This window comes from Podarcis gaigeae (assembly GCF_964106915.1).
Source record: "Podarcis gaigeae genome assembly, chromosome: 6".
Lineage (NCBI taxonomy): Eukaryota > Metazoa > Chordata > Lepidosauria > Squamata > Lacertidae > Podarcis > Podarcis gaigeae.
This window is the reverse complement of record NC_139682.1, coordinates 51921507-52161503: the sequence shown is the minus strand read 5'-3', so window position 1 is coordinate 52161503 and position 239997 is coordinate 51921507. Positions and strand designations below refer to the sequence as shown.

General features: G+C 40.5%; 7 protein-coding genes and 2 long non-coding RNA genes across 40 annotated transcripts; 5 read left to right on the top strand and 4 right to left on the bottom strand.

The window, feature by feature from the left end:
• Nucleotides 1-1581: 1581 nt before the first annotated feature.
• MAST2 (microtubule associated serine/threonine kinase 2) lies at nt 1582-147288 on the bottom strand. 16 transcript variants are annotated; one of them, XR_014565191.1, is made up of 30 exons: nt 146831-147186; nt 136853-137000; nt 136454-136596; nt 86411-86442; nt 55425-55516; nt 48297-48372; nt 41467-41545; nt 39993-40147; nt 36829-36904; nt 34914-35123; nt 30967-31068; nt 26670-26802; nt 25808-25875; nt 25265-25350; nt 24077-24285; nt 22345-22483; nt 21488-21620; nt 20730-20895; nt 20398-20499; nt 19871-19993; nt 18025-18134; nt 16185-16336; nt 14246-14532; nt 13042-13257; nt 11285-11511; nt 9924-10046; nt 8338-8474; nt 7714-7901; nt 3353-7264; nt 1582-3262 (listed from the first exon to the last, which is right to left on the bottom strand). XR_014565191.1 is itself a non-coding variant. In XM_083742294.1 (30 exons), exons 1-30 carry the CDS (start codon nt 146993-146995, stop codon nt 5163-5165), a joined length of 6000 nt encoding a protein of 1999 aa, XP_083598420.1. In that variant the 5' UTR covers nt 146996-147186; the 3' UTR covers nt 1582-5162. The 16 variants fall into 16 exon arrangements, 10 of the variants coding, with proteins under 10 accessions (XP_083598420.1, XP_083598426.1, XP_083598425.1 ...); XM_083742294.1 differs by adding an exon at nt 44702-44722 and having other exon boundaries at nt 1582-7264; XR_014565192.1 differs by lacking the exon at nt 13042-13257.
• LOC310846289 lies at nt 89137-101097 on the top strand. 3 transcript variants are annotated; one of them, XR_014565218.1, is made up of 3 exons: nt 89137-89250; nt 97279-97619; nt 100918-101097. It is a non-coding gene; the product is annotated as an uncharacterized lncRNA (long non-coding RNA). The 3 variants fall into 3 exon arrangements; XR_014565219.1 differs by lacking the exon at nt 89137-89250 and adding an exon at nt 97063-97163; XR_014565220.1 differs by lacking the exon at nt 89137-89250 and having other exon boundaries at nt 97067-97619.
• Nucleotides 147289-149760: 2472 nt separating the features above from the next.
• Nucleotides 149761-164128, top strand: LOC310846267 (riboflavin-binding protein-like). Its single transcript, XM_083742562.1, has 6 exons — nt 149761-149867; nt 149961-150132; nt 150945-151044; nt 152396-152524; nt 157673-157784; nt 163728-164128. The coding sequence occupies exons 2-6, from the start codon at nt 149991-149993 to the stop codon at nt 163971-163973; spliced, it is 729 nt and encodes a 242-aa protein (XP_083598688.1). The 5' UTR covers nt 149761-149867; nt 149961-149990; the 3' UTR covers nt 163974-164128.
• A 1740-nt stretch (nt 164129-165868) lies between these two features.
• On the bottom strand, nt 165869-169665 carry LOC310846290. The gene is made up of 2 exons (XR_014565221.1): nt 167392-169665; nt 165869-167210 (listed from the first exon to the last, which is right to left on the bottom strand). It is a non-coding gene; the product is annotated as an uncharacterized lncRNA (long non-coding RNA).
• Nucleotides 169666-170191: 526 nt separating this feature from the next.
• On the top strand, nt 170192-179981 carry IPP (intracisternal A particle-promoted polypeptide). Of its 2 annotated transcripts, none has more exons than XM_083742436.1 (9): nt 170192-170708; nt 171427-171772; nt 172468-172899; nt 173018-173173; nt 173299-173466; nt 175383-175520; nt 176672-176794; nt 177693-177913; nt 179021-179981. In XM_083742436.1, exons 2-9 carry the CDS (start codon nt 171481-171483, stop codon nt 179243-179245), a joined length of 1755 nt encoding a protein of 584 aa, XP_083598562.1. In that variant the 5' UTR covers nt 170192-170708; nt 171427-171480; the 3' UTR covers nt 179246-179981. The 2 variants fall into 2 exon arrangements, with proteins under 2 accessions (XP_083598562.1, XP_083598563.1); XM_083742437.1 differs by having other exon boundaries at nt 170192-171103.
• Nucleotides 179748-218223, bottom strand: TMEM69 (transmembrane protein 69). 5 transcript variants are annotated; one of them, XM_083742557.1, is made up of 4 exons: nt 218036-218223; nt 210529-210666; nt 184147-184202; nt 179748-183509 (listed from the first exon to the last, which is right to left on the bottom strand). In XM_083742557.1, the coding sequence occupies exons 2-4, from the start codon at nt 210563-210565 to the stop codon at nt 182799-182801; spliced, it is 804 nt and encodes a 267-aa protein (XP_083598683.1). In that variant the 5' UTR covers nt 210566-210666; nt 218036-218223; the 3' UTR covers nt 179748-182798. The 5 variants fall into 5 exon arrangements, with proteins under 5 accessions (XP_083598683.1, XP_083598682.1, XP_083598686.1 ...); XM_083742556.1 differs by having other exon boundaries at nt 210529-210663; XM_083742560.1 differs by lacking the exons at nt 210529-210666; nt 218036-218223 and adding an exon at nt 189375-189435.
• On the top strand, nt 189579-215302 carry GPBP1L1 (GC-rich promoter binding protein 1 like 1). Of its 9 annotated transcripts, none has more exons than XM_083742469.1 (13): nt 199862-200332; nt 200599-202388; nt 202810-203639; nt 204998-205113; nt 206680-206809; nt 207684-207964; nt 208570-208642; nt 209739-209932; nt 210811-210951; nt 211128-211286; nt 212631-212752; nt 214053-214155; nt 214395-215302. In XM_083742469.1, exons 4-13 carry the CDS (start codon nt 205054-205056, stop codon nt 214542-214544), a joined length of 1413 nt encoding a protein of 470 aa, XP_083598595.1. In that variant the 5' UTR covers nt 199862-200332; nt 200599-202388; nt 202810-203639; nt 204998-205053; the 3' UTR covers nt 214545-215302. The 9 variants fall into 9 exon arrangements, with proteins under 9 accessions (XP_083598593.1, XP_083598592.1, XP_083598597.1 ...); XM_083742468.1 differs by having other exon boundaries at nt 200599-202595; XM_083742467.1 differs by lacking the exons at nt 199862-200332; nt 200599-202388 and adding an exon at nt 189579-189856.
• A 90-nt stretch (nt 218224-218313) lies between the features above and the next one.
• Nucleotides 218314-223777, top strand: RPS8 (ribosomal protein S8). The gene is made up of 6 exons (XM_083742589.1): nt 218314-218441; nt 218928-219034; nt 219924-220023; nt 221385-221560; nt 222915-223044; nt 223616-223777. The coding sequence occupies exons 1-6, from the start codon at nt 218438-218440 to the stop codon at nt 223723-223725; spliced, it is 627 nt and encodes a 208-aa protein (XP_083598715.1). The 5' UTR covers nt 218314-218437; the 3' UTR covers nt 223726-223777.
• Nucleotides 223778-225604: 1827 nt separating this feature from the next.
• On the bottom strand, nt 225605-237241 carry BEST4 (bestrophin 4). 2 transcript variants are annotated; one of them, XM_083742452.1, is made up of 10 exons: nt 237208-237241; nt 234141-234325; nt 232664-232758; nt 230539-230772; nt 230182-230336; nt 230033-230110; nt 229409-229582; nt 227981-228061; nt 226986-227140; nt 225605-226530 (listed from the first exon to the last, which is right to left on the bottom strand). In XM_083742452.1, the coding sequence occupies exons 2-10, from the start codon at nt 234290-234292 to the stop codon at nt 226110-226112; spliced, it is 1545 nt and encodes a 514-aa protein (XP_083598578.1). In that variant the 5' UTR covers nt 234293-234325; nt 237208-237241; the 3' UTR covers nt 225605-226109. The 2 variants fall into 2 exon arrangements, with proteins under 2 accessions (XP_083598578.1, XP_083598577.1); XM_083742451.1 differs by lacking the exon at nt 237208-237241 and having other exon boundaries at nt 234141-235465.
• Between the last annotated feature and the right edge of the window lie 2756 nt (nt 237242-239997).

The window sequence follows — 239997 nt, the reverse complement described above, 5'->3', positions numbered from 1 at the left end:
ACCCCAGTGCCTTACAGAGGCAGGCCAGGCCTATTGAAGCCCTTAGCCTTTCCTCTTCTGAGCAAACAGCTCTCAATTCCCCTCAGGAGTTGCAGGATAGGTGTGTATAAAGAAACAAACAGCAGCATGAAGGCCTTTCTATGTGGTGAAAAATATGCAAGCCATGCCATTGGTGAGCCAAGAGCTAATATTGGGAGGAGGGACCACCTGCCTCCTAGAGCAGCTTGGAATCAGCCGCTTGTGCTTAAAATGGTCGTTAGCCTATGTCTACGGCTGCATACGCAGGATACCTTTTGACCACATTTGAACCACATGCCCCCCCCCCCTTTGACCACATTTGAACCGCATGTGTGTGTCCCCCCCCAAAGAATTCTAGACACTGTAGTTTATCCTGCACCAATTTACAATTCCCAGCAACCCTTAACAAAACACAGTGCCCATAATTATTTGGGGGCGGGGCAGGGAATAACTATAAAACATGCTTTAAAGCAATGTAAAGACCCTGGTCCCCAGTTGTTTTACATCCAGAACAAACAGCTGGCTTACTTCATAAGATGATGGTGTCTGCTGAAAGCTGTAACTTCATTTCAGCATTGTACAGAGAGGAATAGCTGTTGACTCCCTCCTCTCTTGAGTAAACAGTTCATTTTCCCTCATGAGGTGCAGGAATGGAGTGTGGCAGGGGCTAAATTGTTGCACAGCGGCCTAAGCCTTTGCTGCAGGAACACAATGGAGAGAGGGTGATAGCTCCCAGGCACTGCCCTCTCTTAAGGTTTTTATAGCTCTACATTTATTTCTTATGTGAGTACATGTGTCTGGCTGTCTATGGAACAAGACTATGGAATCGCAGAGCTCATTTTACATGATGCCCAAGCATAGTACTTGTACGGAAATATGTTGCATATTAGTGGTAGGAAGGCATAGGATGACTGCTCAAATAAAACTGCACCCACCACCCATGGCCATCTTCCCAGGCTGCTGGTATATTGAACTATGTTATGATGAAAGAACTAGATTTCATGGAAGAACAGGAGTGAATGCAAGTGACCACTTACCAAGTGGTAAATTACCACAGTACATATAACACTGGCACGCAGTCTACAGTATCAAGAAGCAGTTGACATGAACACCGAAGTACATTATCAACTGGCAAGTCTTATATGCATCCACCCATTGGTTGGATTTGCATATCATAAAACAGTTAAGAGGGACTAATGAATCACAACACCTGGCATAGTACTACCTTTGTTTTGCTCCAAACAAACCATGATGTGAAACAAAGGTTTCTTCTTGGCTTACCCATCATGGATTGGGAGAGGGGGAATTCACTGGCTCAGGCATAATGCTAAGCCAGGGATTGTGGTTTGTAGCTCCCACTAGGGGAGGAACTAAGTGGAAGCAATCTTTGTGTTTACAGTAAACCATTAAGTATAGTTTGCTACAACATGTGAACTGAACCACTGTACCAAAGCCCATTAGGGTTGTTGCAGGACACTGAGCATGGATCAAGTGAAACACAGGATTAATGCAACGTATCACAGGAAAACCTCTGAAGAGAAATAATTAAGAAATGGACACGGGTTTATGTAAAAAAAATGAAGTGTATTTCAGGAGTATTTGAACATCAACATGCAGGTACAACAGGAATAAAAATTATTGCACCTCTATTATGTGGCAATTGTTCAAGTTTCTAAAAACACTTATATCCCAACATTATGTTTCTGCTAGTCAGGTGCTGATTGGCACCAACTTGAAATTGAAGCCCATCTTGAAAGGTGGGCTCACAGCCTCCAGAATAACAAAAACCAAAACACAATGTAAACACACACACAGCTGTAAAATCACCCACTAGAAGTACGGCATCATCCTTCATGTCCAGTAAGAGAAAACTGGAGAAAGACACAATCCTCCCCACAGGAAGAAACAAACAAAACCCCCAAAGAGCACCTTAATTCAGTGCTAATGAGGGAAAAAAGCCCCACAGGTCATTCCTTTTACCCTGTCTATGTTGAGTATTCTTCCGTAGCATAACAAACACCAAAAAGTCTTAGGCATTATTCCCCAGGAGTGGTTTTTAGGCAAGGCGAAAGTCTAATATTTACACTTAATATCTATTTGATGGTTTTAGATGCACCATATAATGGTGTGAAGTATTGCTGAGAAATGCACCAGCTGGATATTGAAAGGTTTAAAGGAAACTAAAGTTGAAATTCTAGACACCAAACGAAAATAAGAGAAAGTGGGAAAGCAACTTGCTAAGGGGACTGTGTATATTGCATGCCTAAACAAAGTTATCCAATCCTCCCCATTCATGGAACATCATGGAGATCAGTCTCAGGTAACTGGATCAACACTGTATACATATAGTGGCTTAACTAGACTATAGTTATGCAAACACCTGTCTCCTCAACATGGTAACATCAGTTCAACTCTCATCACATGCTGCCTCCTGATAAGCACTTAAAAATATTAAGCCTAAGACCTCAAATTTTTCCCTCAGAAACATCATGATTGTCTAAACTCTTCAATATATATATATTAGATGTCCAAAGAATAAATCTGATTTACTGCCATGTGGTTTCGATGCAACAATTTTTTTGTGGCCAATCATTTTTACTGAAGTGGGACAACAGTTACAGGAATATATCAAGTAACATGAAAAATGAAGGCTTCTGCAGGCTTTAACAATTACATAGGTTTCCTGGTAATGGTAGAATGAATACATAAAAAGGTAATATCTAAGTGGCATCTATACTGAAATGAGGTGGCCCAATATGCTTTATTTGGCTAAACTAGAGATATAAATCCTTTGGCTGCCTTTATGTAAACAGATGCTAGAAGGTATGTTTGAAGCTACATTATTCATCCCCGGGGCTCAAATTCACACAGTGTAAATCAATGCATTTAATATTTTTACATTATTCAAGTTAATGTGCATTTCTGAGTGGCTATGCCATCAATTCCCTTTCTCTGAATGTATGTATTCACTGAGGCCCCAGTTGCCTCTGTTCTGAGAGCAACACAGCAAAGTGATAGGAAAGGCTGGTAAGATAAAGGTGTGGCTGGATGGAGGAAAGCCTAATGGTTTATTTTAAAAATGTTAATGCATAAATTTAGCTATTGTGCACTGGCGGCAGGATTAAAGAGATTAGCAGATCTTAAATCACTGTGGGGAACTACTATTGAAGTTTTGAGTACTGAAGCTTCAAGTTCTGTATAAGAAAGCCAATGGATCTTTCTGCAGCATTACAACACACACACACTCACAGACACACACACACACACACACACACACACACACACACACACACACACTATTCCCTTTATTACACACACACACACACACACACACACACACACACACACACACACAAACACACACACGCTAATATAAAGAAAACCCCAAATCAAAAATAAATTGGTCCAAAACTAAAACCAAATAATTGGGTATGTAGTGGGGAGAATCAGGGAGTTTGGGCAAGACACACTTGAAATGAGATTATAATAAATTAAGGATTTAAGAGCATATTCCTAGTCAAAAAGTACATGTAGGCTCTGTAAGGAGAAATGGTGCAGGAAGAGCCTTCATATCAGAAACCTGGCTGAGCAATAAAGCTGTGCTGTAATGAATTGCAGTGCTTGCCCTGGAGAGCTATTAGTCAACATGTGATCACCTCTGTAGGTAGAACAGCAGACTATGTAAATAATTACTTTCTCTGCTCACACAGACACACACAGATGCATTCTGTTAGGCAAGGCTGTAAGTATTGTGGAGTTTATGGAAATAGTTACTTTTGCCTATAAACTAATTAAATTCAATAAGTAATATACTTGAAATGCTGCAGCTAGTGCTATACTGTATGTATCAGTGCAGTATCATAGACTCAGATGTCTTTAAGCAAAAAGCACCAACTGATGTTGAACTTTCAAAACATTCAAAAGGTTACTTAGAAAATATAGACATTTAAGAAAGGTAGTAGGTGGATTAAACCATGGAAGGGAACGTTGAATTATAATAAACTTTCTATATGACTGAAGGGTCAATTTACTGAATTACCTACTTACACTTGGGAAAGAGACACTAATGCTAACAGGACTATTTCACTTAGACACGGTTTGGTCTTAGCTGCCTCCTGATGAATCAATGAAGATCACTTCTCTCACTCACAAAGTCAAATGCGAACACTTCACTGGATTTTAACGTTCGTCCACAACAATCAAGATAGCTCCATAAGACTGGGGGTGTGACAGTCCCAAATGTTTGCCTCTCACAGCAACATGTCAGTAAAGTAAATTAGCTTAGGTTGCTAAAGCAGGGGTGGGGAACCTGTGGCCTCCAGGTGTTACTGGACTGCAACTCCCATCAGCCCTAGCCAGCATGACCAATAGTCAGGGATGATGGGAGATGTAGTTAGCAATTACAGTGATAGCCTACAGGCCCCTTACTCCTGAGTTAGCATAACTGAAGCACCATGTGCCTCTTTTGAGGTTACTGACTACTTTGAGCAAAAAGGATTAAAAATTCTAAAAAGGGAGAAAAAGAAGTAATCTTCTTTTAAATCAAAGCCTTTAAAAAAAATCAAAAATAAACTAAAAATTTTATTTTGACGTTTTGCTTAACATTCTTTTTAAAAGGAGGATATTGCCCCATTGCACAAGCTGACAAAAGGTTTCCTCACAGATATACATAAATTGGACGTCTATGATATGTAAGAAGATATGTGAGGTGGCATAATGATTCAGAACAGTCTGCCATCAAAAGTGTTTATTTTAATCCTTGCCAACTTAAAAGACATGACCTAAAATTTTGGAAACAAGGACTAAAATTTGGAATTTGTGCTCAAAATGTGCCATTTCCAAGTGAGCGGTCTAATTTGGCAAATGTAATTGCCTGGAATTTTGAAAGAAAATAGATATTTAACAGAATGCTTCAAATTTAGGGCCAAAAATGTGGGAGCGGGGAGAGTTTGGAAATCATTTTTTAATCTTGCTTTAAAGATACCCTGCTAAGAGGCATCAAATGCTGAGTACAAAAATAGAATTGCAAGAATGAAAAAGGCAAGAGTGTGAAAACACAAATCAACAAAAAAAGTTGCACAAGTTTTGTGTTTTATATTTGTGTTCTACTAATGTTGTTTTTGCTTCTGAATGTAGATATGTTGCTATGTTTTCTTCACGACATCACCATCTGACAACAGGAAGTCTCTTGTTTGTGATTGACCTCCAGCCTCTCTGATTTCTCCTGGCATCAGAGCAGTTTCCTTTTTGGAATTCTGGCTAGAATCTGGTCCAGATGAAACCCCTGTGCTCTGCCTTGCTGTGCCATCTGCCTGTTTTTCAGGTGGAGGCAATTGCCACCTGTCCTCCAAAATTTCAGGTACCTTAGAATTACCAGTCCCTGGCTTCTCTTTTGCTCCCACTGAACACTCTGGCTCCAAAGACTCTGCTAGGCTTTCGGACCCAATATGGGAACCACATATTTTAATGAGACTACCTATGCTGAAAGGTTTGGCTGTTACTGGGCCTGGGCCTTCCTTTAGTGTTTCCTGTATTTCTTCCTTTGGCATACTCTCTTTCATATGAAACAGTTCCTTCGGGGGGAACTCTTCTCTTGTTCTTTCTAGTTCTCTTGAGCCAGATACGTTAATATTTCCTGGGCCCAACATGCCTTTTGCACCTATTGCTAAAGGAGCTGGGCAAACTGATTTTCCATTTTCAGCTGCTGCATCAAGTGTGAGACTTGGTCTTCCTATAGGACAACTTAAGTTTGTATCACTTGTATGACTTTTGTGTTTTGAAACTAATGCTGCAGATGACAAGCCTTGTGATTCTTCGGCATCAGGAGACCTTTGTGAAGAAGTTTTGCCACTGCTTGTCAGGTTCGGAATACTGGTGCTTTCCTTGACAGACTGGGCTTCCTGTTTCAGAGGTGCATCTTTGCAGTCCATTTGGCTTATTAGTGGAAGAGAGCTTGTGCTAGTTGTGCAAGTAGAAGAAGAAAGTGCTAACAAAGGCATAATATCATGAGACAACATATACGTAGTTTCTGTAGAAGCAAATTCCTTCAGGTTATCTTTGCCACTTGCTAGGCCTGAACAGTCACCTTGACCGAGCTGCAGATATCTCACTGGTAGGCACTTCACCTGCTCTGGGCAGTCTATGCTTTCCTGGATAATCAGAGTTTGTTTAGGGTCCTCAGCATCTTCAAAACAGGCACATTTCTGATTAGCAAGTTTGAGAGTATTGCCTTGTCCTGACTCTAATGGGGTTTCAGAATCTGTTAGCTTAACTGCTTCACTGTCACCAAATTTTTCAATAGAAGTTCTCACACAAACTTCAGATTGTGACTCATCTATACCGGCCAGTGGTGTCCTTGCAACATCCTTTGGTTGGTGTTGATCTGCCCCTTTCTGCAAACTGACAGTTTTTGGTTCCTCAGGAAGAAACGCATCATCCTCCATACTGTCTTTGCTTTCCAACTTGGAAGAACGCTTTATATCCTCGGAGAAAGGATCAGAAACTTGGTGGTCTCTGCTGAAGGCTGGCCTGTCCATTTTCTTCCCATCTTGACTATCTTCTGATCCTTCGTCAGTTTCATCTTCAGAAGAATCTACTTCTGTGATGGCCTCCTGCTTCTGTAGAGACTCCCTTCGCTCCACCCTATCGTGCCGAATAGGTCCCAGTTTTCTGGAAGAAGGTTTCTGCAGGGTCCCTTTTTCTGCAAGTCCAACTTTGCCTCCAGTTGTTTCACTCATGGATTCCTGCCAACTTTGGAGGCCAGGATCTCTCTGGAGCATCTCCTTTTTGAATTCTGAATGGGAGATGTCCAAGCTATGCTTGCGCGAAGACGACATCTTTTTTTCTGAAGAGAGAGAGGAGGTAAGTTTTTCAGCTGACTGGACTCTCTTCAGCAAAGGGGATCTTGGCGGCTCAGCACTCTTGGGCCTTGAAATCTGTCGGACAAGAGGTGGGGAGGAGTGCAACTTGACAGGAAATGATTGCATGATGCATGAACTGCCAACTGAATGCCCTGGCAAAGGAGAAGGGGAGCGCTGAGGTGACGTAGACTGTGGGGTTGGCGAGGGAGTGTGAGCTAGTGGCGAGAGAGGAATGTTCCCTGCAGATTTACGGCGTGGAGATCGATATTGCCGTTGAAGCTTTGGTGCTAGTCCATGCAAAGAGCTGGGTCGGATATGTCCCGAACTAGCAGGGGAGTTGGGAACACTCGAACTAGGTGAACTGCTCTGAGAAGAGTTTCCACCAACTGTGAACATAAAAAAGTAGGATATTAAAAAAAGCATGGAAATACATTGAGAAACATTAGGAACTGCTATAATACGTGCATCACATTTGAAATAAGTTGGCTACTGCAACCTGGCAAAGGTGGAGTTGAATTTAGGCACTTGTGGTCCACTGCAACAGAAAATATCAGTCAGCTACACCCTGTCTCGATTGTGCTGCTTTCCCCCACTATTTTCTACACCACATTACAATTTTTGGTGCTTGGCCACAACACAGTGAGAGAATTCATGTTACAGCAATCAAACCCTTTCACCTCTTCCAAGAGGTTCATGCTTAACTTTGGGAACCCTGATAGTTTGTAAGACATGTCTCCTTGTGCCCCTCAGGCTGAGAAAATTCTACATTTTTACTACCAAGTCCGAAAGATTTGCTTAAGGTCTGCCACTCTCTACTCCCTGCTTCCCCTTTTACCTGAATGTGCAGACTCAGGAGTAGATCGGTAACTCTGTGTTGGTGAACGAGGGGAGAGGTTGTGAGTAGGTGAACCAGGAACACTCTCTCCAGATGACAGAGAACGGTTGAGAGAAGACAAACTCCTGCTGGTGTGAAGCAGAGAAGCCTGCTTGGTAATCTTCCTGAACAGAGAGCTCTTCTTCTTACTGAGAAAGTGAAAGTGAATACTATCATTATTTGTAAAAACAAATAGGAGTAGCATCTTTGATATGCATCTTTTCCCAGCAAAAACTTGGATCCAGCAGAGACTTCTGTAGACAAGGTGCAGGGGGGTGGACAAATTTTGCCGGTTTCCCTTTCTCCCTGCAACCCTACCCTGTGCTATTTCCATACAGAGGACCCTACAGGAATCCAGAGTAGATTTTTAGAAGGTGCAGATGGAGGCAATTCTGAGACCACCCTGTTCATAAGCAGGAACTTCACTTACGGAACTCTGGGTGCAACCCATAGCTTACTAAAATTGTTTCTCACTGTGTAATTCTTGTGATATAGAACATTCACTGGCAGAAGATATTTCTGCAATTTTCCTTGGCAACTGCTATCAGAGCATAATTTCATTTCCTAAGAGAAAGCATCACTAACCTTTCCTGTCCATCTTTTGTTTTGCTTTTCTTGTTCCTCCTTGCCATCTTTGATTTATAGCTTGCCTTCCGAGCTGGCCCCACTTTAATTGATGTGTTCTCAAAAGGTGTAGTAGATATGGACACTTTATTTCCACTCTGCCAACAAGAAAACACACACACACACACACACACATTTTACTTATCTCTTTATCTCTCATGAGTATTTTGGTTGGGCTGGATGCTAATGCTAGGGAAAATGCCAGTCTACCACTGTGTGGCTTAAATTAGCCCCTGTAATTCTGTTTCTTCTCCAATATGTATTTATTCATTTTGTCTTTAGAAAATGCTGCTAGAAGGACTTCTTGAGTCATAGGTTTTTCAACTAATTAAGCAACATTTTTTCTAGTTGAAGGACAGCCACAAATAGTTTCAACACTGTGATTCCCAATATACAACATAAATTTGTTAAGGTAAGCAGAAGACAATCAAATAAATTACAACATGTCCAGCAGCTTCATGCTAGAAATTATTTCAAGCAGCATTTCCCAACTCCAGCACTTCTACTTGGTTTTCTCTTTGGTATTCCTTCCTCTTCTAAAGCATGGATGGATTACCTGTGGACTGCCATATGTTGTTGGACCAATTCCTATCATCTTTCACTATTGACCATGGTGGCTGGGAGGTTAAGAGTCCTACAACAACAGGAGGGTCACAGTTCCCCATCCCTGCTCTAAAGAAATATTTATTCAAATTACTCCCCATTCAAGCAACAGGTTCAAAGTGCATTTGCTCCTTGCATTTCTCATGCAAGTTCCTTCTTTGTCAACTGAACTCCACTGCTGCTCCATAGCATAGGAAGGCTTGCAACTTCTGTGGTGTCACAGGCACTAATCTACTTGTGAAATTGTATTCCAGAAAGCACTTCAAATGCTAGCTAGATAAAACTTTTCGCCAGCAACAATATATTACAGTCTGAGTGTTAGGAAAATGAATCAGAAGCACTACCTTGAAGAGAAGCATTTGGACATTCCAAATCAAAGAAATCATTTCACATTTACCATGTGGAAAAGCCTTAAGACAAATCAGAGCAAAATGCTTAAAAAAATAGTTTTCAATCTACAATGAGAGCAATAAGAGAAAATAGTATTTTGCAGCTTAAAAATTAGAAGAATAATTCAAATAGCATGTTCCTTATGGTGAAAAAGGATTCATGTTTTAGTAATGCTGCTATTAATGGTTTTGGTTCATCTGCCTCTATTTTTCTAGTACAATATGCAGAAGCCTTAACAACGCAAGACTCCTTGAAACTTTTACCCTGCCTCTCAAAACCAATCTTCAGGACAGTGTACAATATAGTAATCAAAATACAAATAAAACAATTAAAACTAATGAACAGCATACGAAGAGCAACATACAAAAGCAACATAGATTAAAATCATCAGCAAGATAAAGCAAAGTCTGGGGAAATAAATGGTCAGACACCAATATGACACAAAGGGATACTCCAGGAGAACCTCCTTGGGGTAAGCATCCCTTTTTTATTAAGTATTTATGTTTATGCACATTGCACTTCTCGCACAGCACGGGTGTATACTCCATCTTTACCTTCAAGACCAACTCCACCACTTCAGTATGAACCAGTCCATGTACAGGCTCTCCATTCACATGGGTTATCAAGTCCCCTTCTCTCAGACCAGCCTCACTTGCAGGGCCACCTTCTTCTACATGCTGACAATATAGAGACAATACATCAATTTCAACAAATCATCTGTTCGTGTTATCTGCCCTCAACTCTACATACAAACCAGTCTCAGAATTTCTATGCACTATATGCTATAAGGTGATGCTATGCTCACTACCAAGTTTTTCATTTGGACCTTTGTGAAGATATAAATGAACTGCCTCATACCAAGTCAGACCGCTGGCTCATCTAGCCCACTCGTCTATCTAGTGTAGGTTCTCTGGGGTCTCAGGCAGAGGTCTTTCTCAGCTTATCTACCTAACTGGAGATGTCAGGGACTGCACCTGGGGCCTTATAGCTGCATGGCATGTGGTGTGGTTCTGCTACTCATCTCTAAGTTATTAATAATAATTTCTCTCCCAATACAAATAGTTATGAATATTTATGAGTCAAGATGGGTAAACAATCAATTGCAACCATGAAAACAAACAACCCAAATGATGACGTGTTCAATTTGTGGCATGTGATCCTGTGCCTTATGACAGCTAAGTCTTCTACATAATGCAGTCCTTGTCAAGGTCAAGCAGAATAAGGATCAGAAGCAGATTTACAAAAGCAATTATTCTATTCCATATTATTATTGTATCACTGATAATTAGATTCAAACAATAATCACCATTTTGATGAGGAAACCTTAAGTGATGTCTATAGGGAAATTGGGGCACTCTTCCCCCTCCCATTTCTTTTTTTCTTTTTAACCTGTGAGCATCATGCAATTAAAACTGAGAAACATTCTTTGTGGGGAATGGCTCTGGCAAACAATCGCATATAAACTTCAAAAAGAGAACACATATACAAGACAGGCTGCCTGAGAATACGGGTGAAGGAGAAACAGCAAGCACACACAGCAAGCCCCTTGTATAATTCACAGCTGAACTGAATTCCAAATCCCTAGTCAATTCAGTGGGAAGACAGTGATGCTTTAAGACATGTAATCAACTCCAGGCAGATGTGTGAAAAATCCTAAGGGAAGGAGATGATCCGAAGCAGACCATCATTGTCAACACAGCTCAGAAGGAATTAAATGTAATTAACCCAGGGGTTACAACTCTGATAGAGAGCTTCCCACCCCCACCCCCACCCAATATATTTCTGTAGAAGAGAGACACCATTTCTGCGTTGATTCTGGGAAGAGCCAAGGAAAAACAAGGAGTTTTATTGGGCCCAGTTAATTAAAGGTTCTTTCCAAATTAGGTGAGTCATATCGTGACTGAGACGAACGTACCCAGACCATGTGTTGCACTGTGTAGACATCACTGTTTCCCATGTAGACTCTAATAGCACGAAGTGTGAAGCCGTATTTCTTCCCAGCTCGATGGATGATGATTGGTGGTTTGGGATTCATGACAGCAGGAGAAAAGTCCCGACTTGGAGATGAGTCTCTTGAAGATGGATTGGAGGAGAGAGAATGAGGTGACATTGGACTAGCCAATGGAGAACACGTATGGTGCTCTACATGAAAATAAAGAAGGACTGCAAATTAGAAAGCCTGGTTTTCATAAGAGAATACAATGTGCATTAAATTATGAAAGCGGAACAAAATATCTTGATTTGTAACACATGTAGAATTATAGCACTTGCATTTGAAAAAGCCTAGTGACACTTGATTCCTCTTTTATTGGCCATTGAAAATATGTTTTAACAAATCAACGTTAGAGAAACGGAATATCAGGATTGTGCATTACTTGTCACCGCTAACCTAGCCAAGTTATTCTCTTATTCTGTAACTGACCTGTAAGCATGTCCTAAAAAATATTCTGATTTCAGATCTGAAGCTATGAGTTTTTCTTCTTCTATAAAATCACCTGTCTATAAAGGAGTGCTTTGACAGGTTTAACATGATGAAGAGGTTGGAGCACCTTCCTCACGAAGAAAGCCTGAAGTGTTTTGGCTGTTTAGTTTGGAAAAATTACAGAGGGCATGACAGAAGTTTAGAAAAATATGAATGGTATAGAGAAATGTTTCATATAAACAGACCGTAGGAACATGAAATGAAACTGATGGCCACTTGAATCAAGAGTCAGGACATTAAAAAGAAGCACTTTTGCACACTGCCCATAAAGAAGGCATTTAATACCATAAGATGATGTGGGATTAAGCAACTTCATAAAGGATATTCATCCACAGCCACTGGCTGTGAACTGAATTGCCATATTCCCTATTCACTGTTTAACCACACTGTCTAGTATACCAGCCAATGGGAGCAAATGGCAGGTGGTCATGGTTAAGTAAATGGGAAACATTGGCCCACATTGACTCACTTCTGGACATAAAATGCTGAACTTGACAACAGATATGAACCAATACTGTCTATGGCAGGCAATGAGAAAAAAGGGCAACCCCGCACAGCGAATTTTACCCATTTGAAACTCATTCTGTTGACTTAAGTAGTGAATTCACCCACAGCTTGTTTTTTCAATGAATGTTAGAGCTAATGACATGCCAGGAGCAGTGCGCAGCGACTTAAGAATGAGCCGTCAGGAGAGGGTTATATGCAAATAGCTGCCTAGGGCCATATTGCTGCCACATTGAGGTTAGATTTCTATTTCTATGGTTCAAATGAACTTAGTAACTTGATCCATTGCAGCATAGTTTTTTTGCACCATCTCAGCTATTCATGAAATTCTTGAAATGCAGTAATGTCGGTAGATGCCTGCACAGCTACAAGACACCTACATTTTTCTCATGCTTGCAATTTTAACATGCTGCTCCATAAACATCTACAAACAAAAGAAGCTGCATTTTAAGAAACTATAATAAAATAGCTTATGGTAGATGTAGTTAAAAAGCTGACAAATAAATTGCTGTCCTTGATATATAATTGTGTTATAAATGGCAAATCATTGCATCTTCACCGCCAGAACAACATGACTTTAAATGAATCTTGGCCCAACTTGAAATATATAAAGGTATTACTTCAAGTGCTTAAAAGTCCTCTGGTTTTAAGCAAGTCACCCAAATAATACTCTTTCCGTATCTTACCTGAAGGAATTAGGAGAGAGAGGGCTGTGGCCGATGCTGACTTAATCACTTTATTAACAGGACGTGTGGTCCGTTTTTCCCCAGACTCCCCAGAGAGTAGCCTATGTCGGGCTCGCCGCACTGCCAAGTCACTTGTGGCTTTAGGAGTAGTAAACTCTGGGCCCTCGTTGCTATTACTGCGAGTGCACTGATCAGAGAAGTCTGTAGTGCTTCCAGCTACAGTATCAATTAAAATAGATTAGAACCATAGGGAATTTCTAACAGTCTGTTCCCCCGCAGGCACGTATATGAAATCAAAGTCATGTTTACACACAGCCCGACAGTGAACTTTCCTCAGAAGCAAATTCAAGCCCTGAAGCCTTATTTATAGATGCATTTAACTAGGGGTGTTATAATCTCAACAAAATTACCATGTTTTCCTTCTGCTACAAAAACACATAATTAAGCCAAAGAAACTTCACCCCAAACACCCTGAATAAAGCTAACTCGGCTACTGTGTTGGAAGCAGCAGAAGTCTGAGATTTTTTAGGGGGAGGGGTGGTATTAAAGATCCAAACAACGTGATGAAAAAAGAAGGCCAGTTAGTCTATCAACAAAAGTTGGGGACAAAGACCACGACCTGTTTGTTTGCTACTTCTAAACAAGATGTTCTGTATTATAGAAGGCATTATGAGATAGCTTTTAATATTTTAACATGGACCTGACAAAAAAGCAGTCCAGCTTTTTTACGGTTCCAAAGTGAAGCCAGCTATTGGCCCTGTGGAACTGTGCAAACTTGAGTAACAAGCTTCTTGAGAAACAATCGCCTTACCTGCGACAGGTGAGCAAGACTGCAACTCCCTGCCACCCAGGTCTATCTATATCACCTCAGAGAGATCGATCACTGGACATCTATGTGTGGGTTAACATCTGCATATGGTTTATGAATGTAAAATCCAGTGCATGTAGTGCCAAATTGCACTGTTGATCCCCAGACTGTATGTGTGGTATCACCCACACTGTTCAGATCTATGTGACATTTATGCACATACTCCCTGTTCAATATGACGCCTATGCATAGATGCCTAACAGAACAGAAGCATCCAGGGAGGCAAAATCTTTCTACCCCATGTTGTGTAGGGAGATGTTTAGAATGACCTGCCCAGATAACAATAAGCCTAGTGCACCTAGTGGAGACAATGCTTCCATCTTGAAAGGCACATACCTGTCAGTGTTGAGCTGCTTATATTACTGATAGTTGAAGAGGGTGTTTTAAACCCATCCTCATCATCCAGTTGTAGTTCTCGCTCCACAGGTTGTTCTGGAATTGGAAGAGGGTGGCTTTCCCGTGGCTGCGTCCCATCCAGCTGTTTCTTTTTACCTTCTTCCTCAGCTGAAATGGCAAAGCGGGGCATGTCTAGAAGCCCAGAGCATCGTCGGCGGACAGTCAGAGGTGGACTGGAGTCACTCTCTGTGTGAGAGGATTCAGACACTGAGAGATGTTTGCGCAGTCTGTAGGGAAGAGAACAGAACAAACCCCAGATAGTTTATTTTTCAGGAAGTTAGTGATTTCAAGATGCAGCTACTCTTAATGATATATAAGCATAATAAAGCAAAAGTCAAGAATGAGCGATCTAGTTGGAGCAAACTTTGACATGCTTATAAAAAAGGCAAGATAATTTGGTGCTATGATTTGTTAATCAAAGTGATGGTATTTCAGTCAAGACAGAACTGAAATTAGATGATTTGAAAACACTAAAAAGCCACTATTGAAGCCACAAATTTCACAAATATGTTGAGCAATTTATCAAAACTTTTAATCTCAAACAGCCCACGCTCCCTATCAATATAGGTAGCTGTGGTTACATTTCTTTCTATTTTTCAATACAGTGGTACCTCAGGTTAAGTACTTAATTCGTTCCGGAGGTCCGTACTTAACCTGAAACTGTTATTAACCTGAAGCACCACTTTAGCTAATGGGGCCTCCTGCTGCTACTGCGCTGCTGGAGCCCGATTTCTGTATTCATCCTGAAGCAAAGTTCTTAACGTGAAGCACGATTTCTGGGTTAGCGGAGTATGTAACCTGAAGCGTATGTAACCTGAGGTACCACTGTACACCAAAACCAAAGTATAAGTGGATTTTATATTTAGAAATAAAGCTTTCAGAAATCTAAAACCTTTTATACTGAAATTTTATACACCAATTGCAGCAGAATTGATATAGTACAATTTGAGGGTTGTACTCTATATTCCATTATCTCAGCAAAGCTAGGAGATGGTTTCACTTGCCTAAAAGTCACATTTTGAAGCAGGAACGTACCAGCTAATTCCTCATACTCTTTAACACTATGCTACACAGCACTACCATTGAAAAATCCAAGTGAAACAATTATTTGCATTGAGTACAAGTCATAAACTACTGTTTTTCCATTTAGCATCAAAAAAGGGAAAGGCATGATTAATGGCCACAACAGCTGTATATATGATTTCCTCCCCACCCTTACTTTTAAAAAAATCATTCCTTTCAGCCAAATTAAGCATTTTGGTAGTTGAGTGAAGGCATTTTATTTTGATAGAACAGTTTTTTGGAGAACAGTTTAAAAACAATATTTACTGAAACTGCATATTGTTTTCCACTATCACTGAGATTTAAGCAGAATATACAGAATTGCAGCTTGAAATATTAAGCTACCAAGTCCAATATTTAGACGTGTATTAGAAGGGAACATTGGTATTCAGCATAATCAAAAGTACCAATACGTTTCTTTAAATACATGACTGTAAAAACCTCTACACTGGTACTTTATTTGGATGTTCATGTGAGCACCCCTTTCAGATAAAAGGTAGCCAGCATGGTGTCTGTCATTCAGATGCTATGGAGTACAATTTCCATTAGCCTGAGCCACCACAGTCAGAGATAAGACGAGCTATGGCTCACATCTGGGGAGCACTGTGTTGATTAAGACCCCTCACATACTTTTTTGCTTAACAGTAAAACTCGTTGCGTTATATTTGTTGTGATAAAAGTCTGGAAATGCTTCATGGAATATTAGCATATTATGAAGTTTATCTGTTCATACACTGCTTCTTTGCCCCCACAAACATTATTTTAATCCAGAGGCAGGGAGAAAAAGTAAAGGACACCTAGCATTTGTTACGCTCACATTTCAGGAGACCCAATCACCCAGCTGCGGTCTCGACACTTCAGGCCAAGGCTTTCTAGTCTGTCATCTTTTTCCTCACTCAGGCTACGCTTGGTAGGCGGCGGCGTTTTCCTCTCTTCATGGATGGAAAGACGTTCCATACTGCTGTACACCTATAGGTACAAGCAAATTGTATATTAGAATGACAATGGTCACTGACAGACTCTTTAAATCGCAGGGTATTTCAGAATTCCAATTTTTAAACTGAAAAGATGGAATTGGCAATGTCCTTTAATTATCTGCTGAAGCCAACAAAAAGATGTAGGTGCCCACAAATTGCTGTTATTTCTGTAAGGTGCTTTTAAGTTCTATGCTTGTAACAGAGGCTTTGGAAAACAAAGCTTCACCAATTTAATTAATGGTGAGGGTGTTAAGATTTCCAACCCCAGAGAAAATCTATTTCTAGAAATTCTGTAGTACAAGCTTAACCAAGAGAGATTTTTTTAAAAAGAAATCCTACACCCTACTGACTAATTTGCTTAGTCAATCATGCCTCAACAACTGCTTTACAATGACATTTTAAATCATTGAACAGTTAACAGGAGAGAGAGAGAGAAATCTGTGTTTATAAGACTGAACTCAACTGAGAACCTGATTTGCATATGAGACTGATGAAAACAACATTATTAAAAATTCACAACATCAACAGGATAGCTATTAATAAATTATCTGGATGAATTGTCAGACAACATTTTCAAACTATAATGAGCCTTTCATGCCACCCACATGATGAATGCTGTATTATTTTTCAGAGCTCAAGACACAGGCAGGGCTACATCAGCTCAGTTTTGCACCGTGTCCCCCCAAATACTGCATCTGTACCTCATTTTGTGCCTCATCACTGAGTATTCTGGTTCAGAAGTCAAATTTCAAAATCCATTTGGATTTTTCTAGAGAGCTCATTGAGCAGGACATAAGGCCTGAGCAGGACATAAGGCATTCTGCTCATGCCAATTAGTATTGCTAATTACTAAGCAACCATCATGTTCTAGGATCTTTTCTGAAAATCCTGCTACGGATTTTCAATTTTCTCCTAACGTCTTTTATATTCTTCTACTGAAATAGTTCCCAAAAAAGGCCTGCTTATGTGTGTCATCTCTAACAAGTTCCTACCCCCACAAAAGTTGACAAAGCACGTATGTTGCTCTGTGGTTAATTCAATCCCATCAATCACAGCACAGAACTCTGTTGGGCCCAGAGTCCATTTACAAATGGGCAGCTCTTGTACAGGTAAGTAATTACAGTGGTACCTTGGTTCTCAGAAACCTAGGTATTCAAACAACGTGGAAGCTAAAACTGCAAACCCGGAAGTAAGTGTTCCAGTTTGTGAACTTTTTTCAGAAGCCGAATATGCTCCATTTTGAGTGCCACGATTCCGTTTTGAGTGTTACTCTGAGTTCTGTCTGTTTTTGCTATTTATTTTGCGTTTTTGTTTTTACGGCTCTTTTGTTTTTGTGACTGTGTGGAACCCAGTTCAGCTACTGATTGATTGATTGATTGTGTGACTGCAGTACATTGTTTATTGCTTTCATTTTATGGATCAATGGTTTCATTAGATAGTAAAATTCATGTTAAATTGCTGTTTTAGGGGTTGTTTTTAAAAGACTGGAACAGATTAATCCATTTTGCATTACTTTGGTTTTGGAACGGACTTCTGGAACGGATTAAGTTTGAGAACCAAGGTACCACTGTACCTCCTAAACAGCCTAGCTTCCATGTAAGTTATAGATATCATACAGCTGTTCATACTGTTTGGACCACAACAGAGTTCAAATCCCATCTATTTATTAAAAATATATACCTTGCTAAACCTTGGTGAACATGAGGAAAACTGCCTAAGTTCCACATGATCATCATCATTCGTGTCATCCTCTTCCTCAGAATCTAAATGCTGATATCGCTCAGTGCGAGCTGCAAACGAGAACACAAAATTGAGGTCAAGTATTCAACAGGCATGGAGGGCACAAGGAGAAGGGGACAACAGAGGACGAGATGGTTGGATAGTGTCTTCGAAGCTACAAACATGAGTCTGACCAAACTGCGGGAGGCAGTGGAAGACAGAAGTGCCTGGCGTGCTCTGGTCGATGGGGTCACAAAGAGTCAGACACGACTAAACGACTAAACAACAACGACATTCAACAGGCAAGGAACAGTTGGCACTCTTGGGATTTACAAATAAATATCCTACTTGAGATCAGGGACTTTCCTGAGATTCATCAATTATACAAGTGGAATATAATTTGGCTTGATTCTTAGATAGCAGTCATTGTTTTCTTTCACCATCAAATTTTCATTTTTCCTGGCCATAAGGTACACAAAGTTATCAAAACGAATTACAAAAGTACAGCTTTTTCAAACTTTTAAAACCAAAGATTCAGGCAGTTCTCTTGTCAGTCCACCATGACTACAATAAAAAGGCGGAGTTTCAATTATTAACATCATGGTTGTAGAAATTCTGTTAGCCTGGCTGTGCACATTCAAATTACTTTTAATATAGTTTTGCTACAGCAAGAGCAACTGAAGCTACTTTTACTGTTATACCTCTGTCACACTTGCGGAGTAAACAACAGATTGTCTGTTAGCTGCACTAATATTCACATCCTCAAGTAGCTGAGACAATAAATGTACTCAACGCATCTTGACAACAGAACGGTGGGACTGAAAAGTGATAACTTTTCTTAGCAGAAACCAATTCAACACCAGCTGCATGCTGTATAGGAGACAAAAATGACAATTCCTATCTGGGAGGCTTAGCTTGAAAGAAAACCTGTATCTGGGTAAGATAGACTTCTCAAGGCCTTTTGTCAGATTTCTCAAATTCGAAGCTCTCTCTACAATAGTCTATAAATTGTCTTCTATTTTACTATGAGTAGTTTAGTGCAAACTTTATAGATCAGTATGTGCAACAGATCATCCTTAGTGGTCTTGCCTATTTTATAGCATTCTCCCTGTTACTACTTCATTTCCTCATATAACACCAACTTCCAATGCAAAAAGTTTTACTTTCAAATCCAATCCAACTAAAAGATTATCATGAGTTTATCTGCACAATGCAGAAGAACCTTAATATAACTCAGACTTCTGAGGGACGCAGGTGGTGCTGTGGGTTAAAGCCTCAGCGCCTAGGACTTGCCGATCGAAAGGTCGGCGGTTTGAATCCCTGCAGCGGGGTGCGCTCCCGCTGCTCGGTCCCAGTGCCTGCCAACCTAGCAGTTCGAAAGCACCTCCGGGTGCAAGTAGATAAATAGGGACCGCTTACCAGTGGGAAGGTAAACGGCGTTTCCGTGTGCGGCTCTGGCTCGCCAGAGCAGCGATGTCACGCTGGCCACATGACCCGGAAGTGTCTCCGGACAGCGCTGGCCCCTGGCCTCTTGAGTGAGATGGGCGCACAACCCCAGAGTCTGTCAAGACTGGCCCGTACGGGCAGGGGTACCTTTACCTTTACCTTTTTAATGCAGTATGAGGCTGTATGAGTGAATGATTTCTGAATCAGAAGGTTGAATGGGTTTTGTCTGAAAGCTCAAAATATGCTCATAACTCCCTTTCATTAACAGGTTTGCAAGCTATTTACATGCACATCTTAATACACAATATTAACAATAATACTGAAAATCATCTACAGTTAACAGTCAACTTTCCCCCCTTACTGTCAAAGTAGCTTGTGTCATCTTCCGATTCTAACTGTGGAATAAATTCTGCCTTTTGTCGGAGTAATCCATTCCAGTCCAAATCCTTGAAGAATCTGTGTTGCTTCACCTCAAAAGCACTCCCTGAAATGACAACATTGTTAGGAATTCTTAAACCATGTCATAGTAAATGAAGCCAGTAAGTCTACCCTTCAAAAAATGTTTAAACATCAGTCTACTGTTAGAACAAAGTAGAACTCAACTGCAAGACCCAATTGCTATGATGGGAACAAGTCAGGGAATGGGGAGGAAACTGCACCATTCAGCTCTTGCTCCCCATTTATAATGACATATTTCTGCTGCAGAACCCTATACACTTTTAATGGCCATTCTGCCAAAGACTGAGGAGACAGCAGATCACTGAGAAGGTTAACTGCATGGTCACCATACTCCCCCCTTGCAATTAGCAGGTTTGGGGGTTGGTTTTCACATCCTGTGGTTATATTTCAGAGTTTCCCACAACTGTTATGATAAAAATGAGTTTGTACCTGTTCCCAGCCTTTCCATAGGATTTTGTCGGAGAAGTTTACCGATGAGGTCCTGCGCATCTAGTGGTAAAGCATCATCTCCTTCTGGCCAGGCAATTTCATCTATATAAATTAGTTTGATAGGATTAGAATAGAAAAATGCAGTATTCTGCTCAGGGAATGAGACTTTTATTGCCTTCCCTGCAAAGATGCAGCTCTCTGTGCCCTACAAAAGCTGTTCCTGCAGGGTCAGTGGAACTTCCCAACACCTCCTGAGCCAAATAAGTAGACTTGGAGCCATTCACCAAATACAGGGAGACAACCCTTTTTGCTTATAAAGGTAGGACACATACCGTGGATAACTTGTCCAAATAATTCTTCCGGTGTGTCACCAAAAAAAGGAACGCAGCCAACTAGAAACTCATACAAGATTACTCCCATGGCCCACCAATCCACAGGCTTTCCATAACCCTGACGCAAGATCACTTCTGGAGCAATGTATTCTGGAGTCCCACACACCTGAACAAGAAGCAGGGGGAGGGGAGATAAATGAGCTATTGCATTCAAAATCACTGTTGTTCCACATAGCTCAAGGAATGAAGATTATCTTTCCTACTGGAAGCATCCCAGAGAATGTAACTTCATATTAGAAAACTTAAAACCCCACACCGAAGCCAATTAGGAGTTACAAAGTTACTGCAATTATCCTGAGACGGTTCAGAAGATTTTAAAAACAAAACTTTTGTCCTTTTATAGTTGAAGCTTTCTTCATAAATAAAATGCATCCATGAAGACAACTCACATTCCTTTTTTATTTCATTAAGAAGTCCAATAGCTTTGAACAAATTATATAAGGATTTTTAACTTTCAAATGTTAGAAGATGTACACAAGGGTCATCAGCATGAATGTAGCTTTGCAGTCCAAATGGAACTGTATCTGTAACTGCCCTATACCTAGGGATCTTTAATAAATATGGATTTTATTATACCACCTGTGGATCAAAGAGATACGTGTCACAAAACCTGCAGGGCACATACTTGCTACTGGCTTCCTTAAAGAAGAGCATGTGCAGTTATTTATAGATGTTTCAAAAAGAAAACTTCAAAGTACCTGCTTATCCAAGAATTCTCTGGCATCTTTCTCAATGTGTCCTTCATATAGGTTGGTTGTCAAGCTCATTAAGCCAATTTTAGAGAGGCCAAAGTCTGTCAGCTTGATGTGACCCATCGATGTTATGAGAAGACTGAAGCAAAAATAGGTAAGTGTTACTGAAAAGTAAAGCAAGCTAAAGTTTTATACAATGTTATACTGTTTATGATCTACCAAAACACTTGATAAAATGTCCTTAATTTAGAGTCTTGACTGCCACATAGTATAGAGGCAAACCTCAACAGGCAGAGAATTCTACAGATATAGTCTTTTCCACAATGAAGGCACACTCTTAAGTGAGGAAACACTGATCAGGGCCTCTCGTACTGATCTCAATGTGATGACTTTCAGGCCACACAGGACTGTAAAGATCAGCATGAGTATCTTTAGCTGGGCATGAAAGTGATCAGCAACATTTTAATGTCTTACTGATTCACTTCTGAGCAACTTTGTACACAAACATTTAAAATTAAAGTTTGAGCCAAGATATCTGCTATAAAGTTGTGCCCTGTTTGCCTTTTTAGCAGCTATTAAACTATAGGCACTTCTCACTGCACAGGGACAATGGGATCCCCCACTTTGTTATATTTAAAATTTAACTCTTGCTTCAAATTTAAGCAATCATGAATCGCCTAAATATATTTCACTAATAAAAGCACAGAATGACATCTGTAAAGAAAGAGCTCAGTAACAAGAATATTAAAATAAAAACTTGCCCTTGCGGGGGGGGGGGGGGAATGGCACACATCGTTCCTATAACTATTTTTAGCATGGACAGCTGCGACTACAGGTCCAAACATGAGAAGCTAAAAGCGTACTTGTCAGGCTTTAGGTCACGGTGGACGATGCCATAATTGTGGAGATATTCCAGTGCCAGAACAGTTTCTGCAAAATACATTCTTGCCATATCAACAGGTAAAGCTCCAATATTCTTCAAGAGAGTTGCACAATCACCTCCTAAGACAACATGGTTAAAAAAAAAGAACAGCATAAAAAGATGAGAAACATTTGTGTCAAGTCACTGTCTGTCAGCCAGATCTGATGAATGCAACTTGTTATAGCAAAATCCGATACACATCTATTCAGAAACAAGTTCTATTGAGTTCAATGAGGTTTATTCTCAGGTAGGTGGCTATGGGTACGAGACTGCAATATGCCAGTGCAACATTTTAATAATATCCTCCTTTATACTGGCTAAGATTTGCTCCAATACACTGCCTCTGGCATAACAGTCTGAAGTCTTGGCCTTGTAACCCTTTTCCCAGTATGAATGTGTACTACTGAGGAGCAGTTCCCGTAAGTACACAAAAAAAGAAAAGGGGTGAAAGAAAAACAGTAGTGTACTGCTGCTAGAGAGAAGGTAGTGTTGTATGTATTTACATTTAGGTGAGCACTCTCTACAGCAATGGGTATCCTATGTCATGCTTAGCTTCTAAAGACTTTTCAAAATAGTAATACACAACAGTGAAAGCACAGGAGGAGGACTGATCTGTAGTGCTCATGGCATCACCAGCCACAATAGCTGTGCTTGTTGGGTAAAATATGACAGACCTTGCGGTGCTTAAAAACAAAACAAAAAACACTGGCTTTTGCAAGTCGACAAGGAGCAGCACAGAAATGGAGCAACAGACTTGCAGTAGCTTTCCTGTTCTCACTTTACACACAAAAAAGCAATGAGGATACTTCTGGTTCATCAAAAAGAGACATGAACCTCTGCTAAGAATGCTGGGGTCCAATCCACCAAGAGTTGTGCAAGTCAAAATTTTGACCTTCCCAAATAAGAAATCTTATACAGACAACAGAAGACTGGCATCGTATGCTCCTAGGAACCCAGTCTATGAAGGGGTGAGAACCTCTCTCTGCACTAGTTAAAGTGTCTGGGTAGTGCTCCACTTTGAGTGCACTCATGGGTTTTAAAGGCATGAATGGGAGTTGTCGTGTGAGTACTCTCACTCTTAAATGTAGTTAGTTGGGTAAAAACCCCTCTTGGATGTTGCACAACTTGGAATTTTAGAACACTACAAAAACTGCAAACCTAAGAAATAAGGGGACACTGATCGCAGATATTTGACTAATTTTAATTATTCCTCAAGTGACAGACTCTGCCAAGCATCATTACACTTAATTCTGTACGGATAATATTATAGTTATTAGCCAGCCTCAAAATCCATGGCTGTTTCCCTATGGAAGAGAATATAGTGTAAGAGTATATTCAATTCATTCTGCTGTGAACATTCTCCAATTTCTTATTTCTTTCACATGACCCTTAAGTCAGATACCAGTACTTACGGTTTCAAGAGCAAACATGGCTAACTAGTCCATGATGAACAGGACCACCTCAAGAGAATGCCCATCTCCATTCAAGGTTAAAACCTTTGTGGCACATAGTGGATTTATTATCCCATCCTCTAAGATGGCACCTATGGGACACTTTTGAGAATACTGGAAAGCACCATGCAAGTCAGCACATATAAAATTCTCTACCACTTTCTGGTCAACGTGTAAGATCATTATTGTGACAAGATGAATTCTATGGTGGTGAAACAATACCTTCCACATACTCCATAACCATGCATAGATGCCTCTTGGTTTCGAAAGAGCAGAACATGCTCACAACAAAGGGATTCTCTGCAAATGTTAGTATGTCTCTTTCCACAAAAGCTTGTTGAATTTGGTTCCTCAAAATGAGATTCTGCTTATTGATCTTCTTCATTGCAAAGCGCTGACGGGTAGTTCTGTGGCGCACCAAGAACACTGCACTGAGACAAGAAAGTTGCACTGCATTAGTGCTGCCATGAGCAGACTCCAGGAATTCTGAATCCTGCTTTTCTTATTCAGGATTCACTTATTGGATTAGATGATAAAGTTACGAAGATTTTTCTTGCCCTGCTCCTTCTGCAATGATAAATATATTGATAAGATCTCAGTTCTGACTCAAATTCATAATGGGTGAGCGCAACAAGTCATAGTTTCTGTCTGATCTCTGTGTAATGTTCATCTATAAGAAACAGGACTTCTATAACCAAATCTTATTTTCACGCTTATCATTATATCATTATCTGCCTCTGCACTAATATCAACATTTTCCAATTCTTTTGAATAATCAGGCCAATTTCCTTTTCTTTCAGAGACTGCTGTGTCATACTATATACAGAATATTTCACAAGTAACTGGGGGAAAAAATATCAGCACAGTATAACAAGAGTAGCTGATCAACTCATCTCAAGTCTTTTATAAAATGTTTAGAATGCAATTATATATGAAATCTTTTAAAATCTTACCAAGTAAAAAATAAAATAAAATTGAAAAGTTTCAAGGAAAACCGTTGAACATGTGGTCCCCCCCCCTTCCCAAATTTTGTGATCAAAATTAATTTCATACTTTCCCCCTATTTTATTCAGGGCCACAGGGAATAAAGAGTAGTGGAACTTCTCAATGTTGGAGCTGAAACAGGTGCAATATGGGATCTTCAAACATGTTTGGTTAACTTTAAAGCAGTTGTGGGGACGCTGAATGTGCTTCTACTCTGGGGATAGCACAGAGAGATCACAAAAACAGCACAGAGGGGCAGCATGGTTTCAATCAAATCTGAAAAACTTACCCTCCCCCAGCAGTGGATTTAAAGTACAAATATCAGGAGCTATAGCTACAGATCTCCTGCATCATTGTCATTTATGACTCATGGTTAGACTTCAAATGAATTTCTTTTAAGGGCTAGACATCATCTTATATCCTTACCCATATGCACCATTGCTGATTAGCTTAATTGTTTCAAATTCCTCTTCAGATGGAGTTTTCTTGGCTTGCACAGTGGTTCCCCGACTCTGAAAACACCAGAAATACTTTTCACTCTCCTTTTAATGTTAATCTTTTAAAAATACATCTATTTAAGTCTAAAGCCAATCACAACCAAATCTGCTTTGGAAGCGTCTTTAAATGGTTTCACTGTGCTTCTAAAATCTCTATTCTTAAACTTTGTTCTACCTGTTTTATCTCAACAATTTAACATACACTTTTGTAGCTCTTTACTGATATTATCTAGAGAAAGCAATTCTTACTGTTTCTGACTGAAACACATCATGTATGTCCATGCATGGGGGGGCGGTAGAAGAGTTTAAAATTTTAATCTCCTTTTTAAATATAGAGCATTCAGGTATTCTTCATGAACATAAATCAATATATCCATGCACAATTTAGACTTTAATAATACCCTCTTAACACAGAATGGCTTTATTACAGACCGGCTATTACATGATTAAAAGTGATCATTTAACTCAGTACCTTTCCCTCAGTAGAATCATCTGTCTCTGGAGTGTCTGGACTATCAAAGCTGTTCAGCTGGGCCATTTCTGGGGGGAAACCAGAAATGCACACTCTTAGGATATAATAGTATGCAATATGGTGATCACATACCTAGTTTCTTCACCCACATGCAAGCTAAGACACACAGTTCTCCACACTCAAGAGTATGTTGCCAAAATCTGAAGGCATCAAGTGGAAGAAGGTGGTGTTCATAATATTTTTTCATAGCAGGATTCTTTAATCAAAAGTTTCTCCAGAACATTTAAACAAACGTGTGTGTTTATTTAGGGTTAAAGCGATAATTTCACAATTTTACAAAAGTGTCCATTTCATCTCAAAGATTCTGATGAGCAAACAGTACATCAGAAAAGTCACCATTTACCTGGAAGCTGGAGAGCACAGAATGCTGAAGATGGAAAATACGTCAGTCAAAGATGTGCCACCCAGGGCCACGCCACACATTATGATGTTACTGTGTACACTGCATGGACCCCGTAAAGGAAACCACCTTTGGAAATACTTTGCGGTCACCTGGTGCTAACTGTAGCTCTCACTCACTATGTAATTACTGTATATAAACATTTTTTTTAAAAAGCAGTTTACCTCTCACACTTAATACACAACCACTGTATTTTTTAATGTGTGAATCAGCCCTCAGACTAATCTTGCAATATTATACTCACAAACATAGAAGTAAGTTCCATTGAACTCAGAAGTAAGTACAATTGAACTTCTGAGCAGACATGCATAGGATTGCGACTGGAGGTAACAAGGAGGGCTTCTGTTTCTTAACCTACTTGTGCTCTATATAGTCCTAAGAAAGCAAAGTGAAAGTCCTCACCCTCCAGGGGATCCCTGGTGAGTCCCAGCTGGCAAATAATATAACGAGGGATGTCACATTTAATTCCTTCCCCTTCCTTGGCATGGCCTTCAGCAGCTTCTAGCAGATGGTAGAACTCTTCAGGATCAAACTCCTAAAGCACAAGAATACAAGAGGAGAGTGGTTAATTCAGTTCCCAAAGAGTATAACTCTGGGTGGTGAGATATTTTAAGAATGATAAGAATAAAGACGCCATTTACAAACACTTTAAACATGTGGGTCCTTCTACATTCATGTTATGAACCGGATTCAGCAGCCAACAGCTCATCTCACACTGGTACAATATGCACAGCAATAAGACTGTATATTGCCTTGTGTAAAAAACAAACAAACCCCAGTCAACGATTATTGGGGATTACTGTGCTTTTTTTACTTTGGAAAATTTAAGGCAACACAGAAACGGGGCAGGAGGAAGAAGCGATTATACACATCAGAATGATAACATCACATTGAGTATTTCCTAGCATAATAAGCAGGGAGAGCAAATAATGTGAGCTTGACATTTTACCTTTTCATAATCATGGTAACATTCATTTATCACCCTATTCCCAATAATTAGAAAGGAAAGAGACAAAACAAGCCCTTTTATTCCCATTTTGTGGATGGGGAACAGTTACATAAAAGTAGCTTGTCCAAGCCTTTGAAGAAAGTGTAGCAGGCTGAAATGGGATTTCAGTCCAGGCCCATCTTTAGCAGTACTCTTATCCACTGAGAAATGTACCTACAACTGACCTCAAACTGCAGTTTTTAATCTGAAAGCATAAGCCAACAAGAAAGAAGGGTGGTGCACAAAACCCGTAAAAGGACTGTTAGGACATAATATACAGTGCAATACTAGGAGTCTGTGTATAAATCCCATAACCCAAGATTCAGTGATGAGAAAAGATATCTGAGGATGAAGAAAAATGACAATACAGTATATCAGAATAAAGCGAGTAGTTGACAAAAATCAAAGATGGAATGAAGAGATTAATCCAGCAGATTTGTGCAAATTTAAAATGCCCATATAAAAATACACTGCTTTTAGAAGTGAACAAGTATATGATTAATATGTTCAATAATTTTATCTTGGAAGTCAATCACATTGCTGATACTGTATCTTTTGTAGGAAACAACCTGAAGTAATCAATTCTGGGCATTTAAGAGTTCGTCTATCTGTCTACGGTGCTCATAAAGTTAAGGCAAATAAAACCAGATGCTGTTTTGTTACAAGAAATCAATAGTAGTGAGAGTCAGACACCTACTACTAAATTTTATATTCATAATAGATAATGTGAAACTATCACTAGGATTACATGGTATAGTAAAGTAAGCCACAAAAATTATGGATATATAAGAGAGGTTGGATACTAGAGTAACAGCTAAATTAGAAACGTCCTGTACTTTATAATCTGGGATCTTGCCACATTATTTACATGACTGTCACAACAGCCTTTGGAATTTATTACTCAGATCTCTGAGATGTTACTGAATACACCTGCTTCCATTCTCTTTTCAAAAGGATGAGGGAAACTGGCACACACTGCAAACCTTATCACCTAATTTTAACTAAAGACCAGTCCAATTAAGAACCTTCCAGAAGCAACCTTGTTTAGACATGGGGGGGGGGGATCAAATGTGAGAAGAACAATTATTTATTTGTTTATGGTATTTAAATATCATTTTTCAGATGGACTTCACCATGATATGAACACATCATAATGACCAACTTTTTGAAGAAATGCATTACATTTTCTTCCACATGTACTACTCTGAAAGTGCACTTTCCCCCGAATGTTTAATCAAGTAAACAATGCTTTATGTTTTCTACACCTGTCAGAGCTGCCCCAAGGTCCCAGCTCACAGAGGACCAACGCCAGGTCGTCGTTATATACAAAAGTCTTTATTGAAGTTCAGTTTCCATTTCAAAGCCGTAGCGCGCAGCTCTACGTCTTAAACCCTAGACCGCCGAAGTTCCGTCTGAATCTCCTCCCCCCTGACACCAGTTTAAGATTCTAGCCCTGCTCCACCTCTTCCTCTGCTCTCTCCTCCTCTGGGTCCTCCTGCCCGCTGAGGCATTCCCCTTTCTGGACTCTTCTGACGCTGAGTCGCCTGACTCCTCCCCCTGCCTCCGGCGGGCTTTAGGACCTGGTTCCCAGTCCTCGTTCTCTGCCGTCCCACACGCCTGTACATTTGAACTTGGCTCTCGCGCCAACCCAGTGAACTTCCTCCTGACCGTTACACTGCTTCTATCACTGCTTCCCTCTTCCAGGATGCTGGCTGGACCTGACCTCCCCTCCGTTGCCTGACTCTCCGATGGAGGCGTGGTCAGCCCTGACTCATCTTCTCTCCCTGGTGGGGGATACGCTGGCCCCGATATCTGGGACTCTTCCCCCCCACTATGCTCTGGTGGGGAAGCTGGTCCTGATCTCCAACTGCTGCTCTGGGAGTCCCCGCTGGCCCCTTGCTTCTGGAGTGTCCCCCTTGGGACCCCCCCTTGCCCTGGCCACCGGCACCCCCTTCTGTGAATCTTCCGATTCGCTGGAGAGGCTCATGGAATCTCTCGGGCCACTGTCATCTTCTCCTACACTGCCCTCAGATTCTTCCCCTTCGCTCTCCCTTTCCTCCCTTCCCTGTGCTTCTGCTCCTGAGCCCCTGACATCCCCAAATGAACACAGTTCATTATTAGTTAAAATAGGATAGTTAGATATAGCTCTGATCATTGGCATGGATATAATGTGACATATATTGGATTTTTTGTAATTGAAAACTATATATATATATATAGCTCTGTTCAAATAATGTAGTCAGGATCCAAAGATTTGTAAACTGGCAGACAGGTGGGCTATAAATGAAATAAATAAATTCCATGCACCAAGACGACTTTTGGCAAATACACAGCAGTCCTCCATACTACAGTCTGCAATATGAAATGGTTGTCTACCATTCAAAGCCCCCACTTGGGAGTCAGCAAGCATTGTTACCATTACTCACATGTATCAAACATAAACATCAATAAACAAATAAAATTTCAGATGAGAGAAAAGGCCCAACAAGTACAATGGCATCATAGCTAAACAAACATAATGTTCTTTCTTATTATGTGTCGAATATGGAAGACAATGATCACTGCTACAACATTAATCAGACAGAGGACCTTAAGGCAGTATAAACCGCATTAACTGATGCTTCCCCAGAAACTACTTGGAGACACACTCACCACAGATGAATACTTGCCCTACTGCCCAAAGCTTCTCCCACTGTTGCATGTAAGTGCCCTGTTGATTGCCACCTCACCTGGGAGTCTGCAGGCCCAGAGCTGATTTTAACTGCTTCAGCTCAAGCACCCCATTTTAACAGGACTTCACATATTGTTAACTGCGGGATCTTATCAACTCAGCTAAACTACAGCCATTACTTACATTTAGTATTTCAGCTATTGCTGTATATATGTAAGTATGGTAGGGGCCGCCATGCAGCGGGAAACGTGTCTAGCAAACATCTGGAGTCTGCTTCCTTGAAGAATTCAGACCTAGTCATGCACCTGGCAAGAGAGTCTTTTAAGTATGAAATATACTGCATTTTAAAGACTGTAATTGGACTATATGGTCTATAAGGGCATTGCCTGCTCTAGTTCTAAAATGTAAATTTCTAAGGTGCTTAATTAATTAATGTTGTACAAGGATTTTTTTAAGGAAAAATTTCCTAACAATGAAACTAGTTGGCACAGTTAGTATCCGTTCTGAGACTTAGCAAGTTTTCCTATATCACCATGCTTCTATGGACAAGATCCACAACCTACAGAGACCCTTTATGTGCATTCAAAAATTTGCAATACATCCAAAAACTTGCAGTTTCTCATCCTAAACAGCTTCCCCAATGCCACAGCCTAACACATGCTTGGAATTATCCATGTTATCCAAAGTGACTTGCCATGATGCTGTTCCAGGAGAGAACAATCAAATCTCCTGCTGGGCATGAAGAGTCATTACACGGTCCTCTAATCTGCATCTATTATCATTATCTGTGCATAATGACTACTTAAAATCTGGTAAGGTCTATTCTGCAGAGAAACACTTAAAACAACGTAATAGCCAGTGTACTTCTATAGAACTATGTACTTCTCACAGAATCACCAAGTCTTTCCTAATGTATGCTCTTTCAAAGCCTATCTTGTTGTATGTATTATCAGTCGGTAAAATCTGTTAAGATTCCACTGAAATTACATTTCATACTCATCAAACCATGCTACACCTCCTTAAAAACACTTTTTACTTACCAGACATTCTAGCAATCGTGCTGGCCGTGCAATGATTATCATCAACTTCTTCACCAACTGGGTAACAAATGCCACTTCTGAGCTCTCTGATCTCTCGTGAGCCTGTGGAAAGGATGTCACATCATGTTTAAACAAAGAATTAGTCCCTCATAAATCAAGTAGAGGAGCTATCATCAGCTATTTAGCTATAATTCACTGAAGGCATGATAGAAGAAAGGCAGCCTTTTCCTTTTTTCAAGTTCTGTGTTGCCAAAGTTTTGACACTAAAATATTCTCTGCCAATTCACAAACAATATTGCAGAAGGTTTATTCACGGTAAACTCACTGGAAACTTTTTAAAGGGTTTTTTCTTTCTTTCAAAAAAGAGTGTTAATTAATTATACATTGATTTTTTTTCTATGCCAAAATAGGTTTTTATTTCAAGATTTACTAGACGTTGACTTTTCTTTGTGTTATTTTTTCCACTTCCACTCTCAAAGATATTCTATTTTATAATTCTTCCATGAAGACATTAAACAAACTGCAGTGCACACAAAAATAGTCCCAAAAGGAAATAGTAAGCTGAACAAGGTGTCTATAGAGCTGCATGCAGAATGCCATCAATATTCTATTATTAATGTCATGGTACAAATAGTATCTATACATTATAAAGCCACATGGACTGGTTCAGTCGAATGTTTTTATTTGTTGATTGATGACATAATATTCAAACACTGGGACAGTCAGCATTTTGTTGGCCCACTAAATCTTGTGTGCACATTTTACAAGAAAAGAAAAGAATATTTTTTTCCCATCACCCTAGCTCAATACAATAATAGCTATACAAAGAACATGTAAGACATAGTTCACTCTTCAAGCTCATAGTATTCCAGAGAAATTAAACACAACTACAGGTATGTTCACTGGAATGATAAATAATACTCAGAAACAGGTTTCAAATACCATATGGGGGACACACACAAAAATAACCTGAGCTTTTTAGCAGCTTGCAGGCACCAGCAGCAAAGAAATTGGTTGCTAACGTTCACTAAAAAAAAATGAAAATTCATACACTGGCCAGTAGTAAGAAAGCATTGGCATTACTAAGGAATGTGGAAAAATAAGATTGGCACAAACTGCAAACAGAGACCACTGTGTGCATTTAAGAAGAGACATACACACCCTGTTGTTTACGGGGAAATTACCAACTACTTAATTTGGCTCACATATTAGAATGACTGTTTGGTATATAATTCTGTTTACAAATTTGGATCTAATTCTGCTTACAATATCTGTTTAGAGTATGCATGCACAGTACATAAGCCCTTCACTCAAGATGTCACAGGAAAGATTTCAAATCTCTTGAACTAACGCAATATATAGATACATATTGCAATGAAAATTTGCCAAGTATTTCAGAATTTGTAATTCACATTCCATTAAAGGAAACTGTACAATTCCTTTAACTGATTTAGTTTGGATTTTGTAAAAAAAAAAAAGTTTTTAAAAACCATTCCTTCCTCCTAATATATAAACTCACTGAAACATAATATGAGGTAGTACGATTATTCAGAAAGGAAACCAATGTTTTAAATACTGAAAACAATTTTCATAGACCAACAAGGACTAGCTTTATTTAAAACAGATTTTAAGAAGTTTGCCATGTGATCATGTCCATTTACGTTAATAAAAACGTTCAGTAACTTTAAAAACTGCTATAGCTAGAATTAGATTGAAAGTTTTACTACAACTTGTAATTTGCTCTGAGTATTGAAAAGTTAAGCTATGTAGAAATTAAAAACACAACAGTTAGAAACAAGATTACATAAACACAAAAATGAACACAACTTGTAGCAGCCACTCAGCCATGATATCTGCACAGTGCTGCAGCTCCAGAGTCCTTAGTAAAATCGTTGTTTCTTGTTTCCGTATTTCACACAATAGCCTCGACATCGCTCCAAATGTCTTGTTTAGAAGACATCCCACTTTTATTGCATCTTCAGTGAATAGGTTATATGCTAAACAACTGCCTATCGTTTGCCTCCCTTCCCTTGGTATGATGCATGCCATCTAATTAGCAGCTCCCAATGACAACATGCTTGTCTGAAGGTTGCGGGTGTCATTTCAGGTCCCCCCGCCTCCTTGAGGGAAGGGGGTGGGGTAACCACAAGGGCTATGGGCTGAAGCTTGTGTCATTTGTTTATAGAAACGAAGTCATTTCCAGTGACATATGTACTGGAGGTAGCAATGGGCAATTTACAAAGTGATTCCCTTATCTGAAAGACTCATCCGTCACTAACTGTAGCTACTGGGGCATGAAATTAAAATCACTGTCCTCCCCTGGGGTTTAGCAGGACCAACAGCAGTGATATTCAAGTCACAACTCTGTAATTGAGCTAATATACTGATATAGATCAAGCCAGCCATACAAGAACCAATGCACTTAAACCCTATTAAGAACAGCAACTTTAATCGGGATTTCAGGTTAAGTGGGCAACACAAGCAACTACTTACTAAACTTACTAAACTTACTAAAACCTCTGCGGCTTTGCTGTATCTACAAGTTTTTCAATTGTTTCTTCTTTGTTTGTTTTGAAAGCCAAATGTGTATGCATTTCATGCTTTCTAGTAATTCAGTGTGAAGGTTATTACTTTTCTTAATTCTCAATTTGTATTATCTTTCAGTTAACAAAGCTAATTTCAATGCATGTATAGTAAGTATTTGTTTCCAAAATGCTGACTCATTTGTTTTCATAAAATATAATCAAATTCTAGTTGCATTTCCCCAAATAAATCCTATATAACAATACAGTTTAGAAGAAAAGGTTAACTGTTCAGTCTAAATAAAGCAGCGCTTGAGAACTCATGACCCCCCCTCCCCAAGATGTTGTCAGACTCCAGCTCCCATTAATTCCAGCCAGCATGGTCAGAGATGATAGGAGTTGTAGTCCAACATTTCCATTTGTAGTAAATGGTGTTTGGGAGATTTTACAAAGGCTAGATGCAGTCTCACTACAATCAAGTGCTTTCATCTATGACTGATTTCAGCATGTTTAAGACTTTCAGTGAGACCTACAAATTAAGAGTGCCTAACTTAACTGGACTGTATTCGTTCTTCTTCAACCAAGAATATAGTACACCTATAAGGCTGATTCTTTCTACAATTGACTGGTTTAAAATGAACCCTGAGTTTGTGAGAAACAGAGACTTTGTTATGAGAAATCTGGGATGTATGCAGTCATAACAGAAGGTAGACTATGCAGGAGGGTATTTACATAATAAACTTGGAGGCCAGTATTTTTAGAGCAAAGGAAGAAGAGGAGGGGAAATAGGAGTGTCTCGCTTTTCTTCGTAACAGGAATCCTACAGACTCTCCTTTATCTTGCTCTTTTCAGGTACATTAACATTTATCCCAAATATATTTCTTCCCACTACCTAATCTCCATGCCTTCTTTGGGGGGGGGGATTAACAAGTACCAGCTCCCCGACAACTCAGATCTCATTGGCTCCCCCTGTACAAGGTCAGTTCAGAAACAAAGGAAGGTTAATAAATATAGATCTGGATAAATGTGGTAAACTCTACTCATTTACTTATGGCACAACACCTCATTACATAATATTCACTGGGTGCCTTCCGATAGTTAAAATATAAACAATTTAAATACAAAATAAAACAAAAACCATAACATCAAAGCTACTTAAATCTAACAGAAAAACTGAGTTTCACACATTAGGTATAAATAATCCCCTCACTATTTGAATGAAGCAAACGTTTTTATCTCCATTTAGATGGGCTGTGGCTTGAATTAACTGGGGTGGGGTGTTGGTCTGAAACACCTATATGGTGCATTCTGTTTGCCCCTGTGCTTTGTGGATGTAGCCTGCACTATGTGGAGGGTTGCCTTGTGAATTATTTCAGGTTACAGCAAGGCAGGCTGAAGCTGATAGCCTGTGAATTAAATACTTACATCTTGTAGGAGCTTCTCAAGGTTTTCCTGCAACTCATAAAAGTACCGAGAAGTAATAAGACCTTCACGTGATTTATCCAAGCAGTCTCTGGCCAATTCAATAACTTGATGGTGAATGAAACTTAGGACCCCATCTGCTAGCTGTAGCACGTTCTCTGGTGCGCTGGATGCAATAAACTCGGCCAGCCGTTCCTCCATCTGGGCTGTGGCCTAAACAATGTAGAAGAATAGTTACAGACATTTTGCTATGAAAATATCTACATTTGAACTGAAGTAAACATATCAAATCTAACTCATGGGTTTTGTTTAAATGTTTAGGAATTTTGGCTACAGACACCGAACAAGCGTTGTCCTCCATCACCACCATTCCTAATTTGAATGCTTCAGTGTCATGAAGTTGAAGCAATTTCTAGGTGAAAGGTGCACTAATTTAGAACGCACACAAATAAATTTCAAGTAAACTAGAACACCCTAGGTGTAAAACAGGTTGAAATACACAGGCTAAACTACATATTAGGAGGAGGAGATGAAATGGAATCTTTCACAATGTGTAGTTTGGCCCTTTAGATGTTTTTACTTCAATATAACCATGCCCTGATTTCGATCAGAGCAGCAGCTGTGGAAGTAGGAAGTGGGGTGTGGTTTTTTTCGTAAAGAGGAAGAGGAAAGTTTAACCTTCCCCCTCATCTCTATCTCCTCAAAGTTGCTATTTGTCCTGCAGTAGAAAAACTATGGGTGGTATCCAACTAAGTTTTACACAGAGTAGACCCACTGAAAGTAATGGATAACTTGGTCATGTTCATTAATGTCAACGAATCCACTCCCAAGTGGTTGAATACCACTTTAAGTTCAATTAATGAATTTCCTACGAATGTGTGATTGGCTCCACACATCCTTCCTGGGAAGAATGATGTCCATAAAGCCAGAAAATGGTAAGATCCTCCTGCAATTTGTTTATCTTACACATTAACCTGGGATGTGGGTGGTGCTGTGGGTTAAACCACTGTGCCGCTTGGGCTTGCCTTGTCAGTGGTTTGAATCCCCACGACGGGGTGAGCTCCAGTTGCTCTGTCCCAGCTCCTGCCAAACCTAGCAGTTTGAAACCATGCAGTGCAGTAGATAAATAGGTACCACTCCGGTGGGAAGGTAAACAGCATTTCCATGCGCTGCTCTGGTTATGCCAGAAGCGGCTTAGTCATGCTGGCCACATGACCCAGAAAAACTGTCTGAGGAAGCGGACAAACGCTGGCTCCCTCGGCCTGTAAAGCAAGATGAGCGCCACAACCCTAGAGTCGTTCGCAACTGGACTTAATCGTCAGGGGTCCCTTTACCTTTACCTTACACATTAACCTAGATACGTATGTTTTTCCATACACACAAAATAGTCTACAAAGCAACTGGCAGAACGTGTTTTGTAAGGAGTAAAATAATTTAACTACATTTAAAACAGCAAAACAATGCTCCAGCCTACAAAAAATTATGCAACAATGCACTTAACAGTCTCTACTGTGCCGTATGTGTTGTTTCTTTTCAGTTCAACCATGGCACCAAAGATATGGCCCTTTCAGATGCAGACCATGATAGGAGCTTATATTTACCATTAAAACAAACAAATGTTTTGCATCACAAGTCATTAAAACTTTAAATGTTTCCCCACATATATGAGGGCAGGATGACAGTGTTTTGCTAGATTTTTTACATAACATCTACAATTTCAGTATAAGTGCAATATAAGTTTGATTTCATTCAATATTGATTGCAAAAATGATGGGGTCTGTTTTTTAATTTTCATTTTAAATAAACAGGGCCATTTTCCTAAAGAATTGGAAGACTGCAGAATGTCTTTGTATCAGAAATCTGCTCTTAGTGCCTCAATAAATGGACTGAAAAATAAATTTATGAAAATGGTTCTTACCTTTGGAAATCTTTCTTTGTATACATGGTTCATCATTACTATTTCACTATCAAAGGACACTGGAGAACGGCCAGGACTAGGGAGAAAGTTAAGAATGTTAAAGAATGTGGTAGGTAGTGTGATTGTGCCATATGTGCAAACTACAGTCATCACTACACTGATGTAATTACACATGAATGTGTGCACAAGCACATAAATAGTTAAGGTATATCCTTTACCAAAGTTTCTCTCTTGCTACCTTGGGCAAATATAAACAACAGCAATGCCGCTATTGCTGAAGAAAGAATATGCCCACCCCTTAGTTAAGTATAGGTTGGAATATTATTAGGATTTTCTTTTGCAATCTCAGTCATCTGTGTGAGGCCAACTATGCACAAACAAATAGTGTGTACTCGTGTGCATATTTACACTGAAAAATCACAAACAGTAAAGACTCAATTATTTAACCAGCTGGGGAAAGGAACATTGGTTTCTGAGCTGTTAGAAAACAGAGTTGTTAAAATATGTGCTATGAAGTTACTTTGAGTTACTTTGAGTTCATTGTATAAAAGGAAGTTTAAAGTTTCTAAACTGAAAGTGAATTTACATGCTAGCAGCATACTGGGTTAGACCACTGGTCCTCTCAGCTCAGTACTGGCAGCACTGACTGGCTCTTCTCCCATGCCAGACTAAAGAAACCAGACATTGGCTTGTCATACTGTCCAAACCCAGGCTTGCGGTTTGCTTTCCTTGACTATGGGCTGTAAGATGTGAACAAACCTTCGTTATCAGTCATGGTTTGTTCAGATGGGGAAGAGCAAACCATGAGCTCAGGTCCTGATTTTCAGGACAGATTTCACGTAACCTGTTTCCTCCTTAAATGAGGGTGGGGGAAGATTATTATTGAGGCATTTTACCCAATGTTTTGCAGTGTCTCCAAAAAATAGTGGAGACGGGAGTCTGCTGTGAGGCCAAATGTGTTCAGAAACCACTGAGCATGATGGATAGATAAGATAGAGAGTTATTTATTTAATATACCACCTTTTTCTTCCAAAGAGCTCAATGTGGTGTAAATAGTTCTCTTCCTCCCCGTTTCATCCTCACAACAACCCTGTGTGGTAGGATAGCCTAAGAGATGTTGACTGGCCCAAGGTCGCCCAGTGAGCTTCATGGCTGAGTAGGGATTGGAACTCTAGTCTCCCAGGTCATAGTCCAACCCTCTAACCATTACGCCACACTGGTTCTCAGATTAGAGATTCAAATATGTCATACTGGCATGTAAACCAGGTGTTACAGCAAGAAAATTCTGTTGATCATCTTGAATATAATGTTAAGGAACCATACCATTGCTTGAAAGAATATATTTTAAATTCTAACAGGGTACACAAAGAGCATGATTTCCTTTCCTTTCATCATCATAGAACAGAAGCCAGAATGTAATGCTATGACTCATTCTATCATTAAGTAGCCTTTAAGGGAAAATGAGGTAATGCAGATAGAAATTACACTTCATTCCTTGATTAACTATAGCAAATTAGAGCCACGTTTTCCCTTTTTGGTTTTATATTTATAATATGTTGCCTTTTCCAGTCCTGCATAAATGTAAATAATAATTTAGTAAACTATAATGTTGACAAACCCTTCATGTATAAAGCATAAAGACAAAGTATTAGCATAATTTATAAGAATTTAGCTAATGGTTATATCTATCATGGGGAAGGCAATTTTTAAAATAAAAAGTACACAAACTAAACTTCCACCAGCTCTTCAGTTTATTCTCTGAGGTCAAGGTTGTGGGTTTGAGCCCCATGTTGGGCAAAAAGGCTCCTGCACTGCAGAGGGTTGGACCAGATGACCTTTGTGGTCCCTTCCAACTCCACAACCCTATGATTCTTATAACTACCCTGGACTAGAAGCATAATTTATACAATAATTATCACTATCAGCTGTCTTCGGAAAAAGTTATAGGAACAAAAATAGCTTACATTTTAAAAAATACCAAAAGATTAAATTTACAAAGATTAATGTTTGACATGTTTTAGTACTGGTTTATCAATCAAATATAGTACTCTACCTACAGATTGGGCAATAGTCGTAGGAACAGTGGAAGTGTTAAAGATGTAAATAAATAGATGGACAACAGAGTCTCTTCTCCAAAACTTAGAACAGCTAAACATACAGTAGCTATCCAGGCCAGCAATGAAACAAGCATTAGAAATAAAACTTGTCAAATCAAATGACTACTTGAGTGTGGAAAGAGTGTGATGAAGCATATTGCATGCTTGGCTTTAGACTGGGAAACCACAAAGGAGTGTCTCATCTGTAAGAAATGTCTGATCCCAGGGAATGAGTGGTTCAGTGGCTTGGGGGAAGAGAAATTAAGATGCCGGGGAGGAGCTGAGTAGGTTGTTGGAGAAGCGTCCCACCTCTGTGGTACTGGATAGCCTTAGCCTAACACCACCTACTATGGAACCACTTCTCCCTCTTAGTGATGAGCCTTCCCCTTCTGGAGTGGCAACTGAGAGTAAGTCTGATGCTGAGGGGGTCTGGACTCCACCTCCATTTCCATGGACACAGACACCAGCACAGATGCAAGCCAACTCATTCAAAGGAATGTCCGTTCTTGGGACTCCAGCTGTTTGATGAACTAATTGCTGTGGCTGTCCTGTTCTTCATTAGGAAGGTGCAGAGGGTGTGTTACTTGTTGGATCAACATATTGGCTTGTGTTTATTACCTTATGTACTGATCTCATTTGAGCATTAAAGCCTTTAGCATAACCACAGCTGCCAGTTAGAGCTTTTCCATCTGGCAGTGAGGGCCAAGACCATCATCATTGCAAGCAGGTTAGCACAGGACATGCAGCACTACTCATCAGATTAGAAGAGTGGGAAAACAAGACATTTTCTTTATCCAGTACTGGGACATAAGGGAACTTTCAAGTGAAGGGTACTGCATCCTAAAAATCATTAGTTTGTACCAGCAAAAAGATGCAAAACGGCAACTGAAAGGTTTCATGATTCTAATGTGGCTGTGCTGGGAAGCCATGTTGTGCTTGGTTTACACAAGGAGTTCCTTTAGCTGTTTTGTTGCTGCTGCAGTGGAGTGGTTATTCTTGCAAGTGTGAAGCAGAAAACTAGGCAGGTGAACCAGATTGCTGATGCCAGAAGTAGAGTGTGAAGCTTACCTGAGGCTGCGAGATCGGGGGCGCATTGCTGGAGAATGCCGCCCTTCCTCATCAGTGATGCTCTCTGTGCTGAAGTGCTTTGTCAAGAAATGGAGTTCATCTGGTGTTGGCTGATAAGGCAGTTGGTGCAGCTTCTCCTGAGATGAACATGATGACTAAGAACAAAGTATATACAAGGGAACACTTAATGTGAGGCACAAGACTTAACATAGATGAATACACTTCACGAGTTCGTTCGTTTCAAGAGGTAGAAGAAAATGCTTATGAATCTTCAAGCTGTCAATGGTGAATTCCTTTGGTGAATAACTATTCCTGCAAGAATTAACCATTTTTCTTCACGTGCTTCATCAAACCACTTGCTGGCAACCCCTGCACTGAACAACTGAATGTAACAAGATTTATGTTTGTTCACCACCCTGAAATCATAATGGGATGAAGGGAGACATAAAAGTATAAATATTAAATTAACTGAAGTTTTCTATAAAAAGACGAGGCTATCCATAAAAAGTGGGGGATTACTAATTTGCAGTGCTCTTCTTTTGTGTGAGAATGCAATTTTTTATGAATAATATTTTCAAACCGTGCTCTTGGGTGGTTATTACTGTCTCACTTAAGACAAATTACATAAAAACAAGGTTTAATGATACAGGGTGAAAATGTGGGGTAGAGGGTGTGGCTGCATCTATGCTGTAACTGTCACAGGATTCATAGTTTTTAAGTAAAGGTGCAAGATGGCAGTACTGGCAATTAAAACATCTGTTAACAACTTTCAGCCTGAGGTACTAAGTGCCTCAGAAAACCCTGCATTATTGGAGGACTTAAAGACTTCAGAACAACCCTTTCAACTAATGGTATCTCTTTACCAAACTTTTAAGGGACAAGTCTAAACCAAATCTGGAGGGACTCAGTACAGAGTACAGTGGTAAATTTAAGCATCCACTTAACATTTGTCAATGGAACAAATATTAACTCCTGTCAGGCATGTGATTCTATTGGACACAGCAAATTATTATTATTATTATTATTATTATTATTATTATTATTATTATTATTAATGGCAGCTCACTGGACTCCACAGTATCTTTTTCGGAAAAACTTAACTAGCACTGGCAAGTTCTGGCACTGTAATGCCTTGCATGCAACAATCTGTCACATGGTTAGGTTCAGTCCTAAAGTCATGCTCTTTCAGAGGTCATCAGCTGCATAAATATGGTTTAGGACACCTCCTTGAGATTTGCAGATGTTTAATCTTCCACTGAATTATGTACCAGTCCTTTGAAACCTGATAGAGGGAAATTTATTTGAAATACTTTTGAAGTCCCACTTCAGAAGAGTTACAAAAACAGTGATTGTCAAATTGACGAGTTATAATGCATGTAGTAAAATAACAGGTAGAAATCACCATTAACTATTGGAAACAAGAAGAATTAGAAGTACTTTACTAATTAACTAACCATTGTGAAAATTTACTTACTGAAACTGTTGAACTGGGAGTGTTTGTTCCATATCCAGATGAGGGGAGGGAGGCCAGGGACCAACGACGCCCATCTGTCCTAAAAAGAGATGCAAGCAACATTACTGAAACTTTGCACTAAGCAACAAATCTCTTCTGCTTTAATAACCCATATGCCATAGGTGATTAACAATGTGTTTGTTTATCCGACACAACCTCTTCATTTCTCCGTGAAATTGTTTCAAGCTGGCATGAAGCTGTGACAGAAATGATTATGTAGTGGAGAATCCAGCTCACAAATGACCAGTTGTTGACCTATGGTATAAATGTCACTACCCACACCCAAACAAACCCATGAAAAATTGTTTAGAGCTCCTCTAATTACCTGAACCCATTTTTTACATACTCTGTGTCATGTTATCATGGCATCCATGATAACATTCTGGATGCCATAAAAACGGTTTCAGATTCTCAAAATTCACAACATTTCATTGACTTACAAAATCTGTGGTGAAAAAAATATGGCCAGTTCGTCTACTGTTCTGACTCATATTAATATTTTTGTAGACTCAGTATTTATTGAAAATAAAATCCCCATTTCCCATAGGCAGATGTTCTATAAGCAAACTGCTTTATAATCTGATTTAAATAAAGGTATGTTTTCACAATCTGTATATAACTAAGGTGATTTTTTTAAAAAAAGTCAAATGGCTTTCTAAGGCAACATTACATGGTTATTCCACAGGATATCCAGGACATTCATCATACTTTTCAGATAATCCACAAATTTAACAGATGTAATATGGAGGGTTTTTCTTTTTCTATTTTGTATTTTGATACTATAAACACCTACTTTGGGCCCTTGAATATCTGACCTAACTCCACTCAGGTCTTCATGCCATACTGATCCTTGCCCATTGACGTTGTAGACAATAGTGACTGTGGTACTTGCATGAGCTGAACATTATGCAGGACGCCACAATCTGCAATATGAGCACAGGGCTCTTCCCACTGGTACTGGGAAACAGTAGTTTTGTTGGTACAAATCCTGCTCTTCTATTTAGCACTACAGTGCCTTGCAAAACCATGAGAGTCCTATACAGATAGACAATGTTGAATAAAGCTCTTTACACTTACCCTCAACACCATTTTAACAGGCAAGCCATAGGTTTGGTTTGGTTTGGTGTCTTAGCTCCAACCTGATTATAGCTTTTTAATTTAATAAATATATATATATTATTTATACCCCACCCATCTGGCTGGGTTTAAAAATGAATAAACATGGAAAGTCAAAACAGATATCTATGTACATATGCATTCAGTTCTTGAGGAAAAGAGTAAGAGTCCAATGTCACAAAATATGAACACAAAATAGAGTTAAATTTAAATGAGTGAAACACAGTTTTGTGATATTTAATGTGAAAACTGTGACTGCTATCTTAGCTAGAAATAACAGGTCACATTTTTTTTCTATAACACATGGAGAAGGTTGCCCTGTTGCCAACAGTGCCCTGAACAGATCTTTTGCAAAGCTTTTGAATTACCTTTATTCTGCTTGATGTTTCAAAATAAAATCAGGTCTAATTTGAGAAAGGTGCAAGCATCTCATTTTACCTACCAGACTCAGGAAAACAACTGACATTTCTACCCCCAATATCTCTCTTACAATTAAAGAATTAAACAGCACAAGCATTTAATAAACAATGTTTTCATGCTTCATGCACAGGATCACAAAGTTTTAAGCTGCAGTTACTGAATCCATGCTATAATTACAACCCCATTAAGGCAATTGTTTAAACAGAATGACATTCAAATGTCACTGGTATCTACATGTATATATGTCTATATATCTATCTCTATGTATCTAGATAGATAGATATGTCTAGGAGGACACTGTAAGATGCTGTTTAAAACAATAGCAGCATTTTATTTTGGAGGAAGGCTTCTTCATATGCCAAATGCACTGCACACTGATTTATCAGAACAACCGATCAGGGCTTTAAAATTATTTAGAAAAAATTGAGACAGCAACTGCATGCCCATTCTCTCTGAATGGTGAACTGAAAAATAATTCAACTTCTATGAAACAGTTGGTTCGTCTTAGAATATATATTTTTCAAAGAAATCCAGAGGCCCTTACTAAAACAAGTAGAAATACAGAGAGCTACCATAAGCTATAGGTCTAGCAACCTCAGGACGGATTCTCCTGTGGCTGTCATATTGAAGGTGCTTATAGTTGCTTCTGTTTTACAACTGCTTCATACAGTAGGCTGTTCCCATATGGGCCAGCTTACCACATAGACTGGTCTCCACGCTACCCCCCACCTCTGAAAAAAGCATTCCTGGAAGTAATGTGAAGACACCTATGCAGTACAGCTAATATATTTAACAAAAGGAAATGTATGATTTAGCTCCTTGAGAGGGAGCAGCTGCCACTCAGAAGTTTCAAGAAGCCTTCATATGGCAAATGGATCATTAAAAGTGCCTATTAACAGCTATTAAAGATTTATAACCATTTTTCTGTCCCCAAAGTCCTCTCTAGCTTAGCACTGCTACGAGGCACAATGTTCCAGTTTAGGCACAACAAGAAAACACCCCTGTGTCTTGCATAGATGCTACACAAATGCAATACACATTATATTCTGGACTGATATTTAGATTATATCCTACTCAAATTTTCAGAGAACAAAAAAAAAGCTAAAAATAACTTTGCCATGCAGAAAGATGGATTTTGAAGTTCAAGTGAAACTGAGGGATTGTCAGATTAGTTATTTCATCATGTTCAGTTCTTTGAGAACAGAACAACATGTTGGATGTAAATAATTGGGCAGTCCAGAATGCTGATCTGGAAAATAAGGACATTATTGGATGCAGCATAAAAAGCTGCACACCACTAAAACAAATTGCTAAAGACATGGGATTCTTTAAATCCTGGTCACTGACTATCTTTTAAAAATAAGTTTAAAGCTATTTTATACTATCATGCAGCAGAACTAGACCAACTTCACTAAGACTGCAGTTCTACACAGAGTTACCTGGAAGTAAATTCTGCTCAAGAGAACTTACTTCTGAGTAGATATATCTAGGATGAAGCTTTAAGATAATGTTTAAAAAACACTTGCTGCTCATTTTAATTGACAAAGTTAGCACCTGAATGCCTAAATGGGGTTATAGCAGCATATAAGCTCACTAGGACAGTAGCATGCAGAAGCATTCCATTTACATTCCACATAATATATATCTGGTGTACCATTACCTGTCTGCCCTGTGTCCATGGCTATATAAAAAAATAGTGCCAGTAAAAAAAAAAAACAGGGGGGAAATTGTAAACATAATCTGCTTCTGAAAAAGTAATAAATTGTTGTTTTCATGCTTGTAAATCATCCTGGGAATTTTTATAGATGGAGTGGCATATTTGTTTATATTTGTAGATAAAAATGAAACTGCATATGTGAATGTGGCAAAATTCTGTAGTTTTAAAATGATAATCCTTTCATTTACATTGCCATAATTCTAATATCACTGAAGCACTCTATTTTGAGAATGGTTCATCTTTGTTTATCAGGTTTTAAAAGCACTCAGATTTTTTATAGTAACAAAATAAATATTCACAAAATAAAACAGCTTGAGATTTATTACAAAACACAGCAAGCCAGAGTGGCAGTATCAAACAAAATATCTAAGCACATTACCCTATATGAAAGGAATTCTAACCAACATATTTGCTTAGTGAAGCAGCACACTGGTTGTCAAAGCATTCTTTTTCTTTGATGATCACTCATAGCCTGACTAAGATTGTCTTCCATGAACACGGTCTTAACAATGAATCCGTAAGTGACTGTGGAGGCCAATTCTGGATCCACATGTCCTTCCACAGTGGGGACATAGGTTTCCGGGTAGGAATGGATCACGGTGAGGGTTTCCCAAACGTGCCTTCTTCTTAGCATGTTTCTCCCTTTTGTCCTGAGTTCGAGCATCTTCAAAGTCCACAACACCCTTGGTAAAAGCTGTTCTCCAATTGGAGCACTCACAGGTCAGTGCTTCCCAGTTGTTGGTGCTGATATTACCTTTTTGTAGATTTGCCTTCACAGAGTCTTTAAACCTCTTTTGTTGACCACCAGCATTACACTTTCCATGTTTAACTTCGGAATAGTGTAGTTGCTTCAGAAGACAATAATCAGGCCTCTGAACAACATGACCAGTCCAATGAAGTTGATGCTGAAGAATCATTGCTTCAACAATGGTGATATTTGCTTCTTCCAGTACACTGGTATTAGTTCACCTGTCTTCCCAAGTGAAATGTAAAAATTTTCAGAGACACCATTAATAAAATCTTTCAAGGAGTTGGAGATGGCGTTTATAAGTGGTCCATGTTACACAGTAAGATTGGTAGTACAGTAAGATTGGTAGTAGAATAGCTTTGTAAACACACATTTTGGTTCTCCTGCGAATGTCATGGTCCTCAAATACTCTGTGCTTCAATTGGGAGAAAGCTGCACTCACAGAGCTCAGGTGATGCTGGATTTTGGCATCAATGTCGGCCCTTGTGGAAAGATAACTGCCCAGGTAGGAGAAGTGATCCACACTTTCCAACATTACACCACTGAGTTAGATTTGTGGCATTGCAGAGGTGTTGTTCTGTGCTTGTTGGTGCAGCACTTTAGTTTTTTGGATGTTGAGTGATAGGCCAAGCTTTTCGTAAGCTTCTGCAAAGATATATAGGATACTGAAGCTCTATGACGGAAGTTATGGTAACCTTACTCTTTCCTTTCAGCCTACTCAGATTAAAGAGTTTTCCATCTGTTTGATGCATGACTTCTACCCCGGTGGGGAGTTTCCCTTTGACAATGTGTAGGATCATAGCAATGAAAATAATTAATAGAGTTGGGGCGATAACACAACTCTGTTTAACACCTGACCCCACTGTGAATGGTTCACTTTGAGAGCCATTGTTATCTGTAATAGTTGTTGTCATATTATCATGGAGGAGCTGAAGGATGTTCACAAATTTATCAGGGCAGCCACTTTTCAGGAGGACAGTTCACAGGGCATTATGATTTACAGCTTCAAAGGCCTTAGTCAGGTCAATAAATGCCATATAAAGGGGTTGGTTTTGCTCTCTGCATTTTTCTTGAAGCTGTTGAGCAACGAAGATCATGTCCCCTGACCCAAGCAATTATTAAAATATTCAGGAGGGAAGAAAAATGCCACCTAAAGAGGATAAAAGCACGGTTTCCAGTCTGGCAAAGTTTCCCCTGCCTCCCAATTTCACTGAAGTGGCTTTGCCTCACACTCTTTTGGATCGTGGAAATGGGGGAAGGGTCTCATGTCCCATGATCCAGTGTAGGTTGCCTCATGTAGCATAGCTATTTTGTGAATGACATAGGACTGGCCTTTATGGTAGCTGGCCCTCCTCCCACTATCTGTCTCCTGTGAGCACAGCAAGAGAGAAGGTGAATAACTAGTCACAGATCCTGTGAGATAATGCACTACTGTATTAGCAACAGCTGAAACAGTAAGACCACTTGCGACTGAGGAAGACCCAGGCTTTAGGAAAAGTTGTAAAGACACTGCAACATGGCTTAAGTCCCCGGAACTGTGTGTGTTTGCTGTAGGCTGGAAGAGTTGGGAAAGCAATTGATGAAGCAAGGCACAGGCTCACCATTTGCATAATGTATTGCAGTATGAGCATTGGGTGTTATTCAGTTATCCTTGAAAAAATACACTGATGCAATGAGTAATGGATGGGAGTTGGCATTGTTTGCTTCCCCCTTTTTCCTTGTACCCAGGGTTTTCTTTGGGGGGGGGGGAAGAGAGCTGCTTCAAACATCCAAGCATATTATGGATAGCCTGGTGTTATTTTGGGCAGCCAGATATTTAAAAAGTCATTTCCGAAATAGATGACCAAAAGATAAACGCTTTATTTCTAAATAGCCAGCTCACTCGGTCTTCCCTCTAATGAGAAGGAAGGCCTTGGTAGGCCAGGAAACTCGTAGGCAGAATAGAAAGATAAAGGCAAGCAAAAGAAACCAGGTGTTCCAGTGCAATGAACCATTGGGAAAGGATGACAAATACCCCACAGCCCAAAAGTTAATACCAGACAACTATAAAAAAATCTTGCTAACCAAATCTATGCCCTGAAAAAACAAACAGGCAAGCAAACAGTGCCATCCAATACTGCAAAAGCTATTATGGGAGTACCTGAGCCACATACAGAAGCTGCATCTTACCCACAAAAATGGGCTGTCAGAGGTAGGTTTTGATTCTCTGACTGTTTTGCCAATCAGTGTTTGTCTATAACTTACAAGGGCTGACTGGGCAGGGTTCCACGCTGGTAGCCTTTAAAGCACTTTATTTCAAACAAGCATTCCCCATATGGTCTGTGAACAGAATTGGCAAAGGCCATTTTCATCTGTCCCAATCTGGAAACAGCATGAGTGGAAATGTGATCATAACTTTCACTTCCCCTTCTCTCCCACTCTAACACTGCAGAACACAAGGCATACCAACTCCACAACTCTTTGCATCTCCTGCCACATATGTTCAAATATAGCCACAGGAACCCACTTTCTCAAATATAAGCACAATAATAAACATTTGCCTAGGCCAGGCAGTCTTCATGTGTGTACTTTTTTCTTTCATTTTTTTCCCCTTTTGCTTGCTTTTTTGCAATGCCTCACATTCTGAATGAGAAGCTAACAAAAATGTTTTTAAAAAAATATTCTTGAGAATCGAGTTAAGTGGGTCAGTCAAGAACACAACACCAAATTACTTTAAGCAACAAGCAAAAAAGAACTGCCTCATGAGGCTTTTACATGCAAATCAGAACTAAAATGTGCATGCATACATACCTCCGGGCAGGAACGAAGGAAAAGTGAGAGGGTGCATTTGGGGAGAAATTTCTGGGACTGTCCAACGGACTTCCACCTGTTCAGAAAATTACAAAATGTTGACATTTGCTGTGCATTCAAAACTATTTCTGTTATTGTAATTTGATGAGTGCCTCAATGCTGTACATGTCACTGAGATTTCTATGTTCAGATGACTGTAACCAATTTTTACTATCTATTTTTACTCTACATCAGTTTAAAGGCACTGATCTTTCATTGTTTCTATAGGAGCAAATGTAAAGTTATCTGAATATGGGAACTGATGAATTAGCATTAAAATAACCAGGATACCTGATTAGAGTAACATATGATTACCTACTTTTGCAGTGATCTAATACATTCAAGATGTGGCAGCATTCAGTAGAAGATTGACATTTTAAGCAATAGATGTAGCCTGACCCGACAAATGTGATTAGTAAAATGTTTATAAACTGGTGGTGTTAACAAGTGCAACACAGCACATAATCTGCTAGATAGCACACTCTGACTTCTCAATAACAGTTTGATAGGGGTTTCTGTGGCACACACACACCCCATTCTGGAATTTTAATTAGATCCCAGGTGAGATATTTCCTAGCTCAAGATGAAAAACAATTAGCAGCTCTATTCTACTTGTCAAGGTGAAAACACTGAAAACAGAAGGGAGAAGGGAGAAGGGGAATGTAGGAACTGTAGTTCAGTTCGTCCTATGTAGTATTATTTATTGTAATATTCTATGGGTTGGACCCATACTTGCTCATTCCATTTATGGAAGGAACCAGGATCCTGTAGAGGCTTCCCCACTGGAGGAAGGGATTAATTTTTGCAGATTCTCTATGCACGCCCCACAATCACCTCCCCAACTCTCGAGAGCAGCTTTCCAGGGACACAGGGAGCTACAGGAGGAGGAAGGAGGAACTGGCAAAAATAACCTCCCCACCCTCTTTCTCAAGCATGAACAGAACTGTGCTCATTACAAGTTTGAATCCAACCGTATGTTTTAAACAACTCATAAATCAGAGGGAGGGGATAGGGGGCAGGCAGGACCATGAGCGGCAGCAGTCAGAGGGTTAGGCAATGAAGATGGAGGGACGTCCCACAGGTGTAGAAATGAGTGGAAGTACACTATCTACACTTCCCTACATCAATGTACCTCTACAGTTGCTGCAAGCAATAAATATGCCTGCATAAGCTTGCAGTCTATGAAACATGAGGAAAACAGTTCAAATAGTAGGGCTTACATAACATTAAGAATATACTGATAGAAATACACACAAATTTGCTGACATAAAATAAACTAATCTCCACTGTAGGAGTTTTTGTCATGTGACATACATGAGTCTTTGTGTTAACTAAAAATCTAAATAGCAGCATATGTTGTGAGTGTGCATTTTATTTGTATAAATGATTTTTGCAAATGGTTGGATTTTGACAGTGTTGCTCCCACTGTCTGTCAGCCTTAAGATCTGCAGGAGAGGCCTGCTTGGAGTTCCGTCAACAGCTTGGTCTTTTTCAACATTAAGATGTAACTTTTCCTTCATACCCAGAGAGGTGACTAATTTATAGAATCCATTCCTATTTCATGACTACTTTCTTATTACGTATAGATTTCTAGGTTTCTATGGTTTACATAATATATTGTTTTTAACTGAAATGTTGTGAACCAGCCTGGAACATTCAGGCTGAACAGTAGGCTATTAAAAAAAAATAAAAAAAATAAAGCAGGGTATCTCTCCACAATGGATGTTTAAATTGTGATTAGGTGAAAGCCTCTGATTGAATATGACAATTTTAATGCTTTATAGTGAGCAATTGTATACTGGGCTCCAAAACTCAAATCTCTTCAAATTCTATGGCAACATGTGACAAATGCATTTTTAAAAACAACAACAACAACAAAAACCTTGGCAGCAGTGCCAATCATTCTAAGAGCTTTAAGCAACTCTCCATGAAGCATTTGATTAGGACCATCAATCTCTAAAATCCTATTAGCCTCAATCCAGATATCACGTTCTCTAGAAAATTCATGTTGTGAATTTCAAATTAACAGACAGAACATTTAATCAAGCTGGATACATTATGGAAAAGTTAAAAAATAATTATTTGAACATGTAAAATTAAAGTCAAGCTAATCCACTACTACCCATTAGGACAACAGCAGAATTTGGTAATCTCTGTGTGTGCACACACGTAATGCAATAGTGCCAGATATTTATAAGCAATTATTATTATCAAAGCAAATGCCAGAGAAACTGCTCACAAGACCCCCATAAAGATCTGAACAAGTCCTCACTGTCTATACTACAAAAAAAGTTGGCGTTGGCAAGCCTCTTCTTATTGACGGTGTCATCTGTCTGTGATTCTGCATGTATAAGAAGAAGCAATCCAAGAATACCCTCCTGTCACTAAGGAGTGAAAATGCAATAAATGTTTAAATTACATTTCACAACGGTAGACCATAGTGAGACAGTAAGAAATGCAAAACTCATAGCAGAAATACTCCTCTCCCCCCCCCCCCCGGCCCTCGTTTACGTTAGTACCATCTTGCCCCTGGGACAGATGTCTATGGAGAAGAAAAGGGCACCACTGCTGCAACACCATTTTACTGTGCCGTTACCAAAAGTAGAGCGCTGTTTGGTCATTAAAGCTGACAGGCAACAAGGTGGTGCTCTTGCTGCTCAAATGCTTCCACAGATTTAATGATCAGGTGGCAAGGGATCTAGAATCAAAGGGTTCTCAAATATCTCTTAACACCTCGCAAGTTGCTGCTTCTTATTTCTTCCATATATTGGTGCTGCCGTCTATTATTCTTAAACACACACACACACACACACACACACACACACACACACACACACACACAAATATCAAGCAGCTCCAGTAATTGTTTGCATCACTACTTTGAAAGATGATGTACAATAAAAACATCCATATAACAGTGTATTCATTTGAAAACTGAACTATTACTCATTTCACCTATAAACCTTTGAGGTTATTTCCAGTGAAATTATTTTTGAAAAATGTCCATTGAAACTTCTTGGGAATGTGTAAATTCTTTTTAAATTAGAAATGTATATTTTAGGACCCACCCTATTTTTACGATTGTATGCTGTTCTGATTTGTTTTTAATGTTGTGTTTTAAATGGTTGTAACCTGTCCTGGGACCTCAGTGTGAAGAGCGGGTTATAAATTTATTGTTGCAACTGGGACATCTTTTCATGCATAGTGGGAGTGTGGAATAATAAAACATATTTTGGTCTTGGGTATCTGATACAATTTAAACATTAACTTAAGATACCTTACCTATCCAATCCAGTGGGAGGAGTCATTCAATCAAGTGAATATCCTCTAGCTAACTCTGACAAACTTGTAATGACAAAGATAATTGAATCACTTCTGTGATCTAGTTTGACTCTGTACTAGGTATTCTGTAATCTGTGTTTGTAACTGGTTTCTGTTATGAAATCAACAAAATTATTAGACCATCATAATAATTTCTTTTACATTTCTCAGCTACAGGATTCTGTCTTTAGAATAGAGTGCTTCTTGGAATTCTGAAATGCTTGTTCTGTCAAAGGCCAACAGGCAACTGTTTAAACTCTCCTTTGAGAACTTAAGGAAGTTCTTGGATACCAGTAGGATAAGCAGCTCTTAAATCAGAGGACCAGATGGCTCATTCTAGTTGAATTGCTACTATTCCTTCGGTTTTGCTGTCCGAAGAGGATATGGGGGATACACTTTGAACAGAATGAACTGTAGCGTTTCACTAAAAACATGAAAGCCAACAATTCCCACTTTTTCGGTATTCTATTCATACTTCTTGGCATTTCTTGGCAGGATAATTATAGCATCTGGTGTTCCCCAGGAGGACTGGATCAATGCCAACGTTTAGGGCTGTCTGGGTCGGTATCTCCGGAAAGAGAGATATCAGCTCTCTTAGTTTTATGAAGCAGAGAATACTGAAGTTTAATCGGAGATACCCTGAAATATTAGCAGCATTTAAATGTACTTCCAAAGCATCATTTGGTACTATCAAGAAAGAGCTGCAAAACAGACACACCCCCGAAGTGATTTTTTAAACACTGTTAGAAACCCACAATATATAAGCTAGGTGACAAATGGCTCCTTAAACCAGGGTTACAGTTGCCAAAACAGAATGCCTAGTTGCCATTTTTGGGTCAAACGGCTCAAAAGTCTTATGTGTTGTTGGTGTGTGACAATGCTTTTGCCTGGTGCCTAAAGATATGTAACAAAGGTGCCAGGCGAGCCTCCCTGGAGAGAGCATTCCACAAGCTGGGAGACACTGAAGAAAAGGTCCACTCTCGTGTTGCCACCCTCTGGAGCTCTCATTTAAGAAGCAAATGAAGAAGGGCCTCATGATGATAATCGCAGGGTCTGAGTGAGTTCATATGGGGAGAGGCGGTCCTTGATGTACTACGGTCCAGAACCATTTAAGGCAGGCATGGCCAAACATGGCCCTCCAGATGAGTTGGGGCTACAATTCCCATCATCCCTGACCACTGGTCCTGTTAGCTAGGCATGATGGGAGTTGTAGTCCCAAAACATCTGGAGGGCCAAGTTTGGCCATGCCTGATTTAAAGCTTTATGAGTAAAACCAACACTTTGATTTGGGCCTGTAAACTAATTTGCAGCCAGTGAAATTGGGCCAGAAATGGAGGTTTATGTTCAAAGTTTCTTGCCTGGGTAACCAGTCTGGCCGCTGAATACTGCACCAGCTGACATTTCCAAACCATCTTCACTGCAGTAATCTAACCTTAATATTACCAGAGCATAGATTGCAGGCATTAGGCTTGTTGGGGAGGGGGGTCAATCATTCGTTTTGCAGAAAACTGAATAAGTTTCTGTTAATTGGAAATGGAGAATGTTCCAGAAACTGACCCGAGAAGCCTAACTACTTACACTGGTGCGAGACAAGGATCAGTAGTTAATTGGTTTCCTTTGAACAGCCAGGAACCTGTAGCCTTAAAAGGCTGGTCTTTAGTTTCTCTTTCTAGCTAGAGAGCCAGAGAAACAGCTAGAGAAAGATTCAGTGAGAGTGTGTGTGTTATTTTCTCACACTTCCTGCAACTGATGAAACTACTACTACAACTGCGCTGGTATGCATTAATGATGTATTCTGCTGTATGCTGTATGAGATGTCTGGCTGCTGGGATCAGTAGCCTAAGCGGACTATTCTGTATATATTGCAACAGTTACGCTTAATGCCGGCAATAAAGAGCGAATTGCCTGGCCTGCTTCTGTGTCTTGAGTGTTTTCTATCTGGGCAACTCCCACATGCAAGAGCCACGTGTAAGCTAACTCTGCTGGAAGTGTGCTAGGCATTTGATTTATGCCAAGAGGTGAAGGCCACAAAACCTGACAAGGCTATCCTTGAGCCACCAGCCCAAGATGATGGATGGCACTCCACACCACTGAGGTCACCTAAGCCCCATGTGACAGCTATGGATCCCAAAGTACCCCCAAGTTATCCACTCCTTCAAGAGCAGGCAGCCCTTCTGGTCTAGTGAATCACCCACTAACAGTGCCTCAGTCTTATCTGGATTGAGTTTCAGTTTATTGGCTCTCATTCAGTCCATTACTGTGACAAGAAAATGGTCCAGCACATCCACTGCCACAGCTGTATATGGAAAAGAGAAGTAGAGCTGTGCCTCATCAGCATATTGCTGACAATGTACTCCAAAGCGGTTTCATGTAGATGTTAACAGCCTGGATGGCCCCACTCAGCGGTTTCATGTAGATGTTAATAGCCTGGGGGATAAAAATGGACCTTGAGGAACCCTACACTGAAGTCTCCATGGGATCAAAGAGCACTCCCCAAGCATCACCCTCTGGAAACAGTCATCCAAATAGGACCGGAATCACCACAAAGCAGTGCCACCCATCCCTAACTCAGACAGCTGCTCCAGAAGGATACCATGGTCAATGGTATCGAAAACCACTGTGAGGTCAAAGAGAATTAACAAGGGCAGATTTCTCCTGTGTCTCTCTTGAGGTGATCATGCAGAGTGACAAAAGCAGATTCCGTGCCATAACCAGGCCTAAACCCCAATTGAAATGGATCTAGAAAATCAGTTTCCTTTGAGAGCACCAGCATCTAGTCTGCAATCCACCAGCTCAGGAACCTGACCCACAAAGCGGAGACTGAGAACTGACTGGTTCCAGTAACAACCTCAAATCGCTTTCTATGGACCTTGGGATTTTGAAAACAAAAACAGCTGTTGCAGCATGTATTGTATCAACTAAAGCAATAAAACGGTGCCTTTAGAAACGGGGTCAATGCAAAGGTTGATGGCATGTTCAATATGCTTTTAGAGCTAATTTAAATGGACCATTTTCTATTATTAAAGAACAACAAGTTCATTGGACTGATAATATGTTTTAGAGGGATTAGGTAGGAAATCGCTCTGGAAATATATTCAATAAAATATAAATATTTTTTAAATGAATGATTGCAGGGTGGGGGATAAAATAACAAGGAAAGATGTGGTGTGGTGGGTACTGAAATGTGCCCGGAAATGCTATTCAGGGGAGTTTGCTGGTTACTCTTCCAATGTGGTTTGCTCCATCTTGATCTTCGTTTCCCAACTGTAACTGAGCTCACAACATGTTTCCCTATCATAGTGAAGTGCTTGTATGAATCCCTGCCCAAGACAAATAAAACACTTTTTAGATGAATCAAAAGAAAAAGAAATGAGAGAATTGGGAGAAGTGCTCTGGAGAATAAATAACATGAAACAGAAACTGTCTCACTTAGAGGTAAGAGAGAAGTTAACAAAGCATAAATGCAACATTAAAAAGTCTATACAAAAAGTAAACTTCAGACTGTTTTTAAAATGCTTTGAAACTAAGAACGGCAGTCCTTCAAACAGAGGTGATTAATTGCATTATGACATGATGCCCAAGCTACAAACCAAAAACAGATGCTATTCCTACTGTCAAAATTAGGGACACAAATTATTAATGAGCTCTGATTCACTTCAGTCACAAATACCAAATTCACTTCAAAAACTGATGCCCAGCATCGTGAGAACAATAGCTGCTCTGTCAAAAAAGATTTACAGAAAGGGGGGGGGGGGATATTGTCATTACCTGCATGGCCATGGAGTGGAGAATGTGGTCGAGGAAGTGTTGGAGATGTGCTGGAGGTTACAATCAAGCTCTTTCTATTACTGGTCCTACAACTGAAATGAAAGGCAAAGAGAAGCAAATACTGAAATAGGGGAAATAATTTTGTTAGGGCATTTACAATGACTCTAGAGGAATGATATTCAATTTTACTCTAGATTTAAAGAAATTGATGTAATACCTTTATTGATTTTGATTTACTATATAGAAATCTTAGACACTAAAAGTAGAAAATAGTATCAATAACTGTCCATGAATCGCATTATCAAAAGAAAAAAAGAACTTTGATAATTAAGGAGGAAACTAATATAATACGCATGTACGGTACATATATTAGCCAAGGTATTTGGTAAAGTTTTACCAAATGAGATTACATGAAGTATTCCTAGTTTATGGAAGAAAGGAAGTCATGAATGGCTATACAAAAACTGGCTGTAATTAAAATGCTGCTTCTTGTTTCAAGTAGTACCAGTAAAGGTCAAGGATTCCTACCTGAGAAAAGCATAGCAATTAAAATTTTCGAACACAGGTTAAACACACACCTCATCACCAAGGCTTCTGTGAGGAGTGGATTCATTTGAGGAGCTGGTTTGAGTTAAATGACAATGACACTGGGTGAGCTTTTTTGCACACGTCGGTCTTTAGAAGTCCCTCAGATTGTTATATTGCTCAGCAATATAATAGGTTTTATAGGTACCATACCTGCAAGAACCCTTTTGGCCAAGCCCCACCCTTACCTGCCCCACATTAAACATCATACATGACATCAGGTGCAAGGCAGGTAGTGCAGCTTTGCCACAAAGGCCTCACAAGCCAAATGTGACGGTGGTGGGGGCCTGCAGGCTGCTGTTTCACACCCCTGATTTTAAAGAAGAGCAAGTAAAAAACTATATGATCCGATCAGAATAAAAATCTAGGAAGATCTAGAACATTTGATATTTGCAAGTTTACATTGGAGGGTTTTTATTGGTAAGTCAAGGCACACCATTCTAACATGTTTACTTAGAAACCTAAAAAAGGAAATAACTTCTAATTTTGTGCATCAGTTACATTTTTTTAAACTTTTCATCAAAAAGGGATACCAGTTATATTGAAAGCACAGATAATAATACTCTGTTAAAAGAATTTAAACCATTGTGAGCATCTCTGATAAGAGTGGGTAGAGAAACAAGAGAAAATTAATGTACAAGTGGAAAAAATCAAATGCTGGCCCCAGAACACAATTAATTTGTATCCTTTTGTTTGAAGACTCAATACTTCGACAGAAGGCACATTGGGATAACACATGCAAACAAAATGAGCTTTTAAACACCCCGATAATCATTTGTTGTTCTTTTGTGTCTCTGAATATTTTTATTTAAAGACAAGTTTACTGTCATTCAAGAGAAGCTAAAGCACATTAAGGAAAATTGATCGAGTTACCAACCATAACCTAAAGCAACATTAAGCTGCTGTTCTACCTCTTTGGTATACTTAAAATGTTCAGTAAAGTATCAAATTGCTCTTTTGAGTAAGAGAGTCCATTCAAAATGTGTCTGCTACACCACATACAGTATGCAAATGTTGATCTTCAGTCTTGTGCTGTTAAGTCTCAGTTTATAAAATACATTCACAAAGCGTCTTCAAGTTAATGCTCTGCTTCAGATTCTCCAGAAACACATTTAAGAGATTAGTTGGGGGCAAAGTAATCACAAAGAAATGGGGGGAAGAGGCCGATTTCAGACTCAAGCAATGAAACTGACAGTTGTGCCCTGAATATAGGATGGTCCAAGTAATAAACTTATTAGCGAAATAGTAGTTTTGCTGGAGGACTCCTGGAGAAAGGGCCTTATCCTCCTCCTCCTCCAACCAGTGGGGCCATGTTAGGTGCCAGCTGGCAAGAGTGGGGAAGCCTTCCCTGTCTCTCCACTGGTTCCCGCACTCCTCCATGTGTGACTGGCAGAAAGAGCTACTAGATAATGTCCTCTGTTCATTATTCCCATTGAGAGGAGAGGAAAAGCTGAGATAGAAAGAGCGTCAAGACAACTCATTTTACATGCTTTCCTCCTTCCTGTCTTTTTACTTGTGCACAGACATCCCCAAGTTGGGAAATGCCAGAGACAGGCAGCATCTGTCAAGGTGTCATTCTGTTTCAGGATTATTGACTGCCAGCTCAACTATTACAACATTTGAAAACTATTTGAGGTTCATCATAATTATAACTTCCACTAATGTCACCTGTTTTTATTATAAACTGCATTATACATAATGCATATTTGGCAAAATTTACATGTCATGAAGGATTTTAAAAGCTTCCAATAATTTCAAAAAGCAAAACAGTAATTTAAGAGACCTGCACCAATACTGAATGTTACTATGGGGACAGAAAGCATAGGGAATTATTTGTGTTACATAGGGTTAACCATGCACTCCTGTAAGTAAAAATAACATTTGTTACATGTGTTTAAGAGTTCCCAAAGCATTCTTGAAACTCAACACTATGGAACACTGGCCTGAGATATTGTTGACATGATACTGCACCACAGCTCTCTAACAGTGTTGGATCAACAAGGTATGAGAGCATTTACAGGAATAGGCGGAAGGAAAAGCAGGCATGCATATGCTGTAAAATGGATAATACTGCCTCCAATAAGGTTGTTTTCAGGCCAAGAACTTGTTTACCAATCACATAAAAGCTGTATCAAAATAGCTCCCACCATTTTGATCCCTACCTGCTTCACTCCAATTTATTTCTTGTTTTCAACAATGCTTGATATTTTCAGCATTAAAAACACAATGACTTCACAGTGGGCTAATGTTTATGGAAGCAGCCATTTAAAAGCAGCTACTTTTAAGGGTCATTTAAAATAAAATGTTAGAAAGTAATCTGCATCTATAGTCCTCATTCTTATGAAGCACTACACCATGGTTTAGCTCCTGTATGTGCACATACTGGAACGAGCCTGGGCAAAATCTTGGGCCTATGGGCTCCTCTTTCACTTTTTCCTTCCACACAGCTGAGAGAAGACGCTTGTCAACATTACATTCAGTTTTCCCTAATCCCGGCTTGTATGCGAAGCAACAACATGATTCATCACAAATTCTGGTTGGTTGTGCAAGACAGCTTCATAAGCCATGATTTGCACTTGTTTTGAAACTGACTGGAGCTTGTAATAAACCATGACCCCCAGTTCCCACACAAGGCCAAGCTCAGAAGACATGTAGACACCCACATATACACACAACCAGGCCTCAATGGATGGAACTGGCAGAAAGAATAGAGATGTGACGTACTATTCTGCTCCTACAACATCGTAAGTAAATGAATTCTTGCTCCTTGCTCCTTCCTTTGTGTTTAAATTTCTCAGACAGGATCCTACCAGTTGCAAACACAATAAATTCTCCCTACTATTGTTGCAGCAAACATGAAAATCACATCTGTTGAACACTGAGAACCACAAAACAATTTCTTTATAGCTTTGGCATTGGACAACTAGCACATGCTTCAATAATCCAGTCCATGTCTTTAAAACAACGTCTTCACCTGGGTCCATGAAACTTTATTAATTGTTTAAACAGTCAGCATCCACCTATTCATAATGTCTTGTACACATACTGAAGAAAAAGTCTCCACATTTTCCTGCCTATGTCAGAGGAGGAGATGGAGAGGACCTTCACTGCGAGACCATGCATGGTGTTATTGTCCCATAATACATTTCAAGATTGAAGGCTCATCACACAACTGCAGGAAACTCCAGCTATAACTAAGTTTCTTCCATCCCTTCAGAAACCCAGCTTGTAGTGACAAAAACATTGCAAATCTCAGGAAAGATCTTTCTTAACACTATTAAGAGAAAGTTTTCTTTATGAGAAATAGATATTTTGAAGATGAAAACAAATATTAATTTTTTTATTTACAATGCAGCAAAGCATATAAGTCTAAAACTGACATGTTAATGAAAGCACCAGCTGCACAGCAACATTAACTAGATATGGGAGTTATAGCTCTAATTATAGTAATTTAGAGATGGAAGCAATTTTGTAAGCAATTGCACTACTGACAACAGGAATAATTAAGTCCTTCAAAATAGATAAGAACAAGAAAGCATCCAGGATAAGATTGCCTTCATACTCAGCAACAGTTTAAAAAGGTATCTTTGTTAGAATAAATGAACTAAGTGTTATCTGTTTGCATTACACTGTGCCACAAACAAGATTGGTCAATGTACTTATTAATCTCTCTTGTACACTGTGAGTGAAGTAACAAATTAGTATCAAAGTAACTAAAGTATGCATTCTATAATGGGATGGAATTTGTGACAAAGGGAAGCCTTTCTAAGCCTGAGCTTAATGAGTTTCAGCAGCCACTGCAAAGAATTGTTGTTCTTTCAGACTTTCACAGAGACTGTGCAATTTTGCTGTAGAAAGGTATCTTCACTGTATAATTACTGTGATTTTGGCTTTAGCACATCACTCCAAGCTCTGTAAATCCTGAACACCATATCAATTCAATAAACTTCAACTAATTATCTATTTAGCAACCATTCATTAACTGTGATGATAGCATAACATCATAGGAGAAAGCCTCCGGGATTAGCCCTCCACCTAATCCAGCATCTTGTTTCCACCAGTGAACCAGCCAAATACTTCCGGCAAGCCCACTAGCAGGAAATGAAGACAACAACAGCTGGTTTTCAGAGCAGTGTTGCTTCTTAACCTGAGGGTTCCTCATAAGGACATGGCTAACAGCTGCTGAATAGGTTTATCCTCCCCATAAATGTGTCTAATCCTCCTTTAAATCCATATACACCAGTGGTGGTCAACATATTTTATGCATACATACATCATATTTGTATGCTTACTGCATGAAAAGTTACATAATTACAAACCTATCGAAAGTTGTCATAAACAATAAATAAAACATCCAAAAGTACACAACCAAGCTGAACAATTTCCACACACATCATAAGAAGGTCTAAAATAAAGATACAAAAGATTAATATCAATAACATCCACAGCCCCCCTCACCCAGCAAAACCCCCTAAACAATACCCGAGCCCAAGAGTCTGTTCAGCAGGCTCAGCTTTTGTAGGTGGAGTCAGTCTGGGCCCTGCCCTCCATGGCCAAGTGGAAAAGGGTCTGCAAAGGGAGGGAGATTTTCCACTAGAAATATTCTTTTAGATATGCCTTATGTTCTTTGGTCAATCTGTCATGATACTTACAACAAATCTATATTGTTGTTATAAGACTACCAGGTTTATTTTAAAAGTTAACCACAGCTACAAGAGATTCCCAAACCACATTTTAACAAGTTTCCCTAGCCAGGAAACCCAAACACCCAGCAGTGCCCAGACCACTAGATGATTTCTGCGAATTTTTACAAAGGTATTACAAAGGTACACAGCTGAGGTAACATCAATTGGGACAGGTTTTCTATACCGCTTTAACTACATCAGAAGCTCCAAATTCTGAAACTACAAAAAATCCTAGCTACAAATGGTCAGGGCTAAAAGGTGAAATCCCCCTTTTAAATACAAGCATGTACTGAAAGAGGGTTCAGCCTCAATCACGATAAATTCTCATTTGAACAAGATGCATTGTTGGGTATCCCTGCTAATGACGGAATAGGTCTTCACTTAAAGAGAAGGGAAAGGAGATCACTGAGAAATTGGGAGATGGGTTATTTAGGTTGACTTAAACCAGCTTAGTGCCTTCCACCCACACTTCGATATTCAGTCCTAGTAACTGCAGTGGCAGAACTGTACCCTACATTCTCCTCCCTTGTGCATCAGTCTCTATACCAATCCACACACAAGTATCACATATGGATATGTGCCAGAAATGTTTTATCCTACTATTTTCCTCAACCCACATACCCAAATCTCTCTTTTAATCGAACATCAAGTCACCCAAGGTATCCAGGTAATGATGGTTATACCATATAAGTAAGTATTTGCACTGCCAAACATTTCCTCATCCTATCTATCTTCAGGGACATATTACTTTTAACTTAATTTGTCCAAGAATAGGGCATAGGAAATCCCTACAATTTGACAAAAGTCTTTAGAAATTAGTTGTTAGGTTTACATTAGATACAGGCTGCATGTGTAAGTTAGACTGCGTTCACATTAGCATTCTTCATGGGGAGGCCCACTGACTTTTAGGTTAATTCACATGTCTTCCACAGTAAAGTACTGTATTTTTCTGTGTATAAGACTATATTTCCCCCTATTTTTTCATGTTTAAAATTGGGGGTCGTCTTTTACACGGATAGTGCATATGGGGTATTTCTTTATTTTGAGTCCCAAAAAATAGGAGTCGTGTTATACACAGGGGCGTATTATATACAGAAAAATACAGTACGTAAGCAACAACTTGTGCTCATTTAACGCATTTCACCTTCAACTGTCAGTATGAATAGTTCCACATTAGGGCAAACTCTTTTTTTTACAGCAGAGGGAACAAGTAGAAGTTAGAACCACCCTTCCTCCATTGCCTGTTCTAATTTTCATAGTGGCAAGCTGAGCTGACCAGCTCTATTCCAGAACAATGACTTCAACAGCAACTGCCGCCTGCCTCTTCTCTTCCACTTACTGCAGAGGTAGCCCTGGAGGAATACAGCTATACAAATGCAGCCTCAGTAAGTGTGTAATTTGAGATCTGAAGACTTCATAACTTTTGAGAGAATACCATCTGGTTTCAGAGAGCAGGAAATTGAAGCTGCTGTTTACATCATCAGTAACCCTGATGAAAAATCTAGTGGTGTAAGCTATAAAACCTACAGTCATTTAAACAGAGATCAGTCTTCAACTGAAGGAAGTAACTCAAATTTGGACTTCTACCACCACTCTCCTTTTTTAAAGACAGATGTTAAAAACTTATAATCATCACAACTCTCCTCCTATCTCCCTGCCTATGGCAGCAGGATCAATAGTGTCAAAACTACTATCTAATTTCTTTAAACATTTTTCTACTGAAATGCTCATTATGTTACTTCTTTAATATAGTCTTCTAATAAGCAGGAGGCATGGTTAAGGCATACACTGCATAAATGTGAACTATTTGCAACGCTCAGGCTTCAACATTGTATTTTCACATCATTTGCTCCTGCTTACAGGGAGCGTTTTCTAGTACTAGTAAAATATACAAGGTCCCGCCCCCCCCCAAAAAAAAAATCTTAAATGCAGCACACTCATGCCCACAGACTACAGCCACATATACTTCTTCATTCAACTCTGAAGTACACATGGGGTACACTCAAGTACACTCTCACAGGGCATACTTGAGCACCACCACAACACATTCAGAAAAACCCCTCCAAGTGCCTGCCATTTCAAAGGAAGAGTAATATGACTGGTAGATCACCAGTGGCTATTGGAATTGGTAATGCAGAAATAAGGTAATCAAGGTGATACTAACTTATACAATGAGCCAGGCTACTGAAACATCTGCACCAGAATACCTGCAACAATGCTAAGAAATTTGCTTTAAAATATTTAATTACCGTAGCCTTGCAAAGCTTCCTCTGACTCTATGAATATACTATAGTTAAACTACAGCATATATGTTTATTCCACACACACACTTTGAGGCCACACCTAATGTGCAGTCTTTATTAATCAAACATGCCTCCTCCCCAGTCTATTTTGAAATTAATATTGATGGACCTTGCAGAAGACAAGGACTGTTCCTCCATGCTCACTGCTTACTCACTTGGAGCCAGCAGGTGAACAGGCAAGCCACAGTATAGAAGAAAAGCAGCAGGGTAAGGAAGCTTATGGGACGCAGGTGACGCTGTGGGTTAAACCATAGAGCCTAGGGCTTGCCAATCAGAAGGTCAGCAGTTCGAATCCCTGTGATGGGATGAGCTCCCGTTGCTCGGTCCCTGCTCCTGCCAACCTAGCAGTTCCAAAGCACGTCAAAGTACAACTAGATAAATAGGTACTGCTCCGGCAAGAAGGTAAACGGTGTTTCCATGCACTTCTCTGGTTCACCAAAAGTGGCTTAGTCATGCTGGCCACATGACCCGGAAGCTGTACGCCGGCTCCCTCGGCCAGTAAAGCGAAATGAGCAGCGCAACCCCTAACGGTCAGGGGTCCCTTTACCTTTAAGGAAGCTTAAAATACTGGCAATGAGCCCCATAATGGGGTATGGGCCTTGGCAGATGCCCAATGTTGCCAACTCATGATATCAGCATTCCTGTGCTCTGTTGCCTACTTCTACTCACCCTCTGTTTCCTTCTAAATGGGGCCTATATGTGGAGCTTTTATTTAAAAAGTACGGTAATTCTGGTGCAGGTAGATGGAGATGGAATCTGATTGAGTTTTGTTCCACATTCAGCTGTCTCTTGCATTAAGCACCCTCTTTGACACAAGGTGCTCATGCATCTTTTTTTAAAAAAACAACACCCCAACTAATTATACTAAAAATGTATTTAGCGCATGTATATATACATATGAATCATCAAACCAATTTCTTTGTGAAGGAAATCGCCCTAATCAACCTTAACATGTTCAATTCAGAGATGTCTACAGAAGTGTACAAGCTCAGAATCTCTCTGGCTCTCTTCTTACACATACATAGATGTATTGAACCTTTATATCTCTATTAGCAAATCTCATCTACTGTGTCACCTAATTTTGAAATATTTAAACAGGTGAAATTTTGAAATACTTAAACAGGTGTTCCTTCCTACTCCATAAGCTTTTATGGTTCCCATTATTGTGCTTTGATAATGGGACACTTATATCAAGGACTCCAGTCCTCAAACCTTTGTTAGGAGCCTAATTTCAAATCTTTTTTTAAAAAAATGAGAAAGTTTGATTGCTATATTCCCAGGGCATATTAATTCACTGAATCTGCCAACATAAGCTGATTTGTAGTTATAATTGCAGAGTTTAATACTACTATAATTCATCGTTTTGTGAAACCTAGAGCTTCCTTCCAGTTTATTAACTCCTACAGTATAACAGTCACCAACTCAGCCAGTTCTTTAGCTATTTAAGTACTTAACAGATTAAGCTTGTGCAATGTCCCCATTTTCTGCATATATTGCATTATTTGACATTATACACACATCACATGCATAATATGAATTTTACATGCATTACACATGCATAAGATGAGAGCACACAGTAACGGTTGGTAATCAAACAGAACCAGGGAATAATCTCAGACCAAGGAGACATAATTAGGAAAAAAAAGTCAAAATAGAAAATTATTCAATTCACTACCAAAAGAAAATACATTGCTCTGTTGGCCCTTGCGTGTAAATTACTGTATAAGTCCTCATATTACATGCAAAGTTAGCTGTGTGAACTTAAGATGTTATAGGAAATGCAAACTTATGTATACAGAAATTAGTTTTTGCCTCCAAAAAATACAGGCTTCATATGGAAAACTTAAGGCAAGCAATTATGTCCTTGTTTCACTTACACCCATGTTCACACACAAACACACACACATCCCACGGATAGCTCTGTTGATAGAGCATAAGACTTTGCCTCACATTGGGCAAAAAGATTCCTGCATTGCAGGGGGTTGGGCTGGATGGCTCTCATGGTCTCTTTCAACTCTTCAATTCTATCATTCTATGAAGTTAGTGCTTAAAGGCCTTTCTAGTCACCCAACAGTTCCATCTGGATTACTAGAGCAACAGTAGCTAGAATCTACTGCTATATCTACAATACACAGTCTCCATGCAATGGTTAAATGGAATCTCTAAGTTCAGAGGAATTATGCCACTGAAGAGGAGGCCAATTGCCCTAACACACCATTTGTAGGCTTCCTGAAATCATCTGGTTGGCTGCTGTGGGAAGAAAGATGTTGGACTAGATGGAATTTTGGTTGATCCAGCATAGCACTTCTTGTGTTCTTATACAGAAGGCTGAGTAAGGTGTTGGGGAGGTAGATGTGCATGTCAGACATGGAATAAACGTAAATCAATAAACAAACAAACAATGCAGTGAGATGGCATTTGCAGTCTTGCTACTATGAAAGACTAAACTTTTAATGAGTAGTCTCTCAAAGAGTTTAGCACACACTACTTTGTATATGCTTTAAGTTCTAAAAAAAAACCCCACCAAAATCATTATGCTGTGCACTAATTATGTGTTCTATTAGTTCACCTGGCAACCTGGATATTAGCATAATTATAACATACATGGACACAGCACTGCAAATAACAACCTGATGCACCTGTGTGTATGAATGTAGGACAGGAAGATAAAGAGTACAAGTGTGTAAGAGAGGGAATGAACTTTTCAAGTGCCATCTATTACTGGGGGGGGGGGGAGAGAATGTAAACAAGCTCATTTTATGAAAATGGATTGATTGTAGCTGAGCATTTCTTTAAAAAATATTGCCTGGAAAGTCCTTTTTCAGGATCGAACCTTAAATTCTGATTCTAAAATGGATGGCATTTTCTAATCTCTCTAGATTTGGGGAGGATTCTGGATTCTTTTCATGCAAAATGAAGCCCAAGATGTTTTCCAATTATCTATTCGAGATGAGGAAGTAATATAAAATATGGATGTATGCCAAAGGCATTGCAGAAAACAATATCCCAGGCAAAATATGTATCACAATATACCAAGCTGGAGGTTACTTGAGACTGAAAGATGATAGAAGCCAGTTTCTGTGCCAAAATGATATAAACTAGGCTGGCAGTGAGATAGCCTAATTCTACCATCAAGGAGAGGGAGTATATGGCCTTCCAGATGTTGCTGGAACTACAACTCACATTCTTCCTGACTACTGACCACCCTAACAGAGGATGGGGCACGTTTATCCACTTATCTGAGGTATTCGCAATCTACTTTAAGAGTCCTAGGGTGGTAAACTCTAAAAACCACAAACAATAACAATGTAACAAAATTAATTGATCAGAATCATAAAATTAATAATAGTCACAAATAAACAGGCAGCAGAACTGAAGATAAAATATCACCAGGCACTTCATCCCTCCCCAGAATCCTGGGTAAAAAGATGCATCCGACAACCACATCATGAAACCAGCAACAAGAAGTTGCCAGCTTTAAAAAACAAAATACCAAACTATGTGGCAATAATGACAATAGCCTCTTCCACCAGACATGTGATGTAGACATTTAGATCAAACTATGTGGATTTTTTAAAAAGAACTATTTCACTTACATTGCTAACACTGGAAATGAATTTCTCTCTGCACATTTGAAACCACATTAAAGCAGTAATTATTGTGAACTTGAATATTGAGGCTATAATCCAACTTGTGGCTCCAGAGTAGCCCAAATGAAGTCAATGGGGCTCCATGGAGTAAGCAGCTTAAAGAACACACGCGGAATTTAAAAATGAACTCCCCCTCCCCTGAGCATACTAATACAAAGGGCTAAAGCCAAGTACCTTATTGTTTTCTATTCAAAAATGTTGCAAATTATCCACATGAAAAGAACTTTGACCTATATTAGTATTCACAATGAAAGGATGGATATAAAGCATAAGAGGATATAGTGAGCAAGGTCCACAACAGAGATGCAGGCCAGTAGACACCTCTTCCTTTAAAATAAAAAAAAAGTTATAGAATTCTTGAAATCTTTACACAGCACATCCTTGGCAGACTTCCTTTGCTACATTTTAAAATTCACAGATTCTTCCTGGTATAAGATTCCAGTATGATCATGTCATTAAGACCACCATGTCAATGTGATCCAGTCTTGGTTACACAGTTTACTTGTTTACCTGCTCACACCCTTCTTGCTTCATAGCAAAATTTAAACTTCGCTCCAACCACACACTACAAAGTAGGAGGTAATTAATGGATCCATTCTTCTTTACTGCAGCTCGAAGAGGAATATTCCTACTGCTAAGAGTTCTTGAAGGTTCTAGAGTGTTACCAAGGAAAAATACGGGAACCCCACCCCACTGAAAAATTCAATTGGCAAAACAAATTTAATAGCTATTAGTCAATATCTGAAATTTTAAACAATAAATAAAGGGAAAGATCCCAAATCTTACCACAAGTTTGCCACTGCCTAGGATTTAAGACAACAAAATAATTGATATAATTTACTAGTAGTAATACTAGTACTCTGTAGCTGATGTAGGCTCCTACAAGTAGTAACACTATATCTCTTTGAATGCATTTTGGGTTAAGATTCAGATCAAAATAGAAATTAAAGATATCCAAAGCACTTAAGATCCAAGTTTGACATGCTGAGGTTCATTTCAGCACTACAAAAAAATGTTAATCTATGGATCCTTGTGAGAGATGCTCTGGTAATTACCAAAACAATTTGAAACAACAAATGGTGCTCTTCTGCTTCTTTCTTAAATAGTTTAAGTATATTATGCACTTCCATTTTAATGTCATATACATGCTCTGAACAGACAATTTGCATGAATTTATAATCATCTATCCCCTCACATATGCATTTGAAACCACAGGAAAATACTAGAACCCAGCAGATTACTGTGTGAATTAAGTGAGTGAAATGACATATTAAAGTCCCTACTATGACAAAATGCTAGCACATATATTAGATAGCAGCTTGAAGCAAAGCATTAAAAATGCAATCTAAGATATTACTGCCAGCTAGCAAATAGAAATTTTGAAACAGGGACTTTGCCATTTCCCCCTTAGCATTATTATGGGCAAACACCATGGCTATTGATTAATCTAATTTAAGAAATAACATATTTACAGATGTGCTTCCTTCTCATATGCTCTTGTGGAGAAGAGACTACATTTTCAGTTCCCTTGTATTTTTGTCGACTAAAAATTCTAAGCAGCTCCCATTTATAATACATTATAAATTGAAAACCGCATGTATCCAACCATATAATCTCATCCATCAGCTTTAATCTCTGCAACAGTCTCGACTACATGAAACAGACAGAGTAAACATTCTAAGATTTTGTTTTGAGAATCCTTTGATTACCTTTTGGATCGCCTCAACATGCTGGTTTCTGGCAGAGAGAAATTGGATAGCACTGTCCAGAAGGAGTCAGACATGATCTTTGTAAGCTTTCATTTCCAGCAAAAACACTGCACTATCAAACCACAAGCAATAAAATAAGGGACCAAAGAAAACCAGTGACAGAGCCAATGCAAATTCCCTGTAGATCTTGCAGGCTGTTCCATTAATGTGAACGAGACAAGTAGGCAGGCAGGCAAGCAGGCAGCTGCTTTCAGTGTCTCTGCTTTCTATTGATTTCACCCTTGCCTGTCTTCCTGCCTTTCTCTACCTAGAACGGCATTTACAGAATGACACTGGACTGCTTAAGGAAACTTACTGTCAATACTAGGACGTATTTGGCTTAAATTACATTTTATTCATATATTGTGTTCAGTTGTTAATTTATTCCTTTTGTTTAAAGAAAATATGAAACTGAATTCCCATCAGATAAAAGTAACCCCTCAGTCCTCACGTGCACTTGAAAGAAAGCCTTAATGTATGAAACCATATTTAGTTCATATCATCCTTTGCTAGTCTTTGCATCTCCTAGTCCACCACACTATTCATTACTTTTGCCTCAATCTTCACTGCCCTCTATTCTCTTCTCCACTGTGGAAATGTATTGTAAGTTCTTTTGGGGCCAGGGATCCATCTTTTTTGCTTATGAAGCTTTGAGAAGTTGTCATGGAAACCAAAGCAGCAATTTCCAATTTAAAAAATCACCATTTTATCTTAATTGCAAGAAAAATTAATAATGCTCCCCCCCCAATGTATATAGGTAGCTGCAACTCAGGATAGCATTCAGAACTGTGATCTTGGAAAGCTTTACGGTTTAAGTTCCCATGCTGTAAATCAATAGATTATTCAAGGAGAGATTAGTGGACAGCCGCTCATAAACCTGTTGGCTTGAAGCTGAGATTAATCATTTTGGCCTATCACAGGTAATAATGCACACTAGGACTAATACCTGGCATTTGAGTGATGGGTTTTATCTCTATACTAGCAGGGAATGGTCGGTGCTGCTCAGGATTTTTTGTGAAACAAAAAATTATTATGGTTTTTAATTAAAGGATGTAATTTTTGAGTTTGGGTGCCTCACAACAAGGACAAGGTGAAGTAACACCCAATTCCCGTTTCAGTTCACCATCTTGATTCAAAATGGTGCCCAGCATCCCAATGGCAATGAAGTCCACCAGCCCAATCAACAAAGACTGCTCCCCATCCCCACCTCAGCAATCCTCATGCTGAGTTTGGTGATGATAACCTGAGAGGCTGCTGAACCTATGCCAAAAAACAAATTCACCCCAAAGTCACATGTCAAACATCAACAAAAAGTATGGTCCCCATCTTGGAAAAACCTTGTGCCAAGTTTGCCAACAATACCTCAAGAGGCAGCTAAACACACAGAGTCTAGACAGACAGACAAACCACTTTCCAAAATATATAGCAGACTAGCAGGTAGTGCCTGGTGCTGCCTGAGAATTTGTAGAAACCAAAAACCATTTTTTAAAATGCATAGTGTAATTTGTGAGTTTGGACCTGTCACACCAAAAATCAGGTAAAGTTATGTCAAAGTGCCATTCCAGCTCTTGTGCCACCATCACCATCACAAACAGGTAAAAAGAAAAAAGAGCTGCTGCTGCTACTATAGCAGGGGTAGGCAACCTAAAGCCCATGGGCCACAAGTGGCCCACAGGGGTCGTTTAACGGACCCATAAACTGCCTCCGAACTGAGCCGCCCACTTGGTGAGTCCCCACCCGCTGCACTAAACCGGTGCAGTGCGGCGTGGGGACTCGCTTCTGCGGCGCCAGAAATCACGTCTGCGCAGACGCCGGAAATTGTGGGCGTGCGTGCAATCCAGCCCACAGAGGGATCTCCGCTGGAGTAAACTGGCCCAGGTGAGGTAAAGCTTGCCGACCCCTGTACTATAGTAATGAAAAGCATAGCAAACAGTTTCCCCCTGAAAATAATCAATGCCTCCCCATGACACAATTCACTATCATCTTGTTTTACTAAAGACAAAAAATCAACATAAAATGCAAGATACTATCCAAATATTTAAATTCAAAAAATTTAGCCTGCCGTCATAGTCTGCCTGCCCATCCATCAACATCAGGGAGTTAGAGTCACACCTTAAATCATGTAATAAGTAATTTGATTTTCAAAATCATAAAGAAAAAATACAGTGACCAATGTCATGTTATACGTAAAAAATACTAGCCAAGAGAGAAAGTTGGAAAGTTACCGTATTTTTCGCCCCATAGGACGCACTTAGTTTTTTTTGGGGGGGGGAAATAAAGGGGGGCTGCTATGCGCGAAGTCGCACAGCTCTCCCACGGCTAGTGGAGGACTGCGCGAAGCCCGAAGCTTGGGGCACGCTGAGTGGGTGCCGGCAAGCTCTCCACTAGCCATGGGAGAGCTGCGTCTCCCACGGCTAGCGGATAGCTTCCTGAAGCCCGGAGAGCGAGAGGGGTCGGTGCGCACCGACCCCCCTCGCTCTCCCGGCTTCAGCGAAAGCCTGCATTCGCCCCATAGGACGCACACACATTTCCCCTTCATTTTTGGAGGGGGGAAAGTGTGTCCTATAGGACGAAAAATACGGTATATACCTTTTGTTAAGAAGATATTCAATGAAAGGCTTAATACACACACATACAATCTTTCACAAAGAATAAATTGCAATTGAGGATAAAAAATAAAACCCTGTGTAAATCATTCTCTCATTGCTGACCACCTTCCAAGACCATCCATTTTACTTCTAATAAATAAATAAATAAGAGTTTTAAAAGCTACCTGCAGATTCTATGCTACAAAAGTAGAATGCTGCTTCAAGCAGCCTATTTTGAAAAAATAAATAAATTTCCTTTTGTGGATCTGTATAGCAGAGTGAGATTAATAAAGAAAGCAGTTGGGTGAGAAAAGAAAATGGCACCAACGAATAATTTGACAGAAGATAAAATCATCTAATAAAGCTTATAATTTATATTAGAATGGTAAGATCCATTTTGATGAAATGAATAGATTGTAAGTGAACACTGCTACACTGCTTAAGAAAAGGTCTTTGGGATGTTTTCACTGAACATTTTTTATCTACCTCTAATACCAATATCTTTTTATGCTGCTGTGAATATGAAGTCTTATTGAAGCTGAATGTATGAGATTACAATATTAAAACAGCTTGAATTTAGTTCAGTTTTTCAATATAAGAATATGGAAACATCACCCTTATAAATCTTTCTAAGTAAGGCAAGTCCCACCTGTACTCCATCCCCCACCTGCCACAAAAAAATGAAGCAAATGGTCGGGCCACAAAGCATTCCGTAGACATCAAATGTGTTCCAGGTTTCTCATGGACCTCCAACTCTGGCAATCAAAATGATTTCTAGTTACTTGATGCACAACACACTCTGTCTTTTGAATTTTGTCAAAAATAGTGAACCCACAACAGTTCATAACCCTTGTAATATATACGCACAACAGCAAAAAAAGCATGCAAATGTTGGAATGCAACAGCAGCAAACAATATATAATGGTTACAAATTAAAGTGGTTGAATTGACAGCCTAGTTAAAGAAATGGCAATCAATGGACACATTCCCATGCTTTAAACCGAGTGAAACCATGGCTAAGTGCAAACATGTGAACATGCTGGCTACCAAGGATTGCACCTGCTCTGCTGCTCTTCGGGCTTTTTAGCTTAGCACAGCATAGCTGCAAAGTCAACATCTGGATCTGGGTATAATCCAAACCCAAGATTAAGGTCAAGGTCTCTTCTCCTTAACCAAGATCTTCTGCAAAGAACAAAACTTGGCTTAGCTGACATCCCAAGCCAAGCTAAAAAGTCCAGAAAAGAGCAAAGCTGATGAAAGCTCCTCCTGGAAGCCAGCATGTTTGTAAAGTCCTGATAATCCATACTTTGGGTTACAGTGACACGAAAACAGGCCAATATAGGACAACATTTCCTAGTTTTGCAGATGACTCCTCATTCATTGCATCTTTTGATGAAATTGCACAGCATTTTAAGCTCTGTTTTTTTTTCTTTTACAGAATATGTATTTTATTTTTAAAATTGTACTTCTTTATAAAAGCCCCAAAAATTCAGCAGCAAAATGAAACATGTCTAGATGTCTACCACTGCATCTACATCTACATCTGACAATGTATCAATTGGATACAAATCTACAATAGTCATTATATGTCTCTGTAATTTAGATAATTCTCATGAGTATTTCAACGCTCTTTTGCACAAGAATATGTTTTACAATAGCTTGAATAGCAATAGCAATGCAAAATTCAGATAATTTTACGTACTGACATCATGACAGGTCTGGAGTCTGCTACAGAAAAAAGGCTGTACCCAACTGGAGTGTTCAAAACAGATGTGTGTAAAGACTTCAGAATTCAAGTCCAAATCTTTCTTAGGTTACATTCCCTATAAATTGTCATCTTCTATGACATGTGAAGTCGTTAGATACTGTACCATAGTGCTTGTCTGATGGCTTTTTCCAACAGTAGTTAGTGCCTTTTCATAACTACACGTATTAATTCACCAACTGAACATTTAATAACCCATTTAGCACTTAATGCTAATCCAAACCATGGTGTAATGCAAAAGCATTGGCCCCCATAAAGAAGGACTTTACTCCTCCTCTGGTGTCCACCCTCTTGCTTCTGTGAGCTAAGCAATAATTTGGCTTAGTGTGTAATCTGAACCTGGGCTCAGTTTTTCTTACATCAGGCAAACTACAAGCTGTATACAAGGTTCATTCTATGGCTTACCACTCATGGTTTGTCTGGAGGAGACAAAGCCATGAATTTGGGTGCAGATAACATACCAAGGCAAACCAGGGCTTAGCTCACAGCAGTACAGCACCAGAGTACTGGAAGAGGAGCAAAATGGCCAAGATCTCTTCTCAGGCAGCTTGCACACTTCCACTAAGCCATGGTTTGTTGTAGTTTTGTGCATGAACTGAGTCACTGTTACTTTAAAGCACTACTTTATTGTTTGGATTATTAAAAAAATTAAACAAGCTTCCTAAGGACCTATAGTGTTTGCAATTATATATGCACTCTTTCATGCTTTAAAAATCACATAATTATCCTAATTATAGCTGACACATTTACTACGAGAAAAAATCGCCTTATTTTTCCAAAACAAAATTTGAATGTACTCAGTGGCAAAGCTCAACATTTTTCCTATGTGCACCAATATACAAGTTAACGTCACATATTCAAAACCTACTATCATTCTTCAAATTTGAAGGCAACTTCTTCACAATGATGTACAGTGAGACCATGATTTATGCTCATTTAACTTGTGCGCATTCAGCTTTATGTGCTTGGCAATTTTAAAAAATGTAAAAGGGGGGCAGAAAGGGGACAGGCATATAGAAAAAAGGCTTTGGCAACCCTGTCTGCCACTGCCTGCCATGTGTTTTGACTATATGCAGTTTTGGTTTAGGCATGAACCCTGGAATGCAACCCCTCCATAGGCTGAGGGCTTATGCAGTGTTATGTTATCAGTATAACACTGATATTGACTCAGCGACTGACCTATCTTCATGACACTGGTGAAAGGTGGCAGCAGACTACAACCCCTGCTTGCTATTACTGGCTCATACACACACAAATGTTTCCCATTATAATTTCATATATGCTTATTATTTCTTCCCTTTAAAAAAAACTCCATCAAACAAACTTGCCCTTCCTGCTAATAATCTTAAGGTACTGTACATTTTCTGTCCTAAATTTGATAAAATTGTTCTGCCTCAACTCGTTTGCTTTAAATCCTCTGTTGGATCTTTATCATTCATTTATTTTAAACAAAGGAAATTTAAAAATCTCACCAGCAGTCAACTGAAACTGCCCTTGAATACATTTGCAGTTTGCTTAATCTCGCTAGATCTCATATTATCTTTTCTAGTCTTCTTCTTGACATTCAGCTTTTGATACTATCAGCCATGCCATTCTTCCCACCATTTTGCAAAAGCTTCGATTTGGTGAAACTGTTATATTCACATATTTTTGTAAGTTCTGGTGATTTTCAAAAACACTTTTATTTCCTCATCCTTTTCTGTTATAAGTGCCCTTTAAATATTCTCCCAATAGAATGAAAGTTCCTCACCTTTAAGGTGATGTACATAGATGGGAGAATGCCTAAGCCATTCAACCATATGACAGGGTCTTTCACATAGGTATTTCACAGAAAACTGGCATATTCAATGGAAGAGACAGATGTATTCAGTCCCATTCAGTTGAATTACCGAGACATTCTCCTGGCTGCATGGGATCTGGTTATTTAAGTATTTTTTAAAATTCTGTATTGCCCTTTTAGCATAAAATGCAGCAGTGGAGCTCACTATCATCTGAATAGCCTCCACAACACTACATCAGCCAACAGGAGCCTTGAGTGGTGTTGAAGCCACTCCTGCAAGTTATTTCATCCAGTCTCCATGCAGCTGGTGTAACATTAAAATGAGTTCTCACTTATAGAGCGTAGAGAATGCACTGGAGTAAATTCAAGAGTAGAGTTCTCCATAGAGTAGGAATAGAAGTTCTTTAGTATGCTGGGGGGGGGGGGAGTACATCTGTCTCAGAAACTTCTTGGGGCTTTTTATATGGCAGAACCAATAGTAGCACAAGAAGCAGTGTCTTGGGACTGTGGCTAAATTTCACAAGCTTCTGCTACCAAAGAAGAATGCTCCAAATCCCTCCAAACCACATGGTCTTCTAACTGAAATAAACAACGATAATGTCTCAACATTTCCAAGCCCCAATATTTTCTCAATGAGTCTGGAGTTATTGTGTTATAAAGCATGTCTCAGTCAACCTCCACTGGAAAAAATAGTATCATACCACTTGGTACTGAGCAGTTACTCATCATGTTTAAAGCTAATGGAAGCTGAAAGAAGCAACAACTAAAACTGGCAATTGCCACCTGCTGTGACAGAACAATTTCTAAGCAGCATTTAGCCTTAATATAGTTACTCCACAGACATCTGTCAAGCAGCAACCCTCCACGCCCGAGATCAACCAATATTCTACCCCAAATAAACTGTTTAAACTAGTGTGTCTCCATTTAAGAATACATGCATCCTAAATTAACTTACTGATATCATTTTTCAATATACCCTAAGACCATACACACATACATACATGCTATATTTTACTGCAAGTTGTCCTGTTAACTGAACCGTAGTATATAAATCTTAGTAAATAAAAGCTTAAAAATCCGAACTCCAATCACTTCTGTTATAAAGATGTATTAACTACCCTCCTTGATCGCTTAACAGCAACAAATCTGGAATATCAAGGTGCTTTGAGATTGCTCTTAAAAGCATGGACTTTGACGCAGTTGCTGAGGCATACCTGGGAAACATGTTTTTACTTGCTTTTTGCAACTAAAAGTTATCTTGGTTATAACTTTTTACAATTTTATGGTTTGGTTTTATGTTTTTATATTGTTGTAAACTGCATTGATATTTTTATGATACAGTGGTATAGAAATATTTAAATAAATAAATACAATTAGAATGGAGGATAAGTGGTGGGCTATGGTTAGACAAATCTGATGATGACTAGCTGAACTTATAACTTGCTAGAAGTTCAGATACCTCTAATTGCTAAAAGTCTGGTTTTTCCAGTCAGAGATTCAATACACCAAGCTGTGCCTAGCAGTCACTGATAGCCTTAATCCTCCATTAATTTGTATAATACCTTTTGAAAAACCAGTCAATGGTCATTTTGTGGTAGTGGATTTCAAAGAAGCACCAATATTCAGCTTTTTAGATGACCCTGAAGTCTAGCATTATATGAAAAAGAAATGCTTCTCTCTCCCTACTTTCTTTACACCATGCATAATTTTATGCACCTCTGTCGTGCCCCTGCTTAAAAAGGTAAAGGCACCCCTGCCCGTATGGGCCAGTCTTGACAGACTCTGGGGTTGTGCGCCCATCTCACTTAAGAGGCCAGGGGCCAGCGCTGTCCGGAGACACTTCCGGGTCACGTGGCCAGCGTGACATCGCTGCTCTGGCGAGCCAGAGCTGCACACGGAAACGCCATTTACCTTCCCGCTAGTAAGCGGTCCCTATTTATCTACTTGCACCTTGACGTGCTTTCGAACTGCTAGGTTGGCAGGCGCTGGGACCGAGCAACGGGAGCGCACCCCGCCGCGGGGATTCGAACCGCCGACCTTTCGATCGGCAAGTCCTAGGTGCTGAGGCTTTTACCCACAGCGCCACCCGCGTCCCACCCCTGCTTAGTCACCCTATTTCTAAACTAGAAAGCATTAAGTGTTGTAACCTTTCCTCACAAGGGAGTTGCTCAAGCTCATTGGTTATTCTGGTTGCCCTTTTCAGAACCTATTCCAGCATTACAATATCCTTTTTGAAGTGCAGCAAGAAGAACTGTACACAATACTACAAACATGGTTGCACTATATATTTATATAATTTGCAGTGTGTGTCTTCCCCTCCCCCAATTCCTTTCTATTTATCCTTAATGTAGAATCTGCCCTTTTTACCCAGCAGTCAGGCTGTTTAACTCTCTCCAGCAGCTGAGCTGAACAAGTTATGGGCATATGTACCAGGCCCTGTCACAAATTAATTGTCAGGGTAAATAATAGTGGTACTCTATCATCAAGATCTTGCTTGTATTGGCTCTCTTATTGCTCCCTCCTTCTCTACTCTTCGCCCAAGTAAGCACAGAAAATACTTTAAAATCAAACTTCTGGTATTCTAGAAACTGGAGCTTTGTGATGCTTTCATTTGTTATTAGACATCAATAAACAAGGGTAATCCTCGTTCCTGAATGTTAATCAAGGCTATCATGGTCATATTTAAATATCTGGTTTCAAGCAATTACAAAACTATTATAAAATTTTATATTAACAGACACATGTGAGGTACAAAATGTTTGTCTCCAAGTATATTTGACCTCCCTAAAGTTGGAAACTTCTTTTATCAGATACTGTTACAAGAGAACTGGATCAGGCAAGCGGACAGCTGTTTGTCCGCACAGAAAGGCTGACTACGCCAGAACAAGAGGAAAGGAAAAAAACCTATGTAAACATTTATGGAAGAACACAGACAAATCAATGTAATGTTATTACCAGACAATGTAATTCCCTACAGAGCTAAGGTAGCTGCAGCGTAACTCAATTGTGGGTGTTCAAATGTAGCTGTCAGAAAATAACTTGACAGGATGAACTTAAGATTCCAAATCAGCAGCAAGAGCGACCGACTGGTATCCAAGTAAATAAAACGACAACAAAGAACAAATGGATAAAATAGGATTAAGAGCTGCACAGGTGAAGCAAGGAATTCGAAAATTATCATTACAGAGCTGTGCTTTTAGACACAACTACATATCAACAGATTATCATCTATTGTGTATTTACAAAGCAGAAAGGCAGAACCTCTGAAACAACAAAAAGCTATGATCACCCTAGAAAAAGCTGAAACCAACATCAATATTAGTTAGATTTTCCATCTTTTGGGACAAGATGGCATACAAAGATCATAAAACGTATAAAAACAAGAGCTTAAAACAATTAAGTCTCTTAAAAAAAAAGCAATAAAACAGATTCCAACACAGAGGCTTTATCAAAAACTTTACTTGTTGACTTCTTAAGACTCAGCCTTTCAAACTTCTACCAGTTAAGGTGCAACTTTAAGGGCATAACTCACCTAATGAACCCCATTAGTGGAAGCCCTTTAGGCGGGTAGGAGGGAGGATTGTTCAATCTAGCAAGCTGAAAGGCTTACACAAAAGGAACATTTGAATTCCACCTTAAGTGTTCTTTAAAGAGCAATATTAGTATCACTTCCTTTTCCTTCTATTTTTAACTCATTTGTCAGGAGGTCAGGTGTTATGCTGCTGCACGAAGTAGGCCTAAGGTTTTTACGTAAGTTTCTGCACACTATCCAATGCTTCCTCTTTATAACTTGAAGGTTTTACCCAACCAAATATTACAGATTTGTTCGATTTTATAATTGAACTTTCATACAGACGTTTTGATGCAATAATTTCATTTTGGCACACCATGTATTCAAAATAAACTTTGATATCTCTCTCAATTGTTGCAGCCAAATCCCTGTGGTTCCCTAGAGGGTTTCACCCTCAGGCCCCTGAGCTGCATTACCTTGGAGTTGGCCCAGGAAAACATGAGGAGAGCCCACGCCTAACCTTCTGCTGTAGTCCCCATGAGCAAAGCCATAGGATGTGACAGTGGATTTATCAACCCACACATATTGTTGCTCTGTCAAGACTAGGAGCCTTCACAGGTAACACAACTCTTGCTCTATAGAAAAAATACTATACTAGATAATAATAATAAAAAAACACTGGGTGGGATTCATCCAACTTTTACTCAGAGTAGACCTATTAAAATTAATGGACCTAACTTAAAGTCATGTACATTAATTTCAATGGGGTGACTGAATAAAACTTCACTGAATATCATCTCTTATGTGCAGCTATGTGTAAAGATTCAAATATTTTTAAATTCTGTATTAGTATACGAGAGGAAGACATAGATATTATTACTTATCGGCTTCTGGCAGCCAAACTGACAATATGTCAGAACTGAAAAGCACCATCACTGACTCCACTATTTTCTTCAAACTCTTGCTTAGCTAAAATTTGGTATATGGTATGAATGATGAAGTTAACAAACCTGATTAAAGTGAGAGAAGGTGAAAGAAGTTGCACCTTCCTCCTTGAGCTTCTGCCTGCTTCTTGGCATTATTTCATGATGTTATGAGTATGACAGAGCATCAGATTGCCTCATAGGACAACTTTATGCAACCAAACAAGTACCTAAGATTGTTTGTGCACTGCCCACAAAGGAGGAGTTCATAACAAAGCATCTATCTCAACTTAGTAGGAAAAACTGGCCTTATGTTTGCATGCACAAATTTGTTTGAATTATTACTCTACATGCAAACATAACAGCTGGTTAACAGGAAGCCTGAGGAAAGGTTCTACTAAAGAGGATTAAAAATAGTGAAACTACCAAAGGCTGACTTGAAAGAACAAATGAGCAGATATTATGATAGCAAATTTAATTCACTTAAAACAAGGAACATGTGGGGGGGGGGAAGCATTTTAGGGATGGGCTGAATGTAACTTAAAGTGGTACCTCGGGTTACAAACACTTCGGGTTGCAAACACTTCAGGTTACAAACTCCGCTAACTCAGAAGTAGTTACCTCGGGTTGCGAACTTTGCCCCAAGATGAGAACAGAAATCGCAGGCCAGAGGCAGTAGGAGGTCTCATTAGCGCACCTCAGGTTAAGAACAGTTTTGGGTTAAGAACGGGGAACGAATTAAGTTTGTAACCCGAGGTACCACTGTATTTTAGAAAATAATATATCTTGTTAAAGATAGAAAGACTGTAAGAATTATGTTTTAAAATTGTAGAGGAGGTGAGAAGAGGCCAACATCTGTATGCTTCATCCAGTCTCCCCCTGGATCTATATTGACACACCTTCTTCCAGTCTGTATTCACTGAATAGAGCAAAGGCAATACGTAAATGCGGAAGTCATTCAAGAGAACGCAGGGTCAGCTCAAGCCTTTCTGCTGCCAGGGGTGCAGGACAAAATAACAGAATGAGGCAGCAGATGGTGAGATGTATGTTTTAGGACCCACCTTATTTCTTTTGACTGTTTTTAATTGTTTTAACTGATTTTAATATTGTATTTACATTGCTGTAACGTTTCCTGGGAATTTATGTTGAAGGCCATATAAGAAATAGTGATGCTGGTGGTGGTGGTGATAACAACAACAACAACAACAACAACAATAATAAATTATATTTCTTTATTATTCTTAACTTTATATCCTGCCCTTCCTCCTTTGCTCAGGGTGGCAAAGGACATGTAGTAAATAAAAATTTGAGAAATAATGCTTCTGTAAACAAGTATAGTTCTATTAAGGGCCCATCTATAAATGAGAAAAGCATTACACAGAACTGTGGCAAAGACAAGGGGGGCACATGCATACAAATGATTTTGACCATGCTTATTGAACTGGGGGGAGATAATCAGTCTACTATGACTGATAATAGAACAAGCTTTCTGAATAATGCTTCCTTTCTTATTTTAGATGTTTCATGACCCTGACAAAATTTTGAATGCTACAGAGATACCTTAAATTCTAAGCCTACTATTGAAATGACCCAAGTTAAAGGTTATGCACTACTGATTAAAGAACGCATGTTCCCAGTTTAAATTCCTCCTTACCTCCACTGAAGTGGGTTGCTGCAGCAAGGGCTACCGGGGTTGCTCTGAGGTTGTGGGTTGAGGTAAAACACTAGAGGAGATGTAGCAAGGGCACAATCAGCACTAAATGGGATTTTAAGATGTTGCAGACCTGGAGCAGAAGTAGGAGAGAACACATGCTGGTGCCCATCACTTCCTCGGCAGTGGGAAAGGAAAGGAGAGGAGATTCTGACAAAGCACCACAACAGAAAGAGTCAGTTTCAAAATTATCCTGTCACGTACGTTTTGTTTGTTTTTAAAGAAAACAAGTTGCACACAGCAAATAACAGATCTACACCTAAACATGTACCTTTGGAGTGGGCATGGAAAGTATAAAAGCTACACATAATTGAATCTTCATGCATCAGCCCAAATTCATCTAATGAGTAAACTACAAGTTAAATAAAAACCTCAATTGCTAATCTCTTCTTAGGCATCAAATGGGAATTTATAAAAGACTGAAAAACTAGATAACCCTCCACTTACATAATCTTCATACTTAATGGCATATTCCATGCACATTCAGTGTCACTTGCAGCCATGGGCCACAGTCTCACAAGCTGCACCTCTGACTGCGGCTTTTCTCTTCCATGGCAGTGGCTCACAGCAGACTGCAGTCACAATATTTTATTTTTTTATTTCTAAGATGCTCTCATATGTGGAGATGTATATTAAAAGTGCAAGAACTTATACATTAATGGGGAAACTTGAGGTTAACTTTATTTACTCCTGATACTTAAGGCACTAATCTCCACAATTCAGCTATACTGAATATTTAATTGGAATCAATAGCCCTACAAATACGAATTATGAAATAAAATAGACCAGAAAGCTCAATATGAACTTTTATTCACTTCATACCAAGGAGAGCAAAAAATTAAGTTGCCCCATTATATAAAAATAAGAGATAGTACATTAATTATATCTATGCTTAAAAGACCAACAAAATGTATGACTGTTTATTCTAAAAACTTAAATGAAAGCATGGATTTGTTAAACTATTGCTTAACTGACACTCAAGATTCAGATTAATATTATATTTCTCACTCCAATAGATAAGCTAAGCACTGAGTCTATTTCACACAACAATCCTTACTGGATCCGTAGAGATGGGGCTCCAAACCTCTCTCTTCTTCGTTTCATCATTTCACTGTGTGAAATGCTAGATGTGTTAAATGAATAGATCTTAAAGCCAGAAAAGTGGAAGTGCTGTTAAATCCAAGCCTGAGTTTCTTGCGTAGCCTCAGAGTCAATGACAGATAACTATGCCTTCAACTGGAGTCGAAATCTATCAGATAGATCACATCACAAGGCAATTGTTTAAGAAGCCTTCTGCAAACTTATTTATGGCATCCAGAAACAACCAAGCCGAAGTCAGCCAGCATGAGGAGCAAGGTCTGAGAAGCCGAAGATAGGGACTGAACCGTTTTGTTTCACCGCCTACATTTTACTTCCATTATCACTCACAGTTGAGGCATGGAAAATCACGGAAAAACATTTGTTCATTTCAGCAACACTTTCAGCAAGCCACAAGGAAACAGAGACTGAGAGGGAGAAATGGCACATGAGCAAAAACTTTGGCAGAAGCCTCGCATACCAACACGAAAGCTCACACTGCAAAAGTAGTACACGGTGACTGCTGACCCAGAGCCCCAGGAAAGCCACAGGCAGCTGCTCTCTGACTGCTGTGGATTTCTACCCCACCCCCACTCCCCAAAAAATATTTTTTGGATTTCTAACATGGGGGTTGGATCTCATACCTTTTTCCTTATTATGGATTTTCATATTGTACTCAATAGCACTTAAGCATACTGTATTAGGTTTTTTATATACAAGGCTTTCCAGGAAGAGGAAACAGGACTTTGCTTCAACCTGTACTTTAATTCTTTCTGGATCTAGGAAGAACTGACAACGGTGATGAGAGCTCCAAGGCAAGAGATTTAACAATGTGAATTAACCAACTCCTTTTTAAAGGATAAACCAGGGGTAGGCAAACTAAGTCCCGGGGGCCAGATGCGGCCCAATCGCCTTCTAAATCTGGCCCGCAGACGGTCTGGGAATCAGCATGTTTTTAAATGAGCAGAATGTGTGCTTTTATTCAAAATGCATCTCTGGGTTATTTGTGGGGCATAGGAATTTGTCCATTCTTCCCCCAAAGGTCTGAGGGACAGTGGACCGGCCCCCTGCTGAAAAAGTTTGCTGACCCCTGGGATAAACTTTTCCCCCCTGTCTAAATAGTGACTCATTCATTTTGGCTGTGAAGCAACAGTTCTTGCCACTGACTAAGAGTGTAAGCATACCAAACTATTAATCAGTATCTTCAAAACCACCATGTATAGAAATTGCCACTTATACTGGAAGCCCAGGAAGCACACTGATGCATACTTACATTTTACTACTCAAAAAATGTCACCTGAGCCCTGCAATAAACTCCAGTGCCCAATCTGCCCTTATGTACTGCTCAGTATCATTATTGTATGATCAAATAATGAGCTTTCAAAAGTATGGATGACCAGCCAGCACATTTTCCATTACTTCCTTTATACTATCAGGAAGACTAATTCTCAAATCAAGAGACAACCATGTATAATGCTGGCCTTTAAAAAAACCATGTTACGTCAGTATGTAAACTAGTATCCCAGATATAATCCTGATACTATTTGAATGACGCCATTTTTGACTGACTCACTGACAAAAACTTAACCCAAAGTTGTCTAAATGATGCCTGCATAATTTAGCTGTGGAATGTCTCTTAATAAACACATCTCAATTAAAGATAAACCTTTTTAGATGAATTTAGAGAAAGAGGCGGAAAAAACTCAGGCACCAGAAGTTACCCAATTGTTCTCAAGAATGGTCAGCAAAAATCTATGAAGACGAACTCATACGTACAAAAAAGGTGCCAAACAGCATATTATGAGGTTATTTGATTAATTTCAACAGAAGGGTTGATACTTTTGAACTGCAGAACTACAACATGATTTCTTGAAGTTGCCAGCACTCTGAGAAAGTTCGTCAGTCTACTGGCACCTGACAGGATTGGGACACCTCTTAATCTGATTTATCAAGTTCTTCTAAAGTAATCTACATTCTCTCTGCCTCACTATGTATAACTGTTCTTACCAGGGGGTGCAGGGGAATCAGCAGAAGTCCACACACCCAAGCAATATCCCACTAAAAAACTCTGGTTAAATCAATATAATAATGAAGTTTAGCCCCAAACAGCTCCTATGCATCAAAACCTGAGTAAAGTTGTGAACGTTTGACCAGGCCAAGTTATGGAAACACTGGCTATTAGCTACTACTGGATAGAAATGAATGGGGGTGAAAGTACTTTACACACTAAAAGTACAGTACATATTATTTAAATATTAATGGTTCTCCCGTGTTAGCTAAGATACAAGCTCCTTGATTATAAAACGCTATCCTCAAGCAAGAAAATATAGTACAGTTTTTGTTAATAATAATAATATCACACCGAAAAAACACTACCAATGTGAAATGTACAAGATATCCCAAATGTATTTGGATGTAAATGACATAAGCTATTTCAGCTGATCAGTATTTATAATATGGATATTCAGAAAGCATAGTACCAGATTTTCTCATTTTAAAGTACTGCTAAAATACTGCACTAATTCCTTATGCCTTAAAAGCTTGCCATGTATGCAAAGCTAGTCACCCCCAAGTACGGTGAATGTACTTCTTGTTCAACAGAAACACAGACTTTCTTCATGCAATTTTGGGAAGTCATGTTGCAACATCAGCAATACAGTTTGCCGTTCCAATTTCTGAATCAGCACCTCCTATCTTTTTAGAAACAGGTAGTTATTTTTAGAGCGGCTCTTCTTGAGAGCCTCTCCCTTTGGCCGAGTTGCTATCACTCCACACTTTCAAATTAGGAGCACTTGGGAAACTCTTCAAATTTTCTTTAGTGTTAGAATGTGTACACAGAAGGCTACCTTTTTATGAGCACGCAACTGACTCCCACTACTGGAAGGCCAGGTAAAACCTTGAGTGACCAGAGCTAAAAGCTGCCCATTGCCCCTTCCAGCACCTCAGTAGAATGTAGAATACTTATTAATATTCCAGTCCAAAGCACTATATGAAAAGTATAGTATACTGATAAAACATAAAACGCTCAAGAGAACACAGAAAGTATTTTACTGAATGGTTCTGACAAATGCAGCAACTTATTGTTTTGCTGTTCAACAACTTTAAGTCAGCTTAAATATCTTTTCAAAGTTAAAAGAGTGAACTTCACTCCAACTGTTTCTTTACTGAAAGCACATTTACTTTCTCAATCTAAATATCTGTTTCACCTCCTTTCATTGTGGACTGCTCAAATGTTTAGACCAACAATGCTTTAATCACCAGTTTATGACATTTCTTGAAAACACATATCTGAATGATGTACTATTTCTACACCGTTTATTCTATTATTCTATGTTAAATATTTCAACTTGTCAAGCACATAAATTACTGGATTTACACAAAGTACTCAGAGAGGTTTCATACCAGTTCTTTTAGCCTCTGACCCTTCCTGTTTGTAAGTGTTGCTGCCAAAGCGTGGAGAAATAAGAGGAGTATGAGTTCAATGCTAGTTTCCTCAGGAAGGAATTCACTTACCTGGGAGATTTAACGCCATTAAAACAGATATGAAGGAAGTGAGTAAGCTACGCTGGAATTGGTAACTTAGAAATAAAATGTGAGAATGGCTCTATCAAGTGTCACACAACCAGTTCTCTCTGCTGTAAACATGAACACAGGTTGTGTGTCACTAGTTTTATATTCACAAGCAAACAGCCACAGATACAAGCCAAGACAGAAATAGACCATATAAACGCAACTACTACATTATCTCTCATTTGAGAAGTGTAGCTGATGACCTGTGGTGCCTATGAAGACTAGAGAACTATGACTACCACTTAAGACTGAGCATCTGATAATGCAAACAAGGTTTATAAGTTGAGAAATAATTTACAAAAATTGCCAAAAACCTATACTCAACGCACACTTCAGAAAGAAAGAATGCATAATTTGGTCTACCTACAAGCATCCCAATATGTTCTGTAATTTTAATAAAAATACTGTTGCAACCATTTCATCAGCATTGCAAAAATCCAAAATAGTTTCATGGAAGTTTAACAATAGGGAGTGTTGCAGTGGCTAGAGCCTCTATGCACCAGAATAGGTTCTGGAGAGACACCAGACGTAGAGGCATCAAGCATTGTCCTTAACAAAAAGGAAATACTAACAAGGTTTCTCTCAGCAGCATCATAAATCTAAGCCTATTTCTTGAAAGATAACATAAATATTCAGATCATGGTTTTCAATTATACTACTGTTTTTCATTTTCAGTCCAGGATTAGGCAGAAGGCTCACTTACCTCTCACAAATCCAACCAGAAACAGTTTCATTTTACCACTGACCAACCATATTGGCAAGTAATCCTTAAATCATGAATCTGCATAAAATGTCTGTACTGCTAAAATTAGGAAGACCACATGGCACATAAAAATGTAAAATACATTCAATTTTCAACACGATGGTTTTAACAGCCTGCTTTGTTTCTTATTCAAATGCTTCCAAAAGCCTAATTCCACAGTACCATCCATGTTTCTGGAGATGCCTAATGCGCAACAGTATTCCATCATCCTCAGTAACCATGGGCTTTTATGTGCCCCACCCTTTGTTCCTACAAAACACATAAAAGATCCAAAAATATTCTGATAGATTTAGTTACTATTAAGACAAGAAAGAAATGTATACTTACAAACTTCCTCTTCTAGGGAGACTAAGTTCCTTCTGTGGGAAAAATACAAACAGCAAATCAATCAAGCTGATGAGGACAATGCAGACCAGCCTGCTTTTGATCAAGTAATAACCATGCAGCTGTATTACCAGAACTCCAGGTATAACATTGTCCCCATATGCCTACAGCCAACCATGTTGCAATTTGGATTTTACAAGAAGCAAGAGTTGCTGAAATACAGAGGTATTCTGTAGTGCTCTTCTAATGTGCAAAGAGGAACCTCACTGATGTCAATAAACAGTACACAACATTCCTAAGTTCCCACTTCTTATAAACATCCCCATTAGCTCTGAGAATATAGCTGGTCTGGTAGGCCGGCTTTGTGTTTCTGACCGTTATTGTCACAACATTAAGACTATCTGTAAACATATTTTATTTTATAATTAATCTTTAAAGCATATAAAGCATATTAGTGCATATTTTTTCACATTGAACAGATACAGTACATGCATTGAACTGTTTTCACAAAGATGTTGGGTATAAATTAGATGTATGATATAGAATTAATTTTTTTTAAATGCTTCTGTTTCAGATCAACCAATTTATTTTTATGTTGTAAATATAATCTTGTACCACTAGATGGTATCATTATCCTACTTGACAATCTTGCAATATAGATAGGTAAAGATTAATAATGTTCTGAAACCAGAGATATTTGCAGTAAACGTTTACTACAGAAAAAACACACAATTACGCTACTTTTTAATCCCGGGAGAAATTTACCCATTTAAAGTAATGATTACATCTCATGCAATTTTATTTACCAGACTGCGTGCTGAGTTGTTGTTTAAGCCATAGCTAGTTATATTGGTCCACTGAGTCTGTATGGTTTACACTGCTGTAATTCGAATGGACCTTTCGGATTAGCTTTGCTCTTTCCTTTTAACATGTGGAGGCAGCAAACCATTTTATCTTTGGGCTCAGGGTTGCATCCAAACCAGGATTCATAGTTTGTTTCACTCTCAGCAAGCTATAATCTGTAGGCAGTGTTCTTGTTTCCTCCACACACTAGCAAGGTGGAGGAAAAATAGTTCAAAAAGTCACATTCACAATAAACCATTAACTATGCTGACGGTGACATGTAAACTGAGCTGGCAGTGGCTCTCTGGGATTTCAGACAGTCTTTGGCAGTCCTACCTGAAGATACCGAAAGTGTGAACCTAAAACCTCTTGCCTTAGAAGCATGTCTTTTACCCCACTGAGCTACAGCCCTTAACCTTAATTTCCATGTTCTCATTGGAAATTCTGATTGCATCCTGTAACAACATACAGTGGTGCCTCGCAAGACGAAAAGAATCCGTTCTGCGAGTCTCTTCGTCTAGCAGTTTTTTCGTCTTGCGAAGCAAGCCCATTGACGGATTAGCGGATTAGCGCTATTAGCGCTATTAGCGGTTTATCGGCTTAGCGGATAAGCGGCTTAGAAAAGGGGGGGGAACCCTGCAGGAACTCGCAAGACATTTTCGTCTTACGAAGCAAGCCCATAGGAAATTTGTTTTGCGAAGCACCTCCAAAACGGAAAACTCTTTCGTCTAGCGAGTTTTCCGTCTTGCGAGGCACCACTGTAAAGGTAAATATTATTCCAGTTCCTTGTGCTTAATGCTAGGGCACCCTCCACCTCACCCTCCCAAACCACGGAGGCATCCATTGTGCTTTGAAAATTCTGTATGAAGGAAAGCAGTTTTCCTTGAAGTCACAGCCATCAGCAGTTGGAGGGCTGAACCGGTTACTCTTCCTTGCTTGGAAACAGTTTGACTTTATCTGCTCAAACCTCACTTGCTGTGGATTTCTTGGATTTGGGTAGGTAGAGCCTGAGAATCCTGGATAGTCAATTATCTGTCTTCAAAGTACAATGACATGCAAAATCTGTCCTGACTATCAAACTGTTGGTGATGCAAAGCACTAGAAACTGTCCTCACAATGTGTGATGATTAAGGACAATTGAATTAATTCATCTCTTCCCTTCAAATGTCACTTAAGAAAAGCTTGGCAATACTTTACACAGCTATATATTCATGGATACCAGTAGGAATCACAGCAGGGAAATTAGTATGCCAGCCTAGCTAATGAAGCATTTCAAGTTTGGAAGCTGCATATTCTTGGTGTCCCAGCTTAGTCATAGCATTCTGAATGTACAGATAATATGAAAGAATAAGGTCTTTTGCTAGTTAAGAAAACGGTTTCCATCTACTCATACAGAAATGACAACCTAATAAATATACTGTCAAGCTGTGACCAGCTTTAACCCCGGTAGTAATTCTCCACAGTTCAATAAATCTATTCCTAAATGTACTAATTATGTTTAATGCTTTGTCTCACATAAACCCCTGCATACAAATTAGAAGGAAACATGAAAGCACAGCTGAGTCAAGTGTACTGTCCATTTCTTAAGAGTACTCTGGCTGCCAAAACACAAATTTAGATTGCCCTAGTTAGGTGTGTTTAGTCAGTCTAGGTGTGTTTTAAGGTTGTAACAACCTTACAAATGAGGCTATTTGCCCAAAATACTATATAAGTACTAAGTCCTAGGCTATTTAAATACATATAGATAGAAACCAGGACTTTGAGCAAGTATCATTATTTAAGTATTGGTGAGATAATGTTCCCTATTGCCAGCCCCACTAGTAACCTAGCAGCCGTGTTTAATACTAACCGAAGCTTCCAAATGATATTCAGTAACAGCTCCACATGCAATGCATTGTGGGGGGTCCAATTGAGAAGTCACCAAGGGACACATAACTATGACTAGGCTGTCTTTGTCCAGGAAAGGTCATACTTGATGCCCCAGGAACAGCTGAAAAAAGGCAAGTACCATGGCTTCTACTGGGCATCCAGTGACAATGGTGAATCGGTTGGTACCTCCAAACATATCTTTCAGAGGGAGAGCAATTACAGATGGAGCAGCTCTGCCCTGATAAAACAAGCCATTAAGTTTCAGTTAATTGGCCCTCAAGCAGTCCATTAATGAGCTCAATTTAGAATCTCCATGGCCTCCCTAAAGTTTGATGACAGGAGAAACAAAGCTGGGTGTTAGAAGTTAAGTGTACCAATCTCATTTCATTCAGTGTTTTCATGAAAAGGCTAAAAAGTATGGGAGGCAAAATGGAACAAGCAGCAGTCTCCCAAATACCACCTTCTGAAGCTGGCCATTCAAGTAGGGCTGGAACCACCGAAATATAGTGCTCCCATCCCAAACCAAGGGAGAGCTATAGCATCAAAAGCCACCTAAAGATCCAACAGAATGGGCTTCTCTTGGGATATAATATATAATGCATAAGAATGACAAAAATGTTCCTAAAATGAAACCAGACTGAGACAGCTCCAGAATATCAGATCATCCAAGGGTGCCTGCAACAATCACTCACTCAAGAATCCTTCCCAAGCAGTAGAACCAATATCAAAATAGATTTCCACATACTGTTTTAACACACAAATGCACCATGTGAAAGCACTGTGTGTCAGCTAATCCTTACCCCTACAGAGGGCAACCTTGGCCTAATTTAACGTGGGTGACTAAGGTGGGGGGATAAAGCAGAAAGAGGAGGAAGAGTGGCAGAAAGAGTGAAAAGGGGACCCTGTGCGCTTTTGACTTTGACCCTACCTAATTTAACTCTGGCTCTCCCCGCTACTGGTTCAAGTTACCACTGAAGGACTGTGGCCCTCCAAAGAAAAATGTTGCCACCCTACCTCATAGCTTCTGTGAAATTATGCTTAATTTACCAATTGGCCCAATAAAAAACATTTTCCTTTTGCATCAGAACATTCTTTTAAGATTCAGCTATATTAAATTTTCACTTCTCTCACTAACTTTAGTGCAAGATTTCAATGATTATATCACATTTAAATGTTTATTCCTCGTTACACTTCAGACTAGAATTCCCAAGCTACTAAAGGTGCAAACCTCAATGACACAGCATACAGCAGCAATTAATCAGTACTACCAGGCAGCATTATTATTTTCTTTTGACAAACCATCGCTTTGTTGGCAAAAAATGTTTAGGAGTGTACCAACTGGCATTTCCCTAGTATAAAAACATATTAACGGCTCATATTTCCAAGTTCAACAAGAATACTTGGTATTAAGCTTATTTATTTTGGGAGAAGTCAATATTATGTTTCAACGTGCGGTTATTATGAAAGAACACAGAGGGTTCAAATTACTAATTCTTCACTGGTCACCATAAAGAGTATTTTATTGTGCACCCATGTTCATGGAGCAATTACAGCTCAGATGTAAGAGCAATGAGATCCAATTTTCCAGTGTTCAGACCTGCTTAGCTCTTAGAAAAGCAGAAATTCTCACCCTCTCACCTACTACTGCAAACTTCACAAATGCTGGGAAATTAGAACAAAAAGGAAACCACTCATTTTCACTATATCTTGTGAGGCTTAGGAAAGCAAGCTGTGTTTCTACTGTAGCATTCGTAGGAGAGCATTACTTGATCAGTATCTGGCTTTGAAGGCACACAGGCATCATAACAGCAGCAGAACTATAGTACACTGATGCCTCACATGATAATGTTCTAAACCCTCTTTATGAATATGAGCTTTTAGAAACCACTAGTAGAAACAGTATCTATATTCTACAAAGAATACTTGAATAAGCACTCATTCATCTTGAACAAAGCATGCTTTCCAAGACTGGGCATGCATCAAGAACAAATACATCATCGCTGCTGCTACAGAATATAACCAAATCCAGAAACAAACATGTGCTAATTTAGTCTCCCCTCCCCTCAGTATGATATAATTATTAACTATGACTTCTCATTAAAGTAAAACTGCAGTTTACTGCTAAGCAATTTTGAATATGTAGAAAACAATGGTAAAAATGTGTGGGGTAAGAGATCGAAACCAATGGTACAAAACATAGAAGCTGTAAATTCCCAAGTATAAATATTTTGTCATCAAAGCAGAAACTGGTGGAAATCTTTTTCAGGTAATTTTGTTACTAGTGTTTGATATAAAGTGACACACAAACCATTACATTAAGTTGGAAATTCATTCACAAAAGTTATGAACTTATTTTTTATTTTAAAGTGTATTGTGTCACCAAGAAGCCACAAAACCCAAACCAATTTGAGATTTAGGGAATTCTACATATTTCATGACACACAGAAGTGTGGCCCCAGCTGCATGTTCTCATACCCCACAGTAATGAAGTCTAACAATATACAACTTTTAAAAAACCCTGACTGTTCTTCTCACTTACCTGTTTTCACACCTGTGTCAAACCTTTAATTTTAAGCTCTTCAAAGCACAGCAAAGACTTGCCTTCTTGCAGCAAGAAAAAATGCCATGCATACTGGTAGTGCTATATAAAACATTAGTAACTTAGCACTTTGCTCACTAAAGCCCAGTCAAAACAGGTTAGAAAGGTCTTATCTGCCGATGAATATACTGATGGTTTGGATTCCCCCAACATTACAGAGGGGACGTTGCTGATAGTATCTACCGGTATTTGTCTGAGTTAAAAGCCTGGTATTGAGAGCTCTCTATCAGACTTAATTGCATTGGGCAAAAATCACTTGACTCCATGGGTATTTGAGGCACAAATAAATTAGCACGTGCTAAGTTCATGTCTAGCCTTCTGTATCACTTCTGCCTCCAATAAGCTCACAAAGCCATTTGAGCACCTGTATAATTGATCCTGATAGACCTTCATTTTCAGAAGGGACATATCGTACTGTGCACCAGTTGCCATCTCCAAGCATTTTTTAAGAGCTGTCCTATACTGATGTCATTATATAACCATCAGAGCAAAGATATGAATGACAACTGCCAGGCTTGAAACACTAGGTTCTCAGCCTTGCAGACATGGTGGAGCCATCATTTCCTACATCTTCAGCTGATGAAGCAAATCCCCCCCACTCCCTCCTTTTATCTGTGAACATGTGAGTGTGGTGGATTTGTGAAAAGAGTATGCCCATTTCCAGCCATACCTAGTTCGACCCTTTAAAATGCCTTAATTAAAAGACAATGTTCTGTTCCTCAAAGCATTGCTCATAATCTCTAGTGCCCTCTCTGTACTATTCCACAAGGCTCCATGTAGCGATAAGGGAATATCTGCTTGCTCAGCTGAAGCGGAACAAAGCCTTGATGGGTTGTTTCAAGTGTTTGACCTGAACTCTTGAGCAGACCAATTTCTCCCTGCATTTTCCCGACAAAAGAAAGAAAAAATAATTAACTTAAGGAAGAGCGGTAAACAAGCAACGGAGAGAGCACAAGCAGCTGTTGTAGCCAGACTGTGGGTTTTTCACTCAAATATTAAATTTTCTGATGCAGAAGCATCAGAATGTTATCAAATGCAATCCACTGATCAACCAGAGTGACAACTTTCTCTTTCCCATTAAAACACTTTTAATAAGCCCAGAAGCCGAATATGCCTCGGCATGTCTCAAGCCTTTAATCTAATCTTCATAAAACATTAGCTGCAGATCCTTGCTCAATACTTGCTCTCCCCACCCTCCACTTTTCCACTATTTCATTTCCCACCTTCTACAACTCCAAAACATAAGCACTTATTGCAGTGAGTCATTTGAACATATACGCACTTTCTCCAAGCAAGGATCTGGAAACTCTCAATACTTGAGAGAAAGAGCAACAATACACCTTTTCAGCTTTAATTCCATCTAGACACCAGGACACAACACCATCCAGTTTTGCTGCTCTCAAACAACTAAATGTTCTGAATTTTATTGAGGGGAACTCCTTTTCTGACAGGCAGAGAAGTATAGCATATGTACTATACATATACATAGCTAAAATGAGAGGAAAGCTAGCTTTCTCACCTACTAATGACAAAGCAAAAGCGCATGTACAATGGTGGCACATGGCCACAAAAATTTAATGACCACTGCATGGTGGAGTGGAAGGTGGACAATTCAGAGAAGTAGCAGAAAAAGGACCATTTCTTCCCCTGTACTAGATGGTACTCATACTCACAGGTCATTCTGCCCAGATGCTGAGGTCCAGCGCCGAAGGCCTTCTAGAATTTCCCTCACTGCGAGAAGTAAAGCTACAGGAAACCAGGCAGAGGGCCTTCTTGGTATTGGCGCCCGCCCTGTGGAACGCCCTCCCATCAGATGTCAGAGATTAACAACGACCTGACATTTAGAAGACATCTGAAGGCAGCCCTGTTCAGGGAAGTTTTTAATGTGTGACATTTTAATGTATTTTTTATCTTTGTTGGAAGCCGCGCCCAGAGTGGCTGGGGAAGCACAGCCAGATGGGCGGGGTACAAATAATAAATTATTATTACCACCAATGACTGCTCGCAAAGAGGAGGTACTGGCAGACAGAGCAAAGGGCAGCAGCAGTTCAGAACATAGCCCTGTTCAATAAGATAAGGTTACCAGATGTCCCCGTTTCCTGTGGACAATCCCCGGATTTACAAATCAGTCCCCATACAAAATCTACTGAAGTTGGAAAATATCCCTGGATTCATTGAAAAAAATCTGGTACCCTTAACATAAGAGCAACCTGCAATAGTAGTCACTGTAGAAAAAGACTAGTTTTCTGTGTGAGTGAAAAATATATCAGTCTGGATCTAGCTGCTAATATGTGGATGGAGTGGGTAGTATGGATCCTGGAAGATGCCCTCAAAATACTGCTGCCATGGCAGGATTCCTGTGTTATCAACTACTGCTTTTTGTGAATAGTTCTGTTGTGCTTTTTGGCATATCCTCTCATTTGGAGCTCACTGCTTACAATCTTCCTCCACACCAGCCATGTCCAATTTCATACTAAACTATTCAATAGTGTATATTCACGAACCACATATATATGTACCTGCAATTCGGGATAATACAGCATCTGATGAAGCAGACAAGAAGCCATGAACACATATGTCGTAATAAATCTGTTAGTCTTTAAAGTGCTGCAAGTCTGTGGGGTTCTTTCTGCAAGAACCTAAAACGACTTCCCCTCTGGAAATCAGTTCTGCTGAATAGATCAGCATGAAACTAGACATGACAGGGCAGCCACATTTCTCTTTACCTATCCGCCCTATTCATGCATAAAGCAAGAATAGCAGTCTCATTTTTACATCAAAGCGAATGCACAAATATGGGATGGCAAATTCTTCCTACCTGCCCTCACCATACCTCTCCATGCTCCATTGCACCAGACACATTTCTCCAAGTTTAGCTCATTTCTGATTTCTAAGACAAGAGCTCATGATGAGGCAAAGGGAAGGAAGGGGAAAGGCTCAGCTCCTCATACCTATGCATTCATTCTGATGCTATACTTATTGTACATTCCTTGAGACAATGGTGTAGAAGGTGATTAACAAATTAATAATAATAAATAAAATAAATCATAGACTCTTGCTATATAAAACCACTTTGAGGTTGTTGTTTACAATCAAGCAGAATATTTTTAAATAAATATACATACATACATACATACATACATACATACATAAGCAGGACAGACACATGCATGGGCAAATGTGATTGCTTTCATCATGTCTAGTTTAGACCTTTTAGGGGGAAAGAGCACAAGATCTCCAAAAACTAAACCAAAGAACTCTTTTTTTGGTAACTGTCAGAAAAGCAAACTGGCTGCCCCTGCACTCACTGGGGTTACTGTAAGTGACAGCAGACTTATAAACAAAGCCCAGGCTCCAAAGATCCATGGAATTATGTTTGCGTACATACGTGCATGTTGATTCAGATTTAAGATTACATTATCTTCTCAAATTAGCTTTACTAAAGTCGAGCTCCCTACAGGCTTGGGCAAAACAGCTGATGAGCCTCTGTGGAGCTTCTTCAATGCACTGTCAAAGCTGCATCATCTGCAAGCAAGATCTCTCAGATAGGGGCCTGCCACACTTTTGTTTTGGTGTGGTGATGTGCCAGGTTCAACAGACCCGTCACTCCTCAAATGAAAGTACACACCGCCTTCAGCCAAGCTAAAGGCATATGAGAGCAACAGGGACAAGAATATCACAAAGCAAATTGGGGGAAGGCATTCAATGTTCTTGTGGAAAAATACATTCATTTTGTAAAGCTTAGGTGGGCATCCTATCTTGCTGAGCAGTCCTTTTTGGCTGAGTCCTTTTGGGATGGGGGTGCTCTACTAGGCTCATTTGTATAGTGATAAACCATGGTTTTGTGTTTCATCTGAACTGGGCTAAAGAATTCTAAACATGGCTTTCTGCTTTCTTTTTCTAAGCTATATGGTTTGATCAATCTTTGCACTATGCTGATGAAAAACAATACCAAACCTACCATTTACAAAGAAATTTTTTTTACTGTTACAAATCAAGGAACCAGGGAACCCGGCACAGGGCTTTCTCGGTAGTGGTGCCCACCCTGTGGAACACCCTCCCATCAGATGTCAAACAGGTAAACAACTATACTACTTTCCAAAGACATCTGAAGGCAGCCCTGTATCAGGAAGTTTTTATTGTTTAATGTCTTAATGAGTTTTTATATTGTGTTGGGAGCTGCCCAGAGTGGCTGGGATAACCCAGTTGGATGGACAGGGTATAAATAATAAATTATTATTACATTATTATTGTAAGTCCCATCAGAAGGCACAAGATTTCTGCACAGCAGGGAGGTTGGATTAGATGGCCCTCAGGGTCCCTTCCAGCTCTACAATTCTGTGATTCTATGAAAGTTAATATACCAATTTAATCTAGCAGATTTCTTTGCACACAATATCCAAGAAGACTGGCAAGACAGTCTGAAAACTATACAGTCTGCACTACACCTGCATGCAAAGATATATAGTTAAGCACATATTGGAATTTTTAGTTTTAAGTAGAGGGAGAAGCACAGCATAATCCTATCCATATTTACACAAAAATAAGCCCCACTGTGTACAATGAGTATTTCTTCCATATAAGTCTGTATGGGACTGCACTCTTAACCATCTTAAGGTTTAATTCTCAAGTGATGGATCTTTGGCTAATGCATCATAATGAAAACATTAATACTTTGTAATTCCTCCTTAGTTAATAAAATGTTCAAGGGAATTAACTTCTGTGATTGATCATTCTACTAAGCAAACCCCACAAGGCAAATTAAACAACTACAAATGGGTAATTAACCCAAGTTGCAAGTCAGATGGTTTCCAGCTATTCCTCATGAGAGCAAGATACAGAGATTGGTAAGGAGTCAGTCTCTCTCTCTCTCTCTCTCTCTCTCTCTCTCTCTCTCTCACACACACACACACACACACACACACACACCTGATTCTAACAGAATTTTGCCTTCCATTGTAACACATGATTTGAGTCACTTCCAAGCGTCATATTATACTCTGGGTTCTGCACTTATGGGACAGGCAGTTTATTCTACATTCTGGGAGGGGTCAGAGTTGACAATCACCCACCATTTAGATGGCTGCCCAATAAAGAGAACAGAATGATGGCTTAAAAAGCAAAATATAATTCCTTAACTTTATTACCGTAAATACTTCATCTCAAAATATGTTACTATTGTAACTTTATTCTGTGAAAAGCACAGTCTCATCTAAACAAGTTTTTTCTCAGACTGGTACTTTGGAGACATAGATGACACATTATAAATAGCAAACCAGCTTGCCAGAGCTTGATTTGAAAAGCACTTACCTTAATCAGCTCAAGAGCAAGGATATTTATAATGGCAAGATGGCGATAGCGGCTGTGACTGCACTTTTGTGTTTCCCTGCAGGGCTGGCTGTGTTTGCATTTTGTTTTGTGCTCAATTTGATTCTCTGGGGAGGAGTAATTGTTCTTTTATTTATCATCATTGTCTTTGGTTCCATTTATTATATGATTTTGCGACTGCCATTTTTCTATTCCTTTTCACCACTTTTTTCCCTTCTCTCTTCACCGACAGTGAGGCCTGTCTAGCCAAAACCAGCTTTTTGTAACTGAACGCAGGAACCATTATACAGTGTACCTGTATAATCAACTATACCCATAACAGTTAGAGAAGCATCTTTCATCTGCTGAGGAACTATGGTTCCACCAAAACTACTGAAAGTAGTATATTGATATATTTAGCTGCAAGATGCCGCAAGCAAGTACCTGCAGTGCAAATACACTGAATGGAAGAAGACAAGGAACATTTCCAACAATCTCTGAATTACAGCTCTTAACTTAAAGACAGTGATGATAGAAAATCCAAGATCTGCAAGCAAAGAACTAATTGTTGAGTCTCTCTGGGATCAAGCAATGGTAATTATCATCATTTTCTCTGGAAAGATAATGAAGAATTCTGTTTAACAATGACGTTGTTAATTATTTTGTTTCCATTTTGTCCGCAGGCATTGCTTTATTGTCCAATATTTTGTCTGTCTTAAAGTTAGTATTTGCAATCAGTTGAGTACTCTGCATTTTCTTAATGTTTCTGCAGGGTAAATTATATGGCCGGGCTCCAAAGAGATATTTTAAGGACACCTGAGGGCTTACGTATGCCCAATAGACTTTTTTTCACTGAAAAACAGCACACTTGCAACAAACACATCTCAAAATTCTGTTTGCAGTTTCTCAGATGCAAAAGTGATATTCTAGGTTCTATAAGGGGCTGAAGTTCAAGAAGCTCAAGCCCAAAGCCCCCTTGCAGTCCTATATTGTGTCCTATAACTGGCACAAATCTGAGTTTGATTATGCTTTTTTGCCGCTGACTTTTAGTTTGTATGTTTCAGATATGATTTTTGGAAATATTAAATATATATAGTCTGAGGTTCTAACTCTAGGGCTACACTTACTATTAGATGAGTGTGTGAGTCATGTAGAAAGGTTAAGGGATTGAACTGAAATAAAAGAGCCATTTAAATCCCATAATTAATTTAAAAATTCTTATTTTAATCTATTAAATGAAGACAGGCTTCCTATCTGAAAATATTACTACAACTCTTAGGAAAGAATGAAGAGCTCCCCATCTGCACAAACAATTACTGTTTAGTCAAGAAAAGCATTAATAGCAACCAAGGCAGAACGGGATGAGGTTATATGAACTTCCTTGAATAAAGAGCATTCCTTTAGAATACATTTGGAACAGATTTACAAAACTGAATTATGTTGACTGTGGGGCAAACAGAACTTCAATAATGTTACCCACAAATATTTTGAGATCTAGTGTCTTTACTATATTCGCACTAATTCCTGGATAAAATTATAATCTTGAAATGTATGTCTTCCCTTTGGTAGAGTTGCATAAACTTTTTTCTAACTTGCTTTTGGTGTGTATGCCACTATTATTTTTTTATTTAGCTATTGTTACCCCACTTCTCTTCACCAAGCTAGATGGTAAACAAAGTTGGGCTGGGGGGGAAATATTGAATACAGGAGCCATTAGGCAGTATCCACCTAACAAGGGGTTTTAGCTGGCTTTTGTATTTCTAGAGGTGGAGAATCAACTATTGAGTGTTTCTCTCTCCCCAAAGACCCTGGTGCAACTGGAAACCTACAGAGCCTCATTTAATGATCTGCAGTATCTGTCCACAATCCATCTTAAGACTCTTACAGATGCAGATTCATTACTTTTACCCGCCAACTTTTTTCCTCTCTTACTTTATTAACCTGATGAACAGTTCTGGAGAACTTGAAAGCTTAAACTATTGGTTTGACCCAATAAAGATATGGCCCTAAAACAGATCCATTTCTTATAGGTCACTTACCTTCACTTTCAAATAAAAGTCATAGGGACTGTGGTTTTCTTTTAGATACTGAACCAAGTCAGAAATATATTTCCAATTCACTTCAATTCATAAATGGCTATTACATCCTGATGTAAGCAGTACAAGAAGCCTATTAATGCAAGAATTAACACATCTATCCCAGACATGTACAACCCAGTAACTTCAAATGTTCTCTAAAGCCTTCCATGCTAAAGCAATTACCTCTCCTAGCCATGTAACTGATGAAGGAAAGGGCAAAAAGGATCAGTACAGAATCCATTATCACCTCCCTGCTATGCTAATCTAGGTGCCATACTTATTTGAGCTTCAGTGATATTAAAAGAAGCATTTTGTCTGCAAAAAGGTTTCTCTGACCATAACTCCATGCAATCAAAGCCTGTATCCTGAACAGCTGACTCCAACCTTTTTATAACTTAAAGTAATAAGAACATTCAAAAGTTATTCTACATATAGTGAAGAAAATGACAAAACAAGGATAGATGAAATTTTATCAAAGTCTTAAAACCCTAATTATAATATAAAAATGGCAAAGGCAAAGAAGGAATTGCATAGGGGGGGGAGTTTGGGGATACCCAAAATTCCAATTTATGTTGCAGAAACATTTAAGTTATCACTTTGAAAATCATATATTTCTGCTGATGTTTCTCTTCTTTTGCTTTTTATTTTATTTCCTCTTCCTCTCTTCTTCCTCTCTTTATCTCTATTGTCCCTTTCTTTTCTTTTTTCTTTGTTTTGCATCTTTTGTAGTTGTAATTTTATTGTATTATGAGAAAATCTCAATAAAAAAATCTTACCACAAAAAATAGAAGAAAAAAGAGAAAATGACATATTTCTAAAATCTAGCACTATCAAGCTGACTTTTTAATAAGTCACCTTTTCATCCTGAGAATTGAATAATTTGTTTATTGAATAAAATAAAAATAAAAACATGAATTATTAAATTGCATTCAATTTTCACAATGCAGAATATCTGGAGGCAAAGAATATACCAGTTACTTAGGAGCTCCAGGACCCTAAATGGTTTCTATCTTTGACATATTTAGGCGTGAGAACTTTGGAGGATTACAGAAAGAATCAGCTTTGTTGTTTTGTGTGTTTTCATTTCTCAGCTTTCAGGTATCCTGGGGGTAAAAGTTATAGTAACATACAACCAGCAACAGGTTGCCATGATACACAAAAATCCAAAACTAAAATGCCATGCCAGGTAGGGGATGAGCTGTACAACCCAAACTGTAGGTAGGAAGTACCTGTTCCTGTTTTGCTGCAGAGAGAATACGTATGAAGGATGAGGAAAACACAATAATGTTTCGACTTCCCTTTGTGCAAATTTAGTTACTTTCTTGTTTGCTGCAAACCATAGTCCATAATTACATTTTAAATCACAAACCATGTTTTGCTCTTGCTCTGTAAAACCAGGATCAACCTAGTTTACAAACCTAGGGCAAACCATGCTTTGAATGTTCGAATGAAATGGCAAACTATACATAAGAAAAAAACTAAATAAACACCAAGGACTGCACAAGGACAGTGAAAAGGGAAGCTTTAAATCAACACTCCTTTTACTGTCAGACAGTTAATGCACATTAGCTAAAGAGAGAGAAAATATTCAACCCAAGCATGGCCAATGTTTTTTTTTTAAAAAAATACAATTAGAATCAATAAAACTATTGCTGATTTTATTCTGAATTATTTGATGAAGTAAACCTTAAAGGCTTTGTCCAAATTAATATCTAGCAGTAACAATTGTCTTCATCCTTCTTTCATGTTGGATCATTCTGGATATCCAAATTCTGCACCCTCTTGCCTTACCTCCCTCATCTGTCAATAATCAGGAAAAGGGAGGGTACAGAAACCAGCATCAGGAAGGCTAGTCGACCCAGTGGACCATGGAATAAAGGATCAGAGGTGAAAACAAGCCGTCTACAGTGTCCACATTTTTGTTTTCAAACTGGAACTCTGCATATTCCCTGTACTCTATAGAGCCAGCAATAAATCAGTAAATTGTTCTCTAATCCTTTCTTTTCATTGTCTATTTAATACTATAAACATTACATCATATCCAGAGTGAACAGCAGAAACAAGATCTATATTTCATAATATTAAACAAGCTGACAATCACGTTTTCTTTGAACATCAAGAGAATGCAAATAGAAGGGCAAAATGCAAGATATCATTCAACTTGGACAAAAGCAATTTAAGACATTTATGAAGGTCAGTAAATGCCATAAATTCAGTGAACAGAAGCCAATTATTGGAGATCTCTTACAGATACCAGTCATCTGCCAAAGAGCTATCTACTTAATACTTATTATGCATCAGTTCAGCAAAGTTGACAATTGCATTTTCTTCTATTACATTTTCATGACTCTGAGATAAGTATATAGCCTTCTCTTCCTTTAGGATACATGCTTTCAAAAAGATCAATAAACTAATGTACCTTCTGAAAGCAATAATTATAGCTGACCAGGAGTTATTTAGGACAGAAGGAAAATAAATCCTTTAGGAAACAAATACGGAAGGAATGTTTTAAAGTAAACTATCCAGTCCTTACTCCAGTAGTACAAAGGAATAATATATTTAAACACTATGCACGTATACCTCCAGATTTTTGAGTTGTTCAATATACATGAGCCTACATGCCACCCTGGCTGAAAGCAGGTCAAATGTAGGCATAAACTCTAGCTATTTTCTAACTCTAGTAGGGCACTGAGAGTGTGTAGTCGGTGTGTTCCCTCCCATTTTTCCTGTTAATGTGAACTATGGTATAGCATTATGTCTGCAACAGCACTAATTAGTTTGCTTTTTAAATCAGGGTTAGAAACCAAGATAAAAGCTAATTCTGCACATTTGTGCACACATAACCAACTGTGTGAATTATTAGTTAGCTGGATTAATCTAGCTGTCAAATGCTGGCTCTCAGGAGTGAATGGACAAAGGGCACCAGAACAGGAACAGAGGCGAGAGAAGAGAGTTCAAAGGTTGTACTAGGAACAATTTAGTAAGGATCTATAGTGGTACCTCGGGTTAAGTACTTAATTCGTTCTGGAGATCCGTTCTTAACCTGAAACTGTTCTTAACCTGAAACACCACTTTAGCTAATGGGGCCTTCCACTGCCGCCGTGCTGCCGGAGCACGATTTCTGTTCTCATCCTGAAGCAAAGTTCTTAACCCAAGGTACTATTTCTGGGTTAGCGGAGTCTGTAACCTGAAGTGTATGTAACCCGAGGTACCACTGTATAAGCCATATCATATAAAACCAATTATAAAGGCCCTCTTAATCTTCAACACTCAAACATGGTATCAAATTAGTAAGTTGACAAGAGAGACAAAAAGGACAGGCGAAGCAGTATAAAGTTATATATATTTATAAATATAATATAAAGTTATAATAAAAGGAATACATAAACAGAATGATATTTTACTTTACAAGTGTCAGCAATATCATAAGGTTGTGTCCAATGTTGTGTCTCTACCCAGCCTGCAGCCATCCACACACCCTCAAAATCTTATCCAGAGCATTGGAGGACCCTCCAGAGCAGATTTTCAGGGTGCACAGAGTGCTGCAGAGGGCAGGAAGGGAAAGGAAAGGAATAGGTCTAAAACAGCAGGTGAACCAGAAAGGAAAGACTGTGGAGTAGAAAGGAGCAAAGCTACATAGTAAGTAGAAGAAAATGTGGGACAAAACATGTTATACAGATCTTATACAGAAGGCATAATAATATACAGATCTTATACCTAATAGAATATTTAACAATTTCTAATAGAAGGAGAGGACTATCCACTTCATGTTCAGATTGAAATATTTCCATAGGCATCTTGATGGCCATTGTGAGAACAGGCCTTTAGGCTGATCTGTTAAGTAGTTTCTAGCATCTCAAAAAAAGAAAAGAAAAATTTGGCATCTTAATTCTTGTTCTAACCCTGCAAGCATATTCTATCTTTAATATTTGTTTTTACTGTTTTATTGTTACCATATTTTTCGCTCTATAACACGCACCCGACCATAACACGCACGTAGTTTTTAGAGGAGGAAAACAAGAAAAAAAATATTCTAAACGAAACAGTGGGTGTATGATTTTTGTGGTTCATGCTGTGGCCACAGACATGTGATCTGACAGTGAGTTTGGAGTAGCCCAATGCAAAAATCCTGAGGATCCATGTGGATCCATGCTTTGTAACCACGTTTTTGCACCACTGCGGCCCTAGGCAACAGTGGGTGCGTGATTTTTTTGGTGCAAGATGTAGCCATGGACATGTTATGTGATCTGATGGTGAATTTGGGGTGACCCAGTGCAAAAATCCTGAGGATCCATGTGGATCTGTGCTTTGTAACCACGTTTTAAGTGGGGAGGGAAGGAAAAGCACTCAAGGGACAAGGAGAAGGATGCTGCTAATAATGCAGAAGAGGGCTTTTAAGGGGAGAAGAAGCATGCGTGGGGTGGGTGGAGAAGGATGCTGCTCCTCTCCTCTCCCACTTTGCTCCTTTAAAGCAAGCAGGCTCTGCGTTTCTCCCTCCTCCCTGTTCATCCCCGGCTTAGCGAGCTGAAAAACTTTGCTGCTATTTAGCGAGCTGAGTGGGGAGGAGAGAGGGACAGAGAGCCTGCTTGCTTTAAAGGAACCAACCGGACAGGAGCCACTTACCTCTCCTCTCTCGCTTTGCTCCTTTAAAGCAAGCAGGCTCTCTGTCCCTCTTTCCTCCCCACTCAGTGGCTCTTCTCCCGCTTTGCTGTTTCAAAGCGAGCCACGGAGGAGGGAAGGAAGGGGAACCATGGATCCTCTGCTCACGACTGCAGCAGATCCCCCCCCCCCGCCACCCGTAGGCATTCCCTCCATAACACACACAGGCATTTCCTCTTACTTTCTAGGAGGAAAAAAGTGAGTGTTGTGGTGCAAAAAATACGGTATTTCATAATTCTGGTTTTGAATCGCAAGCTGCCTTGAATAAACTTTCCTGTAGAAAGGCAGGGATAAGTTGTACATTCCTAATGCACAATTTAGTCTTATGTCTCCTGCATTACTCACAATTACTATCCAGAACAGTAGCTCAACAGCATGGACAGATAGATAGATGGATGATAGATGATAGATAGATAGATAGATGATAGATGATAGATAGATAGATGATAGATAGATAGATAGATAGATAGATAGATAGATAGATGATAGATAGATATAGATAGATAGATAGATAGATAGATAGATAGATAGATAGATAGAGATAGATATAGATAGATAGATAGATAGATAGATAGTGTCAGGGTTTCAGGGACAGAGAGCAAGGGGGAGGGATCCCAGGGTGACGAGGAAGAGGACGACGATGACCCGAGGTTGTCAGTGAGTCCGTCAAGTGAATCCGAGGATTCCCAAAAGGGAGCCCCCCTGGTCAGGCCAAGGGGCAGTAGAGAGGGAAGCAGTCAGAAGCAGGGGAACGAAGAGGGAATCCCCAGTGGGGGTTGGAGATCGGGACCGGCCTCTCTGTCGGAACGGAGTGAAGGGGGTGGAGTTACCAGTGTGTCAGAAAGAGCAGAACAGGGAGCAGAGAGGGGAAGGAGTTCGGAGCAGAACATCCTGCCGGAAGGGGAGGAGTGTAGTACCGAGAGTAGCGTAGCGGTCGAAAGGAAGGTCAGAGGCAACGTACGCGCGCCAAGTTCAAATATGGAGGCGCGCGGAAATGAGGAGAGCCCTGAGGAGGAGCCTGGTCCCAAAGCACGAAGGAGGGGGGAGCAGGCGTCAGAAGACTCAGCCTCGGGGGAGTCCCGAAGGGAGGGAGCACAGGGGGGCAGGAAGACCCTGCGGAAAAGGAAGGAGAGGAAAAGGTGGAGCAGTACAAGCCTCTTAAGCTGGTGCAGGGGCGGGACTGACTCAGAGGGGACTTCAAACATCTAAGGGTAAAAGATGCTGAGCCACGGAGCTTGGATGTAACGACAACAATGTTCTTCAATAAAACCTTTTGTATATAACTTGGACTGGATTTTGGTCTCTTGTGAGCTGGGACCTCGGGTGGCTCTGACAGATAGATAGATAGATAGATAGATAGATAGATAGATAGATAGATAGATAGACAGACAGACAGACAGACAGACGGATAGAATTTAAAGTTGATCCTTGGAATAAAATACTAAATGAGAAAATAATTCATTGGGAATTATAGAAGAGAGACTAATGCACTTTAAACAACAACAACAGTATTTTCAGTGTCCTTATTCCTCTTCTACCCTGCAAATGGGTTCTCTCTATCTAGTATTAAATTACACCCCAAGGGCTCATTTTTATTCAGTTTGTCATGTTGCAGATACAATAGCCAGTACACATAAACAAGCATTACAAATGAAATATTGAACATTAAAAGAGCAGTATGTATTTATCAAGATTCATGACAAATCAATGTTTGCAGCATAACTAATTTACATTTATTGTATTCACCTCTTAAGGCAATGTGTAGGGCATGTTTTTTTTCTTAAATCAGTCCCATGGGTGTTACATTCCATTCCATGTTACAACAAGCTTTAACAAAAAAGATTTTATTACACCACTCCATCACCTGTCTAAACTTAATCAAGCACAACATTGCTTTCTGCAACTCTACTGTACTCTCACATCCCCAAGGGACTTGACTCGTACTAGTCACTTTGGAAGAAATATAGCAGCCCAGCATGCCCAATTTATTAAAATTTACAATTGGGTAGTCACCAGTACTCAACTGGAGCATGCTGTTGTCATGTGGCGGGGGGGGTTGTTACTCCTTTTTACAGCTGAGTACAAGGGATTATTATTTTTATAAGCAAATATTTAGAACATCAACTTGAACATTGGGCTTTCTTGTACTTTTATGCCAGCAAAGTGGGAAGCAACAAGGTATTGGGAGGGGGGTGTTAAATAATCTAGACTTCAGTACATTTGGAACTTCCACCAACATTTTAAACCAATTATAGGCATAATTTCTGCAGTAACTATCCCTAAAATGGTGGGATGGCAACTTGTATGCCTCTTTCCAGCAACTCTTGCAGTGAAGCTGGTGCCAAATGCATTGCTCCGCTTTCCTTTAGACCACACCAGCGAGGCCAAGAGCGAGGTTTTGTCATCTGGGAAGCCCAGGACCTCCATACACACTTCCCAGGCTTGCACCCCAGAAAGGTCACTTTGTGGCTGCTAACATAACAAAAACAAGGGAGGCAGTAGTTATAAGTTATGGGCCTCTACAGCTACAGCAGGCATTCTCCAGTGGTTAAATTTCACCCCTGGAGGCACATTCTATGGTCTTTGGAGACAGATGCCAACAATACAAATACTATTTGAGGCAGGAGGATCAGAATGGGTAAGAAATTAAAATACAATAAAACTATCAGGAAACTGCACAATTGTGTGTCAAAAAAATGCCTTGCTTCTGAAACACAGTCAATGCTATACAGTATTTGACAAACATATAGGGCAGAGGAGTTTCAAAAATGTAGCAAAAGTATCAAGAATGTTTCTCTATGCCCATGAAATGACAACTATGTATGTGGGTGTTTTTGTCAAGAGGCCTTTTTAGTCAATTTCAAGGCTGTGAATAGAGGGAGAGGGATGTCACATATACAATGGGTGCTTTTTAGTTTTACCTGAACAAAATATGCAATGCAGTATCCCTCCCTGCCCCCACTTTTAGTCTCTCTTGATTACTACCATTTCCCCAACCTTTTTTTTTTTTTTTTTTTTTGCAAGGTTGAGCTTTGTCAACGTGCTGTAACCAGACAATGGGAAAGGAAGAGATCACTCCATCTCAAACCTTTATTTTTGTTTTATTTGATGTATCCCATCCCAATAGGCATGTGGATTACGGGTGAGTTACAAATGTTCTTAATAAAATAAACCTCTAACAAGCTCCTACATTTCCTCTAATCAAGGGCCTCTGCCCTAACAAAGCAGACTCTGCTCCTTCAATCACTACCTGTCATAGCAATGGAAAAGAAAAAACTACCATTGACTCCCTAAATTCACGGCAGCTCAGTCAAGATAAACACATAAGCCCAAGATCTGTGTCAGAGACAGAACCTGGGGCCTTTCAGGTGCTGCTGTACTACATCTCCAAACATCCCTTGGCTGATGGGAGTTGAAAAACATCTGGAGGACCAAAGGTTCCCCATCCCTGAGCTATATAAAGGTCAGGAAACAACAGCAATTTAGAACTGTTCAGAAGGCAGACAACTCCCTTATGAAGATAATTCCTATCATGCCCAAATAAGGGTGCTAAGCCTTTACTGTATCTGAAGAAGGGTGCTCAAATATGAAGAACATACTACAAGAAGGAAGCAGTCTAATTAGGTCTGCCTGGGAGAAAGGGGTGATACTAGAAATAAAACAGAAGCACTGTAGTTCATAAGCTTGAGCCCACTCATATTATGAAATGCAGTCTTGAAACAAGTTCATTTCTTTCCTTACCTTCCCAATAAAGGTAAAGGTAAAGGACCGCTGGCAGTTAAGTCCAGTCACGAACGACTTTGGGGTTGCTGCACTCATCTCGCTTTACTGGCTGAGGGAGCTGGTGTACAGCTTCCGGGTCATGTGGCCAGCATGACTAAGCCACTTCTGGCAAAACCAGAGCAGCACACGGAAACGCCGTTTACCTTCCCACCGGAGCAGTACCTATTTATCTACTTGCACTTTTTTGTGTGCTTTCAAACTGCTAGGTTGGCAAGAGCTGGGATTGAACAATGGGAGCTCACCCCGTTGCAGGCATTCAAACCGCTGACCCTCTGATCATGGTTATTCAGTTTAGATTAATGTCCTATTTTGTTCATTTTAAAGTATTAATGAGAAACCTCTACACAAGAGCTTTTTCCTCCAACTACTACAGTCAAGTTCCAACTGATTTCTTTTACATCACATCTCATTTGCTGAAACATGCCAGACAACCTTCATCATCCAAGCTATCATCTTATTGAAAACCCAAATAATGTTATAAGAGGAGCTCATTTGCCAAAGCAGCATCTGGTCTACTAAACTAATCTGATTGCAAAAGAGCAAGAACACCAGGAAAATGAGTCACTAAGCCGCTTGATTAAAATAAACTGAGGACTGTTACCTTTTCTCAATCACCTAAACTTTGGATATATGGCTGTGCCATCTCAGTTTCCCTCCAAAGTCAGCCACTCATTTCTCTCAATAGCATATATAGCAGCAATTGTGATGACTTAAATTCAAAACACATCCACTGACTGAACAAGAACACACAATATGAAGTACAAGAAGCAGAAACTATCTTCTATTTGGATCTGTTTATTCAGAATACTTAATACTATGAATCCTCAGATAAAAACTGACAGGATAGTGGCGTATGATGAATCACAAAACATGTCAGAATTGTGAATCTACTGAATAGGAGATAGACACCAAATAAATTGCTTTAACAGGAAAAAAATGCAAAAATTTCAAGAAATTGTCACTAGACAAATAAACACTTGAGCAGGGTTGCTATTCATTTATTTATGCAAGCTTGTATATCCCACCTTTCTTCCAAGAAGCTTGAAGTCGCTTACATCAGAGGTTTTCAACCACAGCTCCCTTGACCAACTACATTCTTTTTGCAGCACCCCTTGCCTGCAGAGCTGGTAGCCCCTCACCCTTTTTCGAGCACCCTCCCTTGTGGAGTGTTACTTCAGCCTCCTCTCTTCTCTTCTCCACTCTCCTTGGGAGTCCCCTGGTCTCTAAACTGCCCCTCCTACCCCAAAGAAAGGTGCTTCCTCCCACTGCCCCACAGGGGCCTGGGAAGCACCCCCTGGTCAGTCCCATTTGCCTGGTGAGATTATAGCCAGGGTTGCTGCAACAAACAGCTGTTCAAGCTTTTGGGAGGAAGAGACGTGAGAGGGCATCAGAGGATGGGAGGGAAGGAAAGAGGGACAGAGGCCAGTGTTGCCAGCGGCAGCCCTGGCCATCATTCAAGGCACCCCAAGGTGCCACAGCACACTGGTTGAAAACCACTGGCTTACATGATTCTCTTCCTCTGTGTATTATTCTCACCATAAGCCTGTGAGGTAGGTTAGACTGAGAGATGGGGACTGGCCTGAGGTCACACAGTGAGCTTCATGGCTGTGTGGGAATCTGAACACAGGTCTCCCAGGTCCTATTCTAACACTAACTACTACACCACACTGGTCACTGCAAACAAGTTGCAAGAAGAGACAAACACCACACTCCAATACAGAGGTACTGTGGCTGATGCTCTGATGCATTTGGATTCCGCAGGACATGGTGCAAAGGGGGCAGTTTTACAATCTATTATGTTGTGTCAACTCTAGTCAAGCACAGCACCAGGGCCTGTGACACACACACACACACAAACACACACACCCCTCCAGTAAACAAACTGGATCCAGCACATCCATTAAAGCCTCTGCAATGGTATTTAACAAGGGAAATACTGAAGTTGGGGTGGGATTTGGAATAAGAACTATCTGACAGAAGAGATATTAACTATTAACCAAGCCCTGTTTTCACACTACAGTTGCTATACCATCTATACTGATGTTGCTATGCCATCTGTACTAATCCTGTTAGTCTGCTTCCGGCATCAATCAAGACAGGAATTAGCAAAATTCCCATTTGAATTGGGGGTGTCAACATCACCAATATACCTAACACAGAAAAATGCTGTGGGAGGCTAGAACATTGGGAATGAGTCCCTTCTGAAAATAAGCTAGGGAGACTATGAATGTGTCATTTAAGATGTGTAAGACAACGGATAAACTCCTGCAAAAAAAGGTTGTGGCTAGTAAACCACACCTTGAAGCAGAGGATCTGAGTAGGTAGACCATTCCATTCCTTACCAGACACACATAAAAAGGGAGTATCATGTAACATTCTGATCTCTTCAGTCCTTTTAAAATAATAAGCAGGGTTGACAACAACAAGGTTGATAACCAATTTCTGCCTCTAGGCATCAGTTTTGCTAAGCAAAATGCATGCTGCCTTCCTGCGAGATGCTCTCTCTCATTAAAGTGACAAGTGAGATTTCTTGCATAGTGAAGATGGATAGCAGAGCAAATTAGAAAAAGTCAGCTTTGTAGCATGCTGGCAGCATATTATGCTGCCAAGAGGGAAAACTGGTTCTGCTATAGACTAGGGATTTCTGGCACAAACATGGCTGCATCTGGGGTGATATTAATAGAAGTGATATATCCTATTTCTCTAACGGCCACAAGGATTCAAGCAATTATTATTTGGCAGAACCAACAGAGGCTACCAAGGACCCTGTTGACTATTTACCACCACCAAACTGGGAGTAAAATAGCCAAGCCCATAACATTGATACAATATGGTGCAGATGAAAGGACAGAGAATAAAAGTAAACATTAGTTTACTCAGCTTATTTTCCGCATCAGCAAAACACTAATAAAGACTTTTCCTAATAGGTTTTGCTTTTTAAACACAATCTACGCAAATCAAGAGCAACAAAGCAAGTGCACAGTATTACTTTAAAATGCAATTTAAAGGACTCCATAAATCAGAAGGTCATCAGAGAAATCCTGCACAGAAGGCTTTCACTGATTTCCTACTCACATTATTCTTCCTCTAACTTGTCAGTAGAAAACTACTTAAATATTATAAACAGTAAATAAATAAAATCTAAATGCATGGAACTTGGGAGTATCTAAAAACTTGACAGGCTGTATTTAGAAACTAGCTGATTAAAAGAACAAAATAAAACAGAAATCTTAAAATCAACTTGAATGATTACTGTCACACTCTTGCAAGCATCCATATCTCAGTAATCCCAATCCATGTGTGAAATGTCTTGTAAAGGTGATTTTCACAAATTTTGCCCAGTCTCCAATATTCCTTCTGTGCACATGTTTAATAGTAGACATTACTCATCATTTAGCACAATAATAATGTGCAATAGCAGGCCTTGAAGTTGCTCATTGCCCATCTCTTTGTCTTCTCCTCTGGAGCAGTCACAATAAATTTAGAAGCTTTCACTTCCAGTATAGAATAACTGCAGTTTATATAGTTTGACTGAAACAAGTCAGCTTCAAACCATGATTTATAAAAGCAGCTTGTTTGTTTTTTTGTGTTTTGTTTTTTTAAAACGGCTAAGATTAACTACAGTGATACCTCTGGTTACAAACTTAATTCAGTCCGGAGGTCCGTTCTTAAGCTAAAACCATTCTTATCCTGAGGCGCACTTTTGCTAATGGGGCCCCTGGCGCGCAATTTCCGTTCGCATCCTGGGGCAAAGTTCGCAACCAGGAGGAGCTACTTCTGAGTTAGCAGAGCTTATAACCTGAAGCGTTCGTAACCAGAAGCGTTCGTAATCAGAGGTACCACTGTACTGTTAAAGCTTCAGGCAACACATTAAGATATAGCTAATGGAAATTGGAAGCAATAGTTTCTGAATTCCTCCTTGTGAAGAAGGATGAGTCAGAGTCTATGAACCTGAGGCCTGATAGGGTTTCTCTATATACAGTCAATGGCATTTGGATATAATGGTGAACTATGGTTTATAGTGCTTAGTCTCGTGAGTTCCCCTCTCCTTTGACACAGCTACAAGAGAGAAATTGGAAGGTGTTGTTTCCATTTTCAATTAACCACAATTTAGTTTTATGTCAAAAGCATTAACTATATCTTAAATGGCTTGTTTCAATCAACCATAATGAAGACTAAACCACAGTTTGTCCCAGTTCAGACATAACACTCAACTGAAGCTAGTTAAAAATGGAAATGAAAGCTTTTGCTCTCCTTATCGCTGCTCCCCCCCTTATGTGCAATTGCACTTGTGACTAGGAAACATTTTAATTTTTGCAGTTGGTCAAGAAAACCCACAATTTCAAACCATAATGCAGAAGTGGCAGAACAATTCAGATTTCCTTCAGTCTCCGGCTGGCCATCACATGTTAAAGGACACCAGTGCAAAGCTTCCCCTTCTGTTTGAGCTGACCCATAATCTGTTGGAACCTAAGCTGGACCCACTACAGTCTCGTGACAGCACTGGGCTGAATCCTGACCCAATCACTTTGCCAGCTCAAGGCTTGCTGCCCATGCACCACAGCAGGGCTGGATATGCCAAGCTTGGAAGGGCAGAATTTGCATTTTAATAATTCATAAACTATAGTAACTGAAGAAAAAGAAAGTGTGGATGTGCCTGATCCCCAGGGTATTTAGGGCCTAAAAATCAGGAGACTTTAATTGGTACTACTCACTCCATGTAAAAGAAGGAGAAAAAAGCTGACTAAGTGCATCCAAGCTGCATTTGTTTTTAACTGTATGTTTCAAGGATACAGGGAGAGGTAACAGGAATTTGGGTTATCATTCTGGCCCCTAGAATTATCTGTCCACAAAGTATGAAGGTCATCGCTCTCAAAGTTGAGTCAAATTGAATGAGGCAGATCATTAACTTTGGAGGCTTCTTTCCCACTTGGAAAAAACCATCTCTTTACTTAGAGGCAGGAAAAATTAAAAAGTATCAAAAGAAACAATTTGTATTTTCTGCTTCAGCACCTTTAAGTACAGTACCCATCTCAAGCACAGACATATTCACTCTTAGCAATCCAAAATGGTTGAATTGCCTGAATTAAATGCCACATCCTTGATACAGATAACCCCTATAATGGCAGAAGGGGAAATTGTTTCAATGAATCAAGTACGTTAAAAAAACAATTTTGGACCTATGACATTACTAATGACCAGAACAAGTTCCTCTTTTCCATGACTGCATTGGTCTGAAGCCTCTGCTAGAACTAAAACACTCTCACTGGTACCCCATATTCAGAAAGTATTTGCATTACCTGATTAAATTTTAAAGTATTTAGAGTAAAGTATTTAAAGTAAATTTAAAGTACATGGTACAGAGCAACAAACCTATATTCTCCCCCACAGCACTGCTCTGCTACGTGATATTTTCCTCTCTCCCACTTTTCCTTCTATTGGGCATCCTCAAACCCCGTTTAACAAAAGTTTCTTTCCAAGCTATATATTCTCCTTAACTAGCACTGAAGTAAACATAACAGACTTGCTATACCACAACCCTTCTAGCAGCTATTAAAATGCTGGATTAAACAAAAACAACAACAACAACTGGGTGGGATTCACCTAACCAGCTCCATCAGCAGAAGCCCTGTGCAAGACTTCCACTTGCACAACAGGGCTTCCCCTTCTCTCCTCCCATGCCTCCCCAAATTGGCTCAGGGAGGGGGTCAAGGAAACCGCAGAGCAGCACACAGAGAGGAGAATAGCAGGAACCATTCCTTCCAGGAAACTGCAATGCTTGTTCATCATTGTGTGACACTGAATTCCACCCTGGGCTAGTTTTAGCTATTAAGGCCTATGACAAAGCAAGTCATAAACTACAATCCTATGCATGTTTATTCAGAAATAAGTCCAACTGAATTCAATAGGGCTTACTTCTAGGTAAGTATGTAGAGGATTATGATGAGGCTGCAGTCCCCTTACCCTCATCTGATTCTTTAACTGCCATTTAAAGACTACCTTACATCTGCAGCAACCCATGCACACACAAAAAGACTGAGGATGTGTACTGAATTGAACTAATGACTAATACTTAAGAAACATTTTAAAGCCATGGTTTATTCAAATTACCCAATAGACACCCTAAGCACTTGGATAATCTGAATGAGCATAATCATAATTAAACATAGTTGATTTAAAACAACGTAAATGGAGAATGCATAGACAATCAGGAAAAAAATTAAGAAGCCTAATCTTTAGATACGAGTACTATGGCAGTCCAGATAAATACACTTAGCATGCCTTGTGCCCAGAACTAGCAGTAGAAATGTTTTAAATAAACCATGGCATTTAATCCAAAAGTTATAAGATTTCCTTCTATGTCCAGCTGCAACCTTTACGTCAAGCCTGTGCTTACTCATATCACATGCCAACAGAAAGGTTTGTTCAGTACATAAGCAGTAAATTTAACGTGTGTTAAATTACTTCCCTGGCCTTCAGGAATCTATAAGCAGAACTATGTGCTATTGTGTTGAATAATGTTAAGATTCTATGGATTACCATCCATCAACACAATCTATTTGAAAGTAGGTTTTGTTTTGTTTTTAGCAAAAACAACATTTCAAAAGACAAGCATGAAATTTGAGTTTACTACATTGTTCCGGTGCTGTTTGTTCCGGATAAAACTGTAGAAATATTGAGCAATACTCAGTAATACCACTCAGGCAAATTCTTCACAGATGAGATCTGGCTCCAAATATCACTAAATGTGGGGCAACACAAAGTAAAGTCATGCTTTAATATAATTTTATTATATAAAACTATCTATTTTAGAATATATCTTATATAATTTATAAGCTTTTGCTTATAGCCAAGAGATGTTTCCAAATCTATATTGCTATTTACTGGGCTTACCCTAACTAGTGTTCAATTTCAAACAGAAGTTTCTCTAGAAATGTTACATTTCCACACAATCAAGTGGGGGCTCAGTCTAATTCCATATTTTTAACTTGACACCAATTAAAAGTACACTCCTACGCTTGACTATTCAGAGGTCAGTGGGGCTCACTCGCAGGTAAATGTGCAGAAAAGTCAGTCTTGTCTCATTAAGACAGAAAGGCTCTAAGGCTATTTATCCCAAATGATCCAGTGAAATACCTAAAACTGCAAATAAGTCATTTCATCAGAAAACCTAGAGATGTGCTTTCCACAATACTAATTTATGAATCTAAAATACTTTTGCTCATCAGCATTTAAGTATATTCCCCAATGCCAACGGGTGACTTCATACATTTTTCATACAGCTTTGGAAAGTTGATTCTCTTTAAAATCAAACACCATTGGACTGCATGAAATCAAGAATTTTAATGCAGCTTCAAAAATCATTTTCAAAACCCTGTAACAGAATTCTATTTAGAACATTGTCATTAAAATAACTGAGCTCCAAATGCAGCTACAGCCTTATTGTATTCTTTTTCTACAGCAGAATGACAGTTCTATAATTTTCACAGCATTTTAAACTCACCCCAGCAGGGAATTACTAATTAGATTTGTTTCTTACCTGTAACCCCCTCCTTCGTAGAATGCTCGAATCATCCATATTTTCAACTCTCAGCAACTCTAGGTTATCAAAATCTTTCAATACTCTCCTGTTCCTCACTTGTGCTGTTTTCTCTCTTATTTTCAATATTTCTTCTTTGCATATAAAGAAAAATTAGCTTCCTCTATCATGAAGAGTAACAGTCAGTGCCTCTGATCACTTATATACACACACTTTAATCTGCTTCCTTATTGACACTGTCACAACATATTCAAGTCTATTGAGAATCTAGGTTCCAGTATGGAGATGTTTTTGCTCTCACACACATGTGTGTACAGGTTAAACACCTAGGAATGCAAGCACGAACAATATGCCAAAAGCAATCAATTCATATTTTCTCCTTACTTTGGTCAAACTGATCTCCTGCACAAGCAGAGCAAACTACAACAGCTGCATTTATCTTGAGAGTACAATAAGCTTTGAAAATCCAAATCCTGTTTCCTTGAAAAAGCAGTGCCCCAATTCATTCATTTTTAAAACATCTTCGGTTAGTCAAATGAATGTAAAAATCCCACATTCACACAGGGATTTCATTATGTTGAACATGTAAAATTCCTTTATCCTCTATACAGACAAAGCAAATGTCAGAGTCTTCAAATACAGTAGCATATTCTTTTGTTTCTGATGTCTCAAGTACGCTGGGCTCCTTCTTCCTTGAACGTAGTAGACATGATTTTCCTTCTTTTAGTTCTGTGCTGAGAGCTAACTTCTCCTTTTATGTAGTTCCAATCCGAAACACGTGTTTTGAATGCGTAAGAATTCATTCATTGGCACTGCATCATCATTGACAGAGCGGTCCTAAATAAGCTCTTCCATTTTATATCCCAGAGGGAAGTGGCACATGCATTATTTCTTATAGATGTTCTGTACTCCGTATTATGGTATCGTCCAACCCCATGATATAGTTGTTTTCAAAATGCACCTCTTCAACACAAAGTCCAAAACGTTTCCTCCTACATGTGACCCTGAAATCTCATTTTAAAATCCAAAGAAATTAAGAAAAAGCAGCAAAAATACGATAAACAGAAGAGAACTTCAAAGAAAAACTTCTAAGACACAAGGCAGAATATAAAGTGAACCGAACTTCCTCAGCTTGCTTTATAGAGGCCTTGACAAGCAAAGTTGCAAACAAAGGAAATATTGTGAAAGAAGCAATCTTAAAAAAAAAAAAGTACAGTAATCTTAGAAAGTGTTTTCAGGCAACAGATCCCACCTTCTGATCAGCACAGCACACACAACAAAAAGCAATCAACCAACTTTCCTTTCTGAATCACTTATACAGATATCACATAAATCCTGTACTTTAAAAGATATTCATCAAGTCATTCCACTTATTAAAAGTGTAATAACGGCGACAAAAACCCAGACTTCAGCCTATTACTAACAGCTCCTCAAAAAGCTCCTGTTCCTGCAAGGACAGCTGCTACCAACGAGTGTCTCAGTCAGATATAATTTTCTGGCTCTGAAAGAGGGTGGATATATACATATTTTCACCAGCTTCTTTGTGACTGGAGTCACACAAGCTAACCAGGCCATTATAAAGTGACCTAAGCACAAATAATGCCCAGATCCATTCACTAGCAACATTCTGATCCTCAGTGGAATCACTGTAGTCTTTTTTGCAAGGTGTTAACAAATCCACAGCTCACCATCCTTTCCTTCCATCTGCCGTTTTAAACAACTGAATGCTGAATTAGGTCTACTGATTCTTTGTGAGCCACCCAACAGAGCAACTAACTGCAAGCAGACTGATCAGGCGGCTTATTTGCATAAAGCACTATACAAAGCAGAACCAGTGTGCTGCAGAAAACAACTCTTGTCAGTCCTTGATTTTAAAGCAACAGCATCCTCTAGCCCCAAAAGAAGCACATAATAGAAGCAGCAGTTAGCTTTGCTCTACGTGTACAGTACTAAGTAACAGAGTATAACATTGTTTTAAGTAAATGCCTGCTGGCAGTGCATGACTGCTTTCAGAAACCACAGCATGAACTTTTATATTTTTCTCATTTTCTCTCTCTCTCTCTCTCTCTCTCTCTCTCTCTCTCACACACACACACACACACACACACATATATGAGAAAAACAAGATGTGTTTAACAATTCCTTGAAGCTTTTCTTACTATCGGATATGAATTTTCAGTGGAAAAAAATCAATTGCAAAACAAACCATACAGCTCTGGTTATTTTTAGAGGAGTAAATCGATGGCCACATGTACTTTGACAAACCAAATGTCAGTAAAATATTAAATCAGTGTCACCTGCCAACAATGAGGCATACAGGTATATTTTAAATGTTTCTCGATGACATATTCCAGCTTCAAAACCTAATGTCCAATCTTTCCCCCATATTTGCCATAGCTACATGTATTAATTTCTTTCCGCATCCTAGAATATCTGCAGAAATCTATCTCATAGTACTTTGTCACAGAAATCAAGCCTGGAAAATGCATCACGTAGAGAAGCATTCAACCAACCTGGTACTCACAAGATGTTTTGGATTACTGTCATTCGAAACTTTCAGAGAACACCAGTTTGGCAAAGATTGGTGCACGCAGATTGCCCAACTTAACATTTACGTCCAACCAACTTAGAGCTTTTTTGGGCACACCATTAAAAAGACCATACATAATTAGATCAACATAAAAGACATCCTCCATCAGCACCTTGTAGATTCAACTCCCAAAAGATTTATTTCCAACTTCTGGTGACAGTAAGTTTATATTAATCAGACAACCTTCAATTGACATTGTTGAACAGTACACACACACACACACACACACACACACACGAGTTAGAATTCAGGAGGTTCCATAAGCCAGCAGGAGGCACTTTCAATCATGCTTAATGCCCTGCCCACTTGTGCCAGTTCCCAGCTCCCACTTCAGTCCCTATGATATATGCCATGAGTAGGCAAACTAAGGCCCGGGGGCCGGATGCGGCCCAATTGCCTTCTCAATCTGGCCCGCGGATGGTCCGGGAATCAGCGTGTTCTTACATGAGCAGAATGTGTCCTTTTATTTAAAATGCATCTCTGGGTTATTTGTGGGGCATAGGAATTCGTTCATTCCCCCCCCCCAAAAAAAAAATATAGTCCAGCCCCCCACAAGGTCTGAGGCCACCTGCTGAAAAAGTTTGCTGACCTCTGCTATATGCATTCCAAAGTGACCTCAACCCTTAGTGAAGGTTGGGGGGGTGCAGCAGAAGGGGGAAAACAGGAAACTAAGGTCTGCTCATACTTTTCTAGATCCAAACCAAGATCCATCTATGAAGTTTAATATTTTCATGCTGTATTGATTCAGGGAAGGGGAGGGAGAATTCTCTCTTTTAACCCAAACTTTATTTTCACTGCATCTATTTTAATGTATGTTATAAGAAGACTTGTAGTCAGAAATATGACCTTGCTTGGTATGTATTGGTCTCAAACACAAGGGCATTCCTCACAAATTCAGTTTCCTTGCTAGTTACACTTTGAAAAGCCAGTACATGAGAAATATATATGAACGACTCTGCAAAGAAAACTGGTACCTCATAATGAAAGCCTCTAATTTTCTTAGCTAACCAATATAGATTTCTTAGTGCTAGATAGCTTGTATTGCAAAAACTAGTCAAAACTATTTTACAGAAAGGGGGGGGGGTGCTTTGCCAGAATACAAAAAGACAACAGCACAGTGCTGCAGAGAACAAATATATTGATGTTATCTACTTTCTACTCCTAAGGATGAGCCACTTGAAGACTTAAGGTTCCATAATTTCCGAGCACTATTAAAATGGCTCACAAGGCTTTTAGTAAATGGCAAAGCTGCAGCTGAAACTGCACTCTATGTTCCAATACTATCCTAAGTCAATGTTTTTTCTTACTTCTGACTGAGGAAAACTGCAGCCATCAAAGTTATTACCCTGTCTACAAGCTTCAAATGTCAAGAGGGTCTGCAGTGCACAGCCTCTAAAAACAAAATATGGAAGACAGTATTTTTCAACTAGCCGTGTGCTGATATAAAGCAAGCATAAAAGTTAAACAGAAGTTTTCACAAAATCACTAATTTTCATTTATTCAGAGCACAGGGTTAGAAATGTAAGGTTTCCTCTAGTCACTTCCTTTTTCTTACATACGTCTTATGCATTGATTAACAGGCTTTATAGTACAGATTATGGGTTGTATCCAGTGCTAGTCCTACTCAGAGTAGACCCATTAAACCTAATGGGCATTATCATCTCAGGTCCATTAATTTCAATGGGTTTATTCTGAGTAGAACTTAGTTGGATACAACCCTGTATCAGCCAAGGCCCCTGAAATGCTACATTATAGTTGCCTATATATCCCTGCTAACAAGAGGGTATTCCCTAGGGTAGACCAAAATCTATTCTATCCTATCCTAAACAAAACATACATTTTGAGCCAATGTGAATGTAAAAATTCTCATACAGTACTATTACTATGTGTTTTTGCTTTCCACAGACAACTCTTCAACAAGTGTAAAGTACAGGACCTTCCACGTGCCCAGTTCTTTAAAAAGACCACAAGAGAGGCTCACAGCATGAACAGCAACAGTAATCAAAGTGCTCCAAGCTGTTCCCCTGTGGCATTACCAACCTACTTGGCTCCAGATAGCTTCCTACAACTCTACAAACTTCATTACATTTATGAAGGCATATCCAGGATCAAGATGGAGCCATGGGAACCACCAGGGCTGCTACTCTGGTTATCTGCCACACAACTGTCAAAAGCACAGATACTGTTCAAGAAGGCTGGCAACACCATCCATGCGTCTTTCTCCCAGAACCCATTCTCTCCATCTCTGAAGTTCTTCAATTAAAAACAAAATTAAAAAATTCCTTCCAGTAGCACCCTAGAGACCAGCTAAGTTTGTCATTGGTATGAGTTTCTGTGTGCATGCACACTTTGACTATGGCACACCAACACGGCTACCTGCCTGTAACTTCAATAAAAACTTTCACTTTGCCATAGTTTTGTTACCTAGTGACTAGCAGACACAGATTCCTTTCTCCCATTCTAGCTCAATATCACTTCAGCTGGCCTCAGGATCAGACACTTATTGCAACCAGAGAGGGAACTTTTGCAACAAGAGCTCTTGCTCCAGAGAGTATAATGGAGGCAGGCCTCTGAGACCAAATGTACCATATTTACTCGAGTAATGCACCATCAAATCTAATGCGCACCTTAATTTTTGCAATTTGGCCAAAAAAAGGTGAGCATTAGATTCAAGTAAATATGGTGTCTTAGAGTAGATTCTCGTGCTCCTCCCCCATGTTGCCAAGAGTCTGGAAATCTTTGCATCAATACAGTTTGTCTGTTTCCCAAACTGAGACACTGTGGTTAATGCTGAATATAGTTTGTTTAAAGAAAATCAACTTTGTTTAGGTTCTGGAGGTAACGCCTCGGTCTTTACCTAGACTTTAATATCAAGAAATGCTTCCCAAATCAGTAGGCAGCGGCCAACAACTCAAGTTGCTTTGTATCTGCATGGACACAAAATCAAACATGCCCATGTGAAAAAAATGTCCAGAGTATTTAATGGACACGCTCCTTCCTTAGCCTGAGCTTCTGATCTAGGTAACCCACAAACAATTTATTCAGTTTCTACTAGCAAATTAAAGATCTGTATTCAATGCAACTTTGCCCCATAGCTCATAGAAAAGAACTCTTCAGCCAAGCTTGCAATCTGCTATTTGTGATCACCCTCCCTACCCTAAAATCAAGTCCATTAATAACAGTTCCTCCTTTAACAGAAACTGTGGAAGCACTGAAATCGTCCGGGAGGATGGTTGCAGAGAAGCAGGGGTCAGGCAATCTCCATCATGCATGGATACAGCTTCATGCAAGAGCCCCTCCCCCCAGCTACCATCACTGAATACTAGAGGGAGAAAAATCCAAACTCCTTCATTGTGTTTACAATAGCTCAACTTTGTAACTAGGGCCTGGGTTTGTTTTTTGTCTCCTCCCTACAAAGTCCTTTTTTCTTTTGTGTTGTATTTTTCTCAGACAGTAAACCTGAGTGCAGGGACTCTCATATGTATAGCCTATGCTTGAAACCCTTTCCAGCGGAGTAAAATTCTTTAAATAAAATTACAATTTTCTCTTTTCTCCAGCAGCAGCCTTAGGCCTTGTTTCGACACCTCTATTTCCTCCTAGGTAAACAAACTACGTACTGTAACTCATGTGCCTACTCTTTTTTATTTTAAGGACCTTACATGTTGCATTTTAGGTTGTATTATTTTATATGTACCACACCCTGGGACCATGTGGTGAAGGGAAGAATATATATGTAAGAATAAATAATATATAAAATACAACTACTATTGTAAGCAAACAGCATACACACACACACACACACATATACAAACTCTGGTTATGTTTATATACAGACTGTGGTTATTAATATGCAGAATAATAATAAAGTAAAACAAAACAGAAGTTTGTTACACAAACATAGAATAAGATATTAAGTGACTGAAGGAAATACTCTCATCTTCCTAAGAAAAGGAAGAAAGACTGAAAAAAGATGCTTTGTAACATTCACTGCTTAAAATTTGTAAATGATGGGAGTTAGAAATCAATAATAAGCAACAGCAGATAGACAAATGATGTAGCAAGTGAAAAGGCACCTGAGGGTACCTATAACTGGCAAGTAGCAAAATGTGCTAATTAAAACAAGTAGGGTTCAATCCACAGAATTCCTTCTCTGCAGCCAAGAGATGGTACAGCTATTAAGTACAAAACCTGAATGTTCTTTTTGGAGCTATTAAGAACAATATTTTTGCATTAATATTTTTAACAGTATATGATTAGAAACATCTTTAATACTACTACAGGTGTGTTTAAGAACTTAAAAAAACATATTGTTAAATGCACATTCTACTTTCAAGAGTATCATTCCTTCCCACTCTGATTAACATCTTAGAGCCAAATGGTCTGGAAAAATCAAATCAATGTCTATATAGATATTTCTGCTACCATGATAGAACAATCTGTCTCACAGACAAAGCACTGCACATCAGTATATATAACAAGGTAAAGCTCAATTATCAAGCCTATCATAATTTAAAATGTGACATATTTATCCTTAAAGCTAGGCAATGTGGAAAGGGACTCTAGAACAGCTGCTCCTCACCAATTTAAATGCTCATGTGTTTTACGTTGACCTAGAAATCAGCATCATCCTAACCAAAAGCCAATTAGATAATCTGTTAAATAGTAATTAGTAATTTAACAGATTTAGTACTGTAAAGCAAATCAATAAATCACAGGTGTTTAGGCTGCTTTTTCCTTACTATGGATCCAAAACATCCTAAAGAAAAAATGTAAGTGTCTCCTTGCTGTAACCAAATTCATATATGGCCAGGCTGTTATGTTATTACAATTAGGCCACTATCTTATCAGGGTCAGACACACAAAATGTAAAAGCTGTTCTACATAGAACTGAGAATTCCGATTCAAGAAGATTTGTAACATTCAGGATTGTAACATATTAAAATTGTATTAAGATCGACCTATGATCCACAAAGTCCATTAAAACTTACATTGATTGGAGGAACTCCCCAGGATCCCAGAAAGAGAAACATTTCCCAATCCTGCTTGCCCAGATCCTTTTAACTGGAGATGCAAGGAAAAAAGCATGTGCAATGAAGGACTATTATATTATATAATAGATTGAACAGGTGCAGAAACACACAACAAAACTGATTGTGGGTTTGGGTCTGGGACACATGGGGATTTTAGTCTAGAAATGCAGGGGGAGAACATGATACTAGAGAGCTTGGAGCAATCCAATGATGCTGATTGTTGGAAGATTCAGGACAGAAAAAGGAAGGCACTTCTACACACAGTGCACAATTAAACTATGAAATTTGCTATCACAAGATGTGGTGATGGTAACAAACTTGGACAGCTTTAAAATGAGATTAGATGAAATCCAATAAGTCTATCAATGGTTACTAGTCATGATGGCCAAGGCAGCACCTGCAGCATCAGAAGCACTATGCCTCTGAATACCAGCTGCAGGGGAACACAAGTTGGAAGAGGGCTGTTGCCGGCTGCCCACAGGCATGTGGTTGGCCACATTGGTTCAGGATGCTGAACCAGGCCTTTGGCTGCTCTTATATTATTATGCTCTATTATAAAGTGAAACTTGCTTATCCAAGAATACATTACCTCACGTCTTTTGCAACTCTCACTGCCTAGGATTAACATCTACAGCAATAGTCGGCATCCAAATATGCAGACATCCATGCTGAGGCAGCAGCAAGTCACATTGCAGCTATCTCAAAGGCAAATGAAACAGAAAAGCACAAGCCCCTGTGTTGGAAAATCCAACAAAGCTGGGGAATGGGATAGGAACAATTGACAGTGCTGAACAAGTGGATTATGTCATCTGCACTTCCACCCTCCCCACAAAAGCAGTCCCGTCCCCCCCATTTTTGAAGTTCCATCAAAAGGGGAAACGGCTGGGGAGGAACAGGTTGGGAAGGAACAGGGATTGGGTGTGGAAAGAAAGAGTTCAGCAACCGCTCCAGCAGCCCGCCATTCTCTGTTTCAAATCATACTCCTGCTTCACAGGAATTCAGCACAACCTACACATTCGAACATGTTTGTCATCCTGCTGTAACCTGTAGTTAAAGCCCAAGCACAGCTACAAGCAGGTCAAAAGTCAGCCCACACCCACTGTACACCTGCACAGTTGTACCTCCTCTGACTGCTTTTGTACTATCCGCTAAAGCCCTTCATGGCTTGGGCGTGGCAGCACCGGAGCTGCCTTTACCTGTATGTCCTCTGTGCACACTCCAATCGTTATCTGGGGCCCTGCTTCAAATTCCTTGACCTCAAGAGGAAAGGCTGGTGCCAACTAGGAGTAGTGTCTTTTCTGCTGTGACACCAACCCTACAGAATTCCTTGCCAACAAGGGTCCATCAGGTAGTTGGTGAAGACCTGGCTTGGGGGGGGGGGAGCCTTCAGTTAATAATGTTATTTTTGCTGCCTCAGTTCTACGTTATTTCTCTTCTGCTGGAACTGTTAAGCTGGTTGGTTATTGTTAATTTATTAATCTGAGGGTATACTAGAGGTGTGTGTTTTTTTAGGGATTATGCTTGTTTTATTCTGTTTTCATTACTGCTTCTTAGCAGCCTAGAGTCTCTTTGGAGAACTAGGTGGGATAGGAAAAAGTAAAATAAATAAATAAGCTGTTGGAAAGAACATGGAATTTGTGACATGTCTACATGCTTATACACACACCTTTGTTCCTATGTTAGAAACAGTCCTGCTGATAGGAGACTAGCCTTGCCAAGGATTCAGGCAACAAATGTTCACAACTGACAGGCAAAGCTCTACACTGACCTAAGTATTATAAGTTGTGTATCAAATCAAAATAAAAGCAGTGGTTCCCAAATGATCAATTAAGACTCAAAGGGCAACTGAACAGGAAATGCAATCATTTGGTACATCTCCTCTGATTACAGCTTTATGATTCTGTCTACAGAGGATTTTGAAAAGCAAAGGGATGTGTTGTGGTAAAGATTTTCATTTTTTCCATTTAAAAATTAGACATTGTGTATAGGCACATATGCTACAAAATTAAAATATTAATTACACAGGGACACATTGCTGCAAAGTGTCAACAGTATAGTAGGGCAGTATTTACCTGCAAAGTGATGAAAAAACAAGATTTAATATTTTTCCTTAGAGAACTTTAGCAACATTTCTAGTCAGAGAAGCTTGAAGAAAATGCTTACGACTCATAAGATTGGTTTTTTTATTATTTAAAATCAACATTTTGCTTTATAGGTACTGATTCTGGCTTTGTCAAACATATGCAGCTAGTAGTACAAGGACTTGATCACTCCAGCTGTCTTAAAGATTCTGCTGGCAAGAGAGGATTTGTGACAAATCCCAGCATGCTGTAACTTTCCCAATTACATTAATAACTTATGCAAATGAACTGTGGCCTCCAGCTCACTGCAAACTGCCAATGTGTCCTTCACACTATGAGTTGTACTAATATGTTCTGTGTCCGCTAATCAATTCCAAAATTCTGCAAGCACTGCAAAAATATAAAATTTTAGAATCCAATGTAAGGAGCTAAAAGAATTCAACTAAACACAGTCAGCACAAGCAGCCCTGCTGTCCCCCGCCCCGTCCCAGCTCCCCACCCAAATAAGCTCTGGTGAGAGAAGAGATTGTTTCATCTGGCAAGCAGAAATGTTTGCACTGACAGAATAATCATAAGACCACAACACTGAATTCCTCTTTAAGTTATTATATCTTTCCATGTTGTTTTTTGTGTGTGTATTCCTACACCAAACATGAACAAATTGAATCGAACACATTGTCCATATAGCGGCTTACTTGAATGATAAAAAATGGTATTCCGAGATGTCACTGCATGCAATGAACTCAGTCAGCACTGACTTTTTTTTTTAAGTGTGTGTTCCATTTTATTTATTCCAAAACATATAAGAAACCTGTCATTTTGTTCCCTGCACATTTTGAATGAAATGTGTAATTCAAAACCATTTTGATAAAATATTTGAAGCAAGAACTGTCAAGACCAAGCAAAATACAGCGGTACCTCAGGTTACATACGCTTCAGGTTACATACGCTTCAGGTTACATACACTTCAGGTTACAGTCTCCGCTAACCCAGAAAAAGTGCTTCAGGTTAAGAACTTTGCTTAATATTTACTTTCATTATTATCATTTTCTGTGCAGGTATGGGTGTGTGGGTGTCTGCACATATGTGTGTTGTTGTATGCAATGTTTGGGAGGAAATACGACGGTAAATAACAAATAACAAACTAAATATTGATGTATGTAATTTTTATTTCTTAAGTATATTTAGTGGTAGAATGGCTGTATTGTTTTTTGTAACATAAAATCATTCAATTTTTTAAAAAAAAATAATAACTTTGCTTCAGGATGAGAACAGAAATCGTGCTCTGGCGGCACGGTGGCAGCGGGAGGCCCCATTAGCTAAAGTGGTGCTTCAGGTTAAGAACAGTTTCAGGTTAAGAACAGACCTCCGGAATGAATTAAGTACTTAACCCGAGGTACCACTGTAAAGCTATAATATAAATATTGATTTGTTTAAGAATATGCCAGACCTTATTCCACATTTATTCAGCATGAAGCTTAAAGTAAAGCAACTGATTATTTTTTGCTGAGGCGAGGGGGGGGGGAATACATTTGAAAGCTTCTTGGCAGAGTTTCATGGAGAGAAAAAAATCTGAAAGTTAAAAGTAGGCAGGTAATTACCAAATTGGCAGTGCTGTCAATTTTCAGCTAATATTGATCTTTAATCTTAAGAGCTAGCTGAAAATGCTCAGCATTATTCAATAATGGCAGAGATCCTAAGGCATAACTAAATACAGTGGACGCTGGGGTTGCAAACATGATCCATGCGGGAGGCACGTTTGCAACCCGCAGCACCGCGTCTGCACACACGCGGGTCGCAATTCGGCGCTTCTGCACATGCGCAAAGCGTGATTTGGTGCTTCTGCGCATGCGTGAGAGCCGAAACCCAGAAGTAACCCGTTCTGGTACTTCCGGGTTTGGCGCAGTGCGCAACCCGAAAGCCCACAACCTGAAGCGTCTGTAACCCGAGGTATGACTGTACCTATAAATATATATTAACAGTGCAATCCTATACATGTCAACTCAGACGAAAGCCCCTCTGATTTTGGTATAAGTATAGGGCAGCAGCCTTAAGTAGCATATAGGCTGCACTGGCAGCATTTGCTAAATCTTTAACAACTTTCAAGAGGTCTGAAAATACCAAGCAGAGTTCTCACAGCATTCTGTTCCATAAACTCAACTCGGAGACTGGAGGCTAAGCAAATGTTATAACTATGGTCTGTCAATTCACACATCACATCAAATAATGGTCTGCAAACCCGCTTCAAACAATGGCTTTTTATTCTGGATTGCTGGGCCTGCAGATTGTATACTAGGGTGTACTTAAACACTGCAAACTAGCACTACAATTTAAGAAAAAATTAATCAAAGAATTATTGCAATCCTATGTATGTTTACTCAGAAGTAAAACTAAACAGTTCAAAGATGCTTACTCCTGTCTAAGGACTGAAGACTACATCAGTGTACTGATTAAATTTGCACAACAATCAAAGATTTCAGCAGAAATGTATTTAGGCATGTTTTTCAGCGGGGGAAAGGACAGCTGCTTTTAAAGATTTTTATAGCATCAGAAAAAAATAAATACTACCAAAAATGGGAGAATATATTTAGCTTTCATTCTGCATTCAGCCATAATCAACTAAAGCTGCAATCTTATGCACACTTGCCTAGGAATATGGCCCCATTAAATAGAGTGGGACTTACTTCCAAGTAAAGACCCAGGATTCAACTGCACAGCTGCAGCTCTAGTGAAAAGGGTATTCATTTATAATTGCATCATTTGATATCTTAACAAAAAAATGCTCCACTGACAAGAAATTTTCATCTCACTATAGGAAAGGGAATACAGGGCAGGAACTGTGTTTAAAAACCACAACATATGCTTGGGGTGGGGTGGGGGTGATGTTGGCAATGGGCTCTCTTGGGCCTATCTGACAGAGTGCGACTAGCAAGAAACTAGCAGATTCCAGCTAGGCAGAGGAAGGTCAGGTGGTAACCGGTGCGGAAAATTTCTTGTCATACCCCCCCAACACACACACATTGGGGTTTTTTGGTTTTTTATTTGCCTGCAAAAATGGTTTTACGTTATTTCATATTTTCTTACAAAGGAATGTGGATGCTGGGCCTCTGATAACAAGTAGGCGACTATGGACAGCTACTTAAATCTACAGAATGGATTGTGTTTTGGCTTGTGTTATTTTATTTATACAATATTTATTGTTTGTGTATTTAATAAAATTTATTTCAAAAAACCTGCAAAGCTGTTTACCCAAACAAAAAACAAAAAAAACCACAGCAGTAAAATCAAGAAAAATTAACAATCCTACTTTAAAACATTCAAAAGCTAAAATATTAAGATTAAAATTACTTCAACTTCCCAAACATCTAGGTATGCTTGCCTCAAGAAGAATGCTTTTAGCAGGTGCCCGAAAACAGTCTAGGAAAGGCACGTGCTTTGTTGCAATAGGCGGGGAGTTCCAAAGTACAGGTGCTATCACAGTAAACAATGCAGTACAGATGTTATGTGGAACCTGTAGTAGTGCTTGAAACTAATGAAGGGGAGGTTTTATTTATTGTGATTTCACCATGCTCTGTATTATCTGAAAAGGAAAACATTTATTTAAAAAACAGGACTGCACAGCAGCAATCTAGTCTCATGATCAGTTGGAGTTATTCCCAAGCAGACGGTGCATAAAGATGGGCTATGCACCCCTTGCATTCAACTTGTACTTAAAACTCTGCACAAGCCTGCACCAGAGAATTGTAGAATTGGAAGGGACCCCTGAGGGTCATCAAGCCAAACCCCTGGGGCACTGCAGGAATCTCAACTAGACCATCCCTGACCAATGGCCATCCGTCTTCTGTTTTTCCCTGGAGGTGGGGGAAAAGATAATTTTTGACCCTGCTCCACTGAATTGAAATTTCAGCCTTCACGACATAGGAAAACGGGCAAGTAAACAGCTATTTTCGTGGAGGAGGGTCAATATATTAACTGATATGCATGCAATTTCATATATAGCTACATAATCCCTAACGTAGTAAGTTAAGACCTTTGGAGCAGGCATTTTCAAAAAAAAAAGTTTTTTATGAACTGCCCTAGTAGGGCAGTAATTGTCCCTTGATAATTTGTCACCCTGCTCCATGATGGCACCTGGGGCGGATCGCCCCCCACCCTTTCCTACGCCTCTGGGCCAAGGAAGTCAAACCCCAGCTCTGTAAGATCTGCCATGTATGACTGCATTACAGCCATTTCCTGGAAGGTTAAAGGTCACTGTTCTATTTCTCAGGAACCACGAAAGCCTGTTTTTGAAAGGAGTGGAACTATGAGCAGCCCACAAGCTGATCATTATAAAAAAACTGTAACATCAAAAATTTGATGCCCATGTTTCCCTCTTTCTTCCCCATCCCCTTTTCCTTTTGTGTCATTTCTGTTCAGATATAAGTCTGAGATAAAGGAACTGTATTGTTTTTAATAATCTGTAAGCTGCTCTGGGAATCCTTCCAAATGAAGTGCAGAGTATGAATGCTTTGAATGAATGTAAGTGCTCTCAGGCTAAGAAATCCAAACCTATTGCTTTTATCCTCACAACCATCCCTTGGAAGGTAGTGAACTCTCCTTCCTTGGAGGTTTTTGATTCTATGGATGCTTGAAGAAGGCTATTGTGACTTAATAATAAAATATCACTGTACAGTGGTACCTCGGGTTACAGACGCTTCAGGTTACAGACACTTCAGGTTACAGACTCCGCTAACCCAGAAATAGTGCTTCAGGTTAAGAAATTTGCTTCAGGATGAGAACAGAAATCGTGCTCCGGCGGCGCAGCAGCAGCAGGAGGCCCCATTAGCTAAAGTGGTGCTTCAGGTTAAGAACAGTTTCAGGTTAAGAACAGACCTCCAGAACGAATTAAGGACTTAACCCGAGGTACCACTGTACTTTTCAGAACTAAACACAGCAATGAGTTATACTAATCTAAATCTATTGAGGTCCACTAAAACTACTAATAAATTTTGAGTTCCAAAAGTTATTTTTATTTTTTGGTTGCAATCTTAAATACACCTACTAGGTGAGTAAGCCCCAGTGAACACTAATATGCATAGGAAAGCACTGTTGCACACCCAAAACGAAATTCCCCAACTGATATTTGTCCACATATTTGGTCAACAACGAGTTCAAGGGCAAGTGTCCTAAAATTTGAATTAGGCCTCAGAAACTAGCAAAGCAGAATCAGTTCATTTTATATTACTTACATAAGTTAGAACTCGTTTCAGAGAAAGAAGGAATTTAAGAGTCAAGAGGGACCTTAACCTTTCCGAAGTGCTTCCTGATGTTTCCATATTAATTCTTCAGAATAGCAAAAAGAATATTGAATTTCTCTAACACAGCAAACCAGAATGTCAGGAGTGGAATAGGCTCTTTTTAAAAAGCTGTTCAACAGGACATCAAGGGCGAAAGATTAAAGCTTCCAATATAAAAAAGAGCAAGCTGAAATCAGACTCACAAGATACTCATGCTTTGAGGGGACGGATTGCAACCCACTGACCTAACATTCTGAATCCTTCTTTATGAAATACTTTCAAGTTAGAATAATAAGAATCATGCTTGCCAAGCACTCTCCAGCAGTTTCTCACTTTACACTCACAATAGGGCTGCTGTCAGAAAGAAAGCAGAGTCTGCGTGCCAAAATCAATTCAACAAGCTCTTGGATAAAAAAACAAAAAACACAGCATTTGAGGATAATGAGAACTGCAATCATTCCAGCTGACAGCAGATGACTACCAATTATCATAAGGCAAGTTCCATGCATTTACATTTGGTTGAGTAGCCCCTAACCTGACATGCTTCAAAATATATGGCAAGCATTCAAGTTCTTTTAGAAATTTCGTGTTAGCTGTTGAGGACATCCAGAAACGAGAGAAGCTTATTTAAAGACTAAACAACTCTTTGCAAAAGAAGTTAACATTTCTACCACAAAACAAGGCAGTGATGAATACTGTGCTAAATGGAATGTGTGCCAACATAACATCTTTCACCAAATCTAACTGCTTAATAATCAACCGAATGTACATGCATTCTGCATGCGTATACAAGGTGGATGCCTCCTGCAAATTACTACTCCTTCCAGAGCTATTTACTAGTTAACACAGAATAATAAACTATCAGCTACTGCCACACTCTGGGTATAGCCTGCTACTGTGCATAATTATCTTCCCTATAATTATCATCATACAAATAACTGTGTGCAGAATCGCCTCTTAAAGTATATTCATTTTAAACATTTGTACTAAAAGGCATTGAAGAGTAATTTACTTTTTTGTACTCAAGATAATTACCCTTCCATTACCATTGCTCATCACAAAGAGCTGAGGATGTCCTTGTAAAACAGCAAATTTGGCTCAAATATTTCTACCAGAGATCCACTTGTGCTTTAAAACTGTAACATAGAGTTGAGAATACTGCCTCCCTATCCAGTTTCCCTCAAATTGTCTGTCACCCCATCTATCTATCTATCTGGGGTACAAGCTTTACAATCTGTCTGCTGAGACTGTTTTATTAGAACTAATAGCCAGCATTTTATTGTAAGTTAATTTTAATTATTTTGTCATATAGCAACAACTGCCCTGTGCTGAAGAATATGAAAATTTTAATACTGAACCATCTACTATCTCCTGTATATTTTGCAATTGTGTTTGTTCTCTATGCATAGAGACTCTACGCATAGAGTAACTCTAAAGATACTTAACCATCATTTTGCATGATAGTTTCAATCAAGGAGCAGGTTATTGTCTATTCTGGGATACAACTGGGCAACATTTTGAACCAGGATGGTTGTAGTTTTGCTTTTTAAAGAAGTAACTGTGCATCAAAGAACTATAGTCACAGTAAGTCGATTTAGGTGAGTCACGATGTGCTTTTCCCAACACATACCACCCTCTGAAAATGCTTAACATGGTGTGGAATACAGCTCACCTTAAGCGCCTCTAAGACAAGCATTCTCAATTCTTACAGCTTCTGTCTTCTGGCTTTAGCTTCTGATTTGTTAGGAGAGAAACAAGCCACAAGCACTGGTTCATAGGTAACACTTAGCCAGTGCTGTGGTTTGTTTCCTCCTAACTCAGAAATGGGAGAAGCAGGGTAGGTGTGATTTGAGCAGTATGTACCAAATGCTGTTTGATCTCAGTAAGTCAAGGTTTGTTTCTTACCACAGCTCACTATTATATACAAAGGGAACAAATGTTGCCTTTCATACCGGTTTCTTCCTCCCGGAACCAAGGAATTTGATTTCATTTTTGCTTTGAAATGTTATAAAAAAGAGTGAGGGAAACCGTAAAATCAAATTGTGTGGTTGCTATGTTCCTGGCTTGTGAAGTGGCCAGTTTTAGCTGATGCTAAGGGCATTGGTTAAGTGAAATGCGTGCAATTTCGCAATTTCAAATAGGTGAGAAATAAATGGGTCTTTATTATGTTAAGGGTTTCATGTGAAAAAAGCATGCAAGTGAAATATTAAAGAAGGAAAATGAACAAGCCAGAGGATTTTGTACAGACCGCAGTCACCCCACCGTGGCCAAGACAAACACTGTTCAGTGGTGGACTGCACACTAGGTCTGATACACCATTATTTCCTTCAGCTGCTTTGTTAGAGTAGAAAACAAAAAGCCTACAGGGTAGTTTACAAGGCAGGAAAAATAATTTGCAACGAAGGAAAAATATTCCTTATTAAAATGAAAAGGACTCCCAAAGCAAGTGATGGAATCCTTTCTATTCAACCAAGACTTAATTAGACTGTGATTCACACTTTCAGAATCTCAAGGATAGGACTGTCCTCAGTTGTCTGGAAGCTTCGGCTTTCACATTTTCCTTGTGAAAATTTATCATAGAGAGATCACACACCACCGATACCCTACAGGCTATGCCACCTCCCTATTATTTTCCAGGCATAAGTCAAGATGCTGGCTGTAACCTACAACATCCTCATACAGCACATACATGACCACCTTTTGTCCTTTGTACCATCCTCACAGTAAGGTCAACTCGGCAGCAGCAGCTAGTGCCACACTGCTTCTCCCACAACACCAATGACATTTTTGCTGACTGAGATGCTGTGTGTGCAGGGCTGCAGTGAGATTGTGGCTGTGTGGGCACACCAGCAGAGCCAGTCCAAGGCTCACACTGATAATAAGCAGAACAAAATAGAAAAACTGTAAGAACTTTGAGAATAAACTATTAAAGGCAGCTTCTAATACAGGCATCCCCAACCTGCGGCCCTCCTGATGTTTTGGCCTACAACTCCCATGATCCCTTGCTAACAGGACCAGTGGTCAGGGATTATGGGAATTGTAGTCCAAAACATCTGGAGGGCCGGAGGTTGGGGATGCCTGTTCTAATAAAACACATATTAGAAGACATAAGGAAATAATAAAACAGGCAGCCCACCCAAAATCAATTTAAGCATTCCAGTTTTCAACTGCTTATCAGCCCAAGTCATTAAGAAAGACGGAAGAAGAATTTTAAAATAAACTTAGCAAGTGAAAGTATGTTTCTCTCCTTCGCCACTGCATTTCCTCTTTCTTTCTGACAAGAAGAGCTGTTTGACAGTGGAGCAGACTCCCGCAAAAGGTGGTGGACTCTCCTTCCTTGGAGGATTTTAAGCAGAGGTTGCATGGCTCTCTCATGTATGATCTAGCTGAGATTCCTGCACTGCAGGGGGTTGGACTAGATGACCCTCAGAATCCCTTCCAACTCTACAATTCCATGATTCTATGACAAACATTGATGTTCTTCAGTCTTTGGACTTTAAATTGGCAAATCTCCCCCAGTAGATGGCACCATAGCATAATGCTCAGACAACTTGTGGTGAATTGCCATGTTCATACTTTAAAATGTATTTTAATAATGCCTATAGGTGCAAAATGTTTTTAAAAGAACAGAGAGTACGCAACCTTTTTCATAAGAATTATACTCAACCTGTTTTCAAAAGCATTAAATGTGCAGGAATTGTATCCTGTGCTATGCATACAAGAGTAGAACAGACTTCTACATGCACAATGGGGCTTCACTTTCTTCTCCTTCCCTGTAGCCCTCTATTACTACTCTGCTTTGGAGCAGATTTTTTTTTCTGTGGGGGGAATGGGGGGCTGCAGTGACAAGAAGAGGAAGGTTAAGTCCCATTATGCAAGTAGAAGCCTGCTCATACAACAATGCTGGATTACACCCAGTCTTATCTCTAAACAAGATCTTGCAAGTGTATTGTGACAGCTTAAAGAACAACTTTGTAAATCTTTAAACTGGAAGAAGACTTTTTCTCATATTTGCTGCTGCAGGCTAACATGCTACCCTCTGGAATAAGAACATGAGGATCCACCCTATGAATAGTGGAGATCAACAATTTAAATCCTATTTTTCATTTAATCCAAAACTGTCAAAGTAAATATTAAAAATATATATATACTTGTGTGTGTTTCTTTATTTTTGGATACTCAAGTTGTCATTTTATTTTCTATGAACCACTTAGAATACAACACATTTGTAGAAAATGCAGTATATACATGAATTAGTAAGACAATTATTTGCATTTATACACTCATTCAAAGACAAAAAAAAAATCTGGACCAATAAAAGCTTTTTAGCCAGGTCAATGATTCATAAGACCACTGCCATCCATGACTTGATCATGGATGGAGGAATTGACCTGGCATGTGTAACAGAGACTTGGTTGGATGAAGCAGATGGGCCTGTCCTTGCCGCTGCTTGTCCACCAGGTTTCTCTTACGCACAGCAACCCAGGTCATGTGGGCGGGGAGGGGGGGTTGCAGTGATTTTTAGGAAGTCATTAGTTTGCACCAGGCATCCTATTGGGAAGACCCAGTTTTCCGAGTGCATGTTCTGGAAGTTGGGCAATAGGGGCAGTACAGGATTCCTTTTGGTGTACCGACCTCCCCGCTGCACCAAGGATTCCCTGCCCGAGCTGCTTCAGGTCGTGGTGGATGTTCTCCTGGAGACACCTAGCTTGGTCGTCCTAGGGGATTTTAACATCCATGCCGACACGACCTTACAAGGGGCCGCTCGGGACTTCGTGGAAAGCATGGCCTCCATGGGGCTGTCCCTGAATAAGTCTGGCCCAACCCATAGCCGCGGACATGCCTTGGACCTGGTGTTTACCTCTATGGATGTTGGTGATCTGAAACTAAGTAAAAGCGAAACGAAAGAAGTGCCATGGTCAGATCACTTCCTGGTGTAACTGGACTTCTCTGCGACCCATCCCCTCTGCAGGGTGGTGGGACCAATTCGGATGGTCCGCTCCCGCCACTTAATGGATCCAAATGGTTTCCAGAGAGTGGTAGGGGATGCTTTATCCCATGTTGATGGCCTTTCTCCAACCGCCTCCAGACACTCACACAGGACCTTCACTGCCCTCACTGGTTCTGATTTAAAAGAGAGGTAGAGCTGGGTATCCAAATGGTCCGCTTCTTCCAGGCGTGCCTGGAGTTGTTCGGCAACCGCTCGCTCAATCACCTTGCCCAAGAATGGAAGATTTGAGACTGGGCAATAGTTGGCCATTGTGGCCGCATCTAAAGATGGTTTTTTAAGAAGCGGTTTAATAACCGCCTCTTTCAGCGGGTCTGGGAAGGCTCCCTCACGGAGGGAAGCATTCACCACCCCACGAAGCCCATCGCCCAGTCCTTCCCGGCTAGCTTTTATAAGCCAGGATGGGCAAGGATCCAGGAGACAGGTGGTTGGTTTCACTCGTCCAAGCAGCCTGTCCACATCCTCAGAGGTAACAGATTGGAATTGATCCCACTCAACTTGACTAGACAGAACTCTAGCACTCTCCCGCCCCGGCCCTGCTCCCACGGTGGAGTCTACTTCTTCCCGAATCTGAGCGGCTTTTATTTTACTGTTTGGCCAAGCTTGTGTTTTACTGGATAATTTTCTTTTAAAAATGATTCCTGTTTCATGTGCTGTACTTATATCTATTTTCATTATATTTTATATCAGAAATATTATTGTATTTTACAGTTTTAATTGTTGTAAGCTGCACTTAGAGGCTGTATATTAAAAAGAAAGAAAGAAGTGGGAAGAGGCATGCCAGGGAGGGCATTATTCACTGCAAAATGGCCAGATTATTGCTACCGCCTTGCACAAAAGTATAGGCCTATTAAATCCTAGACTGCCCAAGAGCCTAATCCAGATTTAATGTGAGGACAAGACCAATTCTCCCAAGATCCAACGGGTGTCTAAGGACATTAAACCAATGACTGTAAAATGTAATCTGGATCTGGTATGGAGGTTGTTCATCCCTACAAGCCCCATCCTACAAAAGCAGTTAATTTTATTGATTTGATTTGTATTCCATCTTACATCCAGGAGTTCAAGGTGGCATACATGGTTTCCCCCCCTCCCCATTTTGACTTCACAGCAATTCTGTGAAGTATGTTAGGCTAAGAGATAGCGATTGGCCCAAGGTCAACCAATGAGCTTCATGGCTGAGAGCGGACTGACCACTCTTGGGATTCTTGGGGTTCGTCCATGGGTAGCAGCACAAGATGTATATAAATCAAGTATAAATTTGATAATGAAAAGATGAGAGGAACAATCAAAATGGTGACAGGTCTAAAAGCAAGTCATCCTCTTCTTAAAAACAAAAAACAAAACTTTGCTAATGAAATTGTAAAGTGCATCAAAACTTACCAATCCAGCTGTAAGTGAAGGAGCAGACTGTCCCAATGACTGGTTCCTCATGCGGACCAAATTGGATGATTCTCCAGATGGCTGCCATGCTGCCTGGCCCACTCCGCTGTGCATACTAGTGGATAAAGGAAGCAACTGCTTTCCTTTAACGAAAAAAGCAAAGCAAAACCTTCTTCACTTGGTGGCTCATTAGTTCATTGTACAATAATTTTCACACAGAGCAATCAAAAATACTTTTTATACAACAGCCTTAGATAATACATTTTTAACAATCTTTACCCACAACCAAAACAAAGAAATTATTCCCCAGGTAAATATATAGTTTGAACTTCTCTGTACCATTAATTTGCTTAACTGAAGAAACCTCTAAGCAGTTTGATGAATTGCACAAAACTTTACCTGACAATGAGCTGGCCAAACTGCCTCTCCGAAGCTTGCAGTCATCTTGACTCAGTTGACGTTGGATCTTACTTTTGCCAGCTGAACCAGCTATATCAGGGTTACTAAGCTTCCTGCAGCGCAAAGAAATTGGTTCCGCTGCAAGATTCTGAAACAAAAGCCAAAAGAGAACAGGATAAATTTTGATGAGTAAATTACTTATGCACTAACTTCTTGATATATAACTTCAGACTTATCTTGGTTGTTTACTCAGAAGGAGAAGTCCTAAGTTCAGTGCAACTTATTTCCTAATAAAAATGCTCAGGGCTGCAGCCATAAAATGCTCAAGTTGTCATTGCAACACAAATTATGGCCAAATTTCCTTAATTTGAAAGATGTCATATTTATTGCTTAATTAGACACTTAAAAAAAAATCTACTGTTCCCTCATCACTCACAGACAAGCTATGATCTGCAGAGACTTTTCAAGAAATCTCTAGATTCACAAAATTTCATGTGTTGGATCCAGACATCACCTTCTATATACAGAAAAGGCTTATTCCATCCATGGCAGGTTTTTAACCTAGCAGAGGACTCCTGTTGGTGGAGAAGGCGCCCAAACTGTTCCAGTTGTGTGAGGTGGCCCTAAAGGCCAGTGGGACAGGAATCTGCAAAAATCAGCTCCTTGTGTTCTCCACCAGCAGGATCGTTGGCCAAGCAACACTCTGGTGAGAATGGTCTGCATCAAATTCCCTGTGTTTACTACAAGAAAGATTTCAATCTACTTTCTAATAGCAAAATATTCTACTTCCTCTTTTTAGAAAAACAAAAACAAAAAACTGTACTATAACCCATTGATGGAAACAAAGTTAGAATTCCAAGGTATTTTCATGCTAATTTCACACCAGCAACCTTATTAGAAGCAAGGTACAATCACAGTCACATTATACTATAAATATATTCTTGCCATAAATTCATTAAGATAGATTCATAAAAAGCAGTAAGCAAATCCAGTTAGTACCCTACCATTTTAGAGAAAATAGTAAACATCCATTCATATTATAAATGGACAACAAAGGTTAAAGAGAATTTAAAAACATATCATATAGCATATTTCAGCCAAAGGGATAGCACACACGGTTACAAATACTGCAACGGTACAGCATGAAGTAGTAGACTGATTTCATGACAAATAAGCAGCTAAGGCATGCATAGAACACCGCATAACAGAAAGCAGCCTAGATGATAACAGACACCAGTGCAGATACCTATAGGTGTAGTAGATAAGTATCATGGACTCTTTTAAATCCACTGTATATAGACATGTTCTCTGATACCACCACCAGTGGCTGCCACACGTTTCTCTAGGAAAATCAATTTGACATAACAAGCTTAACTCTTATCCCAAATAAGAACAGCTGACATGAGCTATGCCCCCCCCCACCGCCACCATACTAAAAACATTACAACTTCCATCAGTCAAATACCCCATGTGACAATGTCAACTGTCATGAGCACGAGGCATTTCAAATATATTCAGAAAGGAAAAGGAAGGTAAAAGTGGCACTAAAATGCCTACCTACTTTCCAAGTGATATCTAAATCTATTACAGTATGTATACACCAGGGACCTGTAGCAATTCACCCTCATTAAAAGTTGATAGAATTAAACTGATAGCAAAATTATGCTAAAAGAGAAGGGAAGACAAGAGAGAAGGCAGGCAGGCGGGCTTTCTTCAATGACATACCGGAACAAGTATTTGGTGGCCAACAATGAGAGCAGTGTGCCTTGTAACTCTTTTTGTGTAAAACCTAGACTCTAGGCTCTGGTGAAGTAGAACACAGAAGACACTAATGGATTTCTTAACATTACAGTGATTAATATCTGTTAATGCTACAGCCACTTGCCTCTGGAGGGTTTCCTTCCCATTTTGGTAAAATAATGGCAGTGATTCCATGTATCATGTAGCTGACTAGCAATGGAGGGTTCTATCCAATGCTACTCCTACTCAGATTAGACTCATTTAAATCAATGGACCTAAGTCAGTCATGTTCACCAATTTAAACTGGTCTACTTTGAGTAAGACTAGCATTGAATACAACCCAATAAATATATATTTCAGACTTAAACTGTGAAAGCTGCTTATTAAATGTAAACAGAGATACCTCTTTGGGAAGGCAGAAACACTCTGTGCATGCTGATGAAATTTATTTCTGAAGCTCACAATTCTGAATTATGTCTACCCCTGCTCAATTTAAACCACTTAGTATAAGTCATTCCTAGACTGAATAGAATATTGCCTGCACCCTTAGAAGAGCAAATAATTGTTTAGCTTCTACTATATCTCAGGAGGATTTAAAATCTATGAATATTTTATCAAAAGCTTTGAATTTTCATTTGTTCCTTTAAATATGTATATAATTAAGGTAAAGGTAAAGGTACCCCTGCCCATACGGGCCAGTCTTGCTAGACTCTACGGTTGTGCGCTCATCTCACTCTATAGGCCGGGAGCCAGCGCTGTCCGCAGACAAGCTGCATCTGGCGAGCCAGCGCAGCACACAGAACGCCATTTACCTTCCCGCTGGTAAGCAGTCCCTATTTATCTACTTGCACCCGGGGGTGCTTTCGAACTGCTAGGTTGGCAGGCGCTGGGACCAAACGACGGGAGCGCACCCCGCCACGGGGATTCGAACTGCTGACCTGACGATCGGCAAGTCCTAGGCGCTGAGGTTTTACCCACAGCGCCACCCGCGTCCCCTTGTATATAATTAATTAGAAATAAAAAATTCTGTTCAATAATATAAGTTAATAAAATTGGGGTTTTTTTATTAATTCACTCATATATTTAGTTCCATCCCATTTTCAGATATGGTCACACTTATTTAGGTAAACAAATAGGGCCATCACAAAGGGCACACAGACCATAAATACACCACTGCTTGTAAGTTCACAATCTGTCCATTAAAAAAAATTGTAAGGTACAGAGTCTCTTTTAAAGCACATGTTAGAATATAGATGCTTCCAAATCATCCTCCACAGCACATAATGAGAGTTGTAATTCTGTGCATTTTAATAACATATTCTGTCTGTATTATTTAGTTTTTTACCATGCTAAAACAAGAATACACTGAGGCAGATAATTTAAGAAAATTAAAGTTGTATCCAAGGTAGTGCTTTGTAGGGGTTGCATCAGTGCAAGGATTTCTTATTGCACAACATCGCATTCTCTCCTTCTCCCGCACCCCCCAGGCATTTTCCCACCCTTCCAGAACAAATCTGGGGAGAATGCAGGGTGCACACAGGGGGAGGAGAGGGTAGATTCATTGCAAAATCCTTGCACTAACAGTATGTGTGAACTGGATACCACCTGTTAAATCAAAGTCTGGTATAGTATTTTATCTACAGTAACTTACATGACACACACACACAGCCATCACATTGGGAAGTGGAGATGGGATGGCAGAAAGGAAAACTGCTGATGTGGGGCAAAAGTGCCCATTCAAAGGGAACCATCTTGCTCCAAGTGTCCATTTGGGGGGGGGGGATAGGCCTTTGTATCTCAAGGTGCAATTTCCCCCCTAAGCAAATTAACAGGAGAACATCTCCCTTGGTTGACTCTTTTCCAGAGAGCCCACTTCTCTGAGATAACTGTCTCTGAGATATCTCTGAGATAACTGCTTCTGGAATGCAAAATCTCCAAAGGAGTCCCAAGGGAACCATGAGGGTGGAATTTTGACTTCCCCATAAGTAGTGTTCCAGGTGCAGTGGGTTATACATGGTTCCTCAATCACTGTGCAAAGAAAGGTAAGGTGCATGCACACTTTCCACTTCTGTTTACCTTAATTTGCAAGGTAATTGAACCAGGAACCTCTTGATTTGTAGCAGAGTTTCACAGCCACTAAATTACACCGGCTCTGGTTAGTAAAAACAGGCCCCCGGAGTAGATCTTTTGAAAACATAACAGCAGGAGTATACAAGAAAGGGGGCTAGCGTTACAGCCATCCAATCTGTTTGGCTGGAGCAGGTAGTAATTGTAACCAGCGGAGGATTTGAGTGGGCAAACTATCCGACTATGCTGTGCGAGCAAAGCTGCAAAGTAGCTCTTTAAGGATAGAATAGTTACAAGAACTACACTTTAGGAAAGCACATCATTGTATCAAAATTTCATAATAACGTCAGCTCACACTGTGCATCTGTCCCACATCCTAGCAGGGACCTGGATGGTGCAACATTAGTCACCTCTTCAAGGAGGAGAGGAGGTAGTCGCAAAGGTGAGAACACAGAAGAGGAATCTGACAGGCAGGACTCAACCACTCCTAACTATTTTACTTGCAAGACTAAACTAAAATGGCATCCTGGACTTGCCATATGGAACAGCACCAGCTGATTCTACACCCTTACTAGTCAAATTCCCAAACAATCTTTAACTGCCCTAAAATTAGAACAAATCACCAATGGGAAGCACTTGGCTCCATACTGATAACCCTCAATCTAGCACTTAAAGGGCTGCCAGATCAGATTCTCATTTCCAACACAATACTCCACTGGAGTTGCATAACACCCATTCATTTCACAGTTGTGAAATCCAAGAGTGTGAACAATACCAGCACAGAAGTACCAATGGCATTTGCTGTCCCAACACTGAGAATCAATCTCAATAGACCTGAGGATCCACAGAGACTCTTACGAGAAATTTCAGAGGCTCAAAATTTTAGGTCCTATTGATATATGCTTTTTTTCTGGTCAAGTTATAACACACAACATTTTTAAAACCTTCCTAAGCAGAAATACTTACATTTGTGTGGTTGTGACAACAGTTTCTGGCAAAAAATAAAAACCCCTCAAGAACCAGATAAATAAAACTCTGCAAATACAACTGTAGCTCTACGTTTAATGCAACTCAAATTAACTTTAAAGTGCAAAACAGTACTGTATACACATTTAAGATGCTGAAAATGGCTTAAGAATGTTAGTATATTCTATTGCACACCAAAAAAAAACAACAACTTAAGCCTTCAATTTTCTAGCCCCAACTAATAGTTCATTTCAAATTCTTGAGTTCTAGACTTCTTGGTTGTGAAGAAACATGAAAACATGCCAAACCTATGATTCGCTTGAGAAGAGAGGGCATTTTCCGCTTAGCATGCAAAATGACAAAATACCCAGAACTATTAACTGTCATCACAGCCATTTCTATTTAGGACTAAACAGGATTTTTGTGAGCTTCATTTTTCAAAGCTAGAAATGACATTTTATGAGGGGGTTTTCCCCCCCAAAAAGGCAGCGTACTCTAAGAGGGAACAAGGGAAATTGGGAACCTCCCTAGCCTTGGCAAAGCACTTGCAAAAAGAAAAGGAAGATCTTGCTGGTCCCTGCTTATTACTGCTATTCCCCTTATTTAAAATGGCTGCTGCAGCTGCTATAAGGGAAATGACCCCCCACCCCAAGACATTCGGAACACAAGCCATGTCCTTTCTTGGCAAGAGAAGAGGTGGATCTCACTGCAGAATGAAGAAGCACTCCAAACACATCCGCAGCAAATGAAGTAACATTCCCTTCCCTCGTGCTGCCCCCAAATATCACTAAAACTCAGAGCCCCTTTGCAAGGCCCCCTCATTTGGACTCAACCCTACTTCTTAGGGAAAGGACTAGAGTGCCTTACATGCAGAACGTCCCAGGTAGGGCTGAGAGAGAAGCCTGTCTGAACCGCTAGAGCAGAGCTTTCCAAACTTTTCATGTTGGCAACACACTTTTTAGACAAGCATCATTTTGTGACACAGTAATTCAGTATTGCTAGCAAACAGGAGGTTAAACTAACCCCTTTCCAGCCCTGGGAGGAGCATTTGCACGATACACCTACATGCTGCAGCTTACACACTAATGTGTCGCTACACACAGTTTGGAAAGCTCCGCCCTAGAGAGCCACTGCTAGTCCATGCAGACAATACTAAGCCAGATGGGCCAGTGTTCTGACTCAGTATAAGGCAGCTTCTGCATCACTATGTCCTGTGGTTTCTGCATTCATATGCAGCAGTACAATTAATGTGTAGCTCATCAGCCAATCTAAAAGAACTTTGCAGTTACTCTATCCATATTAACCATTCCAAAGCCCATTTGTTCTCCTTCAATACTGATCTAATTAAGAAAAGAGTAAATACTTTTGCTCAGTTTTGTTTGGAATTACCATATTTTTCGCTCTATAAGACGCACCAGACGCACCTAGTTTTTGGACGAGGAAAACAAGAATAAAAATATTCTGAATCTCAGAAGCCAGAACAGCAAGACGGATCGCTGCACAGTGAAAGCAGCAATCCCTCTTGCTGTTCTGGCTTCTGGGATAGCTGCGCAGCCTGCGTTCGCTCCATAAGACGCACAAACATTTCCCCTTACTTTTTAGGAGGGAAAAAGTGGGTCTTATAGAGCAAAAAATACGGTAATTTGCAGGTTCATTGACCACACTACAACCGGAGCGGGGTGGGTGGGGGAGATGGTCCTATTCAACAGGGGCACATTTCCACATGCACCATTAGTGATAACTTGCCTAAAGCCAAATGCGACTGAAAAACTTTCAGCGGCTTGTTCTTCACAGATTATTGCTTTTGTGTGCAGCTGCAGTGTTAAGTGACTTTGCAAAACCTCAACTTAAAAGTAGTCTTATCACAGACACCAAATAAGAGGCTTCCTGCTTTCCACTTCTAATTCTTAAAGCTCTCAGGGTGGCTTCACACAAGGTAACACACAGTACCAATCAATGGATGACTATATGCTATCTCCAAGATCAGAGGCAGCATGTCTCTGGATACCAGATCCTGGGGAACAGCAGGAAGGACTCAAAGTCCTTATGTCCTGCTTGTGGGCTTCTCATAGACAACTGGTTGGCCACTGTGAGAAACAGGAAGCAGAACTAGAATAACCTTTGATCTGATCCAGCAGGGCTGTATAGAAAGCAAGTTACATGAATGCACTCATGCTTCCAAATGTTATTATCCCTTTGGCCAGATGCAACTCCTGCAAGCGAGATATGCAGGTTATCTTTTTTGATACGACAAGATTCCAAACTTTTTAGTATATTATTATTGATCTCAGAACAGGCCAGAAGGGTTTATATGTATTTTATATATAAGTAGCAGATTATCTATTATATTTATATTGTTGTTGTTATTTAAAATTGTATACCACCCTTATCCACAGATCTCAGGGCGGTACAGAACATAAATCTAGCTCTCATCTAACTCCCCTAGCTCTTGTGGTTTACTAATTAGGCATGCAGGCTATGTGAAAGAAGATCTACCGCACTTCATGAGAGCTAGTATTCACCAAAAAACAAACAAAAAAAACTAGTTTGAACTACATAGTTTCCTATTTTTTAAAAGTGAGTATCACCAGCCAAACCACTCTTATAAAATCCAGCTGGACCTATCAGGAAGTCTGATTCTTTGCCAATTAATCCAACTGTGTCAGTCATTATACCATGGCAGAGTTTTTTCAGAGGCCCTAGAAGCTGTAGAAAGGATAGGTTTTTCCCCTGCTGTTAACATTTTGGGCTTCGTTCTCTCCTTATTTTTTTCTATTTTGCCACCTCTCCTTTCCATTTTCATATCAATACCAGTTGCTTCCTCTCATACCATTACTCAAGTTGCACACTGCTTGCACAGCTACCCATCTACCAAAACAGATAATGAGCAAAAGATTTAATGAAATTACTAAAAACTTTCAGATGCTATTTATTTGGAAAATGGATAGGCTGCTAGACATTTGCAAATATCATACAATACTTCAATGCAAAATATCTCACACAACAATAAAAAATACAAGAAACAAAGCAGATAAAAGCAGTTTTTCAAAATAAATCTGATGGTGCCCATTAATTACAGGAATGACAGACCTGCTCTTCCACAACACTTCAATCATTTTCTTACTATAATGCCCAAAGGGGAGGTGCATATAAGCAAATATGTTGGGAATGTGGATCTGGAAGATGTGGTCCTAGAAACCTTTAGACATGAACATTCTGTATTTTTGTGCATCATCTTCCCTGCAGTCATTAAGAGGAAAGGAATAGTCGTTGTGCTATGGAAATGAAAGAACCCTATGAAATAGCTAATTAATTGAGTTCAAAAATTGGCAAGTATACAGCCTGTGACATTTCCAAAAAGGAGATCTTCTTTCTTTTATTTTTATCTAAGCAATTTATATACTGCTTAACTACAATTGTCTCTAAGCCACTCTTTAACACATTCAGCAGTAGTCACCTATACAGTAACAGGGTAGGCAGCTCAGTGATAAGGCATGATAGTACTCGCCTTCAGACATTGTTAATTAGGGAGAAGTTAACATTTATTTATTTAAATATTTACAGGATGCACTTTCATATAAAATCACCAGGTGGTAGACAACCTAAAAAGACAATCATGTGAAAATTATGTAAAAGATGCATTGGTGATGTCCTATCTCCACCTCCCTCATCACCATTCAACACTCTTCATCACCTTGGAGGGAAACCTTGGGAAGCAGGCTATCTTTTGTACAGTGGTACCTCAGGTTAATAACTTAATTCATTCGGAGGTCTGTTCATAACCTGAAACTTTAGCTAATGGGGCCTCCTGCTGCCGCTGTGCAACCAGAGCATGATTTCTGTTCTCATCCTGAAGCAAAGTTCTTAACCTGAGGTCATATTTCTGGGTTAGCAGAGTCTGTAACCTCAAGTGTATATAACCTGAGGTACCACTGTACTCTTAAAAGCCCCTGAGCATTTTGAAAATCCAACTTTCCAGTGCTTTACTGCACACACACAGGGAGCTTCCACAAGTAAAGCTTCTCTGCTCACACATAAAGCTTCTCGGCTTTATGAAGTTGCCCTCCACATATTGGATGATATACCTATATATATATTGATGGGGGGGAAGTAAGGTAAAGGGACCCCTGAACGTTAGGTCCAGTCGCTATCATGCTAATCCCTATTGCCCCCTTTGTATGCCGCCTCTCATCAGATGTTACTAATTAGGAATAATCTATGAACCATAGCTGGATTCACACACTAGCCTAACTGCCAGCCTGCCACAAGGTATTTGGTGGTGTTTGGCATTGGACCATACCTAAGCAATGATAGACAGGCAGGGCCAATGCTGTAAAAATGCAGCATATAAGCTGCATATGCTGCACATATAAGCACATAGCTAAAAGATCTAATTGAAACTCCTACCCCATAACAGGACCATTTATATGCAGTCTGCACCCTCCTTCCCACCAGTCCACTAACAGCAACAGGTGATTGGATCACACTTGGCAAAGTAATGAATTATATAAACTTCCTCAGGATAGCTCCAGATCTCTTAACTACTAGAGGCAACAAAGGATTGCTCATCCCATGTTCACATATTTTCACATATTCTTATTACAACAAATGATGCAGAGTAGCAAATTGAAGAACACCAGGATGGAATTGAACATGGCTGGCTGCCCCTTGACTAAAATGGTACCTACATGCAATCAGGAAAATAGGCACAAATACAGACTTATGGAAAGTAGGCCATCCAAAGGAATAACCAAAGGCTACTAAAGACAGAATCCCTTTACCATATGCGTAATATTAGTCTGGCAAAGCAACAAAGACCATAAAGATTTAAGAGATCTTTTCACTTTTTACTGGAGCATCAGGAATGATTGCTCGACACCAGTAGCATAGACGATCTTCACTGACTCTCCCGCTGCCCAAAGTACAGTTTAGGAAATACCCCTTCCCCCCAACCTTCTGTGCCTAGAATAGCATACCCTCCCACAACACAGAACCGCTCATCGTCCACAACGTGACCCTTCTCTCCCCAATTCTCTTGCAGCGACTAAGTGCCAGGGCTATGAGCATCCCCTGCCCCCCCCAAACCCAGCTGTCTGAACATGCCTCCGAAAGCAAAACCGCAAAAGATGCCTCTGGACTCCCCTTTTCGCGGACCTCCAGTTTAAACAGACCAGGAGACAGAAGAACACACTGCAACCGCAGTACCTTCTCGGGCGGTTCTCTGCAGGCTGCGGCAGCCCGACCCGCTTCTTCCGCCTCCTTCCTAGGACCCGCCGCGTCTACGGGGCCCCGGACGGGCTGCTCCATCCTCCTGGGGACCTGAAGAGCCGAGAGCCCCGCTTTGTCCCCCCGGGAGCGGCCCTTCCTCATGATGGGCGGCGGCGGCGGCACTTGCTCAGCGCGGGGGCTCGCAGCCTAAGCAGCCGGCCATGGCTGCGGAGGAGGGCGGCGGGGTTGGCGCTGGGAAGCACCTCAGGCAGCGCAACCTGCCTCCCGCGCGGACATCCCCACTCTCCTGCCAGAGGCGAGCACGCCGGGCACTGCGGCAATCCCGCCCCCTCAGCCACGTATCGCGAGAGGTGGGGCCACCGGCGCGCCAGGGCGTTCTAAGGGGCCGGCGGCGCGTCCGAAACGAAGAAGCGAAGTTCGGCGCGAGGTGGGAGGAGCCACACGGCAGGGGGCGGGGAGACGGAAAGGCGAGGGAAGACGCGTCGCGGAACAGCTTGGAAGGCGAGGGGCGGGGGCGGCGCGCAATGCATGATGGGGTAGATGGAGCAGTGCTGTATAAGTGCAAGGCGGCGCAGAAGCCTTTACTGTGTGCGGCTCCGTAATGGTGCAGAATGATTCCCGTGTCTTCATCCATCACCCTTGCCCAGCTCCACTTGCCTTCCCCAGCAGGGCAACCCTGCTAAAGAGGGCTGCCCCCATGTGCCTGGCTAAATGGTGGTAGCTAATTGGTCTTAAATCCAATTCTAATATGGATTACTTCACTGGTTATAAATTATGGAAATAATGATGGACAGCCTGTTAACATTTCCCAACTGATATTTGTGACTTCAGCAGCTATACACAGAGTGCTATCAGAGTTTATGCTGCTTTATTAAGATGACATGTTGCCTGTTTCTAATACAACAGCTGGCTTTTGGCCATTGAGCACTGGTGCCAATCTTGTCACAAAGGTACATCCAAAAAGACTCCGTTCCCTAGACTCTTTAAGTACATTTTTAAATGTTATATGAAAAGGCAAAGCACTCTAGATTCAGAACAGATTGCAGCAACTTTACTTTGTTCCATATCACTGCCCACTCTGGCCACTCATAAACAATGCAATTTGTAACTTTAAATACGAAATAAGCCCAATTGAACCTTCAGTGTGGCTTACTAGTACCAAGTAGACATACTCATAGAATTGTGGAGTTGGACCATCTAGTCCAAACCCCCTGCAATGCAGAAATCTCAACTAAAGCATCAATGGCATGATATGGCCATACATAACTGGAGTAAAATAAAAACTGAGTTTCTAGGAGGGAAGTGAAACTCCCTTCTTTTCCCTGTACTGTAATGTAGCTATATTTAAATGAAAATCTAATAAAAATTGCAGTGATTTTCACAGTTTGTAGCATCAAGGTACAAATTGCTGCCGGAAGGTAGATACTACCAAAGTTTCTTTCATTGTTGTTCTCAGACCTCCTGTTAGAGCAATATAATTGTCAGGAACTCAAGCTTAAGCACTATAACCAAGCATTGGCTCCTTTAGAAGCTTCAGGATCGGACTCAGTGCCTGTTCATGCTCTTCCAGATTTGCCATCCTTTTGAATCAGGCTGTTCTCTCCAAGCATGGGGCAAAACAGAGAGCAGATATGAAATCTTATATCGTGTGCTTGCATTATTGCCTTCTGTTTAAATTATTTGGACACCATGTTTTGCTCTTGTGTAGCTCAAAGTGTCTTGGATTTGGGGGGGTTTTCTGGAATGACACACACACACACACACACACACACACACACATATATATATATATAAAATATGTCAAGCAAAGCTGAGCAAAACAATCCATCAGATATTAGGAAGCAGTGCTTCCCTGTCAAATATTAGCAGCTTGACCTGGTTTTTAAAGTCATCTTAACTTGTAGTTGGTCAGGGCACAGTGAGGAAATTGGACTCTACTCTAATTCTAATGTTTGAAATGGGTTTCCAGGGCAAACATTTGCAAGCTCTTAGAATCTTGGGCAGCTTTACCTTTTGGAAAAACTGGAACTTAAATTCAAGCAGACTTTTTAAAAACTAAAATGAGCAGTGCAATGGTCAAATGCTATTGACAAGTAGTTATAATTATTAATACAGTTAATAGTAATATCCAGGATAGTGGCGGGGGGGGCGGGGGGCTAGGAAAGATTCACCATCTGGAATCCTAGAAAGCTACTGCCAGTCACTCCAGATGAATTGGATGTACCAATGGTCTGATTCAGTATCAGACAGCTTCCCATAACAGGCCTGCATAACTTGAGTCAAGAGCAGACTACCATTGGCTTGATAAATCTCCTGGTTTTGCTGTCTGGCTAGGACTGCAAAATCAGGCTTTTAGCATCCACATGTTTAAAAGGGGGGGTGTTCTTAAGCATCTGTCAAGTCAAAAAACTGACTTAAAATATCTTTATGCTGTTTTTCCACCAGCTCAAGGCAGCACCAGTGAGAAATAAACATCACTTAAATCAAACAATGAAACCCCCCCAAAAAATCATACAATGAAGCCTATACAAATTAACAAAAAATAATAATGGCACCCATTGACTTCCAACTTACCCAATGAATCTCATAGCCCTTGACCAGACATGCCAAAAATTAGCTAGGCATTCCATGGCCTCAGTATTGCTTCTATAAAGGCCCTGCTCTAACTTCTTAGGTTAATGTGTGGTACAATATGGCCTAGCTGCTTCTGAGCCTTAAACTTCAATATATCTTCCCTGAGCAGCATTGGGTCACATTGTGCAATCTGTTTTAGAGTCTTCTGACAGACTACTGTTGGAGACAGGATCCTAAACTATGCCCAAACTAAGTTATTATGCCTTTGCTGCAACTGACCCTGAGATAAGTCTGTTAGCTTTGCAAAGGGTCAGGGAACTTTTCTTGGCAAACAAACTATGGATTTCTGCTGACAGGCAATATATATAGAGAGAGAGGAAAGAAAGAGCAGCAGCATTTTGTGTTCCAGCCTATCTCAGAGACGAAAGAAGCAAGAGGTGTGTTATGCCCTACATTTATTTCTGAAAATTTAATGAAGCTTGCTCCCCACCATCCCCAAATTCTTTGACCATAATGTACTATTTTCATACAGGGCTATTAAAAAGACAACGGCAACAAGAATATGCTAAGGTTTTCAGTGCTCCTGTTCTTCGCTATCTCGGCAGTGTCAATCAGTGGAAAGAGGCAATGTCTGGAAGGAGCAGCTCACAAGCACAGACCCAGCCAGGAGAATAACTTGCACGAATGCACCCTATATTCCAAATGTAAGTCCCGTGAAATCTGTGAAATATTTGCAAAACTATTTAAGTTAGCCTTTACATTAACTAACCAGCTCCGATGCCACCCATATTAATTTGATGCCCTGAAGAATTTATTAAAGTTAAGTTTTTATATTGATATATCAATATATAACCAATATATCCAACGGCACAAGAAAAGTCAGCTGCCCAATTGGTTATTTGCATCAATTGGATTTTAGTGAATGTGTGTGTTTTGGCCCACATGTTGAAATCTTATTATCACTTGCTCCAGGAATGATGTTAGGTTGTTGTAATTAACAATGTGTGATATCCTGTTTATGCCTGAGCTTTATGCATCAGGGTTTTGCTTCTAAATGGGGCATGCGCTGGGTGGAGTGGGGTAAGAACTGCCTTTATGAATTTGTCAGTATCAACAATTTCAGCTTATGTTCATTATTTCCAAAGGGTCCCCCCCAAGTCTTTTTTTTAATATAGAGATGATAAGTGCACTGAAGGAATGAAGCTCACATTCTTTTGCATGAAAATAAATCTGTATTACTGTATAATTTTAAATCTGTATAATGTTAAATTATCATTTCCAATATCAAATTTGAGTTTGAAGTATTTAATTAAGATATTTCCTTTGTAAATTTTAACTTCCCAATAGTCTTTTGGTTTTAAAACATGTTTTTAGTAGCATGTTTTTCATTTTACAAAAGCACATGAAAAATAATGACGGAACTCACTTCCCATTTTTAACTAAGGGACCACTGTGGAAACTTACATTACAAAGTAAACCTTCAGAATGAGATATATTTGTTTTTAATTCCCCACAGCCTCTTGTTGCTCTGAAGACATTACAAAGGAACTAGCTGATTCACCAGTGATTAAAGTAAATACCACCTATTGGAATCGATGTGGCAATAACAGTAAATTGTAAGTGACTTGCCCTTGTTCTTTTTCTCCAAGTGCATTCAATTTTTTTCCTTCATTCAAGGGTTCTTAAATGAAGCATAACTTTGTGAAAAGCACAGCATAAGGCTGCTGAACTTTTGGGGGGTATGGCTTGTGTACCTTTAACAGTAGCATTGCATGCAGAAATGCATTGGGTTCAGTTATGCGTTTCATGACAATGCAGTTGTTGAACTGTTGAAAACAGGAGCCATTGCAGAAAAAAGGTTGGAAACCCTACTCCCTACTTCCATATGCCAGAAGCATCCCCTCTTTTTTGACTGAACACTTACATTTCATTGACTTTAATATATTGTATTATTATCAGTGCACAGCAGATGTACACAGGGAAAGAGTTTATTGTATGCATTTTAAAATTTAAAAAATACATAAAAGTAGAGGCTCACTGCAGAATAAAAAGCATTTCTGCATCAAACCTATTTATTTTTGTAGAGTACATGGTTCACAACTACCCCCATCATCCTATCAAAGTCAGAGTGGCATTCAACTAAATTTTAATCAGAACAGATCTATTAAAACTAATAAGTATGACTAAGTTAGGTCATTAATTAAGTGAGCCTATTTTGAGTAAAACTTATTATTTGAGTAAAACCTATTCTTCAGATGTGGGCCCTTGTCTAGACAAAATGTTACTATCCATGCACCAGAGGGAAATATTTAGAGGCTTGGGGATCCCTGAAGTTTGCAAAAGTTCAATGGCTCTTAGAAATGCTGACCAACTATTGTTTGGGATGGAGGTTGGAAAACTAAGGGGGGAAGGTGAAATGGAATAGAGTATCCTGGGAAAGGACAAAGCTGGCTGGCTGAAACCCTAAGTAGGAACACTGAACACTGCAAGACTGTTGCAAATAACACTTGCCTGATAAGGCATAATGGCAGAATCTCCATGAGATGCCTGTGGATAGTATGTGTTCCATAACCAAATAAGTTCTATTACAGAGTGTCTGACCATTTAAGTAGAGGAAGTCAAAGGTGTTAGGATAAAGTAATGGCACATTATTCTCCTGTGTATTGTATACCATAAATACATGCAGGACTTGAAATATGTGAGTGCCAGAGGCTGAACTGCAGAACTCTAATTTTATTGTAAACCGCTTTGAGATTTTTTCTTTAAACTATAAAGCGTTATAGAAATGAAATGAATAATAAAAATAATAAATAATGTTGCCTTGGTACCCTAGCCTAGCCTAAAGTGTTGCATTCCAATAAAGTTCTTTGGAAAAATGCAGGCTGATCTCCTAGAGCATAGAGGTAGCCACATATGCAATGCTAGTTGTTTTTCATGTAATAACAATGGTTATTTCTAATGCAACAGATGTCAGAGCTATCTGAAGAAGATAGAATGCTTTTACAGGTGTTCACCATATATTGCACATTGGGCACATCCCCACTACGCAGCTGCTATTGTGTCTGTTCCCATGTGCCAAAACTTCTGTGATGACTGGTAAGTTGGGGATTATGCTTCTCATTTTAATAAAACAGTATCTTTCGGCCATCAAATGCCCAGGTAAACAAGGAAGTTATAAAATTCCTCTTGACGCTTAACAATTAGGGTGACAGACACACCTCAGTGTGGTTGATATTGAAGCAGGAACTCTTGATTCTTGGGTCCCAAGATATTTAGGGCTTTGTATGCTAGTACTAACACCTTGAATCGGGTATGCACAAAACCTTGCACTGACAGAACATTCGCCTTAGCGCTATTTTGAACCCAACCCTGACATTCCCACCACCCCATTACATCCCTGTGCCTGTTTTACAACATGCCCCTTATTTTAAGATAAAGGCAAACAATACAACACACATGCCAGTTCTACTGATGGACAACTTTATTCTACAACACTTCAGCTCTGTAGAACTGATGACAAAATTCCTGAACATCTTGCAATAATCTAGAGAACCACACAACAAGCTCCACATGTACAGTGGAGATTTGAACTTCTGTTTCTTGACAACAAGCAGAGGTTGCTGATAGACTTCTGTTAAAATAGCAGAGTTATAGATCCCACGGGGCATGTTCAAGACCTTAGATGCAGCTTTCTGGATTGATGTCTGCTCTCTGGGGGTGGTGTTCATTTGAGCAGACTTGTTCCCAAATGACAAAATATTAGTAGTTCCTCACACTATGGACAATATATTGCACCTATCTCTGGCCATCATCTAATTCACTGAGGAACACTTTGAAAAGAGAGTGAGGAATAGTGAGCAGCACTTCTAACACTGCTCTGGCACCCCAGATACCACTTATCCACAACACTTTAACCTCTAGGTTGACAACTAGGGGACCAGGTAGCATTCTTCAAACAGCTGGATTTGACCTAGGGTGCTCAAGTTATTGACCCACAAATGAGTCTACTTCAAGCTATATGCTGGGAAAGCTTTGAACAATGTTTCTACTTCTCCTGTATACCCAAGGCGGAAGTTGCAGAACTCTTTTGTTATATAGACAGTAGAATCTGTTTAACATACTGCATGGCTGCTAAGGATATCCCCATTCCCCACATCCTACAGAGATCCTTATTTCAAAATCCTCTGTACCTTTATTGTAAAGGGTAATTTTCACAGTGTTCAGAAGAAACAGGAACTTGACTTTAAGGGACATAAGGAATCTTACTTCAAGCTTTCCTCTTTCTTTCTAATGGCTTGGAATTTCCTGCACCAAAAGCTCATTTTTCAGTGTATATGTGGACTTTGGAGAGCCCTTAGGGGTCGCTTCCCTTTCCAACCCACCTGCCAAAGAGTCCTTGGACAATTACAGAGGAAATGGTGAACTTGACACATTTAATAATTCTCAGCACTGACATAAGGATTTGTTTTAAATGAAAACAGATCTCTCTGGTGAATCATACTTTGGGAAAATACATTGCTTTTGTGTTATTTCATTTCTTTGACACTGTACACCATATGGTTTTTCTCCAGATATCCTTTTCTCCAGCCCTCAGTATACTTTAAAGCTGGGTCATCATAAAGCAAACCAAGTAATTGATAAAGTATCTACTTTTCTACACTCTTATTTGGAAGTAAATCCAACTGAAATAAATGGGACTAACTTCTGAGTGTGAATGCATTCTAGTGGGCTGCAATCTAGTGACTATTTTATCATTTGTTGGCAGCATGGAAGTAAGTTTGTCAGATCCAGTACAAGGTGGGCCTCCAGAGTTTTCAATAGTTTGACCAGGCAGAGATTAAACAGAGCTTTTCCTGTCATAGTGCTAGAATGAAAGGAGAAGCTGTGCTTGTGACATATCCCCCTCCTGTACAGTAATTAAAGTATTTCCCTGTTGGATCTGACGATCACAGCTGCAAAATAACCATCCTGGAAAGCCAATGCTCTTGAGAGCTCTTGAGAAGGGGAAGGAGCTGCAGAAGGAAGAGACAGCTGTGTGCATATCCTGCCCTGCCCAAGCCTTCAAAGAAGCACTAGGGGAAAGAGAAAGTGTGCTGCTAATTCACTATCCTGTCGCTCTGAGCTGGAAATGAAAGACAAGTCATTATATTGCCTATGGTGAGGGCTGTGGAAGGGAGCAGGTGATTAGTCTCTGATCCTGTTCCCACTTGAGAAAAGGATCAGGGACATGCTGCCTTCTCCTTTCCTTTAACCTTCTCTCCCTTTGTCTGTAATTGTTGAAATGTCCTTTAAAAAACCTGACCTAGAATATTAATCAGAACAGGCGTTATATCATCCCTACTTGTGTTGACAGTACATAGCCTTGAAAAGCGGAACTTTAGGCAATACAAAATTCAGCAATGACACACATGTCGCAAGCAATATTGCCAGGCTGCAAAACGGAGAAGCAATAGAGACTTCTTTTGTCCTTTCCTTTGTTGTCCTTTCACCTACTCTGCCCACCACCAACTCCCACGAGCAGGCCATGCAGCAAGCAGTGGAGACACAGACAGAGAGGCCAAAGAAGAAATAAGTGTGGCAACTTCTTTTCTTGCTTTCTCAGTGGCTTTAGAGAAAAGGTGGGGAAGCTGGAGTCCAACCACATCTGCCCTTGCTGGCTAGGCTGATGGGAGGTGGAGTTCAACAACTTCTGGAGGCCCACAGCTTCCCCCTCTCTGCTTTAAAGCTGCAGTGTAAATTTCAACGTTGTCACACAAGTCACGTCTAAATAGCAAACCTGCTTTGAGAAGATGAACGTTCACCCTGGCATTAGCACATTATCGCAGGCACTGCTTATAGGCAGATTTTTACACCTGTAAGAAATGAAAACGTTACCTTTAGGAGCTAATATTAATTTCAAAATCTTACTACATCTACTAAAAATTGCCCGGAAGAGTCAACTGAGATGCTCATAGGAGCCTGCAGCATTTGCAGTTTCTATTATATTTATATATTTTCATGACCAGACAGGAATAATAAATTGAAGAGATGCCTTTATAGCATTTTAAACAATAGATTCTTCTAGCAAACCATGATCTAAAGTAGTTTTTATGTCGTTGTCCCCTTTTAATTTGTAGTTTTTTAAGATTAATTAACCTCTTTAAATAATATTAATTTAAAAACTATTATCTTACTGACAGGAACTAATCTTTCCGCTAACCATATTTAAACTAAGGCATGCGTCTTATTTGTAATATTAATGTGATTATACAAAATGGACTCTTTGATCCCAGTCAGAAGTTAGGGGGTTTGCTTGAGTTTTGCCAAGGCAAACTTCTACAAGATACAGGCTAAAAAGGCTGGCAAAAGATGAAAGGAGGAGGGGAGCCAATGTTGCTAGTGTTATTATGACTCAAACATATTTTTTCATTAATTTCCATGGCAACATAACCATCATACAGTGTCAGCTTTTGAAAAAAACATGCTATAAAAGACACAGAATTTTAAAAGTGTGTTCATATCATGTATTTATTTTTAAGCACAGATTGCATTCATATAAATGGTGTGACTAAACCAAATACGAACTTATTGACCTGGTATTTGTAAACTATTACAGTGGTACCTCGGGTTAAAGGGTTTTTCAGGTTACATACGCTTCAGGTTACAGACTCTGCTAACCCAGAAATAGTACCTCGGGTTAAGAACTTTGCTTCAGGATGAGAACAGAAATCGTGCTCCGGGAGGCCCCAATAGCTAAAGTGGTACATCAAGTTAAGAACAGTTTCAGGTTAAGAATGGACCTCCAGAACGAATTAAGTTCTTAACCCGAGGTACCACTGTAATATGCTGAGTACATAAGAAAGAACTGTGCTTAATTCTGTTAAAATTTAGATACATTCTCTTGCCAAACAAGAAATCATGCTTCAAAGTCCAGTTTATGCAAACATGTTATTCTTTAAGCATTTTCTAGCTGAAAACAAGGTCAAAGGAACTGGTTCACCTGTTACTGAGGGCCCCTGCAGACAGGAATTTTAGTCTGTATTCAAGGTGATTTGTGCTCTTGTGGGTATCAGGATGGTCATATGTGATCTTGCATTCAGGGCAGTTCACACCATCAAAACACTCTGGATCACACAGCATCTGTTATGAGCTTTGTGTGGCCCATAGCTTCCCTACCACCCAAACGTTACTTTTCAGATCACAAATGTTCTAGGTGTTTTTTTAATCCAACATTTATAGTACTGTAGTGCTCGGCTACTCTGGCAATGCACAGACTTAAATTTGCTTCTTGGTGATGTCACTACTTACACATACTTCCTATTGATGCCGTTTTAGTGCAAACAACTGAACTTTTAGCACAACAATCACACAGAATCATAGAATCTTAGAGTTGGAAGGGACCCAAGGGTCATCTAGTCCTACCCCCTGCAATGCAGGAATCTCAGCTAAAGCATCCATGACAGATGGCCATCCAACCTCTGCTTAAAAACCTCCATGAAAGGAGAAACAAAAAAAATTCCTTCCAGTAGCACCTTAAAGACCAACTAAGTCAGTTCTTGGTATGAGCTTTCGTGTGCATGCACACGAAAGCTCATACCAAGAACTGACTTAGTTGGTCTTTAAGGTGCTACTGGAAGGAATTTTTTTTGTTTTGACTATGGCAGACCAACACGGCTACCTATCTGTAACATGAAAGGAGAGTTCACCATCATCTTTATAATCTTTTTTTAAGGGGATAAGGTTGCACTAAAGTGGGATGCCACAATGCTGTGAGGAATACAGGCTCATTCACTTCTACTGTTAGATCAGCTGGCATTTACTGAGCTGGAAGGAGAGGGATTGTGTGTGTGAGGTGTGTAGGACCCTGTTACTGACCTTAACAGATTGGAGAACTGGGCCCAAACTAACAAAATGAATTTCAATAGGAATACAATGTTCTATATTTTGCTTATAATTTTCACATTTACAAATTTTCCACATTCACATTTACCATACAAAAACAATACACAAGGTTTTACACTTAGGCAGGAAGAACCAGATGCACAGATATAAGATGGGGGACACTGGCTTTCCAGTAGTATATGTGAAAACAATTTAGGGGTCTTAGTAAACCACAAGCTTAGCATGAGTCAACAGTGTGACGCAACAGCTTTGAGCTAATGGAATGGAAGCAAATGCTATCAGCCCAGCCTACACACCTTCCTCTGTGTTGATTTATGAGAGATGGCACATAAATCAGTCATCTATGCTTTCTTTACCTTGCAGGTATGAAGCTTGCAAAAATGACTTCACTTGTGTTAGCAACTGGCTGACAGACTGGGCAATTGATGAAAAAGGAGAAAACCACTGTAAGAATGCGTGCACCCCCTACCACGAGGTAGTGTATCATAATGAACCACAAACAGTGTACCTATGTGAGGTAGCCAGAAGGCTACATATAGCTCTGCATTCAACACCAGGGATCTAGTCTAGCAGATGTTCTTTCAACAAGAAAAAACTCACCTACTCAAACCCCACCGGTATTCCAATGTTCTTTAGTAGAACGTGGGCACAGTAGTAGAGTAGTAAAGATTAACAATAATCTGCAACAAGTCACTTAACTGAATTTCTTTTTTTTTATAAATGTTTTATTAAGATTTTTAAATAAAAATGCAAAGATAAAGAAACAGAATAACATATATCATAACATACTTTCTTAACATCTTTGGACTCCCTCACACCTCCCGCTCCCATTTGCATCGTTGTCAATTCTTGCCCGCAATTTATCATCTTGTTTACAGTCTTGTGTCAAATTCATTTAAATATAATCTGTTAATTCTCCAATAGATTTATAATTTTTCCTCAAACTTACTTATCCTCTTAATTCCATCTAATTTAGTGGTGCACAGTTATTTATGATCTAGCATCCTTTCTTAACATTCAACCAAATTACAATGTTTTTTTAAATAAGTCTTGAATTTCTTCCAATCTTCTTCGACCCTCTCCTCTCCCAGGTCTCGGATTCTGCCAGTCATCTCAGCTAGTTCCATATAGTCCATCAGTTGCATCTGCCATTCTTCCAGCGTGGGTAGATCTTGAGTTTTCCAATTCTTAGCGATAAGTATCCTTGCTGCCGTTGTTGCATACATAAAGAATGTTCGGTCCTTCTTTAACACCTTCTGGCCGACAATGCCCAGAAGGAAGGCCTCTGGTTTCTTAGTAAAGGTATACTTGAACACCTTTTTCAACTCATTATATATCATTTCCCAGAAGGCCTTCACTTTAGGGCAGGTCCACCAGAGGTGAAAGAATGTTCCTTCATTTTCTTTACATTTCCAACATTTATTGTCAGACAAATGGTATATTTTGGCAAGTTTAACTGGGGTCATGTACCATCTATATATCATTTTCATTACATTTTCCTTCAGAGCATTACATGCAGTGAAGTTCAGCCCAGTGGTCCACAACCTTTCCCAGTCCTCAAACATAATATTATGCCCAATGTCCTGAGCCCACTTTATCATAGCCGATTTAACCATTTCGTCTTGTGTATTCCATTTTAACAGCAGGTTATACATTCTTGATAATACCTTAGTCTTTGGTTCTAACAATTCTGTTTCCAACTTCGATTTCTCCACCTGGAACCCTAACTTTTTATCATTTTTAAAGACTTCTTTAATCTGAGCGTAATGTAACCAGTCTCGCACTTTATCCTTCATTTTCTCCAAACTCTGCAATTTCCAATTATCTCCATCTTTTTCTAGTATTTCCCAATATTTTGGCCATTTGGCCTCCATATTGGGTCTTTTTCGGGCCTTAGCTTCCAGAGGTGAAAGCCACCTTGGAGTTTTGTTTTCCAATAAGTCTTTGTATTTTGTCCAGACATTAAACACTGCTTTCCTGACAATATGGTTCTTAAAGGCCTTATTGCTCTTAACCTTATCATACCATAAGTATGCATGCCAACCAAAAGCATTATTAAAACCTTCCAGGTCCAGTACATCAGTGTCTTCGAGAAGGAGCCAGTCTTTTAGCCAGCAGAAAGCTGCGGCTTCATAGTACAACTTTAAGTCTGGCAGGGCAAAGCCCCCTCTTTCTTTCGCATCAGTTAATATCTTAAACTTAATTCTGGGCTTTTTGCCCTGCCAGACAAATTTAGAGATATCTCTCTGCCACTTCCGGAAGCACTCCGTTTTGTCCACAATCTGTAGTGTTTGAAACAAAAACAACATTTTTGGCAATACATTCATCTTAATAGCAGCAATTCGGCCTAGCAAAGAAAGCTTCAATTTTGTCCAACTGTCCAAATCTCTCTTAATTTCAGACCAACATTTTTCATAGTTATCCGTAAATAGACTCAGATTTTTTACTGTAATGTTTACCCCTAGGTACTTTACTTTTTTGACCACAGTTAGTTCTGTTTCTCTCTGAAACCGTTCTGACTCTGTATCTGTCAATTTTTTCCCCAACACCTTGGTTTTCTGTTTATTTCATTTAAATCCCGCTACCCGACCAAAGTCTTGTATCAGTTGCAATACTCTTTTTGTACTAGATTCTGGCTCCTGCAAAGTCAAAACTAGGTCATCTGCAAAAGCTTTAAGTTTATATTGTTTTGCTCCGACCTGAATCCCTTCCACCAACCGGTCCCCTCTAATCATATTCAAGAGCACCTCCAGAACCGATATAAATAGCAGAGGGGAAATTGGGCAGCCTTGTCGTGTTCCTTTTTCAATTTTAAACTCTTCTGTAACCACATTGTTAACTATCAATTTAGCCTTTTGTTCTGAATATATTGCATCAATCCCATTCTCAAAACCCCGTCCCACTCCCATTTCTTTTAAATTTCCCTTCATAAATTTCCACGAGATATTATCAAAGGCCTTCTCCGCATCTATAAAAATTAACACTGCTTTTGTATTTATGTTTGTTTGCAAAAGTTCCAAGATGTCAATGATGTTCCTTGTGTTAGCAAACATGTGTCTACCTGGGAGAAAGCCTGCCTGGTCTTTATGAATTACTTCATTTAAAACTCTTTTAAGTCTGCTTGCCAAGACATCTGCAAATATTTTGTAATCCACATTTAAAAGGGAGATGGGACGATGGGACGAGTTGTGTCTTCTCAATTTCCGATTTTGGTATCAATGTGATGAAAGCTTCCTTCCACGATTCCGGCGCCCTCTTCCCCTCCATGATTTCGTTGCTGACCTCCATCATTGGTTGAATCAAATAGTCTTTTAATGTCTTATAATACTTGGCGGTCAAGCCGTCTGGCCCTGGAGATTTGCCCAGTTGCATGTTCTGAATGGCTTGTTCAATCTCTTGTCGTGTTATTTTGTTATTCAGGATTGATCTGTTTTCTTGTGACAATTTTGTAAGTCCATTTTTTTCTAAAAATTGATTAATCTCAACCTCATCTTGCGGCCCTTGGGTATATAGTTTTTTAAAATATCTCTGGAAGCACTTTCTGATCTCCGCGGGGTTCTGAATATTTCTTCCTTCAATTTCTAAATTTGTAACTGTGTTTAATTTTTGTCTCCTCTTCAACTGCCAAGCTAGCAGTTTCCCACATTTGTTTGCCGATTCAAAAGTTTTTTGTTTCATTAATTTAATCTTCCACTCTATTTCCTGATTTATCAGTTTAGAATATTGTGCTTGGTGAAGTTTGATTTCTCTCAGAATCGGCTGTGACTTCGGATTTGATCTTAATTTCTTCTCTAATTCTTTAATTTTCTCCAAGATCTTATCTTTCCTCTCGTTTTGTGTTCTTTTCTTTACAGCATTCTGTTGTATCAAGAACCCCCTCATCACTGCTTTGCTTGCATCCCAGATAGTTCTTTTTTCCACCATAGTGTTCATGTTTATCTCAAAATAGTCCTTCAAAGCTTTTTGGGCCTTCTTAATAATCTCCTGATCTCTAAACAAATTGTCATTCATCTTCCATCTAAAGGAACCGGTTGGTAGTAGTGTCATGTCCATCTTCAGTGCATTATGGTCGGAGCAGGTCTTTGGGCAGATTTCCACCTTTCTAACCTTGGGTGCCAGACTTCTAGATATCCATATTTGGTCGATTCTTGTCCAAGTCAGCTGGGCTTCAGAGAAGAATGTTCCTTCTCTTCCCAGGGGGTTCTTGGTTCTCCAAATGTCAATCCAATCCATATTGTCTGTCATTTCAAAGAAAGTCTTTGGTAGTCTGCCGTCTTTTGTAACATTTTGGCTTTGTGACTTATCCATGTTAGTTGATACGACCCCATTCATATCTCCCATCATGATGATGTTGTTATAGTCCAGATAATCCACTTAACTGAATTTCTAAATTGTGACATCCGTAAGACAAATTCCAAACCATGTGTTAGAATGAAGCAATGTGTTGTTATTTGTTAGAAATAGATATATCTAAAAATATGTCTTCCAAGCTTCCAATAGCTGACCTATTTTTTCTGAATTAAAAGAGAATTGTTTTAGAGTGAAAGGAGGAGCTTAAACCTGTGTTTGTGCACTGCTGTGAACTTTCATTCAGAAGTCATGTCCAGAGCGATCATACAAAGACACAAAAATTCAACCTCATCTTAAGGCAAATAATTCTGCTTCATCTGCATTGGAAGGAATTGACAGTGCAATACTTTGCATGTCTATGCAGAGGGCTTGCTCCTGGAGAAGTGGATCTAACATAGCAGACTGAATTTATCTCAAGCACCTCTGATGCAGAGACATAAGTTAATTACCCAGCCCTAGTGGAGGCTGATTGAAAGGAAATAAAGGAAGAGCAGTGAGTGAGTACATAGAGGGCTTTTGTGAAACTGCTTATTTCACTAACAGTCCTCAGTTTGGGAATCGCTGATCTAGGTTAAAAGGATGCAGGTTTTGTATTTATTCCTAACTTTTACATTGCACCTTTCCACCAAGAAACTCAAGGCATTATGCATGGTTCCTCTCCATTTTTATCCACACAATGACTCTATGAGGTGCATTAGGCTGAGAAGTAGTGACTGGCCCTAAGTTATTCAATGAGCTTTAAAGCTGAGTGGGGATTTCAATTTGAGTCTTCCCAGTCATTGTCTGCCACTCTTAACTACCACACAGGCTTTCTAATTACTTTCTTAAAGCAATATCAATTTTGCCCTTTAATAATGGCCCAAAATACATGCTAATTTACCAGCTTGCAGTCTATCCATCTGCTGCCCATGGCTGCCCATTGGCCATGTGCTGCCCAATCACATCCCAAAGTATGTTACTGCTTCTGCATTTGGCAAGACGGAAAGGGGCCGTGTATCTCAGCTGGAGATGACTTGGGTGACACCCACACCATACACTTAAAGAACATGGCTTCCCCCAAAGAATCTTGGGAATTGTAGTTTAAGGGTGGTGAGAATCAAAATTATGTGAGGGGTAAACTACAGTTCCCACGATTCTTTATTTAAAGTGTGCTTTAAATGTATGGTGTGGATGCGACCATGCTTCGCATGCAAAAATGTCCATACTTCAGTTCCTGGTTAAAAGGATCAGGCTAACTAGTGATAGGCAAAACCTCTGAGAGCCTAGAGTATGGGTAGGCAAACTAAGGCCCAGGGCCGAATCCAGCCCAACAGCCTTCTAAATCGGAATCAGCGTGTTTTTACATGAGTAGAATGTGTCCTTTTATTTAAAATGCATCTCTGGGTTATTTGTGGGGGCTGCCTGGCGTTTTTACATGAGTAGAATGTGTGTTTTTATTTAAAATGCATCTCTGGGTTATTTGTGGGGCATAGGAATTTGTTCATATTTTTTTTTCTTTTCAAAATATAGTCCGGCCCCCGACAAGATCCGAGGGACAGTGGACCGGCCCCTTGCTGAAAAAGTTTGTTGACCCCTGGGCCTAGGGAGCAATTGCCAGTGAGAGCAGGTTAAAAAATGGGCTAGATGGAAACACTGTATAAGCCAGCTTCCTATGTTCTTGTGGAAGCAAAGAAAATTGAGATTTCTGTTTGAGTTGGCTCACAGCTGAAAATAAAAGTGACTAAGATCCAAAAGGAATAGAGCTGGACAGCGCACTGCAGGAAGAGGATTTGTCTCTTTATTTCCATTGCTTTTAGCTCATACAGTAAAGCAATCAGCCGCTCCCCACCCCCCGCCCCCCTGATTTGTACAAATGGCAGAAAGGAGCAGTGGAAGGCAAGTGCTATGTGCCCAACATGGGCTGTTGTTAATCCTGGACCAAGCTTTTCCAAGCATGCCGTAGTAGAAAGATCTAGAGCAGGAGGAACATGTGGCCCAATTTTGCAAAGTGTCATCAAGAGCCATTTCATTTTGTGTCTATTGCATCGGATGTCGTAAATTTAGACAGTTTTGTTTCTCTGACTCCTAGATGTATGGCAATGGGACTGACATGTGCGAGAGCATGTGGGGAGATTCACTGAAGGTAAGTGACTCCCCCTGCCTGTGCCTGCAAATGGATGAGATGGATAGCAAGGTCGTCAAGCTCTTGGCGGAGAGGGCCACCGGTAATAGTAGCAGTAGCAGCAGAAGTGATGAAGAGCAGTTCTGTCGCCTCAAGTTGGACAAAATAAAGAAGCTGAAGGAGCCGAAAGAGGAAGGTGTGGAGACATTCTAAGTGCCAGGGTTTCTTTAGGTTTTAAAGTGATGCATGTTGCACCTTTCCGCTATTAAAACAATACTCAGGGTGGCCATCAGCCACACACACAAAAATACAATAAAGTGACTGAATAATTAAAATAACTTAAAAAAATTAAAAGCCTGAAAAGTAAACAGTGTGGCAAATAATGAAAGCATCAACCACCATTAAAAATGCCATGGCTAACCAAAAGCCTACCTCAAGAAAATGGCCTTCACTTGGTGGCAGAAGCTAAAAGCAGAGGGAGGCAAACAAACCTCCACAGGAGAGAGTTCCATCACAGGGGGCTGGCACAGAAAAGACCCTGTTGTATATCATCAGTCAGTGTCAGGATCCACAAAGGGGCCTTTTCACCAGATCTCAGAGTGTGGGCAAAATGGCATGGGAGGGCAGCAGTCCTTTGGCATCCTGGACCTGAGTCATTTAGGGCTTCGTTTGTGATAACACTTTGAATTGTCTAGATGTTGCTGGACTACAACTCCCATCATTACTGACTATTGCCCAAGCTGCCTGGGGTGATAAAAGTTGTAGTCCAACAACATTTGGAGGGCACCATGTTGACTGCTGTAGATAGTTGCTGAAGCCACTGCTGTAGCTAGTTGGGTGCTGACTCTAGTATGATTATTTCAGTTCGTTCTGCTCTCTCCATTTGGGAGAGTAGGCCACTCATCAGTGTTCTTCAGCCTAGGGTCCACACATGTTGTTGGACTTCTAACTCCCATCATCCCTGACCCCAGCTGGCTGGGCATATGGAAGCTGAAGTCCAACAACATCAGGATACAAGGTTACATCATGCTGAAAGGCAACATAAATCAGCTGCTGGCTTAATCCCTTCACTCATTTACTTACACAGTGCATAATAGAATTACAAAGCCAGTTAATGAATACACAAGTTAATGAATACACAAGTGAGCAAGGAAGCAGTGCACCTGCAAATCCTAATGAATTGCAGAATTGTATTCTTAGGTTCTTTCAGAACCCACTTCCAGCTCTGTTTAGCTGTATCCGTACTGAGCGGGTTTCCATGGCAACCAGACCTAACTGCACTCCTCACTAATCTGGTCTCAGCCTCCTAGCAGCCCTACAAAAGCAAGTGGGATAAAGCTCCAGGCTGGATATATCAGCAGTTTTAACAATTCCTGCCTGTTACCTTTGGCATATGTCACTTGATTTAAACTCTGGAGTTCTGCTTGCCTTCATTGATTAGATACTTGGCAACAACTGAAGTCAAACCCACACCATACATTTATCCCAAAGACCCCTGGCAACTGCAGTTTGTTGGGTGTTGATGGTTGTTAGACACCCCCCCCCCCGAGCTACAATTCCCAGCACTATTAACAAATTACAAAATATGATCTCTGACTAACATAGTTTAAAAAAACATTATATTGTCATTTTTCAAAATAGAAGGGTTACAGACATAAGCAGTGAAAATAATTGTAAAAAATAATAAAGATAAAGATACAGAAGGGAGGGAGGGAGAAAACCAGGAAAACCTGAGTGTGGAATTCAATATTACCATAATGACTGCTCTTGGGAGGTCTGCAAGGGGTGGAATGGATGAAGTAATGAGGGCCCTCTAGTTCCTTAGATAAAAACAATAAAATAGAAGAGCAATTGAAGGCTTAACTAAGCATGAAATAAGTAAAAAACCTTAGGTATCAGTACCCTTCCAAAAGACATATGAGAAGCCCAGAATTACATGCACCTCTATTAATATTTGTGAAAAAGGATACCAGGTCTCTCTAGCTTTGACCATGGACAATTTTCAAACCCACTGGGTGTCTACTAAAAACCTTCCTGCTCCAGAATTAATATTGGCATCTACCTGATCATCCCCAGGATTTTCAGTTATCAATATGAGAGTCAATAGAACAGAAGCCTGCTACTGTTAGGAGGGACCAGAGTTGGCAAAGAATGCCCTAGTAGTAGCCAGCGCTTGCTCCAGGTTTGAGAAGGCCCTGGCCAGTGTCCTCTGGGGGCCCTCTTGTCATAGATTTAAATAATTGTACAGTTGGAAGGGACTCTATCTAGTCCACCCCACTGCAATGCAGGAATCTTAACTAGATCATACATGACAGGTGGCCATTCAACCGCTGCTTAAAAACCTCCAGTGAAGGAGAGCCCACAACCTCTGGTAGCAGTCTTTTCCCACAGGCAAACAGCTCTTACTGTCATAAAGTTATTCCTGATGTTTAGTTGGAATCTCCTTTCTTGTAACTTGAATCAATTGGTCCAGGTCTTAGTCTCCAAAGCAGGAGAAAACAAGTCTTCTCCATCCTCCATTATATCCTTTAGATATCTGAAGATGGCTATCATATCTCCTCTCAGTCTCCTCTGGACCAGGCTAAACATACTCAGTTCCCTCAACCATTTCTCATAAGGTCACCTTACACGTTACAGGCAATACGTAGAACTACAGGTATGTGGAGCTGGGTCTAGCAGCTTCAACTGATGGCCATAATGAAATAACTGGCTCTTAACTATTGGAGGAAATATTTTTGTTATGAGGGAAACATTGACAAAACTTCTGTCAAATCTTGCTGGCTATTTTGTGACACTAAAGCTGGTCCCAGTGAAGGCATTGCTCAATTGTAGATTTTGATTGTTTTCCCAACGAATCAGTACAGTTTCCTCTCCTTTTTGTGTGTGCTGACTAAACAGTTACTACAGTTACAAGCAGCGTGAATCCTGAGAAGATAAATATGTGTGTGTACATTTTTTCTTTCACTCCTCTGCAGCTCTTGCAGTGGGGGACCACACCCTTTAACTCCTGAGCCCTGCTGTGTCCCTGGTTTACCCCAACTCTGGAACGGACACATTGAATCCTTGGCAAATTAAGCTTCTGAGTCTCCTCTCACTCAACACAGCTGTGATCAATTAATTACACAGACTCTAGAGTTAATTTCCTTGTTAAGCCATTTACCTTCTCAAGAAGGTGATTGTCCCCAAGGGGAAAATGAAATGTAGTGTAACTAGCATAATGTAACAGTGAGGTTTTACAAGCAGTGCTCGGGATGTTTACTCATAAAAACAAGCTGCCTCAGTGGATTGTATCCAGGCTTAAGAGTTTAAACAACACAGTTCTCAGCTATACATATCAAATGTAAAACTCCTATAACATAGGAGAAAGATTTTGTAGGGGCTCTGGCAAGCACAGCTTTTATGTCACAGTCCTACAGGAGCTGGAAAAGCTGCACATGAAGCCTGACTCCGCTAACCCAGAAATAGTGCTTCAGGTTAAGAACTTTGCTTCAGGATGAGAACAGAAATCTTGCGGTGGTGGTGCGGCAGCAGCAGGAGGCCCCATTAGCTAAAGTGGTGCTTCAAGTTAAGAACAGTTTCAGGTTAAGTACAGACCTCCGGAACAAATTAAGTACTTAACCCGAGGTACCACTGTACAATTATGTGCAGTTTTAGCGTTGGGTTAGACATATCCCATTTCACTGTTCTTGTCCTAACAGTAATGCCCCACCCCATATTCTCTATAACAGGGATAGGGAACCTGCAGCCTCCAGATGCTGCTAGATTTCAACTCTCATTGACTCCAACCTGCATAGCCAAAGATCAGGAATGGTGGAAGTTGTAGTCCAACAACATCTGGAGGGCCACAGGTTCCCCACTCCTTCTGTAAAAGATATAATTTTAGTAGATGCAGCCTATGTAACATTGCTGCAGAAATCAGAAACACTCACTGTTCTTTCAGTCTTTAATAATTTTATCAGGGATGGCTATTAACCAAGTCATAGGCCACTTGGTTCCAAAATCAATTTATCTATCTCCCGGGAATCCCACCAAATAAAGGTATGGTAAAAAGCTTTTTGACCGAAACTAAAGTTGTTCTTAAAACATTCTAACAGAGAAAGTATCCACATTGTAATGCTATATCTCTCCTTGTATGGGGTGCCCCAGCCATGAGCCTGCAACTGCAAACCCCTCTTATTGCTTGATAACATGTGATGGAGTCAGTGTGTGTGGCAAATACACTTGTGTGTGACAGTAGCTCCCAACAACAAACTGGTCACCCCTGCACAGAAAACTTCAAAATGTAAAACATGGAGCTACATTTTCTGTATAGTCTGCAACTTTTGAGAACTTTAATTTCAGAGAGGCAATCTGGAAACCTCAGTACATCAGCAAATCCTTTTACTGGTGACTCAAATTCTAAGGAAATGATGTCACTGGAAAACCATTGTATGCTTTAAGAGTTGCCTATGTCCCTTTGAGAAAATTAGTGAGAGAAATGTTGAACTTTCCAATAAGTAAAATTTTCAGAAGAGGGAAAGCAAAGGATTTAAAGGCAGGAATTGTTAAGCAAAAATTGTTATAAATGAATAGTAAAAGTGTTTCTGGTATCAGCATGTAAATCTGGTGCCAAAAAATGCATTAGGTGCAGCCTGTCATTCACCTGGTATGTTTTTGCACTGACCAATTTTATAAATCCTGTCTTATGAACCTCATACTAGTGGGAACTAAACAGAAGAGTCCCCACCCCTTCTATTCTGCTGTGACATTGTTCCCGGTATTCTGACCCATTATGCTACAAAGCTAAACAAATGAAGTAGGGCGGTTTTTTTAGTAGATTAGCTACAAAACCTTAATAATGGAAGCAAATGTTATTACGGGCCACTTGCACAATTGTTAACCCTCCTCCTATATTAATCACTGTACTGTATTTTAAACATGTTGCAGTTGTGCCCCCTGCTGGAAGCATCCACCTCCAGTTGTATTACTTGGAGAAATGTTAAGGATTCGCTCCTACTGGGATGATTTGTGGTCTCCATTATCAAACCCCAGGAACTGTAAAAGTGGTGTTAGGTTATCAAACCCTCAAGAGTCAAGTTTCAAACAGTTGCAATCAGACTATTGCAATTGATCCATGTGCATTTCAAAGGAGCATGATCTTGTGCATTTCAAAACTGGTTAAATCACTTACTTTAAACCAGGGGAGGGGGAATCTGTGGCCCTCCAGATGATTTTGGACCCCACCTAGCCCCAGCCAGCATGGCCAATGGTAAGATATTATGGGAGCTGTTGTCCAACAAAATCTGGAGAGCCACATGTTCCTGATCTCTCTGTTAAACAGCACTGTCTGATAACATGTCCAAGTGATATGAACATCTGTGGTGACGTGTGAAAAAACAAATCTTAATCTAAATAGTATTTCAGTATTTAAGAGTGCATTTCTGCATATGATAATGTTTGTATTTGCTAGTTAGGACAGAGACCAACAGTGGTGCAACATTATTTCAAGTACGAAGTTGAAGCCATTATAAGTAAGGGAACTTTACTCTCTCTTAACACTTGTAAGGCTTACAAGAGCTGCCATTTTCCTGCAAGCCCTGTCTTCTAAATAAGTTAAATTATACAGTATACGAATTTATCTCATTTTTCATTTTAAAAATGCAAATGTTTCTTCTCTTCAGCATCATGACTCCTGAAGTGACCAGATTGCTTGGCAGTAGGTCATGATTGAAGTAGTATTACTGCCAGGTGTAACAGCAAACAATGCTCACTCACTCCAGTCAAGGGGCATAGTTAGCCACAGGAATCAGGTGAGGTGAAAGCATGACAAATCACCCACATACACCCCAAAACCACTGAACTTTCACACCATTAGTAACTGCAGATATATCACATATTTTTACTTCCTGAATTTTCTGTAGCAAGTGGAAATAGTAGTATGGGCTGGCATTATGATGATGACATGTGGAACATGTGAAAAATGTGTGAGCACGTGCACAAGCAGCACCAATTCCACAATGAAGAAAAATAAGGGTTGCCACTTGCGGTGCAGTATATGCAGAAAATAACTTGGTGTGTGCAATGTTCTCAGGCAAGCATACCACAGGAAAAATGCATACCAAATGCTAGGAGAATGGGAAGGCCAAAAATAAAGGGGGTGGGGGCAAAGCTAACATCCCTTGAGAAACACGGGGATTCTTTGGTGTCCAAAAAGAGCTCGCATGATAAGATAGAGAAAGGGGTTGACAAAATGAGGCAGAACTCTGCTCTGAAGCTGAGTGGGCGAGGCATGGGACTTGCCACTCAGGAGTCCTAGACGATGGTGTCATGGGGGGCACCTGGTTGCGCCCCTCAGAAATGTGCGCCGCGGGCAATCGCCCCCTCGCCCCGCCCACGCTACTGTTCTGCTATTATGGGATATCTTGGACTTGGGGAGGGCAGAGTAACCCTACCCCTCGACTTTCAGCACCACGACCATAAAAAAACGCCCCGGTCTGCTGCTCCTGATTTGATGGCTGTCACTCAGCTTTCCCGGTCGCAGCCAGTAGGGAGGCCGCCCCACCGCCCACATTCCTGCAGCTGAACGGCGGGCAGCGGCAGCTGCGAGCCCGGCTTTGCTCCATCCTGCCTGCTCTGAGAGGCTCATCCTGCCTCGCTAACGAATGGGTGTCTCTCTTTCGCGCGCGCAGCGTTCTCTCCCGCGCATTCTCTCTTCGACCCTCTCCTATTACGGGCAAAGGCCTTCACAGTCTATAATGCGCAAGCGCCAAGAGTCACCTTCCTTCTCCTGGCCGTCTCCGGCTCCCCGAGACATGCGCAGTGGTATCTCCCGTCCCGGAGAGCGTTGAATTAACGCGTCTTTTCAGCTTTCTCTGGTGCCGGAAAGGCCGGGGGGTGGGCGGGCGGACGCAAAAGTTGTTGGGAAATCGGGGAAGGACCATGAATGGCTGAGTGGAAAAGAAGAAGAAGGTAGTGTCTAGAGTCCGTTGCGCGCAAATGAACAGGCGAGGCAATCCCGTGTTTTGGTAGCTCACAGTCCCCGCCTCCTGCCTGGACTGCTAATTTTAAGTATTATATACAATAGATTTATTAAGTTATCCCACTGCATCAGCCTTCCCTTGTTTTAGACCTGAGTGCCGATTAGCTTAATTTGAACTGTAGTTGAGTATAAGAACATAGAAACAGAAGCTTGTCTCTGAGCGTGTTCAAAGTGCCAATTCCATTAATATTGTGCTCCCTTACCGAGCGTGCATTTCAGTAATGCAACCCAGACCGCTTCTTCTTTTCCCAATTCCGTATTCCTGTTCTGATTGTCGTGCTGGGGCTGTGACAAGGTCCCCATCTATTTTCCTGGAGTGATGCAGGTAAAATGAATAGAGATTTCATTCTCAGGCCTTCTTAGTACTGTACCTCAACAGATACAGTTGTTTGTGTTGTGCCTGTCATGTTCCTTTTGGTGAAATTAGATTAGGGGTGCACTCCTAAACAGGCTTATTTGGAAATAAATCTGATTGAAATCAACAGGATTTATTACCTGTGGGGACCAAAACTGAAATGCGGGCTGATCAGACCTGGAAGCGTCCTTAGTTTATTAAAGGGGGGGAATGTTATTGTCACTCAAAATTATGTTCATTACTAACCCTGTCATTAGGTCTTTAATTTTCAAAGGGTTTCTTGTCCTTCCTAGATCATCATTGGGGGATGATGGGCATCACTCACTCCATTTCTCTGTGATCCTGCCATGGCTTGTGTGCCTTCTTCCAACACCAGCGAATTCCCCTTCTTGGCAGATAGGCATGCTCGTCTTATACTGGCCCAGATCAACAAGATGAGATGTGGGCAGCACTTCTGTGATGTGCAGCTCCAGGTTGGTGAAGAAGTATTTAAAGTCCACCGGCTTGTCTTGGCTGCAAGCAGTCCTTATTTTGCAGCTCTGTTTGCAGGAGGGATGAAAGAGTCTTCAAAGGATGTTGTACGGATCCTAGGTGTGGAGGCTGACATCTTTCAGATCCTGCTGGACTTTATTTACACAGGTAGACTCCATTTCTAAAACATTCTTGACATCTTGCTATGCTTTTTGACAATGCCTTAGTATCCTGAAGCTTGTGAATCAAATGTACGTGCTGTTTTAGAACTTATCACTGACTACATCACAGGCATCCCCCAAATTATGTCATAGGGTCTTCATTGATCTGAATTGTAACACTTCAGAGTTCATATGAGGAGCTCCCTTGACTGAATGTTCATCCATAAGAAAACTTCACCTTGCATGAAAAAATAAAATGTGAGGTAGAGGGCTTCTAATCTAGTTTTCTCTGTCATGCTAACTATGTGCTGGGATTTGGGGAGGGATAAGGAGGACCATTTAGTCTTGTCAATGTCTATGTTCCCAGTTTGAAGTTATAATTGAGACACATTTGCAATTCTTTATGAACAGAGCCAGTTAATTACCATAGTATTAGTGTTTTATCATCCATTAGTGGGGTGGGGAAAAACATTCAATCTGTGCTATTTGGTTTACTAAAAAGGGTGCCTGTGGTGTAACGTTTCCTGTTCAGTTAATTATTTTGATGGCTGATGATACTCCCCCTAAGATATTAATAACGTGGCAATAATGTACTCCAGTAGTATCATTCAAAGGACATTCACAAATTTTGTGGTCAAACCATATGCTATTGTATTGGCAAGATTTCATACCAGCTGAAATAGTTCTCTGTTGTTCGTTTAGGCATAGTCAGCATTGGTGAAAGTAATGTCCAGGAGTTGATTGTGGCAGCAGACATGTTCCAACTCACAGAAGTGGTAGACCTTTGCTGTGAATTTCTGAAGGGGCAGATTGATCCTTCAAACTGCATTGGACTCTTCCAGTTCTCCGAGCAAATTGCCTGTCACGATCTGCTAGAATTCACAGAGAATTACATCCATGCCCATTTCCTGGACATCCAGGACGGAGAGGAATTCCTGGCTCTGACAAAGGACCAGCTCATTAAGATCTTGCGAAGTGAGGAACTGAGCATAGAAGATGAGTACCAGGTTTTCATAGCTGCAATGCAATGGATTCTGAAGGACCTGGGGAGAAGAAAGAAACACGTGGTGGAAATACTGGATACAGTTCGATTTCCGCTGTTACCCCCACAAAGACTCTTGAAATACATAGAAGGTAACTCAGAGTAGGGTAGTGTGTGTCTGTATTACAACTCTGTATCTAAATCTGTATATCTTTTCACATCACTCAATGACCCATTGTGGGCTCTCTGAACTAATTTTGTCTTCTCAAGGGGTTCCTGATTTCAGCCTTCGAGTGGCCCTTCAAACCCTGTTAAAAGAATACTGCGAAGTGTGTAAATCTCCAAAGGAGAGCAAGGTTAGCAGTTTCCTGCAGGCGGCAAAGGCGCGCCCCAGGAGGAAAGCCAGGAAGTACCTGTATGCAGTAGGTAGGAATCCTGTTTCCTCTTTAGCATTTCATGTCTCTTCAGAACCTGAACTGCTGAAGAAATGCTGCATGAGAAGAGCCTGTGGAGCTGCTAATGGTGCCTGCCATCTCCTGTTTTTTGAATAGGTGGATATACTCGCTTGCAGGGAGGCCGTTGGAGTGACAGCAGAGCTCTCAGTTGTGTTGAGCGTTTTGACACTTTCAGTCAGTACTGGACTACTGTGTCTTCTTTGCACCAGGCTCGAAATGGGCTGGGAGTTGCAGTAGTCGGAGGAATGATCTATGCTATTGGAGGTAAGGGCAAAGAATTGCATTTCTGGGGGTGGGGGATGGGCTGTTCTTTAGTACTTGCCACAGGTCTTTCTTACTATTCACTTAGTGGAAGGAACTCGCCCAGAGACAAGATGTAGCATTCTAAAGCCACAGTATACAAAAGTTACAATGATGTCCTGAGTTTGACAGGGAGAAATCTGGGCCTTGCCGTTTGGGATTCCCGGGGTTTGGGGACTCTGGTACAGTCCATTTCCCCAGATTTCTCCAGTCCTTGCACCATGCAGACATAAACCCATTCATTGTCTTGCTAACATATTTCAGACATTCATAGGTATGTAGTCAAACACACAGATGTAGTTCCACTCACATATAGGGTTATCAAAGTAAAATGATCAGTGACTTTTCTCAGTGTCCCATTGTACCTTCCACCACTGAAGATCTCTTTTTTCTGGAGGAGGCTGAGTGAGCCCCTTTACTTCTTTCAGGGTGGCAGGAGGAAGAGGAAGAAAAAACTTTGATCACATTTGCTTTCACCTTCCTGAAGCCTACATATTTTTGTATTATCATCTCTCAGACTTGCGTAGTATACACACAAACCATGGTTTAGTGCTATATGGATAAGCTTGAGTGATGCATCGAGCTTGAGTGCTTCTCCCATGGAGTTTAGATCCTGGCTTAAAACAAATTCTAATTATCTGGTTTTGTAACTGTGGTTTGGAATTAGCATATTACAAATCTTAAGTTTGGTTTAAATCAGGATCTCTGATTCAGACATTACAATAAGGCAGGATTCTGTAAAAGTTAAACTAAACTTAGCAGAATGACATCTCCTTACTGCATTGGGGGTGGAGGGTGCTGAGTGTGTGAGCTGGTTCTCAGCTCCTTCATTCTGATCCACATAGCACTAAACCATAGTTTTGCATTAAATGGTTTACTGTTTTGCATTAAATGGCCCCTGTTTTATTTATATATGCATATAAACAACTATGAAACCTACCAGAACTTTCTGTGTTGCCAAATAAACGTAGATGCTTCAAATGATCTTCTTTCCTGTTCTACAGCCACTACTACTAAAAATACAATTGCTTATGGTCATTCAATGGCAGCTGCTTTTTGTAGGTTTAAGGAAATGTAGGAAGCTGCCTTATACTAGGTCAGACTATTTGTCCACCTAGTCCAGTTCCACTCTAGTTCTCCAGACTTTCAGGTGGAGAGAGGTCTTTCACATCACCTGCTACCTCATCATTTCGACAGGAGGTACCAGAGATTTGAACCAGGTATCTTCTGCACGCAAAGTGTTTTTATTTATAAACTGGAACACCAGGCACTCATCGGAGGCATTGCATCCAAAAGTGGAGCTGTGCCTTATCTTAGTTATACTTGTTAAGGATGTGGTAAAGTTCCTGCCAAAAGTGAAAACTCTAAGTGCATCTGTAGTATACAGACTTCTGCTGTGTGAAATGAAAAGTTTTGTAAATACTGTTAACTGTTGAAGCATTCCATCCTGTGCTTGCAGGATACTCACTGTCCTATTAATTAACATCCTGTCATTGCTGTTCCTGCTGCATGCTTTTCTTCCTTTTGCCATTTAACCCCTCAAACCTTTCGGTAGTTAGAATTTTGCAGAAATGTAATTATTGCATATTACTTAAAGAAGATGATATGATTTACATTTTCCTTTATGCCGGATAACTTGTATTTTGGAGATAAAGTCATACCAGTTTTGACTGGTGGTACCTGTGCATCAGAGAACTCATTTAGAAATTGGGCATTGGGGGAAAGAGAAGAACTTTGGCTTCAGAAATGAAGCATTGCATCTTGCAACTATGCTAAGATGCTCAGTGGACGAACTATTCTGCTATGAGTTGATCGATATATTGAAGAGATAGCATACAAAAGATGTTTTAACTTCTCTATGTTCTTGCCTCTCATCTAAGGTGAAAAAGACTCTATGATATTTGATTGTACCGAACGTTACGATCCTATTACTAAACAGTGGGCAGCTGTAGCATCTATGAACCATCCTCGCTGTGGACTTGGAGTGTGTGCTTGTTATGGTACCATCTATGCTTTTGGCAAGTCCTTTGACTCTACAGAATCCATTACCTCCTTAAGCTAGGGGCAGAGTTTCATTAGTGTTGTATACTGTAGAAAATAGGGATAACTCCCAAACGTGTATGGTAGCAACTAACTAGTAGCTTCTCTGGTAAAGTATCCTTTTTTCAGTAAAAAGGTAAAGGGACCCCTGACCATTAGGTCCAGTCGTGACTGATTCTGGGGTTGCGGTGCTCATCTCACTTTATTGGCCGAGGGAGCCAGCGTACAGCTTCCGGGTCATGTGGCCAGCATGACTAAGCTGCTTCTGGTGAACCAGAGCAGCGCACGGAAATGCCGTTTACCTTCCCGCCGGAGTGGTACCTATTTATCTACTTACACTTCGTGCTTTCGAACTGCTAGGTTTTCAGTAGCCAAACGCAAACGTTTTCCTTCAGTAAATTCTTGAAGATTCCAAAGCCTGGAATATTTGTTGGTGACGTAGCTGAGAGCTGCCTTGCCTACAACTTGCTTGCTGTCCTGTTGGATTCTCCAGACAGTTTGCAGATAAATTAAGCTGCAATCCTGTCCTCTGGCTTGCAGCAGCAGGGCTTGTTGGGGTGGTGCAGCTAGTGCTACATCTATAGCCCTGGAAAGTAGAAATGCAGAAAAAAAAGCCCTGAGGGGACAAGGGAAAATGTGCAAGAATAAATCTTGGCTCAGTAATTTGCCTGGATTGGGCAAATTGTTATCATGTGATAGCAGCAGGGTTGGCTCAGGATCCAATGGATCCCATGCTGGCTCAGCCCCTTCCGCATTTGGGGGGGGGGGGCGTTCAACACTAGCTGTTGCTAACAGAGATAGTGAGATAACTCATGCAGCAGAAGTTGCCCCCAGTTACTGTCACCACACAGAGGCAGCTTATGGTCCAAAATAGTTTACTGCTGCAGAAAACCAGGCTTCAGCCCCAGACAGCCTGTAGGCTTTGTAGATAGAGATATGTACAAATAGAAAACATTTATGTTGCTCTAGCCATCTGGCCTTCCAGATGTTGGGTTCCAACTTCATCAGCCCAAGCCACCTTTACATTAGACAGCCTTTTTGGCTCAGCTGCCATTGTAGCTGCTTCAAGGAGATAGAAATATTAACAATGTTTTCTATTCCTTGCCTTCAAACGTACTCTGGTTTTCAGGAGGCTGGGTTGGAGCAGAGATTGGCACCTCGATTGAACGTTTTGATCCTGAAGAGAATAGCTGGGAAGTGGTGGGCAGCATGGCTGTGCCGCGCTACAATTTTGGGTGCTGTGAAATGCAAGGTGAGTGGGCTTGGATACAGTCATATCTTGGGTTAAATATGCTTCAGGTTGAGCTCTTTCAGGTTCTGCTCCACGGTGACCCGGAAGTAATGGAACACGTTACTTCCAGGTTTCGCCGCTCGCGCATGCGCAGATGGTCAAAATGACGTCACGCGCATGCGTGGAAGTGGCGAATCACGACCCGCGTTCGCTTCAGGATGCAAACGGGGATCCAGAACGGATCCCGTTCGTATCCAGAGGTACCACTGTATTTGAATAATTGTTGTTTAGTGTTCAAACTGTCACAGACTATCCTTGGGCTGGTTTGGCACTCCAACGTGTGGTAAACCTTGCAGCTAGATTGCGGATGGGGACAGACTATCGGCAGCACGTTACTCAGATGCTCAAAAGCTTGCACTAGCTAGCCCATAGGCTATTAGGTCAGGTTCATGGTTCTTGTATTAATTTACAAGGCCCTTAAATTGGTTCCAGGATACTTCAAGGCTTGTGGAGTGTTCTAGGGGCCAGGTAGAGAGACATGGAAGGCTGCTTGTGGTATACACACTTACCTCGTCCCATTTGAATTTAACTTACTTCTGAGTAGGCATGCATAGAATTGAGGTGAACATTTGGAAAAATTGATAACCTAACAAGTGGTGTGCTATCTTGAAGGGCATTGAGCAGACTATGTGCAACAATTTTTTTGCATTGTGCAAAAGAGCTGATAGTTTAGAAAGCAACTTCAAACTGCAATCCACAACCCACTCATTCAAGAACAGTCCTAATAAGGAAGACCATTGAAATTCTTGGGAATTACTAGGCTGCAGATTACAGTCCACAGTGCATGTTTTCTAGAAATCCTTGAATACCAACAGTGCTGGTGTGGCATAGGTATAATAGAAATTCCTTGCATTTCCAGGTATAATTTATATTGTTGGGGGCATCAGTAATGAAGGAATAGAACTGTGTTCTGTCGATGCCTATGATCCAATATCTAAGCGCTGGTCTGCACTCCCTGAAATGGGCACCAGAAGGGCATATCTGGGTGTGGCTGCTCTGAATGACTGCATCTATGCTATTGGAGGATTGAATGAGTCTGAAGATGCTCTTCCAAGTGTTGAGAAATACTCCTTTGAAGAGGTAGGTTTCAGTTCCCACAAATCAGATTCCAAGGTGTATTCGTTGTTTATGTTGGTTTGCAGTAGTTTGTCTCATTGATAGGTACAAAGAAATGAAGTTGTCAGTAATGCGTTCACCAGTCCCCCAATGCAGCTGAAGTCGTGTGTGTGTGTGTGTGTGTAAGGTTATGTTCAGATGCACATAGTTAAAGCAATGAACCTGATGTTGGCCTATACTTAGACTTCTCAACTGAATGACGTTCAGGAATATCCAGTTTTCCCTGTTTTCATAAGAAGCCAACTAGGTAGCGTATTAATTGACTAGTTCTTGTGGTAGCCATGAAGCCACTCATCTGTGCAAAGTGTCCAGAGCAATATTTTAAGTCTAAGAAAACCAGACTGCTTCGGGGGGGGGGGTGTTTAAATAGATAAACATACTAAGCAGGGAGAGAGGGGGAAGTAGAGCTCCTCCCACAGCAGAAACTTTCACCTGCTGCTGGAGGTTCTTATGTCTATATATAGCCTAAGGGTCCTACTTCCCAGGTAATAAGTAGGCTAGTAACTATAAAATCTCATGCCACTATGCCAAGTAGTAACTAATTGGGGTTACAGTCCTTCTGTTTTCCTGTTGTGACACCATGATACACTTGCCTTTGAATGTGCAGATATTCCTTTCCCGCCCCCCATCTCGTTTTTACTCAGAATTAATTTGAATAATTGCCACCCCCTGGCTCTGTACTTAGGCTCATTTGGAGGGAAGGATAGAAAAGAAATGCACAGCAATAATAGTAAACAGTAGTAGTAAACCCATGGGTATAGGGCAGGCACCCCCAAACTCAGCCCTCTAGCTGAGCCACTGGTCCTGTTAGCTAGGGATGAATGGAGTTGTAGTCCCAAAACAGCTGGAAGGCTGAGTTTGGGGATGCCTGGTATAGGGCAGTATATTAATAAATAAAATCATGACGACGATGAATTGGAATTCCACTACTAAGAATACGGTGAATGGCCAGTTTAACACAGACCTTCCTACAGTTTATTTACACCTGCTAACTGTAGATTTAAAGCACATCTCTGGAGAGGAACATACTACATAGAAAACATATTTTTGTTTGTTTGTTTCATTTATTAGGAGAAATGGGTAGAAGTTGCTTCAATGAAGGTCCCAAGAGCTGGAGTATGTGTTGTAGCTGTGAATGGCCTCCTTTATGCCATTGGAGGAAGGACTGCGAGTTATGATTCATCTGCCCCAGTAACATCAGATTCCGTGGAAGTTTATAATCCGCATTTGGATACTTGGACTGAAATTGCTAACATGATCACCAGCCGCTGTGAAGGAGGTGTGGCCGTGCTCTGAAGTACAGAACACTTAAAAACAACTAAGATTGGGGAGTGGATTTTCAAGTGTTCTTGGAATGGTGACAGTTTGGGCTAGAGACTTCTGTTCACAGGCTCTACTGAAACCGTATGCTTCTCCATGTGGAACCTAAACTTCATGGGTGATTCTGCCAGTTTGTTGATGGGTGATTGCTGCCCTTGACACTTGGGAAACCGTCTGCTGTTCATCACATGCCAAGACACAATCAGAATGCAGTTGCTGTATTTGAAGTGGAGAAGGTTGAAATTGTCCTAATCACATTACTTCTTAACGGGGATCCTAAGCAATAGTTTTATTCTCGTGAAAATCCATTACATTATTTATTTATGAGCAGACGTTGGCTTTCCATAGCCTAAATTAGTTTCCATGGAGAAATGCAACAAAATGATGGAGCTATTATTTACATACTTGTTTGGGACTTTTGTTTTAGCTGCTCATTGCCTTTAGGAATAAGTCAAACTTGCTTACAAAATGAAAGTAGTTTACATCTCACTCTTATTTATTTATTTATTTACTTATTTATACATACATTCATTCATATGCCACCTCTTTCCCTGATGGAACTCAAGACAGATAAGAATATTCCATTCCCTGGCTCATGTTGGGTATTAAGAATCTGCCCTTGGCTTTGGGCTTTTGTTCCACATATGCATACTTAGCTATGTAGGACTGTTTAAGACATGAGACAACTGGAATATTAAAAACCAAAAACAAATCTGTCTTCACATTTCCTTACATGCTGCCCCGTGTGACTTCCAAAGGATCCACATCATGCCCTGTGCTTCCATGGTAAAGCAAATAAGTTAAAAGTAATAAAAACAAGCACAATAAAGGAGTTGGATGAGAGAGGAAAATGGCAGTAGCAAAATGAGCTAACATCATATGGTAGCCTACCAGTTCATTTATTATATCATAAATGCCTTTTCCATCTTTGTAGCGCCTTACCCCATACACAGTTACATCTGTGGAGAAGCATCACTATTTATGGCTGAGTACTATTACCATGTCAGTTGAAAACAGTTCCCTGCCTTATGACACACAAATCTACTTCTCCTTTGTGAGGCACTGGGTGTGCTGGACCGGTGTCTTGCCCCAGTAATGCACTGGATGACAGCCAACAAACTGAAGCTCAATCCAAAGACGACTGAGGCAACTTAGACCAAATGGCTGAGAGGATGGGGTTACACTCCCCCTGAAGGAGCAGGTACATAGCTTGCGGGTACTCCTGGATCCTTTGCTGTTGCTTGAGGTTCAAGCAGCCTTGATGGCACAGAGTGCCTTCCATCAGCTTTGGCTGGTGGCTCAGCTGCACTCCTATCTGCGCCCCTAACTTCTGTTGTCTATACTTTGGTAACCTCTATGTTAGATTACTGCAATGCCTGATACATAGGGCTGCCTCTGAAGACAAATTCAGCTGGTGCAGAATTTGGCGGCCAGGTTGCTCACGGGGGTATATTACACAGATCCTAGCCAAACTGCTTTGGCTGTCAATTAGCTTCTGGTCCCAATTCAGAGCACTGGTTTTGACCTATAAAGCCTTAAACGGCTCAGGACCACAAAATACATGAAGGACTGCTTCCCATATACAGTGGAACCTCTATTTGCGACCATAATCTGTTCCGGAGGTCCATCCAGAGGTTGAAACAGGTTGCTGGGAGAGGCGCCGTTGTGCGCAGGTGATTGCCCACTTCTGCGCATGTGCAAATGGCGATGGTCACTCCTGCACATGCACAAACAGCAGCAAACCCACTGGTGACTTCCAGGTTTGCCACGGTTGCAACTTGGAACAATCGTAAGAGGCGGTGGTAAGTAGAGGTTCGACTGTACTGTCCCAGACTCCACGTTCATCTGAGGCCTTTCTCCATGTGCCTCCACATGGGGTTTGGAGGGTGGCAACACAAGAACAGGCCCTTTCCTCAGTAGCTTCCCATTTGTAGAATGCTCTCCCTACAGAGCTTCACCTGGCACCTTCATCTTTAGACACCAGACAAAACTTAACTCTTCAACCAGGCTTTTGGCCGATTAATATTCTATAGCCTTTTAAATGTGTTTGTGGGAAGGAGGGGTTGTTTTGTTGTTTTTATTTTAAATATTTACATCCATTTTTACCTTGTCTTTTATCCTGTGAACTGCCCTGAGATCTTATGATGAAGGGCGGCATATAAATCTAATAAACGAACAAACAAACAAATAAAATACATGCAGGTCCCGCTATTGGGACACTAATTATCCGAAATCTGAGTTATCAGAACCCAAAGAACTATACCCAAACCTTGTTATATAAACAGCTGATTCTGAGATCCAAAAAGCCATTGTTTGTCTACTTCCCTACCTATTTCTAAGGAGAAATTGAACAAATTGGAGCAGGAGAAATCAGACAAATCATTTTTTCCTTTGTTTGACTTTTGCTGGCTGGCTACAGCAGTTTGGGGCAGAAACCAGGGAGGGGGTTTGGACAAATCATAGATTAGAAATGTTCCCGTAGGAAATAATAAAAATCAGCTTGTTATGCAAATGCTCGCCTAACAGTTTCCTGGGAATGGAAAGCAGGACTTGTGTGTACTTTTATCACAGTCTAACCATCCTTAACTAGAAGTCCCATTTATGTAGTACTAAATATGAGGAGCTTCCAGACTGGCTGTTTACTGAACATCCATCCCAATACATTTGCATAGAGGTTGAACAATTACTACCAGCTAGTGGTTGCTATTGCGGGCTTCCGCGTTAGAAGCCCACTGATCAGGATTTAGCAGAAAGCAAGTTCCATTAAAACAAGAGATTGACTGCCATTTAACAACTGTAGTATTAATTACATAACATAATTGTTATTTAATAATGGCTAGTAATAATTCACCCACAGCAGTTTTTAAAAACTGTGAAAGGGGAAAATATTTTACTCACTAAGAATTAGCCTATATAGAGAAACAACAGCATACAACTTGTAGCTTAAAAAGCAATGGATGGATGGCAGTTGAACAGCCTGTGGAAAACGCAATGCAGTTAGTACATCTTCTAGCTGAGCATCCTAGAAGTATTTAAAACCACAAGAATTTGATGGCTATTGAAGTTTCTGAGTGAAACTGGACATTTGTGGTGTTCTTTCAATGTTCAGTGTGTATCAGAACATTCCACATTATCAAGAAGTCTCCACAAGTCTTATCTCTGGTATAACATTCAAAGAAGTACTTTTCTTGTACAGGGAGAGAGATGTGCTCCACAGCAGTGGCTGAGCCACCTAACCACAGAAGAAGATGCCCTAACTCATCTTTGCGCATTAGAGCAGAAACATTACACACCTCTACTAAATTGTAACTAGCAAATTCATCTTAGGTCTTCAGTATCCACCCTTCCATGGAGCTTGTTCTTCTTTCAGTCCATAAATTCAGCCATAAGTTCATAAGCAGAGAAGTCAACCAACTTTTTCTCATTCCCTCACAGTAGTCTTCAGAGGGGAAAACATGTAAAACAGATTATGAAAATGGTTAGGAGAGAGGTCCCCTCTCATTGGACAGGCCAATGCATTTTTGGTTGTTTATTTCAATACTTTTGTTTCACTTGCATCATGACTTAGTCGTTTCTCTGGATACGTGTTTGCAAGACATAGTGTGATAATCAGAGAAACTGTGGCTACTATAGTCAGGACTGCCCTCATGGCTTTAAACCATTTGGGATAGGTGGGAAGAAGACTAAGATCATAATGCAAGGCTATCCCTAACCCTATTATAAGCATGAGTCCAGCTTGAGTGAGGTCATCTTTGAAAAGCAAAGTAAACCAGGCAAGTAGTGAAGGAACAACACTGTTAGCCAGATTAATCCAATCAGGACTGGCAGGACTGCCTTCTGGCAAAGCAAATCCCCATCTGATCCCTCCTAGGAAAGATAGTATAGATGCACCATATGCAATCTGAGCAAACACCAACTCTGGGTAGGAGACCTTCTGGATAGCCATTAACAATGGCACTGAAACAAAGGGAATTAATCCTGCAAAGCCCAAATACAGAGCAGGCTTTGGAGAGTCCTTGAGTGAGGGCATGTCATATCGCAACAAATCCAGCTGTCGCGGCTCAGGTTCCGGAGGTTGTTTCTTCTTCCAGCTGCAGCAGGAAGAATGGAAACCCTGTGCCTTGGTTATGCTCGCAGATGCCTGCCTAAGCAGCTGTGATTTTGGCAGCTCAGCCAAAGGGACAGGAAAGCCAACTGCCTTACTCCTTCCAGGTTGCAGAAGTCTTTGAAGATACATCATCTGCAATTACAAATGCAAAAACACTTCACATCACTCAACCTTCAGGTAGCTTAAAGAACCAACTGCAATACTTCATACTTTTCAGAAGGATGCTTCATGCATCTAATAAAGTGGACCATAGTCCATAAATGCTTACATCATTAAAATGTATTAGTCTTTAAGGTGCCATTTTCATTGTTTTTGCTTCAGTTCTTAATTGGGGCCTCTGCCACAGCTAAATGTTAGCAATGAACAGTGATTTATATTTCCATTTTTTATGAATTTGTCCAAGGGAGTAGGGTTCCCCACCACCACTTATGCATATTGGGAGGGATTCAACTAAGTTTTACTCAGAACAGATCCATTTAAAGTAATTGACTTAATCATGTTCATTAGTTTCAGTGGGTCTCCTCTAAGTAAAACTTAGCTGAACACTACCCATTATCTCTAGTTAAATCCCACCAACATATGAGAAACCTGCCTAGGCAAGACTTGTATATTCTTTAAATTTTACACTTCTAAAAAGCTGCAAAGTAACATTTATTTCCACAGACATATATTAAGGTAGCCTTCTTTCACTTCAGTGAGCAATGAGTGTTTCAATATATAGACAGGTCTTAAAAGCAAATGAAGATGCAACTGTTTTGGAGACATTTACCTTGGAAGGAACTTGAAAACAACATCGCTGTAGAAGGTGAAACATTTTCAGAGATTCTGAAAGATAGGGATGGTTAGCAAAATATGCTCTTGCATTACCTCACCTGAAGTATAATACATGGATAAGGGTGCAATCCACCACATTGTTGTGGCATGCTATGCTGATTCAATTTTCATCCAGCACTAGAACTGGTGGATTAAATTCAGAATATCCCAGAGACATTTGGGAGGTCAAGTCCCAGACAGTCCAGCAGTCAAAGCTGCTTTTTGATGTGTGAACATATGAAATCATTCCCAACCATACCAAGCCAGTAACGGGAACCACATGGTACTGTGGGCTTGCAAGCCCTGCAGCAGTTGCACTATCTTTGCTCCCCAGTTATGTTGGGGATTTGCTGGAACTTGGCTGTGTATGTTGGTGGATGATGTCAGCAACAGTGGGTAGCACCACAGACCTATTAAAACAAGATTAAAGTAGCACAGAAGCTAACACAGGTTTGTATCTAGTGTAGTGCTGAGTGAACATCAGTGTGAATGGAAATCTCTCCCCCTTTCCTTCCCCTGCATCTGCCTCAACCTTGCCCAAATCTGCCCTGAAGGGTTTGGGAAACCCCAGAACAAATGAAGGGGCATGCAGGGAGAATCCCATTGTTTAAGCAGTAATCTTGCACTGATGTGCTGCTTGCTTAGTGCTGCACTGGATATAAGTCAGACAAGCAACAACATTCAAAACAAAACAGATACTATACGATATAGCTGCATGTGCCCATTTATTTCCCTCCCACCCAAGTTGCTCCAAGGTAAAGGCAATGCTGGAGGCAATACAAAGTTATTGCAACCTCTCATCAGTTAATACAACCCTGTAAAGAGAAGGCTCAGATTTTAAACATGTGTAACAAAGCCAAGTTTCTTAAAAGCCATTGTAGAATTTTAAGCCTGTGAACAAATCACGGACCCTACCTAGTCCAATAGCCTGCTGCAGACAAGGTGCATCCCTAATAAATTTGTGCAAACTTTCTCAAAAGCAAAAGGTAACACATGCACGTTATGCACTTCCTCGCATGCAGAACCGCACTCTTCCGGGAATTCACTCTCCCTCCTTTCTCTAAGCATCCGGTCCCGCCAATACTTTGCTTTTCCGCGAGTTTCTCCCACGTCCCGCGCCTGTCACAAACCCATAGAGCCTCACCCTTTAGTAGCAGGGGGAAATCGAGGGCGTTGCAAGGGGCTCCCCGTGGGCACTTTGGGCTGTAGTATCAACCTAGTTGCTCATTAAATTTCACCTCTAAGCGGCAGACACAATAAACGCGACTCGCAGCCTTTGTAGATTATTACAGAAAGCTTTCCCACAATCCAAAGCCTTTGGATTTGTTTTGTTTCGTTACCAAAACGTGCTTGGTAAAATTGTCCCGGGTGCGGAAACTGACTCTGCCTTCCCAGCGCAATTCGCGTTTTCCTAGCTTTGCTCTAAAATCAGCCACTCTTCACATCAACCTAAACTCAATCCACACTCCGCCTGGGGAAGGGGCGTTTCCTGTCCCCTGCTCTAATTCCGCCGGGTGCGCGTGCGTCGCGCTTAGTCTCTCGGCTTGGAACAGAGGCGAGACTCCCGCCCTTGCGTACTAAAAGTAACAACGCACGAGCGGATCCTCCTCCCCGCGTTTAATGGCGCTGCAAGGCCAAAATGAAAGGCCCTATTGCCGCCCTCTATAGGCAACAACATTATTGCACTTTCCTACACTTTCCGATAAATCCTTGTACAGTACTAGCTAGATCAGGGGTCAGCAAACTTTTCTAGCAGGGGGCCGGTCCACTGTCCCTCAGACCTTGTGGGGGGCGGGACTATATTTTGGAAAAAAATATGAATTCCTATACCCCACAAATAACCCAGAGATGCATTTTAAATAAAAGCACACATTCTACTCATGTAAAAACACCAGGCAGGCCCCACAAATAACTCAAGAGATGCATTTTAAATAAAAGGACACATTCTACTCATGTAAAAACACGCTGATTACCGGACCATCCGCAGGCCAGATTTAGAAGACGATTGGGCCGGATTTGGGCCTTAGTTTGCCTACCCATGAGCTAGATCCCAACTCAACTTCTCCATAAGAAAAATAATCCACATCCAACTACATCTCTACAGTCCTCAAAATAACCATCCTTTCACCAGAGTTCCCACAGTGTGAGCTGAACAAAGTATAACCATAACTACTCCCTCTAGCTTTCAAAAAAACCATAAATAATCCCTACAAGGGCAAGTTCCATCTACACAAACTACACCAGACACCTGCACATTCCTGGCCATGAGCCAGTAAACTGAACATTCCAACTCCTTATCTCAAGGCCAAACTTGTTATGTCTTGGAGCACCTCAAAACCTGACAAGAAGCCTTCCCTTCTTAATTTAACTGGCACCTCAGTCTGCTCAAGGCATGTCTTCCCTGAGAATTGCAATGTACTTGGGCAGAACTCTTCAAACATTTTGGTAATGGAAAGTGGCAGATTGCTCCTATGTAGAAGTCTTTAGTGGCACTCCCTGACTCTGCTTAAGACTGGGCTCCAAATATTTGAGGTTAACATAAGGTTACAAGATGTCCCCGTTTCCCAGGGACAGTCCCCGGATTTGAAGTTGAAAAGTGTCCCCAGATTCATTGAAAAAAAATCTGTTAACCTTAGGTTAACGCATAGAACAAACAGAATTTAAGGACACATATAAAAGGTAGGGGACGCGGATGGCGCTGTGGGTTAAACCACAGAGTCTAGGACTTGCCAGTCAGAAGGTCGGCGGTTCGAATCCTCGCGACAGGGTGAGCTCCCGTTGCTCGATCCCTGCTCCTGCCAACCTAGCAGTTCGAAAGCACGTCAAAGTGCAAGTAGATAAATAGGTACCACTCCTGTGGGAAGGTAAACGGCGTTTCCGTGCGCTGCTCTGGTTCGCCAGAAGCAGCTTAGTCATGCTGGCCACATGACCCAGAAGCTGTCTGCGGACAAACGCCGGCTCCCTCGGCCTATAGAGCAAGATGAGCACGCAAACGCAAAGTCGGTCACGACTGGACCTAATAGTCCAGTTTATAAAAGGTAGTTTATAGTTTATAAAAGGTAGGTCTGAAAAATATTCCCAGGGAATCCTCCACTCAGTAGGTGGCAATTGCACAGTCTCTTCACAGCTGTAAGAACTGCAGCCTGTTACTCAAAGATAAATACTAATCTGATCTGCTTACACAGACATGAGTCTATGCATGCTCCAGTTACACCGAAGAGCTAAAAATTCTAAATACTCTTTAACTACTGCCTCCTATAAGTCAGAGCAGGTGGTCATTAAGCCAATGGGAAGGAAGGTATTCCAGAAGTTAACCCCAAGTGATGCTCGGGCATAGCTGGTGTTATTAAACTGACTATAAATGGTGACCACAGTACCCTTGTGAGTTGAGGCTGGTGATGGTAGGCTGTATGCCTGAGTCCCTCTGATTTAATTTTTCATTACCTACACCCAGTGCTTTAAAAAAAAATGTTTAGGGGTGCTCTCATTTGGACTCAATAAAATTACCATTATATAGTAATCAGGAAGAAAAAAAAAATACAGTAAATGGACAAAAGTACAAAGATTCACAAAATGTTTAGGGGTATGTGTAACCCCTTCGTTCCCCCCCAAAGAAAAAAACACCGCCCGCAGTACACAGCACACATGTGCACAGCGTACTCACTTATCCCCCACCCCCTGCAAATAGGCTATTAAAAAGGCAGTCAGTGGTAATGAGGTGGCCTGACAGGGAGGTCCCATAGCCTGTGATTGGGCTTGTGGTTCCCCAACCTTGGTCAAGGAGGTCAAATCTTTACAGAACACACTCAAAGCCACAATAATAGAAGATCAGCTAAAATTTGTACCACAGATCAGTTTCCCACTGACATCTGGTTAGCCAGTGTGGAAAAATACTGCTGGATTAGATAGGCCTTGAGTCTCAACCTGAATGGTTCTTCTTATGTACCTTTTACACACGTTGTTATGTATCCATTCATATACACTGTATATACCATAAATAAGATACAGTAGATATCAAAATGATATTAATTAAGTTATGTATCATTTCTGCTATGCTAATTCTCTGGTTTGCTCTTCATGCTGAGTCTTGTTGCTGCTGTCTCATCCTGCCTTGCAATGAATAAGGAAGTGTGAAAGAGAGAAAGGAGATTCAGCATTTGAAGGGAACAGTTACATTATACAACTGTTTCTGTCCATGAAATATACCGTACTTTTGAGTGCTGAAAGTACTGTAGAAAGCGCTGAACAATTTTTTTTTGGGGGGGGGGCAACATTATAGTAACTTCTACACATAAATTCATGTTTCAATCTCACATTACACTCTTTCTAGCTTCATTTGATCTTTATGGTTTGTGACTGTATGTATAATAATATTTGTATTAATCAGGCAGCCATAATATGTTAGTTCTTTCCCCCATTAATTTCTCCTTTACTTTCAGTAACCTATTTTTCCCACCCCATGTTTCATAGCTTTATGGATTGTACACCACTGAAATTAATTAGCTCTGCACAACACACCAGGAATCAGAATAACAGGGAGAAATGTACAGGAGTAACCAAAGAGCTAGCATCTTTTGCCTGTCTCTATGGCAAAAGAAAGCCAACCGCATGTAGTCAGCATTGTGTCAACATAAAGGAGTATAAAGCACCGGGTCTGGCAGCTGCTGCTGTTTTCGCAATTTCAGTTTTCTGCATTTGCAAACAAAGATTAGGCAAAGTTTATGTCTTTTTTTTCCCCCGTTCAAAATTATTTGCTGTAATGCTATTTATTCTAATCCTAAATCTGTTTTGGAGGGCACGACTGGTTTGTCTCTTTTACTTCCTGACAGTTAGCTATTGTCATGTAAGGTTTACCTGACAATACCTAATTATTTACCGGTACTCTATAGAGTTGACCCACTTTAATCAGTGAGAGCATGGTGGAATCAGAAGACTGCCGCCTTTCTGGAGTCTGTCACTGCAAATTAGTTGGCCCAGTTACCTAGATTTTGCTGTAGAAGAATGCATAAATTGCTTTGGCTACATTTCTTTAGGCCTGGTTTATGCACACGAACGAAAAAGTCTGGTTAGATAAAGTTGCTATTGAATTCCTGAGGATCATTATTAAGATTTAAGTAGCCTGTGGTGGGGCTGTTTGCACCACTGGGCTCGCGGTCGCTGATAAATAGAAAACTACAGACATACAAATGTTTCGGAAAGCTTTTTCTTTTCATTTCTTTTCAGCAATATTAGGCAGGCCTGCGCGCTTCTCGGTGGCGGAATGCCTGCTTGTTCCACCGGCTTAAATTATTTGGGAGAATAAATGAGTGCCTGGCGCTTTAAGAATGAAGCGACTTCGGAGCCATGGCTGGAGATAAGGGCGAAGGAGGAAGAAGTGAAGTCCATAATGTATTCGGGCAGCAGGACGTTAGCGCGCGGGGAAAGCGCACAGCATCACGGAAGTAGCTGTGAAAGGCTGGTTTGCCTGCAGCCTCCGATAACACAACCAGGAGGATACACGCTCACGCATGCGCAGAGCAGAAATGGAAGGCGCGCGAGAGCCCTGAGCAGCCTCTTTGGTGGGCGGCACGCGAAAGACTACTTCGCCTGGCTCGGACGAGCCAGAGCACGAGCGGCGGAAAGCGAGTGCGCGTGCGCCCCGGTCTTTTGGCACGGGCTGGGCCCAGGTGGGTGTGTTTCCCCCTCTTCCCCCCCCCTCTTCGCACGCGTGAGTAGCCCCGCCCCCTCCGGCCCCCGGCCGGGCTGGGCCGGGCAGCCATTTTGGGCAGAGCTTTGTTATGGTTCGGTGTGGGGAACTCAAGCGACACAGAGAGTGAGGCGGGAGGGGGCGAGTGGGGCCTGGTCCCGTAAGCACGGCCTTGTGTGGAGAGAAGGGAAGAGGAGCTGGACTTGAGGCGGCGCTGAGCGGCAGCCAGCGGCCTTTGGGGAGAGAGTAAGGTAGGGAGCGGGCAGGGGGAAGCCCAGAACAGGCGAGGGGGCGGGAGCATAAACAAGTGGAGGTTCTGTTGCAGGAAAGAGCCGAGGGGGCGGTGGAGGCCCTGCGGGGTCGCTTGGCGGCCGGGAGAGTTGCTCGGGGCAGTTGTTGGTTTGCGGAAGCGCTCGGGAGAGGTGCTTGGCAAAGGTTGGGGGGGCAGGGAGGCGGCGATAGCTAATAAGAGGGTAATGGGGGGATCTTCTTGGAGGTGTCTGCGCGGGCAACTGGGGGGGCAGGGGTGGAGACTGGAGGTGTGCGAGGAAGGATCAGCTGGAGTAAAGAGTGAATAGCGGAAGGAGGAGGCTAGGGTGTGCAAAGGCCTCTGGAGTGCAAAGTTGAGCAGGAGGTGCGGAGTGGCCGGAGCAGGCAGGCAGTGGCATGTGATTTTCAGGGCAGGTGGGAGAGGGTTTTTGTTTTTTGTTTTGTTATTTGTTGGCATGGGGGTGAAATGGATTTGGGGTTCCAGCGTGGGTATAGGAAGGGAGGGAGAAGCTGATCAAAGCAGTTGTGAGACTAGGCTAAGGTAGGGGGCGGGTCTGAAGTGGGGTGGGGGGGGCTGTCGAATAGGGCACAGGATTTTATAAAGTGCGAGGAGTTATTCTTTAGAGGAAAGGGGGGAAATGCTGGCTTGTTGGACAACTTGTATACAGCTTGTTAGACAACTCGAGACAGTAAAGTGTGGTGGGTCAAAACTAGGAATATTTAAGTAAGAATGCTTGACTTGGCGTAGTTTCCCTATGGAACTGTTTTCGTTTTCTTTTTCTCACACACCCGCCCCAAACAACAACAGCGACTCTGTCTTCAGGAACAAATATACAAGTGTCAGGACTGGATAATTATATCTTGCCTTCCATGCAGACTGCCTTGTAAAATCTAGCATTGTTGTTCTTGCTGAGCAGGCTGAGAAGGAGGGAGTTGACTTGTGGGTGTGTTTGTAGGGAGGTACAAATAGAGTATTTTGAATATTAAGGCAGAAGGAAGGCATACAGTATTATACTTGTGTAATACTTCATTGCTGCATATGACTCAAGGTAAGGAGTAGTGTCAGATTCTGGCAGTTACTGGTAGATTTTTTTAATGCTTGAATGGAATGTGCACTTCGTGTGTCTTTCCTGTTGGCTATATAACTCTAGATACTGCTTGAAATTATTTGGGTGGGGGGGGGTGTAAAAACATTTTCCTTTAAAATTTGGGTAGCTGAGTTAAAATATAAATGTTAAATAGAATCTAGTGCAAATGTGGAAGTTGTTGTGTGTCTTAAAAGGATAGTTGCTTTGACTGTTCTGCACCAACATTCCTTGGGAAATAGGACAATTTGTCTATATGCCTTCTATGTAGAAGATAGCCTGGAGGAAACTGAACAATTCTTAACTTTTAAAGAGAATGTACTAAACTAGTACTTCAGCCCGATAACCTTAACAGTAAGAATTTGCATCTAGAGATCTATCAATAATACTTTAGTAACTTGTTTGACTTTTAGATGCAATAGAAAAAAAGAGTTCCAGTGACCAGTGTTTTCTTAGGGGTGGGAGAAGAGACCAGACTTATAAGTTCTACTTTTGTTTTTTTCTGGAACCCCAAGATCCATCAACCAGAGTTGGGTGCAAAAGGCATACTTAAAATTAAAGAATCTGAGCCCAAGAATTTGTTTTTAGTACCAGACCTGAACTGAGCTGACAGTTCTTCCACACACATATCCACTCCTTGTTGCTCTATGCCACCCTATTTTCTTCATTTCAGCAATATGATTTGTGCATCTTGCTATTATTAAGCAATTGATAGTCAGAAATCATTGCCAACCTCCTGAAAATCACATAGATCTTCCATTAAATCCCCAATCTCTGCACCCTTGTCTTGGGTGATCATTGTCAGGGTAAGGATGAGAACTAAGTATATTATGAAAGGATAATAGAATTTTGCAATCATTTTGATAGGTACTTCATTTATATAAACTTGTACACACTTTTGCATGAGTCACATGTTCTTTTTTAGATGTATCTCAAAGAGATTAGTGGGTTTGGGATTATTTGTATGTCAGCTAATACTTTTTAGTCGATTTACCATTTGCAATTCTCCCTTTCTGTACAACAACCATAAGTGAAATTTAACCTTACAGTCCAAATACTGAATGCTGCATTAACACTTCTGCTAATAGTAGTAGACAGATACGACTGTGGGTGGGGATTTTTTAATTAGATTTTGAGTTGTGTTGTCAAATTTCTGCTTCTGTTGTCATATACCCTACTGTAATGAGAAGTGGAAATAAGATTAGAAATTTTCTTAAATCCTGCAAAATATTAACATTGTCATGCTAAATGCTCTTCAAATATGTCCACCCAGTTAATAGTCTGCATTCCTATTCACACTAACTTCAAGCTGCATTAAGTGTAGTGGAACTTCTGAGCTAACTGGTTTATTGCACAGTTTTGTTTTAGATACCTGAGTTAAACTCAAGTGCTTTGTACATAGTGAAGCTTATACAGAAACTCGTTTGTCACTTAGGCATTCTGGTGCTTGCTAGTTTTTCTGCCTCTGTAAATTAAGAGAAGAGTGTAAGCCTCACCACTCTGGAAGACTTCATTGCTCCAGAAACTTTGCCCTAGTAACAAATTGTCAATATTTCTGTACACAAGAGTAGCAGTGCAAAAACATTTAGTATTAGAAGAAACAACAGAACTGGAATATAATTCCCAAAGAGGATAGGTTTCCATTTAAGTTTCTAGAATTTTGTTAATGTTTAAGGAAAGAGATGAGAATGGCTATGTTGCATTCAAAGCAAGTACTGAAAGAGAAGCCAGTATTGCCTCACCAGTTGATTTGCATGGCATTTGGTAGCCTTTACTGACTTATGGACAACTGTTAAGGGGGAAGGAATGACTATTGTGAAAGAAATATGTTAGTTCGCTCTTTTGCTGCAACCTCTGTATTTTAGAAAGAACACTGTACTTTGAAAGATAAGAGGTTTTGATACTTCCCATCTCTCCACTTCCCCTTTCCCTACTCCTTTAGCTGTAAAAATAGTTGAGTACTATATGGTAAAGTCAAGCTAGATTGAGACCAATGTAATGCATTTCTAGGGCACACATTTCTTCAAAAAGGTGATGAGACTGCCTAATTTTTATTCTCTTTCCAGGCTCCTAACATGTCTTCTACAGTAGGCTGCAGCACGTTACTAATTTGTCATTAATAATGTTAAGCTCAGGTACTTGTAGCATAACCATATATCAGGGGTCGCCAACGTTTTTGGACCATTTTGAATGTTGAGAGAATGCTGATGGTGCCAGTTACAATATGGCAGCCACGGGGGAATGGCATGGCACAAAATTAGAGAAAGTGAAGATACATTTTCTGCCCCTGAACAACCTCATTCTTACCGTGGGAAATCAGCTGTGGAGGTACTAATGTCAAAGGCACAACAGCCTTGTTTTCCCCAATGGCAGTCCTAAACCAAAGCATAAACTGCCATCCTGTATCTAGAACATAAATAGAACAAGCCCTATTTAAAAATGGAGAAAGACTTCTGAAATAAACATGTGTACTGTGCATATGGGGCCTATCACATTTTTTGTAAAATGCTATAAATACGGCCTTGTAACATAGTTTCAAGTACTGTATTAGGTCAGAAGAAGAAATGAAAAAAAATTAAATTGTGATGGTCTTAAAATCTAAGCTTTCTTTTTGAAAGACTGTAATATGTTTGATTCATGGTGGAAAGAAAATTCTGTTCTAGATAATAAAGAGAAACTCTGTGAAGGGTGAATTCCACTATGTATTTAATCAAACACGGGATTCAATCATAGCACACTTAAAAAAAAAGATTTTAAAAGTATGTAATAGATGCTACGGACAATTAATGAAGATCTTTGATTGGCTTAATTTCTGGAGTGTACACAGATATTTTACAGCTGTGTGTGTGGAAATATGGAAAGTAGTAATTCAGGTTCAGGTGTAACTGAATTACAAAAAAATGGTTAGGTGTGTAAAATGGCTGACTTGTCTTCAATTTGTCTGACATGACTTTTTAAAGAATATATTGAAACAGACCGCTTTCATTTTAGAAATATAATACATTATTTGTTTTAAAAGGGGGAGACTCAAGACCACTTATTTAAAAATGTATGGTGTTTACACCCAAATAATTTCATCTCCAAAATAGCTATGTATTTGTGCAGGCATTTAAACTTGCCCATACCAAAATTGGAGCTTACTTGCAGCCTATTATGGGTTGAATCAAGCAACCATTGGATAAATGGAATGACTTCTGCTCCTGCAGTGGAACGTCTCCTCCCCATGACCCCCGAATCTGAGGTAGTGGGTTGGGGAGGTGGGGGTGCATGGAGGGGGGAGGAGAAGTACATGAATGAAAGCCATTCCACTTGTGCAATGATGTTTTCAGATACAACCCAGAACATTTTAAAGCTTGGGAAGTTTTAAATAGTGTGGCAGTGGAACTGGTCACCTTAGACTTTGTTTATGGATAAATATATGTGTTGTGATGGTCATCACTATTTGATGTTGATAGACATCTGTATTAACCTGAGATACAAACAAGAGTCAGCATCAACACATAGCCATTTCACTCCTTCCTTCACCAGAGTGAAGCAGCCAGGAAGCTGCATCCAGACCAGGAGCCATAGTTATGGCTTTCAAACAAACCACATTATGAAACCATGGTATTAAGGTGGTCACTGCATTAACTAGTTCCAAGTGTGAATGTATCAAGAAGCTGTCGGCTGCAGCTTCCTGGCTTGCTCATTTGTGCAAAAGAAGAGGTGAAATGGTTGCATGTGAGTGCCTGAAACTTGTGTAAGTCTTGATTTACTAAGCCAAGATTATCCTCTGAACATCATCCATGTATAAAGTATGCACAAATTAATATGGGTTCAGCAACCAATATGTTGACTTGGATGAAGCAACTCAGTGATCAAATTTCAGTTGAGCCATGGCTTATATGTGTGGCATTATGGACAGCAAAAATAATAATAGTTTAGTAATGGCCCACTTCACAATGATATCAGTAATGATGCCTCTCTTGTTTCAGTGTACAAAGGGTAAATTCTTCGTATGTAGTTCTGATTTTGAAGGGTTTCACAAAAGCTTTAGTAGATTAATGTGGGACATATTAAGCTACTAGTGAAATACTTGTTGTTGTGATGGATGTTGTGTGTGTGTGTGTGTAAACCCACATGTGTGGAGATACCGTGTACACTACACACATTCCAGGGGCATCTGCAGTTTGTATATAGGAATACACCCTCTTGTCTGAATGGAAATATATGATTTTTGTGGCCACAATGTAGCCACATTGTAACAGTGTTCAAAACTCCCATTGTTATAGGTGCATTGTGCGCCAGGAAATTTTATTAGTGTGAGCAGTTTCTGAGCTCTGGGCGCAGTACTACTCCTAAGATTTCAGATTAAAATTACAGTGGAAGGCAGAGAGGACCTTTTCTGACTCCCCACTTCCAGCTACTCTCTGTAAGACTTGTATTTTATATTCTGTCCACTCTTGTACCTGGCCCTTTCTGCAGCCCTTTGGCTAAGACCTTTTTCACTCCCATTTAAAAGGTTAAAACCAATACCAATAAAACAAGCAAGATATGATTGCATAGCATTCTTGTTGGCAGTCTAGCTGCAATAGTCTAAACTGCAGTTTCCAAAATGTCTTCAAAAACAACCCCTTGAAAAGCTCATTGCATTATTTCAGTCTAGAAATTAGCCAGCCATGGCCAGGCTGTCTCTTGTCAAGAAAAGGTTGCAGTCAGCATATCAGGCATAGCTGATAAAATGCACTATGTGCCACTGAAGCAGTCATGTTAAAATGGCAAAGTTGAATCCATAAGCACCCACAGGATGCACACCTGATCCTTAAAGGAGAGTGAAATCCTTTTCAGAACTGGTTGAACAGCACCTCCCTGGGCAGATGAACCACCCACCAACAGCACTTCCATCTAGTTACAATTTATTGGTTCTCTGCCAAGTACCAGGACAGCAGTGCTTCATCAGGAATTGACAGAGCTGGGTGTCAAAAGCCCCATAACCCTTTATACAGGAGTTCCTCAGCAGATAAGTTGGTGCAGAATGGGTTCCCATAAAATAAAAATCTGAAAACCACTGGTGTAAATCATAAGCACTGCAGCAGTGGTCTGAACCACCTAAGAACATTCCGCCAAATCACCTTCTTCCATCTAATCAACCATATTCAAGGTTTCAGTGGAAGGAAATGAAGGTGGAAGAACCATCTCCAGTACACGGCTTTAAATTTCAGATTTAATGACAGTTACTTGATTTCAAGCTTTCTCGGAAGTAATACATGCAGATCCCATTATCTGAACATAATGCGTTCCTAGAAAATCACTCATTAGGCGAACAATCACATAATGATCTGATGAATCCCATATTCCCCTCCTAACATTTAGTTTGGCCTTCAGTCACTGCCTCTGCTCTGCAGGTTATATTAATCACATCCCTTTTGTAATTTTTATTGATCAGGGCTGACCATACCAGTTTGAATTTTGTCATCCTAAGGATGGAAGTTAGGGCTGTTGTTCGCTTTTGTAGAAGGTGAAAAGATGTGGTGTGAAATGTTTGTACTCTGTTTTACATGAGTTGGGCCAGACTGCTGTTGCTCCTTTTTTCTGTGCTTGAAAATAGACTAGGATTTAGACTGAAGCAGTGTTAGTTGATTATACTGGTTCATCATAAATACATCCTGCCATACTAAACTGAAAGATCAAATTCAAAATTGTTAATATATGAAGATGTTTTCTTTGGTGTGGGAATAAGTTCAATCCTTCAAGTTCTGAGGGTCCAGATGCTAGTGCTGCTTGTGACCTATGGGCCAGTAAGTCTTAGTATGTGGCTGAACAGCACATTCAAGTGTTTTTGCCTACCAATAGTGTCTTCCAAAGTGTCTTCCAATACAGAATTCCATTGCTCAAAATGCATTTATATGGGAAAATGCAATGTAGCACTAACTAGCAAAGAACTACTGCACATGGCGTTGGAAGTTATGCAATCAAGAGATGTATGGAACAAATTAGGTTTCGGAAGAAGTAGGATGAACTGTGTTTTTAATTGAGAACACAGTAACTAATCATGATTGGGTAGAATTAATGGAATCTGGACTGGTTTTTTGCAGATTTCTGTTTAAGGTTAGATAGTAAATCCCATGTGAATCACTCAGTAATTTGTGTATACCTATACCTAACAAGGGACGCGGGTGGCTCTGTGGTCTTAAACCACAGAGCCTAGGGCTTGCCAATCAGAAGGTCGGCAGTTTGAATCCCCGCGACAGGGTGAGCTCCCGTTGCTCGGTCCCTGCTCCTGCCAACCTAGCAGTTCAAAAGCATGTCAAAGTGCAAGTAGATAAATAGGTACCGCTCCGGCATGAAGGTAAATGGCATTTCCGTGTGCTGCTCTGGTTCGCCAGAAGCGGCTTAGTCATGCTGGCCCCATGACCCGGAAAAACTGTCTGCGGACAAACACCGGCTCCCTCGGCTTAGAGCGAGATGAGCATGCAACCCCAGAGTCGTCCACGACTGGACCTAACGGTCAGGGGTACCTTTACCTTTATACCTAACAAACATTGAGCTGTAACTGTATGCATCAGTGATTAGAAAGCTGAATGCATAAAACATGCAGTTTTCTAGAGTAAACTAGGCTCTTCTGCACACTCAGCTGTTTGCCATATTGGTTTATTAGTTGCACTTAAGTCACAGTTTCCTGTGAAGCTGTGGTTTGACAAACCTTTGAAGCATTGAAGTAAGGCACTCGAGGAGGTAATGAGATGGATGCATTGTCATATTGCTAACTTTCAGACTGATGAGTGATAGCTTATCTATCAGATTGTTGAGAGGCTCCCTGGGACAGTAGGTTCCTTTGATTTAAACATTTACACACAAGGTTTTGACCACTATAATATGGATGTGGTACACAAACTTGCAATATTATATATGTATACATTTTTGAAGGGGGCATGATTTCATAGTGTTTCACTAGATATAAATTGCAAAGCTGCCAGACATGCAAATAGCCATTTTAAAACTCTTTAGAAAGGAACAGTACTAAAAACATTACAAGTAAGGGCTATTCTATGGAGATTACACTTAACTTTTTTTGTTCTCAGTTCTATTGGTTATTCAGTGTCTATGGTAACATCTGTTAGGTCTTTAATAAATGCACAGGTATTTGCAGATTTACATGTAACTGCATTGTGCTAATTTAGCCCTTCTCTGCTTTTCTTCTCAGGTAAACCTCTAGTAAGCTGAGCAATAGCTTGGAACTTTTATCCCAAAATAGAACCCAGTTACAACTTTGCTGAAAGGAAAATAATTTTAGTATTTGAGTTAATTGAATAACTTTTCCTCCCAAGAGTTGTAATGTTAAATTCCTGAATTATACTGTGTATTAACTTTCACTTTTAGTTTAGACAAGTATATTACGTCATTCATTCTCAATTGTTACTTGCTAGAGCTTTAGTGATAGATGCCACAACACTGCAATGTGCTTTTCTATTAATAATACTGACATTTTTGAACAACTGAAATACAAGTACACACCCAGAAACACAATAATTGAACAATAGGACATAAACAACCTAACTTTAGGAATGGAAGCAAGAAAAAAGTACGGTATAATCGAATCTAAAGATACATGGTATACATTCTACTTGTCTTTGTTTTCCTTCAAAGGATCCTTACTTCTGAAGGAAAAGTTGAAGTTGGGATACAACCATATCTTGCTGCACTTAGGCTACACTCTGTATAGCAAAAAGAGGTGGGGGAGATGCTTATGTGTAACATAGATCAGGAGAAGATGACTAATCAGAATCTAGAAAAGGGTTCTGTATTTTTTCCAAACAATTTAAAAGTTTGCTGCGTCTTGTAGTTCACCCACTCCTTGCATACCAAATCTAACATTCCAATCCGGGCTTTCAGCTGGGTCCTAGTGCTTTCATGACTGAATGATTGTGAGGGTGGTACAGGTGGATGAGAGTGGGTAAGCCTCATTGCACGAGCAGAAACCCTTGTGTTGGCTCCTGCTAGCTAGCAGAAATACTTAGCCCAACAGGTCTACTGTGAGTAAAATATAACTGAGTACTATCCACAGGCTTTTGAGGATGCTAAAATCAAGTTACATTTTCAGTGCATTTTTAAATTAAAATTTAAACTGCATAAGGCAGGCATCCCCAAACTTGACCCTCCAGCTGTTTTGGGACTACAATTCCCATCATCCCTGACCACTGGTTCTGTTAGCTAGGGATGATGGGAGTTGTAGTGCCAAAACAGCTGCAGGGCCAAGTTTGAGGATGCCTGGTATAAGGGAAGTGCTGCTGGCCTTATGTTCTTGCCTTGGTAAATGGCATACTTAATGGTATAGTTAATGATTTACTGTGAGCATAGCTTTCTGGGCTGTTACCATTTCCCTTCTAGGGCACAGTGGAAGCAAACTATGATCCCTGGCTTAGTATTGCATCTGAATTGGGAATTATTATTTGTTTCACTTCCAAACAGACCATGGTTTGTGAATTATGCTTTGTTTCTACTTGTGCTAGCAAAGAGAACACAACAGCCCAGCAAAACATGTTCACAATAAAACATTAAGTATGCAGTGTGATGTGTGAAATAGTGTGTTGTCATGTCAAAAATATAAGTATTGTAATAAAAATCTGAAAAGCTTTGCATTTGTTTGGATATAACATCTAAATCACATTTAGTGTTTTGATTCCCTCTAACCCCATCATATATTTAAGTTCAAATACTCTTGGGAGCAGAATGGTGTGTAGATGAACTTTTGGTCTCATTCATTTGGGTTCATCTTCTTAATTATTATTATTATTTGAGATACTTCATTAGGTAAAACTAACCCACCTTTTTTGTTTGTTTGTTTACTTTAATAAGTCAGAAATGTTAAATTGGAATCTATTCAACTGAGGGCATCAGGATATGTTCCAGGAAATCAACATTTCTGGTTTGAGTTGAATCCTGAGAAGGCTTTTGTGTGTGTGTTAATGTCTCTTGCAAAATAATGTTGAATTCCCGTCTAGCAGATATGGAGTTCAATTTCCAGGTTGTGAATGGATCGTTAACCTCCCTTCCTGCCCCAATCAGTAAAAGAAAAGTTATCACTTCACTGGGGACTTGCATGAGGAGGTGTTGCTAGAGCAGTGTTTTTCAACCACGTGTGTGCTGGGACATGTTGCCTGGTGTGCCATGGGAAAAATTGACAGGCGGTCCGCTCTCATCCGATTCCCCATAGAGAGCAGCGGGGATCAGAGGATCGATCCCCGCTGAGCAGAGAACGGTCCGCAATGTTTTTGTTTGCCATTAAAGAAAAAAATATTAAACATTTTCTAATGGTGGTGCGCCTCATGATTTTTTTCATGAAACAAGTGTGCCTTTGCCCAAAAAAGGTTGAAAAACACTGTGCTAGAGGACCACAGTTCCTGGCCATGCTGGCTGCACTGATGGGAGTTGGAGTTCAGTAAAATCTGGAGAACCAGAGATTTCCCATTCCCAGCATAGTAATTATGAGGCCAGTATATTAAATTGGTGATTCTTTTAAAAATAATGTACCAATCTTGACATGGAACTTTTTGAATCAGGGTAGAGCAGCTTTCCCTGACTTGGAGCCCCCTCCATCCCCAACTACAGCTTCAGCTAGCATAGCTAATGATTAGGGATGATGGCAATTGTAGTCCAAAATGTCATGAGAGCACCAGGCTGGAAAAGGGTGAACTAGGGAATATAAACTTACTACTTTGCCATGATTATAGCTCCACATTGAGCTATATGAGATCATAGCATCTTAAAGTTGGAAGGGATGCAAGGGTCATCTAGTTGAACTCCCTGCAATGCAGGAATCTCAGCTAAAGCACCCATGACAGGTGGCCATGAATTCAATCTCTGTTTAAAAACCTCCAAGGAAGGAGAGTCCACTACCTCTTGTGGGAGTCTGTTCCACTGCTGAACAGCTCTTACTATCAGAAAGTTTTTTCCAAATGTTTAGTCGGAATCTCCTGACAACTTGAAGAAATTGGTTCAAGTCCTACCCTTCAGAGAGGGAGAAAATAAGCATGTTCCGTCTTCCATGTAACAGTCTTTAAGATACTTGAGGGTGGTTTTCATATCTCCTCTCCTCTTTTCCAGGCTAAACATACCCAACTCCTTCAAGTGCTCCTTGTAAGCCTTAGTTTTCAGACCCTTAATCATCGTGGTTGCCCTCTGCACATGTTCCAGCTTGTCAACTTCCTTCTTAAATTGTGGTGCCCAGAATTTGGACACAGTATTCCAGGTGTGGTCTGACCAAGGCAGAATAGAATGGTACTATTACTTCACTTGGACAATGTACTTCTGTTGATGCTGCCTAGAATAGTGTTAGCTGTTGACTCATGTTAAGCTTGTAGTCAACCAAGACCCCTAGATCCTTTTCACATTTACTGCTAGTAGTCCAGGTGTCCCCCATCCTATATTTGTGCATCTAGTTCTTCCTGCCTAAGTGCAGAACCTTAGATTTGTCCCTATTGAAATTCATTTTGTTTGCTTGGGCCCAGTTCTCCAGTCAAATATAACTTTACAGGAAGTATGTATCAAAGAGAAATTCAGGACTTAAAGAAATGAATGCTATGCCGAATACCTTAAATGCTGCTGTTCTGGGGTTTCTTTTTGACCAGTTGGAAACCTTCCTTAATTTACCTTTCATGATTCTAGGCATATAATTTCTGCCATGGTGATAAATCAATGGGACGTGGAATTTTTAAATTCTAAAATGCATAGCATCCTTAGTGATGTGCTAGTGTTCTGTGGTGTGTGTGTATGCGTCCAATTTCAAATAAGTCATAGTTTACTAGTTGTTAGGGTTGATTAATTATAGACACTGTATTAGTGCGGGTTATTTTGATAGGTAATAAAATCTAAACCTTTCATAAGAGTTTTTCTGAGCTAGATTTACATATTCAGCATTGCATAGTATTGACTGTGCTCAGTCCTCTTTTGGTTGACTTTGGGGGTTTTGCCCCCTTGTAAAGTGTTTTTTTATATATCTGCAAGCCTCAAGGTTCCCTCTGAGCAGGCAGACAACTTTCCTTTGGTTTCCTTCTGGCCCTTTTTGGGGGCTTTTGTCGATATTCAGTGAATTTGCAATTAGAGAGTGTTATTTGTATCCTCTGTTGGTAGTGCATGTTGGCAGACCTGTGTTTGAACATGGCGGCACCTGCAAAGTAGGTATGTCTAGAGTGTTGAGAGTTCAAATCCTTATTCATGAAGCTCACAAGGTAGCTTTGATGGTGGTAATAATAATAATAATGATGATGGTGATGATGATGATAATTTGTACCCCGCCTATTTGATTGGGTTGCCCTAGCCACTGTGGGTGGTAAAATCTTTCAGCCTAACCTACTTCATGAAGCTATTTTATGAAGACAAAATAAGGTAATACATGGACGGATGGGGTACAAATAGGATAACTTTCAAGTTAAAAATGCTGAAATAGGGTGTTGATTGAAAATAATCACAGGTAACTTAAAAACTGGCTTGCTTCATGATTTCAGTAGAAACTGAAGAAGACATGGAAAACTTATATGTTACTGAGCTTTTAGATCCTTTTTGCTTCACTGACTGATAGGTAATACTGTCTTTCTTTCAGAGAATACTTCGTGAATTCTACACTTTTCAGAAGATCGTCACCCAAATTCATTATAATACACCAACTTTCTCTTTTTTAAAGCAACAACTCAACTAAATTAGTTCAGGGAGAGATTATTTTCTGGCTTAGCCCCTTTTAGCTTTAATTGAATGCATTCATAGCAACAATAGGACAGAAATCATTGGAATCTTACCTCTTCATCAAGTTGCTTTTAGTTCCTCCGCAAGGAAATTTAAGTTACATTATGTGAAAATCCTTTCAAGATACAGTTTTAAGAATGCTAACAACTTTTTAAGCAACTGTAAAAGTGGTGAAGATGAGTCTTGCATTTTAGAACTTCTACAAATATAAGTTTTAACACACATTTTCAGAATTTGCAAGATACTTCATGGTCCTGCCACCCACCTCCCCGCCCCCATTCCAAATCAAGTTGTTGCAGAAGATGAACAAAGTGGATTTGTGGAGTTCACCATTAATCATGGTGTCTTTCTGAATGCTGTGCATATCTGATAAGTACTGTTGTAATGTAAAAGCTGAGTTGCATAGCATTGTAACAACAGCTAAATTAATGAGGTGAATGTAGTTGTGGCTTTTCAAAAATGCACACTCCCTTTTAGGTATTTTTTTTCTCGTATAAGTGCAGAGAGCAATTAAGATGAGCAGCTAAAGGGGTGAGGGGTGCAGTCGGCACGAAGTGCGGCTTCTCGTGCTTCCTTTGGGACTCACCCTTGCCACAAAGCTGGCATAGGTGCACCCTGGAGAAGGAAGAAATCTGGAGAGCCAAGAGAAGTGCTAAAAGTGAGAGTGGTGGACTACAGAGGCCGGACTAGGTAAGTCATTGTGGGACTTCTTTTGTTTATAGCTATATGAAAATACACCATCTTTGCGCCTTCATTTCCATCTCTGTTTGTGATATTTCACAACAGGTATGTTCAAATGATCATATCTTGATTTAATAAGAAGAAATAAGAAGTCTTGTGCGCCCACATGCAGCTGCTCCATTCCTGTCTTTGCATGAGGTGGCAAAGAACAGGGAAGTCTTTAGTTAAAAATAATATCCTGTTTAGTAGCTTTGGGACTCACCAGTATTTGAAGCCATGGCTTGAGGTTGCCTTCAGATGGTGTCTAGAAGCATAGAATCGTTAGGTTGGAAGGGGCCCAAGAGTCGTCAAGTTCAACCCCTGCAATGCAGGAATCCTAACTAAAGCATGACAGAAGACCATACAACCTCTGCTTAAAAACCTCCAATGAAGGAGAATGCACCACCTTACAAGAGAGTCTTTTCTACTGTTGAACAGCCCGACTGTCAGAAAGTTCTTCCTGATGTTTAGCCAGTATTACCTTTCTTGTAACTTGAATCCTTTGGTTTGGGTCCTAGCCTCTGGGACAGGAGGAAACAAGCTTGCTCCATCCTCCACGTGACAGTCCTTTAGATAACTGAAGAAGTTTGAAGAGTTTCCCAGTTCAGACAAAATGGGAAAAGGGATATTGTTGACTGTGGATCTCTTGTTATGTGCTCATGGAAAAGCCATGATACAGTTCAAACATGCTTATTGTGAAAGATTTATAGCAGGGGTCAGCAAACATTTTCAGCAGGGGGCCAGTCCACTGTCCCTCAGACTTTGTGGGGGACTGGACTATATTTTTTTTGGGGGGGGATGAATGAATTCCTATGCCCCACAAATAACCCAGAGATGCATTTAAATAAAAGCACACATTCTACTCAAGTAAAAACATGCTGATTCCTGGACTGTCCATGGACCGGATTTAGAAGGTGATTGGGCCAGATCCAGCCTCCGGGCCTTAGTTTGCCTACCCATGATTTATAGTGTACAGAGGGAGACATGAGTGAAATACTAATATGCTGGAGGGGAAATTAATACTGAATTCTTCATCAACTTTTTCTAGTTCCCAGCAGAAACTATAAAGGTTGATGGAGCTCAGTTTCTACTTTTATTGGTTTGAATTGAGCATGGAGGGTGGAAATCAACAGGAGCCATTGAACTACAGTAGTTCAGAATGGATCTATATCAAGTTGTATATCAAGTTGTATATCCTTCAATTAGCGCTTGGAAAAATACTGAGTTGCTGTCCAAGCTGTTGGGGGCAGGCCCAGTCCTGTCTTTGCTGTGTTGTCTTTGCTCTGGGAAGGGCTGACAGTGGATATGTGTTGTTCATCTTGTCTTAGATCCTGGCCATGAGGTTTGATGCCTCGCTTTATTGAAGGAGAGATACTGGACCTAAATGGCGCAGCATGACTTTGTTCCTGCCTGGCTTAACTTCTCTACACCACAGTCTGCTAAGGTAAACGACTGAATCTTGGATCAAATTCTTCAATAACATTTAGACAAGTTATGGCCAGGTTGCCTATTTGATTATGAAATGCATACATGGCTTTGTAAAATAGTTAAGTTATATTGGCCATACTGAGCCTGCATTAAAAGTGCATCAACAATAAAATGGTAGGACATTGCTACCAGAGTTGATAGCCCATTTGTCAAACTAATGCTTGCATTAAAAAAACTAACATACAAATTGCATTTTTGGACAATTTGTCACTAATGATCTGTCGTCATGACATGGGAAAAGCTGCAAAACTTAAATGTAACCAGTGCCCTCTTCAAACTGTTTTTTGCTTCATTGGGAAGGGTTGGTTTAAACTCTTGCGTTTTGTGTGGCTGCAATGTAGCCTATTCTAGTTACATTAATTGATCCATGCACTTTTGCCTCTGGCCCCACCCACCACTGGCATGCATCCCCTGGAAGGTTCTCAGGGAATGTAGACCTCGGGTTGAAAAAGGTTCTCTACCCCTGGTTTGGAACAGCCAGTCTCTCAAATTCATGCACAGAGAAAATACAAACATTTACTATTACAGTAACACACAAAATTGTTAATTAATATGTGGGCAAAGTATGTGCCCTGAGGGACAAAGTGGATGTTCTGGGAACAACAAATGCTACAATATGACTGAAGCTAAGCTGGTGTTGTCCTGGAAGCCAGATTACTGGGAGCCCCTTGTAAGAGTATACAGTCATACCTTGAGTTGAAGACGCTTCGAGTTGAGCATGTTCAAGTTGCGCTCCTCGGCAACCCGGAAGTAACGGAGCGTGTTACTTCCGGGTTTCGCCGCTTGCGCATGCGCAGACGCTCAAAATGACGTCACGTGCATGTGCAGAAGCGGCGAAAAGCGGCATGCGCAGACGCGCTGTCGCTAGTTAACGTTTACTTCTAGATACGAACAGGGCTCTGGAACGGATCCCGTTCGTATCTAAAGATACCACTGTATATATAATTTGGATACGGTTGTATTTACCATTAAGATTCAAATGTGCAGCATGGGGGTGTGACATTGCTCCTGTGTGCCCAGTAGCAGCTATAGCCAGAAGTGCTTTTTGTTAGTTTTGATAGGTGCACCAGCAGTTCCCATTCCTGGTTAGGACAGACCTGGTAGCAATAATTAACGACAATATCCAGATTGGATTATCATAATGCATAGAACTATTATAATGCACTCAATGTGCACTTTCAGTGGCTTCTTATAAATGAAGAATCTAAATGCCATTTTCCAATATGGGTCCTAAACTGTTTGACAGTTGATCAATCTGTTACCCTGAAATAATAGCAAGATAATTTGCTGTCACAGTGTATTTAAAAGGAATCAAGGAAGGAACAGATTCTACACAATTGCAAACGTGTGGCTGAAGCTGGTACATAAATACCAAATATAGCTTTGTTGGTTGGTTCTGGTGGTCACTGGAATATCACTTTTGAACAAAGTAGGAAACAGTCTGATAAACTCCTGAAAACTCATGTGGAGCTCATAATTCCAGAGCCTTTGCATGTTTTGATTATTATTTTTTCCTTAATAGGCCCCTGGAACCACTCTTGAGAAGCACGGAGAGCATCTTCCTCGGGGAGAGGGCCGCTTTGGAGTAAGCCGGAGACGCCACAACTCTTCTGATGGCTTTTTTAATAATGGTCCCCTCAGAACTGCAGGAGGTATATAAAAGGGCTCATACTAGAACTTGTACACACTGGTCTTAGGTTTTATTACTCACTTAGGTGCTGCAAACTTTTAAATGCTTGAAAAACCTGATTGTCTGAGATAAAAGTGTGGAGGTTTTCAACTTACCCAGGACTTTGTAACAATTGTTTCCTATGAGAGAGTAAACTGTGAGCACTCCGTAGGTAGTATTCTGATTTTTCATGATGTGCTAGGAGTCTGTTGGCATACTTAAGCAAACGTCAAGAAGACAGCTGTGATAGAAGACTATAATGTCATTGCTTGTATGGTAGAATGGTTAGGGTATATTGTTCACTTGGACTTCATAATAAAGGCTGTAATCCCAAGATCTGGTTGGAGTAGTAAGGGTGATATTCTGAACTGACATAGAGCAGGGATGGGGGACTTTTCCCCCAGGTGGGCCAAATCTGTTTCTGCCCTACACTTTGCAGGCCAAATTTGGGCAGGGTCTCCCATCTGTCAGTCACCCAATATCACAATGAGGTGATGTGCCTCTATGAAAGAGCACTCCCAGTATGCCATCAAAGAGATTTGTTCCAGGATTGCTATGGTGTTTCCATAAAAATCAACTGATGGATGGTTAGAGTGTGCCCTGCTTCAGCAAGGGAACAATGATGAACTTCCTTCTAATTGTTCCCTATGGCATTGGGGGGAGGGAAATAGATAGGTGTGATTTGCCAGAAGTAGCTGGGCTGCATTGTAGGTCCAAATTGGCTCCCGCACCAGAGCTTCCCAACCCCTGACAAAGTGCATTGTTGCTGCACGCTGGCTTCATTAGAGATCTGTACTATGGCAGATATTTTAGGTACTGACTATTTTTATTCATACAACAACCTTCCTCTCATGCAGACTGCTGGCATCAGCCTTCCCTGCACCGTCATGATTCTGTGGACTCTGGTGCTTCTAAAGGAGTTCATGTTGGGCTAGCTGGCAATCAACCTGGCTGGTATGGTTCTTCACGAGGCCATGATGGCATGAATCAAAGAGGAGGAGGAGGAACTGGATCCCATCGCCACTGGAATGGCAATTTCCACTCCCGAAAGGGTTCAGCCTTTCAGGAAAAGCCACCTGTTGAGACGAGGGAGGAAAAGGAAGAAAAGGAGAAACTGCAATTTGAGGAGGAAGACTTTGTAAGTGTACAATACTGTGTTTTCAACAAGGTTTCCTGCTGATTTTCACAAGCACTGATTTCTTCTATGCTTTCATGCGTCTCTGTGTTTCCCCAAACTGCATAATGTGTGAATGCTCTGCCCCAAGAGATGTGTCCAGAACATATGTCCACCTACATGTTCATAGGAAAACTCCTTTCTTTGGATATAGATGGGAAGTTCCTCCCACGTGCCAGTTGGGCAACCAATATCATTTTAGTTCCTTCCTCCTTCCAACTCACAGCTCTCCCTAAGGCTAGATGCTGATTAGACATACTGATTATTCCATGTTTAGACTATATAAAAAATTAAATCTTCTTTTCATGCAGTACATCTGCTTCACTTAAACCTATTTGTATCTCCAACCTAGTTCTTTAATAAACTTGCTATTTGCTCACACTGGTTTGCAGAGTAATGAGGTACAACAGCAAAGGAACATTGTCAAGATGTTGGTATATAAATTGTGAGAGAATAATGTTGAATTTAAATTAAATTAAGTTTTTTAAACTTAGTCCTAGCTAAGTAACTTGAAAATAGAGATAATATTCTGTATCATAGTAAGACATATGTTTTTCTTTGTTTTCTAGCCATCATTGAATCCAGAAGCTGGAAAACAGAACAGCCAGAGTAAACCAGTTGGGACTCCATCTGGTGTTTGGGGTAGGTATTGAGGCATCATCGAACAGCCATCTTCTTAGTAAAAGATATAAATTGTCTTTCCATTTTCAATCCCAAGAATTTTGAAGCAGATTGAGCTGAATCTAAGAATTTTCAAAGATGCCTTGGATATTTAGTGGTAGTGTTGTAGAGTCCTTGGGTCTCACCAAGAAATGCCTGCGTTCTCTTCTCTTCTCCCCCCACCCCATCATATTTGACATTCAGCATCCTAGACATTTAAATCCTGCCCATTCAGTATCTAGAGCATTTCTCCAATTCTTTCCAGCAATGTGGAAAGTGCTGTGTTTCCCATCCCTCATCCATCCAAGCGAGAGAGTGATGCTTGAGCCCTGAGCCTTAAGAAGCCACATCGTAAAGGATGGACTGGATTCAATGAGTTATGGATCCTTTTTAATGCCCAAAGTAGCCCATGTCATCTACTAACCATTAATCACACATCTACTGTACCAATGTTCAGCCATGTAACATCCAAAGTAGTCCTTAAGATTGTTAGGCCCTATGCATACCACTGGTTACAGACATATAGCCAGAATGGAACATACTAATTGAAAGTCAAAACTTTTTATGAGAGGCCTAAGCTAAACATAGCTACTTGCATCTTAGTGCTCATCTAAACTATATTGGGCCTAAAAATGAGCTTGTAACAATATGCACATCTGATAATTCCTACTGGTCCAGGTTTGTTCCCTCCAAAGACACTCATGGAAGAATAGTGAATATAACTTGTTTCACCAGATTGCAATTATATAAAGCGTTGTCCTTTAGAATTGGGCTTTATTTGAACTGAATATCCATCTTGGTTCAAAACCTAAAATAAATCTATTTGTTAACTACATTTCCAGACTAGTCCTTCTCAGATCCTGTCCTATATGATGAGCTGTCACCAAATATTTCCTGTTTGAGCAGGTGCTAAAATAACAGGGTTGAGAAAAGAGTGAACTTGTAGAAAAGAGGACTACGTTTCTCCCTTCCTGTAACAAGTAGTGTCTATAAAACCATCTATTCCCATTTGAACTAGGGATGAACTGCATTTTTAATGAAAATTTGGTGTGTTTTTCTTCCCCACCCCTTTTACTAGAAAACCCTCCTAGTGCCAAGCAACCTACCAAGATGCTGGTCATCAAAAAGGTTTCAAAAGAAGATCCTGCTGCTGCCTTCTCAGCTGCATTTACGTCACCAGGGCCTCAGCTTTCAAATGGCAACAAGGCAACTACCATTGTCCCAAGTGTCTACAAAAATCTGGTTCCCAAGCCTGCAACACCCCCTTCCAAGGTATGCTTAGGTTCACTCAGATAAAAGGTAAAAGTACCACTGCAGGGGAAGTTTTAACATTCTGTTGACTAACCTAAAGGAAATAGTATTGTATAGGTTTAGTACAGCACAATTTACTATTAGAATGTAAATGGAAATAAGGGGTTCATGTTGAAGGTTAAAAGTTTTTTTAAAAAACTGGTTATCTTGAGTTGGTGTTCTATATGCACTTCCTTCCTTTTCTCTTTTCTTCCCGCTCCCCAGTGTGAGGGTGTGCCCTCTCTCCTTTGCTGAGAAGGGCTGCATTATGACAACCAGTAGACGCAGGAACATTTGGTATTAAGCTCTCAACAATCTCTATTTACTTGTGACTTAGGGACACGTGCCAGGTTTCCTCGTTACTCCAGTTCTGCATGCTTTCTCCCCAGCTGTTCCTGGCTTCTACTTTTGTATTCCCTGTCTTCAACTCTTAGTGCTTCCTCTCCAGTTTAAATGTTTTACACAGGGTGTTACCATATAATCACCATGCACAACATGTGTCTTGTAGGATAAATGCAGCCCTCTCCATTTGCACACATTCAGGGGAATTCTAATTGCCCACTGTTGCACCTTCTCACCTCTTTGTAGGAATAAGCAAGGCCTGCCAAAGCCCATCACAAGTAGAAATGGGGATGGGAAACTTTCTGCATTAGTCCGACCACTTTCTTTTCCTTTTCCTTTTCCTGGATGGGGCTGGTGCCAGTTTTTTTAGCCTGCTGACAAAAATATAAATAGTAATCAAGATGACTGTCTAGTTTTAAGCAAGATAAAAAATTAAGTTACTAGATTAATTATTGATGTTGCTTTTATGCAGTTTTTTGCTCCCTAATGTTACTGTATTTGTTCTCTTCTCATGGTAGCCAAGCCAATGGAAAGCTAACAGAAGTGAACATAAACCAGGCTCGCTCTCCTCCAGCCGTGATTCTGCTTTTACAAGTCCAGTGTCTGTAACCAAACCTGCTGTACTGGCCAGTGGCTCTGTTCTCACCTCTTCCAAAGAGGTAAGCTTGAAAGGTTGAATTTAAAAACTGGATTTGAAAGTATTTGAACATCAGTGAACATACACTTATGATCACCCAGCTTAAATGACACAAATAGAAATGAGGTAGGGAGGACAGGATCCCTCTGGTAAAAAGTAAACTCTGGAAGATTTGCAGCACTTTTATTCTCTCTACAGAGTGCTTCCAGCATCACCCCTCCCATTGAAATAAGCTCCTCTCGCTTGACAAAGCTGATGCGCCGCACCACAGATAAGAAGAGTGAGTTCTTGAAGGCCTTGAAGGATGACCGGAATGGGGAGTTGCCAGAGCGCCATGAGAGCAACAAATTGGAGGATGTAAGGGTGCAGCTCCGGTTTTTCTTTCTAGAGTATTAAAATGATAGGGATTTTTGAGTGTGAAATGAAATGCTGTGTTAAAGGTATGGCAGAGCTGGTATTTTCCAACTATTCTAAGTGCTTGACTTGTCTCGTAATCAGCTACTTTTTATGGGAATTTGATTTTTGGTTCTGTTCTTTGACTTGTGCAGGTAGGTGATAAATGATAGTTAAAGGAGTGAGTTTTCGCATAAACAAAATATGTGTCCTCTTCATGCACAGTATGTCCATTTAGTGAATAACCCCTGCAGGAATTCATTTTTAATCTATATATACTAGTTTTTTCAACAAATAAAACAAAGCTATATTTAATTTTTAGAAATGTAAAGTGCATAACACAAAACAGTATAGACATTTTCATTCCCCCACTCCCCAAATAATTGTGCTGGACTAGCACATTAAGGTAATTGAAAGCTTTTAAAGTCTTTTTACTTTTGGGAAATAAAGGGTGATAGAGGTATTAAAGAGTACTGGCTACTGATCTTGGAAGCAAAAGACCTTATTGGTTACAATAAGGTTATAACTAAGCATTTTGTCAGATGTCTGTGGGACCAGATCCAATGTGTGCAGAATACATGGTTAAGTTATTTGTTGGGAACCCATTCACAATCCTGATTGTAGGATTCATCAAGGCTCGAAAATTGCACACATAGCACCCTGTTGGACATGTGTTTTTACTTTGCTAGATTGTGTTCTTATTACAGTGGTGCCCCGCAAGACGAATGCCTCGCAAGACGGAAAACCCGCTAGACGAAAGGGTTTTCTGTTTTGGAGGTGCTTTGCAAAACGAATTTCCTATGGGCTTGCTTCGCAAGACGAAAATGTCTTGCGAGTTCCTGCGGGGTTTTTTTCCTTCCCCCCCCTTTTTCCCAAGCCGCTAAGCCGCTTAACAGCTGAGCCGCTAATGGGCTTGCTTCGCAAGACGAAAAAACCGCAAGACGAAGAGACTCGCGGAACGGATTCTTTTCGTCTTGCGAGGCACCACTGCAGTAGGACTTGCTTAACCATTCTAGAAACTACAGCTTCTAGACAGAGGGATCTTGGGGAAAAAAGAATATTTTTACAATGTAATTTGTTAGTATTAATTATGGTCAGGAAGGCAGGGTATATATTGATTATTTTCCCCAAAGTAAACTCCTTACAGAGCAATTTGTGCATGTTTTGAAGTCTTGCTGGGCTTATTCCATAGCAACTGTGGTTTTGATTGGATAGATAGCAGTACAAGAGTGGTTGTTTGATACTATGATCTAAAGGCTCAGCAGCATTCACCAGGCAATTTGACTTATTTTTTTTCTCCCTTGCCAGATGGAGGATGGCAGCACACCAGAACCAAAGGAAAACTGGGAAGAGAATTGTCACCAGAATGGTCTTTCTCTGCCTTTAGAAGAAGGGGAGAACCTTTCTCACTCATTAGAAGCAGAACACAGGTAAGAGGGAAGACAGACTGCTAAGGAAAATCTTTTTCTACCAGCGTTGTAGATAAATTAGTGGAATAAGAGTCAGAAGTAAAAGTAGAACCTGAAACTTATTGTCAGTTTTTGCTTCTATTGTTTGATCATGCTGTTCTTGCAGCATAGTGTGCTGTCCTGCAGTGGGTGCTCATATACTGGGAGGGTCTTTGCACAGAGACATATTATTTCAAAGGTGATGGCAAGGGTGTAACTCCCTAACAGCTATCTATCACACATAAGACCAGAATGTTTTTGTGGAATAAATCATTAAGTCTTCTGACACTACCCCAGCTGTTTGAGCACAACAGTAGATACTTAATGTCACGGCTAGATCAGGCCTGCATAAACCTGAACCCAGTAATTGCTCAACCTCTGATGCTGCAGTGCTGCTTCCTCAGAGCAGGCATAGGAGTAATGGCTCCTTATCTGTTAAGGATGCTTGAGTTGTGATTCCTGCATTGCAGGGAGTTGGACTAGATAACCCTTGGGATAGCTTCCAACTCTACAGTTCTATGATTCATAACAGGAGAAGGGAGCAAGGTGTATTTGCCATCATTTGTCACAGTGATGTTGCTGCCACAAGGTAGAGTGAGTTGGGGAAGAGACATTTTCTCCCATTTGCTCTGGAAGAGGCAGATGACACAATTATTTTCCCCATTATTTATCACCCCTCAGATTTTGACATGCTGACAAGCATCTAATACATGCATGTCAGCATGCATACACAAAAAAACTATTCCTCAAGAATAGTTGCTTTCTTATTAATGAATAAAGAATACAAGAGGTGTATTCTACTCAGTTATAACCTGAGAGGGAGAAGGGGGCAACCCCATCCACTTGGCTTCTAGCTCCAGCCATCACTGGTCCAGTTCTTTCTCACATTAACCCTCCGGGGTGGGCCTGTCACAAAAAAGCTCCCGATTCGTGCCATATTCCTCTTTCATTCCCCTGTCCCTCATAACCACATCATTTACTTTCATTACCTAGGTCCTTCTTCATAAAGTCACCCCATGTTCCTTTGCAGCTGAAGAATACTTGTTAAATAATTGTTAACAATTATTTAACAATTATTGTTAACAATTATTTAACATTATTTAACAAGCATTGTTAACAATGCTTGTTAAATAGAACTTAACTAATTCATGTAAAAATCAGTGGTGAGTATCTATAGAAAACGTGTCAATTTTGTATGCATTGTGATGAGGGGGTGGGTCTTTCTTCCATTGTTAATCCAACCTCTCTTTCTCAACCCACCCCATCTCCTTTAAATTGGTAGGTTATTGAAAGCAATGGGGTGGCAAGAGTACCCTGAAAATGATGAGAATTGCCTTCCCCTCACAGAGGATGAGCTCAAAGAGTTCCAAATAAAGTCAGAGCAGGTATGTTTAGCTTTTGTGTTTAATATTATTATCAGTCTTTTAGCATTGGTCATTTCCTAGTTTTATTTCATAAAACCTGTGAGATGACTGCAAAAGCGTCTACTCAGTTATTTTTTTGCATGTTGACAAGCCTATATAGACTTTGTTTTATATGTACATAGTATTAGAGTGTACTCTGCTTTGAGCTCTGAATGGAAAAGGGAAACAAATATGAATTCATTTTCCTTTCTTTCCTGCAGCTAAGAAGAAACGGCTTTAGGAAGAATGGATTTCTTCAAGGCCGTGGCAACAGTCAACTATTCTCCCACTGGAGAAGCACTTTTAAGAAAGAGTTTGAGGAGTCGGATACAGAAACAAGTAGCAGTGAAACTTCAGACGATGATGCCTGAAAATAGGCACAAAAAACCCACAGTACAAAACAACCCAGCAAACTCAGTTTGTAGATCAGCACATAAATGTTTGGGGTTCAAATGAAGCAGAAGTTTATTCTGTCTCAAGTCTGTTCAGTTTCTTTTTATTGTTGAAAACTTCATGCACAAGGGAAAGAATTATATCCCAAAGAAGAAAGCTATTGGCTTATTTTTGGTTTTGCCCTTCTATGCTTCATAGAGAACAGTCCATGCAGATGGGTGACTCATGGCCTTCTGGTGCAAGGCATAGTTTCAGTCTCAGCAGCAGCAGGATGTAAGGGACTGAGTTGGGCAGCCACATGCTTCTCATACTGCCGTCCACATAGCAAAATGCTGTGCGGCAATAATGTGCTAAAACAATCATTGTCAATGACAAAATGGCTATGGAAGTTCTAATTGTGTTAAATTAATGCTAATAACATGGAACTTTTTTATTTTGTTTTTTGGCGGCTTGGGGAGCTTCATCACTTAACCAGGCGTGTTTGTTTTTTTTTTCTTTTTTGGGGGTACAGCTGTAAAATATTTGGATATAGGAATTGTTTGTGTTCTTGCAACCTTGATATTCAGGGTGGATTGTAAAATATAAATTTTTGTGGGACTTCAAAGATTAAGATTATTTTGATAACATTATTTACAGATTTAAAAAAGTGACTATCACATTGAGTCTGTATGAGGGGGAAAACTACTGCAACAAAAGATAACTAACTTGGAATAAATATTTTGCATCAGTTTGCCAATTCTGTGTCTCATTTCTCATGAAATACTATATAAGTAAGGAAACTTGGCTATCCTTATTTTGTGTTATTGTGGCCTTCATATAACAGAACCTGCTTTAAAGAAAAGTTTTGAGTAACTTGAATAAATCCTGATTTGGTTTTTAAGCAAGGGGTCCCTGCTCCTGCCAACCTAGCAGTTCGAAAGCACATCAAAGTGCAAGTAGATAAATAGGTACCGCTCCCGCGGGAAGTTAAACAGCGTTTCTGTGCGCTGCTCTGGTTCGCCTGAAGCAGCTTAGTCATGCTGGCCACATGACCCGGAAGCTGTACGCCGGCTCCCTCGGCCAATAAAGCGAGATGAGCGCCGCAACCCCAGAGTCGGCCACGACTGGACCTAATGGTCAGGGGTCCCTTTACCTTTACCTTACCAGTTGAATAGTTGTACTTCTCTTTCTCTCTGTGCAGAGCAATTTTACATTACAACGCAGATATTATCAGAACTGAACATAAATTAACATCTGAGTGTAAAGTGAAGGAGAGAGGCTAAGTTGAAATGCTAATGTTTATACACTGAAGAAAATATAGAGAATTCAAATCAAACCTACTTTAATTTGATACTCATTGTGTCAGTCTCAACCTAGACTAACTCACAGGGTTGTTCTGAGGATAAAACAGGGGGCGGGGAACCAAGTATATACACACACTATTTAATTTGTATACCGCACTATACCTGCAGGTCTTGGGGTGGTTACAATATAAAATCACAAAATACCAAACAACCCAATAATGTGCAATCTTAAGAGGGCCTTTGCATCAGACTCAACATGAACAAACAAAATATTTAATTTGCAGAAATAGCAGGAATATATTATGAATCAACATACTACAGACAACTTATATACAGTGGTGCCTCGCAAGACGAAATTAATTCGTTCCGCAAGTCTTTTCGTCTTGCGAGTTTTTCGTCTTGCGAAGCACGGTTTCCCATAGGAATGCATTGAAAATCAATCAATGCGTTCCTATGGAAACCACCTTCAGACCAGGTCCGGGGACAGTCTGTCCCCCGACCTCTTGTGAAGGCCGGCGGGGGGCGAAAGTCTTTGCTTCCACCCCGCCTGCCTTCCCGGGAGAGCGGAGAAACGCGCTGCGATTCTCCGCTCTCCTGGACGGCTTTTGAAGGCGGGGGGAGCAAAGACTTTCGCCCCCCCCGCCTGCCTTCCCAGGGGCTTTAAAATCGCCCCGGGACAGCGGAGAAGTCTCCGCTGTCCCGGGAAGGCAGACGGGGTGGAAGCAAAGACTTTCGCCCCCCGCCGGCCTTCAGAAGAGGTCGGGGGACAGACTGTCCCCGGACCTGGTCTGAAGGTGGTTTCCATAGGAACGCTTCCCTGCTATCCTGGACCACTTTTAAAATGCTGGCGGTGGGGAGCAAAGCCTTTCGGCCCCTGCCGGCCTTCCTGGACCTCTTCTGAAGGTTGCGGGGGGGGGGGAGGCTTTGCTCCCCACCGCCAGCATTTAAAAGAGGTCCCCGGAGATTTCCCTATGGGCTTTCTTCTTGCGAAGCAAGCCCATAGGGAAAATCGTCTAGCGAAGCGACGCAAAAACCGAAAAACCTTTTCGTCTTGCGGGTTTTTCGTCTTGCGGGGCACCACTGTATACACAGCCAGCATAGGAGACTATCCTCTGCTCGCCAATATGCAGAAATCATCTGCTGCAAGTACTCTCAATCACATGTTCAGGTAACAGCAGAAGAATGCTGACTCACCAAAGGATAACATTTATTGTGACTCTGGACTACTGTAATAAAAAATAAACTTAGCTGAACTTGTAGGATGGCTATATAGGTTCACATGTACTTAAACATTTATCAACTTTCAAATTAATTTCAACTAGGTTGCAAGAATTTCATAGTAAAATCTGGAACTTTCCTAGAGCTGTAGTGATATGACATGACTAGACTCTCAGCTGGGGATATGGCTATGCTTGGTAAGACAGGTGATATTTGTGAAGAATCAGTCTCATGTCAGTTTTGATGCACAGTGGAGGATTAGAATGGGGTATTGGGTTTTTTCCTAACTAAATCTTGGTCTCCTATTTGGGATTTTGTAGATTTTCTGCATCAGCAAAGAGTTGAACTTCAAGGTCCCATCCAATTCTGATTCTATGCTGAAATACTGGCTTTCCGGCATTGACACCTTAAAGTCTAAAGCAGATTTATTGTGGTACATGCTGTCATAAACTAGAGCCCATTTGTTAGATGTATAAAGCGTTGCCTTCAATGTGTGTGTAAATGTGTATGTGTGTGCATGTATATATGGGGTGCAAGTGGATTTTTGACATACCTATGCAAAGCCCAAATTTATAGAAGATACCCTTATCATAATAGTTGTAACTGATGTTTCCTTCGTATCTAATTTAGCACCTGTCGGGGATAATGTGACTGGAGTAAGATTTGTTGAGAAATCCTAGTTTTTAATTCAAGTATTATTATTTTTGAGATCAGCACTAGCCTATTCCAAATGTTCTGGTTTCCATCTTTCTCAGACTGTTACAACCCTTCACTGTATGCCATTGTCGCCAATGTCATATCAAACTGAAGGACAGGCGTAGTTGGTACCACCTACATTTTGTGTTAATCTGCCTTTCCGTTTCGTTGCGTGCATATTTTTTAAAACTACCGGATACAATTATTTTACAAGAGCCGTGTACCTTTTTAACGGTCATGCAGGAGAGGGAACATTAGCAGGCTTAGCTTACCTGTCATGGCTGCAGAACTGCGGGAAACGTGCGAGAAGCTCCCTTTTCTACAGCTTCTGCAAGTGGAGAAACCTTCCTACGCGACTGCATGGGCCGAATAACAGACCTGCGCAGAGTAGCAAAGCACAGAAGCACTAATGCGGCGTGGAGCGGTCATCCATGGCTGGGTACAAATAGCTCGCTTCCCTCCGCGCACACCTGCCGTCAGACACACTTCGGTTCTTGTCTTTGCCGCGGTCGCATTCGTTCGCCGACCGCGCAGGCGCGTCTCCCTTCGATGACGTTCAGACGCACAGCGGACGCGCTGAGATCACGCAGAAGCCATCGCGAGATTTGACGGGCAACAAACCGCCCCGTGGTGCTTTGCGGCCTTCTCTTTGCAGTCGGCGCCTCCGGAGAAGGATGGGTGAGTAGCTTGGGAAGCTGGAGGGTGAGGTCCTTCCATCCGTTCCCATCCGGCCAGGTGGTCGATCCAGCGGGGATGCAGCTCAAGTAATCGGGGACGGGGGCGTTTGCACGATTCAATGCAGGGTCTATTTGGGCCGGTGGCTCCTTTTTGCCGTTTTCATGGTTGGGCCCCGCCTCGGCCGCAGGTTGTGCCTGGGCCTGCGTGCCTTTGCCATTTTGACGCGTTGGCTGCCTACTCTGGAGGAAGGGTCAGCGGGAAGCGGCCTCCCACTGGCGTTGAGCCAAGGGCCCCCTTCGCGTTCCTTTGCCCCGTGTTGCTGTGATGAAGCATCTTCCACCGAGAATGCCGTGCGGAGACATTTTTTACCTTGGAGAGCTGAGTAACTCTGGGCATAAGGAACTCTTGCAGTCGGCTGAGGAGAAAAGGCCCTGCTCTGTGTCGCGCGCTCGTCTTCACCATTTGGCTTTTGTTCTGTCCGCTCAGGTATCTCCAGGGACAACTGGCACAAGCGCCGCAAGACCGGGGGAAAGCGAAAGCCCTACCACAAGAAGAGGAAGTATGAATTGGGGCGACCCCCTGCCAATACCAAAGTATGTGCCTGTGGCGAATAATTACTTGTGCAGCTAGCTGTCTCTTTGTGTTTTTGGTGCTCAGCTTATGACTGCAAAATCCCTGTTTAAATTAGAAAGCATATACAGTATATGTTTCTTGAAGTACTTGAGACCTCCATGCACTTCTCAGGACCCCTCAGTATTCATTGCAGGGGTTCTTTGTTCTTGAGTAACCTGAAAGAGCACACTTTAAAATGCTGATCGTATGGGGTTATCCTAGTTTAGAGTCATCAAAGGTTCATGTTATAAAAGATAGTAATTTATTTTTGTGTGCTTGACCTGGAAGTAGTATGAATGTGCAAAAAAATAGACTATAATCAGAGTACAACTCATAAATTATAACATAATCAAAGTGTGCCCCTGAATTTCCCAGTAGTAAGTGTCCTCCAGAGTTTATTTTTCTGACTGTGAGTAGCATGCAGCAATTTCTTTCTTGTACTTATATGTATGGACCAGGATCCAGTCTACTTTGTGTTCATACAACTGCAGGGGCACTCTCGGTGGGATGTTTGACTTCAAGCAACTGAAGCACACCGCAAATATGCCATTTCACAAATTGCATCTGAATTTCCCCTTAGACTCTATAGTGCAGCATGGGGAGTTAAACACAAGTCCAAAGTCTGGTGTGCTGGAGTAGTTGCATAAATAAGTAGATCTGAACCATTATATTTGGAATGGGAGGCAACTGGAGTGATGAGAGCTACACCTTAGGTGGATGCGAGACCGTTTTGGTCATTGTTGCACTCACCAATGCTAGGGGTTGTCATAGTTACACTGACCATGTTGCCATGTGGTTTGAGTATTTGTAAGAAGATTTTAGTGCTGTGTACCTGTGTGGTTTGACCTAGTCTGCTCTGTTTTGTTGTAGATTGGACCTAGGAGAATTCACACAGTAAGGGTACGTGGAGGAAATAAAAAATACCGTGCTCTGCGTCTCGATGTTGGAAACTTCTCTTGGGGGTCTGAATGTAAGTGCAAAGTGGCTCCTCTGTGTGGCATTAGCTAGGATGGTACATACTAGTGACCTGGAAGCTAAAACAAGAGAACAGTGATGATAACTTTGACCTTAAGAGAGTTTTGGTGAATTCCTAAACTCTCGGTGATGGTGGTGTCATAGTTACCCTGAGTGAGTGCATTGTTGCTTCAAGGGCAGTTATGTAAATTTAAAGGGGAAACAAAATTGTTTGTATACTACATTTGAGGTGTATTTTCCCAAGAATTTTATGGTGTGAATTGATTTTGATCACAGATGCTGTTAAACATTGAGTAATGCTGTGAGATGTTAAAGATGGATTGAAAAACTTCAGTTCTGTGGCCAAGGGACGAGAAGGGAGGCCTGGTCTAAACATTTTGTGGCTACAGAGACAATAACAGGCAAAGAAAATCCCCTGCTGCGAAAATCAAATACTGAGTGTACATTGAGTGTGATTCCTTATTGGTGCCTTGGAGCGCCTATTTGGGTTAGTCTGCCCAAGTTTCTTACCTTTATGGAAGTGTCAGATTACAATCTTGTTACTGTTTTTTTCTAATTGGTGGAGATTATTCACTTGATTGCAGATTCTGTATTTCCACCATTCCATATTTAATATTGAACTTGATCATTAAAATTTTGTGCAGATGGGCAATTGGAACACACCTTTTCATTAATTGATTGTAGACCATTGGCTTATGACCAATATTCCAGACTATCTTCCAAAGGCAAAAGGTAATCATAAATTTAAAAACAGAAGGTACAGGCACACGTTCAGTTGACGTGGAATCTTCAACACGTGGGTTGTTTTTGACCTGGAAGGGGGCGGGGTGGGCTTATGTGCGCTCTGCCAATGTGTGAAGGCCCAGAACGCAACCCATTCACAGACGGGGAGTTGTTTGTAAAGCATTTGCCTTTCACAGAAGGGGATAAGTTGTTCTACTGAAATCGGGAAATACTGCACATTTCTAGGACTGCTTCTATGCTATTGTTTTGTCTTACAGTAGTAAGTGCAGAAAATGCTCCTTCCCTATGGTACTGATCTGTAACAGATTATATTTTTTAAAAGTTGAGGTTTGCAGAAAGAGTGGGTTGGTTAAACTTGGGTCTGCGGAAATTCTTTCCAAATTGTAGTATGCAAATTCCAATTTTCCTCATGATCTTTAAATGGGTGTTTTAAAAGTAGATGTAATAGAAACTTCACAGCTGTATTTTTAAAGCAGAAGCTGTATAGATCCTGCAAACTTCAACCTCCAAGGGGATTTCAGGGCCTATGGTTTTTATGTACATGAGAGGCTCTTTTGCCATGGATTTGTATTTTGTTCTTGGAATTTGTAACATGGTCTCTTCTCTTTACAGGCTGTACCCGCAAAACCAGAATCATTGACGTAGTGTACAATGCGTCTAACAATGAATTGGTGCGCACAAAGACCCTGGTCAAAAATTGCATTGTCCTTATTGACAGCACACCATACCGACAGTGGTATGAAGCCCACTATGCCTTGCCACTCGGGCGCAAAAAGGGTGCCAAGTTGGTATGTATTGAGTGGGTCTGCAGAGGCAGATGTTTGTCCTGTGCTTTTTAATTGTTAAGTGTTCAGCCACTGTGCCCTAGAGTTTAGGGTTCTTCTGTCTTCTGGTGAGGATACCTTTGTCCAGTTCTGCTTCTGAATGGAGAGTGATGACTGACATTAATCTGAAGAAGACATCTGACCACCCTCCATTGTTGGTTCTTGTCCAGTTACAGCATCTCTTTGCTGATACGGATACAGATGTTTTGAATTAAAAATGCAGAAAGTTAAATGAATTCTTAATGTACATAAGTGCAGGTACTGGCTCTTTCTATTACTTGTCACTTGGCCAGGCTCAGATCCTCAATATTGTAATCATAGAATCTTAAGAGTTGGAAGGGACCCCAAGGGTCATGTTGTCCAATCCCCTGCAATGCAGAAATCTCAGCTAAAGCATCCATGACAAATGGCCGTCCAACCTCTGTTTAAAAACCTCCAAGGAAGGAGAGTCCACCACTGCTGAACAGCTCTTGCTGTCAGAAAGTTTTTCTGAATGTTTAGTCTGAATCTCCTTTCTTGGAACTACCCTCCAGAGCAGGAGAAAACAAGCATGCTCCCTCCTCCATGTGACAGCCCTTAAAATACTTGAAGATGACTATCTCCTCTTTTCCAGGCTAAACGTACCCAGCTCATTCAAGCTCCTTCAATCACTTGTTAGTAAATTATATACTGCTTAATGCCAAATGAGACTTCTATGTTGGTTACAAAAACCAATTGCAGTGGTGCCTCGCAAGACGAAATTAATTCGTTCCGCAAGTCTTTTCGTCTTGCGAGTTTTTCGTCTTGCGAAGCACGGTTTCCCATAGGAATGCATTGAAAATCAATCAATGCGTTCCTATGGAAACCGCCTTCAGACCAGGTCCGGGGACAGTCTGTCCCCCGACCTCTTTTGAAGGCCGGGGGGGAAGGTGCACAGCGCTTCTCCTCTGTTCCCGGACCTGTCTTGAAGACTTGCGGTGGGAGGAAGGTTTTCCTCCCCACCGCCAACATTCAGAAGGCTGTTCTGAAGGCTGGCGGTGGGAAGAAAAACCCTCCTCCCACCGCAAGCCCCGGGAACAGAGGAGAAGGCGCGCTGCGCTTCCCCGCTGTCCCCGGAGATTTCCCTATGGGCTTTCGTCTTGCGAAGCAAGCCCATAGGGAAATTCGTCTAGCGAAGCCGCTAAAAATCGGAAAACCCTTTCGTCTTGCGGGTTTTTCGTTTAGCGAGGCATTCGTCTTGCGGGGCACCACTGTACATAGACATTAAATGGGTGAAATTATGGGAACTGACTATCAGTTGAACTCCAGTTCTATTCACATGCTTCTGCTCTTGTTCCAGACTCCTGAGGAAGAAGAAATCTTAAACAAGAAGCGTTCAAAGAAAATTCAGAAAAAGTATGATGAAAGAAAAAAGAATGCGAAGATCAGTAGTCTTCTGGAGGAGCAGTTCCAACAAGGAAAGCTACTTGGTGAGACTCTGAAACAGGAAAGGGTGCTGTGTTTGCCAGTAGCCTAGGTGCTGTGGTGGGTGGATGCTGTTTTATCTTACAGTTATTATAAAATTGCATTTTATTACCTTCTGGATTTCAGGAAACCCTATGCTACTAATTCAGCAAAGCTGACTCTACTAGAAAAGTGTTACAGGCTTTTCTCAACCACGATTGCCACATGTGTAAAGTCACTCAAGTGGCAGGCAACATTGTCTTCCCTGGTGTTTTGAAGTTGGCCTTGTGACGAAAACTTTGTCCAGTTCTGCTGCTGAATGCAAGTGGTGACAATTCAAATTCTGAAGGTGACTTCATCAGGATGGTTTGGTGGTTCCTTAGACTTTGCAACTTGGGGAGGGGAGATGGTATGATCCTCCCACCCACCCCAATTTGGAAAAAAGATGGGTTCATTAGCATTAAATTGCTTTGTCTCAAGAGGTTAGCAATGATGTCCTGGCATGAAAGACTGGCAAGAAGTACATTACACAGGGAAAAGCAGCCCAGTTCTTCTTACTTGATACTTCCCCATTTCTAATATGATTTCGTTTTGCAGCTTGTATTGCCTCCCGGCCTGGGCAGTGTGGTCGAGCAGATGGATACCTTCTGGAAGGCAAGGAACTAGAATTCTACCTGAGGAAGATCAAAGCCAGGAAAGGCAAATGAACAGTCACTGTATCTAATGTGCTGAATAAATACCTACAGAGTCTTGTATAAATGATTGATGTGATTATTTATGGACAGTGAGGCAAAGACTTGAGTATGGTTTACTGTGACCATGTGAACGTGTTGGTTGCTGACGAGGAGCTCACACCTACTTAGCTTTCTCCCAGGATTTTTAAGTGCTATGGGATGAAAGCTAGTGCAAGGTTTGTCTTCTAAACCTTGGATCCTAGTTAGGTTTCTCCTCCTTAACAATGATCTGTAGCCAATGTTTGTCCTGTGGTTACACGTTGTGGTTAAGGAGGAGACACATTAACCAGGATCCTGGGTTTGGACAAAATACTAAGGCCGGGCATTTGTTTAGCTGCTGTTCTACATTGATACTAAAAACCCAGGGAGCAGTTGCTTCCTCCTGTTTAGGAGCTAGTGCATTCACACTAAGTATGCTTGTATGGAAGTTTTTTTAAAAAAAATGAGTGAAAGTTGTTTGACTTGGAAGCGTCATCCGCCTTAAAAAGCACATGCTGTTGTAATGGTAGGGTCAGGCTTTTCCTTACCGCTATACTAAAATGCCACCCTTAGAGCTGTGATTTTGGCAGGCAGGATTGCTGAACGGGATTCTTCACAGTGTAGAATTGGTAGTCTCCAAATGCCATCAGGCATGCCTACTAATACTACTCCCTCCAACATGCATTGAGGGGGTGTGGGTTCACTTTTGTTTAGAATAGTATATAAGTAACTAAGGACTTAATGACCATCAATCTGCCATGGTTGTTTCATTTGTGTGTTGAGTACTCTGTAGTATAACATCAGCAAAGTTTTGCTTTGCATTTACGTCTTTGCTAAATTGCCCAAGTCTTAAAGCTAATACCTGTTACGTTTCCCTGAATAGGGTTGAAGCTCTATACTTAGGTATGATGAACTCTCATTATACAGTATGGCGCTATAAATATCAGCAGCACAGGTGTGTTGTCTTCTATTTGTTCTCCCAGTTCCCCTGCAACGTGAGCTTTGTAGTGTGCACTTCAAAATATCCTGCTTTTGGTGGCCCCATGGAGAACAGATTTTCAGAGCCTTCATCCTCTTCCAATGCATAGCATATATTTCTAACGATTACGTATGTGCACAGGGTATTAATGAATGGAAGCTGAGAAAATTATTAATGCGTTTGTTGTTGGCAGTTGAACTGCCCAAATTGGAAGCTGTTAGTTGAATTTTTTACATGATTATTACTATATTTAGCGACAAAACAACTGGTGCACTGCTAAGTGTCTAGATTGTCTTCTTCGTGACATTCTGGTCTCATTCCAGTGCAAGATTAACTCCCTTCTAGCAGAAGGGCCAGGCCTCTTTCCAAAAGTCTGGTCCTTTCGAAGGCTGGGAACAATACTATCTTCTAACAAGATACATTTTCATCAGTTTGAGAGGGTAAGGACCAGTTCTATGAATGGGAGCATGGATCTCTAAGAACATACCAGACAAATAAATGGCTTGCTTATATGGGTTTGGACAGATAGCAAATCTCCAGACTTCCACGTAACTTTACAGAAAGCATATGCAGCTAGATACAGTGCTCATCCCACTACTAAAATTTTATAGTAATAGTCTAAAATCAAAGTTGGAGTTAACTTTTATTCAGGAGATTATACTAAGAAAGTTATTTTGTGTGTATAGCTCTAGGAATGCTCATATGGTCAGATTTCAATGCCTTCATTCATAGCCCCTTCTCAGGCTGCACTTTCAAATATGCTTACTAAGAAGTAAGCCCCATTGACCTATTTACTAATAAATATGCATATTTATACTAATAGGAGGAGGGAGAGAGTAATCCTGTACGTGCTTACTCAGAAGTAAATTATTTTGAGTTCATTAACTCAGGTAAATAAGTATAGGATTGCAGCCTTACAATAAACATTTTGAAAGTAAGCTTTGAATTTGTTTCATTGTGCTTCCCTAGAATTTCCTCCAACATTTCAGTTTAACCACACACATTTCTCTATTGAAAAAACCTTTCAGCTATTTATACAGTATGTAAAATTAACATTTCTTAGATTTGTTCGATAAATATAAATAAACTAAACTAAATTAACTCTTCAACTGAGTGCTGATTCCAAAAAGCTGCATCACTGCAAGTACCTGTTTGTTCAAGGACAACCCTGCTAGGTAAAAGGGTGATGTTTGTATGTGTGTTCATATGTCAGTACTTTCTTCCTATTTTGAGTGCGTGGCTTTCAATATGAGAATGGGCAGCTGCAAATCTTTGGCATTAGTGTTTTTATCCCTTGATGTATGCATGTTTAGATAGGGCAGGTTTCTCTTGTATATACTGGACCTGTGTGGCTTGAGTGGGACATTAGTCCTAAATTCTGCCTTAAAAGGATTGGGCCTTAGTTAGATGGTTGGTCACTGATACTGATCTCATCTGGCGGCTCCACCACTGTAATGCTGGGCAGCTCTTTTCTCAGATTCTCAGCGTTTGTGTTCTTATGGGGGACTTTGAGGTGGTAGCCAGGGGAGGAGGTTTCACTAAGTCTGGTCTCTTCATCTTCCATGTCTTCTTCGTCAATGCGACCAACTGCTTCAGGATCTTCCCTGCGATAGAAGCTGGGGCTGGAAGAGGGGAAAGTGCCCTCAGTCCTTAGGCGCAGTAGCTGGGGATGCTGAATCCGACTGCCCTTGCCAAAATTTTTGAGGCTGACTGCAGGAGAGGCAGCTGCAGTGAGGAAGCGGTTGAGCAGGGGAGTCTGAATGCGGCTCATGCTGGGTGATGCTTCTACCTGCTGGCTCTGCTCTGGGTCATCACTCATCCTGCAGAAGGAGAACAGACTGGGTGAAGTAAACATACACCTGATTGAAGCACTGAAATTAGCCCATACCATCAGAATGGTCAGATTTCCTACTATGAAATTCAAAGGAAAATGATGCAACAGTGGGGTGGATGCATTCATACAATCTTACCAAATGATCTGATATTGTTGTAGGTTCTTGTATCTCTAAAAAGTGGTTGGGCCTGTTAGCTAACCAGGATTTGGATTAGGCCATTTTTGGATGTGGCCCTGTGTTGCTCACCTGTGTTCATTATGCATTGTGTAAATATTCCCTCTTAACACTGGATTCAGGGCTAATTGTAAAAGCTCTATAAGTAAAGGCTGAGATGGTAAAATGCAAACCCCTCCCTTATAGCTGATGGAAGAGATTGTATCTGGCAAAGTTGCCAGGCTCAGGTTGTCAGCCTTTTGCCATGGCAACATAGCTGAACTTACCGCATGTCAAAGGTAGAACCCATGAAGGAAGGTTTCAAGGTCTCTGCCACTGTGGCCATTGTGTACGGGGGCTGAGCTGTAGATTCATTCCAGTATTTGTCTTTTCCAGTTGGTGGTAAGTTCTGATACATGTCATCCACTGAAAGCAAAGACACCTGAGCAGACAAAGGAATATTTCTCATCAAAGACCTGCATAAGACTTGTAATTGCTTTAATTACAATTGTGCTTTAATTACAATTGTGCTTTAACACAAGGTTCTCAATAGGAAAAAGTATCAAAAGAACACCAGCAATATAAGAGGCAGCTAAATAAAAATGCTTCTGTCTCAGATCGACAGTTGCACCCTTTATATTACTAAGATTGATTACATTTATTCATTGCTTTGTACAAAAAGTCTCAAAGTGACTTGCAGATCTGTAAAACAAAAATCATTTAATAACCAGGGGGAAAAGATCCAATTAACAAGATCTTAGAATGCTTCTCATGATACTACAAAAAGGACAAATTGCCTCACTCTTAAGTGCCACTTTTTCTGTGTGTTACTAGAGATTTGAAGTAAGCAATTGGCTGTCCCAATAAAAGGTGAACTGGGTTATGTCCAAGCCTACAACGGGATTGTGTCTACTATCAAAGAAAATATCCTGTCAAAAGTGTGGGAAGAGGAGCATTAATAGACAAACTGAATATTCAGGGCGCTATATTCAGCATGTGGGTAAAGACAATTGATTCTTTGATATATGGTCTATTCTGCATCCATTGCTTTGCATAAAAATTTTAGAGAAAGTTAAAGGTTCAGACTGTGGAGAGCAGAAATGGGAAAGAAGGTATACACAGAGGTAGAACAGTACAGATGACAAATAGCTTACCAGATTTTTCAGGCCAGCATGGTAGTCATTAAGCATTATATGAAAAAATACCCAAACACCCAGGACGCCAAGTTGTATGCTGGATATACCTGTGTGAAGTGTGACTAGGCCTTTGTTTTAAGACTCACTTGAAGGTTCCTGTCTATCAATTTGTTAGTTTCAAAGTCATCGTCATCCTCTCCGAAGGGATTAATTATCTGCTCTGCCACCTATGGGAAAAGAAAGGTGTAGCATATGAATATTCCATATTTGAATGTGGGAGGGAACTGAGTGGCATTAGGGCTATCCTTTTTTGTAAATTTTAGCAGGCAGCCCTTCTAAGCACAGTCTCATCTAGCTTGTCTTTGCTGCCAATGACATTCTCTGGAAAACAAAGACAAACATTGCAAAGCATTCTGCTTTGATGTGATTAAAAAGTATTAAAGAGGTAGCTGAGCTGCTGTGTTGCATATACTAATACGCTTGCTAGTTCATTGGGTGCTGGTTCCTATCCAAAATGACAGTGTGCACACACACACACAAAACAGTGCTTGCAATCGAGAACAGTGAAACTGCTGTATTTTAGCCATGTTCATGCCTGAACACACTGTGAATGGGGTGGGTGGCGTGTTGCACATGCAACCCTTTAGCATCCCCATGTGCATGAAACCTCCCCCATTGAGATTTACTGGGGTCCTTGATCTTATGGAGGATTCTAGTCCAGTGGGCACAAGAAGTCCTCTGCAGACCTTACCCACTCCACAGAAAGGCTGGGGACTGAGCAGCCGCAATCAGAACAGTTTACTTCTTCAGGTGAGCATCTGACTTGCACCTTCTGTTGCAAGTCTTTGCTCCCTTTATTTCCAGCATTTAGCCTGTGAGTGTTGTTTGTGTAGGCAAATCATCACCACCCTGCTACAAGGAGAGGTAACAGCAGGCTGGGGGAACCTTACAGTGTGCAAAGGTTTAAAAGACCTTCAGGATAAGGGGCCATAAGGGGAGGAACCACAATAAACCAGTACAACGAGGATTGCACATGCTCAGTCAGGATGCTGACTCAATGGCAGGGAGAGTGGAATAGAAGAGAGGCTGGAATGGAAGAACACCCCCAACCCACTTCTCTTTTCAGTACTGTAAAATCCAGAAGGGACAGAATCTGCAGATGGGGACAGCCTCTTGCGCCCCTGAATCTTCCCATCTGGTTCAAACAATGCATGGGACTCATTGATGCTCACACCAACTCTGCCTCAGCACCCCATATCTTATACAGTGGTACCTCGGGTTACATATGCTTCAGGTTACATACGTTTCAGGTTACAGATTTCGCTAACCCAGAAATATTACCTCGGGTTAAGAACTTTGCTTCAGGATGAGAACAGAAATCATGCTCAGGCAGCGCAGCGGCAGCAGGAGGCCCCATTAGCTAAAGTGGTGCTTCAGGTTAAGAACAGTTTCAGGTTAAGAACGGACCTCTGGAACAAATTAAGTTCTTAACCTGAGGTACCACTGTAATTTGAAGACTGAAGATCAAGTCAAATGAAGCCATCTGCATGGAAAATGGGAGCCAACATCCTCACCTTCAGCCAACCAGCATAGAAGAAGAACTGTAGAAGAGTGGGTAAGGGAACATACAGATCTAGGTCCTCATCTTTTTTTGTCATTGTTTTGTTTTGACTTGGGTCCACAGGTTGTAGGAACTGACGCCCAATCACACACAAAGCAAAGAAGGAATAGACAGCGATGGTGACCACCTGTGGAGAAGCGGCTGTTAAACATTTGCCAGGGTTTCAAGAGAGCATCATGGAACTATGCTTTTCATTGCAGAAACCAAAACATTCTCCTGCAGTACAGGAGGTCTGCACATTATGCCCTAGCATGTCCTGCGCACCCTACCAATTCAAAAACAATTAAACTGGCACTTTCACAAACTGATCTGTTTCCTAGCTTGTTATTTGATGTTCGTTGGGAAACAGCTGACTATTTTGGAGCTGGAAACTTGTTCCTTTCCTCTGCAATAAAAAAATGAGACGTTAAGTAAAACTAAGTAGAGTTGTGCTGTGGAGATGCACCAAGAAAGACAGATTTAGAAAGTGTATGGGAAAAGTAACCTTTAGTCTACTCGTAGGAACAAAACTGCTACTGAGAGATGAGCACTGAGACGTGCAAGAGTATCCAGAAGATGTGGAGTGCTCCTTGCTCACCTGTGTGTACACCAAAGGGATGCTTATCCAGTCATAGTGGAAAAGCATGCTGCATTTGGAGCGGTAGAGGTTCAGTTCCTGGACAGAGAAAGACAGGTGGTTATTTCATGTTTGCATAGCTGGTAAAGCAATTCCACTGCAGTACTTACATCTATGAGCAATCTGAGTGCCACGTCATCCCGGATCCTTCCTTCCCGCCTGGCTTGGGCTGCTAGATTAGTGAACCACACACAAGGGATCCAATACTTGTTGAAGTCTGAGTGGTGACTCTCATACTTCTTGCGCTCATCTTGTGTCATGAAACCTGCAAGAGAGAAATGGGAAGTTGGAGCACTGCCTCTCCATCTGCTCCTTGATACTGGGAAGAGCTTCAGGGGCCACCAGTCAGTGACACTGGGTCCTAATACGTTCTGGTGGAATAATCTCTTGATCCCTGTGGCACCTTAGAAAGACTAATAAAAGTAGACTCCCAGACCATCCTGTTCATTTCCCCAAGTTAAACTCACCAGCTTCAACTAAGTGGTCCATAGTGGGGAATCTCTTAAGGACTCTAGCACTGACCGAGCGCAAGATGAGCACAGAGGAGAGGTTGGCGTAACGGATGAGAGTGCGGCGCAAGATGCGGCCCTTGTCATCCTTGCCATGCACATTGCTGGAAATGACGCACATGAGCTGGTCTGGCAGAGGAATGCTGGTATACTGCGCCCACCAGCGGTTCACGATCAGTGTGACATAGAAACCTGCCAGGAGAGAGAGATGGATGAGGGATGAGGACTTGGAGACAGTGAGAGAGCATGAGGCAAAGTCATCAGGCATAATGAACTGCTGCCATTTTAGCAGAAACATTCTACCCATTTGAGCTCTAGGAGTTGGTTAACTTGTCAAATAATTTTGTTAAGGAAATGTTAAAGAAGTTATCTGTATGACACAAGACAAAATTTCACTCCCCTTTTTGTTGGTTGGTCATCTTTACAAAAGAAGCAAAAGCATTTATGAAAGCTACAAAACTAAAGATTTATGAAGTTGTCAAATTATTTTTTACATTTAGAATTTGGTAATGAAAAATTTCAGTATACTGTGTACCCCATAGCTTGCTGTTTCTTGTTAGGCAAATAAAATTCTTTAATACTTAATGCAGAAGTCTGCAATCACAATTTAGAGGCAGTTTGTTTACAAAAATCCTTCAAAGCATCCACACATGTTAATGGTGGGAACCATTTTTCTAGGAAATTGCCAGGGTGCTTAGGATTTGTCATAATCTTCAATTGAGTACCGATCTTATCTGCTGAAATTTCACTCTTTTTAAAAGAGTTAACACTCTTGGAAAGAAATAAGAGCATTTTTCAGGCTGTGGTTGAGTCAAAAACTAAACAGCAGACATACAAAACAGGGAAGTGCAAAGAGTCATATTTATCAATATTCAGAGATTCTGGCAGACATGGAAGCAAAACCAACCCTTGCTCTTATCTATATTTGCACATATTAACAAAAGATCAACACATTCAAAACCACTGGGTTCCCCTGTGCCCTCCCATTTTCCCTTCTTGAAGCTTTCCTATGAGGGGAAAAAATGGTATGTTTCCCATCCAGACAAAGAACAAGAGGGTTCCTCTTCCCACCTCACCTGCATATTGCATGTACGGAAACAGAATCAACAACAGTACTGATGTGCCAGCAACCTCAACCATGCCTGAAGGCTAGCTTAGGAAGTGCAGGGCAGGCCCCATGGTACACAGATCTCTGCCTTCCAACACTTCACCTCTGGTCCTTAGTCATCAGTATCTTCTGCCTGAGGCAGCTGCCCCATCTCCCTAATAGAAGGGATGTCCCATCTTACCCTTCCCTTCCAATGCTTGCTATGGCATGATATAGGCTTCTTGGAAGCTCGAAAGAACACCTGGCCCACGTGGACAGTCATTGTTTACTCCTTCCAATGCCTTCCTTCTAGGAATAGCGAGTCAACAGGCTAGGGAGAACTGCAGTTTTACTTTAGTTGACCTTTTTACAGGAAAGTTTTGCAAAGGCAATGAAAATTCAGAAGGGAATCATTTTTAAGCAGATCAATTTAGGCTTGCATTTCTGATATAGACACTTCTAATGCAAAAACTAGGTCTGTTTACTCAGGAGAGTCAGGCATGTTCATTGTGCATTTTTGCAGCCCTAGCTGTACATCATTTAGACATAAACTCTCTCACCTGTCAAGCTGTCACTTCCTTTTCCGTTTTAATTATCCACCTCCTACTTTTTAACTTCCCTTTTTTGTGTGACACCACTCACATTTCTTTTTTCGTGATGTGGTGTTTGCTGCATCAATCTCACTTTCACACACACACACACACACACACACACACACACCAGGGTCAGCCTCCGCAGTAATTCAGAGCAAGACTTTTAGAGTGGTCTATGGCAAGAGTCCTTCAGATCATCTGACTCCTCATTCACTCCTGGATGCATACCATGAGCTCTGCCACTGATTTGTGGTACCTCCCAATGGGAAATAATTTGGGATTCTGTGCAATCGAAAGATTAAAGGGGCTTTTGCGAAATGTATGCATCTGGCCTTAATTAAAGCAAGCAATCAAGAAACCATAGCAACAAAGCCTCCTATCAAGAGCAGGTACATAATCATACCTAGGACGAAGGACAGAGGGATGAGGTCAGTTGAGCGGTTGCAGTATTCAGCCACCTTTGCAAAGAGACGTTTCTGATCCACATTCAGAAGGTGCCTACAGGAGATGGGGAAGAATAACAGGCTTGAACTCTCTCATGATATAAACATTATTCTTCAATTAAACAGGAGCCAGGGCTCTTCTCTGTCCCTGCCAAAGCAATCCCTCTGCTTGGTTAAGTACCAAAATAACTGTCACTATGGCAAACAATAGGATTCTTTCAAGGATACAAGGAATATTAAAACAACAACAACAACAACACACCACTAAAACCACCTCCAACAGATTTCACTAGCAGATCCTAGGGCTGGTTACAACTATTTAAAATTCTGTATTAAAAACAGCTAAAACAAATTGCAGTCACAGGAATAGTCCCCAAAATACACAGCACTGATATCAAAGGCCAGGGTACAGAGATGTATCTTCAGCATTTGCTAAGAGCTATATAAAGAACGTGCCAGACACACCCCTGTGGGGTGGGAGCTCCACAACTTAGGGGCTGCTACAGATAATGCCTTCTTGGGAAGGTGGTACCCTTCAAACCCTCAAAGCCCTACCAAGAGGACTCTACTGATTTAAACATTCCATCAATTCTGACCTTGGTGGTCTTTCAGATATTTGGGGCTTAAGTCATTTATGGGTTGCAGGGCATGAGCCTCTAGGCATAAATGTGGCAGTCTCTGTAGTCTAAGCTCTACCCTTCTCAGAATTCTACCCTTCGCAGAATCCAACAATACCCCACTCACCCATCCTGGCCAACTAATAATGTTCAGGGGAAACAGATTCTCCTGAATGTTAGAACAATTTGATTTATATACTAGAATGATTACTATTACTATTATTTTATTTATATGTCTCCCATATGACTGGGCTGGCCCATTCTGGGTGGCTCCCAACAAAATATTAAAAACACAATATTTAAAACACATGAGGGCAACCCATAGTCCTTTGCAGGCCATCTGTGCAGCCCACTGCAGGTATTCAGTCTGCCTCCCACAGCCAAATTTGCCCCTTGCGCACTGCCAAATTTTGCTCCAGGGCTGGCAGGGGTGTGTGGAGCACCATGTATTTGGTCTCCTTGCAGCCCATTTGGTGGTCTGGAAAGAGCATGATTGTGATGGGAAGAAAGCCTGGAAAGCCATCCCCATGTAAATGACCTGGTGGGCTGCGTGGAATGCAATTGTAATGGAGAGAAAGGCCCAGCAAGAAAGTCACCCCAGAAGCCTTCCTTCCCACTAAACAGTGTAATTCTGAGGTTGGTTTAAAGTGGGGCAAGCAGATTGGTAAGGAAGCTCTGAAAGTTGAGAGCAAAAGTACCACAACATTGAACGCTCCTAAAAAAAGAACAGCAATTTTACGTTCTTCAACCATTTCAGACGTCTTTAACTATGTCCCCCTGGAGAGGTTTCATTCCATTAAACAGGATATTGCCAACTTACCGGTAGATGACACTTAGTGTTCCATAAAGCAAGACGAAGACAATGAACTCCTTGTAGAGCAGCTTGTAGATGCTCCCTTTCCAACGAAAAAGTAGCTTGGAGAAGCCCCCAAAGCGAGCATTGGCCACTTTCAAGGTGTAGGAGACTGTCATGGCTGCCTTGTCTGTGCCTCATGCAGGCAGCAGCTGAGACACAGAGAGAAATAACACCCAGGGAGGGAAATATCACTTCTCTTTTCTCTCCTGCCTCCTTGATTATGGGAAGCTAAGTGCAGGGCTGGACCTACCAGGAGCTGCATTGAGCCACAGGGCTCAGGCAACAAATTGGGAGAGGCGGTGAATCGTGGCCCAAATCTCCCGCCCATAGAGCTGCCTGTTAATGATTGGTCAACCGGTGGGTCACTGGAGCTACTGTACGATTTGTTCACCGCTCTTCTTCCCTCCTGCCTTCACCTGCTCAACTGCTCAATTGATACCCACCTGCTGCTAACAAAGTACCTGTAAGAGCACTCCAGGCATTATTCTGAGGGAAGGGTTCTTGCTCACCCATTCATTGTTGACAAAGTGAGGGCAGTATGAGCCGCCTGGACCTCAGTGTGAGGAAGGGGTCTTCCCTCAGAGTGTGGCATTGTGGGACGGGCCATCCAGGTGGGTCCTAGCGCTGCTGTCACTTTTATACAGCAGCGGCAAGTGAAGTTAGCATTCTACATCACTTGAAGACATCTAAGGTTTTGTGTGATTTTACATAGTAGTTTGCCAAGATGGCCCTGCTTAAAAGTTGGTAGCCAGTACAAAGAATTAATCACATATCAGAAAGGCCATTTACTTCACCATGAGATCTTCTGCAGGAATGGTTTTGCACAGTGCTATTTTTTCTAGAAAAAGAGGTGGCTGGAACTCACCACGCCTGCCTCCTTTGTTTTCTGGCACCCACCTGAGAGGTGCAGAAACAGAGTTCTGGCAAATTCCGGCTGAAAAAAGCCCTGGCTGTGCACAAGCTGTTTTGATAGTGTGTGCTTGCCTTATTCAAGGGACTTATTCAAGGGCCACTAATTGCACCCATTACTTACATCCAGATAATCTGACCTTTTTCTAGCCACAGATCTTTCCATTTTCACAATTACCCATCAGCTTGAGGGGCAACAGTTCTTTTCTGGTGATCCAAATAAATGGCAGTTCTCCATGGCCTAGCAGCAGAATTATACAGGAAAAGGAGTCCCACCACATAACATATTTTGCAATCTTTCCAAAGAACGTTGGCATGTGTGCAACATGTGAGTGGCCCCTTCCTAGAGGAAATTTCCTTTTTTCTTTTTTCTTTTTTCTTTCCCATAATAGCTTATGTTTTATGCCATGTACTTTGATATTTTTTGTAGGTTTTTATTAGCTTTTTCCATTATTATTATTATTATTAAGGATTTTTCTTTGTAATTTTGGTTGTTTATATTTATCTGTATTTGTTTAAAGCGCAGTAAAAGTATATATAAAAAGAATAGAATAGACATAATAGTTCTTGTGGCATAAGAACTAAACAAAATCAAGGACCTGTATTTTTACTGTGATAGGAACATAATCAGAGTCCGGCAGGATCAGGCAAATGGTTCATCTAGTCCACTATTCTGTTTCCCAAACATGCTCATGGGAGGCCCAGAAGCAAGACATGAGAGCAACAGTCCTCTCTCAGGGTTGTTCCCCAGCAACAGGTATGAATAGGCAAGGGGGGGGGGTGTCAGATCCTGGAGGTGACATGTACCCAATAAAAAAGTATACAGCCAATAAAGGTGTCAATAAAACACTACTGAACTGAGTGCTTCCCATGTGAGATTTCACTACAATTAAAAGAAATGAGGAGAAGAAAGCAGTAATTAGAGCCTCCTGCATGAGACAAGCAATAAAGGCTTTTCAATGGTGGATATATATGCAGTTTATCACTAATTCCCGACTCCTGTTCATTGGAAAGCAATAAAACAGGAAGGGTTTAATTAAAGGGACAAGAACAGTTAAAAGCCTCAGTCCTGCATTGCCTGTCCACACAGGTCAAGCTGGTGCTGCCTTTGAAATTTACTACCAAAAGAAAATTGCAAGAAAACTGGGTATGGAAGAAACCATAGAGGACTACACAGAAAACACTAGAATGCAATGAGCTGAGATCATCATCATCATCATATGGGTGTTCTATAAAAAGTGAGTGAACAGGTAATGGCAATCTCAAGGGGGCAGGAACTGCTAATGTGGTAGCAAAGCAAGCCTCAGCTTTTACACCGTTGCCAGGGATTACAGCTAATAGGGTTGCCATATTTCAAAAAGTGAAAACCAAACACAAAAACTGTTGAGCAAAATCTCCCAAAAACATTTTAAGCTATTTGGGGGAAAATTCACAAAAACTCTACACTTCTGATACGGGCTGCTACTGGACATTTTGACCAATTTTCAAACTTTGCTCCCAGACACTATTTTTGACAGCCATGAATCCCAGATATTTCCAGGAAATTCCAGACGTATGGCAGCCCTAATACTACTACTCATGTCTGGAGAGATACGGAGAAACAACAGTGGAGGTGAACCAGGGGGTGACCTAAGAAGGTAAATAGGAGGAGACGAGAGAGTAACTCGGATTTGGAGGTCCACAAAAACATAGCAGGCAGCATAAGATGACTTTCCATAGGCTGCAATCCTAGGCACACTTACAATGGAGTAAGTCCCATTGAAACCAAAGGGCTTTATTTTTGGGTAAACATGCTTAGACTTCTACTGTGAGTCTCAGAATTACAGGCAGTCTTGAGCAAGACAGCTGCCAGGACACATGGAGAAATGAAAGGCTGTTTGCATGGCCAGCCCAGTGCTGGAGCTGCTGCATGTGAGAGAGAGCTCCTCTAGCTTTGGCTTACTAAGTGGATATTCAGCAGGCGTGAGCAGCATTAGATAAAACTATTGCTGTCACTGTTAGATTTCTACTGCCATTCAGTCAATAAAGGCACAGGAGCTTTGCTTAGGGCAGAGTGGAAGGGTGGAGTGGCAACCGCAAAGTGACAATACCTCCCTGATGAAAAGAAGCTAGAACTTCTTACCTGTCCTGGGAGCTCAGTTGAGTCTGGTTATAACTGTCTCACTAATGCAGAGAAAGAAGAAAAGCTGTTACCCACTTCCTTTAAATATCTTACTCATGGTAAATAAACTAGACTGCTCAGAATGATTGATGGTGGGCTGTTAGTAGCCCAAGAACAGGGAACTGTGTAAATGCCTATGTGATGTTCATGGTTATAATTTACTTTTGTGAAAATTAAGCCATAGATGGAAATTCCATTATTTATGACATTTACACCTCACCTTTTTTCCTAAAGAGCTTAAGGTAGTGTTCTCTTCTCCCTTCCCTCACTTTTATAGCAGGCCTGCTCTAAATCGGACCAAGTTCAGTGTGTTACTATTAGAACTTAGCAAGTTGGGACTAGTTTACTTGCGGGGTCGCCTTACCCTATATATGCCCACTTGAGTGTTTTGCTCTGCAGAACTGGCACTGCTACATCTGCCATACAGTACTCATTCTCTAAGAAACCTATCTTTTAGTGTGACACTTTGGAACTCCCTGCCTATTGACACTTTCACTGTCCTCTTTCCAATGCCTGCTTAAAACATTTTTGTTTAGGCAGGCTTATGCAGACGTGTAGAAGTTACATGTGTTTTCATTGTTGTTTAGTTTTTGCTGCTTTAAAGTAGTTTTTGAACTACTTTAAGGTAATTAAAGACCTGCTTTTAACTTTATTTTTAAATATTTTTTGTAAACTCACTTGAGGTTTTACGACAATCAAGCAGTATATGAATTATGTTAAATAAATAAGTAACCAAAACCTTAAAGACTACTGATGCTTCAAGACACCAGGTATGTCTGTAATGTATATCACATCAATACTACTCCAAGCCATGTGTGCTCTTGTCTGTACAGATCATGCAATCATGTGCTGTGTTTATTCTGGTAAGGTTTCCACAATTCCAAACTAACACAATCGTCATTGTGAGAAGCTGATCTCCAGGTGCAGCCTTAGGCACTCGTCACACTTTACAGGATGAGCATGTGTCTATGTGCATAAAGAACATAGCCACATAAATAGGTGTGTATTGTCAGTGCATTGCTGTGATCTTAGCCTTTCTGGATCTCCATTAATGAGTGACCAGGGTTTCAGCCAAAGAATGTTAATATTCCTTATGATTTCGGTACTAAAGGAATTTTTGTTTTCTTGTGATATTCGGATGAAAAGATTGGGGGGGGGCATAATAAAATAATAGCAGAAAGGGAAGACACAGTGGATCTGATCACAGTTCCTCCCTCATCCACATGCTCACTCACTGGACATCTACAAAAGGGCTGTGGATTAACCTGCATCAGACAGCCTGGTGCCAGAAACAGAGAACAGGAGTGAACAAGGAGCATTAGCTCAGAAACACCTGCCTGCAGGAGACCTACATCATTGTTCATTGATTCCCATTTCACACCATGTCATAGTAACTTGTTGCTAACAGTTGGCTCTGAAGAATGGATGAAATATATCCTCTGTGAGAATTCCCCTGGGAAACATAGCTGGACTTTACACAGATAATGAATTTACAGCTCTGCGGTGTCATAAAGAAGTAATTTATCCCATGGGGATGTAGGCTTGGATGGCAATGGTTATTGCTGCTTGTAAATTCATCCTTCACGAGAGCTTTCTCATTTGCTTTAGGGAAGGGTCGTAGTTCAGTAGCAGAGTTGAGGAAGAAGGGCCCAAGGTTCAATCCACAGCATCTCCAGGTAGGGCTGCGATTGTTCCTTTTCTGAAACCATGGAAAGCCACTGCCAGCCAGCAGGGACAGTACTGAGCTAGATAGACAAATGGCCTGACTCTGTACAAGGCAGTATTTGTCATAAGCAGCATGTTGCTGATCTAGATCTAATTTTTCTGTTCTTCTTCAGGATTAAATCAAACACACCTGTTCCCCACCTGTCTCTCTTGTTTTGGAGTTCAGCTATCTAAAGATTGTTGGATAATTTAAGTAACACCTTTCAAAATTACAATGAATTATTTTCCCCAGCCAGTTCCGATTTCGGGGGGGGGGGGGAGTGTAGTAAGAGGAAGCATTAAAGCAGAGCTGACCAAATTACAACTACAAAAGTTGTGACACAATTGTGGTTTGGATTGCATTAGGCTAAGTTGTGGTGGGTGGGTGGTATTGCCTGGTAGGACAGAGCATATTCCATAGTTGTACATCTTTGATGAAAAGAGCATATTTTGCAGATATAGTAAGTCATTAATGTTGCACCTGCTGAATGTCTGTCTCAATAGGCAAATCCCACCCAGTTGTTCCACAACGCCTCATTCTGAGTTAGGGTGCAGAAAAATGGCTGCAAGAAGAGAAGAAGCCAGCAGCAAGTCTATCACTGCAGCATGGGAGGGGGCAGTATTTAGGAGGAGAAGGTGGGGTGGCAGGGGCATCATTTGCTGGTCCACCTCAGGTGGCAAAATGTCTTGGGCCATCTCCGTCCATATAACAGCAAGATGAAAGCAAGAAAAAGACACGCTTTTGCATCTTTGTTAAACTCTTACAAAAGTAGAACATAGCCATTTATTCCATGTTATTTGCATCCCCCCCCCCCACATACGCTAGTATTCTTTTTTTGAAAGGGATGCAGTCCAGAAAGATCATAGATCGAATAGTTTACTGCAAAAGTTAGATCAGGACAAAATATATGTTAAGTCTTTTACATTCAGTGTATTGTGGTTTATAACGATGGGGAGTTAAGATGCCAGTTTCTCTTTGGGAAGCAGAGCTTTCATCTGTCATATGGAATACATTTGTACGGCTATACATCTTGCTCCTGAGAAAAC

Excerpts from the sequence above, each read along its gene's own strand:
- IPP (XM_083742436.1), top strand. The coding sequence starts at position 171,481 with ATGGCTTGTGTGCCTTCTTCCAACACCAGCGAATTCCCCTTCTTGGCA. Across the intron at positions 172,900-173,017 it reads ACTCTTGAAATACATAGAAG|GGGTTCCTGATTTCAGCCTT; the intron begins GTAACTCAGAGT and ends TGTCTTCTCAAG. Across the intron at positions 173,467-175,382 it reads AATGATCTATGCTATTGGAG|GTGAAAAAGACTCTATGATA; the intron begins GTAAGGGCAAAG and ends CTCTCATCTAAG.
- BEST4 (XM_083742452.1), bottom strand. The coding sequence starts at position 234,292 with ATGACAGTCTCCTACACCTTGAAAGTGGCCAATGCTCGCTTTGGGGGC. Across the intron at positions 230,337-230,538 it reads GGACCACTTAGTTGAAGCTG|GTTTCATGACACAAGATGAG; the intron begins GTGAGTTTAACT and ends TCTCTCTTGCAG. Across the intron at positions 226,531-226,985 it reads GGTTCTACCTTTGACATGCG|GATGAGTGATGACCCAGAGC; the intron begins GTAAGTTCAGCT and ends CTCCTTCTGCAG.
- GPBP1L1 (XM_083742467.1), top strand. The coding sequence starts at position 205,054 with ATGGCGCAGCATGACTTTGTTCCTGCCTGGCTTAACTTCTCTACACCA. Across the intron at positions 206,810-207,683 it reads TCCCCTCAGAACTGCAGGAG|ACTGCTGGCATCAGCCTTCC; the intron begins GTATATAAAAGG and ends CCTCTCATGCAG. Across the intron at positions 214,156-214,394 it reads TCCAAATAAAGTCAGAGCAG|CTAAGAAGAAACGGCTTTAG; the intron begins GTATGTTTAGCT and ends TCTTTCCTGCAG.
- MAST2 (XM_083742294.1), bottom strand. The coding sequence starts at position 146,995 with ATGAGGAAGGGCCGCTCCCGGGGGGACAAAGCGGGGCTCTCGGCTCTT. Across the intron at positions 137,001-146,830 it reads GCAGAGAACCGCCCGAGAAG|AATCTTGCAGCGGAACCAAT; the intron begins GTACTGCGGTTG and ends CTTTTGTTTCAG. Across the intron at positions 41,546-44,701 it reads CATGGACACAGGGCAGACAG|GACAGATGGGCGTCGTTGGT; the intron begins GTAATGGTACAC and ends ATCTCTTTTTAG.
- LOC310846267 (XM_083742562.1), top strand. The coding sequence starts at position 149,991 with ATGCTAAGGTTTTCAGTGCTCCTGTTCTTCGCTATCTCGGCAGTGTCA. Across the intron at positions 150,133-150,944 it reads ATGCACCCTATATTCCAAAT|CCTCTTGTTGCTCTGAAGAC; the intron begins GTAAGTCCCGTG and ends AATTCCCCACAG. Across the intron at positions 157,785-163,727 it reads CGTGCACCCCCTACCACGAG|ATGTATGGCAATGGGACTGA; the intron begins GTAGTGTATCAT and ends TCTGACTCCTAG.
- TMEM69 (XM_083742557.1), bottom strand. The coding sequence starts at position 210,565 with ATGGGCTTTGGCAGGCCTTGCTTATTCCTACAAAGAG. Across the intron at positions 184,203-210,528 it reads TTGCTTATTCCTACAAAGAG|AATCTCTGAAAATGTTTCAC; the intron begins GTGAGAAGGTGC and ends CCTATCTTTCAG. Across the intron at positions 183,510-184,146 it reads GTTTTCAAGTTCCTTCCAAG|ATGATGTATCTTCAAAGACT; the intron begins GTAAATGTCTCC and ends TTGTAATTGCAG.
- RPS8 (XM_083742589.1), top strand. Across the intron at positions 219,035-219,923 it reads GACCCCCTGCCAATACCAAA|ATTGGACCTAGGAGAATTCA; the intron begins GTATGTGCCTGT and ends GTTTTGTTGTAG. Across the intron at positions 221,561-222,914 it reads GCAAAAAGGGTGCCAAGTTG|ACTCCTGAGGAAGAAGAAAT; the intron begins GTATGTATTGAG and ends CTCTTGTTCCAG.